We start from the raw sequence: 288,358 nt of genomic DNA, 5'->3' as shown, positions 1-288,358 counted from the left end.
AAGTACTAATCTAATCCACTGTTTACATCAATCTATAAATTAGATGTAATAGGAAAATGGGGTTTTAAGATGTGGTTCCACTGTTTATATCAATCTATAAATGAGATGTAATAGTAAGATGGGGTTTTAAGATGTGGGTCTTTTATTGAGTGCTCTATAAAATCAGAGCCAGAAAGGGTGCCGGAAGGCTTAATTGATCAATTAATATGCTAACACCAAACTTCAAAAGTATCTAGGTCCATGTTTATTTTATTGCGTGCTCTTGGATTTCATGAGTTACTTAGACTAAGCTATATGTTAACACAAGCTATAGTACTTTGTATAGGACTGCCAAACATGCATAGGGAAATAGAATGGCATTTGTAAGACCCCATCCAGTGTAAAATTTGTAATAAGGTGAAGATGGATGGGCTGTCTGTGGCCACGTGAGCCAGACACGACACTGACATCTAGTGTTTCATTGCGCAACTTCAAAATCAGTTTATCAAGTCTTATCATTAGGAACTGAAGGGGGTAAAAAAAGTGATAAATGCCAAGATCTACAATAGCAACCTTTATCAACAAAAAGGAAGATCTATGAAGGATCAGTAGTTAGGCTGCTGTATCAATACCAGTCATTGGATATCCTATGTATGATTATATATTCTGTCACTGACAATAATTCCACCACTAGAATAATCAAAGCAAACAGAACAGACGCCCAAACATCATATTCAGGTGGTGTGGAGGAGAGTGAGACTGTGTTAAAGTCATTTGATCTGCCACCGCTCCCCAAACCACACACAGCACTCAGGCTCTCATCCCAGAGCCTCTTCAGGACAGAAGAAAACAGAGTGATAATTATGCGTGTAAATTCCAGCAATCCGCTCAGCAGCTCGACAGGCTGGTGTTGAGAGGTATGAGAGTGAGAAAGAGAGAGAGAGGGAGAGAGAGAGAGAGAGTGAGAGAGAGAGAGAGAGAGAGAGAGAGAGAGAGAGAGAGAGAGAGAGAGAGAGAGAATGCGAGAGAGATAGCGAGAAAGAGAGAGAGAGGGGGGGGGACAGAGAGAGAGAAGGGGGAGAAAGAGAGAGAGAGAGAGAGAGAGAGAGCGAGAGAGAGAGAGAGAGAGAGAGAGAGAGAGAGAGAGAGAGAGAGAGAGAGAGAGAGAGAGAGAGAGAGAGAGAGAGAGAGAGAGATTACTGTTTAACTGCATGGCTTGAGGGAGGGAGTGAGATTTTGAGACATATCCTCAATAACCCCCCACGCCCACCCTCCCCTAAAACGGTCTCTTCACCTCTGGCACACCATGCTCCATCATGCCTGGGCATATCACAGGTATGCAGCTATACCCATAGTTTAAAAAAAGAACAGAAAAATATGATTGCATATAGAGAAGATGATTAAGACCACAGAGTCAATGGGTCCATCGCAGCGCTACCACATAAGTAGGCCTACACCTGCATTCAATCAAGTCATGGTAAATGTTGCTGATGTTGGCTCAAGCATTAATTACTGTTAAAAGTCAAGTGCAATGCGCTTGTCGACATCAAGTCTTTGATTGAATCCTGGCTCTACTCACACTCTTCACCGGGAATTCAATTCACTGGCTTTACTGGCAGGCATTGTTTTGCCTTGGTCTTGTGCTGCCTGCCTGTTGTACTGCCTGCCTTCCTGTGTGTGCATGTGTTTGGTCTGGTACCTATAACTGTGGTGTTTGGTCTGGTACCAATAACTATGGTGTTTGGTCTGGTACCTATAACTATGGTGTTTGGTCTGGTACCTATAACTATGGTGTTTAGTCTGGTACCAATAACTATGGTGTTTAGTCTGGTACCTATAAGTATGGTGTTTAGTCTGGTACCAATAACTATGGTGTTTGGTCTGGTACCAATAACTATGGTGTTTGGTCTGGTACCAATAACTATGGTGTTTGGTCTTATACCAATAACTATGGTGTTTGGTGTGGTACCAATAACTATGGTGTTTGGTGTGGTACCAATAACTATGGTGTTTGGTCTGGTACCTATAACTATGGTGTTTGGTCTGGTACCAATAACTATGGTGTTTAGTCTGGTACCAATAACTATGGTGTTTGGTCTGGTACCAATAACTATGGTGTTTAGTCTGGTACCTATAACTATGGTGTTTGGTCTGGTACCTATAACTATGGTGTTTAGTCTGGTACCTATAACTATGGTGTTTAGTCTGGTACCTATAACTATGGTTGTTTGGTCTGGTACCTATAACTATGGTGTATAGTCTGGTACCTATAACTATGGTGTATAGTCTGGTACCTATAACTATGGTTGTTTGGTCTGGTACCTATAACTATGGTGTATAGTCTGGTACCTATAACTATGGTGTATAGTCTGGTACCTATGGTGGTGTGAGATCTGGGGGGAAATGCGTCCAGACTGGCCTGTACGGTGGCCATATTCCTTTGTCTACCCTAATGATGAATACAACACATGTAGGTAATATTGACTCCTGATGGACCTATAGGCATTAGAAGCAGCACACCTCTAGGACAAGCTTCTTCACAGTGGTGTAAATTAAGTAAAACATACTTTAAAATACTACTTAAGTGGTTTTGGAGGTTATCTGTACTTCACTATTTATATTTTTGACTACTTTTACTTTTACTTCACTACATTCCTGAAGAAAATAATGTACTTTTTACTCCATACATTTCCCTGACACCCAAAAGTACTAGTTACATTTTGAATGCTTAGCAGAACAGGAAAATGGTCAAATTCACACACTTATCAAGAGAACATCCCTGGTCCTGCCTCTGATCTGGCGGACTCACTAAACCACTGTGAGGAACGGGGCAGATTGGGGGGATCTGATTCCTGTTACATCATACTATCCTGCCTGCCTGCCTGCCTGCCTGTGGCCAACAGACACTGACTGTCTGGCTGCACCACCAGACTTATCTGTCTGTGGTCTCGAGTGGCATTAGTCTGGACCCACAGCCATGAGTCACACTTTCTGTTCACCCTGACACAGCCTCTTTCCTGAGGCTGGAGGTTGGAGGCTCCTCCCTCCGCTCTGGCAGCTTCACATCCAGGGGCTGGGAGCTGGGGCTGAGAGCTGGATGGTTGAAAGAGGTCTGAGAGCAGGGTGGTTGAGAGCAGGGTGGGAGTAAGCTGGGGCAGGGAGTGGGGTGGCTGGGGCTGAGTGGGAGCGGGCTGGAAGCGGGGTGGATGGGGCTCAGTGGGAGCGAGCTGGGAGCGGAGGGGCTGGGGCTGAGTGGGAGCGGGCTGGGAGCGGAGGGGCTGGGGCTGAGTGGGAGCGGGCTGGGAGCGGAGGGGCTGGGGCTGAGTGGGAGCGGGCTGGAAGCGGAGGGGCTGGGGCTGAGTGGGAGCGGGCTGGAAGCGGGGTGGATGGGGCTCAGTGGGAGCGAGCTGGGAGCGGAGGGGCTGGGGCTGAGTGGGAGCGGGCTGGTAGCGGATGGATGGGGCTGAGTGGGAGCGGGCTGGGAGCTTGGTGGCTTCCCACCTCTTCCCTTCCCTCCCCGTGGCTGGGTTGGGGTTGGCACACCAATGTGCTGTGCCAGGAATGTGCTGTGCCCGCACCTCAATGACGCGTGACACCTTTCCTGTGGTAAGGGGCTGGATGATCCTCTCACTACTGGCTGCCATGCAGGCTGGATCCCCTAAGAGTAAACATACCCCTCCTACCGTACACACTCACTAGAGAGGAGGTTTACCCAAATGGTGTGGGTTGCCCAAAATCTGTTAGGGGAGTGGAGGAGACTGTAGCTGCCCTGCAACACTCAAACTACATACAAACTTTTGCAAAATCACAACTTAGAAAAATAGTTACAATTAGTGGTAGTGTAGATGTTAGAGTATAATGTAGGTATGAAATAACTTTAGATAACTTTTCCAGCAACTTAAAAAAATATATGTTTTGAAACAGAGACTTTAGGGGAATGGATTGATGAGGGTGTAAAAGGCTGAGAGCAATCTTGCTTTCCCCCCCACCCATCACTGCCACCCCCTCTCCCCCACACCCTCCCACTATACCCCACACCCCCACCCCTGCAGAGGCAGCTTGGCAAAACGCTCATGTGACCCCCATGAGGCAAGTTCAACATTAATCAATGATGACAACATCCTCAACTGGTCAGGAAGCCCCATTAGAGGGACATAAAGTCAGATTAGTGGTTCATCACCACTGAAAAGACACTATGGCACCCTGCTGTGCTCCATAATCTAAACCAACAGCTAGCGATCTCTTTCTCTCTCATGAGAATGGGAGTGCTCGGACCACTTGCCCCGGCCGCTGCCGCTGTGTTAGTTAGACGCTCATCTTCATCTGCCAGGCAACCGTTTTCTCTTTCCTCAGTCCATAGAAAGACCAACTAAATAGCAGTTCCTCCTCCTGCATCTCTGTTCACTGATCCAAACACAGTAAATCAGAGCGAGACTAGCTAACTACACTAACACGACCATGATATAGGCCTAGGCTACATCCCAAATGGCACCCTATTCCCTACATAGTGCACTACTTTTGAGTAGTGCACTATATTGTATAGGGTGCCATTTGATACGCACACATAGCCAATCAAGACAACAATACAGCATTGATTAGGGAAGTGGAACAAAGGAGTGAGAGTCATGCCAGGAGATGATGTCATACATCCAGTGGAGCAGGACTAATTATGGAGCAGGACACATTATGGAGCAGGACTAATTATGGAGCATGACTAATTATGGAGAAGGACACATTATGGAGCAGGACTATTATGGAGCATGACTAATTATGAAGCAGGACAAATTATGGAGCAGGACTAATTATGGAGCAGGACACATTATGGAGCAGGACACATTATGGAGCAGGACACATTATGGAGCAGGACACATTATGGAGGAGGACTAATTATGGAGCAGGACTAATTATGGAGCAGGACACATTATGGAGCAGGACTAATTATGGAGCAGGACACATTATGGAGCAGGACTAATTATGGAGCAGGACACATTATGGAGCAGGACACATTATGGAGCAGGACACATTATGGAGCAGGACTAATTATGGAGCAGGACTAATTATGGAGCAGGACACATTATGGAGCAGGACTATTTATGGAGCAGGACTAATTATGGAGCAGGACTAATTATGGAGCAGGACACATTATGGAGCAGGACTAATTATGGAGCAGGACAAATGATGGAGCAGGACACATTATGGAGCAGGACTAATTATGGAGCAGGACTAATTATGGAGCAGGACACATTATGGAGCAGGACTAATTATGGAGCAGGACTATTTACGGAGCAGGACACATTATGGAGCAGGACTAATTATGGAGCAGGACACATTATGGAGCAGGACTCATTATGGAGCAGGACTAATTATGGAGCAGGACTAATTATGAATGCAAATAAAAAACACTATTAATGCAAACAGGGGGCCTGAGAGAGATATGTGCAACTACTCTGCCCTTCTGTAAACTCCTGGGAACTGGACTTGGCACCTCAGAGTGTGTTAAATTGACCATTATGAGAAAGATTGAAATATGTAAACGATTGCTCTGCCACAATAATGTGTTTTCCCACCAACTAACACACAAGCACAGACACACGCACACACTGCACTTTCACAGATATCAGTTAAACCATGATTATAATATACAAACAGTACAACACAATGATTTCCTATCAGATTGTTGTGAAATGCACAGCAATGAATGCCACTCACTGAATGGGCAACCACATGTATTTTTTATTTTTTAACCTTTATTTTACCAGGGGTTAATTCATTATATGGATTCCGTTGCGAAACGTTTTGTCTGTTGCTAAATATTTAGCAACAGAAACTGTTTACTCCAAACGTAAAATGCTTTGCAATAAAAACTGAAGTTTCTATTGGACAAATTAATATACTGTAGGTCTCTCCCCATTTGGTTCCGTTTGCTCTGTTTGCTTCCGTTTGGTTCCTAGAGTAAACAGTAAACGTTTTGCAACAGTCTAAACGTTTTGTAACCGAATCCACTAAATGAATACACCCCATGTAGATTGACTGAGAACACATTCTCGTTTACAGCAACGACCTGGGGAGTAGTTGCAGGGGAGAGGGTGGATGATGATCAGATTTGTGCCATGGGATCTTTAGTGATGACAGAGTCAGGACACCAGTTACACAGGGCAATGTCCCCAATCACTGCCCCGGGGCATTACGATAAAATATAAAATACCAGAGGGATGAGTGCCTCCTACAGGCCCTCCAAAACCACTTCCAGCAGCATCTGGTCTCCCATCCAGGGACCAACCCTGCTTAGCTTTAGAGGCAAGCCAGCAGTGGGATGCAGGGTGGAATGCTGCTACAGATACTATAGTCATCAGTGAAAACCTAATGTGTGAATTCAAAAACAGCTGTATAAGTTTTATACACTATGATGTTAGAGATGATGCTGCTGATCTTTGACAAAACACCTCTCAAAGACGACCGGGCAGTGAGGGAGAAATCCTGCTCTGTTATGTGACAGGTTTATTGGGCTTTATCATGTTTGAGTTGTGTGGTGAATCATCCAGAGGGGTAGCGAAACACAGATTGATTCATCTCAACTTGAACTCTGAGCTGGGCTCTCCTCATTGTCATCAGAGTACTGTATCACATCTACCACAGACATAGCGAGAAGTGACATACTGTAGACACAACAGCAACAAGCGGAGTATACACACAACAGCAGACATACACGAGTCACACAGACACAACACAAATACATTGAGAGTTCATTGAAAGTTCATTGAGATACATTGAGAGTTCCACAGACACAATTATATGGACATAGACAAAACACAAGATCCACAGACATATCGAGAGGGTTGGTAGACACAACAAGGGGCACACAGACAAAATAAAATGTCAAAATATCAGTTAGATTATAGTGCCCTGATTGATAAACTCCAGGAAAGTTTTAACAAGGCAAATGTCAGTGTGTCAAATATATATATATTTTTTAATTGTACACAGTATAAATAGCATGGGGTCCAATGGTAAATCATGTCGTTTTTATAAGAGGAAAGGAAGCCAGTGTGGTGGAAAGTGGTAGAATGGAAATTATTTGTCTTTTTTTTCAAACTTCCTGGTAACAGTAATCAGATTGGTAGCTAAAGGCCTAATTTAGACACAGTTGAGTTGATTGAAATCTTGATAAAATTATAATAAATCAGTAGTTAGAGAGATCATTGAAGTAGTCTCAACACACTGACACAGGGCAAAGCCCAGAGCCATTCACTGAGGACGGAGTGGAGGAAAAGGAAAGGTGAAAGGGGGATACCTAGTCAGTTGTACAACTGAATGCATTCAACTGAAATATGTCTTCCGCATTTAACCCAACCCCTCTAAAGGCTATCTGGAAAGAGCTGCAGTGTGCCAGTTTACACTGTAACATAAGTAAATACTCAATGAATGTGAAGCCAGCTTCCAGGAAAAGCCTCAGCGAACAGAGCCCAGTGGAGATAGCTGCTAATCTGAGCGTGGAGCAGAAACCCAAACAGTGGAGGACCGCAGGCAGGGCTGGCCACCCGAGCGTGACGGCCAAACACATCAGACACCTTTGGGTGACACCAAACCGCAGGAGGCAAAGGAGCCTGGGATCCACGGAGGGAGCAGCTGTAACCTGCCGTTGAAATAACCCTGACCACACTGAGGCACAGGCTTGCGTCCCAAATGGCACCCTAGAGTGCCTTCAGAAAGTATTCACACCCCTTGACTTTTTCCACATTTTGATGTGTTACAGCCTGAATGTAGAATTGATTACATTTAGATTTTTTGTCACTGGCCCTACACACAATACCCCATAATGTCAAAGTGGAATTATGTTTTTTTTTTTATGTCCACAAATTAATTAAAAATGAAAAGCTGAAATGTTTTGAGTTAATAAGTATTCAACCCCTTTGTTATGGCAAGCCTAAATAAGATCAGAAGCACAAATGTGCTTAAGAAGTTACATAATAAGTTGCATGGACTCTGTGTGCAATAATAGTGTTCAACATGTGTTTTACTGACTACCTCATCTCTGTACCCCACACGTACAATTATATGTAAGGTCCCTCAGTCGAGCAGTGAATTTCAACAACAGATTAAACCACAAAGACCAGGGAGATTTTCCAATGCCTTGCAAAAAAGGGCACCTATTGGTAGATGGGTAAAAAAAATGCAGACATTGAATATACCTTTGAACATGGTGAAGTTATTAATTACACTTTGGATTGTGTATCATTACACCCAGTCACTACAAGGACACAGGCGTCCTTCCTAACCCAGTTGCCAAAGAGGAAGGAAACCGTTCAGGTATTTCACCATGAGGCAAATGGTGACTTTAAAACAGTTACAGAGTTTAATGGCTGTGGTAGGAGAAAACTGAGTATGGATCAATAATGTTATAGTTACTCCACAATACTAACCTAATTGACAGAGTGAAAAGAAGGAAGCCTATACAGAATACAAATGTTCCAAAACAATGCATCTTGTTTACAACAAGGCACTAAAGTAATACTGCAAAAAAATGTGGCAAAGCAATTAACTTTTTGTCCTCAATATAAAGTGTTATGTTTGTGGCAAATCCAATACTGAGTACCACTCTCCATATATTCAAGCATAATGGTGGCTGCATCATTACATTTACATTTCAGTCATTTAGCAGACGCTCTTATCCAGAGCGACTTACAGTTAGTGAATGCATACGTTTTATTTTATTTTTTATTTTATTTTTTCATACTGGCCCCGCGTGGGAAACTAACCCACATCCCTGCCGGCCAAACCCTCCCCTACCTTGGACGACACTGGACCAATTGTGCACCGCCCATGGGTCTCCCGGTTGCGGTCGGCTGCGACAGAGCCTGGACTCGAACCAGGATCTCTAGTGGCACAGCTTAGACCACTGCGCCACTCGGGAGTCATATCATGTTATGGGTATGCTTGTAATAGTTAAGGACTGGGGAGTTTTTCAGGATAAAAAAGAAACGGAATGGAGCTAAGCACAGGCAAAATCCTAGAAAAAAACCTGGTTCAGTCTGCTTTCCACCAGACACTGGGAGATTAATTCACCTTCCAGCAGGACAATAACCTTAAACACAAGGCCAAATCTACACTAGAGTTGCTTTAAAGAAGACAGTCAATGTGGCCGAGTTACAGTTTTGTCTTAAATCTACTTGAAAATCTATGGTAAGACATGAAAATTGTTGTCTAGCAATGATCAACAACCAATTTGACAGAGCTTGGAGAATTTGAAAAGAATAATGGGCAAATGTTGCACAATCCAGGTGTGGAAAGCTCTTAAAGACTTACCCAGAAAGACTCACAGCTGTATTCGCTGCCAAAGGTGCTTCTACAAAGTATTAACTCAGGGGTGTGAATACTTATGTAAATGAGATATTTCTGTAATTCATTGTCAATACATTTGCAAAAATTTCTAAAAACATGTTTTCACTTTGTCATTATGGGGTATTGTGAGTAGATGGGTGAGAAAATAATCTATTCAAATCCATTTTGAATTTCGAATAAAACAACAAAATGTGGACTAGGTCAAAGGGTATGAATACTTTCTGAAGGTACTGTATTTCCTATTTACCCATAGGGCTCTGGTCAAAAGTAGAGCACTATGTAGGGAATACAGTGTCATTTGGGACGCAGACAGAGGCACTCCATCTCCCCACGGCCTGCAGGGAGATACACGACTATACATCACACTTTAAATACAAGACATAAAAGAGTCTCAGAGTTCCATAGCTGCTGAGAGTTTTACAATGGATCCGCATCCAGACCATATTTCAATATCAACAGGGTCTTAACTGGCATTAAAATACCCATATTCCCGCACAGGGTGAGGGTAAAACAGACGTTATTAATGGTTATTCTGCCAAATAAGATGGGGTGTTCAAAAGAAATGGAACCCACATAGTATTGTGTAAAGATTTCTTTTACCATCAGTTTGCCACGCCATTCTCTTGGAAATAACTAAATTGAGCTATATGAAGAAACTGCCACTTGTGATCTGTTAATAATTATAGGCTCTCACTTTCAAGCCCGATTTTACAGCGTTTTGCAACGTTAATCCAATAAATATTTTATTTGTAACTTATTTCATCATCAAAACCATACCACCAACAATATTTTTTTAACCTATAAAAATCTGAGTGAAAAGCATGAATCGGTTCCATCAAAGATTTACGTAAGACTATATTATCAATATACAAATGCCATGTATAGCAGGTAATAGAAGACTTGATGGGATAATTGAAAAGCCTGAGGACTCATAGTGGGGATTCTATTTTAGGCCCCAACCTCTCCAAGTTCAAATCAGTCTTGAGCCCAAAACCCTCGGAAACTGAATTTGGATGCCTGAGTCTCCATCTATTTAAATGATCATATCCTGGAAATCAAAACATAGGGCTTAACATGGGTCTCTGGTCTCTTGGAATTGTCACTTGCTTCTCTCCTTTTCCTTCTGGTCCAAATGTTCAGCCTTTTTCCAAGCTGAACAAGACTCAGAGACAATTTCACATTTCCTTAAAGTGACAAAGTCTGCCAACTGAGAATACCCATTTCCCCCCCCAAAAGTATGTTTCTTGTTTAGATGCAGAGACTATAGATATGAATAAAGTTATGCAGTACTGTGGTTAGTGAAATGAATGTCCTGCTGATATCACATATCACCCATTGATCCTCAACTAGTGGCACTGCCACATCTGTTCATTTAGAACCAGACCTCTAAAACGGTCCTCATGAAGCTATGCTACACAGTACTGTATTATACATAATTGGACATTATAAGCCACTCGGTCAGCTGCCCCATCACCCAGACATGGGTTCAAAGGGTATTTGTTTTCCTACATATTCTATAGCCTTGATGGATTGAGCTTGTTTTGAACAGTGGAACCAGTACAACAGTACCAACAGTGAAAAGCACTCTCCACATTGCACCAGACAGGCTGAACCAGACCAAACCTAATTTAAAATATTTCAAATACTATTTGAACCCAGGTCTGTCCTCAACATGCACACACAAACTCTCAAGCGAAGTTCCAAGGATAAATTTTTCTGAATAAGAAGATAGGCAATTATGGAGAAGGCAAAAAGCTTTCTCTCACACTGCCGTCATTTATACTGACAGGAAAACAATAACAGTGTGGTTGCGTCACAAACAAGTGGAAATCACGAATGTGGGTTTCCCCATATTTTTGTTTGTGGAAAATACAGTTTTTTCCACAATCTCAATATGTCACATCTTTACCATCAGCGGCACTACACACCTGCTGCTGTTGTGTTGCCAGTGGGAATATCTATGCTCAGTTTACATGGAGAAATTACTGTATCTAAGTCTCAGCTCATAATTGCCTATAAAAACTAATAATTCGACTAGAGAAATACAACTTTTATCTATCAAAGTAACCTCATAATAACAAGTTGATGATGGTGTCTATTGTGTGTCAGTATTACTTCCTATACCATCAACCATTGGGAGCATGCTACAGTGACACACACACACACCCTAAACCTAACCCTAATTTTACATTTACATTTACATTTTAGTCATTTAGCAGACGTTCTTATCCAGAGCGACTTACAGTTAGTGAGTGCATATATTTTTTATTTTTTTTTACCCTAATTGTTGAAACCCTAACCCTAACCCTAAACCTCTTAGCCTAAAATAGCCTTTGTCCTTGTGGGGACCTGGGAAATGTCCCCAGGAGGGAGAATTTTCCTTGTTTTACTATCCTTGTGGGGACTTTTGGGGATTTCCTGTACCCACGAGGATAGCAATATACACTAAATGAGAAAATGATACAGTAAACAGGAAACATGGGCGTAAGAACTCCAAATACATTCTGCCATTTCAGCTCTAGTCTGGCGTATGTCTGGGGGAATTGTCCTCTGTGCAATGGCATCTATTTCTGGGAAAGACTGAGAAGCAAGCCAGAACTCTATTGCAGCAGCAACAACATCAGCGTAAGATTTGAAGAAGAAAAAACACTCCATAAAATTAGGTAAATAGGATGATAGAGGATAAGGTAAGCAGACAGCCTGTACAGGACAGTTTCACACTCCATTGTCATGTGCTGCCTAGTCTGGTGGAAGGAGGTAGCCTAATGTTAGGGAAAGAGAAATAGAATGAATAGAAAGTCCCAACCAGAACGTTCTATTCATTCTGTTTCTATGGGTTGGGAGGCTTTCGCCGCTTGTAAAAGTGGTCCGCCTGCCAGCTTTTTGTCCCCTTTATTATCTGTGCTTTGTGTCTTGATGATGGCTTTTGCAAGTCATGAATAGGCAACTCTTTTCAATTAAAATAATACCCTCATCAAGAGGGCTCATGCCCACACAGCCATCTATGTGCCAGGCCAAGTTATTCACATCAAGACAGCCTGCGGGGTGCTCGCCAATCAGCAGAATTGTAATTGTTTTTGGGAATCAACTAGTTAGCCATTCAAATAGGCTGGCTAAAGACAGCTTTCCAATGAAAGATGAGGCGAGAATAGGGGAGTGAGGGGATTCAGGAAAGTTTGTGGTAAATTAATCCTGTCCAAACTACAGCTTTGAAAAATGTAGCCTTCTTGACAAATGTAGGAGGAGGGGAAAGAACCAAGAGACATAGGCCTACTCCTTGAGGAGGGGGGAACCTTGTGACGTGAACAAAGGGAGAGATGGATGCTTTCGAGTCTCAGGGAGATTACACATTTTTACTAACACAATACCTTATTAGCCTCTCCATGACCTTTGGGGATTGGCCTTTGACTTTTAGCCTGACACCGTTGGGCTGTACCCCTTTTGTGAGACACTGTCATGAGTCTTTTCAGGACTAGGCTACTAAAGGTCTGACTGGGATGCCTCTCTTTCTGTGTGTGTGTGTGTGTGTTCACACCCTTGGGGGCATGATGGAGGGTGGGGGGGTGGGTTTAATCAGAGGCACCTCCGGTAATCCACTCTCTGTCCATCCATAAAGAGAACAGGGGGAGGGGCGTCAGGGAGAGATGGGAAGTTTTATAACAAGAGGTCAGAATAACTTTGTCCAGGAACACCAGCCTTTATCAAATCCAGTGGTAAATCGGCAGATTAGTCCATTCCACTGTTTTCAGGAAGTCCGCTCCCACCGGCCCAAAAGGCAGGAGATGGATTTAGGAACAGAGTGAGGGATCCAAGCCACTGGGCTGGAGCGAGACTGAGCTGGAGGGCTGCGTGTGTGTGTGTGTGTGTGTGTGTGTGTGTGTGTGTGTGTGTGTGTGTGTGTGTGTGTGTGTGTGTGTGTGTGTGTGTGTGGGTGCGTGTGTGCGTGTGCGTGTGCGTGTGCGTGTGCGTGTTCGTGTGTGTGTGTGTGTGTGTGTGTGTGTGTGTGTGTGTGTGTGTGTGTGTGTGTGTGTGTGTGTGTGTGTGTGTGTGTGTGTGTGTGTGTGTGTGTGTGTGTGTGTGTGTGGACGTGTTGAACTATACTTGTGAATAGTAAACAAACAAACATTTGACCAACTGGGGACATTTTGTTGGTCCCCACAAGGTCACATGCTATTTCTAGGGGGTTTATGGTTAAGGTTAGAATTAGTGTTAGAATTAGAGTTAGGTTTAGGGTTAGGGTTAGGAGCTAGGGTTAGTTTTAGGGTTAGGGTTAAAAGCTAGGGTTTGGTTTAGGGTTAAGGTTAAGGTTAGGTTTTCGGGTTAAGGTTAGGGTTGAGGTTAGGGTTAGGGTTAGGGTAAGAGTACGGGTTAAGGTTAGGTTTAGGGTTAGTGGTTAGGGAAAATAAGATTTTGAATGGGACTGAGTTGTGTGTCCCCACAAGATTAGTTGTACAAGACTGTGTGTGTGTGTGTGTGTGTTTTCCTACCTTATGTGTGTGTGTGTATGTGTGTGTGCTCGCGCGTGTGTGTTTCAGGGGGGATGACACACTGAGGAAGAGGGTTCAGGCTCATACACAGAGCTCCAACCAGGACATTCCAATGGTCACTTCTGACTTCCTGGCCACCAGGCTCAGCGTGGACAGATAGAGGGCCAGTTTCCCACTGCGACCCCTCCACGGATAATATGGATCTTGGACACAGTCATCCGTCATGGTTTCATTAAAACTTTTGGGATATTTACATGCCCTGCCAATTTTGCCCTGCCAATTTTGGTAAAAATATGAAATTCCCCCTTAAATAAACATCACACTATTCTTCCCAGAATGTAACACAACCAAAGTCATCATCCTTGGCGTATGATTTACATGCAATGGCCAAAATAAGTTGTGGACATGAACTTAAAATCAACATTTGCTTCTCAATTTGTTCTACAGCATGTTCTAGCAACCTAAACACTGCTTGCCTCCTCGATGTAAAGCCAAGGATCCATTAAGCCTCTGTTTAGCCCTGGGCAGAACCCTGTTAGCTGGCTGTACCTGCTCCCTGTGTCGCCAGCACTCTGCTTTCCATTCAGATGAGGGAAATGGGGCATTGGGGCGATGACAGGGTGTGAGAATTACTAAGCAGTGCTGAAACTGGCCAGGTCCACTCCTTCTCCTCTAAAAGTAGACTTCTGTCAACTCCAGAACGAGCTCGGAGGAGAGACAACACATTAGCAACAGGGACACAAAAGCCCAATGATTTATTATAGCTTTCAGCAGAAATAACTGCCTTCAGGTGTTTCTCCGTCCGAGGAGGAGTAGGATGAGAATGTTGGTGCTGAGCGATATGGTGGTATGAGACGATTCAGCCTGCTGTTGTTTTAGAAGAGCGTGGCTGGGTGCCCGTGGCAGTAGTGCATGCACAGGTGGGGAGGTAGGAGGGGGTTGGGGGAGATAGAGAGAGAGAGAGAGAGAGAGAGGGAGAGGAGGAAGGAAGGATGGAGGGAGAGAGAGAAGGGGGAAGGGGGGGAGAGAGTGAGACTACAGAGAGAGAGGACGAGAGAGAGAGAGAGAGAGAGAGAGACAGAGAGAGAGAGAGAGAGAGAGAGAGAGAGAGAGAGAGAGAGAGAGAGAGAGAGAGAGAGAGAGAGAGAGAGAGAGAGAGGAGAGAAGGAGAAGGAGAAGGAGAGAGCGGGAGTTGCTGGAAGGGGGATAACACATCTCTCTCTCTTGTTTTCATAAACATCTCACATTTACAGCTCACCTCACATGCTGGTGGTTCTTGCCCCTGTCTGTCCTTCCTGATGTATATCTTAACCTAAACATGGAGCCTTCAACTTCTCTGAATCAGAGGTGAAAAAAATTGAAATAAATATTGTTTTCATGTTAGGCAGTGAAATAATTGTGGTCACATTGTCTGACAAAATTGACACAAAAGCCAAAGATTATTATGCAAGACAGTTTGTTCAGGCAGAGGATTGGAATGGATACTCACTGAGACAATGGAGTGAGAATAATAATCATTTCCTGCATTTACTGATTAACATTCCTGCATATAGCATTCCTGCTTCTTTCAACATAGAGACACCATCACTGGTCTGCTCCTAAATGTGGGCCTCTCTCCTCAGTTGTGTAGCCTACTATACGGTGTATTACAGTTCCCATACACACCTCTGTCTCCCATTACACTATCCATTTCATAAAGGAAGTTAAACCATCAGTAATGAATTGGCCTCTGTTGGGCCTTAACGTGCCACTGTCTTCCCGCCATGCTATGTCCCGAGGAAATTCCTAACCATGTGACAGCGCCAAGCCCGGTTCTGCAACCTCTAACAGAAATAACTCTTGGTTGCGGGCAACTCGCTGTGTTCTGTTTACCAACTAGTCTCAAGCCATTACAGTCAGGGAAGCATACATTTGAACTTCTGTTGACACATGGAGAAACCACTATTTGTTTAATTTCCTCCTGTATGTAAACAAGGAAGGAAGCTTCAGGTCAGGACAACAGGGAAGCAGACAGAAACCACACTGCATTGTGGGATTGACCTCTGTTGATTAGTCAACCCTGCATGCTGTGTGGTGCATCTCTTCCTTAATGAGTGTGGAAGACCAGAGACAGCAGAGCCTTGTGTGAGTATGAAACCCAGCAACACAGAACAAATAGCAGCCTACAATGTGTTGGGCAGGCAGGTTTACTAAACGGATCTGAGATTTGTTTGGGTTTGGCTCTAACACCATGTGACTAATTTGTTTCGTCTGTGTGTTTGTCAGGGGTGATTTCACCTAGCTCTGGGGAGGGGGGATTTAAATTCTTATTTACCAAAAATTGACTTTTAGGATTTGAGCTCAATTTATTTTTTATTTTATTTTATTTCACCTTTATTTAACCAGGTAAGCCAGTTGAGAACAAGTTCTCATTTACAATTGCGACCTGGCCAAAGCAGTGCGGAAAAAACAACAACAACACAGAGTTACATATGGAATAAACAAAACGTACAGTCAATAACACAATATAAAATCTATATACAGTGTGCGCAAATGTAGTAAGTTATGGAGGTAAGGCAATAAATAGGCCATAGTGCAAAATAATTACAATTATAATTTAGTATTAACACTGGAGTGATAGATGTGCAGAAGATGATGTGCAAATAGAGATACTGGGGTGCAATTTAGTGCATCTTCAAGAAAAATAACAGGTCCATTATAAAACGAACAATAAAATCAAATCAAATGTTTTAGGCTCCCTCTATGCCAAAACGAGATTGTGTATTGTTTGTGAAAAAAAGCTTCAATTTTTTACATTCAAATTCTTTCTAATAAGATGATATAATTACTACTCTTACTTAAGCAATAAGGCACAAGAGGCAGTGTTGTATCACTGGGCATTTACTTGTCCTGTATTAGCGGACCAATATAGCCGTCTGTAGTGCGGAATGCCAGTACACTAGCTGCATTTTAATTAGTTTGAGGGTTTTCTCTATTGCCATTTACTTGGATATGTCCATGATAATAACGTTGATGCGTGATTTCGACTGGCTTAGAAAAAGTGGTCTCGTCTCGTCTGAGCACCGTTCACTCTATGTATGGTACTACAGAGATCGAAATTCAAAAGTGAAACATTGTTTCGAGGTCAGACATGTAGAAAGCGAGGCTTATATTAACCCCTGCTGTACCAAACTAAATGCTAGGCTGGAAGCAAGGAGAAGTAATGTGCAAGTTGAGATAAATACAAGAGATGATTCAGAGAGCAACATGAACATGATATTCTTATGGAGGTACAGTGATCATTTTGATACGGAACTGTTAGCAGGCATACAGTAGGTATGTCTGTGATGGCCAATACAGCGCGGCTTGGGATGCTGCTCGTCCAATCAGCATCCAGAATCCAAACAACCAGTTGTATAATGCTAATGCTGGAACTCTACTCCCCAACCTGGTCCTGAAGTGGGATAGGTTTGTCTCCTGACATAACATTACACATGTTCATCCACTTTTGGTTTTAATTTCACACAATTCCCACCAGTACCATGACAGGTTTGAACCTTTCTTACTAAAAATGTCATTGGCAACCCAAAGGAAAAGCAAATATTGAACTAAAACCCTAAAATATAAATAATTTTCCACTCCACTAACAGGACCACACACACTCACACTCTCTCTCACTCTCTGTCTGTCTCTCACACACCCATGAATGCACACACACACACACACACACACACACACACACACACACACACACACACACACACACACACACACACACACACACACACACACACACACTTCAGATTGACCTTCGTAGCCACATCCTGAAGCTCCTACCTCAGGAGTGTAGGTTTACTCTCTCTGTGGTCCTGGTAGGTGAAGCATGAGGGCACTTGTGCTGTACAGTATTTACCCCTGTCTCTCCATTGCATTGTGCTGTCCTCTCCACTCTCCACCATCCTTACCTTAGTCAAATATTACTGATTTCAAAGGCAAGTTGCTTTATGAAAATAAGTGTTTTCATATCATACAATATCATACTGTACAAATATACAGTTCACTGTAGTATGGCCTAAGGAATGTCTGAGTCTGCCTTACCCGGAGGTTAAGAGTGCATCTCCATTCCCTTCACAGAGGCACAGAGAGACATAGGCTAACAACTGCAATGGAGAGGGAAAGTAAGAAGAGATAGGTATAGCAACAGCAGATCAGCCCAAGGTCAATTTCTATAAATTTTCTTGGCCAGGCTCCATGGGGGCTGAGGTGGAGGGTGGAGGTTAGGGTCAGGAGGCCAGCCCAAGGCCAGGGACCGAGGGGCTGTGGAGGGGGTAACCCTAGAGCTGGCCTGGCATGGGATCCAGGTAAATTATACTCTCCCTCTCCATCATTATGGCTGAAAACAGTTGACCGAGCAGAAACGTGCTGCTGTAAACTAAGAGAGCACTTAGCGAGAGAGTAATCTCTGAAGTTGGAATGGCGTCCTGGACCCCTCCATGTCTTTGATTCATTTTCAAAGCAAAGAAAATCCATCTGTATTAATGGATGATAAGTGGTCACTTAAATGGTTTAGAGATATATTGTGCATCCAGTTACATGAGGCCTCTATGGGGGAGGGGGGGATTGTTATTACGATAACAATTGCTATAAACTAAAAATAAAGACGTGCAAAGAGGCCTGAAATGCAAGTCATGAAATACTGCGTTAAAACATTTGACTATTTCTCTTTCAATATGATTGGGGGGAAATGAACACCACCCACCTTTCCCAATAGCCACCAAACTGTACTGTAATAACTACTATAGCCCACAAACTCAACTCTGGACCTCGAAGCCAGTTCCACTGCGGTTTTTCATTGTTCCCCTCTAATCAGGGACTGATTTAGACCTGGGACACCAGGTGGGTGCAATTAATTATCAGGTAGAAGAGAGAACCAGCAGGCTCCGGACCTCGTAGGGTAAGAGTTGAACACCCCTGGTCTAGCTCCTTGCATGCGGCCAGCACTGAATCAGCTTGCACATCATCAGCATGCATTCCTGAAGCCCTGCCCAGTGCAAAGGTCTGTTTACACTGCCATAATAACACAATTGTTACAATGGTCTGCATGAAATATGAAATGAAATATGAGAGGTACGGAATCCACTCTGATATAATTGGTTTCATAGAGGAAGGAATTGGCTGTCTTGCTTTGTTTACCATTGGCATACAAAGAAAATCATAATGCTGACAAATGTACATTTTTCCACCAATCTATGGGCATGTAATGACCCGGTGTGGTTTCTTGCCGTATAGCACACTCTTTCAGATGCAATTACATACAGCAAACCTTATTCTTTGAAATAAGCAATATGCAATACTGGTAACAGTGCACTTAGTGTCAAATTGGTGCCCTTTGGATAACTTTGAATGTTGTTATCTTAGATATGCTGAATATGGTACGTGTAGGTTACAATAAAATATTCTAGGGATTCTGAGGATTTAAGACCTTGGAAGACCTTGAAGTATCATATATAACCTCCTATCGCTCTACAGAAGAGACAGCACATGCCTACAACTCTCTTTGACCAACTGCTACATAACTAACGAAAACCCACACAACTGGAGCACAGTGTGTATAAGACATGGCAAAAACCGAAATGGTAAATAAATATGCAATAAAAATAAGAATGTCCATTAAGAAGTATGGGGTGTATTTCTGTCTCCTCCTCATAGGAGACCTCCGTTGAAGAATCTCCTAGTTGTAGTCCTGTGCTGCTGGACTCCTGTCAGTGAATACCTCAGTAAAGGTTTTAATAAAACATGACAAGATTAGACTTGAAAGTGGTCTTAAACATAAACACTTACAATGGGGAGATGTGGATAACTAGGATTCCAGATGTCATCTGTAGCGAAGGTTTGCAACAGCAAGGTTTCCAGCAAATAGGATCCCACAGTGCAGGGTTGGAAGAAGCAGCGAAAAAAAAAAAAAAACATCCAGTACTTAAGTTACAACAACAGCAACCAAAACAACGGCCTATTGTACAAAACGTAACTATTTTTGTTGCGTTTACACAGGCAGCCCAATTCTGATCTTTTTTCCACTAATTGGTATTTTGACCAATCACATCAGCTCTTTTCACATAAAATTGTTTTCAGAGCTGATCTGATTGGTCCAAAGACCAATTAGTGAAAATAAATATCACAATTGGGCTGCCTGTGTAAACACAGCCTATGATAGGCCTATATCGTAGTCATCAACAGCTAAACCAAGCCCATGCATGTGAGACACACAAAAGACCAAAGCGTGCCAATAAGCAGTCATCATGTTATAGGAAACCGTTGATTAGACTGTTTGCTCACAGTGGAACAAGTCGAATGACACTCCAGGAGCCAGTGGTTTCTGGGCTGTGGCTAGTGGCTGGGGAAACACTGCAGTCTGGCCCTGTGACTGGGGACACACTGCAGTCAGTCTGGCCCTGTGACTGGGGACACACTGCAGTCTGGCCCTGTGACTGGGGACACACTGCAGTCTGGCCCTGTGACTGGGGACACACTGCAGTCTGGCCCTGTGACTGGGGACACACTGCAGTCTGGCCCTGTGACTGGGGACACACTGCAGTCTGGCCCTGTGACTGGGGACACACTGCAGTCAGTCTGGCCCTGTGACTGGGGACACACTGCAGTCTGGCCCTGTGACTGGGGACACACTGCAGTCAGTCTGGCCCTGTGACTGGGGACACACTGCAGTCTGGCCCTGTGACTGGGGACACACTGCAGTCAGTCTGGCCCTGTGACTGGGGACACACTGCAGTCTGGCCCTGTGACTGGGGACACACTGCAGTCAGTCTGGCCCTGTGACTGGGGACACACTGCAGTCTGGCCCTGTGACTGGGGAAACACTGCAGTCTGGCCCTGTGACTGGGGACACACTGCAGTCAGTCTGGCCCATGGACATGTCACACATCTCTTCAGCTGGGTCCCTGGTGGAGGAGGAACAGTGTGTCCAGAACCTGGCCTCCTAAGGGCTGAAAGGGAAACTTCCTGGGGTCAGGCACTATGATCCACTAACTAGCCTGGTCCTCCAGAAAGGAGCTACGTTTGTTTTCCCTGAGGAAACTGTGGCTTTGGGTTTTGTTTAGCTCACTAACCCACCACCCACTCCTCTCGTTTTTATTACAATGAAAGTTCGACTGTGGTGTGTGTGTGTGCAGTGCATGATGCCGTTTTGCATTCAACAACATGTGGTGAACAGCAGAAAACCTGTTTCATCCTGAGCTGGAGATTAGGTTTGGCCCACACAGATGTCAGCTGGGTAGCTAGGCTATAGCCGTCCATGGTGGTGGATGGAAGTTCTTCTGACTCACAACCATGGCTTTGGTGTTCTAAAATGTAGTGTCATTGCCAAAGAGGGTCAATGTTTTGGACCAAATAATGGAACTAGGGGGCGAATCTCCACATTGACAGTATCTAGACAAACGTATGGTAAAATGGTGTTAAGAGTCTGACTTTAAGTCACTGTTTTAAATGTTTTCCTCTAGGACATAACCTTAAGTAAAATAGAGTGTTTACTGTGTAAATTGAACACTATGATTCTGAGAAAAGGGTCAGTGTTCTTCCCTTTACAAGTTATGGCAAGCAAATACAGTGCAGTGATCGTCAACCACTGTAAAATAATGAAAATAACCGTTTTCATCCTTCATAAACGATATCATGGAAAGTCAGTCAGATGAACCCTGTAGCTATAAGCAGGGATTGTTAGAGAGAAGACTCAATTCATGAGGCCATAAAAGGAGAAAATTCTGGTTTGTTTTTCGAAGTCAGTTGCTTGCAATAGAGAGCTCATAAAAACAACATAAAATGCAATGACAGTAGAACATAATGAATTTGACTGTCTGAAAATGCTTTGACTTGGTCGTCTCCATTAACAGAGATTTCCCTAAATGTGCTGGTTGTGACCTAATAGGACAGAGGACTGGTCCAGACTACTGACTGGACATTGGCTGTAATGGTCAGTAATGGCTGGTGGTTTGGCTGAGTCTACTCGTCGTTACCCAGCTCTTCCTGTCCACACACACTCTGTATAGTGAAGGCTTCCTTACTGTGCTGAAAAGAGCTCACCATTCAATGTGAGGTTTCTCTCTCTCTCTCTCTCTCTCTCTCTCTCTCTCTCTCTCTCTCTCTCTCTCTCTCTCTCTCTCTCTCTCTCTCTCCCTCTCTCTCTCTCTTTCTCCCTTTCTCTCTACTCTGACCTTCCCAGGCCAGCCTAGCTGTGTCTTTATATTTAAGGCATTGAGGCTACATCTGAAACAAAAGCTAAATGATGGGTCTGGCTCTTGGAGAGTGCAGTGACCCCGGCGTGTGGTTTCCTTAGGCCAGACCAGAGAGAGGTGAGGTGGGGAGAAGAATTTGCATGAATCTAACTGTGTATTTGAACAAATCCTGACCGCAGCTAATTTGAATGTGTCATTAGCAGGAGGGGGGAGATCTAAACTTGGGCTGGCGGACGACAGAGCGAAAGCCACATATTCCTGAAGATACCACTTGTTTTTACTGGGTTGTTGAGAGATTCTAGGGGGAGCAGCATGGGGTAGACGGCCTCAGGGGTAAGCACTGTACTTGTCACCTCATCAATATCAACCCTCCCCTTCTTCAATCCAAGGCATAAAGTTATTGTGTTCTAACCCACTGTGTTGGCGTTCACACAACCTCTGTCACTTTTGGCTCAGAGGCCTGTGCACTGATGGGTTAGCCGATAGTCAGGCAACACATTATCTTAAGCCAAGCTGAGGTAAATGTATTTTGTTGGAGGCACACAAGACAACAAGTCAATCAAACCACAAGTCATGTCTTCATGAAAAAGTAGAACGCAGATCATCGGCTAATATTCAGGTTATTGTAAATGTCAATGTCATCCTGACAAACTTGCTACTTTGCTTGACAACAGTCAGGGGACTGTTCCGTGTCAACACTGTCACCACAAGGGTACATACTGTGTGCTTCAATGTGCATGAGATGACATCCCTTTTATTGGACTAAATACATAGAGACACAGAGAGAAAGTGAAGCAGAGTCACAGAGAAATAAACAGAGAAAAAAAAGATGGACGACTCCAAAGTAAAACAATCAGTGATGAAGGCTCAGTAGTCTCTTCCTGTGTCTCTGAGCATCTCCTCCAGTTGGGTTGCTGTCCTACTCTATTTAGACCTGGTGGGTGACCACTGTACAAGTACACCATGTATCACTGCTGAAGCAGAGTGTCTACGTTCCAAATGGCACCCTATTCCCTATATAGTGCGCTCCTTTTGACCAGAGCCCTTTGGTCACTGGTCAAACGTAGTGCACCATAAAATGAATAGGGTACCATTTGGGACGCTGAGAGGGAAATTCCTGCCAGAGCACCAGCCCGGTGCATGTTTACCTCTCACAGAGTCTCCTCACCAGCTGTGGCAGGCACAGCACCCAGCCCGGCTTATGGTGATTGTATGATCCAGTATGAAAAAACACAAATATAACCCCATATAAGACAACCATGTTTATGGACGAACGTTGGAAGTTTAGATCCTCTAAGGGAAAAACTTACAGCATGCTAAATTGAAAGGCGATGCCCAGACCAGACCATTTTCAGAGGACAGCCCTCACCAGTGGTGCATGCCTTCTGGTTAGGACTTGTTTGATCCAGTGAAAACTTGAGGCTGTACTGTAACAGTTTGGCCGTTGGCTTCTCAGCCTATGGTTAGCCTCCAGTACAGCATCAGGCCCTGTAGTTCATGTACAGTATGTGATTATGAGCTGTGCTCACTGTATGTGGATTGTATGCATGTATCCATTGTCGAGCTTGTCTTGTTTTGGTCACAGTTCTAAGCACCACAGAAGAACCACATTCTGGTTCTTCTGACGACAATGTAAGATAACTACATTTCTACCCTTCAAATTTCACATAACGTTGCGTGAGGCTCTGACTTAAAAATGTCTCTAAGACAATACACTTAATCCTCTTTCTTTCGTCATAGGGGCGGGTATTGCTCAGGAAATTCCACAAAATGTCATGGTACTTGTCCCTCGAGCATCATGGTGCCACGGCTCATTCAAAATCCGGGAAAGTAGACACCAATTCATCAAAGGGTAAGACGAGAGTTCTTACATCTTACATCCACGTCTGGGTTGAGGGGAACCAGCAAAAAGCCACAACTGGAATCATGTTTAAGCCATTACAATTACACAATGAAGACCCTTCACTGCTCCTAGCTGGTCTTATAGGAGAAATCTATCATTGTAGTTCTGAGTGAGTGCTGATGGTGGGTGGGCTGGGAGAAAGGCTGGGTGACATAGCCCTTGGTGTTGCGCTGCTATTGCCTCATCTTCCGGCCTCCAGCCGAATGGCATATCCTTGAGACTAAGCTGTAGAAACCGCCATGGCCGCTTAAAAGCTGGCCAACCAAAAGCATTGCTTTCTCAAAATCCACAAGGTGTCTTAGACCAGGCGTCCTCTCCCTCTCCTACAATTACTAGTACCACACACAGTTAATTTGAAAATACAGCCATAGAGTGCTGAAATCATCCACTGGTAAATCCATTGGTAAACCAGTCATGATTGCCAATGTGCACTTTTTCAAATGATGGGTTTGGTTAAATCTACTACCTACTTCTGCTATAAAATGACCAATGTTCCCCCAGCTGAGATCTATGGTTGACCAGTGGAAAGGTTGCAGGATGCTGGGATTTCTGTCTTGTAAAACATGGCTGTAAGAGCACCTTACTGTAAGACCTCCATAGGTTATTATGAGCTACAGGATCTGGAACATGTAGCCATGGTGCATGAGGTTCCACTGGCTGAACTGACTGTATGGTCAGGAAGACACAACCAGAGAGTAACCAGTGGCCATATAAAGCTGTATAATCAAATCAGTGGCTATTTAAAGCTGTATAACCAAACAAGTGGCTATATAAAGCTGTATAACCAAACCAGTGGCTATATAAAGCTGTATAACCAAACCAGTGGCCATATAAAGCTGTAAAACCAAACCAGTGGCCATATAAAGCTGTATAACCAAACCAGTGGCCATATAAAGCTGTATAACCAAACCAGTGGCTATATAAAGCTGTATAACCAAACCAGTGGCCATATAAAGCTGTATAACCAAACCAGTGGCTATATAAAGCTGTATAACCAAACCAGTGGCCATATAAAGCTGTATAACCAAACCAGTGGCTATATAAAGCTGTATAACCAAACCAGTGGCCATATAAAGCTGTATAACCAAACTAATGTCCATATAAGACCGTGTGACCAGTGGCTCTTAACACCAGTGTCTTCCCACACTCAGTGCACTGGTCAGAACGTGCCTGGGGCAAGGTGCTGTGTGTGGTCCTTTGGTGCTCCCAGGACAGTGCAGTTGTCCAATGGAAACCAGTGGTCAAATACACAATGCACGCAGAAATGTAATAACACCTTCTAAAGTTCAGAAATCATATTTTGAGGAATATGTAGACAGACATCTGACCACATTTTTTTACATTTTAGTCATTTAGCAGACGCTCTTATCCAGAGCAACTTACAGTTAGTGAGTGCATACATTTTCATACTGGCCCCCCGTGGCGTTGCAAGCACCATGCTCTATCAACTGAGCTACAGGGGACTAGACCACACACTACAATACATCAACATTTCATTTCAAGGTTGTACCTGTTTCCATGTCCTTGTCAGAACAGTAATGTTGTTAGTGCTCTACAGCGTAGTCGTATGAAATGAAACCAATGCACATTATTTACGACATTGAAATTGCTAGGATATAACAAGTTTGTTAGATAACCCTTAAATAGATATTCAATTGCTGTCTTTCACCGATGTTTATAGTCTAATAAACTTTTATTACTAGTTGTATTGTTACAATGAAACATTAGAAATAATAAAGCACTCAATGTTATGGATGGTTTTGTTGTTTTCTAGTCTGAAACCTAGGAGAGTTTGGCAGGGGATCTGCCTCTAGTCATTGTCCTAGAGAAGAGGAGGACAGGGCAAAGTACGGGCTGATTCGTCCTGTGCGTTCTCCAACCTTGCGACGCACAGAGTCTGCTCTTAATTGTGGCGTAGAGAACATCAGCGAGACTCATTCTATTCTTTATTTTGTCCCCACAGACAGACACAAAACGGGTACAGTAGTTTGTGCAGACTGCATTTTCCACGGGAAACCAGCCACAAGACGAAAAAAGCTATGTACAATGTCATCACACAGGCATTTGAGAAATACCAAAAAGTCTGAGTTTTATTTTTAAAAAATCATCTGTGAGCACAAACAAATGTGGAGCACAAACATGCCTTTTTAATTGAGATGGCAGATGTCCCCGGTGGGTCGTTAGGTGGGGCATCCCAGCCAGGCTCAGCCAGGAGGCCAGGGAGTGGGACTGCTGTGGAAAACAAATCTGTGTCTGGAGTGACCACGACCCTTCATCTCTGTCGCTGCGTCTCACAGACTGGATCTGGGGTTGGAACCCACAAGACTCAAACAGAAATCACTTGGGTTTTGGGGGGGATGTTGTTTACCCAGTTCATCATGGTTGTTGTGTTTGTCTGCCGCTGTCTGAGTTGTAGACACCCAAGGAGTGGTTTCTGTTGACTTTGAAAGTGAAGCCCCTGGAGAACCCAACCTGTAATCCTAAATGACTTCAAATGAACCAGGAGTAGATGTGAAAGTGCATTCATTATGAATAGGAATAAACAAGGAAAACAACTTCAGGAAGTAACTTCATCATGATCTAGGCCTAGTAGCTTAAAGAACCACAGTGGCTTGAGGAATTTCCCTGGGCGTAATGGATACAGGCTATAAGTAAGAAAAAAAATCGGAGTCAGTTGGTTTCGGACTGTTGTGCTTAATTCAGCCAGAGGGGTGCGAAAAAGGATCCCTTGAAGTTCCGGGCTTGCCGTGGTAACGTTGTGGTAATAGGATCTCCTGTTTAATCATTTACTGCAGCGGGGGAACTGAGCGAGTGGTTTCCATTCTCCAGCACTGCTGGTAAACGTTTGTCCCAGTGACCACAACAAAGGAAAGACAAGTAGGGTGGGGGGCCCGGCCCAGAGTTCCCCCCAGTGTGACTGTGGATGGGGGCCCAGCGTTCCCCCCAGTGTGACTGTGGATAGGGGCTTAGAGTTCCCCCAAGTGTGACTGTGGATGGGGGCCCAGAGTTCCCCCCGGTGTGACTGTGGATGGGGGCCCAGAGTTCATCCAGTCTATGGATGGGGATCTCAGGGGATGATGGTTTATTGGGTCCTACAGAGTCCACTAAACCCTTGCTACCCCCAACCCTTCACCCCTATCAACTATCCTAGTTTAGACTAGACATCCCTCGGCCCCGCTAGAAACCAAGCCCCGGCCTCTGGGTAGTGTTCTGACATACTAGTAGTCTGGTGGTTATAGTGTCTGAGGACTTCCCAGGTTTCACCAAGTTTACAAGCTCTAGCTTAGGCCATAATGTTAGCTATTTTGATGGTCAGATTGACGTCGAAAGTTATTCCACACAATTCATTGAGGTCTCTCTAAAACTCTTACATTGTTGAAAGAGATAAAGTGTCTTTTATGAAGCCTGAAAAGGATAGAGCAAAAAGGGATCAGTACATTCAATCACACTGGCAGCAGCATTCATGCTCCCCCACTTCAATGCTACTAAAGATTAGAAGAGCCATTTCCTTCCCTTTGTTCTCACTACGAACAAACAGCTCAGCTCCAAACACTGTGACATATATTTCATCATGAACCGGCAATGGAGGCCACTGCACACTTGAGGTAGGAAACGTATTTCCTTTGTTGAAAGGTGGTGTGTAGGGGGATGGGGGTGCGGCTGCACTATAAGAGTCTCTAAAATCAACAGGGTGGGGGGGTTAGAATCCCCAGACGGACCGACGGACAGCAGCCAACGTTTGGGTGATGGAGTGGCATGGACTGCACCGTTCCCTGGCCAGCGGCCACCTTTTGACTGTAAAGTTTAACCATTAACCACGCTCACTTTGTGCAAACTGATACCAAAACAAAAACATATTGATGGATATCCCTTGCTCCCATTATGAACAAAGAACAAACAGGCATGCTTTTCAAAAGCAAATGTGGCACATTAATAATTATGCAGCAATAGTGGGCCACGTTTTTGTTTTCAGCTTTTGTGCAGAAATTCCTCATGCCTATTTGCAAACTTCAAAGGCCCTGAATTCATTAATATCAGAGACAACCTCATCCTCTGTCTCTGTGTGGTTGCCGGAGAGATTAATAAAGACATTCTGATGCACGGAGTGAAACTAAATGTTAAGCAGTCAAAGATCTAACAATGGCAAAAGAAAAGATGGTGCGAGGGGAACACTATGGCTGTCATTAACGCTAAATGTTTTGTTTCTGATGCCCTAAAACACTTCCCCCAGGGATATTACTGTTGATGCCTATGAACTATTGAGTAACCCTTTGAGTCTTGATTCAGAAAATGAGGGTCTATTAGGGTGTATGCTGAGACAGTGGTTTGGAACAATAGCATACAGATGTGTTGTTATGATCAGAAACTTCGCCTTAGGATACATCCCTACACTCTTAGAAAAAAAGGGTTCCAAAAGGGTTGTTTTGGCTGTCCCCATAGGATAACCCTTTTTGGTTCCAGGTAGAACCTTTTTGGGTTCCAGGTAGATGTCACGTTCGTTGAAAGACGGGACAGACCAAGGCGCAGCGTGATATACGTACATGTTTATTCAACTTGATAAACACACGACAAAACAATAAACGAAACGAAACCTGAAGTCCTAAGGTAGATACAACAAACCTTAACCGGAACAAGATCCCACAACTAGACAGTGCCAATAGGCTGCCTAAGTATGGTCCCCAATCAGAGACAACGAGCGACATCTGCCTCTGATTGGGAACCACACCGGCCAACATAGATCCACACATACTAGATCGACAACATAGAAAAAGCACAACAAGGAATATGCACACCCTGACTCAACATATAAGCGTCCCCTGAGTCAGGGCGTGACAGTACCCCCCCCCCCCCCAAAGGTGCGGACTCCGACCGCACAACATAAACCTAACAGGGTAGGGGCCGGGTGGGCATTCCGCCTCGGAGGCGGATCCGGCTCGGGGCGTGACGACATCTCACTCTCCGCCTCCCTGTTGCGCCCCTGGTCTGGTCTGGACCTCGGCGCGCTGCTTCCCCTCTCCTTCCTCCCACGATACGCCAGGCCCTGTCTGGACCCTGGTGTGGGAGACCCCGAACCTGGAGAGGGGCTGACGTCATGGTCTGGAGCCGCTGACCGGAGCTGGACTAGGCACCGGTGGAGCGGACTGCTCTGGCTCCGGAGTGGAGCCGCTGACTGGAGCTGGATCAGGCACCGGTGGAGCGGACTGCTCTGGCTCCGGAGTGGAGCCGCTGACCGGAGCTGGACTTGACCCCGGTGGAGCGGACTGCTCTGGCTCCGGAGTGGCGCAGCTGACCGGAGCTGAATCAGGCACCGGTGGAGCGGACTACTCTGGCTCCGGAGTGGAGCAGCTGACCGGAGCTGGATCAGGCACCGGTGGAGCGGACTGCTCTGGCTCCGGAGTGGAACAGCTGACCGGAACTGGATCAGGCACCGGTGGAGCGGACTGCTCTGGCTCTGGAGTGGAGCAGCCTCCGGTGGAACGGGCACGGGCTGCGCCTGACTGGACAAACACACCACTGGTCTGGTGCAAGGAGAAGGCATGGGCCGGACCGGACTAGGAACACGCACCACTGGCTTGGTGCGAGGGGCAGGAACGGGCCGGGCCGGACCGGCAACGCGCACCACTGGCTTGGTGAGAGGAGCAGGAACAGGCCGGGCCGGGCTGGTGACGCGCGCCACTGGCTTGGTGCGAGGAGCAGGAACAAGCCGGGCCGGACTGGCGACGCGCACCACTGGCTTGGTGCGAGGAGCAGGAACAGGCCGGGCCGGACTGGCGACGCGCACCACTAGCTTGGTGCGAGGAGCAGGAACAGGCCGGGCCGGGCTGGCGACGCGCACCACTGGCTTGGTGCGAGGAGCAGGAACAGGCCGTGCCGGACTGGCGACGCGCACCACTGGCTTGGTGCGAGGAGCAGGTATGGGCCGGGCCGGACTGGGAACACGCACCACTGGCTTGGTGCGGGGAGCAGGAACGGGTCGGACCGGACTGGCGACACGCACCACTTGCTTGGTGCGAGGAGCAGGACTGGGTTCCTTTATTAACCCCCGCTCCTTCTGCTGCCTAACCAGCTCCTCTCGCCGTGCCTCTACTTTTTCCTTCTCCCTTTTAGCCTCCTGTAGCGCCTCCTTCTGACCGAATAACTCCTGCTCCCTCTGAGCCAACAGCCCCCGTAACATGGTGGCCTCCTCTCCTAACCTGCAGATCCGCCCTTTCACGGCCTCCTGCTGCCTCGTCGTCCACACCGTGTGCCCCCCCCAACATTTTTCTTGGGGTTGCCTCTCGGGTCTCCGTTGTCGGCACTGTTGGTGCCGTTTCTCCTCTCCTACCCGGGCTTCCTCCTTCATTGCCTTCCGATAACGGATGGCCTCCTCCTCTGTAATTCTCCCCCAACCGAGGAGGACATCTACTAATGTTACCTCCTGTTGAGTCCCAGGCGTTTGCTCCTTCTCGGCACGCTGCTTGGTCCTTGTTTGGTGGGATCTTCTGTCACGTTCGTTGAAAGACGGGACAGACCAAGGCGCAGCGTGATATACGTACATGTTTATTCAACTTGATAAACACATGACAAAACAATAAACGAAACGAAACGTGAAGTCCTAAGGTAGATACAACAAACCTTAACCGGATCAAGATCCCACAACTAGACAGTGCCAATAGGCTGCCTAAGTATGGTCCCCAATCAGAGACAACGAGCGACAGCTACCTCTGATTGGGAACCACACCGGCCAACATAGGTTCTACCTGGAACCAAAAGTGTTCTACCTGGAACCAAAATGGTTCTACCTGGAACCAGAAATGGTTCTTCAAAGGGTTCTCCTATTGGGACAGCAGAATAACCCTTTTAGGTTCTAGATTTTCTAAGAGTGTAGTCAGTAGATATAATGGATTTGTGCATGTTGCTTTGCTAGATATAAGATATTAGATTGTTAGAAATTGCTGCTTAGGATGTGTGTGTAACATCCCTAACATGGATAGATGGCCTCTCCTATGCTGTGGGATCCTGTGTCATTGGGCTTATGTTGATAATAATAAAGATTAACTTGCTTTTTGTTGCTTCCCCACAATGAAAGGCCTAATATGTTAACCCCTCTATTAGAGAGAACTTACAACAGTAAATCACAACATTACAAATCTTGATAGACATGAGAAATGTATATGTAATAAAAATCATCAGATCATGACGGTGTCTTTCCTCACGACCAGTTCCTTGGTGTGAAGTTCAGTGTGTCCATCGGCGACCATCACCAGTCATCGTCTTCTCTCTGTACACAGAACAGGTAATTCATTCTGCCATCCCCTAGCTTAAGCTGAAATGACACCCCTGTTAACTTCCATGTGTATAAACAGAGTGTGTGTGGATAAGTTTGGAGCTTGGCTGAAATGAAGTCTTCCCACTTATCGTACTCCCTCGTCAGTTCAAGTTCAGGTTATTATTACCGTAGGTCTGGGGAGTGATTCGGTAATGAATTACTGGGTGTGATTCCAGTCCATCGGTGTAAAGTGCTGATTGGCAGTGTCAGGCGCTGTGGGCAGGTGCTGTAAACTGTACAAGTTCAAGACAGTGACACGCCTGACACCACTTATCAAAACATACAGTGTGTAATGGTTTCCTTGTAACCAGATGCCAAAACAGGACCTGCATGGTGACTCCCAGAGTGTGATGGAAATGGCACCATTTTTTATCAGAGCTCTATAGGTCCTGACCAGATGTAGTGAACTATACAGTATAGGGTATAGGGTATAATTTCAGACGAAGTCCAAGTGTTCCAGGGTCAAAGAACGACGTCGCCCGGCCCCATCCCTGTGTGGCGGACCTTCTGAGGCATGAGGACATGTGAAACAGCGCAGTGGGTCCGCAGTGGGACAGTAGGGTGTGTGTACGAAGCCGCAGACAAAACAACACACTGACAGACATAGCAAACTCGCCAGTTGTTTTCACTACATGGAAAACTAAAACTTTTAGGGTCAAGAGGTCAGTGATGTCAGGGTAGTCTTAGTAGAGACATGGCAGGGTGTTGCCATAGCGTCAGGGTTTACAAGCACTATTCTCATAGGATTCCTCAATGAACAAAGTGCAAACACTTACATTGCTCTCTGCTGTAGTGGGGCTAACGCTTTATTTTCCTATCCAAAGATTACAGTTGATCAAAACCTATACAATATATTGAACCTTGACCTTTAACTCGGCAGTCTTGTAAGGTGACACCTTGTTATCCAGCAACTCACAGTATCCTTGCCGATAATTCTACAGTTGTGAAACTGTAAATGTTTTCTGTATCACAGATCAATTGAACCAAAGATGAAGATTTACATACTGTATAGTTTTTTTTTTTAACGTGACCTTTATTTGACTGTCAACCTTGGAATGGGCCTCTATGCAGCTTGCCTGAATGCTGTTGATGCACCCCCCCATACACACACACACACAAACGCACACACACACAAATAGGCCTTTCACATTTTAAGAACCCAGGCGACAGAGAAAAAAATGCTTTGGAGGAATTTTTATAATTTTCAACAGACAGCCCTTTTGAAGTGGCATTTCCCATTATTGGCTATTTACAAACCTCGCAGCCAGTATGTCATTTGGCACATGGTTATTTTCTTCAATAAACAATGTGCTTTTATTCTTATGAAGAACACATTTGTTTTAAATGTCACCCCGAGCAATAAAAGCAGAATAAAAATGTGTCCGTAATAAATAAAGTCATGCTAAAGCCATCCATCCTCTCATCCCATCATCCCATATGAAAAGAGCCACTTTACAACCTGATGTCACTATCTATGTTAGGGTTGCTCACAACACTATGAGCCACTCAGATCATCTCCCATCCATCCCTCCATATGATATGTGTCTCTCCTCACAAAATAAGGAGCAGCGTTATTCTGTTCTTTTCAGGAGCTACAACAACAGAGACACTGTGCTCTGAATTTTCATGAGTCCGGCACGACTCCCTACTCCCCAATGTGATTGAGCCAGTGTGTACTCTGGCATCAGGGTGAGTTCAGGGCTGGTTGTAGGGTGGTTATGTCTGAAGCAGTAAGTTATGGAGGGTCACAACTCAGGTGTTTTATGTGTTCTTTGGGGTCAAGGTGGATCCCAGTGGGTAATTGGTCCACTGTCTATAACTCAAAACCACAAAGCATTTCACTGATCATATGAGAGGTGATATTGGTAGTGCCATGGCCGGGCTCCACAAAGGCCTGAAGAAAGGAATTAGCTCCATTTGTGTTGAGTTGGTTTTCCACCATGGTAAAACAGTTCAGTCCTGGTTAAAGCAGTAGCAGTAGACTGGGGTCCCGTGTGGCTCAGTTGGTAGAGCATGGCGCTTGCAACGCCAGGGTCGTGGTTTTGATTGACAAGTATGATAAACGTATGCACTCACTACTGTAAGTTGCTCTGGATAAGAGTGTCTGCTAAATGACTGAAATGCAGACAGTGTGTTGTGTTGTATGTGTCTGCCATCTATTGGACAACTGTAGAAAACCCATGAGAAGATGGGTGTATTGTATGTGCTGTACTGTTTAGTTAGATTGAAATTGATCTGTTGGGTGATTTTTACTCCAATCAGTCAACTCAGGTGTTATACTTATTGCATAAATTAGTCCAGGTTCACAAAGCTACATTTCTGAGTCAATACAACCACAGTGAATTAGGGCATCATATCACTGGGCGTCAGTCACTACGCAAAAGTGTCCAAAGTTGCGAGGAATACATCTGAATGAGGTGTCAACCAAATGTCTTCCTTTTTAAATCATAACAATTAACCTGTCATCTTCAGAGTGGATGAAAAACTTCTGTAAGGTCTATTAACTGAAGTATAGATGAGGGCAGGACATTGGCATTCTAATAGTATCCATCTAACAGCAACATTTTTGTGTTTTCTGTAATGAGAAACAGTGGTTTGCAACCTTGATAAAAAAGAAAGAAATACCCCAACATTTATTAAAATAACTCACTTATATCCTATAACATGTGTTGCTGTGGTGGCCAGGGTCGGCTGCCAGGAAAAAGCGGGATCAGGCGAGTGCAGGAGTCTGCCCCAGCACGTGCCTCTCTGGGCCCTGGTGTCTTTCCTGGCTGCTGCCTCCGCCTTTCTTCCTCCACTGAGCCCTCCAGGCCGGGCATCAGGTCACCTCAGCCCCTGCACCCCTTCCTCTCTCCTCTATGAACCAGGCACCACCATGACCACTCACACAGAGAGCCCTGACCGCCGCAGTGCCACAGCAGAGTACACAAACAAACAGGCCAGACCAGTCCAGTCCACACAGGTCTTCCCTGCTGCTCTGCTCCCCTGCCATTATGTCAACTCATCAGGCCCACGGCCCATGCTAGCTGGTTAGTCATGGGAGCTTCGTCTTGGTTTCGCAGAGGGAATCTGGCAGGAGATGTTTGCTCATTTGTCCCCACACATGTATGTGGTTTTGTAGTGCAGCAGTGTAGGGAGTAGGGACTGCTGCCCCAGCCTTTCTTACTGTCCATATTATTCAGCTTGTTGGAATCTGTCCTGTCCTCCTCCACGTTATACTCTGTCCAGTACATGCTGTGCAGGCTGTCATACTGTACATGTTCGGCTATACTCTCTCGCAGTCCATCTACCCAATGTGTCTATCCTATGCATAGTCCTTCAAATAGTCCCCACGTCCTTCAAATAGTCCCCACGTCCTTCAAATAGTCCCTACGTCAGACGGTTTGCAATGTCCTTCCAGATTGGCTAAATGCCTCTACCTCTGTGGGTACGTCTTTATAGCTTCTTGTGTCATCCATTTTCTTTCACTGTGAACCCGCTGGTCCGAGGAGAGGGAAAGTTTACACACACACACACACACCTTGGCTGCGGTCCAAACACGTAAAAGACACACCCTCCTCCACTTACCCTAGCCTTATCCCCTTGGGGGAATCCTCGTGGCCATCTTTGCCGTTGGTCCAAACCCTTAACCAAACAAGGGAAGTTGGCAACGTAAACCCCTCACCCCTTGTTTTTGATCGAGTGGGCGAGTGCACAATTTTGTTCACTCCGGGGGCTGAAACGCCCCATAATTCAATTTGCAATGATTGTACATCCGCTAAGAAAATCAGCCAAAACTTAAAACCAACATCAAGATGGAGAAGTCAACATACAAGTGTAGGTAAAAATGAATGTAAATAAGTTATAAATTGTGTTACTAATGCATATGATGGCACAAACATATGATGTTATTGTTTGGTTAGCTTTTGGAAATTGTAGAAATAACACATTTTCCTTCAGATGATCCAGCTAGGCAGGCTAACATCAGCTAGCTAGCTAGCTAGCTATCATACAGTATATGAATAATTATATAGCAAATTTAAGTAGACATATAATCAAATCAAATCAAATTGTATTTGTCACATGCACCGAATACATCAGGTGCATGTGACACCTTACCGTAAAATGCTTACTTACAAGCCCTTAACCAACAATGCAGTTCAAGAAATAGAGTTAAGACAATATTTACTAAATAAACTAAAGTAATTATAATTAGATAGCTATCTCGATTGGTACTGTCAAATTATCACCCAAGGTTAACTGTACTGTGTTCTGTGTACAACAGGGTCAGGCGAGGAGACCAAAACCCTCATTAATCTTCAAGCCGCAAATTAGGAGATGTTCACAGGGAAAAGGAATGCTGCAAAACTGGGCTGGGAGTAAGTGGAGGAACGGGATGGTAGTCAATACTGATGACAACAAATGAAACTTTTAACGTAATAACTTATAAGTAATGGATTAGCAGTAGCACTATAGTAAATGTATGATATTGGTCAACAATCTGGCATGTAAGGAAAATGGTGTTTGCCTTTCACACCAGCGACCCAGGTTCGCTTCCCTGCCCTGCCGTTTGCTACTTTGGTGTCTGAAGTGGGATGGTAGCCATGAGCCACATTACAATTCTCATCAAGTGGGTTAACCCTATTGGTGCGATTCGTAGGGTGTTTGCCTTTCACGCCAATCGACCCGGGTTCACTTATCTGCCTCGAACTTCCCTAAAATATAATATTTGTGCTGTCAGTTGTTTGTTAATATGTATGAGTACTTAATATGTTGTTGGTTCACTTAATAAAATACTGAACCCAACTAAGATTCTCACTGTAAGTTACAATATTACATTTTAAATGTTATGCATGCTAACTTTAAAAATGCTCAAACAATATCATAATGACATTGTCTTGTTATTGACACCTCATGATGGGACTTGAAAAACCCTCCTACCAGAACAGGGACCGACCAGGCAGATGCCACTGCTGAGAACAGGAGGTGGTTTAAACTAATGCCCCAGGCCCTCCCCCCAGGCCCTCCCCCCCAGGCCCTCCCCCCCAGGCCCATATTTTTTTTTTTTCCATACTCAAAAAAAGCTTATTTCTCTCAAATTTGGTGCATAAATTTGTTTACATCCCTGTTAGTGAGCATTTCTCCTATTCCAAGATAATCCTTCCACCTGACAGGTGTGGCATATCAAGAAGCTGATTAAACAGCATAATCATTACACAGGTCCAACTTGTGCTGGGGACAATAAAAGGCCACTCTAAAATGTGCAGTTTTGTCACACAACACAATGCCACAGATTTCTCAAGATTTGAGGGATCGTGCAATTGGCATGCTGACTGCAGGAATGTCCACCAGAGCTGTTGCCAGAGAATTTAATGTTAATTTCTCTACCATAAGCCGCCTCCAAAGTTGTTTTAGAGAATTTGGCAGTGCGTCCAACTGGCCTCACAACTGCAGACCACATGTAACCACGTCAGCCCAGGACCTCCGCATCTGGCTTGTTCACCTGCGGGATCGTCTGAGACCAGCCACCGGACAGCTGATGAAACTGTGGATTTGTACAACCGAAGAATTTCTGACCAAACTGTCAGAAACAGTTTCAGGGAAGCTCATCTGCGTGCTCGTCGTCCTCACCAGGATCTTGACCTGACTGCAGTTCGGCGTCATAACCGACATCAATGGGCAAAGGCTCACATTCGATGGCCACTGGCACGCTGGAGAAGTGTGCTCTTCACGGATGAAGCCTTGTTTCAACTGTACCGGGCAAATGGCAGGCAGCGTGTATGGCGTCGTGTGGGCGAGCGGTTTGCTGATGTCAACGTTGTAAACAGAGTGCCCCATGGTGGCAGTGGGGTTATGGTATGGGCAGGCATAACTACAGACAACAAACACAATTGCATTTTATCGATGGCAATTTGAATGCACAGAGATACCGTGACGAGATCCTGAGGCCAATTGTTGTGCCATTCATCCTCCACCATCACATGTTTCAGCATGATAATGCATGGCTCCGTGTTGCAAGGATCTGTACACAATTTCTGGAAGCTGAAAATGTCACAGTTCTTCCATGGCAATCAACAGCCTGATCAACTCTATGCGAAGGAGATGTGTTGCGCTGCATGAGGCAAATGGTGTTCTCACCAGACACTGACTGGTTTTCTGATCCAAGCCCCTACATTATTTAAAGGTATCTGTGACCAACAGATACATACAGTATATGTATTCCTATTCTTGTGAAATCCATAGATTAGAGCATAATGAATTTATTTAAATTGACTGATTTCCTTATATGAACTGTAACTCAGTAAAATATTTTAAATTGTTTGATGTTACGTTTATATGTTTCTTCAGTGTAGATGAATGCCATTATCAATCAAACAATCAATCAAATCAAATGTCACAAAGTGCTATACAGAAACCCAGCCTAAAACCCCAAACAGCAAGCAATGCAGATGTAGAATCATGGTGGCTAGGAAAAACTCCCTAGAAAGGCAGGAACCTAGGAAGAAACCTAGAGAGGAACGAGCCTCTGAGGGGTGGCCAGTCCTCTTCTGGCTGTGCCGGGTGGAGATTATAAGAGTACATTTGCCATTAAGGCCAGATTGTTCTTCAAGATGTTCAAACGTTCATAGATGACCAGCAGGGTCAAATAATAATCACAGTGATTGTAGAGGGTGCAACAGGTCAGTACCTCAGGAGTAAATGTTAGTTTTTCATAGCCGAGCATTCAGAGGTCGAGACAGCAGGTGCGGTAGAGAGAGAGAGTGGAAAACAGCAAGTCTGGGACAAGGTAGCACATCCGGTGATGCAGGGTTGTTCTGTTCATTCTTTTCTGTTTACTGTCCTGCAAATACACACACACACACACACACACACACACACACACACACACACACACACACACACACACATACAATTGACTGTATACATATATGAAAATTATTTGTCATATATAATTGTTAATAACACGTTAAAGTGTTTTACATGAAGTCTGCTTGTCTGTGTGTACATTTAAAAAAACGTGTTTAACAACTAGGATAGTTACCTTATAGTTTCTGTAATTCATGTTTTGCATACTCTAAGTGCCCAAACAGTTTGGGGAAAGCCCTTTCCTGTTTCAGAATGACAATACCCCCATACACAAAGCGAGGTCCATACAGAAATGGTTTGTCAAGATCAGTATGGAAGAACTTGACTGGCCTGCACAGAGCCCTGACCTCAACCCAATTGAACAGCTTTGGGTTGAATTGGAACGCCGACTGCGAGCCAGGCCTAATCTCCCAACATCAGTGCCCGACCTCACTAATGCTCTTGTGGCTGAATGGAAGCAAGTACCAGCAGCAATGTTCCAACATCAAGTGGAAAGCCTTCCCAGAAGAGTGGAGGCTGTTATAGCAGCAAAGGGGGGACCAACTCCATATTAATGCCCATGATTGGTGTCCACATACAGGTGTCCACATACTTTTGGTCATGTAGTGCTACATGACCAGAAGTATGTGGACAAACCAATTCTGTATGGAACTCGCTTTGTGCACAGGGGCATTGTCATGCTGAAACAGGAAAGGGCTTTCGCCAAACTGTTGCCACAAAGTTGGAAGCACAGAGTCATCTAGAATGTCATTGTATGCTGTAGCATTATGATTTCCCTTCACTGGAACTAAGTGTCTAGCCCGAACCATGAAAAACAGCCCCAGACCATTATTCCTCCTCCACCAAACTTTACAGTTGGCACTATGCATTGGGGCAGGTAGCGTTCTCCTAGCAACCGCCAAACCCAGATTCGTCCGTGAATCGTGATTCATCACGCCAGAGAATGCGTTTCCACTGCTCAAGAGTCCAATGGCGGCAAGCTTTACACCACTCCAGCCGATGCGTGGCATTGCGCATGGTGATCTTAGGCTTGTGTGTGGCTGCTCGGCCATGGAAACCCATTTCATGAAGCTCCCGACGAACAGTCCTTGTGCTGACGTTGCTTCCAGAGGCAGTTTGGAACTCGGTAGTGAGTGTTGCAACCGAGGACAGACAGTTTCTATGCGGTACACGCTTCAGCACTCAGTGGTCCCGTTCTGTGAGCTTGTGTGGCCTACCACATTTACATTTAAGTCATTTAGCAGACGCTCTTATCCAGAGCGACTTACAAATTACACCACAGGTAATGTCCTACAAGTGGCTAATACACCTCAAACTGAGACTCAGTGTATGACATTGCTACGAGCAACAGGATGAACCGCGGTGCAAGACTTTGCTGCCACAAAAAAAATTTGCATGTGCACTTCACGCTGCTGCAACGTGATAGCTGCGGGACAAAAAAAAGCTGAAATGTTTAGCCTTACTCTTAGTTGTTGCAGAAAACGTCCTGATGTACTTGGTACATTGCTGACTCTATCTTTACACATAATTGATTTAGAAATCAGTTGGAAAGAAAACCTGCATGGCCATGGGTACTTTGAGACTAGGATTGGGAAAACATCAGTATACTGCCCTGTTCCAGTGTGGTGGGTATTGACAACTTCTACCCTCATGCCAACCACTCAAATTCTCCCCCACCTCCTACAAAACCCCATACTTCCACAACCACCCTTCCCCAATCCCCTGACCCAGGCTGGGTGGTGGGTCTACGGTGGGGACGTGGAGTCTCCAGTGGCGGGTCCGTCCTGTCCCGTGATATGGTGGAGGACCTGGAGCAGTCATCACTGATGGAGGCTAGCAAGGGGGCGCTGTGTGAGGAGAAGGCTAGGCTGGAGACCCTACGGCTGTGGGTGCTCTGCATCTGGGCAGGCTCTGTGCCCTGAAAGTCTTTCAGAGTCACGGGTCCTAGCTCGTCACTGTAGGCGATTGTGGTCCTGTGGTGGGGATGCCAGGCCACTGAGGTAGGGCAACAGCTGGGCTCTACCTCTAATCTAGAGGCTGGTTTGGTGGGTTTCCTCCTGTCCCAAAGCAACAGACGGCCATCCTGGCCACATGAGAGGAAGAGGGAGTCATCGGATGGATTGCAGGACACACAAGTGACTGGCTTAGAGTGAGCGTTATGTGTGCTGACCACCTCCCCCTGACTAAGGTCCCAGACTTTGATTCGGCAGTCCATACTGCTGCTGACTGCGTGGTTTGACCCAGCAGGGCTCACGCTGGTGACGATGTGATCATGCTCGAGTTTAGTGAACCGATTCACCAGCAGACTATCGTCCTCCGCTAGCTCCCACAGCTCAACAGCACCCGAGTCAGATGCAACTAGGATGCCCCTCTCTGAAACCCACTTTGCCTTTGTGACCCCAGCCTCTGTCTGCACACCAGCCTTGCAGAAACCCTCGTTGGGAGACTGCTTGGGGTCACTGTAGACCCAGATGGAGCCCAGCCAGCATCTGCCCGTCAGACTGGAGGCCCCCAGCAACAGGCTGCCATCTGCCCTGTACTGCGCCGAGTCCAAATGCTTCTCCATGCACGCCGGGGCATTTGGAGGTATGTTCCATCTGTTTTCCTTGATCATATTGGTATTTACTGTACTTTTCATCCAGGCAACTCTGAGTCTGATTCACTCAAGCTAGTGTAGCTAAGTGTTTGCAATGCAAATTATTTTATCCTTTATACAATAAATGTTTTAACTTTAACTAGATAGTCTAGAAAACACAGACTAATAAACTAGCTACCAGATTTAGGTTAGCCTAGGTTTTTAACTTCTATTCTTGAATTATATTATTTTTCATTGCTCCATTGTTCATGCCAGAAATGAATGAACTCAAACAGCACACCACACCACTTCGCGGCTGAGCCGTTGTTGCTCCTAGACATTCCCACGTTCCCACAATAACAGCACTTACGGTTGACCGGGGCAGCTCTAGCAGGGCAGAAATTTGCCAAACTGACTTGTTGGAAAGGTGGCATCCTATGACGGTGTCACATTGAAAGTCACTGAGCTCTTCAGTAAGGCCATTCTGCTGCCAGTATTTGTCTATGGAGATTGCATGGTGGTGTGCTCGGTTTTATGCACCTGTCAGCAACGGGTGTGGCTGAAATAGTCGAATCCACTAATTTGAAGGTGTGTCCATATACTTTTGTACATATACTGTATCTCCCTCCTCAGTACCTTTAGAGCTGTCAGTGTAGACAGGCTGGATCCTGTAGATGGGCTGGGATCCTGTAGACAGACTGGGATCCTGTAGACGGGCTGGGATCCTGTAGACGGGCTGGGATCCTGTAGACGGGCTGGGATTCTGTAGACGGGCCGGGATCCTGATGGATGTCCCTCCTTCCTCCATTGTCTTTTGAAGCATTTGGAGGCTCTGCCTGGGCCTTAGCCACAGTGATGATTACAGCCCCATCATTAGACAATTACTGACATCTGCTCTGTTCCACTGCTCTGTCTCATGTCCATTAGCCTGACTTAGAGGGAATAGAGTAGAGACCCCTTCTGGTTCAATGACAAACCTAATTGGGGATGTGGTTCCTTGTTCCTATGTACCCCTCCTCTCTCCACCGACTCCCCCTTTTTCTCCACTCTCAACCAATGTACCCATAATGACTTCTGTCCCACTTTCCCTCCAAATGTACACAAGTTTAATTCATCAACCATTCTAAAGCTTTCACTTACCAACACACAAAGAAAAGGCTTCACAAGTAAAAACAAGATGGTTTATATAGTACCGTAACACCTTTCGCAATGTATACAGTAAGAATAGGAAATGTAATACACATCATTACCCCATGGGTTAGTGTTACATTCAACTGTTGAATCCTTTCATGGTTTTTCACATCTCCATGTCTACGCATGCATTTTAAATTCACAATCACATTCTATAGTCTTGGGCATGACAGCATGCTTACATTATGTGATACAGTTTATGAGTCTTCACGTCAAGCTCCGTAGGCCAGGTGCATGCATCCACTCATGGCTTGGCTTGTTACATCAACTTATATTACAGGTAAACTTACTGGGAAGTGCTTTAGTTTCATACAATAACAAAAGCAACTAAGCAGCTAGTGGTCTGTTTATCTTCATCGAAAAGGAACGAAAGTTAACTAAAGTTAGTACAATGTGTGTTGGTTGTATCAGGAATTCCCTTTATTGGACTGTCCAATGGTATGCACATCCTGTTAGTTACACACCTAAATAATCTTCCTTTTCTCCTCCATGCACTCAGCATTCTCCTTTCTCTTCATGTTAGGAGGGTAAAGTTATAGGACTATGGTAGTACTGTGTGGTAGTAGTGTGTAATTGATAATACTTTGTGGCTATGTGTAGTGGTGTTGGTAGTACTGTGGTAGAACTGTATGGCTATGTGTTGTGGTGTTGGTAGTACTGTGGTAGAACTGTATGGCTATGTGTTGTGGTGTTGGCAGTACTGTGGTAGAACTGTATGGCTATGTGTTGTGGTGTTGGCAGTACTGTGGTAGAACTGTATGGCTATGTGTTGTGGTGTTGGTAGTACTGTGGTAGAACTGTATGGCTATGTGTGGTGGTGGTGTGTGTCCTGTACTCAGAACCAGAACTCGGAGACGAAGATGTGGACGCTGACGATGTTCCGATGAGACACCACCCCAGAGGTGACGTAGTTCATAGCCAGCTTCAACACCATGTTCAGCGGGCCAATCAGAGGCTTCACTTGTCGGACAACACCTAAGGGAGACAGAGGGATAGTCAGAGAGAGAAGGGTACCAAAGGTATTGAAGGAGGGTGTAAAGAATGATGACTGACCATCAAGTTAGAATGATAAAACTATTTTATTTAGCTAGCAGTAGCCCTTACAGGGGGTAGGAAACCTTTTATGGGGGGTAGGAAACTTTTTACAGGGGGTAGGAAACCTTTTACAGTGGGTAGAAAACCTTTTACAGGGAGTAGGAAATATTTTACAGGGGGTAGGAAATATTTTACAGGGTGTAGGAAACCTTTTATAGGGTGTGGGAAACCTTTTACAGGGAGTAGAAAACCTTTTACAGGGGGTAGGAAACATTTTACAGGGAGTGGGAAACCTTTTACAGGGGGTAGGAAACAGGGATGGAATTTTAGGATTTTTGGCACTGGCCAGCCGGGCTCATAGACCATGATTTCTACTAACACGGGTGACATTCAGGTCCAAAATCTGTGCCAAGCGATGTTTGAAAAAACCTGTCGGGGTAGTTTGACAAATGTTGTGTTTAATTTCCATCCCTGCATGTGCAGCCTTTGATGTTATTGATCATAAATAGTTATTGAAGAAACTCACTTGCTATGGATTTACATCACCTGCCATCACATGGTTGGAGAGTTATTTATCCAATAGAACGCAGAGAGTGTTCTTCAATGGAAGCTTCCCTAACATCAGATATGTACAGTGTGGTGTCCTTCAGGGCAGTTGCCTTGGGCCGTTACTCTTCTCTGTTTTTACAAATTATTTGCCACTGATCTTACACAAAGCTAGAATGACTATGTATGCGAATGATTCCACATTCAACATATCAACACCCAAAGCCAGTGAGCTCAGTGAAATTCTAAATAAGGAGTTACAGTCAGTATCAGAATGTGTGATTAATAACAAACCGGTCTTAAATACATCTAAAATTAAAAGCAGTGTATTTGGTTCAAAACATTCTGTAAGACCTAAACCTCAGCTGGAGATGTGTTTAAAGGGTGTGACCATTGAGCAAGTTGATGAAGCTAAACTCCTAGGTATACAGTGCATTCGGAAAGTATTCAGAACCCTTGACTTTTTCAACATTTTGTTACGTTACAGCCTTATTCTAATATGGATGAAATTCATGTTTTTCCTCATTAATCTACACACAATACCCAATAATTAGAAACTGAAAACAGGTTTTTAGAAATGTATGCCAATTTATTAAAAATAAAAAACAGAAATACCTTATTTACATAAGTATTCAGACCCTTTGCCATGAGACTCGAAATTGAGCTCAGGTGTATCCTGTTTCCATTGATCATCATTGAGATGTTTCTACAACTTGATTGGAGTCCACCTGTTGTAAATTCAATTGATTGGACATGGTTTGGAAAGGCACACACCTGTCTATATAAGCCCCCACAGTTGACAGTGCATGTCCAAGACAGGATTGTGTCGAGGCACAGATCTGGGGAAGGGTACCAAAACATGTCTGCAGCATTGAAGGTCCCCAAGAACACAGTGGCCTCCATCATTCTTAAATGGAAGAAGTTTGGAACCACCAAGACTCTTCCTAGAGCTGGCCACCTGGCCAAACTGAGCAGTCGGGGGAGAAGGGCCTTGGTCAGTGAGGTGACCAAGAACCCGATGGTCAGTCTGACAGAGCTCCAGAGTTCCTCTGTGGAGATGGGAGAACCTTTCAGAAGGACAACCATCTCTGCAGCACTCCACCAGTCAGGCCTTTATGGTAGAGTGGCCAGATGGAAGCCACTCCTCAGGAAAAGGCACATGACAGCCTGCTTGGAGTTTGCCAAAAGGCACCTAAAGGACTCTCAGACCATGAGAAACAGGATTCTCTGGTCTGATGAAACCAAGATTGAACTCTTTGGCCTGAATGCCAAGCGTCACGTTTGGAGGAAACCTGGCACCATCCCTACGGTGAAGCATGGTGGTGACAGCATCATGCTGTGGGGATGTTTTTCAGCGGCAGGGACTGGGAGACTAGTCAGGATCGAGGGAAAGATGAACGGAGCAATGTACAGAAAGATCCTTGATGAAAACCTGCTCCAGAGTGCTCAGGACTTCAGACTGGGGCAGAGGTTCACCTTCCAACAGGACAACGACCCTAAGCACACAGCCAAGGCAATGCAGGAGTGGCTTTGGGACAAGTCTCTGAATGTCCTTGAGTGGCCTAGCCAGCGCCCGGACTTGAACCAGATCGAACATGTCTGGAGAGACCTGAAAATAGCTGTGCAGCAACGCTCCCCATCCAACCTGACAGAGTTTGAGAGGATCTGCAGAGAATAATGGGGGAAGCTCCCCAAATACAGGTGTGCCAAGCTTGTAGCGTCATACCCAAGAAGACTCAAGAAGCTGCAGCTGGCTCAACACAGAGCAGCAAGCCTTGCCCTTAACTGCACGTACAGAACTAACATCAACAACATGCATGCCAGTCTTTCCTGGTTTAGGGTTGATGAGAGATTAATTGCTTCTCTTCTAGTTTTTATGACACACAGACACACTCTAACACACACATTATGTTTTAAGTTGTTTGTATATCGTTGTATTCTAAATTAGTGTGGCTGTCCTTGTCTATCAGTGTATCAGTGTTTTGTTACTTGTCATGTTGTGTGTTTTATTTGTGGACTCCAGGAAGAATAGCTGCTGCTTTGGCAAAAGCTAATGGGGATCCCAATAAACCAATAAACCAAAAAACCTCATATGATGACAGGAATGTCAAACCTCTTCATGTGAATCTGGCTTTAAATTCTCTCCTCCATCCTTCTCTTCCTCCATCCATCCACCCATCCCCACCTTCCTCCCTCCACCCTCCCCTGGAGGACGGGAGAGAGCGCAAGAGACTCTCCTATCACGGTAACAACATGGGGAAAACACACCACGACCGCTGCAGACTGAGACCCAAGAATGACCGAATGCACATGGAATTTGTTGGAAGCTTTTTTTACGTGAACATGCGATTACAGGGTGAAAGAACGCCAATGTTTATCCAGGCTGTCAGCGGGCCCTTTTCTCTGTGGAGGGCTGGTGACATTTCAGCTCAGTCCTGTTTGAACAGCCATCGTCCAGCGTGCAGCCAGGCAGCACAATCACTGCACTGTCCTTTCACTGTTTTCACTGTTTTATTTCTCTCTCTTGTTCTCTCTCAACGGTTTTTCTGTTTCTCACACACAGGGAGACAGGTATTAGATGAAATAGGTATTGGTCTCAAAGTACTAAAATATATTGAATGCTATAAAGTCCATCAAAACTACAGCACGATTAATAATCTTCAATCAAATCAACAAGATGTCACGGCATCATTCAATGTGACTCATGGAATGCCTTTGTCCCACAATTGTCATAACATTTTGTCATGTTCACCACAGGGCAAACGATGATGATCAAGTGTGAGCTGGTTGCTGCAAAATGTCCTCTGGGACGGACACTGACATGGCTATGATCTAGATCCTCTATCCCATTATTTTATTTTCTCTTCTCCTCTCTTCCCTTCTCCCTGTCTCCTCTTCCCTTCTCTTCCTGGGGGGGCCAGCCTGATGTTTGTGGCACCATCTTTGTGGCCCGCGAGGGTAAATGAGTCCCATGTGTTGGACGATGGGGAGCGGAGCATTCTCAGTCACGCAATACAGCCATTGAGGCAGGCAGGCATTCTTTCAGGGATCCATCTTTAGGATTCAGTTAGAGGAGCTCAACCAGAGTCAGTCTCACTGAGCCTCCCCTCTCATCCCTTCTCCCCTCACCCATCTCCCAGTCAGTCTGGATCCCTGCGGCCACACAGAAGATTCCAGCGATAAGCGCCTGAAGAGTGTGGAATTGGGCCCTTTTTTACCAGGGTTGCCCCCTTGTTTTGGTGTTTTGGGACTGTTGCATAGTGACACAGGGCTGAGGGGCTGAGAGGAGGGGGACGACGGTTTTATTGTTTCCAAACCGTCAGCGCCATCAGAGAGGAGGAACCTCTGCATGAACTCAACGACAGTAATGTTCAGAAAAATAAAGGACATGGAAAAACAGATTGGAGCTTTGCGTATGAAAAAAATATTATCATCACTAGCGAATGGAGGTGGCATGCTGATCGGTAATATGGCGCCATATATTCATTCAACACAGAGAGATAATTTAGACATAAAGTTGACTGAGTTTGGGAGTTGTGATCCACTGCATGTGAGTAGTTGACATACAACAAGATATACTACCAATGCAATATCTGCACTGTGTGAGATGCCTGTGAAGCAACAGAGTTCATAAAGTTCAAATTCGTTCATGTAACTTCGATGTCAATCAGTTCACAGGGTTCAATACTGGATGAACCAGAAGACCCAATGAAGATGCGCGAGAGCGAGGCGAACAAAATGAAACATATCATTATAAATACAGTATGGAGCACCACAATACGGCCTGGATTTCACAATAGCCCTGTTTTATTGGAAATAGAGCGATGGTTTCAGATCATAAATGTGACCCGAATCCAATCGAGGCTCTAGATGTTTTCCATTACAGGGGTCAGTTAGGGCCAAGTTCGCTGCTGCCACAAACAAAGTCTCTCGAGGACAATGTTTCAATTAAAATCAGAGGGACAAACAAGCGAAAATGTTACATTATTATTAAATTTGCATTATATAAAGATATATATTACACAACGTAGATTTAAACTAAGTGTTGCCATGAGCATCCACAGTCGAAAAACTCCTCAAATTACTAAATTAGCAGCAGCTAATGGGGATCTTTAATACAGTTGAAGTCGTAAGTTTACATACACCTTAGCCAAATACATTTAAACTCTGTTTTTCACAATTCCTGACATTTAATCCTAGTAAAAATTCCCTGTCTTAAGATCACCACTTTATTTTAAGAATGTGAAATGTCAGAATAATAGTAGAGAGAATGATTTATTTAAGCTTTTATTTATTTCATCACATTCCCAGTGGGTCAGAAGTTTACATACACTTAATTAGTATTTGGTAGCATTGCCTTTAAATTGTTTAACTTGGGTCAAACGTTTCGGGTAGCCTTCCACAAGCTTCCCACAATAAGGGGTGAATTTTGGCCCATTCCTCCTGACAGAGCTGGTGTAACTGAATCAGTTTTGTAGGCCTCCTTGCTCGCACACGCTTTTTCAGTTCTGCCCACACATTTTCTATAGGATTGAGGTCAGGGCTTTGTGATGGCCACTCCAATACCTTCACTTTGTTGTCCTTAAGCCATTTTGCTTCAACTTTGGATGTATGCTTGGTGTCATTGTCCATTTGGAAGACCCATTTACGACCAAGCTTTAACTTCCTGACTGATGTCTTGAGATGTTGCTTCAATATATCCACATCATTTTCCTTCCTCGTGATGCCATCTATTTTGTGAAGTGCACCAGTCCCTCCTGCAGCAAAGCACCCCCACAGCATGATGCTGCCATCCCCGTGCTTCACGGTTGGGATGGTGTTCTTCGGCTTGCAAGCAACCCCCTTTTTCCTCCAAACATAACGATGGTCATTATGGCCAAACAGTTCTATTTTTGTTTCATCAGACCAGAGGACATTTCTCCAAAAAGTAAGATCTTTGTCCCCATGTGGAGTTGCAAACCATAGTCTGGCTTTTTTATGGTGGTTTTGGAGCAGTGGCTTCTTCCTTGCTGAGCGGCCTTTCAGGTTATGTCGATATATACAACTCGTTTTACTGTGGATATAGATAATTTTGTACTTGTTTCCTCCAGCATCTTCACAAGGTCCTTTGCTGTTGTTCTGGGATTGATTTGCACTTTTCGCACCAAAGTACGTTCATCTCTAGGAGACAGAATGCGTCTCCTTCCTGAGCTGTATGACGGCTGCGTGGTCCCATGGTGTTTATACTTGCGTACTATTGTTTGTACAGATGAACGTGGTACCTTCAGGCGTTTGGAATTTGCTCCCAAGGATGAACCAGACTTGTGGAGGTCTACCATTTTTTTCTGAGGTCTTGGCTGATTTCTTTTGATTGTCCCATGATGTCAAGCAAAGAGGCACTGAGTTTGAAGGTAGGCCTTGAAATACATCCACACTTTAGTGTCCTAAGTTTCCAATTGACTCAAATGATGTCAGAAGCTTCTAAAGCCATGACATAATTTTCCGGAATTTTCCAAGCTGTTTAAAGGCACAGTCAACTTAGTGCATGTAAACTTCTGACCCACTGGAATTATGATACAGTGAATTATAAGTGAAATAATCTGTCTGTAAACAATTGTTGGAAAAATTACTTGTGTCATGCACAAAGTAGATGTCCTAACCAACTTGCCAAAACTATAGTTTGTTAACAAGAAATTTGTGGAGTGGTTGAAAAACAAGTTTTAATGACTCCAACCTAAGTGTATGTAAACTTCTGACTTCAACTGTAAATACAAATACAAATACTAAATGACAGTTATGTTACATTTGTATCTCTTAGTCCAACATGATATTATAGGAAAACATAATCCTGTCACGTTTTTGCAAAACAGAAAACTTCACAGTATGCTGTATATAAACTCAGCAAAAAAAGAAACGTCCTCTCATTGTCAACTGCGTTTATTTTCAGCAAACTTAACATGTAAATATTTGTATGAACATAACAAGATTCAACAACTGAGACATAAACTGAACAAGTTCCACAGACATGTGACTAACAGAAATGTGTCCCTGAACAAAGGGGGGGGTCAAAATCTAAAGTAACAGTCAGTATCTGGTGTGGCCACCAGCTGCATTAAGTATTGCAGTGCATCTCCTCCTCATGGACTACACCAGATTTTCCAGTTCTTGCTGTGAGATGTTACCCCACTCTTCCACCAATGCACCTGCAAGTTCTCAGACATTTCTGGGGGGAATGGCCCTCACCCTCTGATCCAACAGGTCCCAGACATGCTCAATGGGATTGAGATCCGGGCTCTTCGCTGGCCATGGCAGAACACTGACATTCCCGTCTTGCAGGAAATCACGCACAGGTGGCATTGTCATGCTGGAGGGTCATGTCAGGATGAGCCAGCAGGAAGGGTACCACATGAGGGAGGAGGATGTCTTCCCTGTAACGCACAGCGTTAGTCCGATGATGCTGTGACACACCGCCCCAGACCATGAAGGACCCTCCACCTCCAAATCGATCCCGCTCCAGAGTACAGGCCTCGGTGTAACCTCATTCCTTCGACGCGAATCCAACCATCACCCTTGGTGAGACAAAACTGTGACTCTTCAGTGAAGAGCACTTTTTGCCAGTCCTGTCTGGTCCAGCGACGTTGTTGCCGGTGATGTCTGGTGAGGACCTGCTTTACAACAGGCCTACAAGCCCTCAGTCCAGCCTCTCTCAGCCTATTGCGGACAGTCTGAACACTGATGGAGGGATTGTGCATTCCTGGTGTAACTCGGGCAGTTGTTGTTGCCATCCTGTACCTGTCCCGCAGGTGTGATGTTCGGATGTACCGATCCTGTGCAGGTGTTGTTTCACACCACAGCGAGGACGATCAGCTGTCCATCCTGTCTCCCTGTAGTGCTGTCTTAGGCGTCTCACAGTACAGACATTTATTGCCCTGGCCACATCGGCAGTCCTCATGCCTCCTTGCAGCATGCCTAAGGCACGTTCACGCAGATGAGCAGGGACCCGGGGCATCTTTCTTTTGGTGTTTTTCAGAGTCAGTAGAAAGGCCTCTTTAGTGTCCTAAGTTTTCATAACTGTGATCTTCATTGCCTACCGTCTGTAAGCTGTTAGTGTCTTAACGACCGTTCCACAGGTGCATGTTCATTAATTGTTTATGGTTCATTGAACAAGTGTTTAAACCCTTTACATTGAAGATCTGTGTAGTTATTTCGATTTTTACAAATTATCTTTGAAAAGGGACGTTTCTTTTTTTGCTGAGTTTATGACTTGGTCAATAAACTGCATTCATTGGAAAAAGATGTCACATGGTTGATGTTTTTGTCAATACATTGCATTCAATGGGAAAAGACGAGTGTCGCAGGGGTTAGGGTTAGGGTTAGACATACAATTCTATGGGCAAATTATTTAGAGACTCAGACAAACAGACAGACAGACAGACAAACAAACAGACAGACTGATACATACATTCACAGACAGACAGAGCTTCAAATTTCAATTAAATCACAAATAATGTGACCTATATCCTCTTCAGAATTCATTCTAGTAAGGCTCTTAGTTTCTGCAAGACCATTGTGTCCAATGGAGGTGAAAAATGCTTTTGGGTCAATTCAATTCAAATTTCAAATGCCGGGTCATGACCGTCCCTCGGTAACAAATATGTAACCTTTGTAACCCTTTGAAAATGCCCCCCCCATAATGGTTATGTAAGGGCTGTAGGTAATGCTTTTCTGTGGAAGAATGGCCTTGTTCTTTGTTGGATCAAGTTTTACTGTGAAGAGTTAATTTCACATGTTTACGTGTAGCCTTGCGTTCATCGGAATAATCTGCTTAACAATCCCATACATTAATTGTGTTCCTAGCCTCAACCATTCTGCCGATGTCACTCAAAAGAACCTTAGCTCTAGAGCAGGCCACCTGGTACGGCAACTGCACCGCCCACAACCGCAGGGCTCTCCAGAGGGTGGTGGGGTCTGCACAACGTATCACCGGGGGCAAACTACCTGCCCTCCAGGACACCTACAGCACACGATGTCACAGGAAGGCCAAAAAGATCATCAAGGACCACTACCATCCGAGCCACTGCCTGTTCACCCCGCTATCATCCAGAAGGCGAGGTCAGTACAGGTGCATCAAAGCTGGGACCGAGAGACTGAAAAACAGCTTCTATCTCAAGGCCATCAGACTGTTAAACAGCCATCCCTAGCACAGAGAGGCTGCTGCCTACATACAGACTTGAAAATCACTGGCCACTGAACACTAGAAACTTTAATAATGCCTCTTTAATAATGTTTACATATCTTGCATTACCCATCTCATATGTATATACTGTATTCTATACTATCCCCAAAAAAAATTTTCACCTTTATTTAACCAGGTAAGCCAGTTGAGAACAAGTTCTCATTTACAACTGCGACCTGGCCAAGATAAAGCAAAGCAGTGCGATAAAAACAACAACACAGAGTTACTTATGGGGTAAACAAAACATAAAGTCAAAAATACAACAGAAAATATATATACAGAATGTAGTAAGTTATGGAGGTAAGGCAATAAATAGGCCATATTACAAAATAGTTACAATTTCGTATTAACACTGGAATGATAGATGTGCAAAAGATGATGTGCAAATAGAGATACTGGGGTGCAAATTAGCAAAATAAATAACAATATGGGGATGAGGTAGTTGGGTGGGCTAATTTCAGAATGGCTGTGTACAGGTGCAGTGATCGGTAAGCTGCTCTGACAACTGATGCTTAAAGTTAGTGAGGGAGATAAGAGTCTCCAGCTTCAGAGATTTTTGCAGTTCGTTCCAGTCATTGGCAGCAATGTTGGCAGCATGTTTACATATCTTTCATTACCCATCTCATTCTATACTATCTATTGCATCTAAGCCTATGCCACTCTGATAATGACATTGTTCCTCCATATATATATATATTCTTGTTCCATTCCTTTACTTAGATTTGTGTGTATTAGGTTTTTGTTTTGGAACTGTTAGATATTACTTGTTAGATATTGCTGCACTGTCGGAATTAGAAGCACAAGCATTTCACTACACTCGCAATAACATCTGCTAACCATGTGTATGTGGCCAATAAATTAGAATTAGATTTGATTTGAAGTGAGGCTTACCTTACTGCCATGTAGTGGGGGGAGGGGCACATTTATATAAAAAAATGAGGGTTAGGATTATATCTAAGGTTGAGACCCTAACCCTAGCTTCATGTTCATTACCAGCTCAACCCTAACCCTAACTCTAACCCCAACCATGTCCATTCCCAGCTCAACCCTAGCTTCAAATTTTCATCCAGTCCTAACCCTAACTCAACACTGTAAACCCCAATGTGCTGCCATTACTCAAAACTGTGGAAACCTGTTGCACTACCATATCAGAGTACAGCTACTTGAAGTGATGTTGTAGTGGTTTTTCAAATTGATAGAGTCACTGTGACCCTGTAGGGGTCCAGATTTGAGTTGTATCAGCTTGAAAATGTGGAGTAAGTCAACAAAGGTTAGAAGTACATTGGACTTTAAGCTTATTGTTAATTAAATGCTGAATGTATTAGTGACTTGAACTCTAAACAGACGTGTTAAGAAATGTTTAATATTAAGTTGATTGTACTTAGAATACAGACATTTTGTAACCCATTTGCAGGTCTGATGTGGCTTGTAAATGATAAGTCTCAGGCCACTTTTTAAAACTAGGCCTTTCCAAAACTTCCCAGACTTTCCAAAAATCCTGGTTGAAGTATTTCGGATGTGGCACGGCTTGCAAACTATTACGGACTACAAAGGGAAGCACAGCCACGAGCTGCCCAGTGACATGAGCCTACCAGACGAGCTAAATTACTTCTATGCTCGCTTCGAGGCCAGCAACACTGAAGCATGCATGAGAGCATCAGCTGTTCCGGACAACTGTGTGATCACGCTCTCCGTAGCCGATATGAGTAAGACCTTTAAACAGGTCAACATTCACAAGGCCGCAGGGCCAGACGGATTACCAGGACTTGTACTCCGAGCATGCGCTGACCAACTGGCAAGTGTTTTCACTGACATTTTCAACCTGTCTCTGACTGAGTCTGTAATACCAACATGTTTCAAGCAGATCACCATAGTCCCTGTGCCCAAGGACACTAAGGTAACAATCTACAATAATCGAGAATTTCAACAAGCATTTTGCTAGGGCTGGCCATGCTTTCCACCTGGCTACCACTACCACCAGCTCTGCACCCTCCGCTGCAACTTGCCCATGCCACCCCAGACAGCTGATGTTCTGAAAGAGCTGCAAAATCTGGACCCCTACAAATCATCTGGGCTAGACAATCTGGACCCTTTCTTTCTAAAAATAGCAGCCGAAGCTGAGCTGGTCATGGGTGCACCTCAGCCACGCTCAAGGTCCTAAACAATATTATAACCGCGATCGATAATAGACTGTACTGTGCAGCCGTCTTCATCGACCTGGCCAAGGCTTTTGACTCTGTCAACCACCGCATTCTTATTGGCAGACTAAATAGCCTTGGTTTCTCAAATGACTGCCTCGCCTGGTTCACCAACTACTTCTCAGATAGAGTTCAATGTGTCAAATCGGAGGGCCTGTTGTCTGGACCTATGGCAGTCTCTATGGGGGTGCCACAGGGTTCAATTCTTGGGCCGACTCTTTTCTCTGTGTATATCAATGATGTCGCTCTTGCTGCTGGTGACTCTCAGATCCACCTCTACGCAGACGACACCATTTTGTATACATCTGGCCCTTCTTTGGACACTGTGTTAACAAACCTCCAAACGAGCTTCAATGCCATACAACACTCCTTCCGTAGCCTCCAACTGCTCTTAAACACTAGTAAAACTAAATGCATGCTCTTCAATCGAACGCTGCTGGCACCCGCCCACCCGACTAGAATCACTACTCTCAACGGGTCTGACCTAGAGTATGTGGACAACTACAAATACCTAGGTGTCTGGTTAGACTGTAAACTCTCCTTCCAGCTTCACATTAAGCATCTCCAATTCAAAGTTAAATCTAGAATCGGCTTCCTATTTCGCAACAAAGCCTCCTTCACTCATGCTGCCAAACATGCCCTCGTAAAACTGACTATCCTACCGATCCTTGACTTCGGCGATGTCATTTACAAAATAGCCTCCAACACTCTACTCAGCAAATTGGATGTAGTCTATCACAGTGCCATCCATTTTGTCACCAAAGCCCCATATACTACCCACCATTGTGACCTGTACGCTCTTGTTGGCTGGTCCTCACTACATATTCGTCGCCAAACCCACAGCTCCAGGCCATCTATAAATCACTGCTAGGCAAATCTCCGCCTTATCTTAGCTCATTGGTCACCATAGCAACACCCACCCGTAGTATGCGCTCCAGCAGGTATATCTCACTGGTCATCCCCAAAGCCAACACCTCCTTTGGCAGCCATTCCTTCCAGTTCTCTGCTGCCAATGACTGGAACGAACTGCAAACATCTCTGAAGCTGGAGACTCTTATCTCCCTCACTAACTTTAAGCATCAGTTGTCAGAGCACCTTACCGATCACTGCACCTGTACACAGCCCTTCTGAAATTAGCCCACTCAACTACCTCATCTCCATATTGTTATTTATTTTACTCATTTGCACCCCAGTATCTCTATTTACACATCATCTCTTGCACATCTATCATTCCAGTGTTAATACTAATTGTAATTATTTTGCACTATGGACTATTTATTGCCTTACCTCCATAACTTGCTACATTTGCACACACTGTATATATATTTTCTGTGGCATTTTTGACTTTATGTTTTGTTTTACCCCATATGTAACTCTGTGTTGTTGTTTTTATCGCACTGCTTTGCTTTATCTTGGCCAGGTCGCAGTTGTAAATGAGAACTTGTTCTCAACTGGCTTACCTGGTTAAATAAAGGTGAAAAAAAACATGCCTAAATGACTACCGACCCTTTGAAAGGCTGGTCATGGCTCACATCATCACCATTATCCCATTATCCCAGAAACCCTAGACCCACTCCAATTTGCATACCGCCCCAACAGTTCCACAGATGATGCAATCTCTATTGCACTCCACACTGCCCTTTCCCACCTGGACTAAAGGAACACCTACGTGAGAATGCAATTCATTGACTACAGCTCAGCGTTCAACACCATGGTGCCCTCACAGCTCATTACTAAGCTAAGGACCCTGGGACTAAACACCTCCCTCTGAAACTGGATCCTGGACTTCCTGACGGGCCGCCCCCAGGTGGTAAGGGTAGGTAACAACACATCTGCCACGCTGATCCTCAACATGGGGCCCCTCAGGGGTGCGTGCTCAGTCCCCTCCTGTACTCCCTGTTCACCGATGGCTGTATGGCCAAGCACGACTCCAACACCATCATTAAGTTTGCCAACGACACAACAGTGATAGGCCTGATAACCGACAACGATGAGACATCCTATAGGGAGGAGATCAGAGACCTGGCCGTGTAGTGCCAGGATAACAACCTCTCCCTCAACGTGATCAAGACAAATGAGATGATTGTGGACTACAGGAAAAGGAGGACCGAGCATGCCCCCATTCTCATCGACGTGGCTGTAGTGGAACAGGTTGAGAGCTTCTAGTTCCTTGGTGTCCACATCACCAACAAACCATCATGGTCCAAACACACCAAGACAGTTGTGAAGAGGGCACGACAAAGCCTATTCCCCTCAGGAGACTGAAAAGATTTGGCATGTGTCCTCATATCCTCAAGTCTAGGTCCAAAATGCTTCTTAACAGCTTCTACCCCTAGCCATAAGACTCATGAACAGCTAATCAAATGACTACCCGGACTATTTGCATTGTCCCCCCTCCCACTCTCTGTTTATTATCTATTCATAGTCACTTTACCTCTTCCTACATGTACATATTACCTCAATTACCTCAACTAACCTGTGCCCCCGCACATTGACTCTGTACCGGTACCCCCTGTATATAGCCTCGCTACTGTTATTTTACTGCTGCTCTTTAATTATTTAATTATTTCTATTTTCTATTTTTTTTTTGTAGTTTTTACTTAACCCTTGTTTTTCTTAAAACTGCATTGTTGGTTAAGGGCTTGTAAATAAGCATTTCACTGTAAGGTCTACACCTGTTGTATTCGGCGCATATGACAAATAACATAACAAGCTCCCTCACGACGCCAGGACAGCGGAGTCACTCACCACCTTCCGGAGACATTTGAAACCCCACCTCTTTAAGGAATACCTGGGATAGGATAAAGTAATCCTTCTACCCCCCAAAAAAAATAATAATTGTAAAGTGGTTATCCCACTGCCTATAGGGTGAATGCACCAATTTGTGAGTCGCTCTGTTTAAGAGCGTCTGCTAAATGACGTAAATGTGCCCTTGAGCAAGGCACTTAACCCTAATTGCTCCTGTAAGTCGCTCTGGATAAGAGCGTCTGCTAAATGACTAAAATGTAATGTAAATGTAACATTTGATTTGGTTTGATTTGATTTCCTGCTTATTCCCTCCTGTTTCCAGGAATCTTCCAAACGGGATTTCCGTAAAATTTGGGAAAGTTACCAAAATAAATTACAACCCTTCCTGCAAGTCACATTATGCTGGCTTGCAAAGTGATGTGTAATTTCTGTTGGAATCCAGCCAGAGTTAGGATATCCAACAGTTGGAATATTTATTCACTCAAAACCAGCATTCATAATGACTGCCAGGGTTAGGAATATTTGGAAGAGACTACCTAAAGCAGGGGACACGTACATAGGATTGTTTACCGTTCGCCAGCCGAGAGCAATTAGCACCTCTAAACAGAGTGTCATCAGTAAATCTCTTTTGTGTTCACACAGCAAAGACCTTGAAGTTGTCAGCCACAAAGCCTTGTTAAAATACTCCAAACCAAAAGGTGGCAGTAGCGTTGTTTGGCAATGCATGTCCGTATGTGTTGCTTAGTTAGCCAATGTTAGCAAGCTAGCTATCTGCACTAAAGTTGCTATTTTGTAGAAATCCCTTATTGATACTAGCCAAATGATCACAGATAGATAACTACCTAGCAAGAGGGCGAAGAAACAATTTAATTTACTCTCCATAATCCCATACTGCCAGTGCCAGCCCATAACCAAATGCTTAGCTGGCTAGCTAGCATTAGCATATTCGCTAGCTAGCACAACATAGCTAGCTAGCTAGCTAAGGACATTGCACTAGCTCAGCAGCTAATACAGGCAGCTGTTTCATGGAAACTAATCCATTGTGATTTCATTATAATGTCAATACTAGCTACAGAGGTCAGATAGCTAGTTTGGAGGAAGCATTTAGTGTTGTATGCATTGCATCTGTGCACTTACTTAGCTACCATCCCATAGTCTACATTGCATATGAAGTGTGGCTGACTAATTACATTTAACCGCGGATGTAGAGAGGAAATGCCCTCTTTTTTCCTTTTTGTTGTCACTCCTGTTGGCTCCCCCTCGTGGGGGTTCGTGATCTCTGACTGGCTCAAAGTCATATTATTGGCTACTGACGAGCATTGCGATTCTACAAGTGGAATCGGCTGGTTGGCGCTAGCAGGTCGGCACGCAGCAGGTACCGCTTTTGTTCTAGCAAGAGAAGGAACGGCCTCCCACTGTAATAAGTACCTATCGGCAGTCTGTCGATAGTGAGATTCTCGGTGTGTTTCATGCTTAAGCCATTTAAACTGGAACAACCATTTCAGTAACGGATGCAAAAAATGTAACTAACTGATTGGATTAGTTTAGAAAAATGTGTTATTTATCTTTGTGTAGCATAAGATTAATCAACCCTACACTTAACCCCAAGCCTAATCTAATTATGAATTAATTAATTTGCCCCTGTCCCCGCCACATGGCAGAAAGGAAGCATGCCCTAGAGTTAAGGTGCTTTTGAGTAACATCGGAAGAACGGTTGAGGCTAGAAACACAACTCATATATGGGATCGTTCAGCAGACGCTCCCGATGAATGCAAGCCTACACGTGACCATGTGAAATTAACTCTTCACAGTGAAAACTTGGTCCCACAGACGACAAGGCCTTTCTTCCATTGAAGGTTTTACCTACAACCCTTACATAACCATGACCCCCTCAAAGACTGCAATTGTGCTAGCCAACCGTCCATCCAAACAACCCATTGTGACCTTATAGGGATGCCCTGTGTTTAGGTTCAGCTTCCTGTGGCTATGGGAAGTGGCTTAATTCATTCTCAACATGGTCCTTCATTTTCTCCCTGCAGTTACACAAAAACACTTTATTCAACCCTCTGTGGAACAGTAAATTCTTAACATAAATACTTGAAACTCAGGGCATTGTTAAAGAGTGTACCCTGTGGGCCTTGCATTGAATTTCAGCTTCCTATGAATAAAGGAAGGGACTTAATTGGAGGTCAAAGGGGCATTTTCGAAGGATTACATTTTACATATTTGTTACCAGAGGATGGTCATGACCTGGCATATGAAATGTGAATTCAATTGACATTGACCCAAAAGCATTTTCAACCTCCATTGGACACAACGATCTTGAAGATGTAGAAACTAAGAGCCTTATAAAGAGGATATCGTTCACAATATTTTAGATTGACTTTATGAAACTGCCTGCCTGCCTGTCTGTCTGTCTGTCTGTGAGTGTATAGGTCTGTCTGTCTGTCTGTCAACCCTATGACACTCATCTTTTCAAAGTGAATGCAATGCATTGACAAAAACATCTTACTGTATATTGTGATGTTTTCATTTTTGCAAAAACATGACAAGATTGTGTTTTGAGGCTGATGCTGGGCTGCTCAGTCCTTTCTCAGGTACCATGCTCAGTTCTACTGTCAGCAGCTTACTTGTAGTCATTGATCAGTGAGGTACAGCAGCTATCTGAGCTGTAGATTCTAGTTGTTCCTCTCAATCATCCCATGTTTTAATTGCGCAGTCAGAGCAGTTCAGATTTGACACCTGAAGAGGAGCCTCATAAGGGCTCTGCGCGTCAGCATGTTTCACATCCACAGCACACAGAGTACTGTATCCTCCATGAAGGCAAGGCATCTACAGTGACACCTGGAGCTCAACATACTAGCTATGAACCTGAGGTGAAACCAAACCACCACAACCACATAATCACTGCAAACATTTCACTCAGTCACGAGCTGTGGTGAGGTGAAAGCCTAACCACAAAGCTAACAGGTTTTACTTTGATGCAATCATATCGTCATTACTTGAGGTGCAGGCCTGTACACATAAACAATGAAAATACCAGATCTCTCACTGATATCATCTCTCCTCTACTTTGCGTATCTAGTTCATTCCAGGATCTGATGGTAGGCTTACAGTACGGCTGAAAGCACTCTGCTCTGGTATCCCTGGGAGTCGGGAGCGTGTCGTTCCGTTCCTGAGGTAGCGTATCTGCCGCAGGGTGCAGAGGTGACCCCACCATGTTCCAACCTCCATCAAACACACAGCCGCACAAACCCCCTGTTCCCCCAGAACATTCCACCACACCATAAAATAGCCCGTAATTAGAAAATAACCTTAAATGCATGGCAGAAGAGCGAGACGACACTGCCACAAAACAAAGTGAAGCAAATGCCAGGAGGCATTTGTCAACCTCTATGGCTGCGAGGGCTACAATATTGAAGGGTTATACGTAAACAGTACAATTTCGGGGTTTTCTGGTTTCTACAACTCGGCGAGGAAGTGTATGACAAAATCCTAAATGAACGGGTTTAACACCAGAAACAAATGAAAAGTATGCGTCGGCCTCACCACAGTATTGTATAATCACACGCTGGCCGTGGTACGATGCTTGCTCAGTGCTGTAAAACCATTGGACAGGGGCCAGGCAGAGCACACCATTGCCCAGGCCCAGGCCCAGGCCCAATCCGCTCTGAGGAAAGCCTAGGATTAGCATACAGGCTCCTTGGGGACCGGACCGTAGGGCACGGGCCTGACTGGCCTTTCTTGTGTGTTTGGTATAGCTCCTGATCACAACCAACTGACTGATGGTTGGGCAGTCCAGCCAGGCTGTCTAAACAGTCCCTTGACCACTCCAAAGGGGACGTGAGCGCTGCACACCCCCGGTCTGAAAAGCGAGCTTGTGTGGTTTGGTATTTCAAGGTCAATTAGCGATGACTGAGTCATAGTTACAGATCTCTCCCAAATGAACCGTGGGGCCGTGCTGGACGCATGCAGTCCTTCTCCACTGTTGTGACATCATTGAAAAAGTTGCTAGCTGGAAGGAAAAGGTTTTTGCTTTTCTTGGACTTTCTATTTTCAGTGGTTGTTTGACGAATGAGTAACATTGATGATATAGTAGCATATGGGCAAATTTTAAGGTAACAGAATGATGCTGAGACAGATGTAAAGTTCGGTTACAGAATGACCGAACAAACCGCACAAACTGTCATTCAAACTTTGCATCTGTACTGTAATTCTTCTTCTTCTTATTATTATAATTCACTCTGTCACCGTGGAATTGCCCATGTACCATTATCTTCATCGTGACCTTCACATCGTAATAAAAGTGACCTTATACAGTAACCTAACCACCGCTGAGGAACAGAGGACAGAGTAGACGAAAGCACTCTATCTACATCTCGAAACACAGCATTAAAACATCCAATGTCAAAGATTATGCTGGATTTGGTAGACTTGGTAACAGATTCCTCAACGCGTATATCCTAGTGAACGTTTTTTGGATCAATTTTTGATGAACAGATACGGTATGCCAGTATCCCCTGACACCTTTTATCTGTATTGATAAAAAAGACATACAGTTTAAATAAAGTGATAATAAATTAGTCAAATATAAATATTCAAAATAAAGCTGAAATACGCAGCAGCGTGGCTGTGGAGATACTAGGGAGGGATGATGAACAAGTCAATACAAATCAAGTGGAAAGCAAAGGGGAGGTAGAACATTACATAGCTAGCTATGTCTGGCAAATTCTATGAATACACAGCAAGAATCCATGGTGTGTCAATGTGTGTGTACAGTATGTGTGTGTGAGGGTGTGTGTAGGCATACAGTGTATGTGCAGGTGTGAACAGAGGAGTGCACATATAAATACAGCACATTCTGAAAGTATTCAGACCCCTTGACTTTTTCCACATCTTGTTACGTTACAGCCTTATTCTAAAATGGATTAAATACATTTTCTTCCTCATCAAACTACACAAAATACCCCATAATGACAAAGCGAAAACAGGTTTTTAGAAATGCTATGAGACTCGAAATTGATCTCAGGTGCAACCTGTTTCCATTGATCATCCTTGAGATGTTTCTACAACTTGATTGGAGTCCACCTGTAGTAAATTAAATTGATTGGACAGGAAAGGCACACACCTGTCTATATAAGCTCCCACAGTTGACAGTGCATGTCAGATCAAAAACCAAGCCATGAGGTCGAAGGAAGTGTCCGTAGAGCTCCGAGACAGGATTGTGTCGAGGCACAGATCTGGGGACGGGTACCAAAAAATGTCTGCAGCATTGAAGGTCCCCAATAACACAGTGGCCTCCATCATTCTTAAATGGAAAAAGTATGGAACCACCAAGACTCTTCCTAGAGCTGGCCACCCGGCCACACTGAGCAATCTGGGGAGAAGGACCTTGGTCAGGGAGGAGACCAAGAACCCGAGGGTCACTCTGACAGAGCTCCAGAGTTCCTCTGTGGAGATGGGAGAACCTTCCAGAAGGACAACCATCTCTGCAGCACTCCACCAATCAGGCCTTTATGGTAGAGTGGCCAGACAGAAGCCACTCCTCAGGAAAAGGCACATGACAGCCCGCTTGGAGTTTGCCAAAAGGCACCTAAAGGACTCTCAAACCATGAGAAACAAGATTCTCTGGTCTGATGAAACCAAGATTGAACTCTTTGGCCTGAATGTCAAGCACCAATTCTGAAAGAAACCTGGCACCATCCCTACGGTGATGCATGGTGGTGGCAGCATCATGCTGTGGGGATGTTTTTCAGCGGCAGGGACTGGGAGACTAGTCAGGATCAAGGGAAAGATGAACGGAGCAATGTACAGAGAGATCCTTGATGAAAACCTTTTCCAGAGCGCTCAGGACCACAGATTGGGGTGAAGGTTCACCTTCCAACAGGACAACAAATATAAGCACACAGCCAAGATAACGCAGGAGTGGCTTCGGGACAAGTCTCGGAATGTTCTTGAGTGGCCTAGCCAGTGCCCGGACATGAACCCGAAAATAGCTGTGCAGCAACACTCCCCATCCAACCTGACAGAGCTTGAGAGGATCTTCAGAGAAGAATGGGAGAAACTCCCCAAATACAGGTGAGCCAAGCTTGCAGCGTCATAACCAAGAAGACTCGAGGCTGTAATCGCTACCAAAGGTGCTTCAACAAAGTTCTGAGTAAAGGGTCTGAATACTTATGTAAATGGATATTTCTGTTTTTTATTTTGTAAAAATTTGCTACAAAATCTAAAAACCTGTTTTTGCTTTGTCATAATGGGGTATTGTGTGTAGATTGATGAGGGGAAAAAACAATTTAATCCATTTTAGAATAAGGCTGTAACGTAACAAAATGTGGAAAAAGTCAAGGGGTCTTAATACTTTCCGAAGGCACTGTACATTCTGTGTGTGCATGTGTGCGTGTGAAACACTATCAAACATCAGTGTAGACCACCCCGGGAAGAGAAGGCGTTGTGTGTTTGGCTGTGCTGTGGGGTTGTCGGGTGGAGAAGACACTGTTTTGATTAGCTGTACTAATCCCCTCAGTGACAGGCAGGCATGGATTCCTCATGGGCTTGGCCTGCTCTGGTGGGCCTGCTGATGCCATGTCATAATTCATGATCATCCCCTGACAGACAGACAACCTCTCTCTCTCTCTCTCTCTCTCTCTCTCTCTCTCTCTCTCTCTCTCTCTCTCTCTCTCTCTCTCTCTCTCTCTCTCTCTCTCTCTCTCTCTGCCGCGAGGAGGCTTTCTCTGCTTATCACACTATATAACCTGCAGATTTCTGTTCTTAGTTCCCTCCATACTAATACACTCAACCACAAGCTAGAGTACGTCTGAAATGCCACCCTATTCCCTATATAGTGCACTACCTGTCTTTCGACCAGGTAATAGCATAGGGTTCCATTTAGGAAGCACGCCTGAAGCCCCACTGTGTCCTTAACACCTGCTCTGACACACCAGGCCCAAATTCCACCAGCTGCTGTGAACTGCTCCATTGACCGCCACCAGCACATAAAGTACCTGACCAGTCACATACAGTGACAGACACTCCTTCATTCATGGAGCTAACGGACACAGTGGGCCTGTCACCTCCATGCCAATGACATCGTAAATAGGCCTTTCATATTTTTTTACATTTACATTTTACGTCATTTAGCAGACGCTCTTATCCAGAGCGACTTACAGTTAGTGCATACATTATTCTTTTTTATTTTCATACTGGCCCCCCGTGGGAAACGAACCCACAACCCTGGCGTTGCAAACGCCATGCTCTACCAACTGAGCTAGCTCCCATATTGTCTGGCTATAACTCAGAACCACAGAGGCATATTTCTACCTGCGTTCTAGAATGGTTGGAATCTTGCTGTGGCGTCTCAGTCTTCAGTCCAGTAAGTGGCCCATTGACTGAAGGTTTGATTTACTAAGATACTAGCGTCACCAAAGGTTGAGGTTTAGGAACTTGCCTGTGATGGTTTGCTCACTTCCCAACTCTCACGGTGGCCAGAGGGAAAAGTGTTGCCCTTCTGTGAAAAATATGCTACTTCTTCTAGTATCCATCCTTATCCTTATTCTTCTCCCACATATTTCACACGTTGCTACATTAGCCTCAGCCCCAGCCCCATTCCCACCCACAGTCTCAGCCCCATTCCCACCCACAGTCCCAGCCCCAGCCCTATTCCCACCCACAGCCCCATTCAAACCATAGCTACCTCTGCCTGCTAACAGGAGCATGACGTGAGCTCAGTCCATCCACATCATGCATTCACTGGGAGTGTTGTTAAGACAATATTAATCCCACTGTGAAAGTGTGGCCTGGCAGACAAAGTCAAACAGGGGGAACCACCAACACCATGGAAGATGAATGGAGAGACCACCACCAATCTGTAGCACGCCAAACACAAACACACACACACACACACACACACACACACACACACACACACCACCACCAACACCAACACATGCTGCATCACAGGAAAGCCCCTGATTCCGGACCCCCACCTGCTCCCCATGCTGCAGACCACAGAACCGCAGAACCCTTGTTTTTAAAGGGAGTAGCTCTGCAGTTCACCTGCTGGCTGCCAGAATCAATCATCCTATTATCATAATTTCCCTTCAAACAGACGTCGTCCTCAAACAATCTGCCCTAATCAGAAGTGCATGGATGACAGTGCAAGACAGTCTGAGTAATGCATACCTCTTCCTTCACTGTTTGTCTTTCCGAATATGCATCATCTGATGTGCCAGAGATGTTGTCTTAGTGATGACATACCACGAAGGTGGATCTACTTCAGCTCTACCTGCAGGGGCGTAAGACTCAGTAAGACGTCTGCTGTGTGGTCCTGGCTGTACGTGGAGCTAGGCTAGTCACTGGGCTCCAGGACATTGGATTCCGTGATTGTATGATTGGTTGTGATCATGTTTTCCTGAGCATTGAGGGGCTGTTGTGTTTGCACAGATGCGGCTGGCTGTCAAGGCTGTCACCCAGACTGACAGAGCTGGGAAAACCTCTCCTGTAACACTGATGGATGACTGGGGAAGAGTGGTTCAGCTCTCTTGCAGTGTTTGGCTCGTTGTATAGCCAGTGTGTGTGTGTATGGGTGAGACTGTGCGTCAGTGTGTGAAACAGAGAATCAACTCAATCATTCTCCCAAATTAGCAGTGTACCAAACTTAAATGGCTTACCCTGGCCAAAGCGGTCAGTCTATTAAAAACACGATTGGTGAATACAAAGGAGGATTTTCCTCTTGTTCATAAAGTAGATTCTTACGCAACTCTTACAGACAGCCTACACGTCAGCTAGCTACAGAGCCACAGAGCTACAGAGCTACAGAGCTACAGAGCTACAGAGCCACAGAGCCACAGAGCCACAGAGCCACAGAGCTACATAGTTACAGAGCCACAGAGCCACAGAGCTACAGAGCCACAGAGCTACAGAGCCACAGAGCTACAGAGCCACAGAGCTATAGAGCCATAGAGCTACAGAGCTACAGAGCTACAGAGCCACAGCTACAGAGCCACAGAGCTACAGAGCTACAGAGCCACAGAGCCACAGAGCCACAGAGCTACAGAGCCACAGAGCCACAGAGCCACAGAGCCACAGAGCCACAGAGCCACAGAGCCACAGAGCTACATAGTTACAGAGCCACAGAGCCACAGAGCCACAGAGCTACAGAGCCACAGAGCTACAGAGCCATAGAGCTACAGAGCTACAGAGCTACAGAGCCACAGCTACAGAGCCACAGAGCTACAGAGCTACAGAGCTACAGAGCCACAGAGCCACAGAGCTACAGAGCCACAGCTACAGAGCTACAGAGTTACAGAGCCACAGAGCTACAGAGCCACAGAGCCACAGAGCTACAGCGTTTCAGAGCCACAGAGCTACAGAACCACAGAGCCACAGAGCCACAGAGCCACAGAGCCACAGAGCTACAGAGCTACAGAGCTACAGAACCACAGAGCCACAGAGCCACAGAGCCACAGAGCTACAGAGCTACAGAGTTACAGAGCTACAGCCACCACCCAAACGAACCAGAGCAGAGCACCACCACTGAGTTCCCACGGGGGGCCAGTATGAAAAATTTATGCACTCACTAATTGTAAGTCGCTCTGGATAAGAGCGTCTGCTAAATGACTAAAATGTAAAAATGTAAATTTTTTTGAATAAACAAAATCCTATAGCTGATCACGACATGGACACCACACTTCACAGCAGACAGTCACTGACCAAAGCCTCGTCAGCAGAGCCACTCAACATGGACGACTATGGCTAACATGCGAGAGCTGCATCCAATAAGCATCCCAAGGGTTTGGGAGAGAAGTGGCTCCTCACAAACAAGGCAGCAAGGTCTTTCATGTGGTAGCCATATAAAGCGCTCTAATGCTCAACGAGACACTGAGGGCTGGTGGGGGGAAATGGAACAATACATTTAACCACATGAATCACTAGGGCCCATGATTACTTCTGCACATATTCGTACACACACTCTCTTGCACATGCACGCACGCACGCACGCACACACACACACACACACACACACACACACACACACACACACACACACACACACACACACACACAGCGAGACACACATATACACAAGCATTGGTCACACACATTCTCTCACAAACACACACATTTAACTTCTGAGGAGGGGTGACGTATGTCCCAAGTACCAAAGGTTAGCTCAACACACACACAATTATACCCCCCCACACACACACACACACACACACACACACACACAATTATACCCCCACACACACACACACACACAATTATACCCCCCCACACACACACACACACACACACACACACACACACACACAATTATACCCCCCCAGTAACAAAATGATAACCACAAAACTCAATAGATGATATCTGTACTCTACCCACTGGGCACACACTGGTTGAATCAACGTTGTTTCCACGTCATTGGAATAGACGTTGAGAATTTACATCTATGCCCAGTGGGTATTGTGTGGTTGTTAGACTAATAATCTTTGTGTACACTCGTGTGTGGGCACATGTGTCTGCATGTGTGTACACATATATGGGTGTGTTTGTATGTGTGCAGTGTGAGACCTTGCGTGTGCACATAGCATATGAGCTGATGACTGCTTGGCCCTCTCACTCTCCACTTTGTTTACACTCTCTTAATCCCTCTCCATTCTGGGAAGAGACAGATGTACGTAGCACAGGAGGTTGGTGGTACCTTAATTGGGGAGGATCGGTTTGTGGTAATGGCTGGAACAGAATTAGTGGAATGGCATCAAGTACTTTAAAAACATGGTTTCCATGTGTTTTGATGCCATTCCATTGACTCCGTTCCCTCCCCTCAGCAGCCTCCTGTGGTAGGTTGTGACAGGCCATCCCTTCATCCATCAGCACAGTGTGTATCTCTCACTCTCTCCTTCCACTGCCCGCATCCCTCCATCCTCCCATCGCAGAGCCAAAACAATAACATCCAGGCAGGCCCAACTATGTGTCATCCCCGGGCCCAGTACACCCCCGTCCTCCTGGAGCCAGGCTTCGGTTCCTCTCTCCCAGACACAGTGAGCAGCACTGGATCCTCACCAGACCAGTGGAGGGTAAAAGGATGTGCTACTACACTACAGAGGCTCCGCATGCAGTCACACCCACCGAGGCTCCTCTCTTCTCTGTTCTACAGCAACAGACTTGGATCTGATCCTTGGTTGAGTGGGTTAAGTGGGGTACCATTACCGTCTCAAGGCCTGTATAAGGACTAGTGTTGCAAAGCTACCGGTAATTTACCAAAGTTCCTGGAATATTCAGGAATTTTGGTAATTAACAGAAAATCTATGTCAATCTATTGTAACTTTGGCAATTTATACTTGAATAACTCTTAAAAACGTTATTCATATATAGTATTCATTTGTTATATCTGTGTCCATATTGTCCATGAGTTTCTAGTAGATAGACCATATGGTTCAATAATAAATAGCCTAATTAATGGAAAAAGCATCTAATTAATAATGGCATTATTTTAAATTAACTCTGCAACTCTTCCAACAATTGACTGTGTTCACAACTGCCACCAGTTTGACGCCAAAACATTGACAACAAATACATATAAAAATAGTAAAATACATAAAAGTGTGTAAAAAATATATAAAGGATATTTCATGCTGAAACCCTCCTATTAAACACCAATTGTATTCACTAAGTTGATGGTTTGTATATTTAGGATCATGTTTTACAGCTTTGTCATTACAGTGAGGGAAAAAAGTATTTGATCCCCTGCTGATTTTGTACGTTTGCCCACTGACAAAGAAATGATCAGTCTATAATTTTAATGGTAGGTTTATTTGAACAGTGAGAGACAGAATAACAACAAAGAAATCCAGAAAAACGCATGTCAAAAATGTTATAAATTGATTTACATTTTAATGAGGGAAATAAGTATTTGACCCCCTCTCAATCAGAAAGATTTCTGGCCCCCAGGTGTCTTTTATACAGGTAACGATCTGAGATTATGAGCACACTCTTAAAGGGAGTGCTCCTAATCTCAGCGTGTTACCTGTATAAAAGACACCTGTCCACAGAAGCAATCAATCAATCAGATTCCAAACTCTCCACCATGGCCAAGACCAAAGAGCTCTCCAAGGATGTCAGGGACAAGATTGTAGACCTTCACAAGGCTGGAATGGGCTACAAGACCATCGCCAAGCAGCTTGGTGAGAAGGTGACAACAGTTGGTGCGATTATTCGCAAATGGAAGAAACACAAAATAACTGTCAATCTCCCCTCGGCCTGGGGCTCCATGCAAGATCTCACCTCGGGGAGTTGCAATGATCATGAGAACGGTGAGGAATCAGCCCAGAACTACACGGGAGGATCTTGTCAATGATCTCAAGGCAGCTGGGACCATAGTCACCAAGAAAACAATTGGTAACACACTACGCCGTGAAGGACTGAAATCCTGCAGCGCCCGCAAGGTCCCCCTGCTCAAGAAAGCACATATACATGCCCGTCTGAAGTTTGCCAATGAACATCTGAATCATTCAGAGGAGAACTGGGTGAAAGTGTTGTGGTCAGATGAGACCAAAATGGAGCTCTTTGGCATCAACTCAACTCGCCGTGTTTGGAGGAGGAGGAATGCTGCCTATGACCCCAAGAACACCATTCCCACAGTCAAACATGGAGGTGGAAACATTATGCTTTGGGGGTGTTTTTCTGCTAAGGGGACAGGACAACTTCACCGCATCAAAGGACGATGGACGGGGCCATGTACCGACAAATCTTGGGTGAGAACCTCCTTCCCTCAGCCAGGGCATTGAAAATGGGTTGTGGATGGGTATTCCAGCATGACAATGACCCAAAACACACGGCCAAGGCAACAAAGGAGTGGCTCAAGAAGAAGCACATTAAGGTCCTGGAGTGGCCTAGCCAGTCTCCAGACCTTAATCCCATAGAAAATCTGTGGAGGGAGCTGAAGGTTCGAGTTGCCAAACGTCAGCCTCGAAACCTTAATGACTTGGAGAAGATCTGCAAAGAGGAGTGGGACAAAATCCCTCCTGAGATGTGTGCAAACCTGGTGGCCAACTACAAGAAACGTCTGACCTCTGTGACAACAAGGGTTTTGCCACCAAGTACTAAGTCATGTTTTGCTGAGGGGTCAAATACTTATTTCCCTCATTAAAATGCAAATCAATTTATAACATTTTTGCCATGTGTTTTTCTGGATTTTTTTGTTGTTATTCTGTCTCTCACTGTTCAAATATACCTACCATTCAAATAATAGACTGATCATTTCTTTGTCAGTGGCAAACGTACAAAATCAGCTGGGGATCAAATACTTTTTTCTCTCACTGTATATATATATTTTATTTTAAAATCATCTTATTTAATGATTTCATATATTTTACATGTGATAAGGCCACACAGAGGGCCAGAGATTATTACAGACATCTGTGATCATTTGAAGTACCCAAAAGGGCCACTAGATGTCATGTGATAGATTACAAAAAATACTTGAAAGATACCAAAATTCTGGTAATTTACTGGTAAATGTTGAAGGTTTCCAGTATTATACCCTCCTTTGCAACCCTAATAAAGACTGATATTTGTCATAGAAATGTACATACGCACATGCAAATATATTATGCCCATCCAGACTGCTTGATATGCAAAAGTATAAGCCATCTCTGTACATTATAGACACAATAATCTGTTGGGGAGAAGAAAGGCTTTGTTGCTTAAGGAGTGGAAAAAACATGGCGGTCAGTAAGTGAATTAAATGGTGCAGAAGAGTGGGACAAACTGATGCCAAATGTTTGGTGGAGAAAGAAGAGAAAGCCGTCCTTCATTGGTCTCGAAGACAACCCAAAGGACAGCTTCCTAGAGGATGGAGACATGAAGGGCCACAGAAGACGTTGCCAGCTACCAAATTCCACCAGGGTGCAAATGGCATTAGAAGAGTTTGTCCGATGTACTTATGTCACGGAAGCATCCTTATGATGGAGAATTTCATGCTTCTCAAACCAAAGCTTCTCTTTCTTCTTCTTCTCCTCAGCTCTCACATGGAGACACACACATGCGTTTGGTTTGTATATATAAAAAAAGCCCTTACGCAATGCAAAATTAGGTCAGAAAACCGCTTGTTTGAACATCTATCCAGGGAGGCCTCGGAACTAGTGATTGGCTGCTATTGTTATTTGGCCCTTGTGACTTGATGAGTTACTCAGACCTCAACTCAAGTCAAACGACGTATGGCCTAGCTAGCTGCATCCCTTCGCTCCTTCTTTCTTTCCACTCACCCACGATTACACCGTGCTCCTGACGCTTGACGATGTCGAAGGAGTTCTGGACATTTCCCTCCAGGATGTCGAAGACGATGTCGGAGCTGATGTGGGGGGAGGAGTGCGCCGGCGACATGGTTCTCAGGAAAACTATCTCTGTTGGAAGAAGATAACAATTAGAGACAAAAGAGCTTTACAGAGCTTTAAACCCTCATAATCAGGCTGGGATTGCAACGGCCAGGCTCGTGCCAACTTCTCCTCGGAGGAAGACAATAAAATGGGAGGCAGCTGAGCTTGGGGTTTATTGTGTGCAGAGGGGGTCATGACAGGGATGAGGAACTGTTGTTCAGTTGGAGGCCTGCAAGTCCTAAACACCCCGACGAGGAGCTTATGAGAAACAACAAGGACTTAACTTCCCATGAAGTTGAGGAGGAGTGCATCTGAAATGTGCACCACATGTAGGACTTAGGTTGTCTCGGTTTGAGATTTCAGTCTTGGAGGTGTGTTTCCTGACCCATTCCGCATTTGGTTAATGATATTTGTCCCCCATGAGACACTGTAGACGAGGAAGCCTATTTCACGTTTTCAAAATTCCCAGAATCAATCTAAGAAATCTCAAGAAATCTGTAATAAATGTTTACGTTTTTGCTGAGGATGTTCTCGTTGTGCAATTTTACATCTAACTAAGATGTTTGGTGCAGTATTTCTCAAGAGAGCAATCACCGCAGCTGTTCATCCCATGTTAGTGGACAAATGGAGATCGTCAAATCAAAACCCAACATTAATTTACCCATTGTGACGCATGGATGTTCCAAACTCTGACGAGACTGACTTTATGACCAAAATTATCCCATTTACACTTTGTAGTCAATTTTGACACTAGAATAACTGTTTCTGACTCATATCGATGTCACATAGGCCATTTTCAAAGGGATTAGTTGCTTTTGAAAGGCAGTCGTTCTTTAAGCATTAGCTGATTTTGGGCAAGTAAGTAAGTAGCCTTGCAAGAGCCTTGGATTTTGCCAGCCGAAACAGCTCATTATGAAGCGTGAGGCAGCTTGATGTATAAGCACACCCCCTGGACAGGAGGCTAGTCTATCCCATGGACTTTTTTGGGCAAAATGTTTTGGACATCAAGGTAACATAAAAAGGAATATACTTACAAGTATGTTTTCACATAACATGCTGGCAGTGAAAAAAACATTTGATGTGATAAAAAGTGTGATGTAATCTAAATAAGTGCATGAGAGATCGCCCCCTACCTTCTGGCCTGGTGAACTCCCTGAAGGTAGGCATGGAAATGAAGGTGTGGGAGATGGAGTGTACAGGGTCCAGGACACAGCTGATGTCATTGGGCTGGCACGACTTCACACAGCGGACGGTGTCTGAGCGCTCGACCCTTGCCCTGCTGAGAGAGGACACATTTAAGTCATTTAGCAGACGTTCTTATCCAGAGCGACTTACAGGAGCAATTAGGGTTAAGTGCCTTGCTCAAGGGCACATCGGCAGATTTTTCACCTAGTCGGCTCGGGGATTAGAACCAGCGACCTTTCGGTTACTGGCACAACGCTCTTACCCACTAAGCTACCTGACACACACACATGCACACACCCACACAAACTCTGACCTTTAGGGAGAGATTATAAAAAGCCTTAGGCACAAACCGCCTTCAGTTCCTCCCCTGAAGCTCACAATGACAGGGCATCCTATTCCAAGGGAGAAGTATACTGCACAATCAAGAACACAGCAGGCAACAACCGCAACACAAACACAATCTGTCCAACTACAGCGGGGAGGCTGGAGAAAGTATTCTACATCAAAAACATCAGTACTGTATCTGGCTAGCAAGAATGATAAAACAACGACGGCCAAAGATCACACAGTAGCCAGAGTGTAGCTGGCTAGTGGAGGCTCTGGTTGCCATTGATTGTTTGGTTTCTGATGCAGTGGTTGTGTTGTGTGGGGAGAAGAGAAGTGAAATATGAAATACTACGAGGAGATGGGAAAATATTTGGATTTGTTGAGCGTGTCCCCGGCTTCGTATCCGATAATCTCTTGAGGAGAATTTATGGGACGAGGGGGGTTCTAAAAGTCTCCTAAATTGTGAAGAACATGACTAGACAACTCCCAGAGCGCTCCGAGCTGCTCTCATCCCATTATTTAAGACTCTGTTTATTTCACAATCTAATCAGTGGCAGCTTAGGGTGAGGGGAGACCCCGCTGAAACAAATGCCACCCACCCACATACCTACAGCTACAGGACCGCTACGCTGCCAGGAACCTGTCCTGGAATCTGAGAGGAACTGCTTCTCTGCAGGCTTTCACCCCCAAGCACCAGGGACAGAGACCCCTATTTAAATCATCATTGCCCTGGGGAGGTCCTGGTTATGAAACATATCAAGACAAATTCTACAACTCAACATCAGCCATAATCTCCTCCGCTTGGTGGGGCGTGAGGTTGTGCCATGCTCTACCGAACGAACTCTGCTTCTCCATGAGTCTAAACAGACAAGATACCGTACATGCAGCTTATACAGTTGATAATGTCTGGTGTGGATGGGCTTCAAACGGAAGGTAACGCAAGGTAATGCCAACAGACAAGTAGCTGGCCAGTGCATACATGATTTGGCTCTGGTTTCCAAGAGTAACATGTATAGGGTACAGTGAACGTCCACCACTGCTCCAGTGTAATGTATAATATAGCTACATCATGACTCATTGTCAATGCCTCTCTGTCTCTCCTTGTGGGACCTATAAGCTGCAGCTCAACCCCAGGCCAGAACCCGGCTCGGGTTGCACAGCTCCTTTCATGGAGAGAGGGGAGAAGCCCCTAACAAAAAGTCAAGCCGCTGCTGGGTAGGGGCTTGTAATTAGCAATTAGCGCCTGGGTACAAGTTTTGCTTTGGTCCCGGCCAAAGCCACAAATGTTCTTCTAGTTTATAATACCTCGGCCTGCAGCAGCAGTGAGACGAGAGAGCAGGCCCTGGAAGATTGGGCGAACGCTCTGCTCCGCTAGGCCACGGAGTGAATTTACAAGATTATGATGACCCAGGGTGAACTGGCCCTCTCACAGAGCGGGGTACATCAAAGACTAGACAGCAAGTAGAGAGAAGGGCTAATTATGCCCTTTGTGTGTGTGTGTGTGTGTGTGTGTGTGTGTGTGTGTGTGTGTGTGTGTGTGTGTGTGTGTGTGTGTGTGTGTGTGTGTGTGTGTGTGTGTGGGTGGGTGTGGGTGGGTGTGTGTGTGTGTGTGTATGTGTGTGTGTGTGTGTGTGTGGGTGGGTGGGTGCCACAGGAGGGCCATTGCATTCCCCTGTCCTCTCATCTCTCTCTTCACCTCACGTGGCCCAGAGAGACCCAGCCCTACAGAAAAAAACCAATACTTCAAGACCAGAAAGAAAAACAGACTGTTGGATGGAATGGAAGTCCTCTGGTCAAGCGCTGCAAAGTCCTTTTATTTTTTGGGTAATTATTATTTATAGTCGGCAGATTGATAACGCCCCAACACAAACACTGCAGGGCATCGTTCATTCTCCGAGCGGTGATGTTGCGCCGCCACAAATTGTTCAGACCACCGGCCAGAACCCAGATCCCAATAACTCACTGTCAGAGTAGAGAAAAAAACGAATTGTGCTTTACAGATGTAGGATCTTCATTTGAGCCAGTTTTCTACAGAAGGAAACTAATCTTGCAGCAACAGGAAATGTGAATTATTGTGTGGATTATAATTAATTGACATTTTTGAAGGGGTTGATACATTTTTCATAAGGGAAAATCAAGTCTGATATCTCAAAGTGGAAATTACAAACTTCAGAAGCCTTTTTAAACCTCAAATACACTACAGGTTTTAGATTTCCTGAGTTGTAGAAAAGTTATCCTGCAACAGGGTGATCAAATTAAAATCCTTCATCTGTAGCTGTGCACAGACCACCATGTTTTTATTTTTAAGGATGTCCCGACTAGACAGGTGTATCCTTACTGCCCTGACAGGTCAGGAGAAACCTGGGACCCATGGATGAATTTACAGTTATTGTAAGACGCAGCCCAGACAGGCTCTGACTAGTGGCCTAACAGCATGTTAGGCTATTTATACTCTTTCTCTGTACCTCGCATATTTCCAAGTCTTCCACGACTGCATCCTTCGCCTGTCACTTACTCTGGCTTGCCTTTGAGTCACTGTCTGCTTGGTTTTACACCCGCAGTATGCAGTGGAATATATCTGTGCATTTCACATTATTCCTAAAATATCAAGTAGTCTAGGTCAGGATGTGAGACCACATTAGAAGGATGTGGATCCACCAATTAACTGCTTCCACCAAATCAACCATTACTTGACAGTGCTAATATGCTATTTAATATGCTATTTAAAACACTGATACTCACCTACTGGAATATCACAGTTCTATTCAACAGATGTACCTATGCCACTGAAAATACGTTTTCACAAACCACATAATCTTACCCCAAACATTAAGTGCATACTTGCTTTACAGGTCATAGTTCCCCCAGCTATGTATTACTGAAATTAAAAATTCTATCTCTGGTGCTGTCCACAAAACATATGTTAAAAAAATGTGTCCGAATTGAACGTCTATTGTGTCTATTCCAATTTTAATACAAAACATTTCATTAAACAAATCAACCATTAGATAATGTTGGACTACAACTACACCATGCAAATGATAATTCACATACAGTAATCAATTGGCATCCCCAGGCCACTACCTCAATACCCTGCCCTAGAGTGCCACCTAGCGGCTATTCCAACAGAGTACATTACATTTTGCCTATTTTGCGGGGCTATACTTGGAATAGCTACAGTAATCAAAAAACCACAATAAGACCAAAAACAAGGAGACAAATTACAGAAAAATGCTGCTTCTGGTCTATGTCAACTGTGTATGAGCTTGCTTATCATGGAAGTGTTTGCTCTTTTTTGGCTGTTATTGTTGTTACTCTATGCTACTCCCCTCTACTCAGGGATGGCGTTATAGGGTAGGATGGGCTGCTCCTGGACAACAAACACCAGGACTTTGGCTAGGTAGGTGCTGGTGGTGCCGTAACGCAGCAGTCTCATCTCCAGAGACAGCTCAAAGTCCTGCGGCTCTGTGATGGGCCTCGTCACAGCCATTACACCACCAGAGGGCACTCTCTGCGCGCTGAAGAAGTCGCCTTTGTTGCCGCCGACTATGGCAATCTGGACGTGGTCTCCGGGCACGGTGTTGGACGGGCCCATGCGGAAGACGTTGGTGGGCACGGGGATGTTGGTGGGGAAGGTGAGGTGGTAGTAGGTTATTCTCAGAGGCGAGGCCAGGCACTCGCTAGTCTGATTGCAAAGCAAGCGTTCACAACGACTGTAAGAAGAGAGAGGGGCAAGAGACAGGACAGGACAAGACAAAGACAGACAGATAGAACAAACAGAAAACAAAAGAGAGGTATAAGTTTGATTTGCCGTGCATGGCATGCTGGTAGCTGGGTGGGGCTAGGTGGGTAGGGACAAAGTCAGCCTCATGTGTTTCTGTGGACCAGTAGGTGTCACACTGCCCCCTGTAGGGTCATGCAAGAACATCTCAAGGAAAGTATTACATTTTGTCATTCAACTGCCTGCATTAACAGAACATGCTTTGACTGAATCCTAAAACTGAAGCCATTAAGCATCAACATTGGGCATGCACAGCTTCAATAGAGAGGTAGGGGTTGGAGTTGGAGTTGGAGTTGGAGTTGAGGTTGGGGTTGGGGTTGAGGTTGGGTTTGGGGTTGAGGTTGGGTTTGGGTTTGGGGTTTAGGTTGGGTTTGGGGTTTAGGTTGTGTATACACTGTAGAACAGTGGCCATAAAATAACTTGTGCCTGATCCACACTTTAGGACCAACCTGACCATACTCTGCTGGCAGGGATGTTTTTCGTTTCACAATGCTTAGCCAGGCCAGCACAGTAATGCTTGCCTTGACTGGACTCAGTTTGGCTCAGTAGTGTGAAAAGGGTTGTTCTCCTGATTAACAAGGAGTTACATAAAGTCATCCCCCTTGGTCAATGAGAACTTAACTGAGAACTCCATACCTGGCGACCTTGTGATACTGTGAACTAAAAACAGGCATATACCCCCAGTATTCGAGAGAGAGACCTTAGGTAGGTAGGTAGGTACTCACTTCTCCCCTGCTCGGCGATAGTTGGGTGGACACTCAAAGAACAAGCATCTGAATCCACCCTGCACGTTGAAGCAGCTCTCTGTCTCAGAGCAGGTGTGTGTCCCTGTCACACACTCATCAACATCTGAACAGGAAGAGAAATTAATCAATTCAGAACCCAAAAAATTGACAATCCTATATATTAAACATGAAAACTCGGCTCAAACATCGGTCTCCTGCGCGTCACGAGACCGCTGAGCTAAAGCCTAGGCATTAGCAATGGGAGCTAATGCAACTCTTCAGGTCTCAGGCTACTCATTACAGAAGTTTGGTTCACAGAATTATCACTGTTACATTTTATTCATTTAGCAGACGCTCTTATCCAGAGCAACTTACAGGAGCAATTAGGGTTATGTTGCTTGCTCAAGGGTACATCAACATATTTTTCACCTCGGGGATTCAAACCAGCAACCTTCTGATCTGAAGAATGACCATAACCCCCATGCTGAGAACCCCTAAACCCCCATAAGGAGCAAGGACTTACCCTGGCAGCTGCGTCCGTTGGGGGCCAGGGTGTAGCCGGTGGCGGGGCAGTTGCAGTGGAAGCTCCCGGGGGTGTTGTGGCAGCGGTAGGAGCAGATGTGACCCCCGGTGGGCAAGGCACACTCATCAATGTCTGGAGAGGAGGTCAAAGATCAGAGGTCAAACAATAGAGGATATAAAGGGTACAGGAAGTCAAGACAAATAATACCTCCGTAATGGGGCTCCTGATTAGGTTCCACAGTAGGCTATGGCTCATTAGATGTGTTCTATCATCTCCTACCTTCACAGTTGATGCCATCCCTGTCACTGAGCTGGTAGCCACGGCGACAGTAGCACTGGTAGGAGCCGTACACGTTGGCACACTCTTGACTGCAAGGGCTGCTCTCGCATTCATTTAGATCTACACACAACAATGTAACTCAGTTAGATAATACTAGTAATCTATACACAGTACTGCACATGAGCTTGAGCAACAGGAGAGAGAGAGAGAGAGAGAGAGAGAGAGAGAGAGAGAGAGAGAGAGAGAGAGAGAGAGAGAGAGAGAGAGAGAGAGAGAGAGAGAGAGAGAAAGAGAGAGAGAGAGAGAGAGAGAGAGAGAGAGAGAGAGAGAGAGAGAGAGAGAGAGAGAGAGAGAGAGAGAGAGAGAGAGAGAGAGAGAGAGAGAGAGAGAGAGAGAGAGAGAATACATTTATAAAACACATGACCACAAACTTCAGTAAGGCAAAACAAGAGATGGCCAATGAGAGAAGCTCAGATTTAAACACCTCTATTAACATTGGAAGGCTGCCTTACCATCACAGTTCCTGCCGTCGCTGGCCAGCTTGAAGCCTTGGGTGCAGCTGCACTTATAGGACCCCACGGCATTCTCACACTTGTGGGCACAGAGGCGCCCTGGGTAGTGCCTGCACTCATTGATATCTAAGACACAGAAGAAAAGGACACTAAGTTGAATATCTACAGCAGGGTTCCCCAATTGCCAGTTATTTTCTATTTTTAATTTTTTGGGGACATAAAAGACTGTAAAAACACCAGCCAATCAGCTCCAAGTGATTTTAATTTAGGAAATCTGTTCCAAAGTATTCCCACGCATAATAGAGAGATATATGTCATCGTATACAAATGTAAGCAAGGTTTGAAATGATTATGATTTAGTCAAATATTATATCTGTTTGGGCTTCTTGCGGTCAATTTGCTGTCTACAAATTATTTGTAATTATGTTCCAGCCCCCTGATCATCCACTCAAGAAAAAACCGGCCCACGGCTGAATCTAGCTGATGATCCCTGATCTACAGTATATAAGAAACCGAAGCAAGCACAGACCCAATCTTCGGTAACCTTTAACTTGAACCCTTTGTCATAAGACCTACATAACACTGTGATTATGATGACATACCAGATGTCATAAACAGTCATGACTATTGGTGTTCTGCTTATGTCAACTGACACTACACTGTCCTTTAACTACTAGGTAACTACAAGGAGTAGGAAGTCAGTGTGTACCTTCGCAGACGCGGCTGATGCTGTTGAAGATGAAGCCAGTCTTACACTCACAACGGAACGATCCTACCAGGTTGATACAGCCATGGCCTGCACACGCTCCATCAGGACCTTTACACTCATCGATATCTACACCAGGGCAGAGAGAGAGACCACAATAAATTACAGGAAGAAACAAATGCATCGGCATGCAGAAGGATAGCGAGGCCACTAGAAATACATGGAAATGTAGGTTACAGTGTCAGGTTCCTAATGCTAACCAATGGAGGTGAACATGGTAGAGAACCATGTCTATCAGTGCTGAGGTGGTTACAGGGGATGTTGAGGCTGTCTACTATAGCCCAGGACAGGGATCTTGTGGAGGCCTTATGCCCCGACTGGTGCGATGAGGCCTCAGTATGTAAATGAAGCAGCCGTACGTACCCACGCAGCGGTTGCCGTTGTCGTTGAGGTGGTATCCCCGGCCACAGTTGACAGAGTTCCTCTGGCAGGTGAAGGAGCCCACCGTGTTCATACACAACTGGCCAGGGTGGCAAGGCCCCGTCTGGGCCAGACACTCATTGATGTCTGTGGTAGAGGTCAGAGGTTATACATATGTAATGTACACTACCGGTCAAAAGTTTTAGAACACCTACTCTTTCAAGGGTTTTTCTTTATTTTTACTATTTTCTACATTGTAGAATAATAGTGAAGACATCAAAACTATGAAATAACACATATGGAATCATGTAGTAACCAAAAAAGTGTTAAGCAAATCAAAATATATTTTATATTTGAGATTCTTCAAATAGCCACCCTTTGCCTTGATGACAGCTTTGCACACTCTTGGCATTCTCTCAACCAGCTTCATGAGGTAGTCACCTGGAATGCATTTCAATTAACAGGTTTGAGCCAATCAGTTGTGTTGTGAAAAGGTAGGGGAAGGTACAGAAGATAGCTCTATTTGGTAAAAGACCAAGTCCATATTATGGCAAGAACAGCTCAAATAAGCAAAGTGAAACGACAGTCCATCATTACTTTAAGACATGAAGGTCAGTCAATACGGAAGATTTCAAGAACTTTGAAGGTTTCTTCAAGTGCAGTCGCAAAAAACATCTAGCGCTATGATGAAACTGTCTCTCATGAGGACTGCCACAGGAAAGGAAGACCCAGAGTTACCTCTGCTGCAGAGGATAAGTTCATTAAAGTTGCAAGCTTCAGAAATTGCAGCCCAAATAAATTCACAGAGTTCAAGTAACAGACACATCTCAACATGCCTGTGTGAATCAGGCCTTCATGGTCGAATTGCTGCAAAGAAACCACTACTAGAGGACACCAATAAGAAGAAGAGACTTTCTTGTGCCAAGAAACACGAGCAATGGACATTAGACCGGTGGAAATTTGTCCTTTGGTCTGGAGTCCAAATTTGAGATTTTTTGTTCCAACTGCCGTGTCTTTGTGAGACGTGGTGTGGGTGAACGGATGATCTCCGCATGTGTATTTCCCACCGTAAAGCATGGAGGAGGAGGTGTTATGGTGTGGGGGTGCTATGCTGGTGACACTGTTTTACCAATTAGGAGAGTGATGGAGTGCTGCGTCAGATGACCTGGCCTCCATAATCCCCCGACCTCAACCAAATTGAGATGGTTTGGGATGAGTCGAACGGCAGAGTGAAGGAAAAGCAGCCAACAAGTGCTCAGCATATGTGGGAACTCCTTCAAGACTGTTGGAAAAGCATTCCAGGTGAAGCTGGTTGACAGAATGCCAAGAGTGTAAAAGCTGTCATCAAGGCAAAGGGTGGCTATTTGAAGAATCTCAAATATAAAATATATTTTTATTTGTTTAACACTTTTCTGGTTACTACATGATTCCATATGTGTTATTTCATAGTTTTGATGTCTTCACTATTATTCTACAATGTAGAATGTAGAATAAAATAGTAAAAATAAAGAAAAACCCTTGAAAGAGTAGGTGTTCTAAAACTTTTGACCGGTAGTGTATGTATGTATGTCAGAGGGCACTGTGGACGGTACATTGAAGTTACTGTGTTTGGGGGTATATGTGGGATGGATGGGGTGATGTGTTGTCCTGGTGATGTGTTGCCATGGTAACAGGGTTCTGATGCTAACCGATGCAGCTGCCCAGGGCATCCTGGATGTATCCATCGCCACACTGGTTCTTGGGCCGACAGCGGAATGACCCCTGACTGTTCTGACACATAAAGTCTGGGGCGCAGTTGTGGGTGCCCGACTCACACTCGTCAATGTCTGGGGGGAAGAAGGCATGTTGTACGACAGCATCAGCAGATTTACATGATATTAAAATGTATGTGATTCAAATCTATTCTCATAAATACTCAACAATAGCTTCATTGTAAATTCTATAGATAGATAGATGGGTGGATGGATGGATGGATGGATGGATGGAAGGAAGGAAGGAAGGAAGGAAGGAAGGAAGGAAGGAAGGAAGGAAGGAAGGAAGGAAGGATGGATAGACAGACAGTCAGACAGACAGAGAGACAGATAGATAGATAAAGTCTGTATCCAGTTTATCATGGATGTATGAATCATGAATCATACATATTGATCTTTACATATTCCCTCTCCCCTGTAGGAGGTGTTGTGTTGCGACCTCTGACCTTTGCAGTTGTTGCTGTCGGTAAGCTCGTAACCGGTACCACAGCTGACCTCTCTTTGGCAACGGAATGACCCCAGCGTGTTGATGCAGCGCTCGCCTACTCGGCAGTTACTGGCACCCAGCAGGCACTCGTTTATATCTGAGAGAGAGAGGGAGAGAGGAAGAGGAGAGGATAATATGGAAGGCGTATCTAAGAGGTAAGATATCCTAGTCCTGTGGAGATACTAGATGAACAGGGATTTATTCCAACTGATTTACTATTCAACAAGATATGGCTGCTGCCTCCATTCCACCCACCTTCACAGTTCTTCCCATCTGGTTTGAGTTTGTAGCCTTTGAAGCAGGCACAGGTGCCGTTGCCCACACATTCCTGTGCACACTTCGCTAATCCTGTTGAGAACAGAAAATGTGCACATTAAAGTAAAATATTTGTTCTATTAGAGTACTTATGTTTCTGACTTACTCTGTGAGGACAGTCAGCTAATAACATGTCAAGGTCATGTGTGGACGGGTTGTTTGTACCATTACTGCACTCATTCAGTAAAGGATTATCCTTGACAGTGAGGGTCTTGTTGTCTTTGTCAGAAACTGTGGGGGATAAAAAATAAAAGATTGACCAGTACAGGCAAAAACTGTTTGCAAACAAGGAGTGTTGAAACCATTCATAATGACAATGTAGGTCTTTACTAAAACAGCAGTAAGAGCCATGTCTCCTAATAGCCACCAGATGGCAGTGTAGAACTAGATGAATAATAGTCCATATCTCCTGTCACTCCCTCCACCTCTCTACTCCACATTTTCCCTCCTCCCTGCCCTCTCTATTACAACACCTCCCATTCCCCCCTCCCTCCACCCTATCCTCTCCCTCCACCCTCTCCTCTCCCCCACCTCCTCTCCCTCCACCCTCTCCTCTCCCTCCACCCTCTCCTCTCCTCTCCCCCACCTCATCTCCCTCCATCCTCCTCTCCTCACCTCCTCTCCCTCCACCCTCTCCTCTCCCTCCACCTCCTCTCCCCCTCTCCACCATCTCCTCTCCCTCCACCCTCCTCTTCCTCCACCCTCCTCTCCCTCCACCCTCTCCTCTCCCTCCACCTCTCCCTCCACCCTTTCCTCTCCCACCACCCTCTCCTCTCCCTCCACCCTCCTCTCCCTCCCTCCTCTCCTCTCCCTCCACCCTCCTCTCCCTCCATCCTCCTCTCCCTCCCATCCTCCTCTCCCTCCCTCTACCCTCTCCTCTCCCTCCACCCTCTCCTCTCCCCCCTCCCCTCCCTCCACCCTCTCCTCTCCCTCCCCCCTCTCCTCTCCCTCCACCCTCCTCTCCCTCCCTCCATCCTCTCCTCTCCCTCCACCCTCCTCTCCCTTCCTCCACCCTCTCCTCTCCCTCCACCCTCTCCTCTCCCATCACCTCCTCTCCCTCCACCCTCTCCTCTCTCTACACCCTCCTCTCCCTCCACCCTCCTCTCTTACCCAGATTGTTGTTGGTCTCCACATCGGGGGCTCCGTCATCGCAGCAGGCCCGGGACACCAGGCCACACTGGTAGCCCAGAGACAGGCTGTGGTCACAGGGCAGACCCTTCTCCTGAGCAGCCCGGCCCAGCAGACAACAGTCACAGCACATCTGGAGGAGTCAGACCATAGACATGACTACTCAATGTATTTATATGCATAATTTGGCCAGATGGACAGACTGACGGACAGAGGGAAATTACTCCACCACCACTTCACAACTTCACCAATCACCATCATCTGAAGGGGAAATGTCTGGGCTTGACTCGGGGAAGGAGTCTGGCTTCCACCAGTTACCACAGCCACAAAGTCAAAATTGGCTATATTGTAAAAATTCATGAAATCAAAACATAGCTTTTTGGTCTTAATTTAAGGTTAGGGTTAGGCATAAGGTTAGCAGTGTGGTTAGGGTTAGGGTTAGGTTTAAAATCACATTTTAAGAAGATAAATTGTAGAAATAGGAGGTGTTTATGACTTTGTGGCTGTGGTAACTAATCACGACCGAGGAGTCTAGTCTGAGTGTGTCTGTCTATCTTCTCTGTCTGTGTGTGTCCTTGAGGATGTCATAATATGGGTATTGGGTGGTGGGGTTGTAGTCTGGTAGTGTACTGAGAGATTTTAGAGGGAGCTAGAAAATGAGCATGCTATGGTTTATCCCCCATTCTAAACTCATCCTGTACCTCCTTTCTCCCATTCATAAAATGCAGCACACCTTAATGCAATCAGCCGACACCTGCATTTCAGGGAGGTTGAGGATCAAGTTAAGACATGTTGCTGGCTGCACTAACAACAATCTCATTCTCCTGGGCAAATATACTGTGGCTCCCTTGGCAAAGCTCTGAAAGGGCCTTGACTGATGCCTTGATGTGCTGTAGTGTGTTGATGGGGTGCTATGGTTGTGCAGGATCCTGAGGAGGAATACAGCCGGGTATAGAGCGCCTAGCTTGGCAGAGAGCCTGTAGTAGACAGTATCTTATGTGAATGTATAATCTACCTGACAGCAACAAGCTCGATTCCTCATTTCTCCCGAGAGTGACATGTTTCATCCTGCTCACCAGGATCGCACACACACGGATGCATGCACACACACGTACGCCCACACACGCACACACACTCAAGCACATTCACTCTCCTGCAGAAATTGCACGTCGGTGCTGAACGTAAAGTTTTTGAAGCAGACAATTAATTATTCTCTGACATACACTTTTTATACACACACACACACACACACAAGTATTTGTGCTATGTATACACATATGCACATACACACACTCTCTCACACACACTCTCTCACAGACACACCTTGGCAGTCTTGGTCTCGCAGGTGCTTCCAGGAAACTGGGTGTCACAGCCCCCCTGGTCTTTGGCCATGTTGATGCCGTTGGTGCAGATAGAGTCCTCTAGTACCGCCGCGCAGCACTGCTCCTGTACTATCCTGTCAGACAGGAACAGGAAAGACACAGGAAACACAGTTTATTCTTAACTCCATCACTGGGCTCCTTAGTGGAATAGAGCGCTGTCTCAAAGTGCTTCCTATTAAAAAGAGCCCCGGGCATGCCTAATAGGGATCTATTCATAGTCCTGCCTGGTGCAGCTGCTGTAAGTGGGTTGAGTGATGAAGGAAGGCCCTGTGTGAGCTCAAGGTGGATTAAAAAGTTGTTTGCGTTTACAATTTTCACTTTATCAGTTGGGTAAATGTACGACTGCCTTCATTTGGCTTACCACACCCCCACTGTTATGGGTACAGTGAAGCTAACTTAAGAATTGATTATTTACAGTAACTATTTTAACCCACCCACCTCCCCATTGGATGTCCCTCCCCTGATTGGCACAGAGGGGTGCAGAGCTGCAACACTTCCTGGATAAGGTCGGAACATTTTTACTTTCCCAAAATTCCCATGTTTTCCAGAAATCCTGGTTTCGATTTTGCATCCCTTTTCCTGGGCAACATTACTGGAATACATCCCTCTCTGGGTGAATGGCCAGCCTGAGTCTGGACCAGCCTATCTAGGATGCCTGAGAACTTACAGACAGCTGGATGACCAGTGATATCCACCTCTCTGACCAGTCTCTCCAGTTGGAGTGGCTTGATTAGCCATTTTACAGTAAAACCAGAAATGGTTGCCATCCTGTAAGAATTCCAAGGGGAAAACTGAGGTAGACTAAAAGCTGTGCGAGTCTGCTGTAAATAATCAGATCTGAAATGAGAGTGAGAACAGGCAGCACACCTCTTTACTGTACACAGTCAAGCTTTATCAGACAGAGACTGGGGTTGCTGTGCTTTGCCGCCAATGGTCTGCTCCTCTGAGGGAGTACAATAAGTTAAGGGGTGCTTATGTTTGTCTGTCTCTCTGTCTGGTCTGCCTCTGGTCTGTCTGGTCTGTCTGTCAGGTCTGTCTCTGGTCTGTCTGTCTGGTCTGTCTCTAGTCTGTCTGGTCTGTCTCTGGTCTGTCTGTCTGGTCTGTCTGTCTGGTCTGTCTGGTCTGTCTCTGGTCTGTCTGGTCTGTCTCTGGTCTGTCTCTGTTCTGTTTGTCTGGTCTGTCTCTGTTCTGTCTGGTCTGTCTGTATGTCTGGTCCGTCTGTCTGTCTGGTCTGTCTGGTCTGTCTGGTCTGTCTGGTCTGTCTGTCTGTCTGTCTGTCTGTCTGGTCTGGTCTGGTCTGGTCTGTCTGTCTGTCTTTCTTTCTGTCTGTCTGTCTGGTCTGTCTGGTCTGTCTGATCTGGTCTGTCTGTCTTTCTGTCAGTCTGTCTGTCTGTCTGTCTGTCTGTCTGATCTGGTCTTTCTTTCTTTCTTTCTTTCTTTCTTTCTTTCTTTCTTTCTTTCTTTCTTTCTTTCTTTCTTTCTTTCTTTCTTTCTTTCTTTCTTTCGTGTCTGTCTGTCTGTCTGTCTGTCTGTCTGTCTGTCTGTCTGGTCTGTCTCTGTTCTGTCTGTCTGTCTGGTTTGTCTGGTATGTCTGTCTGTAGGGAGGGAGTGAAATACATTGTCTGTTTTACAAGATTGAGTAAAGAACAGTACAGTACAGCACTTAGATCCCCTCTCCACTCCACTCCTGTAACTGGTTCCAACAAGCCTCTGTCTTTATCAACCCTCTTACCAGAAATGATCTCTTTTTCCTTATAAACTACAACCGCACTCATGCCGCCTCCGCAGGACCTTTTAAGGGCACAGCCGGGCTCCTGTTTTTCTTTTCTCTTCTTGTCTTTTTTTCAGTGTCTGAAATAATCCCTCCGATTTCCTGTTCTTCCCCCTCTCCAGTCCTCTCTTTGAGTATAGTTTCACCTCAGTGGTATTTCCTGGATTTGGCAATACCCCCTCTCTCTAAACCCTAAACCCAACCCCCAACCCCCCACTCAACCAGAAACCATCACCCTTCCCCCTCACTCTATAATTTGAACAAATTCTGTATCACTTGGGTAGCCAATGTAAATACATGTGCCACCAGAGAGCAGATTGAGCAACATATCTCCTCCTTATTGGCCTTGAACCTGTGGCAGCACACCTTCTAATATTACTACCAGAGCTGTTATTACTGTCATTATTACTAGTGTAATGTCCCCTGCTCTCACGTCAAGTCAATAATGTGGCTGCGGATTTATGACCGGGGTAAGGTAAAGTAATCTCACATTATGGCCTACCACAATACATATTGCCCTATAGTCTATCGTTACAGCTCTAAGTTAACCCAATAGGACTAATACTGAGGTAAGCACTTCCCACTATGGGCACAGAGGTAAGGCCATAGAAATATAATCTACTTTCTATCTATTGTAGTCATTATATTTATATGGGTAAGAGAGCTCAGTAAGTACAGTAGTGGGGTCACCTGCATGTGGTGGACTCGGAGATGAGAGGGAGGGCTGTGCAGTCCTGTTTATCAATGCCCCGGTCCCGACCATCCTTACAGCACTCCTCTATTGACATCTGTTTTCCACCTGTGGATGGACAAAACCACAAACAAACAGTGGGTTATAGGCTTATGTTGTATGTTGTGACCGGCCCTAGTGAAGAGTGAGGCAGCAGGTAACTGAAAGGTCGCTGGTTCAAATCCCTGAGCAGACTAGGTGATATGTCAATGTGTCAATGTGCCCATAAGCAAGGCAATTAACCCTAATTGTGCCTGTAAGTTCTTCTGGATAAGAGTGTATGCTAAATTACTAAAATGTAATGTAACAGATTGCTTCAGTGTGGGAAATCTAGAGACCCCAAATGGGGTGTGACTGAAGCTGCTACATTCTATTTCTTTGGTTTTAGCCTGCTGAGCTAAAGCCCAGGCATTAGCTCTGAGAGCTAACGCTAGACTTCAGGGCTCAGGCAAGGTTACTCATAATGCACAGAACCACCTTCTAGGTTACATAAGGTGACAGTCAATCTCTTGCATGAATAATACAACATTATTTAGAATGATTATGCAAAGCATGTTTACCAAATGTGCAAAAAATCTTAGCCAAACAAAAATATATTGTTTTACCCAATGCCACTCACACTCTCACACTATTAATAATGTGTCTTCCAAGTGATTGAAAAACAAATTCAGAGCTGTTATAGGAATGTTTTTAAATGCCCATAAGCATTTTGCCAGCGATACTGAATGATGGATATGTTGTGTAGAAATAAGAGAGGCTTTACGACTGGAGCTGAACCAACTTTGTGGCGCTCCGTCTGTTTTTTTCATGTGGATTAAAGAGCTCGGAATGCCTCAACTCTGTAAACAATTCAGCCATCGCAATCAGATCAAATACATTAATCTCCTTGTGGTTAGCGTGATTTGCCAAACGTGAAATAACTCTGGCAGGTTGGCTGGTCCTTTCTTGCCTTAGGCATAAACAAACCTCTGCCTGCCATATTGGTACTATCAATATAAGTCCTCCAAAAGAACAATATAAGTCCTCTTGGTTCATCCAATAAACCTGTTGTTGATTCGTAGCCTAGTCGAAGACTATAGGAATAATAGTGAATAAAACCACTGACAATAATAACAGCCATCGTAGAGGATCATAGAGATGTCTAACTTCTAATTCTAGCTTCGTAGACCAGTCAACAAAATAGGATCAGAAGTTTCAACTAAGGGAGGACAAGTGTCTGGATGTGTCATCTTTAATTTATAGTTCCATAAAAAAGTAATAAAATAACAATTTAGAGTTCCAATTATTTCTGCCAGAGGGAACTTGTTTTATATCTTTGAATATGGGAAGTACAGATAGGGGCCAAAGGTGTGAATATATTAACTTAATGTAAAAAGAATATGGTCATTTATGTGAAGCAAATTACATAACTGTCAACATTGACCTTGAGAGATACGGATATGAAAGTGAATTTGGGCAGATTCACAAAAAGCAGAAACTTAAAGTCAATATCATTGTAAATCAAGAGCAAAGTGTATCATCAAACAAATACAGACTAGGTAGTCAAGATGCATTACCACGCCAATAAACACTATTTTGCTGACTCACTGAACGAGCCTGTTGTGGCCAACCAGACTAACAACTGCAACAGTCGAGCTCCTCGTCCCACCATGTCCTAACTGAGTCATAACCCACTGGGCACAGACGTCAGTTCAACGTTTTGATTTACATTCACTAACGTGAATTCAACGAGTAATCAACAACAAATGTCACCATGTCATTGGATTTAGGTTCAAAATTGAGTGAAAATAAGTTACGCATATAAAAGTGAAGAAAATACATTTGCTGGAACAGCAGGGAATAGTAGGAATGGTCCAAACCTACTGTGGTAAACAATTCTCCCTGCTCGGCTGCCCCCCAGGCCAGTTTTGGCCGGTCTGGCCTTTTTTCTTTTTCTTGACCATTACCACTGGCATTAACTGACGTCTCCTTGCCAAAACACCCTGGAAGCTGGAACCCTCAGTATGTCTTTAGAAAGATCACACACAAAAACAGAATGCATCTTGCCAGCTCCCACAAAGCACAAAGCTCTATGAGCTTCCCTTCCCAGCTCAGAGGAGGCATAGCATGAGCATGTCATAGAATCTCAGTTTCTTCTGACGGGAAGAGATGGTCACATGACTCTCGCGTCCTGCAGTTCTGGTGTTTTCTCACTCCACTCTATACTGATAACTAATCCTAACCCACAGTGCATGGCAGGACCATTCCTCAGCCACCGCAGTCCGCAGCCTGCCCCCTTTCCCAACTAATTGAATGAGCAGAGCGTAATCTACCCTCTATTATTTTATCAAACGAGGCAACCCAGCGGTTGCAGAGGAGAGGAGACCTAGCAGTCTACCCTGCCTGTCCACGTGATGCATTGTCTGTCTGCAGAAAAGGCTGATTTCCATCTTGGAACGTGGTGTGGGCTGTCATGACTCCTGTCTGGGTCTGGGTCTGGCAAGAGAGAGAGAGAGAGAGAGAGAGAGAGAGAGAGAGGGAGAGAGAGAGAGAGAGAGAGAACATTGCTGGCCCAAGTCTAGACTCCTCATGTAAATGCTGCTTGATGAGCTCAGTGGAGCCCCAGTCCCTCAGCCTCAGCCCACAGCAATGGCACATCAGACAGACCCAGACATTGCAGCAGCACAGTCCACTTCCATGGCCCACATCCTTTATCTAACACACTTTAGTCAGTTTACCTTATTGTCATCGTAGTGACACAAATTACCTTATAAGTACTGAGAATTTTGATCATTATTGCAGGTAGACACCTGTCACCAAAGTCTGTCATTGACACATTTCACTCGACCTAATACGTCTTTGGCTGATGGTTGAGTCTATGATGGTTGAGCTGATACAACAATTTTATAAATGTACATGGATGTTCCATAACCTGCTCCTATGGGGCCAGCTTCAGATCTTCAGTCAGTCTACCCTGACCCCGTACCTAATGGAGTGATACCCCACCCTGACCCCGTGCCTAATGGAGTGATACCCCAAACTGACCCCGTACCTAATGGAGTGATACCCCACCCTGACCCCGTACCTAATGGAGTGATACCCCACCCTGACCCCATACCTAATGGAGTGATACACCACCCTGACCCCATACCTAATGGAGTGATACCCCAAACTGACCCCGTACCTAATGGAGTGATACCCCACCCTGACCCCATACCTAATGGAGTGATACCCCACCCTGAACCCATACCTAATGGAGTGATACCCCACCCTGACCCCTAACCTAATGGAGTTATACCCCAAACTGACCCTATACCTAATGGAGTGATACCCCACCCTGACCCCATACCTAATGGAGTGATACCCCAAACTGACCCCATACCTAATGGAGTGATACCCCACCTTGACCCCGTACCTAATGGAGTGATACCCCAAACTGACCCCGTACCTAATGGCGTGATACCCCACCCTGACCCCGTACCTAATGGCGTGATACCCCACCCTGACCCCGTACCTAATGGAGTGATACCCCACCCTGAACCCGTACCTAATGGAGTGATACCCCACCCTGACCCCGTACCTAATGGAGTGATACACCAAACTGACCCCGTACCTAATGGAGTGATACCCCACCCTGACCCCATACCTAATGGAGTGATACCCCAAACTGACCCCATACCTAATGGAGTGATACCCACCCTGACCCCATACCTAATGGAGTGATACCCAAAACTGACCCCATACCTAATGGAGTGATACCCCAAACTGACCCCGTACCTAATGGAGTGATACCCACCCTGACCCCATACCTAATGGAGAGATACCCAAAACTGACCCCATACCTAATGGAGTTATACCCCACCCTGACCCCGTACCTAATGGCGTGATACCCCACCCTGACCCCGTACCTAATGGAGTGATACCCCAAACTGACCCTATACCTAATGGAGTGATACCCAACCCTGACCCCGTACCTAATGGAGTGATACCCCAAACTGACCCCATACCTAATGGAGTGATACCCCAAACTGACTCCGTACCTAATGGAGTGATACCCACCCTGAACCCGTACCTAATGGAGTGATACCCCAAACTGACCCCGTACCTAATGGAGTGATACCCCAAACTGACCCCGTACCTAATGGAGTGATACCCACCCTGACCCCATACCTAATGGAGTGATACCCCAAACTGACCCCATACCTAATGGAGTGATACCCCACCCTGACCCCGTACCTAATGGCGTGATACCCCACCCTGACCCCGTACCTAATGGAGTGATACCCCAAACTGACCCTATAACTAATGGAGTGATACCCCACCCTGACCCCGTACCTAATGGAGTGATACCCACCCTGACCCCATACCTAATGGAGTGATACCCCAAACTGACCCCATACCTAATGGCGTGATACCCCACCCTGACCCCGTACCTAATGGAGTGATACCCCAAACTGACCCCTAACCTAATGGAGTGATACCCCACCCTGACCCCGTACCTAATGGAGTGATACCCACCCTGACCCCGTACCTAATGGAGTGATACCCACCCTGACCCCGTACCTAATGGAGTGATACCCCACCCTGACCCCATACCTAATGGAGTGATACCCCAAACTGACCCCGTACCTAATGGAGTGATACCCCACCCTGACCCCGTACCTAATGGAGTGATACCCCAAACTGACCCCATACCTAATAGAGTGATACCCCACCCTGACCCCATACCTAATGGAGTGATACCCCACCCTGACCCCGTACCTAATGGAGTGATACCCCACCCTGACCCCATACCTAATGGAGTGATACCCCACCCTGACCCCGTACCTAATGGAGTGATACCCCACCCTGACCCCATACCTAATGGAGCGATACCCCACTCTTACCCCATACCTAATGGAGTGATACCCCACCCTGACCCCTAACCTAATGGAGTTATACCCCAAACTGACCCTATACCTAATGGAGTGATACCCCGCCCTGACCCCGTACCTAATGGAGTGATACCCCAAACTGACCCCATACCTAATGGAGTGATACCCCACCTTGACCCCGTACCTAATGGAGTGATACCCCAAACTGACCCCGTACCTAATGGCGTGATACCCCACCCTGACCCCGTACCTAATGACGTGATACCCCACCCTGACCCCGTACCTAATGGAGTGATACCCCACCCTGAACCCGTACCTAATGGAGTGATACCCCACCCTGACCCCGTACCTAATGGAGTGATACCCCACCCTGACCCCGTACCTAATGGAGTGATACCCCACCCTGACCCCGTACCTAATGGAGTGATACCCCAAACTGACCCCGTACCTAATGGAGAGATACCCACCCTGACCCCATACCTAATGGAGTGATACCCCAAACTGACCCCATACCTAATGGAGTGATACCCAAAACTGACCCCATACCTAATGGAGTGATACCCCACCCTGACCCCGTACCTAATGGCGTGATACCCCACCCTGACCCCGTACCTAATGGAGTGATACCCCAAACTGACCCTATACCTAATGGAGTGATACCCCACCCTGACCCCGTACCTAATGGAGTGATACCCCAAACTGACCCCATACCTAATGGAGTGATACCCCAAACTGACCCCGTACCTAATGGAGTGATACCCACCCTGAACCCGTACCTAATGGAGTGATACCCCAAACTGACCCAGTACCTAATGGAGTGATACCCCAAACTGACCCCGTACCTAATGGAGTGATACCCACCCTGACCCCATACCTAATGGAGTGATACCCCAAACTGACCCCATACCTAATGGAGTGATACCCCACCCTGACCCCGTACCTAATGGCGTGATACCCCACCCTGACCCCGTACCTAATGGAGTGATACCCCAAACTGACCCTATAACTAATGGAGTGATACCCCACCCTGACCCCGTACCTAATGGAGTGATACCCACCCTGACCCCATACCTAATGGAGTGATACCCCAAACTGACCCCATACCTAATGGAGTGATACCCCACCCTGACCCCGTACCTAATGGCGTGATACCCCCACCCTGACCCCGTACCTAATGGAGTGATACCCCAAACTGACCCTATAACTAATGGAGTGATACCCCACCCCTGACCCCGTACCTAATGGAGTGATACCCACCCTGACCCCATACCTAATGGAGTGATACCCCAAACTGACCCCATACCTAATGGCGTGATACCCCACCCTGACCCCGTACCTAATGGAGTGATACCCCAAACTGACCCCTAACCTAATGGAGTGATACCCCACCCTGACCCCGTACCTAATGGAGTGATACCCACCCTGACCCCGTACCTAATGGAGTGATACCCACCCTGACCCCGTACCTAATGGAGTGATATCCCACCCTGACCCCATACCTAATGGAGTGATACCCCAAACTGACCCCGTACCTAATGGAGTGATACCCCACCCTGACCCCGTACCTAATGGAGTGATACCCCAAACTGACCCCATACCTAATAGAGTGATACCCCACCCTGACCCCATACCTAATGGAGTGATACCCCACCCTGACCCCGTACCTAATGGAGTGATACCCCACCCTGACCCCATACCTAATGGAGTGATACCCCACCCTGACCCCGTACCTAATGGAGTGATACCCCACCCTGACCCCATACCTAATGGAGCGATACCCCACTCTTACCCCATACCTAATGGAGTGATACCCCACCCTGACCCCATACCTAATGGAGTGATACCCCAAACTGACCCCATACCTAATGGAGTGATACCCCAAACTGACCCCGTACCTAATGGAGTGATACCCCAAACTGACCCCGTACCTAATGGAGTGATACCCCACCCTGACCCCGTACCTAATGGAGTGATACCCCACCCTGACCCCGTACCTAATGGAGTGATACCCCAAACTGACCCCATACCTAATGGAGTGATACCCACCCTGACTGTTGACTCTCTCCCGCACAGCATGGAAGCTGAGAAGAGGAGCGAGGGGTGCTTATAGGTGTTGGGGGGAGGGTATAGCCCCTGTGCGACATTCCCAATTACATTGAATTCAATGGAGATGGGGTGATGTCAAATTCTTTCCTAGGGCCAGAATTTTTAGGCACACCACTGACAGGAGCCCCGCAGGCTGTGAAAGTGGCCTCGTGTGAAAGTGGCCCCATGTGTGGAATTGGCCCCAGGTGTGTCCAGCGGACCCTAATATGGGTCGTCTCATGCTTCTGTGACCCCTGGAGGGGCCTTTAAAGGTCTAAATCAGAGCTCCTCCCCCCCGACCAGCCAACGCTCAGTGGGGTACTGCTTAAGTGCCTCCAGACTCATTTGACACACTGTCATAGTGTAAGGAGAGACCTGACCTGCGTCTGTCTGGCTGGCTGGCTGAGCAGCAAGCCTCTTGAGCACATCTCTATACTGCGTATTCTAAACTTTAAAGCCTTGTTACTGTTAGAGCTTGGGCAATAATTTCCTTCTGTAATATTGTGAGCGGCAGGTAGTCTAGCGATTTAGAGCATTGGGCCAGTAACCAAAAGGTTGCTGGATTGAATCCCAGAGCCAACTAGCTGAAAAATCTGTCGATGTGCCCTTGAGCAAGGCATTTAACCCTAATTGCTCCTGTAAGTCCCTCTGGATAAGAGAGTCTGCTAAATGACTAAAATGTAAATAGCATACTGACCTCTCACCGATTACAAATATTAGTCCTGGCAGTAGTCTGACCAATCTCTACCAACAAAATTAGTCCATATTATAAACTACACACAATGCATTTCATCACTGCCAAATCACTTTAGGACAAGTTGCGAATGTTGAAACCATCCTTTAAGCTAGGAATCATGTGCAGATGTTTTACTGGCAAGATACACACAAACACAGAAGGCACACACACTCACAAATCAAAATCAAATGACACACACTGAACAGCATGTGACACAGTAGGCTACATGATCTTACTGTAATATAACTGACATAAAGTGTTCATAAAATTACATGTAAAACTTAATGGAACATTTGGTTATCTCCAGTGGTACCCGACCTCATCTCTGCCCACACAGTGATACTGCAGTAAGGTGTTAAGCTTGACATATCTACCATGCCTGTGTGTACTTATAGGAGTAGTTAGTCTACTGTATGTCTATACCAGTGGAGGCTGCTGAGGGGAGGACAGCTTATAATAATGGCTGGAATGGAGTAAATGGAATGGGGGGCCAGAATGAAAAATGTATGCACTCACTAACTGTAAGTCGCGCGTCTAAAATGTAAATGTAAATGTATCAAAAACATTCCATTCCATCCATTATACTCCATTCCAGCCATTATTATGAGCCGAGACTATACAGTATGCGGTACATCACGCATGGGCATGGATTGATTCTCATGGTTAGAATTACATCTTGTCACAGTAGGCTACTATCCTGAAGCAGAAAGGTAACTTACCTTGTCCGTTGAGAACTCCAAACAGAGAGAAAAGTATAACTAACCCGGGACCCATTGGAAGGAGGAGAGATTCTTGCTAAACTAAAAAAAGTGTTCAACAGTCAGATCTGTAGTATTCTGCCTTAGGTGTGGACCAACAGCACAGTTTCTCACGGACACGCAGATTTTCAAGCGAAAGGTAGACAGACTGTGAGCTCACGCTGGGCAGGAGTATGCGTGTGGGTGATGTGGCTGAATGAATCGCAGCGTGACTGTCTCCGAACGAGCATCTAATTATCTCGCTCAGAGGGGCGGGCTGGGGCCATCGCAAGTGACGAGCAAAACTTTTTTAAATAAAAGTTCAGAAACCCTAAATGGAGAGTATTGATTTAGACATGACAGTATTATACTTCCTCTTATTAACTACCAGGTTCTTATGACACAATTTAATTTAATTCAAGTCATTTTATTGACTTCCATTAGCTAGGCCTACTGACAGATTTAAAGTAGCCCTAAATATCAATGTATTGTTCTGACTGAATAATACGACACGTAATGGCGACGTTGATTGACACTGTCCTCCAACTTCGATTACTTTAATTCAGACGTATGTCTGTGATAGAATGATCACACTGATTACTGAAGAAGACCTGGACTCCACTCCGTAGTGATTCTGTGGTTATCTAAAAATATGTTGTGGCCATGTCCAGACTGCAATACATAAAATATTTTGAATTAGTCGGTAAAAATAAATACAACTAATTCTAATGCATATTCCATATTTTGCAACATTTACGACCATCCTCCTCCGCAGACAGACTTTATATTTGAGGTTCACAAAATTGCTCCTCAGGAAAATGATAGATTTCATTGAAGCGTATGTTATTTCATCCTCTCAGACTGTGACAGACGTGTGTGTGTGTGTGTGTGGGGGGGGGATAACCAAATGGTGAAACAAAGCACATTCCGATGTGGGAGAGATACAGTGGGGGAAAAAAGTATTTAGTCAGCCACCAATTGTGCAAGTTCTCCCACTTAAAAAGATGAGAGAGGCCTGTAATTTTCATCATAGGTACATGTCAACTATGACAGACAAATTGAGAAAATAAATTCCAGAAAATCACATTGTAGGATTTTTAATGAATTGATTTGCAAATTATGGTGGAAAATAAGTATTTGGTCACCTACAAACAAGCAATATTTCTGGCTCTCACAGACCTGTAACTTCTTCTTTAAGAGGCTCCTCTGTCCTCCACTCGTTACCTGTATTAATGGCACCTGTTTGAACTTGTTATCCGTATAAAAGTCACCTGTCCACAACCTCAAACAGTCACACTCCAAACTCCACTATGGCCAAGACCAAAGAGCTGTCAAAGGACACCAGAAACAAAATTGTAGACCTGCACCAGGCTGGGAAGACTGAATCTGCAATAGGTAAGCAGCTTGGTTTGAAGAAATCAACTGTGGGAGCAATTATTAGGAAATGGAAGACATACAAGACCACTGATAATCTCCCTCGATCTGGGGTTCCACGCAAGATCTCACCCCGTGGGGTCAAAATGATCACAAGAACGGTGAGCAAAAATCCCAGAACCACACTGGGGGACCTAGTGAATGACCTGCAGAGAGCTGGGACCAAAGTAACAAAGCTTACCATCAGTAACACACTACGCCGCCAGAGACTCAAATCCTGCAGTGCCAGACGTGTCCCCCTGCTTAAGCCAGTACATGTCCAGGCCCGTCTGAAGTTTGCTAGAGTGCATTTGGATGATCCAGAAGAGGATTGGGAGAATGTCATATGGTCAGATGAAACCAAAATATAACTTTTTGGTAAAAACTTAATTCTTCGTGTTTGGAGGACAAAGAATGCTGAGTTGCATCCAAAGAACACCATACCTACTGTGAAGCATGGGGGTGGAAACATCATGCTTTGGGGCTGTTTTTCTGCAAAGGGACCAGGACGACTGATCCGTGTAAAGGAAAGAATGAATGGGGCCATGTATCGTGAGATTTTGAGTGAAAACCTCCTTCCATCAGCAAGGGCATTGAAGATGAAACGTGGCTGGGTCTTTCAGCATGACAATGATCCCAAACACACCGCCCGGGCAACGAAGGAGTGGCTTCGTAAGAAGCATTTCAAGGTCCTGGAGTGGCCTAGCCAGTCTCCAGATCTCAACCCCATAGAAAATCTTTGGAGGGAGTTGAAAGTCCGTGTTGCCCAGCGACAGCCCCAAAACATCACTGCTCTAGAGGAGATCTGCATGGAGGAATGGGCCAAAATACCAGCAACAGTGTGTGAAAACCTTGTGAAGACTTACAGAAAACGTTTGACCTGTGTCATTGCCAACAAAGGGTATATAACATAGTATTGAGAAACTTTTGTTATTGACCAAATACTTATTTTCCACCATAATTTGCAAATGAATTCATAAAAAATCCTACAATGTGATTTTCTGGATCTTTTTTTCTCATTTTGTCTGTCATAGTTGACGTGTACCGATGATGAAAATTACAGGCCTCTCTCATCTTTTTAAGTGGGAGAACTTGCACAATTGGTGGCTGACTAAATACTTTTTCCCCCCACTGTATATGGACCATTTCCTCTCAACCTGAACTGCCAGTGTTAGGCTACTGTTCGATAACAGTTTAGTTGATTAGTTTACATGCTAAAAATCATAACATGTAAATGCAAAAGAGGCTTTTCATAAGTTTGTGTTCACCACACATTTTCTGAATGACTAATTATTTGCACTTGATTAACCACTCATCAGGTTTCTCAAACTGTTAAAGGGCACAATCAGACATCCCTTTGAAAGCTACTCACAAGCGCGTGCGCTCGAACACACACACACACACACACACACACACACACACACACACACACACACCCTCTGCCGTGTGCCAAGATTTGCAAGGAGGTAAATAATTGATAGATGGCATTATAAACCTTTTATACCAAACTAAGGTTTTCTGCAAATTCAATCAGTCCTCTGGCTTTGGGTATGCATGGTGAGAGAGCCAAGAGTAAACAATCCTCTAATCACAGCCATGTGTCGTCGTCGTCCCCCCCCCGCTAGAAACATCTCTGAGTGGCCATGCATGGCTAATACTAGCACTCTATTGGATGGGCCTCCCTGTGCTGCTAAGGCTAGTTACTATAGAAATGCTATGTACCCTTGCTGAAATGAGGAGAGTTGCAAGTGTCAACTAAGTGCATCCTGGCAACTTTTTAGAGAAAAATACACCAGTACTGTCACCTTGTAAAACAATTACTTCTAAACAATTATCTTAGACAGGAGTGGCAAAATATAGAGGCAAGTTTAGGATGCACTGTTACACAATAAGAGTATCACGTTTCCACAGACTGCATTCACATCACTTGGCTGTGGCGGCATTGGAAAGTAGAGCAAAAACGACCTTCATCTTTAGATATCAACCAGAAGGCAACACTTATACTTTTGGTATATATCCTTATCTTATCTCCTGTCTGGGTTCATGTGTGTGGGGTGGGGTAGGAACACAGGACCAGTGTAAAGATATGGCCATAAAAGGATGCCTTGTGAGGAGGACCAGACTCAAACCCAGATGCTTAGGATTTATTTGAGATACTATTCAAACAGGTAAGGTTTCATGTTTTCGGAAGATGAGCAGGGACTCTGCTGTCCTGACATTAGGGGGAAGCTTGTTCCACCATTGGGGTGCCAGGACAGAGAAGAGCTTTGACTGGGTTGAGCGGGAGCTGCCCTCCGGTAGGGGTGGGAGGGCCAAGAGACCAGAGGTCACACACACCCCACTTTCCCCTCCCCTCTCCTTTTTACCCTTTAACGAGAAACAGCAGCTCAGGGCAAACTCAGAGCTCTTAGGTAGAGGAAATTAGAGTGGCTGAGATCAATTTTAAATGGTGCTAATCTTCTAGAGGGCACTGAAGTCCTTTTGAAGCACAACCCGACTTGTCTTGCACTCTCCATGTCACCCAGCATTGGGCCACTAACATGTCCTGTACTGTAGGTTATCTGGGCCTGCCCTTTGGGGCCTCATGTCATGATTAATTACTACAGTTCACTTATAGAGAATTAGCTATTATCCCTTTATTAAACTATTCACACTGTGATAGACCTATTCATCACCAATATATTACATTTCCTTCACCCCAGAAAACATGTCTTACTGTAAATTCTGAATGAATACCATGTAGACACCAAACAGCAATAAGAATCATAAAGTAAGATATTGGACATTGTTTATTTTACCCTGTAAACAGCTGCAAGTATTTTTTATGAATAAAATATTTTGGTTTTCAGAAGTAGCTATGGTCTGAAGTCATGAGAAAACATGGCAAACGAGAGGTTATTTGGGACTGCATGAGAAACAAAACACATTTTGTTGAATCTTTACTTGCCTGGTTTAAATCAATGATCATCGTAAGTATTTACATATACTGCATAAAAATCACTACAACAATGTAAAATTGAAATACATTACATATTGAATGGCTCATTGACAAATGACAAAACAATGATGGAACAAAGACAAACTTCTATTGTTGAGAATAATAAAGTAGGCCTTGTCTCATGCTACCAGCCATCACACTGTAAACTAGAACTAGAGTCAAGGCTACTGTAGGCCTGAACAACTAGACCTCGCACAGCTGACATGTTCATGAAACTAACACTTCATACAGTCTTGCAATAACAACTGAAATAGTCTTATGTTTTATCAGGCTGGTTTGATACCTTTGACGTGTTTTCACTTTACCAACCTGGATTAACCTCGTCACAGTTCTTATTCCCCAGAAGATACGCAAACCATGTTACAAGAACCAGATCCACACAGGCTGCTGGATTATCTAACACCTTATTTTTCTGTTTTCATATTTGATACTCAGGTTCTTTAGTCATAGCAACACTGTATTAGTACAGCATTAATGTAAACCAGTCTAAACCAGGTATAGTAGAAGGAGGAGAGGGTTTTGGTACCCTGCTTCACTGTTCTTTTGTGCAAAATGATTCGATCACAGAACATGGAGGGAGTATTTTGGCACGTCTAAGAAAGTCTGACTTTCTCAGAGGATAATATTCATTACTAGTATAGGCTAGTACTGGCAGTGTTATTGACTGATAAAAGTCGATGAAATGACGATGTGTGCACTCATACGGTCTCTTCCTCTCCCTTTGGTGAGTTTAGCTGAGCAGGAGTAGGAGTACACACCTCCTGGGTCTCAGAGCACCTGCGCTGATGCTTTGCATGCTGGGAGCTCTCCTCATCAGGGGTTGTGGGAGGGGGAGGAGAGACGGGAGGGGTCACAGGACTGATGACCTCAGACTTGACCTCTGGAAACATCCGCTCAGGGTAGAGGAACTTCAGCTGCTCCTCAAAGAACCTCTCCAGGTTTCTCCCTGCAGTGGCAACCTCAGTGTCAGCCTGGCATGGGAGAAAAGAGACAACAGATGTATGTGGTTGTTTTACCTCCTAACTCATTCTGGATAAGAGTGTCTGCTAAAACTAACATGTAAATGACAGAAACATTGTAAAAACAGTCCATCCACACACATTAACAGAGTAATTAACCCATCTGTGTAAACTAAGGCAAGAGGCCTCTTCTGGAGAGCGTTAGTGCCGTCTAGTCTACCTCATTGAATGCTGCAATATTCCTGAAGATGAGTCGGATGTCTGATACAAACTCAGCAGGTGTCTGGTAGCAGGGGCTCTGCCTGGATTCCAGCTTGCTCTTCACAATGGACAGAACCATCGGCGTCTTTGGGGTCTGCTGGTTCTCTGGCATTATCTACAGAAAAATACAGAGGCTATCACAATATACAGTGGGGAAAAAATGTATTTAGTCAGCCACCAATTGTGCAAGTTCTCCCACTTAAAAAGATGAGAGAGGCCTGTAATTTTCATCATAGGTACACGTCAACTATGACAGACAATTTGAGAAAAAAAATTCCAGAAAATCACATTGTAGGATTTTTTATGAATTTATTTGCAAATTATGGTGGAAAATAAGTATTTGGTCACCTACAAACAAGCAAGATTTCTGGCTCTCACAGACCTGTAACCTCTTCTTTAAGAGGCTCCTCTGTCCTCCACTCGTTACCTGTATTAATGGCACCTGTTTGAACTTGTTATCAGTATAAAAGACACCTGTCCACAACCTCAAACAGTCACACTCCAAACTCCACTATTGCCAAGACCAAAGAGCTGTCAAAGGACACCAGAAACAAAATTGTAGACCTGCACCAGGCTGGGAAGACTGAATCTGCAATAGGTAAGCAGCTTGGTTTGAAGAAATCAACTGTGGGAGCAATTATTAGGAAATGGAAGACATACAAGACCACTGATAATCTCCCTCGATCTGGGGCTCCACGCAAGATCTCACCCCGTGGGGTCAAAATGATCACAAGAACGGTGAGCAAAAATCCCAGAACGACACGGGGGGACCGAGTGAATGACCTGCAGAGAGCTGGGACCAAAGTAACAAAGCCTACCATCAGTAACACACTACGCAGCCAGGGAATCAAATCCTGCAGTGCCAGACGTGTCACCCTGCTTAAACCAGTACATGTCCAGGCCCGTCTGAAGTTTGCTAGAGTGCATTTGGATGATCCAGAAGAGGATTGGGAGAATGTCATATGGTCAGATGAAACCAAAATATAACTTTTTGGTAAAAACTCAACTTGTCGTGTTTGGAGGACAAAGAATGCTGAGTTGCATCCAAAGAACACCATACCTACTGTGAAGCATGGGGGTGGAAACATCATGCTTTGGGGCTGTTTTTCTGCAAAGGGACCAGGGACGACTGATCCGTGTAAAGGAAAGAATGAATGGGGCCATGTATCGTGAGATTTTGAGTGAAAACCTCCTTCCATCAGCAAGGGCATTGAAGATGAAACGTGGCTGGGTCTTTCAGCATGACAATGATCCCAAACACACCGCCCGGGCAACGAAGGAGTGGCTTCGTGAAGAAGCATTTCAAGGTCCTGGAGTGGCCTAGCCAGTCTCCAGATCTCAACCCCATAGAAAATCTTTGGAGGGAGTTGAAAGTCTGTGTTGCCCAGCGACAGCCCCAAAACATCACTGCTCTAGAGGAGATCTGCATGGAGGAATGGGCCAAAATACCAGCAACAGTGTGTGAAAACCTTGTGAAGACTTACAGAAAACGTTTGACCTGTGTCATTGCCAACAAAGGGTATATAACAAAGTATTGAGAAACTTTTGTTATTGACCAAATACTTATTTTCCACCATAATTTGCAAATAAATTCATTAAAAATCCTACAATGTGATTTTCTGGATTTTCTTTTCTCATTTTCTCTGTCATAGTTGACGTGTACCTATGATGAAAATTACAGGCCTCTCTCATCTTTTTAAGTGGGAGAACTTGCACAATTGGTGGCTGACTAAATACTTTTTTTCCCCACTGTACAAAACTATAAAAAGTGTTTCTCTCAATGTCCCTTTTCATGGCTATAAAGTGGATGATAAACCAAGGAGACATTTCAATCCAAAAACAGGCCTCTCATAACCTCTCTGTATTGACCAATAGACATCTTTAAGTACAGTAACGGTAAGCCTATGTCAGTGTTTCCCCTATATTCATTTAGCAGCGCCAATCCAAAAATATGATTACAAAAAATGTAATATTTCTACCGAGATGCGTTTTTAAGATCACAGTGACAAGTTACAACATTTATATTTGTAGCATTTGATGCATTCAGAGTCTTTTGGGGGTTTTCAATTAGGTAAATGCAGATGGGAAACCCCGTGATTCAGCCGATGTATTTAAAGCCGCTATGCTGCATCAGTTAGGCTACAGGTTATAATGCTTTTAAAGGGGAAATAATATTTCAGATGGTGTCAGCATAATTCAAATTTCATTCATTTTGGAGTAGAATGCCCTTTTAAAAAGTCACCTTCTCACAGTTGTTGTACAAACAAAAATTCCCGGGGGGCATGCCCCACCCCACTACCTTTGCTGAAAAAAATCCTAGGTGAAACACTGCTCAGTATGTGATTTTATCCTAGGATGTTTTTTTCCCTGCGTTTGATTGGTTAAGGTGGGGCCAGGCCCTGTGTTGTCAGTGTGCTGCTGTGGCTGCCCCTCTTGCCCAATCACAAATCAACCCTGAGCACCTACCCCCTGGCCTATGCACTGAGAGACTTTTATCGGAATAAGCGGCCAAAGAGCAAGGTGGAGCACGGCGCTTGTAACGCCAAGGTAGTGGGTTCGATCCCCGGGACCACCCATACACAAAAAAATATAAATAAATGTATGCACGCATGACTGTAAGTCGCTTTGGATAAAAGCGTCTGCTAAATGGCATATTATTATATTATTATACAGATGTTGGATCTTAATTTGACCTATATTGCCACAGTAAAATAATCCTGGAGCAAACGTTTAGTCCATAATGTTGCTTGATCGGTGGTTAGTATTCAGACCTCTTGACTTTTTCCACATTTTGTTACTTTACAGCCTTATTCTAAAATTGATTAACTTGTTTTATTTCCTCATCAATCTACACACAATACCCCATAATGACAAAGCAAAAACAGGTTTTTAGATTTTTTTAGCACATTTTTACAAAATAAATAACTAAGATATTACATTTACATAAGTATTCAGCCCCTTTACTCAGTACTTTGTTGAAGCACCTTTGGCAGTGATTACAGTCTCGATTCTTCTTGGGTATGACGCTACAAGCTTGGCACACCTGTATTTGGGGAATTTCTCCCATTCTTCTCTGCAGATCCTCTCAAGCTCTGTCAGGTTGGATGGGGAGCGTCGCTGCATAGCTATTTTCAGGTCTCTCCAGAGATGTTTGATTGGGTTCAAGTCTGGGCTCTGGCTGGGCCACTCAAGGACATTCAGAGACTTGTCCCGAAGCCACTCCTGCATTGTCTTGGCTGTGTGCTTAGGGTCGTTGTCCTGTTGGAAGGTGAACCTTCACCCCAGTCTGAGGTCCTGAGCGCTCTGGAGCAGAATTTCATCAAGGATCTTTCTGTACTTTGCTCCGTTCATCTTTCCCTCGATCCTGACTAGTCTCCCAGTCCCAGCCGCTAAAAAACATCCCCACAGCATGATGCTGCCACCACCATGCTTCACCGTAGGGATGGTGCCAGGTTTCCTCCAGACATGACACTTGGCACTCAGGCCAAAGAGTTCAATCTTGGTTTCATCAAACCAGAGAATCTTGTGTCTCATGGTCTGAGAGTCTTTAGGTGCCTTTTGGCAAACTCCAATTGGGCTGTCATGTGCCTTTTACTGAGGAGTAGCTTCTGGACACTCTACCATAAAGGCCTGATTGGTGGAGTGCTGCAGAGATGGTTGTCCTTCTGGAAGGTTCTACAATCTCCACAGAGGAATTCTGGAACTCTGTCAGAGTGACCATCGGGTTCTTGGTCACCTCCCTGACCAAGGCCCTTCTCCCCTGATTGCTCAGTTTGGCCAGGCAGCCAGCTCTAAGAAGAATATTGGTGGTTCCAAACATCTTCGATTTAAGAATGATGGAGGCCACTGTGGTCTTGGGGACGTTCAATGCTGCAGACATTTTTTGGTACCCTTCCCCAGATCTGTGCCTCGACACAATCCTGTCTCGGAGCTCTACGGACAATTCATTCGACCTCATGGCTTGGTTTTTGCTCTGACATGCACTGTCAACTGTGGGACCTTATATAGACAGGTGTGTGCCTTTCCAAATCATGTCCAATTAATTGAATTTACCACAGGTGGACTCCAATCAAGTTGTAGAAACATCTCAAGGATGATCAATGGAAACAGGATGCCTGAGCTCAATTTCGAGTCTCATAGCAAAGGGTCTGAATACTTATGTAAATAAGGTATTTCAGTTTTTTATTTTTTATACATTTGCAAAAATGTCAAAAAAACTGTTTTCGCTTTGTCATTATTGTTTGTAGATTGATGAGGGAAAAAAATAATTTAATCAATTTTGGAATAAGGCTGTAAAGTAACAAAATGTGGAAAAAGTCAAGGGGTCTGAATACTTTCCGAATGCACTGTAACCGTGTGTTAGTGTGGGTTTTCAGTGAATTTATGTAAATCATGAAGCTCATCTGCATTTCATGCGGTGCAGGAAAATTATTAACAACAAAAGAGTGATCAAATTAAGATCCTAAATCTGTACCTATTCAATTCTCACATCTCCTCTGTAGCTCAGCTGGTAGAGCACGGCGCTTGTAACGCCAAGGTAGTGGGTTCGATCACCGGGACCACCCATACACAAAAAATGTATGCACGCATGACTGTAAGTCGCTTTGGATAAAAGCGTCTGCTAAATGGCATATTATTATTATATTATTATTATCTCCACATGGATGTAAAGGTAAGGAGTTACTTTTTGTGATTGGGCATTAGTCTCTCCATTCGCCAAGGGGGATCTAGCCTGGGATTGGGCATTAGCCTCTCCACTCACCAAGGGGGATCTAGCCTGGGATTGGGCATTAGCCTCTCCACTCACCAAGGGGGATCTAGCCTGGGATTGGGCATTAGTCTCTCCACTCACCAAGGGGGATCTAGCCTGGGATTGGGCATTAGCCTCTCCACTCACCAAGGGGGATCTAGCCTGGGATTGTGCATTAGTCTCTCCACTCACCAAGGGGGATCTAGCCTGGGATTGGGCATTAGCCTCTCCACTCACCAAGGGGGATCTAGCCTGGGATTGGGCATTAGCCTATCCACTCACCAAGGGGGATCTAGCCTGGGATTGGGCATTAGTCTCTCCATTCGCCAAGGGGGATCTAGCCTGGGATTGGGCATTAGCCTCTCCACTCACCAAGGGGGATCTAGCCTGGGATTGGGCATTAGCCTCTCCATTCACCAAGGGGGATCTAGCCTGGGATTGGGCATTAGCCTCTCCACTCACCAAGGGGGATCTAGCCTGGGATTGGGCATTAGCCTCTCCACTCACCAAGGGGGATCTAGCCTGGGATTGGGCATTAGCCTCTCCACTCACCAAGGGGGATCTAGCCTGGGATTGGGCATTAGCCTCTCCACTCACCAAGGGGGATCTAGCCTGGGATTGTGCATTAGTCTCTCCACTCACCAAGGGGGTCTAGCCTGGAATTGGGCATTAGCCTCACCACTCACCAAGGGGGTCTAGCCTGGGATTGGGCATTAGCCTCTCCACTCACCAAGGGGGATCTAGCCTGGGATTGGGCATTAGTCTCTCCATTCACCAAGGGGGATCTAGCCTGGGATTGTGCATTAGTCTCTCCACTCACCAAGGGGGTCTAGCCTGGAATTGGGCATTAGCCTCACCACTCACCAAGGGGGTCTAGCCTGGGATTGGGCATTAGTCTCTCCATTCGCCAAGGGGTTCTAGCCTGGGATTGGGCATTAGCCTCACCACTCACCAAGGGGGTCTAGCCTGGAATTGGGCATTAGCCTCACCACTCACCAAGGGGGTCTAGCCTGGGATTGGGCATTAGTCTCTCCACTCACCAAGGGTGATCTAGCCTGGGATTGGGCATTAGCCTCTCCACTCACCAAGGGTGATCTTGCCTGGGATTGGGCAATTGCCTCTTCACTCACCAAGGGGGATCTAGCCTCCTGGAAGTCAGCACTGAGCTCACTGCAGTACATCTTCAGCAACAGTCTCTCACATTTCTGCAGAGAGAGAGAGAAATACAACACACCTTTACATTACATCAACCCCAGAGCTGATGTATTGTAATAAGATTACATTAACACTTTATACAGAGATAAACACCTCAGGTAGGCCTGATAAATTATTGTCTCTTTAAAGTACAGTAAAGTACAATACTGACCCTTTTGTCCACAGGGCAGAATCCTCCCTCAGAGTCTGGTTCCTCCTTCACTGTTCTGGGTTCTAATCTGCTGATGTCACAGTCATACACCACCTCAGGCACTGACAGGTCACGGCAGAATGAGCAGAACCACTCCCCACTGAAAGAAAAACATCAGCAGGCCAATAGAAACTAGAGTGTAATAACAACATTACAGCATCTATTTCAGATAACCAATCCATTTAATTTCATCCCATTTTAAGGCAGTGCATTAGGTACAATAGGTAATCTCACCCAGTGAGGGCCGATGTGAGTGCAAGCTTTTGCTCCAACCAAGCAGAAACACACCCGATTCTACTAATCATTGTCTGTAGAATCATGTGTGTTCCTGCTTGGCTGTAGCAAAATGCCTGCACCCACTCGGGCCCACCAAGAGTAAGATTATCCACCTCTGTCCTAGGGCCTACAGTACCTGGGTAATCTGAGGAGGGTGGGGATGTGGCAGGAGAGGTGGAAGACTTTGGGACACTTGTCACAACACAGCAGCAGCTCTCCTCCATTCTGACACACAGCACACCAATCCTCATTAGGGTCCTCCTCTGGAGCTGGGCCCCGACTGCCTAGCTGCTGCTCTGTCCCCAGAGAGTGGCTCTGCTGTGGGGCTTGACTCGGGTCCCCTGACGGCCGTGGAGGCTGTGGTGGGGTCTGGGCCTTTTCCTCTGTGCTCTGAGGAGAAATCTGAACTTGTTGTTCCCCTCTATCTTGCCGACAGGTTTGGGCCTGTATCCCCGTGCTGCTGTCTGGGAGGTTGGGTCTCAGGTTACTCTGTACCTGAAACACACAAACAAACACGCATACTTAACAGAACACTCAAAAACAGAACAGTGACCTCTCAGGGATCACCCAACAGCAATCCTGGCATTGAACACTATAATGACATCACAGTATATCATTACTGTGCTGTTACCATCTAAAAATACTGTGGCTCAAAGACAAATAAATCACCCATACCATTTCAAGTAACACATGCAATAAGATGTACATGTAATCATTATCATTAGTTTATTTCCAGTCCATCCATCTGTCCTCTTACACAGCTGATGTCGTCCTCTGGCTCGTCTTTGATGATGATGATGGGTCCAGGCGATGACCTTCGTCTCCTCTTGGCAGCTGATCCCCCAGCTCCATACGCCTTCTGCTGCATCTCAAGAGGTTTCCAGGAAACAGTCCTTCAATCAGCCAATCAGAAGGAAGGTGAGAGAAAGAGAAATTGAAAGAATGGCACATTGGAGATTATTATTATTTTTTAAATCAAAATGTCATGCCTGTATAGAATTCATGAAGAATGAGAAATCATCATCTTACCCTGGTTTCTCCTCACAGGATATAGCAGTTAGTCCTGCATGATGGTGTCCTTGTGCTAAAGGAAGATAAATTGTATTCCTCATACGTCTTATACAGGGATGGAAGTTAAGCTAGCCTGCTTGACCGTGGCTAGTACTTTTCAGACCAGGCTAGTAGAAAATGTGCCAAACTAGCCCGCTGACTAGTGAAAGTTTTGTCTTTTCAAATATCCCATAGAATAGATTTTGAACCCGGGCTAGTAAACATTGATGTCTACTAGCCCGGCTGGACAGTGCCCAAAATCCTGAAGTTCCATCCCATGTCATATATACAAGAAGTATTGTATGTGTTTTCTTATATTTCGTTGTGTAGTATTAGTAGAGTAGTACACAACACCAATACATACCAGTTCTGTATGGGAGGGAAGCTGGTAGGGTCTGAGGGAAGTTGGGTCTTATTATCTGGACAGGGCCTCCAGGGTGCTTGTTGTGATATGCAGACTCCATCTAAAGATTTCACTACATCAATTAAACTGCTAACATTCTGATTCTTAACAACATAATGTTACAGATTGATATGTGGATGTGAATTGGAGCTACAGTTACGCTAAAATATACTGGCACCCTTGCATGATTCACTATTTCTTCTCAAATACATTTAAATTGAGAAAATGTTTGGTGTTCTTCACGTGTATATGTTTGATTTACACCTGCACATGACCCCCCAAAAATTATCTAAACTGACATTTAGATTTTTCAATTCAAATAAAATACAATTGCCTGGACTACATTTTTCGGAATTCAAATGAATAGGTTGGAGGCAGGTGATTGTGCTTTACTGTGGAATTTATCTCACCTGAGGTAAGTGGCAGGTGCCTACAGGGTAAAAATAGCCATTCAACTCAGTTTTGAATAGAGAAAACAGAACATTCTGCTCCATTGCACTCCATTGTAAAGTGCAAGGGTGCCAGTATATTTGAGAGCAGCTGTATGTACCTGCTGCTGTCGTGAGTGAGGAGAACTGAGGCTGCCGTTGCTAGGCAGTGGTGCATTGTGGGAGAAGTGAGGCATTGGGTTGAATACATCCATGTGTTTGAGTGCATAGCTGCTGGGGCTGCTCACCAGGCCTCTCAGTGATTGGACAGCCTGTGAGTGAGACAGACATACAGTTGGAGACAGAGTCAGACAGAGCAATTCCATCAACAATAAATGTCATATCTCTTCTTATGAGTCGATGGTGGTGACAGACAGATGAAATGGTGTGTCGTCAGTCTGTGATTGGTTATGTCTGGGATAGTAGCCTGTGATTGGTTATGTCTAGGATAGGAGCCCCTGGCTTTCACAACACAGAGCAGAACAGAAGACGGAACACAAACAAGCCACTTGTGAATGTTCCAGAACGCTTTGCTTAAGCACTTTGTTTTGAAACAGCCTTCTTTGTTTTGGTCTAGGTCCAAGCCTGCAGGTGCAACAGCCAATGGTGAACAGTTTTTACTTTGGGGAGAAAATGCATAGAAACTGGAATTTTGAGTTCCACAGACAATATGATAAGGGGTTATATAACTAAAGATGTGATACACTGTTTTGTCAGAAATGTACTCATGAAATAATGAGACTAGACATTGCCCTGACGTAAATAGCCTATTTCAACCATTCCCTCCTGACACTGTATATAATTCAACAGTGATGACACATTATAAAGTCAAACTAAACACAAGGCCTAGTGTATAAATGATCTATAACGTGGCTCTGTTATAAAGAACAGTGCTTCAAGGCTCCACCTCAACAGCTTGTTCACATCAACCATGACGCAACTCTTGTCTGAAATCTACAGGCAGTGGATTGTCCTCTTGATTTGCCTGTATTTTAGAGCTAGTATAAAACAGCCTTAGCCCCAGACTAAACACTGTAGACAAGACATATCTATCATCATCTCTGGAGGCTTTGGGCCTGTTCTGTATCACATGTGAGCAGCTGCACTTGGAGATTTAGCCCTTTTTTATATCCATGTTTTTTATTCATATGATTCAAACTGATCTTGACAAGTCAAGACATAAATTGCCCAGGATGTGAAGGCTGTCTGCTCCATTTGGGACGACGTCATCCACTGTCTGCGCCTGTTAAGAATCCCTGTCAATCAAACTGACACACGCACGGACGAGCACACTCTTTCCCACCTGGGGCGGATATCCAGGGCTTGGCAGGGTGCTGGTGGGACTGAGATGGATTGCAGGGGGGGCAATGAACCTCCGGCCCTGCTGGGGCATGGGGGGGAGAATCTGGGAGGGAGAGCCACCCTGGAGGGGCCCTGGAGGGGGTCTCTGGAGCCGCATGCTCTGGTACCAGGCCCAGGGTGGGGTCTGGGGCTGCCAGTGGGGCTGCTGGGCTAGTTTCTCCACCTGCATCTGGAGCTGAGCCAGGGTGTTGTGGTTGTGGGGGGGCAGGCGGGGCTGGGAGAGGCCTGGGGGCAGGCTGTTGGGGGAGCCTGAGGGGCCCTGCCCAGGATGGGGGAGTTGATGAGGGATGCCCTGAAAGCCGCCCAGCTGGGGGCCTGGGACATTCTCCACCACTAATGAGCCTGAGGGAACAGGAAGAGAGAGTCGGCTTCAGCATAACATGCATAACGAAAGAGCTAATACACTGACCTGGTACCTATCTTTTATTTCAAGAACAAACTGCGCCATACCAAACCCATCCAGTATTACTAAGATTATTACAATACTACTACTACCACCATTAGTGCACACTGCAAATACTAATTTACTACCACTACAAGAACTACTACTACTACTACTATTTCTCCCTGTCCAACAGATAATGTTCTCCCCCAACATAAAACACTGCAATTTAAATGTTTCAATGAAATAGAATTGTAAGATTTCAGTGTAGCCACTCTCATTGAGCTTTCTCGCTTACCCAGATCGACATTTGAAGCCCAGAAGCCTGATCGACACTGGAAACGCACAGTGCTCTGCGGTACAAACGAGGTATTGCATTTAGCCCGCAGGAGGTTTCCGATCTGAAACAGAATCTGCAGCAGAAGGGATGTTATTAATAATTTGGAGAAACGCTGAGAAAACACAAGGCATATGTTCTGCATTTCATCAATGCTTTACACCATGGGCTCCTGTCTGGCTTTAGGGATAGTGGAAGCCTTGGAGCCTGTGGATGGAGGCTGAGGGAGAGTACGGAAGAGAGGCCTTACCAAACGTTTGCAGTACAGGAGAGCTGTGCCACCGTTCCTAGCTGTCGCCCATTTTGTGAAGTTGATCACGTGATCCAGGTGTCTGGACAGATAGCCAATATCCTCCTTCTGCTTCTTCAGACCGCTCTCATGATCCTTTGTCAGGCCCTTCAGGGGATAGGAAATAAATGGAGAAGTCAGAATCTGGGGAGAGGCTCTAAAGACACTCCTGACCTCTAAAACAACTAACCAAAATCTAAAACTGACCCCTACTTTAACCAAACCTTAACCTAATTTAACCAATTCTGGAATTAAATATCGTTTTGCTGGTCAGGAGTGTCCGTATAGCCTTTTTCAACACTGCCTTCAGGGTAAGCTCCTGTCATGACAATCAAAACATTTGCAGGCCTTTCCATTTCCTCCTACTCTCTGCACTCATAATGAATACAAAGAAACCTGACAAATCCTAGTCGGCCTACCTATGGAAACATGAGAATATACAGAATCATCATAATGTTAGAGATGTGATTATGATCATACTGTACCTCAAGCTGATTGACAAGAATCTTTCCCTTTCTGTTGATCTCTAGTATCAAACTACAGATCGACTTCTTGATTTCATTGTGAACTGATATGCGGTTCTCATCAACTTGAAGGAGTCTGAGAAACATGAAAGACATGAACAAATTCATCTTACTAAACAAAAAATGTATTTGAATTTGCGATGGAAGGACATAGTGTTCCCATTTCACTATACATTTTGTACATATACAGCAAGCATAGAGATTCTCAGATGCAAAATAAAATGCATATTGTACCCATTGTTTATGGAGTTTGACACATCTTCGATGACCTTCTTTTTTTCCTGCAGCTGACGATTCATATCCTCCATGTAATGTTTGTGATTCTTATAGGCATCCTCCAGAAACTGGTAACTAAGTAACATACCATAGTTAGCTAATTCGTTGTTACAAAATAATTGAAATCAACTTGAATATTGAACAGCTTTAGTCACAATCAATCAATCAATCAATTAATAGAGTGGGGGGAAAAAGTATTTAGTCAGCCACCAATTGTGCAAGTTCTCCCACTTAAAAAGATGAGAGAGGCCTGTATTTTTCATCATAGGTACACGTCAACTATGTAGGATTTTTAATGAATTTATTTGCAAATTATGGTGGAAAATAAGTATTTGATCACCTACAAACAAGCAATATTTCTGGCTCTCACAGACCTGTAACTTCTTCTTTAAGAGGCTCCTCTGTCCTCCACTCGTTACCTGTATTAATGGCACCTGTTTGAACTTGTTATCAGTATAAAAGACACCTGTCCACAACCTCAAACAGTCACACTCCAAACTCCACTATGGCCAAGACCAAAGATCTGTCAAAGGACACCAGAAACAAAATTGTAGACCTGCACCAGGCTGGGAAGACTGAATCTGCAATAGGTAAGCAGCTTGGTTTGAAGAAATCAACTGTGGGAGCAATTATTAGGAAATGGAAGACATACAAGACCACTGATAATCTCCCTCGATCTGGAGCTCCACGCAAGATCTCACCCCGTTGGGTCAAAATGATCACAAGAACGGTGAGCAAAAATCCCAGAACCACACGGGGGGACCTAGTGAATGACCTGCAGAGAGCTGGGACCAAAGTAACAAAGCCTACCATCAGTAACACACTATGCCGCCAGGGACTCAAATCCTGCAGTGCAAGACGTGTCCCCCTGCTTAAGCCAGTACATGTCCAGGCCCATCTGAAGTTTGCTAGAGTGCATTTGGATGATCCAGAAGAGGATTGGGAGAATGTCATATGGTCAGATGAAACCAAAATATATATTTTTGGTAAAACTCAACTCGTCGTGTTTGGAGGACAAAGAATGCTGAGTTGCATCCAAAGAACACCATACCTACTGTGAAGCATGGGGGTGGAAACATCATGCTTTGGGGCTGTTTTTCTGCAAAGGGACCAGGACGACTGATCCGTGTAAAGGAAAGAATGAATGGGGCCATGTATCGTGAGATTTTGAGTGAAAACCTCCTTCCATCAGCAAGGGCATTGAAGATTAAACGTGGCTGGGTCTTTCAGCATGACAATGATCCCAAACACACCGCCCGGGCAACGAAGGAGTGGCTTCGTAAGAAGCATTTCCAAGGTCCTGGAGTGGCCTAGCCAGTCTCCAGATCTCAACCCCATAGAAAATCTTTGGAGGGAGTTGAAAGTCAGTGTTGCCCAGCGACAGCCCCAAAACATCACTGCTCTAGAGGAGATCTGCATGGAGGAATGGGCCAAAATACCAGCAAGAGTGTGTGAAAACCTTGTGAAGACTTACAGAAAACGTTTGACCTGTGTCATTGCCAACAAAGGGTATATAACAAAGTATTGAGAAACTTTTGTTATTGACCAAATACTTATTTTCCACCATAATTTGCAAATAAATTCATTAAAAATCCTACAATGTGATTTTCTGGATTTTTTTTCCAAATTTTGTCTGTCATAGTTGACGTGTACCTATGATGAAAATTACAGGCCTCTCTCATATTTTTAAGTGGGAGAACTTGCACAATTGGTGGCTGACTAAATACTTTTTTCCCCCACAGTATATAAAATCAATATTTATTTAAATAGCACATTTCATTCAAACAAAAATGTGCTTTTAGATATATAGATTTTTAAAATCAATAGGGGCTCATCAGTATTCAGTACTTGTGGTCCTTATGCTTGAGTAGCTGACAGTCTCGACAGGTTGGTAGATCACAGGTCTCACAGAACAGCTTCAGGGGCTCCTGCTTGTGGATTTCACAGAACACTGGCCTCTGAGTGGAAACACCCACAGACTCTGGAAAACCAATAGGAAAGCATTTAAAAGCCAGAAGTTAATCTTACTGTAATCAATTCCGATCTTTCAGGTACTGTACAGGTATGCAATTCATCTCAGGCTTTTTGTACTGTATAGGAGGATGTGAACTTTATTTTCATTGAATCAACAATAATATAATGTAAATACAGTTTCTGGTTGTTGTAGGTATTTCCTTGACAATCGTTGCTGCCACAGTCAGACAGGAAGCTGTACTGTACCTTGAGACACATCCCCCTTCTGTCTGATGGTGTGGTCTTTGGTGAACTTGACCCTCTGGTGGGCCTCCACGCAGGTGGCACACATGAACTCCACACAGTCCACACAGAAACCTGTAGTCTCTGTGTTGTCCTCACAGCTCATACACAGCTACGGACAGGGAAGAGAGTCCAGTCAGACATAAACATCTACAGAGAGACAGGTATACAGACCAGTCAGACACATACAATTGAAGTTGGAAGTTTACATACACTTAGGTTGGAGTCATTAAAACTAGTTTTTCAACCACTCCACAAATTTCTTGTTAACAAACTATAGTTTTGGCAAGTCGGTTAGGACATCTATTTTGTGCATGACACAAGTAATTTTTCCAACAATTGTTTACAGACAGATTATTTCACTTATAATTCACTGTATCACAATTCCAGTGGGTAAGAGGTTTACATACACTAAATTGACTGGGCCTTTAAACAGCTTGAAAATTCCAGAAAATGATGTCATGGCTTTAGAAGCTTCTGATAGGCTAATTGACATAATTTGAGTCAATTGGAGGTGTACCTGTGGATGTATTTCAAGGCCTACCTTCAAACTCAGTGCCTCTTTGCTTCACATCATGGGAAAATCCAAAGAAATCAGCCAAGACCTCAGAAAAAATTTGTATACCTCCACAAGACTGGTTCATCCTTGGGAGCAATTTTCAAAAGCCTGAAGGTACCACGTTCATCTGTACAAACAATAGTACGCAAGTATAAACACAATGGGACCACGCAGCCGTCATACCGCTCAGGAAGGAGATGCGTTCTGTCTCCTAGAGATGAACGTACTTTTGTGCGAAAAGTGCAAATCAACCCAAGAACAACAGCAAAAGACCTTGTGAAGATGCTGGAGGAAACAGGTACAAAAGTATCTATATCCACAGTAAAACGAGTCCTATATCGACATAACCTGAAAGGCCGCTCAGCAAGGAAGAAGCCACTGCTCCAAAACCGCCATAAAAAAGCCAGACTACGGTTTGCAACTGCACATGGGGATAAAGATCGTACTTTTTGGAGAAATGTCCTCTGGTCTGATTAAACAAAAATAGAACTGTTTGGCCATAATGACCATTGTTATGTTTAGAGGAAAAAGGGGGTTGCTTGCAAGCCGAAGAACACCATCCCAACCGTGAAGCAAAGGGGTGGCAGCATCATGCTGTGCGGGTGCTTTGCTGCAGGAGGGACTGGTGCACATCACAAAATAGATGGCATCATGAGGAAGGAAAATTATGTGGATATATTGAAGCAACATCTCAAGACATCCGTCAGGAAGTTAAAGCTTGGTCACAAATGGGTCTTCCAAATGGACAATGACCCCAAGCATACTTCCAAAGTCGTGGCAAAATGGCTTAAGGACAACAAAGTCAAGGTATTGGAGTGGCCATCACAAAGCCCTGACCTCAATCCTATAGAAAATGTGTGGGCAGAACTAAAAAAGCGTGTGCAAGCAAGGAGGCCTACAAACCTGCCTCAGTTACACCAGGTCTGTCAGGAGGAATGGGCCAAAATTCACCCAATTTATTGTAGGAAGCTTGTGGAAGGCTACCCGAAACGTTTGACCCAAGTTAAACAATTTAAAGGCAATGCTACCAAATACTAATTGAGTGTATGTAAACTTCTGACCACTGGGAATGTGATGAAATAAATAAAAGCTGAAATAAATCATTCTCTCTACTATTATTCTGACATTTCACATTCTTAAAATAAAGTGGTGAGCCTAACTGACCTAAGACAGGGAATTTTTTACTAGGATTAAATGTCAGGAATTGTGAAAAACTGAGTTTAAATGTATTTGGCTAAGGTGTATGTAAACTTCCGACTTCAACTGTACATAGCTACTGACAGTCAGTCTTATTACTTTCAACGAAAGTTAAGTCGAATGTGAACTTGAACTTATTATGCCTCAGCACAAACAGAATATCGGTTAGAAAGTAAACATTAGAATTTAGAGCCTGAAATCTGCCCAAGGCAAAACTGTGTGTCTGTGGTAGTGACATTGATATTGGAGATAATGCGAAGCTTCAGCTTTCCCTCTGTATAATGCTCATGAGCTACTAAGCTGACAAACACCTGGCATCTTGGTGAAATGGCTTGGTAACTGACAGAGATCCAGGCTGCTGAACAAGCTTTGCTTGGGTTACCCCTAGTCTATTTTTACAGGGGAGCCATGAGTCAGGCAAGTGAGACTATGTCCAATAATACACAAAGGAATGTACATTCCAGCAGTAACCTATATTGACCAGTATTTCCACCCACCTGAACAGTCCTCTCCACGGTGCTGCTGGAAGCCTCCACTGAGTCCCTCACAAAGAAGTTCTCCATCACATCCACCTCCATACACTCCTGTCTGCACACTGGGCAGCGAATCACATTCACTGTAATTGGGAAGATGGACAGACAAACACATCATGCATACATAGTGAATGAAGTTCCACACACAACGATAATGATTAAATATATCCAAGAAAGCACAAGAACATGTGCCCAAAGAGATAAGACTCACTCCCTCCCTCAAACCCCACTCTTCCAAATCCAAAACCAGCTCATCACATGTCTGAAATTGTAATCTGTGCATTAAATTCCTCTTGGTAGATGCAATGACATAAAATGCAGATTCATTGTTTTAAATACATCACAGATAGGATGCAATAGTGGGTTTTGCACTTGTCTTGCACAGACTATGCAATTTTACACACCCGGATGCACCTTCACTTATACAGTCATTGGGATGCACTGTCTCGCGTATCTATTGTTTGTAAACATGAGCAGCTCACGTGGTTTCGTCGAGCTGTTAGTGTCTGGCATTGCCAAATTCCTGGAAGGCGACGGCAAACACTTCTTACAAAAAGAGTGGAGACATGGCAGAAGTTTTGGTTCTCGACTGTGAAAGTTAAAATGACACACGGGACAAGTGTCCAGAAAATTCAAGGTGCCTGTCTGCTCGTTGCAGGCGTTCGTGTTCTCCTGAACTGGCATACTCTCTGCTTCGTTCTCCACAATAATGACAGCATCATCGGACTCTGCACCTTCATCCATCGCTGCTATACTTTTATTAAAACAACACTGAGAAAGAAGAACCCCTGTCTATCTATGTCACCTTGCAGCGAGCTATCCAAACATGCAGGTATTCCCAAAAATGTCCATTCAAAACAATATAACTAGTCTAGACATCCTTCGTTCTCGTCGGTGTTGTGTTGCCTCTGGAACGCTCCAATGTCTCCTTTGGTCAACATCCGCGTGCAGATGAGATCCCTTTTGTCAAATGCTTTCAGATATTCAGCATAATCAGCAGCGCAGCACTACGCATTTATAACTTAATTAAATCCCTTGTTTGCAGACACACAACAAATATATAAGCTATTTGTGTGATTGTTTGCAGGCTACAGTACTGTACAACAGCGCCTATGAATTAAATCCAATCCAGATGCTGCTTGTATATTTCTCCCAGACAGCTTCTCCGCGCGCAAGCTGCGGTATCTGAAATGGGTGGGGTCATGTGTAGTAAAGCACTGTGATAGGAGGGAAATGTGTGCTCCTTTCAAGCGCGCGCTTGTTCCCATAAATTGAATTAATTTAGGGACTTGTCCGTCACTGAATTTCTAAACCATTGTCTCACGTCTGGTAGCGCAACGGCCGTCTGCACTGATGTCGTGTCGCGTTAGAATGACGCCATCTGACGGAAGACAATGGAGACCGTTCATGTGTGGGTGTCACTTGTTTTTATATTGGTCATAGGAGAAGGCTCTGTACATGTATGATGTCCCTGGGACAGCAATCATATAAACATATATTTTTTAAATTGCACAGTATAAATTCCAAATGAAAATATAAAAATATTGAGCGAATCACCCTAAACTGCAAAAGTTTATTCCATACTGTAATTTTATTTTAAAGGTAGACTCAGCAATATGACATAGATGCAGAAAGTAAACAGCATAGTGGGTAAATTTCCACAATAACTAAGAGCGTGAGGCTCAACTTCTCCGCTGTTTTGGTGCGTGAAGTGAACCCGTGCACATGCGAAGATATCTGCGGTTCTGCTCGTGGCAGTTGGCAGCTGAGTCTACCTTTAAGGCCTTCCCACACTGTACATCTGATTCAGTCTTTTACGATTATTACATGTCACACTGTGCGATGTTACCAAATTCAAATATTGATATCAACCTGGCCAGATTGTATGCTTTGCTTCAGTTTTGTCGTTGAATTCTGCGATTGGCTTGCAAGGCTACAGTGCCTTCAGAAAGTATTCAGCGGTGCCTGGTTTCCTCCAGACGTGACGCTTGGCATTCAGGCCAAAGAGTTCAATCTTGGTTCATCAGACCAGATAATATTTTTTCTCATGGTCTGAGAGTCCTTTAGGTGCCTTTTGGCAAACTCCAAGTGGGCTGTCATGTGCCTTTTACTGGGGAGAGGCTTCCGTCTGGCCACTCTACCATAAAGGCCTTATTGGTGGAGTGCTGCCGAGAGGGTTGTCCTTCTGGAAGGTTCTCCCATCTCCACAGAGGAACTCTGGAGCTCTGTCAGAGTGACCATCAGGTTCTTGGTCACCTCCCTGACCAAGACCCTTCTCCCCCCATTGCTCAGTTTGGCTGGGTGGCCAGCTCTAGGAAGAGTCTTGGTGGTTCCAAACTTCTTCCATTTAAGAATGATGGAGGCCACTGTGTTCTTGGGGACCTTCAATGCTGCATACATTTTTTGGTACCCTTCCCCAGATCTGTGCCTCGACACAATCCTGTCTCGGAGCACTACGGACAATTCCTTCGACCTCATGGCTTGGTTTTTGCTCTGACATGCACTGTCAACTGTGGGGCCTTATATAGACAGGTGTGTGCCTTTCCAAATCATGTCCAATCAGTTGAATTTACCACAAGTGGACTCCAATCAAGTTGTAGAAACATCTCAAGGATGATCAATTGAAACAGGATGCACCTGAGCTCAATTTCGAGTCTCATAGCAAAGGGTCTGAATACTTATGTAAATAAGGTATTATTATTTTTTTATTTTTTTAATACATTTGCAAAACGGTCTAAAAACCTTTTTTCACTTTGTCATTATGGGGTATTGTGTGTAGATTGATGAGGATTTTTATTTATTTAATCCATTTTAGAATAAGGCTGTAACGTAACAAAATTTGGGAAAAAGTGAAGGGGTCTGAATACTTTCTGAATGCACTGTATGTCTGGATTTTATTAGAGCTTTGATCAGCATGAAAAACCTGGTGCTACCTGAGCCTGATGAGCCATATATTACATTCATTTTATGAGCCCTACATTAATGACATTTATTGAGCCTGAGCCCAAAAAAGCCCAAATGATTGTGCCATTATCCAATATATACAGTATATGATATAGGCTAATGCACATTACGCACAACATCTCTTGGGTAAATAAAGGAAACTAGCTTCAGTAGGCTAATATTTTTTAATGTGAACTATATTACTGCACTGTATTGTATTATACTGTATTATATGGACTGGAATTAAGCATAGTTCAAACCATGATAAAGCAGATGAGAACATGCAATTCTGGTGCATCACATGCAGCCTCAAAGTTCCAAGTATAGGGTAGCGACTTAGATTAATTTAGAAATATAATAGGGCCTATTATAATTAGTAGGCGCATGTATACCTTTCATAATCTTTTCCCTAATGTTATTAGCCTACCCCCTCTTTCTCTCTCTATTGTTCCTTCATTCCTTCCTCGCTTTCAACAGTTCAATTAAATATGTTTTGTTGTCCTTATCTTCATTATTCTAATGACATCCTTGAATAATATAGTACTAGAATTAGATGAAGAAGAGTTTCACTTATCTTCACAAAGATTGAATGGTTATGGGTCTGAATAAATAACTACTATAGCCTACTGCCATTGTGCATTTGCTCTTCTTTTAAACTACCTGTGAGTTCTATTGGCTGCTGTATTTAACATTCAGCAAAAAAGAGCTTGCATCCCTTTTCGAATAGTCTATTGGTAAAAGAAATGCTAAAAAAAAAAAGCTATTCTATTCTAGTCTAGCTTTTCATGCATGGGACTCCAAGATCTAAGGAGCGTTTTTTTAAGGATAGGCCAGCGGAGCACAGGTGCTTGCATATTGCCAAGACACAGAGGCTATAAATTAGAAGCTTATTATGAATAACCCATCATTAATTAGCTAAATATAAGGCTAATACTGCATTTAATGTATTACCTGAAAGAGGTAGGCTATGACATGTATATATAGGGCTATTTATCAATCTACAACAGGATTATCTATTTTGGATGCAATTTGTTTATGGAGAGTGAGAAAGACTGTGAGAGAGTGCTAGCGCGTGCACTAATTTAAAGCAACGATATTCAAGTGATAGGCTGTTTAAAAACTCTGCAGCTGCAATTTAAAAAAGTATAATCTTTACAATTAAAAAACAAGGTGACCCCCGAAAGCCAGATGGTGATGGGTAATTAGACGTACATTTGGTCTTTATATTATTGTACCATACGCTATGCTGCAGCAAATGTAGGCCTACCTGTCACAAGACAAAAAGTTACCATGATGAGATGGTACTGTAGGTCTACATGCAATGTGAACTGCACTCCATACTGAGATGGGCTGTCTATCCCCACACTGAGCATTGATTCATCATGCAGAGGTTGTAGAGAAGCCAGATTTAAACATCGCATATCATTTAACAGTTCCATTTCACGCCACCCTGTTCATATAAATAATTTATTATAATTTACCGGTTTCTCGCAGCTATTTATCCCGGGAAAAGGGAGTGGTTTTGGGTGGTAAATCCCGGTGAATCTCGGTAACCGGGTTCCCGCCATTCAACCATAGCCTGTATCTTTGTAGTGATACACCATCCAAATTGTAATTAATAACTTCACCATGCTCAAAAGGTATCTAGCGTCTGCTTTTTTATTTTTACACTATCAATCGGTGCCCTTCTTTGCAAGGCATTGAAAAACCTTCCAGTTCTTTGTGGTTGAATCTGGTGCTTGAAATTCACTACTCGATTGAGGGACCTTACAGATAGTTGCATGTGTGAGGTACAGAGATGAGGTAGTCATAAATAAATAAAATGTAATCATGTAAACCACTATAATTGAACACGGAATGAGTCAATGAAACTTATTATGCGATTTGTTAAGCACACTTTTACTCCTGAACTTATAACATAAAAAAGGGGTTGAATACTTGTTGACTCAAGACATTTCAGCTTGACATTATTTATTTTTACAAACAGAATTCCACTATGACATTGTGGGGTATTGTGTGTAGATCAGTGACACAAAACCCAAATGTAATCGATTTTTAATTCAGGCTATAACACAGCAAAATGTGGATAAAGTAAAGGGGTGTGAATACTTTCTGAAGGTGTACAGTGCCTTCAGCCAACGTAGTCAACTGCAGATGTGCATTTGTGTATTTGATCTGTGCTAGCATGTGGCAGCACCAGCAGTGCAATCCTCCTTCTATGTACAAATGAAGTGAGTTCGGAGAAACTGAAAGTATGCCTCTTAGAAATAGTTTTCACATACAAACTTTATATGTCCAAATTTAGAATCAAATAGGCTTCCCAAAAATAACATGGTCGCTGTGGTGGAACGTTTATTTTGATTGGCGATTTTGTGCATTTATCAAATTCCCATCAGGTAACCTAATTTCAGATGTGTCATGTAAACAAGAGTATTAGGTAAATCGTTCTTCTTGCAAAGCATGTAAACCAGGGGTGTTAAACTCATTTTGCCCTGGGGGGCGCATTCGGTCTTCAACAAGGTCCAGAGGGCCGCACTGAAATGTGTTATATTTCCTCACCATCAAACACCCATGGGCCGGATTGGACCGTATGTTTGACACCCCTGATGTAAACGTTTAAATCTACTATTATATTAATCTGACTATTCACAATAATCATATTATTGTGTGCATACTCAGTGCCGGCCGTGTTCCTATTGGTCAGTCTACATATTATTTTGGTCCTCTGTAGCTCAATTGGTAGAGCATGGCGCTCGTAACGCCAGGGTAGTGGGTTTGATCCCCGGGACCACCCATACGTAAAAATATATGCGCATATGACTGTAAGTCACTTTGGATAAAAGCGTCTGCTAAATGGCATATTATTTATTTTTTACGGGATCGGCTCATAACACCAGCCACACTACACGATAAAGGCTCCACATTTCTGACACTACCAGAACTTTGTCGGAGCCTACGACCGCATGTAGTGGTACTTAATCGGCAGACCTAGACCCTGTCACACTGAACGAGCCAAAACGTCTGACAATCGTTTACAACATAAGAATTTGCCCACAACGTGGCCATTTTTCTTGAAACGGCAAAATCGTGGCATAAGATGGCTAAAATCGTACAGTCCTTTAGTTCAACTGTCATTCACCCTACTTTGTGGGTTTTCTGGTCCATTTTGCACTGAGTGACACAGAGAGCAGAACACTAGGCAGGTCATTTTGCACTCTGGATTATTTTTAGCTAAGAACAAATTCTTATTTACAATGACGGCAAAACCCAGACAATGTTGGGCCAATTATGCACTGCCCTATGGGCTTTCCAATCATGGCCGGATTGTGATACAGCCTGGAATCGAACTAGGGTCTATAGTGACGCCTCTAGCACTGAGATACAGTGCCTTAGACCGCTGCGCCACTCGGGATCCCCAAGTAGATTAAAGGTAGCTCAGTAGATAATACATCAGCCATTAAGTTTCCTAGATAGGTAAGCCCCAGCCTCACCTCTCTCATAGTCCAGAGACCAGGGATGGGCAACTTTGATGGGGGTGGGGGTGTAATCGGACATTTTAATTGTATGTGTCCACATAACTGAGTGTGACTAACCTTGTGAAACTGTGTGAAACTGTCCTATTATAATCTCCTGTTCTTGGGAGTATCATCCTGTGTTGCAAACCAGCTTGCTCATGTGTCCTTCTATAGATAAAAGGAGAACTGAGAGTCCCGCCCAAGAAACATAACTCATCATGAGAGGCCGCAGTAGCTTGCGGGTCTGCATACCCACATCCATACCTACACATGCAGTCAGAGCCGGCCCTAGTCTTTTGGTGGGGCCTTTTGGTGAGAAATACTGCTGATAAACAACCACATTTCGAAATTGCACCTTGTGTATTCTACTATTCTAATGCTCCACAGTAAGTGGAGACCCGACTGAGTTCCAAAAATAAATACAATGTTTTTTTGTTTTGGGAAATTGTTCCGCCAGCCTACAAAAGGGAGGCCGCATCCGCCAGTTGCCCATCCTTGGTCCAGACCAATGATTTATATATACACTAGATGACTGATAGGTGGCACTGTGTTGAAGCCACTGTGCCTCCATCTTGGCACTGCCCCACCCTTGTAAAAAAATATTTTGGAAGCTATAGAAAGGCTTTTATCAATGTCTACACTCGTTTTTGACACATTTATTATATTACAGACACTTTAATACACACTTTTAAATTATATTATGTGAGCTAAACATAAATATATATAAAAACATTTTTTATTTTTTATTACTAATGTTACTGTCCCCACTACAACAACAAAAATACTTCAATACATGTAATTTAATCGTTGAAATATTTTATTGAAATACTGTAGAATTCCATTAATTCCTATGGAGGACTGCGCCTACTGGGGAGTGCCAATATGGCCGACCGATGGCTTCAAAGCCTCTCAATGGCCAAAACATACCATCAGCAATCCAGGGTTTATATGCACCATTGGTCCAGACAGACAGACTCAGAGATTAACCTGACTGTTGAGAACCACACTGATCTTCTCAGTGATGGGAACCAGATTGGGGCTAGGGACTTAGGGAGACCCACGGACGGTAAGAGAAACCTATTTTTAAAAAGAGCACCAGGAGCATGATTTGATTTGACCTATTTTATTATTATAGTGTCTTGCATGTTTAGGATGCCCATGCACAGTGTGCATGGGGGGAAACTATTTGACAAAGACGAAACTCCAGCACGAATACTTTGCACATCAAGAGAACTATTACATTGTTTGTGGAGTATTCAAGAATACCACTGTCAGTGTTGGAGTTTCTTCTCTTTCAAGAATGTATAGAATACCTGCCAGCCTGATTTGGATCACATAATTAGGATTTTCTAACCTGTTAATCTCATTCCCAGACACGTTTAGCCTGGGGACGAGGTAAGCCACCTGTAAACTAGAATGTTTTGAGAATCAAGGATCCACGTTTTCAAATGAGCACGGAGCCCATGTTCACTGATGTTATTGACCGGTTAATCATGAACTATTACTAGTAATAAACAGAGAAGGCCCTAGATAATGTATCTGGATTCAACATAAAAATCTACTTGATCAGTGTTTTTTCCTTGTAAATTCAGTATCTTAACTATGTTTTTTGACAGACATCCAGACGCACAGCGTTAAACTGTGAAGGATACAATAGATATGGGATACAGACACTTTGATGGGCTTTGGTGTATCTCAACGAGCACGAAGTAGGTCAAGCCATAAGAGAGAAAATTGCAGATGGAACCGTCAAAAGAGAAGACATATTTTACTATGGAAAGGTGACGTTCTTTTAATGCTTGTTGATTTAAACACTTCAATGTCACTTAAAACGTTCTATCGCGGAACAATAGTATACTTTAAAGGCTAGTTTCCCTGGCACAGATGCCTAGTCCTTGTTCAATGGCGATTCACAGTTTAAAGTGCTTTTTAGTCCAGGAATAAGCGTAATCTTTGTCCGAGAAACTTGTCCTAAATGTATTTCAAATATATTGGACGACATACCTTTGTATTTGTTTGTATTTTGGAGACCTTTCTATTGGTTCCATTGCAGCATGCAAGCTCAATCAAGCACAGCTAAAGCATTTGACATTATTTCAAATAATATTTGTACCCAGGTCTGGTTGGTCATAGTGAACTCCTACCCACAGTGCATTTGGAAGGTATTCAGACCCCTTCCCTTTTTCCACATTTTGTTACGTTACAGCCCTATTCTAAAATGGATTAAATAAATAAAAATCCTCATCAATCTACACACATTACCCCATAATGACAAAGCAAAAACAGGTTTTTAGAAATTGTAGCACATCTATTAAAAAGAAAACACAGAAATACATTATTTACATTAGTATTCAGACCCTTTGCTATGAGACTCGAAATTGAGCTCAGGTGCATCCTGGTTCCATTGATCATCCTGGAGATGTTTCTACAACTTGATTGGAGTCCACCTGTGGTAAATTCAATTGACAGTGCATGTCAGAGCAAAAACCCAGCCATGAGGTCGAAGGAATTGTCCGCAGAGCTCCGAGACAGGATTGTGTCGAGGCACAGATCTGAGGAAGGGTACTAAAAAATGTCTGCAGCATTGATTTCCCCAAGAACACAGTGGCCTCCATCATTCTTAAATGGAAGAAGTTTGGAACCACCAAGACTCTTCCTAGAGCTGGCCGCCCGGCCAAACTGAGCAATCGGAGGAGAAGGGCCTTGGTTAGGGAGGAGACCAAGAACCTGATGGTCACTTTGACAGAGCTCCGGAGTTCCTCTGTGGAGATGGGAGAACCTTCCAGAAGGACAACCATCTCTGCAACACTCCACCAATGAAGCCTTTATGGTAGAGTGGCCAGACGGAAGCCACTCCTTAGTAAAAGGCACATGACAGCCCACTTGGAGTTTGCCAAAAGGCACCTAAAGGACTCTCAGACCATGAGAAACAAGACTCTCTGGTCTGATGAAACCAAGATTGAACTCTTTGGCCTGAATGCCAAGTGTCACGTCTGGAGGAAACCTTGCACCATCCCTACGGTGAAGCGTGGTGGTGGCAGCATCATGCTGTGGGGATGTTTTTCAGCGGCAGGGACTGGGAGACTAGTCAGGATCTAGGGAAAGCTAAACGGAGCAAAGTACAGAGAAATCCTTGATGAAATCCTGCTCCAGAATTCTCAGGACCTCTGACTGGGGCGAAGGTTCACCTTCCAACAGGACAACAACCCTAAGCACACAGCCAAGACAACGCAGGAGTGGCTTCGGGACAAGTCTCTGAATGTCGTTGAGTGGCCCAGTCAGAGCCCAGAATTTAACCCGATCGAACATCTCAGGAGAGACCTGAAAATAGCTGTGCAGCGACACTCCCCATCCAACCTGACAGAGCTTGAGAGGATCTGCAGAGAAGAATGGGAGAAACTCCCCAAATACAGGTGTGCCAAGCTTGTAGCGTCATACCCAATACTCGAGGCTGTAATCGCTGTCAAAGGTGCTTCAATAAAGTACTGAGTAAAGGGTCTGAATACTTATGTAAATGTGATATTTCCGTTTTTATTTTTAATACATTTGCTAAATTTTTAAAAACCTGTTTTTGCTTTGTCATTATGGAGTATTGTGTGTAGATTGATGAGGGAAAAAAAACTATTTAAGCCAAAATGTGGAAAAAGTCAAGGGGTCTGAATACATTCTGAATGCACTGTATCGCACCTATGGAACACCTTCCAGGATGTTGAAGGCCCTGTTTTACTTTTCACTCACTGAGGATGAAATGAAAGCAATTGAAGAACAAAAACATATTTTTTGTGGAGCTTCTTATTGAGGTATTGCTCTATAGGTATTGATACAGTAAGTGTGTTGTTGTTTTTTCCCCCAGGTGGAGTGACCATTGAATATTAAGCCTGCCAATATAATTCCATGCATTCCTTTAACCCTGGCATATAATATTTTTTATATTATTTTTTATTTATGACGTTTATTTGGCAGGGACAATGTACAACAAAACATGCGTTTCAGAGTATGAGAAGTGATGCATTGCACCAGATTTAAATGACAGCTAAGTTATATCTGCAGTCCCTGAACACTGAACATGTTTCATTGTTTTTATTTAACCATACTGTAGTAGCCTACATTTCTTTGAGTTAAGGGGGCAATCTTGTTTACATTTCTATTTAATATTTTCTATGATTTAAATTATATTCTGATTTAATCTCTTTAGTTTGTGTTGGAAAGGGAAAAGTTAACCATAGAAATAAGAATGAATTATATCATCATGACTGGTAGCCATTGCGAGTGTACCCATAGGAGCAGAGCAGGAAGTTAAAGCATGAAGTAAAAGCCGGAAGTGTACCCATCAATATGTGCTGTGATTTGTTGAATCAACTCAAATGACATTACAAAAAAATACATTCCATCACATGAGCCACATCAGTTGGCATCATTTGAATGAGAATTCTACATTACCATGGAAATTATTACTTAACAATACCAGGAAGCCATTACGAGTGTACCCATGAGTTTACCAGTCAAATTGCCAGGGTTAGAGGTTCCAAACCCGTTCTATTCATTCTTATTTCTATGTGTTAACGCTGAAGATAAAAAAATATCCAATCAGGATTTTTATTTGGTGGTCTCTGGGGGAATCTAGCTAGCTAAGTCATTCATTGGCTCTCAGAAGCTAGAGAGAAGGCATCTGATGTTCAATTGTATTAGGGCAGAATTTTGGAGTGACAGAGAAATCAACCAGTCACATTTTGACTTGTAATGGATGAGACCGTTTTTAGAATATTTTCTTCCGCCTTCTCGAAGGCCTAGACACCTCACTCCTGAGAGCGTGAGCAGTAACCTGTTTTTCTCGCAGTCTAGCTAGCTTTTGTTGTTGCTAGTGTGCGGTGGCTGCAGCCACAAGTGTTGTAAAGGGGGATGTTTTTGCTAATTTGTTAACATCGCCCTTCAAGATTTACTTTCAAGAAGTTAATTTAGAAATGATCATCATTTAGTGAGTGGCACAGTTTTTTGCAGCTCTCTTGCTGTTAGCTATCTCTTTGAAGATAATATGTGTGAAACATTTTTGCATTTAAACTTTAGATCACCAGTTACTTTGTGTGCTGAACGTGATAAAATATATTTGGAAGTAATAGTTGAAATGACAGTGACCGTAATCTGCATACTGTTAAAAGCAACCCATTCATAAGCAAGTAGGCCCCCAATCATAACAAAAACACAACCATTAAGCATTTACAAATGGAATTAAGGTAGCAGGTTAGGAGACAGTTAAGGTTAGGAAAAGGGTCAGGGTTAGCGACAATGCTCTCCTAACCTGCTACAAAAATCACTTTGTATCAAAGTGGCGTGAAAAGAGGGTGTCCCAGTTGTTTAGGCAGTTGTTGTTGTTGCTGGTCGCATTATTGCATTAGCATCGAACAGCCCCCGCGATATGCTACTTTTCAGGGAAGTCAGGAACCAATATACACAATCAGTTAGGAAAGCAAAGGCTACTTTTTTCAAACAGAAATTTGCATCCTGTAGCACTAACTCCAAAAAGTTTTGGGACACTGTAAAGTCCATGGAGAATAAGAGCACCTCCTCCCATCTGCCCACTGCACTGAGGCTAGGAAACACTGTCACTACCGATAAATCTACGATAATCGAAAATTTCAACAAGCATTTTGCTACGGTTGGCCATGCTTTCCACCTGGCTACCCCTACCCCGGCCACCAGCTCTGCACCCTCCGCTGCAAATTGCCCATGACCCCCTCGCTTCTCCTTCACCCAAATTCATATAGCTGATGTTCTGAAAGAGCTGCAAAATCTGGACCCCTACAAATCAGCTGGGCTAGACAATCTGGACCCTTTCTTTCTAAAATTTGCAGCCGAAATTGTCGCAACCCCAATTACCAGCCTGTTCAACCTCTCTTTCGTATCGTCTGAGATCCCCAGAGATTTGAAAGCTGCCGCGGTCATCCCCCTCTTCAAAGGGGGTGACACTGTAGATCCAAACTGTTACAGACCTATATCCATCCTGCCCTGCCTTTCGAAACTATTTGAAAGCCAAGTTAACAAACAGATCACCAACCATTTCGAATCCCACCGTACCTTCTCCGCTATGCAATCTGGTTTCCGAGCTGGTCATGGGTGTACCTCAGCCACGCTCAAGGTCCTAAACGATATAATAACCACGATCGATAAAAGACAGTACTGTGCAGCCGTCTTCATCGACCTGGCCAAGGCTTTTGACTCTGTCAATCACCGCATTCTTATTGGCAGACTAAATAGCCTTGGTTTCTCAAATGACTGCCTCGCCTGGTTCACCAACTACTTCTCAGATAGAGTTCAATGTGTCAAATCGGAGGGCCTGTTGTCTGGACCTCTGGCAGTCTCTATGGGGGTGCCACAGGGTTCAATTCTCAGGCCGACTCTATTTTCTGTGTATATCAATGATGTCGCTCTTGCTCCTGGTGACTCTCAGATCCACCTCTACGCAGACGACACCATTTTGTATACATCTGGCCCTTCATTGGACACTGTGTTAACAAACCTCCAAATGAGCTTCAGTGCCATACAACACTCCTTCCGTGGCCTCCAACTGCTCTTTAATGCTAGTCAAACTAAATGCAAGCTCTTCAATCGAACGCTGCTTACACCCGCCTGCCCGACTAGAATCACTACTCTCGGCGGGTCTGACTTTGTCACGAGTTGCTAAGCCAGAACCCAGAAGCAGACCAGGACAAGGTAAGTTGAAACGAAGGTGGGTGTTTATTACAAATTCAAGAGTGATGCTGAATAATCCAGGGAACAGAGCGGGCGGCGTTGATTAGTTGTTGGGGGTGCAGTGGTTGATCCCATCCTGGGTCGGCAGCCGCCGACCACCAGGCAGAGGTTGGATGAAGGTTCCGGACGGGTGACTGCAGATGGAACAAAACGGGGGTAAGTAAGCAACAAACCAACAAGGTGCAAAAACAACAAAACTAACGCTAGGCTCTAAGACTGATACTCTGGTAAACCTACTGTTCATGGCTAACGATCCGGCAGGGAATGGATGTTAGGCCAGAGCCTAAGAAGGGTGATGATCAGGACCAGGTGTGCAGATTGCTGATGGGATGCAGGTGCGGAAATCAAGAGAGCTCCCCGGAGCGTTCCCCGAACCCTCGGGAAACTGGAGATCACGAACAGAAAAACTAGTCACCAGACAGGACCCGACTCAGACTGCCGGGATCGTTACAGTACCCCCCTCCGACCGAACGCCACCGGGCGGACTCCCGGAGCGCCAGGATGGAGGCGGTAGAAGTCACTGATGAGGTCAGCATCTAGGACCTGTCGCCGCGGAATCCAACTCCTCTCTTCAGGACCATACCCCTCCCAGTCCACGAGATACTGGAAACCCCGGCCCCGCCGTCTGGAATCCATGATGCGACGCACCGTGTAGGCAGGACCACCTCCGATCATCCGAGGAGGAGGAGGAGGAGGCGGAGGGAGGCAACAGAGGACTGAGGAAAACAGGCTTGAGGCAGGAGACATGAAAGGTGGGATGGACTCTGAGCGTCCTCGGGAGTTTGAGTCGAACTGCCACCGGATTGATCACCTTCTCCACCACAAACGGACCAATGAACTTGGTAACAACTTCCTAGACTCAGTCCGTAACGGAAGATCCCGTGTGGCCAACCAGACCCTATCTCCGATGGAATAGGTGGGAGCGGGGATCCGGCGACGATTCGCCTGGAGCTGATACCGGTCCGAAACTCTAAGGAGTGCCTTTCTGGCCCGATGCCAGGTCCGGTGGCAACGCGAATATGGGCCTGAACAGAAGGCACTGAGAGCTCCTTCTCCTGAGAAGGGAACAGGGGAGGTTGGTAGCCATACAGGCACTGGAAGGGAGACATCCCAGTGGCAGATGTAGGGAGAGTATTGTGGGCATACTCAACCCAAGGCAACTGAGAGACCCAGGAGGTGGGGTTGGAAGAGACCAGGCAGCGTAGCGTGGATTCCATCTTCTGGTTGGCTCTCTCCGCCTGACCATTGGATTGGGGGTGAAAACCAGATGTGAGACTGACTGTAGCTCCAATGGCCAAACAGAAGGACTTCCAGACAGCAGAGGTAAACTGAGGGCCACGGTCGGAAACGATATCACTGGGCAAACCGTGGACCCTGAAAACCTCCCTAACCAGGATCTCGGACGTCTCCGAGGCAGAGGGAAGCTTGGCAATTGGCACAAAGTGGGCGAACTTGCTGAATCTGTCCACGATAGTCAGAACGACCGTGTTCCCTCAGAAGCGGGCAACCCAGTGACGAAGTCCAGGGCCAGATGCGACCATGGTCGCCGGGAATAGGAAGGGGGTGAAGTAGTCCAGAGCTGGGCCGATTGGTACTCTTATTCTGCGCACACACTGGACAGGCAGCAACAAAACCCCGAGTATCCTCGGCCATGGCAGGCCACCAAAAACGTCTGCGAAGAAACGCCATTGTCCGAGCCACGCCAGGGTGACAAGCCATCTTGCTGGCGTGGGACCATTTGAGGACAGCAGGACGAACCGACTCAGGCACAAACAACCGACCGGGTGGACCGTTACCGGGACCGGGCTGAGTCCGAAGGGCCGCCAGCACCTCCTCCTCAATCTTCCACATAACTGCTCCCACGACGCAGTTCCGGGGGGAGAATTGTCTCGGTCTTGGACCCACTCTCCTCCGTCTTGGAGAACATCCGGGACAAGGCGTCCGCCTTGCCGTTCTTAGATCCAGGTCGGAACGTCAGGGAAAACTTGAATCGTCCGAAAAACAACGCCCACCTGGCCTGACGGGAGTTGAGACGTTTAGCCGATTGCACGTAAGCAAGATTCTTGTGGTCAGTCCAGACAATAAACGGTTGCTCCGCCCCCTCCAACCAGTGGCGCCACTCCTCCAAGGCAAGTTTCACCGCGAGAAGCTCCCGGTTACCCACATCGTAATTCCTCTCCGCAGGCGAAAGGCGACGAGAGTAGTAGGCGCAGGGATGGAGTTTACTGTCCGTGGAGCATCGCTGCGACAGGATGGCGCCAACTCCCACATCAGACGCGTCCACTTCAACGACGAACTGACGGGCCGTGTCCGGTTGAGAGAGAATCGGTGCGTTGGTGAATCGCCTCTTCAAATCCAGAAACGCTCGATCCGCCTCCGGATTCCACTTGAAGGTCCTGATACTGGAAGTCAAGGCAGTTAACGGAGCGGCCACACGGCTGTAATCCCGGATGAATCTGCGGTAGAAATTCGCAAACCCCCAAAAATCTCTGGAGCTGCAATCTCGTACCGGGCTGGGCCCATTCCAGAACCGCTCTAACCTTCTCCTGGTCCATCCTAATCTCTCCCCTGGAGATGATGTACCCGAGAAAGGATGTCGTGTGGGCGTGAAACTCGCACTTCTCGGCCTTCACGAACAGGCGATTCTCCAACAATCGCTGCAGAACCTGCCGGACATGCTGGACGTGGTCGGAAGGTTCCTTCGAGAAGATCAGAATGTCATCCAGGTAAACAAACACAAAGAGACCGATCATATCTCTCAGGACGTCGTTCACCATACTCTGGAATACCGCTGGAGCATTGGTCAGTCCAAACGGCATCACCTGATACTCGAAGTGACCCATCGGTGTATTGAAACCCGTCAACCACTCGTCCCCCTCTCTGATCCGGACCATGTGATACGATTGCGTAGGTCTAGCTTGGTGAACACCGTAGCACCCTGTAAGGAGTCGAAGGCAGAACTCATCAAGGGCAGGGGATACTTGTTCTTGACCGTGATGTCATTCAACCCCCGATAATCAATACACGGTCGAAGAGAGCCATCCTTCTTACCCACAAAGAAGAATCCTGCCCCCAGGGGGTGATGACGAGGGACGAACGAGACCAGCAGCTAGGGACTCCTTGATGTAGGTCTCCAAAGCCTCACGTTCAGGTCGGGGAGATACTGTATAACCTTCCCTTGGGGTAGACAGCTCCAGGGAACAGGTTGATGGCACAATCATATGGTCGGTGGGGAGGGAGTGACAGAGCCTTCTGCTTACTGAAAACTTCCCCCAAATCGTGATATGTCTCGGGAACCAGGGACAAATCTGGGGGTTTAGCCTCAATCACCTGACTGGGAACCGAATGGGGGCAGGCAGTCTTGAGACAGTTAGCATGACAATCAAGGCTCCAACTCGTTACCTTGCCCGTCACCCAATCGAACGTGGGATTGTGTTCCTTCAGCCAGGGGTATCCAAGGACCAGAGGAACATGGGAAGACGGCAGAATGAAGAATGAAATCATCTCAGAATGATTCCCCGACAACCGCATCTTAACCGGTTCAGTCCTCATCGTGATACGTGCCAGACTACTGCCGTTCAGAGTGGTCGCTTCAATGGCTTCCGGCAATTGCTCCTTGGAAAGCCCCAGCTGTTCCACCAACTCGGCATCAAGAAAGCTTCCATCGGCACCTGAATCGATAAAAGCGTTAATCGCTAAGCTCTGATTCCTGTTCACAAGGGTAGCCGGGAAACGGGGTCTGACAGAGGTACTGAGAGGTTGAAACTGGCTCGCTAAAAGTCCTCCCAACTTTAGCGAGCCGGGCAGTTTGACGACCGCCGGGAACAAGTGGAGATGTAATGTCCCGAGCTACCACAGTAGAGGCAGCAGTTGGTCTTACGTCTATGTTGACGCTCCTCCTTGGTTAACCCGTGCCGCCCCACTTGCATGGGTTCAGAATCGGAGAGAGGACCTCTCCACTAATCCTTTGTGGTGGAGAATGATCGACGTGTTCTGGTCCACCACCCGACCCGACTGGGAACTGAGAAGCTGATCGATTGGACGGACCCCATTTCTTCTCCCTCCTTCGCTCTCGGACTCGATTATCCACCCGAATAGACAAGGCTACCAAGCTGTCCAGGTCACTAGGCTCCGGATAGGAGATCAACTCATCCTTGAGCTGCTCCGACAGACCCTGGTAAAAGGCCGCTTGCAGAGACTCCTCGTTCCACCCACTCTCCACAGCCAACGTCTTGAACTCGATCACGAAGTCGGCCACGCTGCGAGTTCCTTGGTGAAGCGAAAACAGGCGCCTAGCTGCGTCCCTCCCTCGGACGGAATGGTCGAAGAGCTTCCTCATCTCGGCCGTGAACCCCTGGTATGAAGCCATGCAGGGGTCTTGTCGTTCCCAAACGGCTGAAGCCCACTCCAGCGCTCGACCACGCAGCAACGCAATCACAAAGGCTATCCTAGCCTTGTCTGTGGCATAAGAGTAGGGCTGTAGATCGAACACTAATCCACACTGCATAAGGAAGGAACGGCATCTTCCCAGCTCCCCTCATATTTATCCGGCGTCGGAACCTTGGGCTCACGGAAGGACACAGCTCCAGAAGCGGCAGGCGAGATGGGTGAAACCGGTAGTGGATCCTCCACCGGAAACTTGCGTTGGTTCTGGACCTCCGTCAGACCGGTAGAAAGGTTCCGAACTGACAACGCGATCTCCTGTAGTACCGTGCTATGATGGCCCAACATCTTCTCCTGATGGGTAATGGCATGGCGAACAGAGTCCAGGTCCGCTGGGTTCATACTGGCCGGATCGTTCTGTCACGAGTTGCTAAGCCAGAACCCAGAAGCAGACCAGGACAAGGTAAGTTGAAACGAAGGTGGGTGTTTATTACAAATTCAAGAGTGATGCTGAATAATCCAGGGAACAGAGCGGGCGGCGTTGATTAGTTGTTGGGGGGTGCAGTGGTTGATCCCATCCTGGAGTCGGCAGCCGCCCGACCACCAGGCAGAGGTTGGATGAAGGTTCCGGACGGGTGACTGCAGATGGAACAAAACGGGGTAAGTAAGCAACAAACCAACAAGGTGCAAAAACAACAAAACTAACGCTAGGCTCTAAGACTGATACTCTGGTAAACCTACTGTTCATGGCTAACGATCCGGCAGGGAATGGATGTTAGGCCAGAGCCTAAGAAGGGTGATGATCAGGACCAGGTGTGCAGATTGCTGATGGGATGCAGGTGCGGAAATCAAGAGAGCTCCCCGGAGCGTTCCCGAACCCTCGGGAAACTGGAGATCACGAACAGAAAAACTAGTCACCAGACAGGACCCGACTCAGACTGCCGGGATCGTTACAGACTTAGAATATGTGGACAACTACAAATACCTAGGTGTCTGGTTAGACTGTAAATTCTCCTTCCAGACTCACATTAAGCATCTCCAATCCAAAGTTAAATCTACAATCGGCTTCCTATTTCGCAACAAAGCCTCCTTCACTCATGCTGCTAAACATGCCCTCGTAAAACTGACTATCCTACCGATCCTTGACTTCGGCGATGTAATTTACAAAACAGCTTCCAACACTCTACTCAGCAAATTGGATGTAGTCTATCACAGTGCCATCCGTTTTGTCACCAAAGCCCCATATACTACCCACCATTGTGACCTGTACGCTCTTGTTGGCTGGCCCTCACTACATTTTTGTCGCCAAACCCACTGGCTCCAGGTCATCTATAAATCACTTCTAGGCAAATCCCTGCCTTATCTTAGCTCATTGGTCACCATAGCAACACCCACCCATAGTATGCGTTCCAGCAGGTATATCTCACTGGTCATCCCCAAAGCCAACACCTCCTTTGGTCGCCATTCCTTCCAGTTCTCTGCTGCAAATGACTGCAACGAACTGCAAAAATCTCTGAAGCTGTAGACACTTATCTCCCTCACTAACTTTAAGCATCAGTTGTCAGAGCAGCTTAGCGATCACTGCACCTGTACACAGCCCATCTGTAATTAGCCCACCCAACTACCTCATCCCCATATTGTTATTTGCATTGTTATTTATTTTGCTAATTTGCACCCCAGTATCTCTATTTGCACATCATCTTCTGCACATCTATCACTCCAGTGTTAATATTATTTTGCACTATGGCCTATTTATTGCCTTACCTCCATAACTTACTACATTTGCACACACTGTATAAAGATTTTCTATTGTGTTATTGACTGTACGTTTTGTTTATTCTATATGTAACTCTGTGTTGTTGTTGTTTTTACCGCACTGCTTTGCTTTATCTTGGCCAGGTCGCAGTTGTAAATGAGAACTTGTTCTCAACTGGCTTACCTGGTTAAATAAAGAAAAAAAAAGAAAAAAAGAATCCATGCCAGGCATGTGAGTGACAGACAGCTCAGGCATTCATTCTTATTTCTATGGGCATTTGCCTAAGGCCTGTTTTTATTAATACATGATGTTATCAAAAAGCATTGCTACTTCTGCATTAGTGTTAAATATTATTTTGTGCGCATTAAGTGATGATGCTTCAGTTATTTGTCTTGATTTTTGAGTTTGAAGTTTGACATTTTGTAAGATTTTTTCCCCCACTGAAGGTCCAATAGTCACGTTTCACCACTGCCTATCATAACCCAACATATAAGCTTGTTTTACTCCACTGTTTATAAACAGTGTTGTAAAAATATTCTGTATAGCCTCAAAACATGGGTAAAACTTTAATGTTGATATCATGGATGGTCAGTCCTTGCATCCAAAGCTCTGTATATGAATTTGAGAGTTGTTACATTTCTCCAGCCCCTTCTCTCAGCTGTTTACCAAAAACAGGAGGGGTGTCTGCTTTGTTATTGTTTGAATTTCATATTTGGGCTTTAATTCTGTCATTTGGACAGTAACAAAAGGCCACCAGGGGGCTCTACTTGACAATGAATGAAAACCAATGACTAGAAATCCTGATTATCCCATCACTCTGTACTTCGACATTAAAAACTGTGCCTTAGTTGTGTTAAACACATTTAACAAATAATAATAATAATCAGAGACTGCAGAAGTATCCCTAGTTTTAGTTATAAGACTAGTATTAGTTATAAGAATAGTCTTAGTTATAACACTAGTCTTAGTTATAACACTAGTCTTAGTTATAACACTAGTCTCATAACACTGTTATTAGGCTACATCGCGGCCCCTACTGTTTGTGCTGCAGACCAATAAATGCACTTCAAGTTGACCTCTGAGTGAGAACTCTGGTGTAGTGTGAGTCACTCTCTTGACCTGTCAGTAGAAGGCTGGCTGTACAGATTCATGCAATGCTGTAAGGAGATGGGAGTGTATCAGCATGACCGGTTTAGTGTGAGAGAGTCGATTGTAACCATAACATAACCTGACATAAATCAAATTTCACTTAATCATGCATTGACGTCAATGGGAGTAAAAATTCAGTTGACAATCTGGTTCGCCAAAATCATAGGTGTCGAACTGTCACTCAAAACAGTTTTGGAATTGATTTATCTTTAACCCATCCTGCCTTATCATTACATTTACATTACATTTACATCATTTAGCAGACGCTCTTATCCAGAGCGACTTACAAATTGGTGCATTCACCTTATGATAGCCAGTGGGACAACCACTTACAATTTTCTTTATTATTATTATTTTTTAATTATTATTATTATTATTATTTTTTTATTTTTTATATATTTTGTGGGGGTGTGTGGGGGGGGTAGAATGATTACTTTTATACTATCCCAGGTATTCCTTAAAGAGGTAGGGTTTCAAGTGTCTCCGGAAGGTGGTCAGTGACTCCGCTGTCCTGGCGTCGTGAGGGAGTTTGTTCCACCATTGGGGTGCCAGAGCAGCGAACAGTTTTGACTGGGCTGAGCGGGAACTGTGCTTCCGCAGAGGTAGGGGGACCAGCAGGCCAGAGGTGGAAGAACGCAATGTCCTCGTTTGGGTGTAGGGACTGATCAGAGCCTGAAGGTAAGGAGGTGCCGTTCCCCTCACAGCTCCGTAGGCAAGCACCATGGTCTTGTAGCAGATGCGAGCTTCAACTGGGAGCCAGTGGAGTGTGCGGAGAAGCGGGGTGACGTGAGAGAACTTGGGAAGGTTGAACACCAGACGGACTGCAGCGTTCTGGATGAGTTGTAGGGGTTTAATGGCACAGGCAGAGAGCCTAGCCAACAGCGAGTTGCAGTAATCCAGACGGGAGATGACAAGTGCCTGGATTAGGACCTGTGCCGCTTCCTGTGTAAGGTAGGGTCGTACTCTGCGAATGTTGTAGAGCATGAACCTACAGGATCGGGTCACCGCTTTGATGTTAGCGGAGAATGACAGGGTGTTGTCCAGGGTCACGCCAAGGTTCTTTGCACTCTGGGAGGAGGACACAATGGAGTTGTCAACCGTGATGGCGAGATCATGGAGCAGGCAGTCCTTCCCCGGGAGGAAGAGCAGCTCCGTCTTGCCGAGGTTCAGCTTGAGGTGGTGATCCGACATCCACACTGATATGTCTGCCAGACATGCAGAGATGCGATTCGCCACCTGGTTATCAGAAGGGGCAAAGGAGAAGATGAATTGTGTGTCGTCTGCGTAGCAATGATAGGAGAGACCATGTGAGGATATGACAGAGCCAAGTGACTTGGTGTATAGAGAGAATAGGAGAGGGCCTAGAACTGAGCCCTGGGGGACACCAGTGGCGAGAGAACGTGGTGCGGAGACAGATTCTCGCTACGTCACCTGGTAGGAGCAACCTGTCAGGTAGGACGCAATCCAAGAGTGAGCCGCGCCGGAGATGCCCAACTCGGAGAGGGTGGAGAGGAGGATCTGATGGTTCACAGTATCAAAGGCAGCAGATAGGTCTAGAAGGATGAGAGCAGAGGAGAGAGAGTTAGCTTTAGCAATGCAGAGAGCCTCTGTGACACAGAGAAGAGCAGTCTCAGTTGAATGACCAGTCTTGAAACTTGACTGGTTTGGATCAAGAAGGTCATTCTGAGAGAGATAGCAGGAGAGTTGGCTATAGACGGCACGCTCAAGAGTTTTGGAGAGAAAAGAAAGAAGGGATACTGGTCTGTAGTTGTTGACATCGGAGGGATCGAGTGTAGGTTTTTTGAGGAGGGGTGCAACTCTCGCTTTCTTGAAGATGGAAGGGACATAGCCAGCGGACAAGGATGAGTTGATGAGTGAGGTGAGGTAAGGGAGAAGGTCTCCGGAAATGGTCTGGAGAAGAGAGGAGGGGATAGGGTCAAGCGGGCAGGTTGTTGGGCGGCCGGCCATCACAAGTCGCAAGATTTCATCTGGAGAGAGAGGGGAGAAAGAAGTCAAAGCATAGGGTAGGGCAGTGTGAGCAGGACCAGCGGTGTCATTTGACTTAATAAATGAGGATCGGATGTCGTCAAACTTATTTTCAAAATGGTTGACGAAGTCATCCACAGAGAGGGAGGAGGGAGTGGGAGGAGGAGGAGGATTCAGCAGGGAGGAGAAGGTGGCAAAGAGCTTCCTAGGGTTAGAGGCAGATGCTTGAAATTTAGAGTGGTAGAAAGTGGCTTTAGCAGCAGATACGGAGGAAGAGAATGTAGAGAGGAGGGAGTGGAAAGATGACAGGTCCGCAGGGAGTCTAGTTTTCCTCCATTTCCGCTCGGCTGCCCGGAGCCCTGTTCTGTGAGCTCGCAATGAATCGTCAAGCCACGGAGCAGGAGGGGAGGACCGAGCCGGCCGGGAGGATAGGGGACATAGAGAGTCAAAAAATTCAGAGAGGGAGGAGAGGAGGGTTGAGGAGGCAGAATCAGGAGATTGTCATTATCATGTTGGGTAAGTCAATGCATACATTTGACAGTCTCTGTACCCTAAATTACCCTATATGACCTTGGTTGTTTGTTATTCAAGTTGACTCAGTTGATGCTGACGCTGAACAGTGTAATGCTATCTGAATGTTTGTAATGGTTTGTTCTATTATGTCTGTATTGATAGTTCTTCTGTTATGTCTACTGTTATGATAGTCTGTTATCTCTATTGTTATGATAGTCTGTTATCTCTATTGTTATGATAGTCTGTTATCTCTATTGTTATGATAGTATTTTATGTCTATTGTTATGATAGTCTGTTATGTCTGATTTCTGTTGTAGGTGAGGTGAATGTCAGGTCTTTCTCACATTTGATTGGTCAAAGGGGATTTGGGCCGGATTCAATCAAATCTACCATAGCAATGTTTACGCAGTGTCTTTGTGTACAAAACTGCTGCCCCCCACACCATGCACACTTTATTCTGAACACTGGAAGAACCTGTGAGGGGACTACTGCCTAGCCTCGCAAGCCGCCTGATCTCACGAGCTTACAGAACCCAAAACCACTTGGTTTCACAACAGAAAAATATATGTTTAATGACCATAACCACTAGACTGAGTGCCAGTCTGTTTCTGCTGTCTTGCCAACTCCTTATGGAATTTTCATGATAAACATGTAACAATGAGTGACAAGGAGTTGGCAAGAGAGCAGCAAGTGACTGTCATTCTGGGCAGGCTACATAACCACTAGCTTAACCCTTACCAATCAATGTGTAACTGACACACTGACTAAGCTATAGATCCCTCAAACTCAACTCTGGACCTCAAAGCCAGTTCCACTGTGTTTTTTTATTGTTCCCCTCTAATTAGGGACTGATTTAGACTGTGTGCAATTAACTATCAGGTAGAACAGAGAACCAGCAGGCTCCGGACGTCGTAGGGCAGGGTTTCCCAAACTAGGGATGTGGGGTCACCTGATTTGAAAATGGGATCGCGAGAGAAAATGTGCGCTTGGTTCAAAGAACTGGGGTTATGTCAGTAACCTCCGGTAGCCGCTAGATGCGGTTGTAATGAACAGAGTGGTTTCTGTTTTCTTCCTACAAATGTGGCTCTATCTTTTCAATGATAGAGCCAGCGACGTTTTGGTTACTGGCCCAACACTCTTTACTGCTAGGCTACCTGCCACCCTATTAGAAATAATGTCCTATTATCTCTGTAATGTTTCCATACTTTTCATAGTTTTACATATCCCTCAATGCCCAGCTAAGCCACTGTATTTCAAATCATTTTGAGATTGTCTCATACTCTTAAATGCATGGAGTACTCATCACAATACTACATGCTTTTCAGCCACTGACTGTACAGTCGTGGTCAAAAGTTTTGAGAATGACACAAATATTAATTTTCACAAAGTCTTCTGCCTCAGTTTTTATGATGGCAATTTGCATATACTCCAGAATGTTATGAAGAGTGATCAGATGAATTGCAATAAATTGCAAAGTCCCTCTTTGCCATGAAAATGAACTTAATCCCCCCAAAACATTTCCACTGCATTTCAGCCCTGCCACAAAAGGACCAGCTGACATCATGTCAGTGATTCTCTCGTTAACACAGGTGAGAGTGTTGACGAGGACAAGGCTGGAGATCACTCTGTCATGCTGATTGAGTTAGAATAACAGACTGGAAGCTTTAAAAGGAAGTGGTGTTTGAAATCATTGTTCTTCATCTGTTAACCATGGTTACCTGCAAGGAAACACGTGCCGTCATCATTACTTTGCACAAAAAGGGCTTCACAGGCAAGGATATTACTGCTAGTAAGATTGCACCTAAATCAACCATTTATTGGATCATCAAGAACTTCAAGGAGAGAGGTTCAATTGTTGTGAAGAAGGCTTCAGGGCGCCCAAGAAAGTCCAGCAAGCGCCAGGACCGTCTCCTAAAGTTGATTCAGCTGCGGGATCGGGGCACCACCAGTGCAGAGCTTGCTCAGGAATGGCAGCAGGCAGGTGTGAGTGCATCTGCACGCACAGTGAGGCAAATACTTTTGGAGGATGGCCTGGTGTCAAGAAGGGCAGCGAGGAAACCACTTCTCTCCAGGAAAAACATCAGGGACAGACTGATATTCTGCAAAAGGTACAGGGATTGGACTGCTGAGGACTGGGGTAAAGTCATTTTCTCTGATGAATCCCCTTTCCGATTGTTTGGGGCATCCGGAAAAAAGCTTGTCCGGAGAAGACAAGGTGAGCGCTACCATCAGTCATGTGTCATGCCAACAGTAAAGCATCCTGAGACCATTCATGTGTGGGGTTGATTCTCAGCCAAGGGAGTAGGCTCACTCACAATTTTGCCTAAGAACACAGCCATGAATAAAGAATGGTACCAACACATCCTCGAGAGCAACTTCTCCCAACCATCCAAGAACAGTTTGGTGACGAACAATGCCTTTTCCAGCATGATGGAGCACCTTGCCATAAGGCAAAAGTGATAACTAAGTGGCTCGGGGAACAAAACATCAACATTTTGGGTCCATGGCCAGGAAACTCTTCAGAACTTAATCCCATTGAGAACTTGTGGTCGATCCTCAAGAGGCGGGTGGACAAACAAAAACCCACAAATTCTGACAAACTCCAAGCATTGATTATGCAAGAATGGGCTGCCATCAGTCAGGATGTGGCCCAGAAGTTAATTGACAGCATGCCAGGGTGGATTGCAGAGGTCTTGAAAAAGAAGGGTCAACACTGCAAATATTGACTCTTTGCAAAAACGTAATGTAATTGTCAATACAAGCATTTGACACTTATGGAATGCTTGTAATTATACTTCAGTATACCATAGTAACATCTGACAAAATTATCTAAAAACACTGAAGCAGCAAACTTTGTGAAGACCAATACTTGTGTCATTCTCAAAACGTTTGACCACGACTGTACATACATCACCATTTATACTAAACAAAAACGCAACATTTAACAATTTCAATGATTTTACTTAGTTACAGTTCATATAAGGAAATCAGTCAATTGAAATAAATAAATTAGGCCCTAATCTATGGATTTCACATGACTGGGCAGGGACGCAGCCATCGGTGGGCTTCGGAGGGCATAGGCCCACACACTTGGGAGCCAGGCCCACCCACTGGGGAGCCAAGCCCAGCCAATCAGAATCAGAGTTTTCCCCACAAAAGGGCTTTATTACAGACAGTAATACTCCTCAGTTTCATCAGCTGTCTGGGTGGCTGGTCTCAGACAATCCCGCAGGTGAAGAAGCAGGATGTGGAGATCCTGGGCTGGCGAGGTTACACGTGGTCTGCGGTTGTGAGGTCGGTTGGACGTACTGCTAAATTCTCTAAAACGTCGTTGGAGGCGACTTATTGTAGAGAAATGAACATTCAGTTCTCTGACAACAGCTCTGGTGGACATTCCTGCAGTCAGCAGGCCAACTGCATGCTCCCTCAGACTTGAGACATCTGTGGCATTGTGTTGTGTGACAAAACGGCACATTTTAGAGTGGCCTTTTATTGTTCCCAGCACAGGGTGCACCTGTGTAATAATCATGCTGTTTAATCAGCTTCTTGATATGCCACACCTGTCAGGTGGATGGATTATCTTGGAAATGAGAAATGCTCACTAACAGAGAAGTAAACAAATTAGTGCACAAAATATGAAAAAAATTAGCTTTTTGTGCATATGGAACATTTCTGGGATCGTTTATTTCAGCTCATGAAACATGGGACCAACACTTTACGTGTTGCATTTATATTTTTGTTCAGTATAGATGTGTAATCATGACCTCTTGGTGCAACAAACTAGTTCAATTAAGATAAAGCAGGGCTCTATGGGAATCTTTATGAGCAAACCTTCCAACTGTGTCTCACAGTCAGACTACAGATCAGGCCCAAACTGCCTTCCTTCACGACAGGAGACATCGAGCTGCATGCTTAAACCTCCTAATGAACAGCATGGTTGTTATGAACAGGACAGGCTGATTGTAACAAGGAGAGACAGGGCAGCGTCTTCAGCCTGGCAGACAGACACAAGTTGAGTCCCAAATAGCACCTTATTCCCTATATAGTGCACTACTTTTGACCGGAGCCCTATGGGCCCTCGTCAAAAGTAGTGTACTACATAGGGAAAATGGTGTCATTTGGGAATCTGATCAGCGACCTGTGGCAGTACAGTGAAGAACAGTAGGAAACTAACTAAAATGGGGGAGAATGAAGGGAAATACAATTAATTGTTGTTGGACCCTTTTTTTTTTTCTTTTTTTTTTTTTAGGGGGTAGATCAGCTTTAATATTGCAGATAGATTGTAACCTCCATCAATGTAATTGTCTGCATCACTTCCAATCCCCCATACCTTTTTTTTTCTCGCAACTTTGGAAGTATGCTTGGGGTCATTGTCCATTTGGAAGACCCATTTGTGACCAAGCTTTAACTTCCTGAGTGATGTCTTGAGATGTTGCTTCAATATATCCACATCATTTTCCTTCCTCATGATGCCATCTATTTTGTGAAGTGCACCAGTCCCTCCTGCAGCAAAGCACCCCCACAGCATGATGCTGCCACCCCCATGCTTCACGGTTGGAATGGTGCACTTCGGCTTGCAAGCGACCCCCTTTTTCCTCCAAACATAACGATGGTCAAAAAGTACGATCTTTGTCCCCATGTGCAGTTGCAAACCAAAGTCTGGCTTTTTTATGGCGGTTTTGGAGCAGTGGCTTCTTCCTTGCTGAGCGGCCTTTCAGGTTATGTCGATATAGGATTCGTTTTACTGTGGATATAGATACTTTTGTACCTGTTTCCTCCAGCATCTTCACAAGGTCCTTTGCTGTTTTCTGGGATTGATTTGCACTTTTCGCACCAAAGTACGTTCATCTCTAGGAGACAGAACGCGTCTCCTTCCTGAGCGGTATGACGGTTGCATGGTCCCATGGTGTTTATACTTGCATACCATTGTTTGTACAGATGAACGTGGTACCTTCAGGCATTTGGAAATTGCTCCCAAAGATGAACCAGACTTGTGGAGGTCTACAATTTTTTTCCTGAGGTATTGGCTGATTTCCTTTGATTTTCCCATGATTTCAAGCAAAGAGGCACTGAGTTTGAAGGTAGGCCTTGAAATACATCCACAGGTACACCTCCAATTGACTCAAAGATGTCAATTAGCCTATCAGAAGCTTCTAAAGCCATTACATCATTTTCTGGAATTTCCCAAGGTGTTTAAAGGCACAGTCAACTTAGTGTATGTAAACGTCTGACCCACTGGAATTGTGATACAGTGAATTATAAGTGAAATAATCTGTCTGTAAACAATTGTTGGAAAAATGACTTGTGTCATGCACAAAGTAGATGTCCTAACCGACTTGCCAAAACTATAGTTTGTTAACAAGAAATGTGTGGAGTGGTTGAAAAACAAGTTTTAATGACTCCAACCTAAGTGTATGTAAACTTCCGACTTCAACTGTACATACATATATACACATACATATACATTTCCTTTTTTAAAATATATTTCCCTTTATTACTTTCCAACCCCACCACCCCTTCCCTAATTGGAGTAAACTAGTGAACAACAATGCTTAGGCCTCTACTTCCAGCTTATACATACTATATACATTTTATGGACACAGTCAATTTTACAATAATTATATTTTGTTTGTTTTTACTCCTGAACATCCTCTACCCTCTCCTCTCCGATCATTTTCATGATGTCCATCCGGTGTTGGACCCTTTTGTACTCTTTATGTTGTTTTAGACTGGTGGAAATCACCAAGTGTGACAATTATTCTGGACAAGGTCTTGGGCCATTTTTTAAACAAAGGAATGTGTGGGCAATTAATGAAGCTTTCCTGGCAAACAGGACTGAACGACTGAACTATGATGACCTGAAGCAGCTGTTTTTGCTTTGATTTTGCACATCTAGACCTGACACTGTGTTGACTCCCTTTATCATGTGTAAGTCGACCTTCAAAACATATTATACTACCTGATCATGTGCACTTGAGGAAGTGGATGGAGTATGTTGATGTCATGGTCATTCTATATTAGATTGATCTAGGCATACCCATGGTTTGAAGGCAGGCAAGCATAGGACATGAAACCACCTTGTCCAACTGACAATGCTCTCAATTGTACTTATAGATGTATCCTGTTTAGATTATTAGGTCCTTGTATAGGGAGTCATGGTGACACAGCAAACAGTTTAATGATAAGAGGAAGGATCCAATGTCAAGCTACTACAAGCTGCATGCTTTAGGTTAACTCTGCCAAAGGTTACAACTACCAATGAAACGCCATCCCATCCGTTTGGCAGAAAAATTTGTTGGTGGTGTAACACAATTTCATTGACAACAGTATTGGTTATGTTAGTTACTGTCAATGCTGTCTTCTGTAAACCGCTATAGGGCTGTCTACTGGTCATTATCTTTACAATGCACAGGACCTCTATGCCTAGAGTATGAACTAGGGGCAGTTTGGTGGTGGAAGGGTTGAGCTTCCCCCTATACAATGTAAAGCACTGGGAGGAATCGTAAGCATACCCTCCCGTTGTCCTAGGGTCAAAATGACCCGCCACTGTGTTGAACCAACTTTATTTAATTTTTATATTTTTTGGATCATTTGTGAGAAGGAGGCAGTGATACTTTCTTTAAAGTCTCACTGCCTCCTTCTCACAAATGATCCCCAAAATATAAAAATTAAATAAAGTTGGTTCAACACAGTGGCGGGTCATTTTGACCCTAGGACAACGGGAGGGTTAAAGATGTAGATTATAGATGTAGTAAAATCTATTATGCAGATAGATCGTTTGTTGATTTCACATGGGGTTAATTCCTGGAAAGCTAGATAGTTATCTGGCAAAGCCAAGCTGTATCTCTAATTTACGGTCGCTCCAAGACCCTGAATACAACAAGTACAACTAAGTCAAACAACTGCAGGTTGAGGGAAAGCAAACTTCTATGTCCTTGACTAGAATACTAATACAATTTGAAAAATTAAAATAAAATGCCCTCACCCCGAAAGAACCTGCAAGGCAGAACATGCCAGAACACGTCAACCCCAGAAAAGGCCTCTGGATTGTTAAGACCCACAACCTTCAAACAAATGTCCTGAACTGGGCCACTCTAGCCCCATGCAGTGGGAAAATGTTGTGAATGGGGTGCTGGGCCTGTGAGGAAGGGATCCGGTCTATTTTCCGGGGGATGAATCGGGGATGTGTTTGGGAGCAGGGGCTTCACTAAGCAGGAGTGATGTTTTAATTACAATCAGTCAGTGCAGACAGCTTAGAAATCTCACTTGACTGGAGGAATATATGATGGGGTTGGATGGGGCTCTTTGGGGTGCAACGGTGTGTGTGTGTGTGTGTGTGACTGCGTGCATGCCTGTGTGCGTCAGTCTGTAATGTATTTAGGGAGATCTATAAGTCTGAACACAATATTGAACCCAGTCCCACCTCCCCCTCTCACTATAGACCGAGAGAGAGATCCTGGGAGAATGTGTGTTTTCCAAGGTTATGCAATCGACCCACCACACTGAGAAGGCACAGACCTCTAGTGTGCTGCATTGAGCGCGTGTGTGTGTGTGTGTGTGTGTGTGTGTGTGTGTGTGTGTGGGAGAGTGTGTGGGGGTTTCTGAATGGGACTAGAGGAAGGGGGGCTAGAAGAGGGTGCAGAGCAAAGTTGACGAGAAGCTCATTGAAGACTGAACTAAAGTTTGGAGTTACAGAGATCCCCGCCCCTCCATGCACGTTATATAGTGCAACCTGGACACCAACAGGCCAATATCTGGCTAACCATTCAAACCATAAGGCTGTCTTTACATCACTATGAAAGGTGAGTACGCACTGGGTGAAAAAAATATGCTTACTTTTCCATGCATGTGTACTGGTGAAAGCATCATGCACAATTACAGTGGCATATTTCCTGCTTCATTTTAGGTTGGCATGAGTTTGCGCTCTTCTAAAAATAACTGTTTGTTGAATGATTAAGTTTGATGAATATTCAGTGAGTATTGTTGAATCCTAGATGTTGGCTCTGCGCCATGCTTGGTTTGTCTTTATGAAGATATCCCATCTGGTCTGATGATGCTTCCTTATTGAGGCATTTGGTGACCCATTATTTGGCACTTTTTTGATGTAAAATAATGAAAACTGTCGCTGATGTTGGAAATAGTCTAGATGTTGATCTATTGAGAGGAGCTAATGTCCAGGGATCTTATCCAGTCTTTATGATATGCAAGTCATGGATATACTCTAAGAATGTAAGGTTCACAAGTCTTATGTTGTTGACCACTTTTGGTGATGAGGTCCATAACCACTCTGTTGACAGGTTGCTTAACAAATGTGTGCAGATTCAGTTGGATCGATACAAATGCATTGAACATCTAAACCAATTTAAATGCAATGTGTTACTGTATCATTAGAAACAATACCCACTGCCCTGGTTAACCTTGGCTAATGAATAACGTAGGATTCATGCATGACTTACCTTGCCCTTTTGTCTTTAGAGTTAAATGTATATTGGGTTGGGTTATGTTCCATTTGTCAATGTACCCTACATAAGGAGCTGTTATGTCACCTTATATAAGGATATGTTATGACACCCTCCATAAGGAGCCGTTATGTCACCCTCCATAAGGAGCTGTTATGTCACCCTACATAAGGAGCTGTTATAGCACCCTACATAAGGAGCTGTTATAGCACCCTACATAAGGAGCTGTTATGACACCCTACATAAGGATATGTTATGACACCCTACATAAGGAGCTGTTATGTCACCCTACATAAGGAGCTGTTATAGCACCCTACATAAGGAGCTGTTATGTCACCCTACATAAGGAGCTGTTATGTTACCCTTTATACACCCTTTATATAGTATGACATCAGTTTTTAGATGATTTGTTATGGATCCATGCCATGCTTTTGAAGACTTTGTGTGCTATATAAAGCATTTATAAGTTGTAGTTAGTTTGAAGTGGGACCATCCCCTCAAACCATTATGCAATTACAAAATCATTACTAAACTACTAAACTACTAAACTACTGTAGTATGTAAGTCCATGTTGTTGCAATATTGTTGCTAGAGTTACTGAATAAATTCTAAACATGAATACAGTGAGATCATTCATATGTAATGTGTTACCATTATAGATGCAGCCAGAGCCACAGGAGAAGTCATTCCTACTGTATGTTGGCCATACTTAGCTACTGGATAATGGGACCGGTCTAGAATATTATAGTTTTTTTTCTGTCAGATGGCCAAAGTGAGGGGCATACAAATAGATTGAATACAGTAATAGTTTTTAATATAATGTTCTGGTTCTTAAAACATTCCGCTTTTTTGCTTTGTTAAACGTGGCCCTACTGTAGCAACCAATCAGATCTGAACCTGTGGTGGAAATCAATTTCATTGTTTACATTTTCACTGGTGGTTTTCACTCAGTTGTGTCCTTAACTGATCCAGGACCTTGTACCTTGTACATTCTGACCACAATCAGTATGATGGGTTTTCACCCAAATCCAAGTGTTGACTTGACTTATCTCAAACAAACAAAGAGACTCAGATATTGGAGAATGTAAACATGTACGTACAGTATCACACACAGTCTTACCTAAACATAATTTCAGACAGATGTGTTGAATAATTTGATCAGAGATGTTAATTTATCAAACGTTTTTATAATTTCGTAACAGGTTTGGTAATGGGTTGCATAATTGAAATCCAATACACCTGCCAGGCAATCTGAAACTGCTACATTCTTGTAGTATGTTGGAATATTTCAGGTAACTGTGATCATGCTTTGCATTTTCCACTGTACTGACATTGACAGTTAACATGTGCATTAACCTGATGTTTGGAGATTTTACAGTCTGTCATCTGTCAGCGTGTCTAGAACTGATTGACTGAGTATTATTATGTTATGAGCTCTTAATGAAGAAGCACAGAGACAATGCATTAAGAACACTGAGTGTACAAAACATTAGGAACACCTGCTCTTTCCATGTCATTGACTGACCAGGTGCATCCAGGTGAAAGCTATGTTCCCTTATTGATGTCACTTGTTAAATCCACTTCAATCAGTGTAGATGAAGGGGAGGAGACAGGTTAAAGAAGGATTTTTAAGCTTTGAGAATTGTGTATGTGCGCCATTCAGAGGGTGAATGGGCAAGACAAAAGATGTAAGTGCCTTTGAACAGGGTATGGTTGTAGGTGCCAGGCACACTGGTTTGAGTGTGTCAAGAACTGCAAAGCTGCTGGGTTATTTACGCTCAACAGTTTCCCGTGTGTGTCAAGAATGGTCCACCACCCAAAGAACATCCAGCTAACTTGACACAACTGTGGGAAGCATTGGAGTCAACATGGGCCAGCATCCCTGTGGAACGCTTTCGACACCTTGTAGAGTCCATGCCCGACGAATTGAGGCTTTTCTGAGGGCAAAAGAGGGTGCAACTCAATATTAGGAAGGTGTTCCTAATGTTTTGTACACTCAGTGTATATCAATTGGTTGTTCGAACCACCTAAAACCAATTTAGGGTTAAATGATGTTAATAAGAGCTAGAGCAGGCTCTCACCCCTGGTGGGTGTGGTGACATGCTGAAACGCCCTCAGACAAGTTTATGAACATTTAGTTCCAAAATTCAGATACTTTTCTGTTTTGTGTGTCAACACTAAGGGTATCGTTCGGAGCTTTGTGGCACACCTATGCCTACTAGGCAAAAACTGTCAGGAAAATAGGGCTGTTATGAATAATGGTGATTCTGTTGGAACTTGCAGTCGAATTCCTCTGACTATCATCGTTATGATGCCAAGAATCATAATCACCTATATTCACAACAGCCAATGATTATCTGACAATTTCATTAAACAAATCATATGGAGAAGATTTCCCGAGGTGGCGGCGTAGGAGAAAAAGATCTGAGGGCCACCATCAATCCACACCTGCAATAGGAACACCACATGATTAAACAGAAATGAACAAACACGCACCCAAACCCACACACAGATTTTCACACAACAGTAGGAACACAACATGAACAGAAATATATGCGCACAGTCAAATAATAACCCCTGGGTTTTATGGGGAAAACACTGCAGCTGAGCAGTCACTACTTTACAGCTCTATTCTCTTTTCTGAAGCACATACAGATTTGAACCCAGGCTAGGTCTGTGAGAGGTTTTGCTGAGAAAGTGACTTCCCGTTATCCTCTGGTAACCTCTAGTCTGAGCCTCCTAACCGTAATAATAAAATTAAAATATTTGCCTTTTTCATCCTATTTATCGAATATCGGTGGAATTATCGGCCTATATCGGTAAAAGGACCAATATCGGCCAATTTAATATCGGTGAAACAATATATCGGTCTGGCTTTAGTTAAGGGTTTTGCTTGTTTGTGACGTATAACACTTTAATGAAGCATGAAAAAAAATCCTTCATCTATCTATCTATGATTAAAATAACTAACTGTAGCCTAAAAACACACCATGATGAAACCCTAACATCATGGTTAGCTATATTGTGTTGTGTTTTGAAAATCAAAGTGATGACTAATGGGTGGAAAGCAGCTTTGAGACTTTCCATCAGTAGACAGACAGAAATAGTGATATCCAGTAGTCAGACAGAAAGAGTGGAAAGAGTGATATCTAGTAGTCAGACAGACGTAGAGATATCCAATAGGCTGACAGAAAGAGTAGAAAGAGTGATATCCATTAGGCTGACAGAAAAAGTTATATCCAGTAGGCTGACAGAAAGAGTGATATCCATTAGGCTGACAGAAAGAGTGATATTCGTTAGGCTGATAGAAAGAGTGATATCCCTTAGGCTGACAGAAAGAGTGATATCCAGTAGGCTGACAGAAAGTGATATCCATTAGGCTGACAGAAAGAGTGATATCCGTTAGGCTGATAGAAAGAGTGTTATCCATTAGGATGACATAAAGAGTGATATCCAGTAGTCTGACAGAAAGAGTGATATCCATTAGGCTGACAGAAAGAGTGATATCCGTTAGGCTGACAGAAAGAGTGATATCCATTAGGATGACATAAAGAGTGATATCAATTAGGCTGACAGAAAGAGTGATATCCAGTAGTCAGACAGAAAGAGTGATATCCAGTAGTCAGACAGAAAGAGTGATATCCAGTAGTCAGACAGAAAGAGTGATATCCAGTAGGCTGACAGAAAGAGTGATATCCATTAGGCTGACAGAAAGAGTGATATCCGTTAGGCTGACAGAAAGAGTGATATCCAGTAGGCTGACAGAAAGAGTGATATCCAGTAGGCAGACAGAAAGAGTGATATCCAGTAGTTAGACAGAGTAGAAATAGTGATATCCCCTGACTATCCATACATTTTAAAAACAAGAAATTCTGCCGTCTGGTTTGCTTAATATAAGGAATTTGAAATTATTTATAATTGTACTTTTACTTTTGATACTTAAGTACTGTATACTTTAGCAATTAAACTGACTTTTGACACTTACAGTGGCTTGCGAAAGTATTCACCCATTTACATTTACATTTTAGTCATTTAGCAGACGCTCTTATCCAGAGCGACTTACAGTTAGTGAGTGCATACATTTCTTTTGGGGGGAGGGGCATTTTTCCTATTTTGTTGACTTAAAACCTGTAATTAAAATTGATTTTTTGGGGGGGGGTTTGTATCATTTAATTTACACAACATGCCTACCACTTTGAAGATGCAAAATATTTCTTATTAAGAAAAAACAAGAAATAAGACCCCCCCCCAAAGTCAATACTTTGTAGAGCCACGTTTTGCAGCAATTACAGCTGCAAATCTCTTGGGGTATGTCTCTATAAGCTTGGCACATCTAGCCACTGGGATTTTTGCCCATTCTTCAAGGCAAAACTGCTCTAGCTCCTTCAAGTTGGATGGGTTCCGCTGGTGTACAGCAATCTTTAAGTTATACCACAGATTCTCAATTGGATTGAGGTCTGGGCTTTGACTAGGCCATTCCAAGACATTTAAATGTTTCCCCTTAAACCACTCGAATGTTGCTTTAGCAGTATGCTTAGGGTCATTGTCCTGGTGGAAGGTGAACCTCCGTCCCAGTCTAAAATCTCTGGAAGACTGAAACAGGTTTCCCTCAAGAATTTCCCTGTATTTAGCGCCATTCATCATTCCTTCAATTCTGACCAGTTTCCCAGTCCCTGCCAATGAAAAACATCCCCAGAGCATGATGCTGCCACCACCATGCTTCACTGTGGGGATGGTGTTCTCGGGGTGATGAGAGGTGTTGGGTTTGCGCCAGACATAGCGTTTTCCTTGATGGCCAAAAAGCTCAATATTAGTCTCATCTGACCAGTGTACCTTCTTCCATATGTTTGGGGAGTCTCCCACATGCCTTTTGGCGAACACCAAACGTGTTTGCTTATTTTTTTTTTTAAGCAATGGCTTTTTCTCTGGCCAATCTTCCATAAAGCCCAGCTCTGTGGAGTGTATGGCTTAAAGTGGTCCTATTTTTTCATTTCACTTCACCAATTTGGACTATTTTGAATGAAATCCAAATAAAAATCAATTTAAATTACAGGTTGTAATGCAACAAAATAGGAAAAACGCCAAGGGGGATGAATACTTTTGCAAGGCCCTGTAAGTATGTTTAAAACCAAATACTTTTGAACTTTTACTCAAGTAGTATTTTACTGAGTGACTTTCACTTTTAATTGAGTCATTTTCTATTAAGGTATCTTTACTTTTACTCAAGTATGACAATTGGGTACTTTTTCCACCACTGGTAGTCAGACATAGTGATATCCAGTACTCAGACAGAAAGAGTGATATCCAGTAGTTAGACAGAAAGAGTGATATCCAGTAGTTAGACAGAAAGAGTGATATCCAGTAGTCAGACAGAAAGAGTGATATCCAGTAGGCTGACAGAAAGAGTGATATCCAGTAGACTGACAGAAAGAGTGATATCCAGTAGTTAGACAGAAAGAGTGATATCCAGTAGTTAGACAGAAAGAGTGATATCCAGTAGGCTGACAGAAAGAGTGATATCCAGTAGTTAGACAGAAAGAGTGATATCCAGTAGTTAGACAGAAAGAGTGATATCCAGTAGGCTGATAGAAAGAGTAGAAAGAGTGCTGTCCAGAAGGGTGCCAGAAAGAGTGATATCCAGTAGGCTACCCACTGTAGTCAGTCAGTGAGTCTGTTGAAGTGCAGGCATTTATGAGAGAGGTGAATGCTGGCCCAGTGGCTTGGCTTGAGGCTTTATGAGAGAGGTGAATGCTGGCCCAGTGGCTTGGCTTGAGGCTTTATGAGAGAGGTGAATGCTGGCCCAGTGGCTTGGCTTGAGGCTTTATGAGAGAGGTGAATGCTGGCCCAGTGGCTTGGCTTGAGGCTTTATGAGAGAAGTGAATGCTGGCCCAGTGGCTTGGCTTGAGGCTTTATGAGAGAGGTGAATGCTTGGCTTGAGGCTTGGCGTGCTCAGTTCTCCTCAGTCTTGGCCTTCATTTCTGACAGCCCCCTAGCTTTTCTATAAACATCTATCTGCAAAGCGCCTGTCCTGTTACTAAAAATGAGGCAAATATTTATTCTCACCTAGTAAAAAAAGAAGTGGGGCCTGCGCCCCTGGACTGGAGTCTGGAGAGGTCTCAGTGAGGAGGAATTTGGCTTGTGGGTCACGCTGCCCCCGTGGCCGACACTGAGCCTGTGAAAAACCAAGGTGAAGTGTGATCAGGCTCCCTGGCAGCCTGGAGATCTCCTCTCTATGCCGTCCCAGCAGCACAAAGAAGCCCCTTGCCAATAAGGGGCTCCAGTTCTTTATGATACCAAGCCTTCATTCCCACCAAATACCTTCTGAAAACAAGGGGCTCTATTTTTACCGCTGGCCACAATTTGGCCCAGGCTCAAAAGATGTTGTCTCCACTCTCCCTTCCATCCCATCCACCCTGTCCTGCTCTGCCAGCGATAGGCTGAGCTAAGAGCACATTCTCAAAGCTTATGGCACAGCGAGGGTGCCATCTTTCCTATTGTTGCAGACCTAAATTCAACTCTCTCTGCCGAGAAAACAGCCATCTTATTAGACCCAGGAGAGCCAGGTCGGAATGGCCCTGGTTTTGGGGTAAGGGGGGGAGGATTCTTAGAACAGTCCTCTCCCGCAGGCCGAACATTCATTTGTTTTGTTTGATCTGTGACGTGATGGCTACTGGACAAGCCAAGTTGAGAGAGGGAGAGAGGGAGGTCAGAGAGAGAGAGATAGAGGGTGTGAGCGAGAGAGGGAAAGAGCGAGGGGGGAAGAGAGAGAGAGAGTGAGGGAGGGAGCGAGCGGGAAGAAGAGAGAGGGGGAGAGAGGAGTGAAAGAGAAAGAAACAGAGAGAATGAAGAAGTGAGGGAGAGGGAGGGGCAGGCCTTGTTAATGAGATATGACAGCAGTGAGCACGGTCAGTGAGCTGTCTGTTTCCTCTTTCAGCATCACTGGCCCTAAACACCGTTGGGCCATGAGTTGGGAAGCTCAAACAAGCCGTCACGTAAGACCCAATTTTTACTGACTGGACCCCTTCTAGACAGGGAGGGACAGAGTGTACAAAACATTAAGAACACCTTCCTAATATTGAGTTGCACAGGGATGCTGGCCCATGTTGACTCCAATGCTTCCCTCCCACAGTTGTGTCAAGTTAGCTGGATATTCTTTGGGTGTTGGACCATTCTTGATACACACAGGAAACTGTTGAGCGTGAAAGACCCAACAGCGTTGCAGTTCTTGACACACTCAAACCAGTGCACCTGGCACCTACTACCATACCTCGTTCAAAGGCACTTAAATATTTTGTCTTGCCCATTCACCCTCTGAATGGCACACATACACAATCCATGTCTCAATTGTCTCAAGGCTTAAAAATCCTTCTTTAACCTGTCTCCTCCCCCTCATCTACACTGATTGAAGTGGATTTAACAGGTGACATCAATAAGGGATCATAGCTTTCACCTGGATGCACCTGGTCAGTCAATGTCATGGAAAGAGCAGTTGGTCTTAATGTTTTGTACACTCAGTGTACATGACGTGTCAGTGTTTGACACTTTCTTGCGTGAGAACTACAGAAATGTCTTGAAATTCTTCCTTCTCTCACACCTCTTGCTTCTTGACCTTTGTTCCAAACACTCAAAGGGGATGTATGCACAACTGAAGGGCCCCCTATAACCTCCATGTCCTTGAGGCTTGTACTCCTCCCATTGTTAATTTCAAGGAGCCTTAGGGACTGTAAAGTTGTGTTTGCTTTATGATGGGCCCGTTGATCTGGGAGTGGTGTGATAAAGGCACACAGATACTACAGGAGAAGAAACCCCTTCCCTGCTCAATATCACTACACAGTGAATGCAAGACTTTAGGCTGTGGGGTTAGCCTATATAATTATGGAAGGTAGCGTTCCTCTCCCTCACAGTGTCTCACCTCTCCTCCACTCACTCCAATGTGGTGCTTCTTCAGGCGACATGGAGAGCCTGCCCAAGATGGACCCCTCCAACGACCACAGTCGGCCCCTGGACATTGTGCCACAGAGCGATGAGAAGATGAAGGAGAGGGGTCAATGGGGCAACAAGGTGGAGTTTGTCCTATCTGTCGCCGGGGAGATCATAGGACTGGGCAATGTGTGGCGCTTCCCTTACCTGTGCTACAAGAACGGAGGAGGTGGGTGTTAACCTTTTACTGCAGTGGGCTAAATCAGGGTCAAACAGAGGGTTTATTGGTAGTCTTAAACAAATCTACTTTGAAACAAAAGTATACACCTCACACACATGGTTATGGGCTTAAAAAAAAGAAGACACCTGTACCATGTCAGATATAGAGTTGAAATGTATTCCATTTTGAGTTTGCATCCCAATATTACACTTTATATACATCACAGAAGACTGAAATATAACAAAACCGTTTGACATAGAAACACCGGATTTTCAGACATTAAAACAAATATATATGTTTATTAATAATGTAATTATGAAAAATATTAATAACATTCCACCCATGAGGCCACTAGGTCATTTGACTGCAGGAAAGGACTACCATCATAGTGCTCAGTGACAACATGTCACATCATTTTGTTCATATTATCGGTTCATAATTGTCCTTCAGTACTATTGATCAGGACAACTGTGACTGATGTCATATCCATATCATTGAAGAAATATCAGTTTAGCTACTATTTTGCTGTTAACTGACCCAAAGCCTGTTGTTATGAACTTAAATGGCACTGGAGCCTTTGAGGACATTGTGTTTTAATGCTATAAACAGTTATGAAGGGCATGGAATCTGGGATGAGCAGTGGGTAAAACCTCAAAAGTGCTAATTTGGAGGTATGTAAATGGTTGTTGAGCAATAAATCCCCCTAATAAATTGTGGATAACAATTGCTATTTTCAGACTGATATCTGTTTCTGCTTCTGTGCTGCCAAGCCCAGACTCATAAAACATATCAAACATGCAGTCCAGTAGTAGCAAACAACACAACTGTTTGCTTTGAGAGAAGTCAAAACATCAACACTCATTTCCTGGAATTTATTATATCCCACAATATTATGGAGGTACCAATTAAAACAAGTTTTTCATAACGACAGGCTGGATGTTTTTTTAATTGCTCATTTTAAACTTCATTGTTTTTATATCTGTAGAATGTTAGGGTGAAGATAATGTATCATTTTATCAGAAAACAATTGTTGATGCATAGGCATTATGTCTAGCCCCCATTTCTCATATCTTGGTAAAATGTCATCGTTAGCTAGCTTGGCTAGCATTGTAACAGCAAACTCGCCATTGTCCAAATTATTGACATTATTATTCAAATTACTGTAATTTGATCAACATTTTCAAATAATTTGGAAAATAAATAAACATAATTCTCACATTTCACAAAGTTACTCCTCATTCTTCTGGAGAATGTTCTCCAAATCGGGGTCTTCCGTCCGCCATTAATTGTAATGGAAGTTGCGCCGCAAGGTCTGTGGATATCATACCCGGCAAAGGATACGTTGGATGCTGACTTTAAAATTGGCCAAATCAATGTAGCATTTTAGAGTACCTTTGAGACACTGCAATTTAAACGTCCGACCTTGAAATGCTGCCTCAAAAGGCATCATCCTTGTTGATTGCATATGTCATCTGACCTCATATCAAAATTGAGTTCTAGTGCTTGAGTCGACACCTTGATAACTTCTCTACTCTCCCCCTCTCCTCCCAACAGGTGCTTTCTTCATCCCCTACCTGATCTTCCTCTTCACGTGTGGGATCCCAGTATTCTTCCTGGAGACAGCTCTAGGACAGTACACCAGCGAGGGAGGCATCACCTGTTGGAGGAAGATCACTCCACTGTTTGAAGGTGATCCTCCTCTAATATCTACTGTCTATGACGCAATGCCTTTCTTCATGGATTTACTAATTTGGATGTTCCTGTGAAACTACATCTGGCTTTTCAGTTATAGTACAGTTACAAAACATTTTGTCAGAACTACATTTTGTTTAATGTGCACTGCATATTAATGCCTTTCAAGGACAGGGTTAAAGGGAAAATCCACCCAAAAGCTATCTTTTGGTATTTTGCATCATCATGTTGCTTCTTGAAAGTGCAAAACATTTTGGGACTGTATTAAAAAAATGGACTAAATGGACTAATTTAAAAATGGACTAATTAAAAAAATACCAAAATATAGTTTTTTAGTGGATTTTACCTCTATCTACTCCCATGTCTACTACTTGTCTGCATAACTGAATTGAATAAAATATAAATGTGTAGAACTTTTTGCCTTAGTGTGTGAGTGCATGTGTGTGTTAGTGCGTGCTTGTCCGCCAGTATGTAGTAGGAGGGGGTTGATGTAATGGTTGGCATGCCACTGACACTGGCAGACTTCCAAGTATCCAATGCTTTCATCATTCAATTGGCTCCTAATAAGGACAATATAACTGTAGACATTCACACAGGAGCCAGAGAGGCTACCGGATGGGAAATGGTAGAGTCGGCAATGTGAATGAAGTCATGGTTTTCATGCGTGTTGTTGTATTCAACATTGAAAGCCATTGTCATAGCTAGCCACAATGCTCCACTTGTCCTTGGTCCTCGCTGCAGGAGTGGGCTACGCCACACAAGTCATCGTGGCTCTGTTGAACTTCTATTACATCATCGTACTGGCCTGGGCCATTTTCTACCTGTCCTACTCCTTCACCTGGGACCTGCCCTGGGCCTCCTGCAACAACACATGGAACACAGGTCAGAGATCCACCATATGCTCAGTGGACGTTTTCCTTATTCAATCTTGTCGAAGCTCTGCCTCAAGGGAAGAAGGAATATGATTGGTTGGATGAAAGCTCACCGGCAAGGTTGCTGGTTCGAATGTTACTCAACCCCTAACCCTAACCAATTGGGATTACTTAAACTGAACCAATCATATTTATTGCCTAAACATTCAAATTGTTTCTGCCCTCGAGGCAGAGCTGCCCTCAAAACACGATTGTATAAGGAAAACTCCAATATGCCACCATATAGAGAGAGAGGTTGAGCTGAAACATCCAGTATTACGCTCAATCAATCAAATGTATTTATAAAGACCTTTTAACATTAGCAGTTGTCAAAAAGTGCTTAAACAGAAACCCAGCCTAAAATCCCAAAGAGCACCTTGGTGGTGTCCCATGTAGCCTTACCTAACGTTAGAATATGGTTGGGTTCCCTAGAGAAACCATATAGCCAGTGTCCTCACTGAACTTGTGTGTGAACTTGTTGTGCATCTCTGTTCTCAAGATTCCTGCATGGAGTTCCAGAGGAGGAATGACTCTTTCAATCAGCCACGTCCGAACGCCACGTCTCCTGTCATTGAGTTCTGGGAGTAAGTACTAAGAGTCTATTGTTTCTCCATCTCCTTAAGGAGCCTGGGTAGCATACTGTTTATTCCTCAGCCAACTGGCCGTTGTCTTGCCAACTGGTGTTGCGCTGCTGAATACAAAAACAGGATGGCTTGAAGCTAGTCTTCTTTATGGGTGATTTTAAGAGCTGTTGTGTCCTTACAGATACCTCCATAATGTACATGTTTGCTCTGTAATTTCAGAGCTTACTAATCATGTTTGATTATCTGTAAATAGCAATCACATATGTATCCACTTATAGTCATCTCATGTTATCTGTTCCCTTGTGTGTTTGTGATTGTGTAGGCGGAGGGTTCTGCGTATCTCATCTGGCATAGACCATATAGGATCTCTCAACTGGGACCTGGTGCTGTGTCTGGCCATAGCCTGGGTACTGGTTTACTTCTGTATCTGGAAGGGAGTCAAGTCCACTGGCAAGGTAAAGGAATCTACTCTAGATGATGTCTCTGTGAGCCTCCCTAATACCGTTTCTGACCAGGAAGAGCCTCAGGGACCTATCTATATTGATTGATTGAGTGATTTTATTTGACAGTTTAAGAAATACAAATACACACAGTACATACATTTGAAAGATTTAACAGGGATAACACAAAATCAATTATTTATTTCCATTGTGGTCCCTTAAAGTGCATGGTGCAATACATTACATAGATACAGACATGAAAATGGTTATAAGGTTCGGTCACCAGACAGCTTTTGACATACTTAAAAAATATACGTTTTGGTCGGCATAGCTTTAAGTTGTTGTGGTAGTTTGTTCCACTTAACAGCACCGGTATATAGAAAGGTGTTCTTACCGGAAAGGCTCTTAAATTCCAAAAGTCAATAGCAGAGTCTCTGGCAATGAATAGGACCAAGAGTTGCTACTGGTCTGGTCACTTGTTCAGGATATATTCTAAGTATTTATACACATTTTCTTAATGTTACTTAACACCTTTGGACAGCCAAGTACTCTAGGTATGTGGTCCTGTTGTAGTCTGGCAGATAACGTGATACAGTAGCTGAGATGACTACACTCTTAGAAAAAAGGTTTTTTTGGTTCCAGGTAGAACCCTTTTTGGTTCCAGGTGGAACCCTTTTGGGTTCCAGTTAGAACCCTTTCTACAGAAGGTTCTACGTGGAACCCAAAGGGGTTTTACCTGGAACCAAAAAGGGTTATCCCTATGGTGACAGCCGAAGAACCCTTTTAGGTTCAGATAGCACTTTTTTTACTAGAGACCATTCATTTACTCTTTTGCTTCTTGTTATGAATAGACACCTGGTTAACCCGCTATGTTGTAAATTGCTATCTGTGATCCTTGGTGCTGTACTGTATTGCACTGTGTATACTGTAGCCATGTGTATGTACAGTACAACCCTAACCCTGTTCCCCTCAGGTTGTGTATTTTACAGCTACCTTCCCGTACATCATGCTGTGTATACTGCTCATCAGAGGGGTCACCCTGCCTGGAGCCTTCATAGGAATCAAGTTCTACCTCTACCCAGACTTGGGACGCCTGTCCGACCCACAGGTATGCACACACAAACACACACACTCACACATGTTGTACGTACACACGCATCCCGACCATCACATCTGTGGGAAGTGGAAAAACCCCACAGTGTGTGTGGACACAGTGTTTGACACGATGACCCTATAGACTGACTGACCCAGCGCTCCTCTGACCTCTGCCTGTCAGCAATAGAACACCTCACAGTCACACCTCTTGTGTATGCCCAAGGTTACTATAGTTACTGTAGAACTGTGTTCCTGTATATAGCACTTGGACAATGAATGATTCACTTCATTAGATGAGCTGTTGAGTGAGTAATACTAATATGAAAGTGATTATTATACTGTGATTAGGAGGAGTGGTGCTTTGGGAGTGATGTAGGAATGTACTCCAACGCCTTGGGAGCTAGCGGAATATCATCAAGAATGTTATCAAGATGGATCATTAAGAAATAAAACCTTGTCTGATCAAGAGAGCAGAACATGACATGGGAAAAAGCAGGAGGACATTGTCTTTTAAAATAATGCTGTGCCAGAGAATGACGGAATCTGTAAAGTTGGCAGTCCCTATAAATATTTGACGAGTAGACGGGTGATGAATGTCCATTGAACAAGGGCATGAGGAATGTGGTCAGCATAGCGCCTGGGCTAGTTCTGAGAGAGAGAGAGAGAGAGAGAGAGAGAGAGAGAGAGAGAGAGAGAGAGAGAGAGAGAGAGAGAGAGAGAGAGAGAGAGAGAGAGAGAGAGAGAGAGAGAGAGAGAGAGAGAGAGAGAGAGAGAGAGAGAGAGAGAGGGGTCACCCCCATCAATCAGATCACAGTCTACTTGAACAGAGCAATACTCAATCATGAGTCATGAAAGCCAAAGGAACTGCATAATATTAAGAAATGCTATAGATGGAAGGAAAGTAGTGTCAAAAACTAGTAGGCAACAACAAATTCAATCCCTTTTAGACAACTTCCTGGGGGAAAAATACTTTCACTGCAATAGTGAAGGTGTAAACTTGCCAATAGAAAGCCTAAACAGTACATTTGATCATCAAATCTAACAATTTCAAGCAGACAACCTAAGAAAATTAACAACAGTGACAAGAAAGAAATTGAGAAACCTATCCAACCAAAAACATTGAGACCCAGAAAACAGTCCATTTACATTTTAGTAGATGCTCTTATCCAGAGCAACTTACATTTTCATAATGGTCCCCCACGGGAATCAAACTCACAACCCTGGCGTTGTAAGCGCCATGCTCTACCAACTGAGCCACACAGGGTCGTAGAGTACAGAAATATAATAAGAAAAAGGAACAGCACGTCAGAAATCAGCTCAATGTAATTGAATAATCCATAGAATCTAACCACTTCTGGGCAAATGGTAACACACTAAACAAACAACAACATGAAGAATTATCTTTCCTTCCCACCATATTGTGAAAATAAAAATATACAGTACCAGTCAAAAGTTTGGACACACCTACTCATTCAAGGGTTTTTCTTTATTTAAATTTTTTTTTACATTGTAGAATAATAGTGAAGACATCAAATCTATGAAATAACACATATGGAATCATATAGTAACCAAAAAAGTGTTAAACAAATCAAAATATATTTTATATTTGAGATTCTTCAAATAGCCTCCCTTTGTCTTGATGACAGCTTTGCACACTCTTGGCATTCTCTCAACCAGCTTCATGAGGTAGTCACCTGGAATGCATTTCAATTAACTGGTGTGCCTTCTTAAAAATTAATTTGTGGAATTTATTTCCTTAATGCGTTTGAGCCAATTCGTTGTGTTGTGACAAGGTGGGGGGGGGTATACAGAGGATAGCCCTATTTGGTAAAAGACCAAGTCCATATTATGGCAAGAACAGCTCAAATAAGCAAAGAGAAATTACAGTCCATCATTACTTTAAAGACATGAAGGTCAGTCAATACGGAACATTTCAAGAACTTTGAGTTTCTTCAAGTGCAGTCGCAAAAACCATCAAACGCTATGATGAAACTGTCTCTCATGAGAACCGCCACAGGGATGGAAGACCCAGAGTTACCTCTGCTGCAGAGGATAAGTTCATTAGAGTTACCAGCCTCATAAATTGCAGCCCAAATAAATGCTTCACGGAGTTCAAGTAACAGACACATCTCAACATCAACTGTTCAGAGGAGACTGTGTGAATCAGGCCTTCATGGTCGATTGCTGCAAATAAACCACTACTAAAGGACACCAATAAGAAGAAGAGACCTGCTTGGGCCAAGAAACACGAGTAATGGACATTAGACCGGTGGAAATGTGTCCTTTGGTATGGGTCCAAATTGGAGATTTTTGGTTCCAACCGCCGTGTCTTTGTGAGAAGCGGTGTGGGTGAATGGATGATCTCTGCATGTGTATTTACCACCGTAAAGCATGGAGGAGGAGGTGTTATGGTGTGGGGGTGCTTTGCTGGTGACACTGTCTATGATTGATTTAGAATTCAAGCCACACTTAACCAGCAGGGCCACCACAGCATTCTGCAGCGGTACACCATCCCATCTGGTTTGGGCTTAGTGGGACTATCATTTGATTTTCAACAGGACAATGACCCAACACACATCCAGGCTGTGTAAGGGCTATTTTACCAAGAAGGAGAGTGATGGAGTGCTGCATCACATGACCTGGCCTCCACAACCCAATTGAGGTGGTTTGGGATGAGTCGGACGGAAGAGTGAAGGAAAAGCAACCAACAAGTGCTCAGCATAAATGGGAACTCCTTCAAGACTGTTGGAAAAGCATTCCAGGTGAAGCTGGTTGAGAGAATGCCAAGATTGTGCAAAGCTGTCATCAAGGCAAAGGGTGGCTATTTGAAGAATCTCAAATATAAAATATATTTTCATTTATTTAACACTTTTTTGGTTACTACATGATTCCATATGTGTTATTTCATAGTTTTGATGTCTTCACTATTATTCTACAATGTAGAAAATAGTAAAAAATGAAGAAAACCACTTGAATGAGTAGGTGTGTCCAAACTTTTGACTGGGCTCCTTAGTTCCAGTGCAGGGAAATCTTAATGCTACAGCATACAATGACACTCTAGACGATTCTGTGTTTCCAACTTTGTGGCAACAGTTTGGGGAAAGCCCTTTCCTGTTTCAGCTTGACAATGCCCCCATGCACAAAGCGAGGTCCATACAGAAATGGTTTGTCGAGATCGGTGTGTAAGAACTTGACTGGCCTGCACAGAGCCCTGACTTCAACTCCATCGAACACCTTTGGGATGAATTGTAATGCCGACTGCGAGCCATGCCTAATCGCCCAAGATCAGTGCCGACCTCACTAATGCTCTTGTGGCTGAATGGAAGCAAGTCCCCGCAGCAATGTTCCAACATCTAGTGGAAAGCCTTCCCAGAACAGTGGAGGGTGTAGCAGCAAAGGGGGGACCAACTCTTGGAATGAGATTTTGGAATGAGATGTTAGACGAGCAGGTGTCCACATACTTTTGGTAATTTAGTGTATCAACCGTAGATGCTTTTACATCCACCCTCCCGCCCCCCTACTGGCGACCAGAGAAAAACCTCCCCATATCACCCCTTCCCTGTGGGCTGAAAGCAAATAAATAAAACATAAAATATATATGTATACACACTGAGTATACAATACATTAATTACACCTGCTCTTTCCATGAAATAGACTGACCAGGTGAAAGCTATGATCCCTTATTGATGTCACCTGTTAAATCCACTTCAATCAGTGTAGATGAAGGGAAGGAGACTGTTTAAAGAAGGATTTTTAAGCCTTGAGACACTTGAGACATGGATTGTGTATGTGTGCCATTCAGAGGGTGAATGGGCAAGACAAAACATGTATGTGCCTTTGAACGTGGTATGGTAGTAGGTGCCAGGCACACCGGTTTGTGTCAAGAAATGCAAAGCTCCTGGGCTTTTCACGCGCAACAGTTTCCTATGGGTATTAAGAATGGTCCACCACCCAAAGGACATCCAGCCAACATGACACAACTGTGGGAAGCATTGGAGTAAACATGGGCCAGCATCCCTGTGGAACACTTCATCATTGGATGGTTCGTAATTGGGTTTCCCAAGGGATTCCATAGGCTAGCATAGCTGACCTAAGTTGTAAATATAGAAAAAAGGAGTTGCCTGGTAATGTACAGTATATGTGTCTGTCGAATCTCGAAATGTTCTCAAACCTATACTGTCCATGATATCAGCAAAGGTACGGATTCCACGTTTTGATCATTGGGGGGATGCAAAAGGCTGCCTTCCAGATCGCAAGGCATTATTGTGAATTATTGGAATATGGGCATGCCATTTTGAGTCCGAGTTACATTGTTTTAAAATGTTGCGGCAAATAGAAATTATGTGAGCAATAATAGGACCAAAGCGTAGGTTACATTGTTTAAGGGATACAGTGGTTCCTCAATTAAAAGTTCCGTAATACTACGGTATGGTAAGGTGTTTTACTGTGCTTGCCGTTAATGCTTGTTCAAACCACCAGAGGGCATCTTTGTGCACATCTACTCCATTTATTAATCAGGGCTTTTGAAGCTGAGCAAAGATAACCATGCCATGCGATAGTGAATACACTTCATGATTAAAATTGAAATATATATTTCATTGTAGGCCCATAGGAAGAAAAAAATAAGAAGATCGAGCCAGCCAAGTCCCATAATAGTGTATGAAATATTCAGATGGTTAATGGCCGACATTTGGTATTTTCAATGAAATCTGGTCGTTTCAATTCAAATGTGACTCGTTCCATTCTCCATTCTCTTTTTGATATTATGTCATGGCCTTTCTTTATACATTATTTTCGTTGTTGCCCGTTCTCCGTATAAAAGTGCTGTATGGGTTTTGACTGACAGCCATTATAAACTTCAGCAACAAGAAGATGCCCCCATCCCTCCTGCTAATTGGGCTACTTTTGAACATATGTTGTTGTCTGATTGAGGGAAATGCTGTAAATCGAGATGCCACCAGATGCTTCTTTCTATTGTTGTTATCTATTCGGTAACATTCCATAATCATTCATTCATTCAGAAGGTTAAAACCCAATATGCATGCTGAGCTTGCTCCTGTCCTCGCTCAGATGACTGACCGCAGCATCTATCCGTAGCCTAAACTGCATTTTCACACCTAGCCGAGCTATTACACTATCCTTTTGTAAATATTTGGAGGTGTAAATGTTTTTGTCCGAGAATCTCTCTCCTCTTGCGCTATAGAGTCCTGCATGGGCCCAAAAATCAGCTGGCGGGAGGTCCTGGAGTGGAGAGAGAGCTTGGGTAATGGCGCAATTACACTTGACATTTGGACTGACGATTTTCCAAAAATAGGATACTTGTGCCTTACACTCCTTTACATAAACAAAGAGTTGGTGCTCGTGGAGCAGGTGCAATTCACCACAAAGTGGGACAGTTCCCAGCGCAGAACTGAAGATAACAGAAGGCCAGCTATTCTGATAGAATGCTTGTGGGGATCTTGTTGATTTCCTCTATGCTTCAAAGAGGCCACACTTGCAATGGAGGAAAGCAAACAGCATACTCTTCACCTGGTAATTGTGTCTTCGAGGGGAAGCAAGCTGACCAGGCACGGTGGATGACATCGTTTTTCTGCACAGCAGTGAATGGACTGTTTTTGAAGTTATTGTTTCAGTAGCTTTATTTGTTGGCTAATTCAGGCTTTCGTTTAAGTGATGAATATGATATTTTTGCTAATTAAATTGGCTACTTCTTTGTCGAAAGTTTTTTTTTGTTGTTGCTTTATTTGTTGTCTAATTCAGGCTTTCATTCATAGGCCTTACGCAGGCCATGGGCCTAAAGCGGTGTGGCTGGTAAAAGTTTCAGTAGGCTTATACTAAATAAATGTAGAATTTTTGCAGCCTATATTCGACTCTGGGAATTGTTTATACAACGGGTGGTTCTAATCCTGAATGCTGATTGGTTAAAATTGCATTCCAGCCGGTGTCTATTCCACAAGTTACCACCGGCTAAATCTATGACTTTAATTGCCTATTTACTCTGTTCTATCTGACTGCGCAACCCACAGTCTCATCAGCCCAGCCAGTCAATTTATAAACTTGATATCCACTATAAAAAGCATCTAGACATTATCACATTTATTTTAGACTAACATTTAGTTTTCAACAGCGGAGATTTGTATTAACCTTGCTGTCTGTCTCTCCAACATTTGCAACATTGTTTCAATATTCAAATTCGATCTCAAATTCGATCTCCCATAGTAATGAACATGTCGGGAGTCAGGACGAGACAGACAGGCAGGCAGCGTTTCTCAGCCAGTCGAAATCATGAATCAGCTGGCATCATTTTTATGGATATATACAAAGAAATGTCAATGGAAAAAAGGTAAAACGAAACAAAGTGCAGCTAGTTTGCAGTCTTTCCAGCTTCAGTTTGAAATGATCGTGTTAGCTGTGTTGTTGGCTAGCTCCTCTGAACAACAGTGTCCTGACGAGAGAGCACATTTTCTATGTCAGGCGAAAGCGTGCCTCATTAGCTCATTGTTATGGATGCATCCCAAAAAATGTCACTAGAAAACAGTTTAAACAAATGCAAATGCAGCTACTGTTGTTATTATGGCTGCACTGTTTGACGTGACTGTAAGTTAGCCGTAGTTGGGTAGCTAGCAAGCAAGGGATAAGAACGTTGCCAGCCAGTATGGCAATGGAACATTTAGAATGAACGACTGGGTCGCGTCCATAGATACAGAACAAAAAGACTGAACGACTGGGTTGCGTCTCTGGCAACTGAACCGATAAAACGAACAACCAGCTGGGTTGGGTAGCAACCCTAGATTTGTGTCGGGACTATATCTTGTGGAAGGATGAAATAGTATGAATAAATTCATAAAAATAACATTTTTTATGAAAATATGTCAATCATTATTTGAATATTTTTGGTAACATGTTGTATAAAACTGATAATGCCCTTGAAGCCGGTGTTTGGAGGATATATTGGCACGGTTTGCCGGCCCGAGACGAACCCCCGTGCCAATATATCCTCCAAACACCGGCTTCTCAGGCATTATCACTTAATTCAATTAAACTATGTTATTATCTAAACAACATTGAATGTAAATGTTTTGTTTTGTTATGTCGGCGATAGGCTTTCATTAGATTATGGCTCTTTCAAAGTGATTTGAGTTGTCAATGTGCCACATTGCATTGTGAAAATAAAAATATACAGTACCAGTCAAAAGTTTGGACACACCTACTCATTCAAGGGTTATTCTTCATTTTTACTATTTTCTACATTGTAGAATAATAGTGAAGACATACAAAATATGAAATAACACATATGGAATCATGTAGTAACCAAAAAAGTGTTATACAAATCAAAATATATTTTATTTGAGATTCTTCAAATAGCCACCCTTTGCCTTGATGACAGCTTTGCACACTCTTGGCATTCTCTCAACCAGCTTCAGCTGGAATGCTTTTCCAACAGTCTTGAAGGAGTTCCCACATATGCTGAGCACTGTTGAAAATCAAATGATAGTCCCACTAAGCCCAAACCAGATGGGATGGTGTACCGCTGCAGAATGCTGTGGTGGCCCTGCTGGTTAAGTGTGGCTTGAATTCTAAATCAATCACAGACAGTGTCACCAGCAAAGCACCCCCACACCATAACACCTCCTCCTCCATGCTTTACGGTGGGAACTACACATGCGAGATCATCTGTTCACCCACACCGCATATCACAAAGACACGGAGGTTGTAACCAAAAATCTCCAATTTGGACTCCATTGCTCGTGTTTCTTGGCCCTAGCAAGTCTCTTCTTCTTATTGGTGTCCTTTAGTAGTGGTTTCTTTGCAGCAATTTGACCATGAAGGCCTGATTCACACAGTCTCCCCTGAACAGTTGATGTTGAGATGTGTCTGTTACTTGAACTCTGTAAAGCATTTATTTGGGCTGCAATTTCTGAAGCTGGTAACTCTAATGAACTTATCCTCTGCAGCAGAGGTCACTCTGGGTCTTCCATTCCTACGGCGGTCCTCATGAGAGCCAGTTTCATCAAAGCGCTTGATGGTTTTTGCGACTGCACTTGAATAAACGTTCAAAGTTCTTGAAATGTTCCGTATTGACTGACCTTCATGTCTTAAAGTATTTGAGCTGTTCTTGCCATAATATGGACTTGGTCTTTTACCAAATAGGGCTATCTTCTGTATACCCCCACTACCTTGTCACAACATAAGTGATTGGCTCAAATGCATTAAGAAGGAAAGACATTCCACAAATTAACTTTTAAGAAGGCACATCTGTTAATTGAAATGCATTCCAGGTGACTACCTCATGAAGCTGGTTGAGAGAATGCCAAGAGTGTGCAAAGCTGTCATCAAGGCAAATGGTGGCTATTTCAATAATCTGAAATATAAAATATATTTTGATTTGTTTAACACTTCTTTTCTGGTTACTACATGATTCCATATGTGTTATTTCATAGTTTTGATGTCTTCACTATTATTCTACAATGTAAAAAAAAAAACTTTAATGAGTAGGTGTGTCCAAACTTTTGACTGGTAGTGTATAATTCTTAATTCATGGCATGATTTATTTTATCCAAATGTTGAATAGACATGCAGACAAATTCATTTGTGCAGGAAAAAGGAATAATAGGCTACTGTCTGGAGTCATAAAAACAATTAGGCTAAATAAATTGTTGTTATTTTGTTGGCCTTCTCTCTTCAATATAATCATTCAGAAGGTTAAACCCATAGGCCCGCAGTAAATTAAATCATATTACCAGGTACATTTTTCATTGGATTGTACTCCCTACAGTATGTACAGTAGAGAGGGGGTAGCCTATTATAGCCTTAATATGCTTGTACTCGTCATTGTTGATGAAATACGAGTGCTGTAGGCTAATAGGTGTGTTGGACAAATGACAAGCTCGCATCTGATTATTCATTATTAATAGGATTTATTTTATTTCATTCATTTACATACTTCATTGTAACCACAATGTCACAAATAATTGAACACACACACACACACACACAACATGAGCATATTAACTTGGTAAAATGTTTTATTTATTAAAGACGATTAGAAAGAATGTGTCTGTACTTATTTATTTTGAACCAAAGCCACGAATGAGTGAGGGCTCTTTTCAATCTGCATCGTGGAAATTCAGCTTTACAGCGAGATTGAAATTTAAAAGAATGTTCCAGCTTTAGCGGGGACGGCATTCACGGTAAACGCTGCTTATGTCGGCTCAATCGGAAATTACCTTAAAATGTATATCGTGCGGAATCTGGAAAAGTTCCGCTTCCAGTCTGTGTACCTGACTTAGTGTATGAACGGAACTCTTCAGAAACCATCGGCAAAGTTTATATTGAAGGCTTGGCCTATTTAGAAGGCTATTTTGCAGCATAAAGCTATATTTGTAAAGGTATTGGAACTTTTTGTCACTCATTTTGTGGCACAGTCTCCGTGGATTTCTCTCCCGACAGCCAGAGACAGTAGCCACAGCTCAAAGTTGCTCGAATTTCATAGTTTCAAAGTTTCAAAGTAATTTCAAAGTTGCTCGAATATCCACAGTTGGGAAATTGATCCTTTTTTAATTAGTTGAGATAGAATCTACATTCGGCCTACAGCCAATACATTTTTATTTATTTCTCTGCACCCCTCACTGCATCAAGACCGCATTGTCTGCTTCATATGAGGCTTTCGTTTAGGAAGGTCCTAAAAAACACGATACTAAGACAATGTATTTCAAAAGAACAGAATAGCATGTTTAGAGTTTTTATTTATCTGTGCTTAGTAGCCGAGGCTATATGGCTGCGCCATCAACGTGTTAATTTAGCAGACATTACTCGCGTATATTCAGTCATGTATTTTACAGTAAGAATATAACAGAACATTTTAGTTTCTCTTACTGTCACGTTTGTTTACAGACGGGACGGACCAAGGCGCAGCGTGATATGCATACATGTTTATTTATATGAATAAACAACCGACAAAACAACAAATGAAAGGAAACGTGAAGTCCAAGGTAGACAAACAACATACCTCACACGGAACAAGATCCCACAACCCACTAGTGCCAATAGGCTACCTAAGTATGGTCCCCAGTCAGAGACAACAAGCGACAGCTGCCTCTGATTGGGAACCACACCGGCCAACATAGATCTAGACGATCTAGATCTAAACCTAGAAAACACAACATGGACAAACACAGCAAGGAAAATACACACCCTGACTCAACATACAAGCGTCCTCTGAGTCAGGGCGTGACAGTACCCCCCCCCCCCAAAGGTGCGGACTCTGACCGCACAACATAAACATAACAGGGTAGGGGCCGGGTGGGCATTCCACCTCGGAGGCGGATCCGGCTCAGGGCGTGACGACCACTTACTCTCCGCCTCCCTGTTGCGCCTCTCTGGTCTGGACCTCGGCGCGCTGCTTCCCCTCTCCTTCCTCCCACGAAGTACCAAGCCCTGTCTGGACCCTGATGTGGGAGACCCTGAACCTGGAGAGGGGCTGACGTCTGGGTCTGGACTGGAGCCGCTGACTGGAGCTGGACCGGGCACCGGTGGAGCGGACTGCACAGGCTCCGGACTGGAGCCGCTGACCGGAGCTGGACTGGGCACCGGTGGAGCGGACTGCTCTGGCTCCGGAGTGGAGCCGCTGATCGGATCTGGACTGGACCCTGGTGGAGCGGACTGCTCTGGCTCCGGAGTGGAGCAGCTGACCGGTGACGGACCAGGCACCGGTGGAACAGGTACGGGCCGTGCCGGACTGGACACATGCACCACTGGCTTGGTGCGAGGGGCAGGAACAGGCCGGGCCGGGCTGGCGACGCGCACCACTGGCTTGGTGCGAGGGGCAGGAACAGGCCGGGCTGGCGACGCGCACCACTGGCTTGGTGCGAGGGACAGGAACAGGCCGGACCGGGCTGGCGACGCGTACCACTGGCTTGGTGCGAGGGGCAGGAACAGGCCGGGCCGTACTGGGAACACGCACCACTGGCTTAGTGCGGGAAGCAGGAACAGGACGGGCCGGACTGGCGACGCGCACCACTGGCTTGGTGCGAGGGGCAGGAACGGGTCGGGCTGTACTGGGAACACGCACCACTGGCTTAGTGCGGGAAGCAGGAACGGGCCGGACCGGACTAGCGACACGCACCACTTGCTTGGTGCGAGGAGCGGGACTGGGTTCCTTTATTAACATTTACATTTTTACATTTTAGTCATTTAGCAGACGCTCTTATCGAGAGCGACTTACAGGAGCAATTAGGGTTAAGTGCCTTGCTCAAGGGCACATTTACGTCATTTAGCAGACGCTCTTATCCAGAGCGACTTACAAATTGGTGCATTCACCCTATAGCCAGTGGGATAACCACTTTCCAATTTATTTATTTATTTTTTTGGGGGGGGGGGTAGAAGGATTACTTTATCCTATCCCAGGTATTCCTTAAAGAGGTGGGGTTTCAAATGTCTCCGGAAGGTGGTGAGTGACTCCGCTGTCCTGGCGTCGTGAGGGAGCTTGTTCCACCATTGGGGTGCCAGAGCAGCGAACAGTTTTGACTGGGCTGAGCGGGAACTATGCTTCCGCAGAGGAAGGGGAGCCAGCAGGCCAGAGGTGGATGAACGCAATGCCCTCGTTTGGGTGTAGGGACTGATCAGAGCCTGAAGGTACAGAGGTGCCGTTCCCCTCACTGCTCCATAGTCAAGCACCATGGTCTTGTAACGGATGCGAGCTTCAACTGGAAGCCAGTGGAGTGTGCGGAGGAGGGGGTGACGTGAGAGAACTTGGGAAGGTTGAACACCAGACGGGCTGCGGCATTCTGGATGAGTTGTAGGGGTTTAATGGCACAGGCAGGGAGCCCAGCCAACAGCGAGTTGCAGTAATCCAGACGGGAGATGACAAGTGCCTGGATTAGGACCTGTGCCGCTTCCTGTGTAAGGCAGGGTCGTACTCTCCGAATGTTGTAGAGCATGAACCTGCAGGATCGGGTCACTGCCTTGATGTTAGCGGAGAACGACAGGGTGTTGTCCAGGGTCACGCCAAGGCTCTTCGCACTCTGGGAGGAGGACACAACGGAGTTGTCAACCGTGATGGCGAGATCATGGAACGGGCAGTCCTTCCCCGGGGAGGAAGAGCAGCTCCGTCTTGCCAGGGTTCAGCTTGAGGTGGTGATCCGTCATCCATACTGATATGTCTGCCAGACATGCAGAGATGCGATTCGCCACCTGATTATCAGAAGGGGGGAAAGGAGAAGATTAGTTGTGTATCGTCAGCGTAGCAATGATAGGAGAGGCCATGTGAGGATATGACAGAGCCAAGTGACTTGGTGTATAGGGAGAAAAGGAGAGGGCCTAGAACTGAGCCCTGGGGGACACCAGTGGTGAGAGCACGTGGTGCGGAGACAGCTTCTCGCCACGCCACTTGGTAGGAGCGACCGGTCAGGTAGGACGCAATCCAGGAGTGAGCCGCGCCGGAGATGCCCAGCTCGGAGAGGGTGGAGAGGAGGATCTGATGGTTCACAGTATCAAAGGCAGCAGACAGGTCTAGAAGGACAAGAGCAGAGGAGAGAGAGTTAGCTTTAGCAGTGCGGAGAGCCTCCGTGACACAGAGAAGAGCAGTCTCAGTTGAATGACCAGTCCTGAAACCTGACTGGTTTGGATCAAGAAGGTCATTCTGAGAGAGATAGCAAGAGAGTTGGCTAAAGACGGCACGCTCAATAGTTTTGGAAAGAAAAGAAAGAAGGGATACTGGTCTGTAGTTGTTGACATCAGTGGGATCGAGTGTTGGTTTTTTTGAGAAGGGGGTGCAACTCTCGCTCTCTTGAAGATGGAAGGGACATAGCCAGCGGTCAAGGATGAGTTGATCAGCGAGGTGAGGTAGGGGAGAAGGTCACCGGAGATGGTCTGGAGAAGAGAGGAGGGGATGGGGTCAAGCGGGCAGGTTGTTGGGCGGCCTACAGTCACTAGTCGCAAGATTTTATCTGGAGAGAGAGGGGAGAAAGAAGTCAAAGCATAGGGTAGGGCAGTGTGAGCAGGACCAGCAGTGTCATTAGACTTAACAAACGAGGATCGGATGTCGTCAACCTTCTTTTCAAAGTGGTTGACAAAGTCATCCACAGAGAGGGAGGAGGGGGGAGGATTCAGCAGTGAGGAGAATGTGGCAAAGAGCTTCCTAGGGTTAGAGGCAGATGCTTGGAATTTAGAGTGGTAGAAAGTGGCCTTAGCAGCAGAAACAGATGAAGAAAATGTAGAGAGGAGGGAGTGAAAAGATGCCAGGTCGGCAGGGAGTTTAGTTTTCTTCCATTTCCGCTCAGCTGCCCGGAGCTCTGTTCTGTGAGCTCGCAATGAGTCGTCAAGCCACGGAGCTGGAGGGGAGGACCGAGCCGGCCGGGAGGATAGGGGACACAGGGAGTCAAAGGATGCAGAAAGGGAGGAGAGGAGGGTTGAGGAGGCAGAATCAGGAGATTGGAGGGAGAAGGATTGAGCAGAGGGAAGAGATGATAGGATGGAAGAGGAGAAAGTAGTGGGAGAGAGAGAGCGAAGGTTGCGGCGGCGCGTTACCATCTGTGTAGGGGCAGAGTGAGTAGTGTTGGAGGAGAGCGAGAGAGAAAAGGATACAAAGTAGTGGTCGGAGACATGGAGGGGAGTTGCAGTGAGATTAGTAGAAGAGCAACATCTAGTAAAGATGAAGTCAAGCGTATTGCCTGCCTTGTGAGTAGGGGGGACGGTGAGAGGGTGAGGTCAAAAGAGGAGAGGAGTGGAAAGAAGGAGGCAGAGAGAAATGAGTCAAATGTAGACGTAGGGAGGTTGAAATCCCCCAAAACTGTGAAGGGTGAGCCATCCTCAGGAAAGGAACTTATCAAGGCGTCAAGCTCATTGATGAACTCTCCAAGGGAACCTGGAGGGCGATAGATGACAAGGATATTAAGCTTAAATGGGCTAGTGACTGTGACAGCGTGGAATTCAAATGAGGAGATAGACAGATGGGTTAGGGGGAAAAATTGAGAATGACCACTTGGGAGAGATGAGGATTCCTGTGCCACCACCCCTCTGACCAGATGCTCTCGGGGTATGCGAGAACACATGGTCAGACGAGGAGAGAGCAGTAGGAGTAGCAGTGTTTTCAGTGGTAATCCATGTTTCCGTCAGCGCCAGGAAGTCGAGGGACTGGAGGGTAGCATAGGCTGGGATGAAGTCAGCCTTGTTGGCAGCAGAACGGCAGTTCCAGAGGCTGCCTGAGACCTGGAACTCCAGGTGTGTGGTGCGTGCAGGGACCACCAGGTTAGAGAGGCAGCAGCCACGCGGTGTGAGGCGTTTGTGTAGCCTGTGCGGAGAGGAGAGAACAGGGATAGACAGAGGCATAGTTGACAGGCTGTAGCAGATGGCTACAATAATGCAGAGGAGATCGGAATGAAATGAACTAACCCCCGCTCCTTCTGCTGCCTAACCAGCTCCTCTCGCCGTGCCTCTACACTTTCCTTCTCCCTTATAGCCTCCTGTAGTGCCTCCCTCTGACCGAATAACTCCTGCTCCCTCTGAACCAATAGCCCCCGTAACATGGTGGCCTCCTCTCCTAACCTGCAGATCCCCCCTGTCGCGGCCTCCTGCTGCCTCGTCGTCCACACCGTGTGCCCCCCCAAAAAAAATTATTGGGGTTGCCTCTCGGTTCTCCGTCGTCGGCACTCCTCTTCCTGTGAGGACTCCTCCGGGAGCCCCCACGAGTTAGGGAACAGAACCTCGTCGTCGTCGTCATCCTCCGACTCCTCAGTATAATACTGTTCCCACTCCTCTTCCCATGGTCGTAGGGACCCAATCAGAAAACCGACCGGGTGCAGTGGTCGGGGCTCCTCTCTCTCGCTCCCCGACCACCCCTTTAGCCCCCCAATTTTTTTTTATTGGGGCTGTCTCTCTGGCTTCCTCCTCGACCGGCGTCCTCTGCGTTGCCGTTGCACCTCTCCTGCCTGGGTATCCTCCTTCATCGCCTTCCGGTAACGGACGGCCTCCTCCTCCGTAATTCTCCCCCAACCGAGGAGGACATCTACTAATGTAACCTCCTGTTGAATTCCCGGCGTTTGCTCCTGAACACGCTGCTTGGTCCTCGTTTGGTGGGATCTTCTGTCACATTCGTTTACAGACGGGACGGACCAAGGCGCAGCGTGATATGCATACAAGTTTATTTATATGAATAAACAACCAACAAAACAACAAATGAAACGAAACGTGAAGTCCAAGGTAGACAAACAACATACCTCACACGGAACAAGATCCCACAACCCACTAGTGCCAATAGGCTACCTAAGTATGGTCCCCAATCAGAGACAACGAGCGACAGCTGCCTCTGATTGGGAACCACACCGGCCAACATAGATCTAGACGATCTAGATCTAAACCTAGAAAACACAACATGGACAAACACAACAAGGAAAATACACACCCTGACTCAATATACAAGCGTCCTCTGAGTCAGGGCGTGACACTTACAATAAAAACATTACAGTGTAACAACAGTTATAGTAAGTAAGAGGCTATAATCCAGTTACAGCTTCTTCTGACAAAGTAGAAACAAAAAATAGGTATTTTTCCGGGTGTGAGCTGTTGTATGAGGGACAGAGGAAGAGCAATTCTTACACTATCGTTCTAAATTCAATCACCCTCTTCTTCATCATCCTCATCATTCAGTTCATTCAAATTCAATCGTGAAGTAGTGCACAATTATCCATTTTTATCTGGTTTCCATCACCCATTCATCAATTGACATCATTCATTCAGTGAGGAGAGCGACATATTAGCACTTGGGTACCAACGCTTTACACTGAACCCAAAAGCATAATCAGCTTTCTATCTCCCCCTGGCGGTGACACAATATACCTGACTATACCATAATTTACGTCAATGCACCGCAGCATAACCTCAAAACGTTTAATTGAGGAACCACTGTATATCAGTGAAGACCACCTATTCCAGTCTTCCAGGGCAATAGGAGACACCATATTTCTCTCTATACTCAGCCAGGGGGCAGTAACATCATATCTAAATCAATTTAGGAATGGGCAAAATGTTAGTGCCTTGAAATACAATTGAGTTTGGTACTGATAGTCCTCCTACAGTACGTCTTTCCCTCTTTGCAAGTTTGTTAATTTTATCCGGGCTCGCTTATCTTGCAATGTACATTTTGAAACCGCATTATGGATGTTATCTCAATAGCCAGAAGGGGGAGACAAGGGAATAATTGAAATACAGAAATTCAGCCGTGGCAGTATATTCATTTTGACAATGGATATTCTGTCAGTTAAAGCAACTGGAATATTAGTCTACTGAGGTCGGATTGATTTGATTTGAGCGTTCTGTTAAAGTTTCTGGCAATGGTTTTATTTAAGGAAGGAAATATATCTATTCCCAAATATTTATTGAGGTACATTGCTAGATAAAGTAAGTTATCATTGGCGTATAATGAGATGACGTGATCCGTAGAATTGAGAGATATTGGTGTAATTTCTTTCGATTGTCGAATAGCCTGGGCCAGGGGCTCCATAAACAATAAAAATAGCAGAGGTGAGATGGGATCACCTTGCCTGCTACTTCTAGTTATTCTGAACGGAACCAAGCGGGTATTGCCTGTTATTACTATGGCTGAGGGATTGGTATATAGTATTTTCATCATATTCATGAAATTGGAGCCAAGTCCCATATGTTCCAAAACCAACCAAAGATATGACCATTCTAGTCTATCAAAAGCTTTTTCTGCATCAAGAGATAGAACTGCCCAAGGAGCTTTGGTTTCTGATGAAGCAGGTAAGATAAGTAATAGATGACGCAGGTTATCTGAGGATAATCATTTTTTAACAAACCCGCTTTGGTCCGGATGTGCCCATTTAGATAAGTACGTTTCCAGACGGGACGACAGAATTTTTAAAAAATAGTTTAATATCTGTGTTTATCAAAGATAGGGGGCGATAGTGAGAGCACTGGGCGGCATCCTTTTTTAAAAGAAAAGCTAAATTAATGCTGTATTTACATCCCTTCCAAATGAACCTTTGTGAATGGCTGTGTTAATCATTTCAAGTAACAGTGAACCTAATTGGTTACAACATTTTAAATAGATCTCAGGAGGAATACTGTCCCAACCAGGTAATTTGCCTTTATTCATGTTATCCAATGCCCTCTTGAGTTCATGGAGAGAGATTTGGGCTCCCAGCAAGCCGGCTTCCTCAGTTCAGAGAAGAGCAGTTCTTACATCTTTTTAAAAGGACTCAATCTGGCTTTACAATTGGAGGTGTACAATTCTTTATAGAAACTGAAGTATCTTTGGTTGATTAATTTGGGTTCTGATAGTAATTCACCTGATTCAGATTCAATAGTTGCAATATCCGCTAATTGATCATTACTGCGAAGCTTGTTAGCCAGTAGATGACTGGGTCGATTACCATGGAAGTAATGGTTGAGTCTAACTCGAAGGATGGCAAATTATGCTCTCTGTCTTATCAATAGATATAGTTCTGTCTTGACTTTGAAGAGAATAGTCGCTACATGGTCTCAAAAAACTGTTTGTTGAGAACGTTCTAACGTTGTTAACAACTTTTCAAATTCTGTTATCTTCTTTCATTGTGATTTATTCAGCCCAGATGCAAATGCAGTTGCTTTGTTTTTAATAAAACCTTTAATGGCATCCTATAAAATCTGAGGATCATCTACTGAATTTTTGTTAATCATTATGAATTAATTCAATTCAGTTTCAAATTGATCACAGAAAGTAGGATTTTGTAGTAAGTGACATTAAAGCGCTATCTTGTGGCTTTTTTAAAGGAGATTCTGATGTGTATCTAGCAGTAATAACCATGATGATCAGATAGGCTCATATGTCAAATTTCAATTTTCTTGATTAAATAAAATAGAGGAGTAGATAATAGTACGAAATCGATTCGGGAGAATGTTTTGTGCCGGTTTGAATAGAAAGTGTACTATTTTGCTTTAGGGCTATGAGCTCATCAGGCATCAATGAGGTTGTAATCAGAGAGTATATGTTGGAGAGCCTTGGTTTCCTGTGGATTGTAGTTGGTCTTATTAGATTTGTCCCGCATGTCCAGAATGGCATTCATGTCTGTCCCTATAACCAGTTTTAATTCAGTTAAGTCTAACAATATGCTGTTCAGAGAATCAAACAATCGTAGGATCCATACACATTCATAAAGGCAATTTTCTTTCCATTATGGATACATTTAAGGAAACTGATTCTGCCTTCTTGGTCTTTGCCTTTACCAAGGTTGGTGATTTTGAGTTTCTTATGTATCACTATGATTACGCCCGTAGTTTAGTTTGGGGCTGATGAAAAAGCAGCCAGTTTGTACAAATGGTTGTCTATTCTATCTGCATCCTTTTGGAGCAGGTGTGTTTCTTGGAGCATTGCTATGTCAATATGGTTTCTTGCTAGAATATCATGACAGCTGGAACATTTGATAGGAATATTAAGCCCTTTCAAATTCCACAAGAGAATAGTTAGTGTTGCCATTGTTTTTCTAAAATGTAATTGTCATCTTTAGTGTTGATAAGCCCATGGATGTAAAATAAAAAGCAGGCCCCACAGGGAAACCCACCCATTGGTCGCTCCCCACCCAGAAGACCCTCTCTATAAACCATTCCCCCTTCCCCCCCGCCTCCCTCCTCCCTGGCCTCCAGCCCCCCCTCCCCGGTTCCCTGCACTATAATTACAGGGTTGTAGTATAACGGCGAGTGGCAGCCTTATATATGAAATTCCTTAAGCAGCATATTTTCGGTATTAAGGTATTCATAAAAACTATATAATAATAATAAAGTAAAACTAAATAAGTCACTAATTCAGACCTTTACAATGAAGTTAGCAGACTTGATGAGTAAGGGTGGTTAATGAAGAAAAAATGATGAAAATGAAAACAAGAAGAAGATATGACAGATATGCAAGCCTATTGTCTAAACAGTCAAAAATAGGATAGCTGTAGGATCCATATATTGTCCATTGTTCATTAATTGGCATGGTGTCATCACTATGTAAATATCCTGGACCATAGGCAATAGAATTATAACAAGTTCAATACTCAGCAATAATAGTAGTATTGTTCCTTATACCCAAACATGAGAGGTCTCCTCATCATTGTCTTATGCTGAGGGCGGCATCCAATTATAACCATAGGCTAGGCAGCATGATTGTGCATGGATAGCATACCAGAATAAAGGGCCAGTCATGGGGTTCCATCTGTTGGCTTTTCCCCTTGTGTGTTGGGTTTGATGTGCTTCTCGAAGAAGTCTTGAGCTTCCTTGGCAGTGGAAAACGTGTGTTGTGTTCTGGAAGGTCAAGATGAGTTTTGCTTGATGGATGAAACCTCATCTCAGGTTTAGCTTGCATAGCTTGGATCTCACCTCGTTGCAGGTCTCCCTCTGTTTTAGCTGTTCGGCACTCAGGTCTGGGTAGATGCTGATCCTCTTCTCCGCATAGGTCAGCCCCCGGATTCCACTGCAAGACGAACAATTTGCCGCTTGACTTCAAAGCTGTGGATCCGAACAATCATATAACGAGAGCCGTTGCGGAGTTGACCTGTGCAATGCACAATGTTAATCAGCGGCATGGGACCCAGCAGCTCCTGCCCATACAGTTCATAGAAAAGATTGCTCATGAAGGAAGTTCCACGCCAGTTTCAAGTCCTGTGATCCGCACATTGAATTTACGGGAATGATTTTCGAGTGATTCCGTTTTCTCTTTTAGGAGTTAGATTATCCCTTCCAACTTAGCTTGCACTGTTTCCAGGTTATGGAGTCGCACCTCTGTTGCATTGGCTGTCTTCTCCAGATTTCCACTTTGGTTGAATAGGTACCCACTTTAGCAGTGAGCACTGCCAATGATTCATTTATGGGTTTTAATTGTATGTCGAGGGCAGAGGTAATCTCCTCACAAACAATCTCTTGTATAGTAGCGGCCAACTCTTTCTGTTGTCTGTTGTTGAAAGCTGCCATTTTCCCACAGTTGAATTGTGGACGGACATACTGTGGGAGCATAATAGTGTGGTCCTCTGTAGCTCAGCTGGTAGAGCACGGTGCTTGTAACGCCAAGGTAGTGGGTTCGATCCCCGGGACCACACATACACCAAAAAAAATATGCACCTATGACTGTAAGTCGCTTTGGATAAAAGCGTCTGCTAAATGGCATATTATATTATATAATAGAACTGCTAGTTATTTCTTATCACACAATGAATGTCCCACACCTTAATATTATGTTTTAGGAAATAAGTCTGTTAATTCAGAGTAATTTGCAAAAGAAAGCCACGAAAGGCCACGCGTTTCAATGCATGCCACTGGAACCAGAAACAGTAGTAGATTTCAAAAAAGCTTTTGACTCAATTTGGCATGAGGGTCTTGATGGAAAGTGGTGTTGGGGCAAAAACATATTAAATTATAAAATACATGTACACAAACAACAACTGTGTGGTTAAAATTGGCAAAAAAACACACATTTCTTTCCACAGGGCCGTGGGGTGAGACAGGGATACAGCTTGAGCCCCACCCTCTTCAACATACAGTTGAAGTCGGAAGTTTACATACACTTAGGTTGGAGTCATTAAAACTTGTTTTTCAACCACTCCACACATTTCTTGTTAACAAACTATAGTTTTGGCAAGTCTGTTAGGACATCTACTTTGTGCATGACACAAGTCATTTTTCCAACAATTGTTTACAGACAGATTATTTAACTTATAATTCATTGTATCACAATTCCAGTGGGTCAGAAGTTTACATGCACTAAGTTGACTGTGCCTTTAAACAGCTTGGAAAATTCCAGAAAATGATGTCATGGCTTTAGAAGCTTCTGATAGGCTAATTGACATAATTTGAGTCAATTGGAGGTGTACCTGCGGATGTATTTCAAGGCCTACCTTCAAACTCAGTGCCTCTTTGCTTGACATCATGGGAAAATCAAAAGAAATCAGCCAAGACCTCAGAAAAAGAATTGTAGACCTCCACAAGTCTGGTTCATCCTTGGGAGCAATTTTCAAACGCCTGAAGGTACCACGTTCATCTATACAAACAATAGTACACAAGTATAAACACCATGGGACCACGCAGCCGTCATACCGCTAAGGAAGGAAACGTGTTCTGTCTCCTAGAGATGAACGTACTTTGGTGCGAAAAGTGCAAATCAATCCCAGAACAACAGCAAAGGACCTTGTGAAGATGCTGGACGAAACAGGTGCAAAAGTATCTATATCCACAGTAAAACAAGTCCTATATCGACATAACCTGAAAGGCCGCTCAGCAAGGAAGAAGCCACTGCTCCAAAATCGCCATAAAAAAGCCAGACTATGGTTTGCAACTGCACATCGGGACAAAGATCGTACTTTTTGGAGAAATGTCCTCTGGTCTGATGAAACAAAAATAGAACTGTTTGGCCATAATGACCATCGTTATGTTTGGAGGAAAAAGGGGGTAGCTTGCAAGCCAAAGAACACCATCCCAACCGTGAAGCACGGGGGTGTCAGCATCATGCTGTAGGGGTGCATTGCTGCAGGAGGGACTGGTGCACTTCACAAAATAGATGACATCATGAGGAAGGAAAATTATGTGGATATATTAAAGCAAAATCTCAAGACATCAGTCAGGAAGTTAAAGCTTGGTCGCAAATGGGTCTTCCAAATGGACAATGACCCCAAGCATACTTCCAAAGTTGTGGCAAAATGGCTTAAGGACAACAAAGTCAAGGTATTGGAGTGGCCATCACAAAGCCCTGACCTCAATCCTATAGAAAATTTGTGGGCAGAACTGAAAAAGCGGATGCGAGCAAGGAGGCCTACTAACCTGACTCAGTTACAGCTCTGTCAGGAGGAATGGGCCAAAATTCACCCAACTTATTGTGGGAAGCTTGTGGAAGGCTACCCGAAACATTTGACCCAAGTTAAACAATTTAAAGGCAATGCTACCAAATACTAATTGAGTGTATGTAAACTTCTGACCCACTGTGAATGTGATAAAAGAAATAAAAGCTGAAATAAATCATTCTCTCTACTATTATTCTGACATTTCACATTCTTAAAATAAGAATTTTTACTAGGATTAAATGTCAGGAATTGTGAAAAACTGAGTTTAAATGTATTTGGCTAAGGTGTATGTAAACTTCCGACTTCAACTGTATACAGTATATCAATCAATTGGCGAGGGCACTAGAACACTCTGCAGAACCTGGCCTCACCCTACTAGAATCTGAAGTAAAATATCTACTGTTTGCTGATGATCACCAGCACCTAGATCTTCTGCACAGATTATGTTAGACCTGGGCCCTGATAGTGAATGTCAGTAAGACAAAAATAATAGTGTTCCAAAAAAGGTCCAGTTGCCAGGACCACAAATACAAATTCCATCTAGACACCGTTGCCCTAGAGCACACAGAAAACTATACCTACCTCAGCCTAAACATCAGCACCACAGGTAACTTCCACAAAGTTGTGAACGATCTGAGAGACTAGGCAAGAAACATAAAATTCGACATCCCAATTAGGATCTGTCTAAAAAATACTTGAATCGTTATATAACCTATTGCCCGTTATGGTTGTCCACTCACCAACCAAGAATTCACAAAATAGGACAAACACCAAATTGAGACTCTGTATTCAGAATTCTGCAAAAACATCCTCTGTGTACAATGTAAAACACCAAATAATGCATACAGAGCAGAATTAGTACGATACCTGCTAATTATCAAAATCCAAAAAAGACAACCACCTAAAAGGAAGGAATTCCCAAAACTTCCATAACAAACCCATCACCTACAGAGAGATGAGCCTAGAGAAGAGGCCCCTAAGAAATCTGGTCCTGGGGCTGTGTTCACAAACACAAATAGACCTCACAGAGCCCCAGGACAGCAACACAATTAGACGAGAGAGAGAGAGAGAGAGAGAGAGAGAGAGAGAGAGAGAGAGAGAGAGAGAGAGAGAGAGAGAGAGAGAGAGAGAGAGAGAGAGAGAGAGAGAGAGAGAGAGAGAGAGAGAGAGAGAGAGAGAGATTTTTTACAATCACTTCTCCATTTTGGCACTTACAGTATGGGTAACACCAGAAAACGAAATGAGTGCCCTCTTCAATCCACAGAAGTCTGTATCATGGGAACATCTGCCTTAGTGGCCTATAGGCCCTGGTCAAAAGTAGTGCACTACATAGGCAATAAGGTGCCGTTTGGGATGTAGCCAGAAGTCTTCCTGGCTGCCAGGCAGCCAACTGAAACGTGCCCCCATTGCTTCAGCACCACTTTGTCGAATGGAACAAAGAGCACCCTCATTCAAATTGGAACTGTGTTGCGCTGGTCGTTCATAGTCTGTGGTGGAAAATTACCACACTTGGCGCTGAGGAGCCATAGAGATGGAGAACCAGCGTGCCAGTGACATTGTCAGGGTGGAGAGGGTGGGCTTAGGACTGAGGAGGGGGTATGGGGTCTATAGACAGAGATTACTGGGGGGTGGTATGGTGGGTGGTGATGACGTCATAAGTGACGAGAAATGGGGTGACCGTGTTTACCACAGAGTGAGGAGCGTGTGGGACATTATTTGATCATAAAATGTCTCACCAGTAGGGGTTTACAGCTGTTTTTCTATAATGTGTTTCATAGAAGTAAATGTGTCAGCCAGGAACAATGCCATGATTTCTCCCAGCAAATTAAAAGGCTGGTTTGTTTGGTTTCTCCCTCTTCTTTCTAGGTATGGATGGATGCAGGGACTCAGATCTTCTTCTCGTATGCCATCTGTCTGGGGTGTCTGACTGCCCTGGGGAGCTACAACAAGTACAACAACAACTGCTACAGGTCAGGGCTCACCTCAAAACACACACTTACACCTCTACCTCCCAGTCTACTCTAATGTACTCTACTCTGCTGTACGGTACTATGCTGTACTGTACTCTGATCTACTCTTCTGTACTGTACTGTGATCTGTTCTACTCTACTGTACTGTACTGTGATGTACTGTACTGTGATCTGTTCTACTCTACTGTACTGTACTGTGATGTACTGTACTGTGATCTGCTCTACTCTACACCCCACCTCCTTCCTCACCTCTTTAGATAAAATACTGAGATTCTTGAAACAATTAGCAGAAGTGTCTCTGATAAGATTAAACAGAGAAGTGATTTGTTCTGTTTTACACCCTAATGACCTAACCATCAGTTCTGTTTAACACCCTAATGACCTAACCATCAGTTCTGTTTAACACCCTAATGACCTAACCATCAGTTCTGTTTAACACTCTAATGACCTAACCATCAGTTCTGTTTTACACCCTAATGACCTAACCATCAGTTCTGTTTAACACCCTAATGACCTAACCATCAGTTCTGTTTAACACCCTAATGACCTAACCATCAGTTCTGTTTAACACCCTAATGACCTAACCATCAGTTCTGTTTAACACCCTAATGACCTAACCATCAGTTCTGTTTAACACCCTAATGACCTAACCATCAGTTCTGTTTAACACCCTAATGACCTAACTATCAGTTCTGTTTAACACCTTAATGACCTAACCATCAGTTCTGTATTTTGATCTGCATTGTGACAGTATCTGTTTCTGCTTTGAAGTTGTACAATTTTAGTGATTCTGCTTTGAAGTTTTCAAGGGGTTAGTGTGTGATACAGTATCTGTTATCATGGTCTACATCTTCCTGACGACTGCCTCTCTGGGTTTACAGAGATTGCTTGTCGCTATGCTTCCTGAACAGTGGGACCAGTTTCGTGGCTGGCTTTGCCATCTTTTCCATCCTGGGCTTCATGTCTTATGAGCAAAATGTGCCCATCTCAGAGGTGGCAGAGTCAGGTTAGTAGTCCTTGTAAAAGAGCATTACACACAAACCGTTCTAGACAGTCAATTTCTACATCATCATTGGGAAAGAATGTATGTTATTCCATAATTCTAAAAAATGTATGTGCTTGTGCAGTCAGATGGAATAATCTGTTGAATTTCAACAATATATTTGAGTATGTCAAAGTAGAATCGCCACCCCCACGTAAGCGGCTATTGACTGTAAATTTCCCACACTGTTCAAGAGAAAAACCCTTTACAGTGCTGTAATGGAGCTTAATGGTGCGTAATGGTGCTTAAGATGGCGGCGCAGAGTAGGGCGCGCGTATAGCCAGTTCCTGCTCGCCTTGAACTTGATGACCTTTCGATGATTAGACATGTTAATCTTTACAAGTCAACTTTCAAGGTTCAGAGAATCCAAAGATCACCTAGTAGTTTAGAATACAGTCGGGTAGAGGTCGTTGTTGCAATGTGGATCCAAAGTCCTGCTCGCGGGATGACAAGTCTGTAATGACCTGTTATGACTCCTCTATGACATGTTATAACCCACTGTGTCCCAGGTCCTGGTCTGGCCTTCATAGCGTACCCCCGTGCTGTGTCTATGATGCCCTTCTCTCCTCTCTGGGCCTGTTTCTTCTTCATCATGATCGTCTTTCTAGGGCTGGACAGCCAGGTGAGTCTAGAACAGCTCTCTCTCTCTCTCTCTCTCTCTCTCTCTCTCTCTCTCTCTCTCTCTCTCTCTCTCTCTCTCTCTCTCTCTCTCTCTCTCTCTCTCTCTCTCTCTCTCTCTCTCTCTCTGTCTCTGTCTCTGTCTCTGTCTCTGTCTCTCTGTCTCTCTCTCTCTCTCTCTCTCTCTCTCTGTCTGTCTGTCTGTCTGTCTGTCTGTCTGTCTGTCTGTATATCTGTCTGTCTGTCTGACTGTCTGTCAGACTGTCTGTCTGACTGTCTGTCTGACTGTCTGTCTGACTGTCTGTCTGACTGTCTGTCTGACTGTCTGTCTGTCTCGCGAGTTCGATTCCCACAGGGGACCAGTATGAAAAAGTATGCACCCACTACTGTAAGTTGCTCTGGATAAGAGCGTCTGCTAAATGACAAAAATGTAAATATATCAATGTTTTTGGTTGGATAGGTTTCTCAATTTGTTTTTTGTTTTTTTGCATCAAACCATTTGACACACACACACACACACACACACAGACACACACACACAGACACATACTATGTTTGCAAACTCTGCCCCTAACAATGTCCACAATGGTGTTTTTCTTTATCAGTAACACAGCATCCCCTCTGTTCTCTCCCCTGCTGTAGTTTGTGTGTGTGGAGAGTCTGGTGACGGCCATGGTGGACATGTACCCTAAAACGTTCCGTCGTAAGAACCGCAGAGAGCTCTTCATCCTGGCGGTGGCCATCTTCTCATTCCTCATGGGTCTCATAATGCTGACCGAGGTATGCCACAGTTCACAGCGCCCCCTAGGACTCCAATTGGTCAAGGGTAGCTGATAAAATGGCTGACCATGGCTCTGACCCCAACTCTCTGCTCTGACCCCAATTACCTATGGTCATGTCTCAGAACTGCACAGTGGCAGGAACTTTCACCTGTCTTCAACAAAAATGAAATCCCAAAGGCTTTAATTTAGGGCTTTGAGTTTCTGGTCACATGTATTGAAAGTTACTACAGTTGCTAAGAAAAATAGCCATAGGATACAGACATCAGGAATACATTTAGCTCCTTTTGGGGAACTTTCATTCTGTGTATGAAGTTTAGCCCCTCTAATATATGCTCTACAGTGGCTTGCGAAAGTATTCACCCCCCTTGGCATTTTTCCTATTTTGTTGCCTTACAACCTGGAATTAACATGGATTTTCTGGGGATTTGTATTAGTTGATTTACACAACATGTCTACCACTTTGAAGATGCAAAATATTTGTTACTGTGAAACAAACAAGAAATAAGACAAAAAAACAGAAAACTTGAGCGTGCATAACTATTCACCCCCTCCCAATTACAGCTGCAAGTCTCTTGGGGTATGTTCTATAAGCTTGGCACATCTAGTCACTGGGATTTTTGCCCATTCTTCAAGGCAAAACTTCCCCAGCTCCTTCAAGTTGGATAGGTTCCGCTGGTGTACAGCAATTCCAAGACATTTAAATGTTTCCCCTTAAACCACTCAAGTTTTGCTTTAGCAGTATGCTTAGTGTCGTTGTACTGCTGGAAGGTGAACCTCCGTCCCAGTCTCAAATCTCTGGAAGCTGAAACAGGTTTCCCTCAAGAATTTCCCTGTATTTAGCGCCATCCATCATTCCTTCAATTCTGACCAGTTTCCCAGTCCCTGCCGATGAAAAACATTCCCACAGCATGATGCAGCCACCACCATGCTTCACTGTGGGGATGGTGTTCTCGGGGTGATGAGAGGTGTTGGGATTGTGCCAGACATAGCGTTTTCCTTGATGGCTAAAAAGCTCAATTTTAGTCTCATCTGACCAGAGTACCTTCTTCCATATGTTTGGGGAGTCTCCTACATGCCTTTTGGCGAACACCAAATGTGTTTGCCTTTTTATTTCTTTAGCAATGGCTTTTTTTCTCGCCACTCTTCTGTAAAGCCCAGCTCTATGGAGTGTACGGCTTAAAGTGGCCCTATGGACAGATACTCCAATCTCCGCTGTGGAGCTTTGCAGCTCCTTCAGGGTTATCTTTGGTCTCTTTGTTGCCTCTGATTAATGCCCTCCTTACCTGGTCCCGTGAGTTTTGGTGGGTGGCCCTCTCTTGGCAGGTTTGTTGTGGTGCCATATTCTTTCCATTTTTTAATAATGGATTTGGGATGTTCAAAGTTTCTGATATTTATTTACAACCCAACCCTGATCTGTACTTCTCCACAACTTTGTCCCTGACCTGTTTGGAGAGCTCCTTGGTCTTCATGGTGCCGCTTGCTTGGTGGTGCCCCTTGCTTAGTGGTGTTGCAGACTCTGGGGCCTTTCAGAACAGGTGTATATATACTGAGACCATGTGACAGGTCATGTGACACTAAGATTGCACACAGGTGGACTTCATTTAACTAATTATGTGACTTCTGAAGGTAATTGGTTGCACCAGATCTTATTTAGGGGCTTCATAGCAAAGGGGGTGAATACATATGCACGCACCACTTTTTTTGTGTATGTCCATTACATGAAATCCAAATAAAAATCCATTTAAATTACAGGTTGTAGTGCAACAAAATAGGAAAAACGCCAAGGGGGACTAATACTTTTGCAAGGCACTGTATAATGTATGTATGAGGCTAAACTTAATGCACAGAATGAATGTTCCCCAAAAAGAGCCAAATATGTTTTCTAGCATCTGCATGTTGCTCTATGTGTGGCCTTGATAAAACAGAGAGAGTGTCCCTAGCTGCCCTGCCATAACGTAACACGTTTCTCTCCAGGGAGGCATGTACGTCTTCCAACTCTTTGACTACTATGCTGCCAGTGGGATGTGCCTGCTCTTTGTGGCTGTCTTTGAGACTGTTTGCATTGCTTGGATTTATGGTGAGTGTTTAGCCAAGTTATGTGGGAATATGTTGAGGGGGGGCATTAGCATGACAAATGGGGTATTTTCATTGACGACATAAGCACTGTTCATCCATCCTCTGGGCTCCAGCAGTAGTCTGCTCTCCGTAGAAGTGAAAGGGCCTCTGGGAGAGGAACAGCTAACTGAATGTGATATTATTGGACCATTTTGAACACCTTTTTGATGAGACTTGTACTATTTTGAGCGACCAGTTAGATGCCTTACAAATCTGTCCCTTGCTGACTCCTGCCTCATCATTCTTCTCTTTCATCGCTGTTCCTGTAGGTGCTGACCGTTTCTATGACAACATTGAGGACATGATTGGCTACCGTCCTGGACCTATTATCAAATACTGCTGGATGTACTTCACTCCTGCTACCTGCTTAGTGAGTATTTCTCTTTTGAACTAAAACCCTGTACTGTCCCTTGATTGAAGTGTGCCCTCTGGTGGTTACTATTGAAAAAGCATCTACCATTGTACAGCAAGGCTTATCAAATTCACTATGATTTTTTAGAAAGTGGTAAAGGTTCAAACAGAGGATAAGATCTCAAATGAAAGCAAGTCACTATTGTTGTTTTTAAATCAATGCAAAAAAAATAAAACAGAATAAACCTAGGACATAGCAAGCAGTGACTGTCAAGAAGACAGAGCTGATGGACTCTATCTACCTCCGCAGGGTACCTTTGCCTTCTCTCTGATCAAGTACACCCCTTTGAAGTACAACAATGAGTATGTGTACCCCTGGTGGGGCTACGGCTTGGGCTGGCTCCTGGCCCTGTCCTCCATGCTCTGTGTCCCCCTCTGGGTGGTGATCAAAATGTGTTCTGTGGAAGGCACCCTGAAAGAGGTAAGTCACACACACCACCCACTGTTTTCACTCCTTACCCCCACTGACTTTTCTCTCTGTTAGCTATTGTCAATTTTTTGGGCTTAAGCTACTGTCATTTAGAAATCTATTAAAACCAATAAAACAAACCAATCTTGTCTCGTCTATTTCCTCTGTTGTTCTGTAGCGCTTTACAATCCTGACCACACCGTCCACTGACTTACCCAAAACCAAGAAGGAGCAAGAGAAGCTGCTGGCCATCTTTGCTGCCGATGGGGACAGCCTCCATCAGAGACACCCTCCCACCAAGGAAGGCTACTTCCCCGTCAATGAAAAGGAGTCCAACTGCTAGAGCTGGGAACATGGACCCCGGCCTTGTGAGGTCCCATGTCCCTCCCCTCGACATGGCCTCTGCCTCGGGCCGTCCCAAACCTCTCCTCAACTATACCTCATAACTGCTCAACTGCGGCCAAATGAGCACAGATGCAGAGACACTGGTGCTGCTGTGCCCTGGCTCTTTCTCTCCTGCAAGGTCTCTCAGAGACAACACAGACTACTGTTTCAGGTGCTGTTGTTAAATCTCACACACAATGCTACTGGCTCTTCCATCTACACTTCCATCCACGGGACAGTCGCTCTCCACTTCTGCCTCGCACTGTTGCCTGATCAACCAGGAGCTCTAGCAGGGTTGTGCTGATTTAGTTCGCCAATGACGAAGTTTAGCAGACATTGAAATGGTGTGATTCAGTGATTTGTCCATCGTGGTTGAGACTTGAGAATGTTTGTCTGATGATCACATCTGTTTTCTAAGGAAGTATTTTTTATTTTCCAAATGTTCAGCTCGGCATATGTTGTATGAAGACTACTACAACTTGTTTTTCAGTTAGTTGTAGCTTCTGGCGGAATGGAATGTTTCATTCCAAGCACAGTCGTAGAGTTTCATTTGAATACAGTCCAGTTACGTTGTGATGTTTATTTCAGGACTTAGTTGAAAGGACTGCCTCATACAGCACATCGTAACAATGCTTTACAACATAATCCCTCCGTCTGTCCTCCCTCTACCATGTTCTCATGTAGGGTTGCTCCTGATTTCTATTCAGCTGTGAGAGTCACTGTGATTAAGTATTCTTTTAGTGCATTATGTCGAACTTGCTACTGTCATATCAGTTGATGTTGTAAATACATCAATCTAATCAATATGTTTGTTAATTTACCCCGATGTGCTAAACCTTAGCTGACAATATTTTTAGACAACAAAAAAAGGAATCAGATAACCGCATGCCAACTAAAAGCACCATGTCATTGTGGTTACAAGAAGCAATGCAGAATTTAACAAGAATTCAATGTATCATTTTATTTCATCAGAAAACTATGACTTCAGATTCATATATTGTCATGTGCCAATATGTTACACACAATTTATACAGTTTAATATCCAGACTTATGTCAGAAAACTTGCATCAAAAATAAATCTGAAGCCCAAGTCTCTGTCTCTATTGTAGTAACCTAACATAGCAGGCGTAAAATAAACCTGTAGAAGACAGACTGAATAGGCTTTGTTAGCCTAAGGTTGTTGTTTGAGAGTAGGATTAAGTCGGATTTACTGTAAATGTATTGCTCTTGATTCAAAAGCTTACTTGGACATATAATCATTGTGTATTAGCATTTGAATCATACCCACTGGGCACAGACGTCAGTCCAACGTCTAGTTTTGATTTACATTTGGTTGAGTTGTCACCTAACATGAATTCAACATGAAATCAACAACAATTTTCACCATGTCATTGGATTTAGGTTAAAAGTTGGGTGAAACAAAGACAAAATGCCTCTACGTTGATTACTTTTTGCAAATCCAATTAGTTTTCCACGTTGATTTAACATCATCACATACATTTTGTGGGTTGAAATTATGTGGAAACAACGTTGATTCAATCATTTTTTGCCAAGTGGGTAGTCTTATGTTAGGTTTTTTAAGAACTTTGAAATGTAAAACCAGGATATTTGCATTGCTCTCATCCTAGGCTTGATTTTTTAAAAACTGTATACAATCGTATATATATATTTCTAAACTGTTTACCAAGTCCAAAATGTGATAAAGCACATGATAAACATAGTTTAAAAACTAGTGAAAGTATGGATTGTGTTCAATATATTTTTGTTGTACAGAATTTTGGCATTCGAAATCATTGTACAGTACACTACAGTATACCATCATAGTGAGCAGCTTAGAGGTGAGAAGCCAGAGAGAAATACTTTTATTGAGTTTCATACATTTTACCTTGGAAAAATGAAATGTCTCAGATAGTCTTTGTTATTTGCTTGTATTGTTGTCTATTCATGAATTAATTCTATCATCATCTACTTTGCCATAGCATACAATAACAACTTTGAAAAGTATAAGCTCTTACACTTCCAGTATGTGTTCGTCAGTATTGCCAAGGACATATCTAGTGAAGTGCAAAGCTGAATACCGTTCACATGTATCATTACAACTGACATTGTAAAAGAAAAACATTTATATTAAACGTTTTGAAAGAAATATGTGTCATGTCATGTCATTTTTTCCCAACAAGATATTTGAAGACAGAGAGAAAGAGAGAGAGAGCGACTATGCATCCTAATGGCCAGCAGATGGAAGCAGAGTATCATCATCAAAAGACCTGAGTATGTCAATAACCCAACTGAAATTATTTTGAGGCCTTTAATTTTTCCTCTAAAGAAATCTTTAAACATGTCATGCTACAGTATGTGTTTACTATTGAGCGCATACAGGTAACTGCCAAAATAAAGGAAACACCAACATAAAGTGTCTTGATAGGGCGTTGGGCCACCACGAGCCGCCAGAACAGCTTCAACGTGCCTTGGCATTGATTCTACACGTTTCTGGAACTCTATTGGAGGGATGCAACACCATTCTTCCATGAGAAATTATCCATCATTTGTTGTTTTGTTGATTTATGGTGGAAAATTCTGTCTCAGTCACCTCTCCAGAATATCCCATAAGTGTACAATTGGGTTGAGATCTGGTGACTGAGAAGAGAGAGAGAGAGAGAGAGAGAGAGAGAGAGAGAGAGAGAGAGAGACACCCACACACCCTTTAAACCCTCTACACTCCTTTGAGACCCCTCTTTCAACATCACTGAGTTCTCTTCTTCTAACCATGGTAGCCAAAATAATGGGCAACTGGTCATTTTTATACATGACACTAAGCATGATGGGATGTTAATTGCTTAATTAACTCAGGAACCACACCTGTGTGGAAGCACCTGCTTTCAATATACTTTGTATCCCTCATGTATCCCTCATTTATTTATGCAGTTACCTGTACATTGCCTTTATAAAATACTACATCAATTTGTTTGCATTACTCCACTAGAGGACGCTGGAATCATTCTGCTGGAATCCGCATGTTTACGGAAGTGCAAGTGACGTGTCAATGGAAAAATCTCAATTGTATCTCCTCACGTCCTCGCTACTCGTCTGCTTCAAAAAAAACATTGGATGAGAAAGCCAGAGGTCCCGCCCCTCTGACCTTCTCCTCCAATGGGTTTTGAAAAGGAGACGATGAGCGAGGAGAGAGGAGAGAGGCGCAAGGAGAATACAATTGAGATCTTCCCAATGTCTACCAAAGCATTGTGGGATCGAAACGGTGCTTGCAATGGTGACTGCTGGAGCCGGGAAACTGAGAAAAATTAACCACATAAATGTCACCAGTAGCTAGAATTGTGCTAATGATGATAATGTATGACACCACCGTCTAGGCTTTTTTGTTGTGGACAAGCTTGCATCCCTTCGATTCTGTATTGGCAAAGTAGAAAACTGGAATATTGACTTGTGTCAGTGGACGCTTGCTGAGGTCCACAGCGTTTTTCTTTTTCCTTATTCAAAGGAGCTGAATAAGTAGGCCGGGGACCAGTATCCTAGGATTGCATTTATTATTATTTCAAGCTTTGATATTTGGGCCGAATACATAATCCAAAATGTCGACTAGTAGTCCAGAAGCGGTGAAGAAATTACTCGAGAACATGCAGACGGATCTGCGGTCCCTGTCCATGGAATGCAAGAAGAAATTTCCCCCAGTCAAAGAGGTAGTTATGGCAGTCTAACGTTATAGCTAGCAATTCCTCTCTAGCTTTCGCTCAGTTTCACTCTACTGTGTGTTATGTGATGTTTTGCCACCTCACCACTGATTATACACTTAGATGCAACTGCTGATGTTGTCATGCAAGTGCATCGAGTGACGCGAGCGCTCGCGACATGTATCAGAAAGAGGAAGTCTAAATGGATCCTTGTGACGTCCCAACTCTGACGTCACCCAATTGAAGTAGACATTTAAAAGGGGTTGGGTTAGGTAAGGGTTATTGTTAGGGTTTACCATCAGAAATAATAGTGTGATACCCAGTTGTGAAGGCTGCATGGATGCTAGCCAGCAGATCCGTCCCGCTTGCTTACATTTTCATCAGGGTCAGACAGCATTCCTGTGTATATTAAGACACCACTGAGCCGGCGCAAGCTATGGCTCGGAAAATGTACCTCAATTCAGGGATGAGAAATGCGTTGTACTCCGAATTGGCCCATTATTCTAACTGTTACATCAAGAAGATTGAAAGACTACTAGTTTTTCTGGAAAACTGGCCTTTTCATCCTCATACTAGGTAACAGCAGCCATTTTTGGAATGTCAATGTCAGCCAATCAGCTCATTTGTTGTTCAACCCTACATGCCATTCCATAATGGCTGCTGATGCTACTGCTAGCTAGCATGAGGACGAAAACAGCAGTTTAATTAAAAGCTAGCACTCGTTCGATCTTCTCGGGTTAACATTTCATTTGGGATAATGGACAATTTGGAGTACAAGGCATTTCTCATCCCTGGACTGAGGTACGTTTTCTGAGCCATGTCTCGCACCGGCTTTGCGGTGTCTTAATATACACAGCAATGCTCTACGACCCTAGTGCAGCTGTAAGAAAGCGGGTCAGATCTGCTGGCTACATGGATGCCAAAGATTTTTATATTATAACTAACCCAAAGATTTTGGGATGCTTTGCCAAGGTGTAGGCGTGATCGGTAGCCAATTGTAAAATACTGACTTTACATTCATTGATGGGACGTGCATTGTTTTGTGTGGATGTCAGTGTAATCGGTGTGAAATGGCTAGCTAGTTAGCGGTGCGCACTAATAGCGTTTCAATCGGTGACGTCACTCGCTCTGAGACCTTGAAGTAGTTGTTTCCCTTGCTCTGCAAGGGCCGTGGCTTTTGTGGAGCGACGGGTAACGGTGCTTCGAAGGGTGACTGTTGTCGATGTGTGCAGAGGGTCCCTGGTTCAAGCCCAGGTAGGGGCGAGGAGAGGGACGGAAGCAACACTGTTACATTGATGCTGTTGACCCGGATCACTGGTTGCTGTGGAAAAGGAGGAGGTCAAATGGGGGGTGAGTGTAACCGGTGTGAAATGGCTAGCTAGTTAGCGCTGCGCACTAATAGCGTTTCAATCGGTGACGTCACTCGCTCTGAGACCTCGAAGTAGTTGTTTCCCTTGCTCTGCAAGGGCCGCGGCTTTTGTGGAGCGACGGGTAACGGTGCTTCGAGGGTGACTGTTGTCGATGTGTGCAGAGGGTCCCTGGTTCAAGCCCAGGTAGGGGCGAGGAGAGGGACGGAAGCAACACTGTTACATCAGGATCAGCTTTTTCACATAATTTTGAGCTTGAATGATTCTCAAAATGAAGATGCTTAGTGTTGCCACTGCATTGGTCAGAAATGCTACATCCCAAGTGTTGTGATTGATGGCAGAGTGTTTCTTTTCCAGGTTAAACTGCTGACAATTTGTGAACTCTGTGCGGTTCGCTTAATTTTTTGTGCAGTGTGAACACTCCAAAGGAACTCAGACCCCTCAAAGTGCTTGCAATGGTGCTTGCTGTTTTTCATGGTTCCAGTGAAGGGAAATCTTAACGCTGCAGCGTACAATGACATTCTAGACAATTCTGTGCTTCCAACTTTGTGGCAACAGTTTGGGGAAGGCCCTTTCCTGTTTCAGCATGACAAACACTTACACTCCATGATTTTGGAATGAGATGTTTGACAAGCAGGTGTCCACATCCTTTTGGTTACGTAGTGTATGTGTTTTAGCCTGTTAAGATTTTTTGTTTGCAATATGTGATCTTTAGGCTAAGAGGTTCGTAAGCTGTTGGTGGGGTTTGAATAGTGTGAGAAGACAACATATTTAGTTGGAATCGCATATAAGGGTATAAAATCAATGCTAGTTCTTAAAGGGGAAGTAGCCTACATTGGGTGTACAATTTTCAGTTACAGCATTATTTAATCTGCAGTATTCCTCTGCTATTTATTCTGTTAATATTATCTTCTGATTATAATTATTATGTCTAATCTTTTATCTAAATGCAATGTATTTGCTTCCAAAATGTAAGTAGGAATATTTAGCTGGCCGATACGTTCTGATGGAATGTCTTGTCCTGCACTTTGTAAAAACCAAGAGTACATTGAGTGAATGTTGGAAAAAGATCTTGGTTCCTTTTTCTAAACCACTATGTGAATGCAAAGAGGACTCGGACCTCAAAATAGGTTAAGTGAACTGGCAAATGAGTTGAGTCCTTATTCAAAGGCAAGGTTAGTGTGAATAGAAAAAGAACTGAGTTCACTTTAAAAAGGACTGAGATCGGTTCTTTTAAATAGGACTATATGTGAAAACAGTTTTGATGCCTGGTCTACGTCATCTGGCTAAATCATTTCCATATAGGATTAAAGATTTGCCTTTCAAACTGAGAATACTGCTATCTAGCCTTCCTCTCTAAACTAGCTACAGAGAAGCTACCGTATTTTCCGCACTATAAGGCGCACCGGAGTATAAGCCGCAGCAGCTAAATTGAATGATATTGAATGATGTGTACATATATAAGCCGCACTGGACTATAAGCCGCAGTTGTTTTAATGTTTAATTACCATATGTAAGGGTTCGTGCACAGAGGGGATTGTCGGGAAAGAGATGGCTGCTTGAGGAAGCTCCCATTTATTAACATTTCAACAAACAAGTTGCATATTTGCATAACGTATTCAAGTGTTACCATTTAGTGCAATAGTAGCTACAGAACATATACTGTGCTGTGTAAACTGTACTGTATCACATAGCGTTTCAGACACACAAACTTTTCAACTTTCAAACTTAAACGAGTGCGCTCCCAGCGCACATACCGGCAGTGATCTACAGCAGTGGTTTTCAACCAGTGGTCCTTGAGGGAGTGCTAGGGGTTCCCCAGCAAAATTAGTTAATAAGCGTCACAATCATTTAACCACTTAACTTTGGTTATTTTTGAAAAACCTTGAAAAAGTGTGCACATCTTTGAATATTTATCTACATTATAGCCTACAGTAGTACCATAACAAAAACAAAGCTTACAGCGCTTGACGAGGCAATATCAATGGCTAAATTAAATGTGTTTTTTTGAAAGTGCAAAATAAAGTGCCTGTAACACGACAGTAAGCGCAGAGCCTAAAGTTGCAGCAACACGGCTGCTTAAAATATACGGTAATCAGCCTACCAGAAAAGTCATTAATCATCGTCTTCATCTTTTAGGCAAAGGTGCAGTACACGGCTGTAACCAGAAAAGTCAAGTCATTAATCCTCATCTCCGTCTTCTTCCTGCGTACTAAAACCACCAAAGTCCTCATCTTCAGTGTCGGAAACGAACAGGCTCAGGGGTGGCTTCGCCAGCCACTCTCCTCTCTCCTTCGTTGTCGCTCTCAAAACCAACGAACTCCTCTTCGTCACTGTCGGAATCGAACAGCCTCTGAAGGGCCTCAGCTGTGGCGGCGCCCTCCTCTTCATCACGCAGCAGTCCAGCCTTTCGAACCCGTTAATGATCGTGGATGTTTTGACAGCCAGATTGACTGCCTTTAACTTAAAAGCTGCATCATATGCATTTCTACGTTTGTTTTCCATAATGAGGGTTTGTGCATGAAAACTTCCTTTGCACAAACTGTCTCGCTCTCGTAATGTCTGTCTGTCTGTCTTGCTCTCGTTCTGCTCTCTCGTTCTGTCTCTCGTACCACTCTCGGTTCCACTTTTACTTTTGCGCGCTTACCTGTCTCACTTCTTTTCCGGCCTCCAGCTTTTCCTGCTGGAGCCCGCCGCTAAAGGTGGGGGGCGCGGACCGGTCATAGAGCCCATAGAGTTAAAGTTGGTGGACTGTAACCTGTAAAATCCATAGATTTAGGAGGTCTTCTAGTGGCCGTTAGCTGTAAAAATCCATAGATTAGCCGCACCGTTATATAAGCCGCAGGGTCGAAAAATGGGGAAAAAAGGCGCGGCTTATAGTCCGAAAATTACGGTATTCCAATTTCCAGATGTCGATCTCACAAACTGTCCAAGCTGATGCAGTTTTACAGTAGAAATGGAATGATGCTCTTTTTTATTGCATCTAGCTTACATGCTGAGTACTGACTGTCTCCATTTTGCCACAGGTGCTTGGACTACGCCTTGTATTCATTGCATCAATTGGCTTAGCATGAGAACAATACAGCAGAGTAGGGTATGTTCGTGCGTTGTGTTTTACAGTACAAATACCTGGAGCATTGCCACAAGGATTAGCCTACTCCTCTGGTAAGCCAAATGCAGACACTTGTTTACATGATCTCACCTCGCCTAAACACACCAGACCTGTTTTGTCATTTTCCTATTTGCTTGATTATATGTGACTCGTTTCAGGAAACTAGGCGTATGTCACACGTCACTACTTCACAGGAGAGCCATTTGAACGTAAACTATTTTTTAAAATCAAAATTCGTTTTTTGGCAGAAATGCCCACTGGAACGTGAACTTTCATGTGCCTTAATAACAAACGTGTGTGCCATCTGTAAATACTAATAAAATAGTTAAATTACGAGCCTAGTTGGATTAGCTATGGAAAAAGACAGCAACGTTCGCGCTAGCCATGATTGGCTGAGATAATGAGTGGGCTGGACAAGCTGAGAGATGAGTTCAGATTAGTAGCACGCTTCTGTCTATAGCATGAGCTGGTCAGTATGTGTAGGTAATCCTTTATAACACTGCTTTTTTGAATGTAACCACGTAGTAGAACTGCGTAAGTGTTGCTCTCCACTTTCTGGAGGACCGATTATTGAAATCAGTGGAATTAGAGTATGATAGCTAAGGAGATGGAGAAAATTCTGGCGTTTGATTGCAAATATGCAGACTGAGTCAAAAAGAGAACACACAGAAGGCTGTTTTATAAAACATCTGTCTCCGGATTACATCTTCAAACTAAGGGCAACCATGGCATCCATGACAGAGAGGGTGAAGCATCCATCCATGTATATGGGTAAGATAGTCTAGCAAACTACATTTTCAGATATTACACGTTTCTAATTTAGTCAAAGTCATTTTCATTTCAAGTTGGTGTACTGTTAGCTAGCTAGCTAACGTTAGCTGGCTGGCTCGCTAGCTACGTTACGTGTATGATCTGTGTAGTAATATTATTCGTATCTCAGAGCCATTTGCATTGCTAGTTATAGCCTAATGTTAGCTAGCTAACATTGAACCTGGTTGGTTAGCTACCTGCAGATTCATGCAGGGTAGTAACGTTTTCAGTTGGGATTATGGTTCGTTGTTTAGCTAGCTAGCTACATGTCTAAATAAAAGACTCCACTGCAAGTAACCATTTCAATAGAATGTTCATGATGTCACTGCGACAACTGTCGATAGAGGTAGCTGGTAAATCCGCTCTGGCTATCTACTCCGATTTCAGAGCTCTCTCGTCTGAGTGTGCTAGAGCGCAGAATAACTGACACATTTATGAACGCTCAACACCCGTTGAATATGGCCGGTGTTAGTAAACGTTGGCAAAAAAGCGTAATTAAATTGTTGCCAGCAGCACAGTTGCAGTCACCAACACTCTGGATAACATACAAACAGCCTAACCAGCTCTGCTAGGGTGAGTAAAATGGTCAGAGTGAGCTGTTCTCTCATTTGTGTCTGGAAGTAGCTGGCAAGCTAGCCAATGTTAGCCAGTTAGCTTGGGTGCTTGACTGCTGTTGTAAGGTCAGAACGCTCGGATCAACCCTACTCCTCGGCCAGAGCGTCCAGTGTGTGCTCTGAATGCTCTGAGAGCGAAACGCTCTGAATTTACGAACAGACAATCTGACAACGCTCTGAGTTTCCGAACGCCCAGAGCACACTCTGGCACTCCAGATTACATTTACGAACCAGCCTTTAGTCTTGAAATCTTTGGTTGTTTAGTACATGGCCTCACATGTGAATCCTTAAAGAGATGGGTGGGGCTAAAGCTTAAGAGGGTGTGAACGATGCTGAATTGGTGTAGACAAAGAAGAGCTCTCCAGTAGGTGTACCAAAACCATTCAAGGGCCATTTTCTCAAAAGTGAGGCTACAAGTTTATCAACTTTCAAAGCAGAATTACTTTCCCATTGTTCCTCAACTGTAGTTTATGATATACAATTTTCTAGCTCTGAGTCTCTACTTTTATCCGATGTAAAAAACACCATTTCAAATGTTGCTACATAAGGTCGAGCCGGTCGGTCACATATATTCAACACTTGGTAATTTGCTGTTAGTGCAGAGTTCATATACTGTAGCCTACAGGACAGGAATTTCCTGCATTGTCCTCTGAACTCTCATTTTATAGGTAAAAGGAATGAGCCTAAGACAATCTGATTAACTTGTTAATGGCCAGTCTCGACGACTCACTTGCTTTGGAGGTTTTGGTTGAGGGTCTTTAATAGTACTGTATTATACCACAGCATTGTTGAATACTTGTTTCTGATTGTCTAGAAGGGCATTCTAGTACTATAATAATCTCTTTAGGACAACATGTTTGCATCCAGATACAAATGTAGCCATGTTTGGTTGGCACGAATGTTGTCATGTTTGTGTCACAGTCAACCCACATTTATGGTGTTATGGCAGTGTAACTAATTCATTAATTGGATTTATATTGCACTTTTCTACCAACTGAGGTACTCAAAGCACTTTACAAATAGGGGGAAACTCACCTCATCCACCACCAATATGTAGCACCCACCTGGGTGATGCACGGCGACCATTTTTGTGCCAGAACGCTCAGCACACATTACATTTTACATTTTAGTCATTTAGCAGACGCTCTTATCCAGAGCGACTTACAGTTAGTGAGTGCATACATATTTCATACACATCAGCTATCAGGTGGAGAGGTGAGGAGTGATATATGCCCATTAGGAATGAGGGGAATGATTAGGTGGCCATGATGGAATGGGACGAGTTTGGGAATTTAGCCATGCCACTGGGGTTAACACCCCTACTCTTACGATAAGTGCCATGGGATTTTTAATGACCACAGAGAGTCAGGACACCCGTTTAACTTCCCATCTGAAAGACGGCACCCTACGCAGGGCAATGTTTCTTCACGACCCTGGGATCTTCATAGACCAGAGGGAAGAGTGCCCCCTACTGGCCCCAAAACACCAGTTCCAGCAGCATCTGGTCTCCCATCCAGGGACCAACCCTGCTTAGCTTCAGGGGCAAGCCAGCAGTGGGATGCAGGTAGGTCTGGGCTATATGGCTTAAAAATCATATCAAATTTTTTTTTTCTAACTTATGGGTGATTCACAATACACAGTGCATTCGGAAAGTATTCAGACCCCTTGACTTTTTCAACATTTTGTTACATTACAGCCTTATTCTAAAATGGATTCAACAAAATGTTTTCCTCATCAATCTACACACAATACCCCATAATGACAAAGAAAAAAAACATATCTTATTTGCACAAGTATTCAGATCCTTTGCTATGAGACTCAAAATTGAGCGCAGGTGCATCCTGTTTTCATTGATCTTCCGTGAGATGATTCTACAACTTGATTAGAGTCCACCTGTGGTAAATTCAATTGATTGGATATGATTTGGAAAGGCACACACCTGTCTATATAAGGTTCCACAGTTGACAGTGCATGTCAGAGCAAAAGCCAAGCCGTGAGGTCAAAGGAATTGTCCGTAGAGCTCCGAGACAGGACTGAGCAATCGGGGGAGAAGGTCCTTGGTCTGACAGAGCTCCAAGGTTCCTCTGTGGAGATGGGAGAAACTTCCAGAAGGACAACCATCTCTGCAGCACTCCACCAATCAGGACTTTATGGTAGAGTGGCCACACGGAAGCCATTCCTCAGTAAAAAGCACATGACAGCCCGCTTGGAGTTTGCCAAAAGGCACCTAAAGGACTCTCAGACCATGAGAAACAAGAATCTCTGGTCTGATGAAACCAAGACTGAACTCTTTGGCCTGAATGCCAAGTGTCACGCCTGAGGAAACCCCTGCACCATCCCTACGGTGAAGCATGGTGGTGGCAGCACCATGCTGTGGGGATGTTTTTCAGCGGCAGGGACTGGGAGACCAGTCAGGATCGAGGGAAAGATGAACGGAGCAAAGTACAGAGAGATCCTTGATGAAAGCCTCTTCAGAGCGCTCAGGACCCTCGACTGGGGTGAAAGTTCACCTTCCAACAGGACAACGACCAAGCACACACAGCCAAGACAACGCAGGAGTGGTTGGGACAAGCCTCTGAATGTCCTTGAGTGGCCCAGCCAAAGCCCGGACTTGAACCCGATCGAACATCTCTGGAGAGACCTGAAAATAGCTGTGCAGCTATTTGTAAATGGTTTATTTCAGTTTTTTATTTTAGAATAAGGCTGTTACGTAACAAAATGTTGAAAAAGTCAAGGGGTCTGAATACTTTCCAAATGCAAATAATGTATATCTATTTTCTGTATTATTATTATTATTATTATTATTATTACCTTTTCTCTAAATAAGCTTTTTTTCACAATTTTAAAAGTTGATACACTGCATTTGAAACAGTCAGGAATATCTAATGAATTCAGGGCTTGTAAAATTATACCTAGGCTAAATATAAGCCTTCAGCCATAAGACCCACTAATTATTTCATCAAAATAGTTTAACCTGCTTTTTTGCAATAATCACTGATCTGGCTTTCAACTCTGTTCATGATAATGCCCTTTTTGTTACAAATGTAACCAGAACCATGCACAATGCACATCCACTAATAATGACCAACTTCTGGTAGCAGGCATTATGGACAATTAAGACATAAACAATCTCTCAAGCACAAGCCCACTGCTAGTGAGTAGCCAGCTAATATTTTATATTTCAAATCTAGCCAACTTGGATCTATTTGCTTGCTAACAAGGTAGAACAGTTGAACTGTTATGAATACACCCTCCTGTCCGTCTCCAACTGTTTGAACAATATAGCCTGTTCACTTTGTTTTAGATGTTGAAATCAAATGGCCTACCTGGATAAGAATATTCTTTTTTTTAAATGAGAATGACTGACTTGCCAATTCCTTATACAAATGCGTGTTTTTATGCTTATTGCACATTTATAAAGCACAGATTAGACAGCAGCATATAAGTCTGTGGCAAAAATGCTGCTAGCGCGACAGAAACTGAGCATGAGTTTTCCACAATCATGTTCATTGATACTCCTGTCTTAGTAGGGTCTGTTCTGTTCTAAATTTTGGGAGTTGAGACATAAAAAGGGTATCGTTACAAAGGTTACGTTCTGCTCTATTACAGTAAAATAATGTCAATGTGTTTCCGTGTCCATATGACGGATTGTCGTCCCCAAACCTCAAATGAAAATAGTGAGTTGAAACTGCTGTCAGAGAGGAAGATGTGATCTTTCGTCTCGTTGTTGTTAGTGGCAGGAGGAAGGGCTTGGTGTCTGTGTGCGAGTGGGAAGGTGCACACAGCACAAAAGGAGCGAAGGAGACGAGACCAAAAAAACATTCATAAACAAATAAACAAATACAAAAATGTGATTCTTGCGATACATTGCGCTAAAACATACAGTGCATTCGGAAAGTATTCACACCCCTTGAATCTTACCACATTTTGTAATGTTACAGCCTTATTCTTAAATTGATTCAATTTATTTTTTCCCCCTCATCAATCTACAAACAATACCCCATAATGACAAAGCAAAAACAGTTTAAAAAAAAAAATCTTAGCACATGAAAATTCACATTTACCTAAGTATTCAGATCCTTTACTCAGTACTTTGTTGAAGCACCTTTGGCAGCGATTACAGCCTGAGTTTCTTGGGGATGAGACATTGGCACACCGTATTTGGGGAGTTTCTCCCATTTTTTCTGCAGATCCTCTCAAGCTCTGTCAGGTTGGATGGGGAGCTTCACTGCACAGCTATTTTCAGGTCTCCCCAGAGATGTTAGATCGGGTTCAAGTCCGGCTTGGCTGGGCCACTGAAGGACATTCAGAGACTTGTCCCAGCCACCCGCGTTGTTTGGCTGGGTTCTTAGGGTGGTCCTGCTGGAAGGTGAACTCGCCCAGTGAGGTCCTGAGCGCTCTGGAGCAGGTTTTCACAAGGATCTCTCTGTACTTTTCTCAGTTAATCTTTCCTCGATCCTGACTAGTCTCGCAGTCCCCTGCCGCTGAAAAATCCCACAGCATGATGCTGCCACCACTCATGCTTCACATAGGGATGGTGCAGGTATCCTCAGATGGGACGCTGGATTCAGGCCAAAGAGTTAATCTTGTTTCATCAGACAGACACGGTAGAGTCCTTTAGGTGACTTTTGGCAAACTCAAGCGCTGTATGCGCCTTTACTGAGGAGTGTTGCTGGCCACTCTACCATAAAAGGCCTGTTTTGGTACCTCCGCCAGATCTGTGCCTCGACACAATCCGTTCAGAGCTCAGAAATCCTTGACCTCATGGTTGGTTTTTGCTCGACATGCACTGTCAACTGTGGGACCTTATATAGACAGGTGTGTGCCTTTCCAATCAATTGAATTTACCACAGGTGGACTCCAATCAAGTTGTAGAAACATCTCAAGGATGATCAATGGAAACAGGATGCACCTGAGCTCAATTTCTAGTCTCATAGCAAAGGGTCTGAATACTTATGTAAATAAGGTATTTATGTTTTTGTTTTTTTATGCATTTGCAAACATTTCTAAACTTGTTTTTGTTTTGTCATTATGGGGTATTGTGTGTAGATTGATAAGAATAAACAATTATTTAATCCATTTTAGAATAAGGCTGTAACGTATTTTCATTGTGGAAAAAGTCAAGACCAATAAAAAAACAAATAGCTTTTAAAAAATCCAGCAATTCGACCATGAAGGCCTGATTCACGCAGTCTCCTCTGAACAGTTGATGTTGAGATGTGTCTGTTACTTGAACTCTGTGAAGCATTTATTTGGGCTGCAGTCTGAGGTGCAGTTAACTCTAATGAACTTATCCTCTTCAGCAGAGGTAACTCTGGGTCTTCCTTTCCTGTGGCTGTCCTCATGAGAGCCAGTTTCATCATAGCGCTTTATGTTTTTTTGCGACTGCCTTCATGTCTTCAAGTAATGATGGACTGTCGTTTCTCTTTGCTTATTTGAGCTGTTCTTGCCATAATATGGAATTGGTCTTTTGCCTTTTACCTTCTGTATACCCCCCTACCTTGTCACAACACAACTGATTGGCTCAACCGCAATAAGAAGGAAATAAATTCCACACATTTACTGTTAACAAGGCACAACTGTTAATAGAAATGCATTCCAGGTGACTACCTCATGAAGCTGATTGAGAGAATGCCAAGTGTGCAAAGCTGTCATCAAGGCAAAGGGTGGCTACTTTGAAGAATCTCAAATATAAAATGTATTTTGATTTGTTTAACACTTTTTGGTAACTGCATGATTCCATATGTGTTATTTCATAGTTTTGATGTTTCACTATTATCCTAAATGTAGAAAATAGTAAAAATTAAGAAAAACACTTGAATGAGTAGGTGTCCAAACTTTTGATGGAGTATATTAAGAAGCTTAAGTGGAAATGCATCAGTATCAACAGTGGATAGCTTATTGACCATGCAGACTGAACACAAGTGTCTCGTGGTCGAGCAACAACAAATGCGCTCTTTGAGTGACAGGGCGGGGGTGGGCTAGGTCTATGTGGAAAGCGGCATTGGGAGAGAGGCTAGAATCTGGCTGTACTACGCCTGACCTTTGCTGGGCTTTCTAAGTAGGCTATCTTTTACATTTCTATCAAGATATCTGAATTATCTTACATTTTTATGGGAACTGAGAATGTCAGTTGTGCCCTTGAGTCTTTTCTCTTTTTACTCAGATAGCCAGGTACGAGACACCTCCTTGACCAGTCTTGCACAACCCCCATTCATTTACCTCTTTTACTGCAGTGCAGCCGTTTTCTCTCAGGTTTGTCTGGGTTAAGAAGGGCTGAGAAGAATCCCATTGAATTTTCTACATCACAGTTTCACGCTCAAGACCTTTCCTTCTATTTAGTGGCAGGCAGCTAAATCAGTGGGAGCTTCTCTGTTTGTTGTGCTATGATCGCTTAAGTCTGAGAAAACACACACACACAGCAGCTGTCTCTGTTGATGAGTTACAGTGCTGTGTTTGTCGACTGTCTCTGAAATGTGGCATCTCCATCCTCCTTCATACCCCACCTGTACGGCTGACTTTGCCACACCGATGTCATACAGTCTGAAGAAATAACAAGCTGAAAAGCAGAAACTTAAGAACTGACAGAATGTCAGACTAAGGTTTGGATTAATTGAATAAGCCCCTTCAATGTAGGCTATGCAGCAGCAGAACCAATGCGAAATTCTGCAGTGTAAGTTCCTCTCTCAGCTTGTGTTCTTCTGAGACCGCCTATAAGCGGCTGAGCAAATGATGCTGGTCTTTGGGAGAAGTATTGCGTTTGCATTCAGGCTGGTGCCCAACTTCATGAATAACTCTCCCCTAGGATAAGTCATGTAGTGAAGTTAGGCCTATGAGTGTGACCTGGTCCTCCCACTATTTGTCCTCAAGCTGTTGTAGTGTGGATGAACCTTTGCATTCAGTGGCTTCATACGCCCTTCACAGCGTGGTTCACAGAAATAGTTCTAAACTGCCAGCTTGTAATTTTGGCTCATACTGATTCAGACAGAAGCTTCTCAGTTCTATTTTAAAGGGGAAGAAAGTCATGCAGTGTCAGGCCTTTTTGGGCTCAGTTAGCGTTTTACTGGGTAAGCGTGTGGGCGGGGAGGGTGGACTTGGTACAGAAAGACTACTGACTGAGCTAGCATGAATAGACTGGTGTGGTTTCATGCAGTGGCTGGTCTGGTTGATGACATCAGGAAAATGACATTTCCTCCCTTTTCTGGTCCTGTGGTAGATGTGCTACAGAGAGCTGACTGGCTTCTGTGTAAGTCTGTTGTTTACCAGTCCCACTGTAGCCCAGTACCTCAGGTAGGCAAAGTATTGTTTGACTTTACCTAAATGACTCATAGCAGATCCATTCCACTCTCATCACAAACATGAAGAACGAGGAAATGAAACCAGTTATTTTGAGTGTGAAAGTGTGAGGGTGTGCAAGCATCCAATAAACATCAATAGGCTCGGCTAAATGTTGCCCTCTCCTATTGATAAATTGCACTCTCGATTTACCATTTCAAGGTTTTCCATGTGCAATTAGTAGGCTTAGGGCCTATGTGGGGACAGTGCTTCAATGGTTTTCCATGTGCATGTCATCAGGTCTAAAGGCTCAGCCTTGACGGTGCAGTGTTATCCAGTTTCAGGTTGGTAAGAACAGAACAGAAGGACACATGGTTTCACTCAAGGTTGAACTGATTTAAGGCTCTCGGATATGCTTTATTATGTTATGTGACCGATTGATGCCTGTTGTTGTGTTTGTAGGGAGTGGAGTGCAATGATCTTGTGTTGTCCTTCCTTTACTTAAGGTTTCTGTAGGCAGTTCAGCATTTACCTGGATTCTAAAATCCACTTGATTCTATACCAATATGAATAATTGTATTTAATAACGAGGCAAGTTCAGTATTGGCATCAGGATCATCATCAGCAGAATTAGGCTTATCCTTGCTGATAGTGTTATCCATAAAGCCTATATCTTCAACATTGTAATTAGGCTGTTTCCCTAAAGACCATGGACCATCCCTTATGTTGTCATCTTTAATCATCATCATCTTCCTTCCATGAGAGGCTCCCATTCACGTTGCGTACGGCGTCCATTCACTGTGGCTCCTCTGAGCCCTGCTAGTGCTAGGCCCGCCTAATCACAATGTCTGGTGTGTGAGGAGGGTTTGAGAAGGACCTTTAAGGCTATTTATAACAAAGATAACACAGCGTTGCCTTTTGCTCTCAACAGCACTGTAGCGAAATTCACTTGGAAATAATGTCAGTTGTGCGCCACAATCGTATACAGCCAAACAAGGAACATCAAGGGTGCTGGAATGGAACATATAGGCCTAGTAGCCTTGTATATGTTCAGTTTTAGAGAGTGTAGTTATGGTCAACCTGTTGTTATAATGTATGGTGAGAACCCGTGTGCTGAGAAACACTGTACAGTGCCCACTGCTGTAACTTCATTAGCCAAGGGGCAATTCCATAGTAACAGAGTCACGCTGAGACTCAATTTTGTCACTTTTTAAAATGTATGTCAAACAAAAACCAATGATTGCAAAGATAAGCAAACCATACAACTCTATGCACAAGGACTTATTTTAACAGTTTACTTGAACAGTGCAGATGCAAAGTTTGGTTACAGAATGACAGTTTGTGCTGTGTGTGTGTTGTCATTCTGTTACCAAACTTTGCAGCTGCATTGTTCTTCAAGTAAATGTGTTTTTGTAAAATGTTCTGTGGAAAAGTAGTCCTTGTGCGTGGAGTTGCATGGTTTGTTTAACTTTGCGATCATTGGTTTCTACATTTACATCACGTTTACATTTACGTCATTTAGCAGACACTCTTATCCAGAGCGACTTACAAATTGGTGCATTCACCTTATAGCCAGTGGGATAACCACTTTACAATAATTATTTTGGGGGGTGGCGTAAGGGGGGGTAGAAGGATTACTTTATCCTATCCCAGGTATTCCTTAGAGGTGGGGTTTCTAGTGTCTCCGGAAGGTGGTGAGTGACTCCGCTGTCCTGGCGTCGTGAGGAAGCTTGTTCCACCATTGGGGTGCCAGAGCAGCGAACAGTTTTGACTGGGCTGAGCGGGAACTGTGCTTCCGCAGAGGTAGGGGGGCCAACATGCCAGAGGTGAAAGAACGCAATGCCCTCGTTTGGGTGTAGGGACTGATCAGAGCCTGAAGGTACGGAGGTGCCGTTCCCCTCACAGCTCCGTAGGCAAGCACCATGGTCTTGTAGCAGATGCGAGCTTCAACTGGAAGCCAGTGGAGTGTGCGGAGGAGCGGGGTGACGGAGAGAACTTGGGAAGGTTGAACACCAGATGGGCTGCGGCATCTCTGGATGAGTTGTAGGGGTTTAATGGCACAGGCAGGGAGCCCAGCCAACAGCGAGTTGCAGTAATCCAGACGGGAGATGACAAGTGCCTGGATTAGGACCTGTGCCGCTTCCTGTGTAAGGCAGGGTCGTACTCTCCGAATGTTGTAGAGCATGAACCTACAGGATCGGGTCAACGCCTGATGTTAGCGGAGAACGACAGGGTGTTGTCCAGGGTCACGCCAAGGCTTTTGCACTCTGGGAGGAGGATACAACGGAGTTGTCAACCGTGATTGCGAGATCATGGAACGGGCAGTCCTTCCCCGGGAGGAAGAGCAGCTCCGCTTGCCGAGGCAGCTTGAGGTGGTGATCCGTCATCCACACTGATATGTCTGCCAGACATGCAGAGATGCGATTCGCCACCTGGTTATCAGAAGGGGGAAAGGAGAAGATTACTTGTGTGTCGTCTGCGTAGCAATGATAGGAGAGGCCATGTGAGGATATGACAGAGCCAAGTGACTTGGTGTATAGCGAGAATAGGAGAGGGTCTAGAACTGAGCCCTGGGGGACACCAGTGGTGAGAGCACGTGGTGCGGAGACATATTCTTGCCACGCCACTTGGTAAGAGCGCCCTGTCAGGTAGGACGCAATCCAAGAGTGAGCCGCGCCGGAGATGCCCAACTCGGAGAGGGTGGAGAGGAGGATCTGATGGTTCACAGTATCAAAGGCAGCAGACAGGTCTAGAAGGACAAGAGCAGAGGAGAGAGAGTTAGCTTTAGCAGTGCGGAGAGCCTCCGTGACACAGAGAAGAGCAGTCTCCGTTGAATGACCAGTCTTGAAACCTGACTGGTTTGGATCAAGAAGGTAATTCTGAGAGAGATAGCAAGAGAGTTGGCTAAAGAGGGGATTCAGCAGGGAGGAGAAGGTGGCAAAGAGCTTCCTAGGGTTAGAGGCAGATGCTTGGAATTTAGTGGTAGAAAGTGGCTTTAGCAGCAGAAACAGAGGAAGAAAATGTAGAGAGGAGGGAGTGAAAAGATGCCAGGTCCGCAGGGAGTCTAGTTTTCCTCCATTTCCGCTCGGCTGCCCGGAGCCCTGTTCTGTGAGCTCGCAATGACTTGTCAAGCCACGGAGCAGGAGGGGAGGGGAGGACCGAGCCGGCCGGGAGGATAGGAGACATAGAGAGTCAAAGGATGCAGAAAGGGAGGAGAGGAGGGTTGAGGAGGCAGAATCAGGAGATTGGAGGGAGAAGGATTGAGCAGAGGGAAGAGATGATAGGATGGAAGAGGAGAGAGAAGCGGGAGAGAGAGAGCGAAGGTTGCGAGGCGCATTACCATCTGAGTAGGGGCAGAGTGAGTAGTGTTGGAGGAGAGCGAGAGAGAAAAGGATACAAAGTAGTGGTCGGAGACTTGGAGGGGAGTTGCCAGTGAGATTAGTAGAAGAACAGCATCTAGTAAAGATGAGGTCAAGCGTATTGCCTGCCTTGTGAGTAGGGGGGAGGTGAGAGGGGTGGAGGTCAAAAGAGGAGAGGAGTGAAAGAAGGAGGCAGAGAGAAATGAGTCAAAGGTAGACGTAGGGAGGTTAAAGTCACCCAGAACTGTGAGGGGTGAGCCATCCTCAGGAAAGGAACTTGTCAAGCTCATTGGTGAACTCTCCAAGGGAACCTGGAGGGCAATAAAGGATAAGAATGTTAAGCTTGAATGGGCTAGTGACTGTGACAGCATGGAATTCAAATGAGGAGATAGACTGATGGGTCAGGGGAAAAAGAGAGAATGTTCACTTGGGAGAGATGAGGATTCCATGCCATCAGCTCGCTGACCAGATGCTCTCGGGGTATGCGAGAACACATGGTCAGATGAGGAAAGAGCAGTAGGAGTAGCAGTGTTTTCTGTGGTAATCCATGTTTCCGTCAGCGCCAAGAAGTCGAGGGACTGGAGGGTAGCATAGGCTGAGATGAACTCTGCCTTGTTGGCCGCAGAACGACAGTTCCAGAGGCTGCCGGAGACCTGGAACTCCACGTGGGTCGTGCGTGCAGGGACCACCAGGTTAGAGTGGCAGCAGCCACGCGGTGTGAGGCATTTGTATAGCCTGTGCGGAGAGGAGAGAACAGGGATAGACCGACGCATAGTTGACAGGCTACCGAAAATGGCTACAATAATGCAAAGGAGATCGGAATGAAATGAACTAAACATCTGGGAAAGCGAGAGAGCGGGGCCTCCCTCACTTACGTTTCACTGAAACACCCAAATATAAATCTCCCAACTTCCACCTCAGAAACTATAATTGTTGTAAACTACAGCTGTTCAATGTTTTCTAGGAATAGACTAACTTAGTTTATTCAGCTAGCTAACTTGGTACAGTATTCTTCCGTGAAAACCGTCCAGGGCACCGAATCCTATGACGCCACCGCCAACTAGCATGCCAGCCTCCAACAACACGGTTTAGCACCAATACTCGGCCACAACAAACCACCAGTGTGTCAACACGCCAAGCAGATCATTCGTGTCCGTGTCTAACGTTGTGTAAAGTTCTGGGTTAGTCCCGACAGCTTGAGCGAGTCCGTCGTCAACTTATTCAGCCAGTTAGTTAGCTAGAATAGTTAGCATACTAGCTAGCCATTGCTTTCTGCCAACGAAAAAAACCCTCCTCCCACAGCACGAACACATAGAGAGAGCCAAGCTAACGTTAACTAGTCACCCATGTCCAGAATTCCTTTGAACGACTCTGGTTACCAGTATGTAAAAACAAAACACAATTGTAGGTTATAACTTACCCCTAGCAGCTACTGTTAGTTGCCAAGTGCAAAGCTAGCCACTGAATCGACTCAGCCAGTTCGCGTCTGTTTGCTAGGTCGTTCCAGCTATTGTTTAGTTAGCTATCCAGGTAGCAACAAGCTAGCTACATTTCGAGCACAGTAGCTACTAACTACCTAACGTTAACGCTTCAGACAATGAGGTTAGAAAAACAGCTGAATGGTAGGCAGCTAGCTGGCGTAAATACAGGTACTCTCAAGCGTGAAACAACTATCCACAGTTGCTAATAGTTACCAGTAGCTACCCGCTAGCTAGTCCAGGTAGTGGGTTAGCTAGCCTCGTGCTTCACTGGGCTCAGCCGAATACAATACTTACCTACAATAACCTACGATAACTACAATAACCCACGATAACTACCTACAATACCTAACGACAATCTAACTACATAGTTTAAGCTTTACTCTACACCATATAAGCCATATAAGCCAAGCTTACCTCCCGCCAGAGAGAGACACAACCTCACCCGACGACTTCCCACCTCACCCTGTTTGATGTACATCACTCTGTTATCGTGGAATTGTTCCAAGATAACAAGAGTAACTTCATGATGAGAAAGCCTTCGCACCGCAGCCGCTGCATATCAACAACACCTAGAATAAGAACCCCAATAGCCCTAAACGGCCCTTTTTCCTAACACAGACTTTATTGTCCGTTTGTGGAGGCCTTACCTTGTTTGTGGTAGAGAGATGTTCTCAACAACAGCCAAAAAGAAAGGAGGACCAAGGCGCTCTTCATATAATTAATTTAAACGCCTTTATTTGTAGGGCTTGTTCAATGGAAACCCCAAACAACTCTGACGTGTTTCGGCTAAATGGCCTTCGTCAGGTAGTACATGAGCCACAGCCAATTGAGTTGTCTTCATTCACTGTTCTTTGTAGCTTCTAGGGCTATATTGATATCTCCGTTTCTGTGAGTGGCTACACCAGCAGGATCGGAATGATTATTTGAAAAAGTGACGTGATGTTAAAGCCCTCCGCCTCCCTCCACACTGAGGACAAAGGAGAGGAGGGAGACTTGCATTTCTCCAGATTATCTCTAAGTCGCTGTGTGGGGTTACGATAGGGCCTGTAGTTCTAAACAGTTTGGCCCAGTCCACACTGTAGGAAAAAAAAAAAAAAAATCTTTTTTTTTTTGGGGGGGGGGAATGGATCAGCTTAATATTGCAGATAGATTGTATCTTCTATCAATGTAATTGTCTGCATCACTTCCAATACCCCATGTTTTTTATATATATATTCCCCTTTATTACTTTTCAACCCCACCATCCTTTCCCTACTTGGAGTAAATTAGTGAACAACAATGCCCAGGCCTCTACTTCCGGTCTATACTTACTATCTACACCTTATGGACAGAGTTAATTTTACAATAATTCTATTAATATATATATATATATATATATATATATATATATATTTGTATTTTTATTTATTTTTTTCTCCTGAACTTCTTCTACTCTCAACCTCTCCGATCATTTTCGGATCATGTCCATCCGGTTTGCTTCTATATGCCATATCTTTCTAACTGTGCTCTTTCCCAAAAGCTCCCAACATACAACCTATATACTTATTATGGACACAGTATGCTTACATTATTAGCTATCTTTGTTATTATTTGTTGTTATTTGTTATTAGTCCCATCCTTCAACTCTATTCAATACCTCCCATCTATCTCTTAACACCATCCATATAGGATTTCTATTTGCCATATATATTTCAACCGTACTGTGATGTTTTACAAAAGTTCTGAACCTTTCTATTCTCATTGCTTCTACAGATTGTGAATTAAAAATAAACATTTTTGCTAAAAGTATTATTATATTATTGATTGATTGAATATGACTTTTCAGATCACCCAGTAATGCTATCTGCAAGGTTAGTTCCAGGTAAATATTGCAATCCTTTAGCCATTCCTGGACCTGTGTCCAAAAACAAGCTACAAATGGACAGAACCAAAACAAATGATCTAATGATTCTGTCTCTTCACAGCAAAATCTGCAGAGCTGGGAAGATTGTATCCCCCATATAAATAACATTCTATTGGTAGCAAGAATTTTATATAATAATTTAAATTGAAAGAGTCTAATTTTTGAATCCGGTGTCGTTTTTTGCGTGTCAGTTCATAAACACTATGCCATGGGATCGGACGCCAAAGATCTCTTCCCAACTATTTTGCAATCTATATGGGACGGCTGTCAATCCTTTTGGTCCTTAAGTGAAACTGATATACTTTTTATTTATCACAGTTTTCCTTAACCAATTATGTTCTTTAATGCAAGGCCGACAGACAAGTTCCTTACTTTCTCCCCCTTCCACTTTCCTCTTCCACTTTTGCGGTAAGGCTGCAATTATTTGGTTGTAATTTTGGGTAGAGCAGACATTTCCATACGTTTTTGTTAGCTGCATGTGCGACATAACTCCACCAGTCCTACCGATTATATCATTTACGAAGATTATACCTTTTTTAAACATTCTGTCAAAAAATAAAGGTTTTTTGTCAGTTAGTATATTTGAATTTAACCACAATATTTGTTGCATTATTCTGTCGTTTCTGGAGGATTAAATTGAAATTGCAACCAACTTTCTATGGCTTGTTTTAGAAATAGTGACATTTGGGAGATTATTTCCTTTTCAAATAACTGAAAGTGAGAGGTTGTAATCTGAATAAAGGGAAAAAGGCCTTTCTTGAACATTGGGTGAGACAATCTTACTAATTTGCTTGAGAACCAGTTCGGATTTAAGTATAACTTTTGGATGACTGAAGATTTTAGTGATAGGTCTAATGCTTTAATATTTAATAATTTCTGTCCTCCGAATTCATATTCATTATATAAATATGCTCTTTTAATTTTGTCTGGCTTGCCGTTCCAAATAAAATTGAATATTTTTTTTCTCATATAATTTAAAAAACTGTTTGCTAGGCGTAGGCAAGACCATAAGCAAATAGGTAAACTGGGATAATACTAAATAGTTAATCAGGGTGATTTTTCCATTAATTGACAGGTATTTTCCTTTCCATGGTAGTAAGATCTTATCTATTTTTGCTAACTTTCTATTAAAATTTATTGAAGTGAGATCATTTATTTCCTTTGGGATATGTATTCAGAGTATATCCACATCACCATCAGACCATTTTATTGGTAAACTACATGGTAATGTAAAAATTGTATTTTTTAGTGATCCAATACGTAATATAGTACATTTGTCATAATTTGTTTTTAATCCAGAGAGGTTAGAAAATGTATCTAGATCCTCTATGAGGCTGTGGAGGGATTCTAGTTGTGGATCTAAAAGAAAACATGAATCATCTGCGTACAATGACACCTTTGTTTTTAAGCCCTGTATTTCTAATCCTCTGATATTATTATTGGATCTGATTTTAATAGCTAACATCTCGATGGCCACAATAAATAGATATGCCGATAGTGGACAACCTTGTTTCACTCCTCTTGACAGTTTAAAACTTTCTGAGAAATAGCCATTATTTACTATTTTACACCTAGGGTTACTATACATGATTTTGACCCATTTTATAAGAGATTCTCCAAAATTGAAATGCTCCAGGCATTTATATATAAACCCCAGTCGAACTTTATCAAATGCCTTTTCGAAGTTCTTCTTTTGTTATTATCAGCTAAGCCATTACAATTATAACTGGCTATACTTATTTCACCATACACCATAATGAGATACAAGTTTCAAGTCTATTTATCATTATATATGTTTGTAAATTTACCAATAAAAAATAGCGTAATGATTGAGTGTCCATATAGCTGTACCGTGATATTTGCATTGCTACGAAGTAACCCTTCAATTGTTCTCCACTAATTCCCCGCTAAAGCCCCCTCCCCATCCCAAGTTGAGCCGTCATCCCAGTGATCAGCATCCCACCCACGTCCCCTCCGTATCCCTAAGGCCCCGAGAGGCCAGGACCCATCCATCGAAAACAGCACACAGTGCCACCCACAAAACAGAAGCAGATTAACCGCCAAAAGCATTTCCAATGCTTTCACCTCTATAAATATATATATCTATATAACTATTTTTTTAAAATTATGCATATCCTATTTTCCATCATTATCAATTAATATGCGTAATAATGTCGGCAGTTCACGCATAGGATTCTAACATATAACCCGGATTGCCATTGTATTACATTTAATTCATTGACAAGCAATTATTATCCTAGCAAATAATTCCCATGGTCCATCCCATACCCCCCCCAACATCCCCACCCCCCACAACAGATGCCAGACAAGCACACACGCACATACTCACATACTCCAACACACTCAACCCCCCTCCTCCACAATCCACCATAAAATCAGATACTCAACGGCTGTTATATCCCCAGAGCCCAACTCGAGAAATAACTTGATCTACGAAAGTGCACATACAGTTAAAGCTGATTGAGAAAGCATGCAGATTGAGCAGAAATTGATAACAATGTGAGATTTGATTAATCTACTTAATCTATGTCAAGTCCTAGGTGATGGAGATCAGATCCACCCTCTTCACCTGAGACACAAACACTCTGATCCCCTGTTGTAACCATTTTCCCAAGCATCTCCATGCGGTCAGACCTTTGATTATTTTGTGCCACCTGGGCCACAATGATAAACCCCTCTCTGATTGTCCGAGTGTGACCCCCCTCCCCATGGGTTACTGCAGCCAGTGTTGCCAGCACTGCCACTACCTGGGTGGGCGTACCCCACCGGAATCCCCACCGGCTAGGTAAAAGGTCGTCAAGGTTCTCATTAGCAGCTTTCAGAATTTCCTTGTATATTATGTTCTCCCATCAGGGGGCTCTGGCTTTGTAGGACCAACCCTGCCAGGCAGGCTCAGAATCTTGAGGGGGCGGTGCTGCTCAAGTAGGTCTCTGACCGCATTTATTTCTCTGTTTAGGCTGCATATTCACAGCAGGTCCATAAAATAGATGGGAACTTCTCTTTGGTGTATGGGTCGCTCAGGTGGGTGTCCAGGTTATAGGGTTAGGGATCTTTCCATCATGATAGGACAATGAATAATTAGATTAGATGTATACTATATTTAAAAATGTATATCCCTCATCTACACAAAATTGAAAGCTCTCTCTCTCACTACCCCTGCTCATAGACCCCCGGTCGGGCTCTGGGATATGCAACCATTTCCCCTCTCACTCACTTAACGCCGCACCTTTTCAAACACAAAAATGCACACCACATGGTTGACTCCGGAAGAAATGGGCCGAGCGTGCAAACGCACCCGCATCCACATCTGCCGCAAGGGGGAAAGGATGCCAGAGAGAACACAGGACCAACCACAACAACCATCCGCCAAAACAACAACCTCCCGCCAAAAAAAGCCATGTTCTAATTATTTGTATTTAAAGATGTATTATTCTGCTTGTTATATCGCTTTTATCCATTTATAAAATACTATACTTACTATAAATGTTATTTAATATTACAATCCCTATCATTGCTAGTATCAGGTGCTCCAATATTTGACTCCTCTATTACAACTTTTAGAATAGCCATGGAGTAGTCTTTGTGTCTCTGAACATTTGGTTGTCAATATATAATTTATCCACCACTAGTGCAACACGTTTCCCTTTTAATCTGTTTTCCTTGAAGATTGGATACAGAACTTTACGCCTTTCTACAATCTCCTTCGGGAACTGATCATTCATGCCTATTTTCGTGCCAGCAAGTCTTTTTCCTAGGCTTTTCACCATAGCTTTATCCTAAAAAAGCAAATTTGGCAACGATTGGGCGCTCATATTTCTGTCCTCTTTTTCCGAAACGATGTACACGTTCGAGTTGGATTTTATCGACAGCCTCGAGTGGGATTTGTAGCGCTGTATGCAGGAAGTCCTTCATCATATTCTCTGTTATTTCTCCCTCCTTTTCCTGAATACCCGTAAGTACTAGATTTTCCCTCATCGATCTAGTTTGGATGTCTAGTAAGGCTTCTCTCAGAAGATTGTTCTCCTTTTTTAGTTCCCTAACGTCCGTTTCCATTTTAGAGACTGTCACTTTTATTTCTTTGGTTTCTTTCTCCATTACCAAAGCTTTTTCGTCACTCATTTTGAAGACTCGCTTTCAACTCTTTTTACGTCTTTACTGACCAATTCTAGTATGCCCAATTTGTCATTTATCGACTTCAACAGGTCGCTTTCCACACTTACCATACCCAGTGGTGAAAAGCATATATCATCTGTATCAGTCGATGAGTCGCGTTTCCTTTTGGGGATCGGCTCTCCACGCTTGTCTTCAGTCATGTTTGGGTGTTGCTTGTTGTAGTAATATTTGTCGATATATTTCTCTAGCCTTATGATCTTATTTCTGTTATTATCCAAATTGAATTATATTAACTGCGAATATATGAAATGCTAATATTTAGTCTAACTTACTGATTTTGAATATTATGTTTTTATCTTGAGGTGTTTTGTACCGATTTCTATTCAATACGCCATCTTGTCTACGCGTGCCCCGCCCCCTCTCAACAACAACCTCTCCCTCAACGTGATCAAGACACTCTGTAGGATTAAGGCCCTGTTGCCTGGTAACCAAAAGGTTAAAGAGGTTGCATCCTGTCCAGTTGACTCCCACCTCTGTGCGTCCTTATCGCAGGTCAAATTAAATATTAAGTGATATGACTGTATAACAGCTTGGAGAGATCAAACACCGCAGCATAGCACAGTACAGCAAGTATGGTTAGAACAACAATAACAGGAAGTGTTTCTCACCCAGGCAGTCTTCCTACTTGGTTTTACATCATATGAAGAGGGGTTAACTGGTGGTTATTATTCATATCATATGAATGACCTGCTGGAGTGTTGCACACTGTTCTTAAGCTAGACCCTTTGTGGTCAGATGTTAACTGAAAGAAACCCGGCTAAGCTATGTGTGTTTGAGTATGGAGGAGAGGCAGTGACTACTCTTGTGCTCACTTGGAACACCAATCCAATATTTCTTCACTTTAGCTTGGGACTGGAATTGTGAGCAGGAATTCCCAGGAAACAATGGCTCAATGTCAAAGCACTTCTTGCTGGCAAATGTGGCACTTGACATAATTTCAATTATTATTATTGATGTTAATAGTCCTTTGTTTATTGGTGTGTTCCTCAGAAATGGCATGTTCATGGTTGAGTCATTCTATTAAATATTTGACCCTGACAGTATGTTTATGTAGGCTATAGGGAAAGAAGTGACGGGTGCTCAACCAACGTGAGTCGAGGTGCAACCCAAAAATGTAATCATCATTGAAAAGGAAAAGGCGCGACACTCGCTCACCATTAAATATTCATTGTTTAATTTAAGCAAGGTTAAAGTGGTTCTGATAAAGGCCATTGAGGGCTGAAATGTTAATATTTTAACCTTGCTTAAATAAAACAATACATTTTTAATGGTGAACGAGCGTTGCACATTTTCTATGTAGGCTATAGGCCCAGTCGGTATCACAGTGCATAGGCAAGTGTTGATGATCTGCTTGTTGTTGTGGTTGGTTTCTTAATTCTTATCTACATTGTTGGGAAAGGGCTCGTAAGTAAGCATTTACGGTAAAGTCTATACTTGTTGTATTCGGCGCATGTGACAAATAAAAATGTATTTCGATTTTACTTGTTTTATTTGATTTGATTTAGGGATGGGACAAAAATAACAATAGAGGAGAAGGAAAGGGAGAAGTTGGAGAGGGACAATATCTTCACAACTGCAGTTGCTGTGGTCCTCTGTAGCTCAATTGGTAGAGCATGGCGCTTGTAACGCCAGGGTAGTGGGTTCGATCCCCGGGACCACCCATACGTAAAAATTTATGCACACATGACTGTAAGTCGCTTGGGATAAAAGCGTCTGCTAAATGGCATATTATTATTATTATTATTATTATTATTATTATTATTATTATTATTACTGTAGAGAGATAAAGAGACCTGTTGACTGCTGAAAGCACAGCATGATCCCTTTCCTTTCCTCTCTCACACTTTTGCTCTCTCTCCTTCCCTCACTCCCTGGCTTTCTCTTTCTCACTCCCTTCCCCTCACAGTTGCTCTTCTCCTCCCCCGATACTTTCCTCCTCCCCTCCCTCATCCTGATCTTAGCATCTCACTATGTCAGGCAACAGAGCTCCACACCAGATAAATCACTATGGCTCCCTCTGTCTTCTCTCAGGTAGGACTTACTCAAGGTTAACTGATTAGTGTGTCTGTCCATGCTCCCCCCGCCGCCTGTGAGGGATCATTAATAAGGACTAGGAGACATCTACCTCAGTTATATAGAGGTGCTAACGCATCATCACCTGTCTTATCATAAGGAATGTATAGGTCAATGTAAAGTTAATGTCCCTCTGCTCTGTGCTTTTCTAGGCTGCCGAGTCGGGGATAGTCAAGATCAAGACCATCGCCGCGAGGAATACAGACATCTTGGCAAGTGAGTGATTGAGGGAGGGGACACTCTTATGACTTGTGTGTTTGTGAGATGTTTTGGCTGAACCAATATCCAATCACATACAGATCAGTGATTAGACCTCATTAAAACAAGCAAAGGAAAGGAGGATGCATTATAACAGAGTAGTCCTAGATGTGTTTGTTTTAGAACAGCTGTCTGATTGATGTATTAACTGCATGCCCATGTGTCTCCTCCTTAGCTTTGAAGGAGAACAGCTCGGAGGTGGTGCAGCCGTTCCTGATGGGCTGTGGCACCAAGGAGCCCAAGATCACCCAGCTGTGTCTGGCTGCTATCCAGAGACTCATGTCCCACGAGGTGGTGTCTGAGGTGAGGAACACAGGACCACTAAGGGTCAAATCCTAGCTTCCCAATTTTCACTTAGCCATGCATTGATGTCAGTGGGAGACTAAGTGGATGTTTTAGATTCACCATTAACTCTTTATAATCACTTTGATTAATAATCCATTACCAATGCATATAATGCATGTACTGTGTTGATTTAGAAGGCTGATATAATTATTTAGGAGGGAAATGGTCCTAGCTTATATCAACCCTGCTGTGGGGCTAGTACAAAACAACCTGTACCAAAAGTCTACACAATTGATAGTCGTGGTGTAGATCAAGGCCCTTTAACCGCTATACCTCAACATGGAACCCAGGCTATTCTGACTGACCCTCCCCGACCGTGGCCATGGCCTTGATCTGCCTGGTGTTAGCAGGGACACCTTGACTGACCACTGACCAGCTAGCCAGCCAGGCCTAGTGTGTGAATAACAACACCCTGGCTAACTGGCTCCCTGCCTGCCTGACTGTGTACACCCTGCCTAGCTGGTTGGCTGGTTGTGTTTACGTGCTATCAGCAGACTTCCTGCTTGTAGCCTTTCAACAGAGGCTTTCTGCCACGCTCCAGCGCCTCCCCTCTATCTCTGTCTGTCTGTGTGTCTGTAAGCCCAGGGCTTAACTACTGGGACAGGGATGGGGAATAGGAACGAAGCTACTACGATATTGATTAAATGTGATGTTTTATGTGAGAGTGTCGGTTTTGCCTTCTGAAGGACAGGTTTTTTTCTTCAAATGACTCAACTTCCCCCAGTTTCACTGATTTATACAAGTTCTGGTGAGTTGTTCTGACCTCAGGAAGTGACACAAGGACAATGGCGCAATCCCAATACCCCCCACTTTAGCCCTCCCCCTCATTTTCGAGTGTCCTTTGGTGGGGGAGTGGCACTCAAACGGAGCAACTAGTGGTAGGGAGAGATGAATAACCCTAGGGAATGGGACATCACTCACATACATCAGAAGCTGCCAAAGGATAGCCTACCACGCAATTCATTGACGTCGAGCCTTGTGTTTTTCACAATGCCTGTACTGGCGGCAGTAATAGCTTTCCTTATATTTCTCATGCAACAAATATGTACAGTACTTACCATATGAGCAACAAAGGATAACAGCAAAACAACAATGTGCCCATAATGTACCCATCCTCTGGCTGTGGGTCAATGTGGAGTACTACTGAAGTCAGGACTTTCATTCCATAATAGCAGTTTGACATGTAACAGTCACATTTTCTTAATTTCTTCAATTTTGGGGGGATTAATGATTAACCTGTGGAAGCATTGTTGAAAAATGTAAACCACTGTTCTGAACTAATATTTAATTAGAGGGGGGGATTTCTAGCTGCACAACATTTTAAACAACGATCTCATGGAACTATATTTAGTCCTTCAAATACTTGTATTAATTTTAACACAGAAATTGATAATAACCCTACAGTTTTCTTAATCTGAGCCAATCTAGCCCATGCTGTTGAATGCACTTTCTGGCCATGGGCATGGTTGTTTATGCCGTGGTTACACTGTATCACTGATCAAACGCTCTTATAAAAGGTCAGCGGTAAAGACACGAGAGGAAATTAGTTTGGTACAGGGATAGACTGAATTTTGACATGCAAATCTGATTGGATACAGTGTTTTGATTATAAAAATATCAGCCTCAATTTAACATGTTGCTTTTTTATTTTTAAGGGCTAATCGGGGACATTTCCGGCAACAGCTGTAGTCGGAGACAGGCCACCAAAATCTGCCACCTATTTTATCCTCCCCTACACAATAAGCAAGAAAATAGTTAGTTAGTGCCTTCAGAAAATATTCACACCCCTTGACTTTTTCCAAATGTTGTTGTTACAGCCTGAATTTGAAAATGGATTAAATTTAAATGGTATGTCACTGGCCTACACACAATACCCCATAATATCAAAGTGGAATTATGTTTGTATAATTGTATTGTAATTAAAAATGAAAATATGAAATGTCTTGAGTCAGTAAGTATTCAACCCCATTGTTATGGCAAGCCTAAATACATTCAGGAGTAAAAATATGCTTAACAAGTCACATAGTAAGTTGCCTGGACTCACTCAGTGTGCGATAATGGTGTAGAACATGTTTTTTGAATAACTACCTCATCTCTGTACCCCACACATACAATTATCTGTACGGTCCCTCAGTCGAGCAGTGAATTTCAAACACAGATTCAACCACATAGACCAGGGAGGTTTTTCAATGCCTCGCAAAGAAGGGCACCTATTGGTAGATGGGTAAAATAAAACACTCTTTGAATATCCCTTTGAGCATGGTGAAGTTATTAATTACACTTTGAATGGTGTATCAATACACCCAGTCACTACAAAGATACAGGTGTCCTTCCTAACTCACTTGCCGGAGAGGAAGGAAACCGCTAGGGGATTTCACCATGAGGGCAATGGTGACTTTAAAACAGTTACAAAGTTTAATGTCTGCAATAGGAGAATTCAGGATGGATCAACAACATTGTAGTTACTCTACAAAATTAACCTAAATGATAGAATGAAAAGAAGGAAACCTGTACAGAATATAAATATTCCAAAACATGCATCCTGTTTGTAATAAGGCACTAAAGTAAAATTGACTTTATGTCCTGAATACAAAGCGTTATGTTTGGGGCAAATCCAACACAACACATCACTGAGTACCACTCTTCATATTTTCAAGCATGGTGGTGGCTGCATCATGTTATGGGTATGCTTGTCATCGGCAAGGACTAGGGAGTTTTTGGGGATAAAAATAATTTGAATAAAGCTAAGCACTGGCAAAATCCTAGAGGAAAACCTGGTTGTCTGCTATTCAACAGACACTGGGAGAAAATTTCACCTCAGCAAGACAATAATCTAAAACACAAGCCCAAATATACACTGGAATTGCTTATCTGAGTGGCCTAGTTACAGTTTTGACTTAAATCGGCTTGAAAATCTATGGCAGTCTAGCAATGATTAACAACCAACTTGACAAAGCTTGAATAATTTTTAAAAGAATAATGTGCAAATAATGTACAATCCAGGTGTGCAAAGCTCTTAGAGACTTACCCAGAAAGACTCACAGCTGCCAAAGGGGATTCTAACATGTATTGACTCAGGTGGTGTGAATATGTAAATGAGATATTTCTGTATTACATTTTCAATAAATTAGCAAAGATTTCTAAACTTGTTTTCACATTGTCATTATGGGGTATTGTGAGTAGATGGGTGAAGAAAAAAAATCCATTATCCATTTTGAATTCAGGCTGTAACACAACAAAATGTGGAATAAGTCAAGGGGTATGAATACTTTCTGGAGGCACTGTATCTTCAATCTCTAACGTTTCTACAATAAAGAACAATGGCAAGGGATTGACGTGTCTGAAAAGGCACTATGCCTCGCTCAAAGTTGAATTGGGACACCACACTCATCACTAGTTAACACAGCCGCAAAGTAATAAACCCCGCCTATTTCTACAATTTATGTTCTTAAAATCAGATTTTAAACCAAAACTTAACCCTAGCCACACTGCTAACCTTATGTCAAACCCTAACCTTAAATTATGATCATTTTCATGAATTTTTACGATATAGCCAATTTGGACTTTGTAGCTGTGTTATATAGTAGAAACCGGACACCACTCCGACTCAATGTGACTCGCAGGATCGCGCAAAAAAGAAGGGGGAGGGTTAAGGGGGGGGTTTGGTATTGAGCCAATGTAATTGGAGTGCCACAGTGGCTGGGTTTGGCTGAAAGAAGGCCAGTGTGACTCCCTGACCCTGATGTGCTGTGGGCTGGTCCGGTCGGCTGCTCCCCTGTGTGTCTGTGTTAATCTGTGTGTACATGTCTGTGTCTATGACCTCTAGTGCTGCTCTCACTTCCTCTGTTCTGTCACATTCCTGGATATTGTGACTGTTGCTGCCTCCTGGGTGTACAAGTAGGCTACAAGTCTAACTGAATGTATGTGTGTATGTGTGTGTTCATCAGGCTGCAGCAGGGAACATCATTAACATGCTGTGGCAGTTGATGGAGAACGGGCTGGAGGAACTGAAGCTGCTGCAGACTGTGTTAGTTCTGCTCACCACCAACACCGTGGTACATGACGAAGTCCTGTCCAAGGTACCGTACACTCAACACACACATTGCAGACACTTCATATATTCACAGGACAGTACAGTCACACACGTCTCATATTTGCCATGGGAGTCATGTACTATTTTCCACATCAACGTGAATCCAGATGTGTGCCTTAGTAAATCTGGCTACGTTCCAATGTCCATACTAGCATACCACTTAGAATGTATTCCCCAGTACATGGCTTGATTCTTGGTGGTAGGCTATGTTAGGCTGGATATTGTAACAGAGTCTCCTCGCCGCCTCCCTCCCTCCCAGGCCATCGTGCTGTGTTTCCGCCTGCACTTCACCAAGGACAACATCACCAACAACACGGCCGCCGCCACCGTCAGACAGGTCGTCACCGTGGTATTCGAGAGGATGGTCGCGGAGGACGAGCGCTTCAAAGGTCAGGGCAGAGCAGAGCACTCATGGGAAATGGAGTTCCCGGACCGTTTTCTTTTGTCCAATGATTTAGAGTTAAGTCATTGTTAGATCCATGAAGGGAAGACTGCAAGTGTACACTTTGGATGAAAGGTGGACGATGCAGCCACAGAACTGTACATCAGTATTCTAACATCCCATTTCCTCCCTCCTACCATTCCCCTCTCCTCTAACTTTGACCATGCCACAGAGGAAGGGAAGGGAGTTCGTTTCTCCTTAGATTGTCTAAAGCAGCTTATCCCATGACTTCAATGAATACATCATGGTTTTGGTTCGGCCCCTTTAGTTTTCACACTGCTCTCTTTCCACTCTACGTCTTGGTTTAGTATCACTGGGATTGGAAATCACAATTTAATTGATGGACTCTTCCCTCTTGAGGTAGGAGTTGGACTGGTCTTTTCTGAGAGTGTGTGTGTGTGTGTCATTGTTTGATGAGCGATTGATCCCTCCAGGCTTGTAGCCACAGCTGTTTCTGATGTTTTCTCTCCCCCTCCCTCTCTCCTCAACCCCCTTTTCACCTCTCTCTTCCCCCTCTCCTCCTTCCCTCTTTCCTCCTCTCTTCCTCCTCTCCTCCCTCCCTCTCTCCTCCTCTCTTCCCCCTCTCCTCCCTCCCTCTCTCCTCCTCTCTTCCCCCTCTCCTCCCTCCCTCTCTCCTCCTCTCTTCCCCCTCTCCTCCCTCCTCCTCTCTTCCTCCTCTCCTCCCTCCCTCTCTCCTCCTCTCCTCCTCTCCTCCAGACATCGTGGAGCAGCCTCCTCCAGTCCAGGGTAACACTAACCGGAGGTCTGTCAGCACCCTGAGGCCCAGTGCGAAAGACGCCTACATGCTGTTCCAGGTACGCCACCAGGAGGAGACAGTCCTCCATACCTCTCACAGTACCCAACATTCACACTCTCTTCCATCAGAAGAGGCAGTGTAGCTAGGGTAGAGTTAAAGAGGTATGGAAGACTGAGGTAAGGGAGGGAACGAGGGAAGGGAGGGAAGGGTTTTGTGGAATGAAACAGCGATGCTGTCATTAGATATGTACAGCCCAGACTTCCAGACTGTATCACAGAGGCAATGCTAGTAGCTGTCTCCAGCTGTCCTATGTGTATGTCTACATCCCCATTTTCGTGTGTGTGTCCCTCCAGGATCTATGTCAGCTAGTGAATGCTGACGCCCCCTACTGGCTGGTAGGGATGACAGAGATGACGCGGACGTTTGGTCTGGAGCTCCTGGAGTCGGTCCTCAATGACTTCCCTGGGGTCTTCCTGCAGGTGAACACACAGTACAGTAAAATACAAAACAGTACAGTATTATACTTTACAATGCAATACAACTTAATACAATATGGTGCAGTAAAGTATGGTACAAAACAATGCAATACAATACAATCAAGTATTATGTGCATTGAAATGGAATACAATATATATATATAGAATACATGTCATCTCACTGTAGGTATGTCTTGTATTTGTACTGTGACCCCCACCTCTGCGGACCCCACCTGTTGCCCTCTAACCTCTGACCCCCGTGTAGCACCAGGAGTTCAGCTTCCTGCTGAAGGAGCGTGTGTGTCCGCTGGTCATCAAGCTGTTCTCCCCCAACATCAAGTTCCGTCAGGGCAACAGCAGTGCCGCCTCCCCAGCCCCTGTAGAAAAACCCTACTTCCCCATCTGCATGAGGCTGCTCAGAGTGGTGTCTGTGCTCATCAAACACTTCTACAGCCTACTGGTGAGTCCCTGGGGTTATCAAACACTTCTACAGCCAACTGGTGAGTCCCTGGGGTTATCAAACACTTCTACAGCCAACTGGTGAGTCCCTGGGGTTATCAAACACTTCTACAGCCAACTGGTGAGTCCCTGGGGTTATCAAACACTTCTACAGCCAATTGGTGAGTCCCTGGGTTATCAAACACTTCTACAGCCAACTGGTGAGTCCCTGGGGTTATCAAGCACTTATACAGCCTACTGGTGAGTCCCTGGGGTTATCAAGCACTTCTACAGCCAACTGGTGAGTCCCTGGGGTTATCAAACACTTCTACAGCCAACTGGTGAGTCCCTGGGTTATCAAACACTTCTACAGCCAACTGGTGAGTCCCTGGGGTTATCAAGCACTTCTACAGCCAACTGGTGAGTCCCTGGGGTTATCAAGCACTTCTACAGCCAACTGGTGAGTCCCTGGGGTTATCAAACACTTCTACAGCCACCTGGTGAGTCCCTGGGGTTATCAAACACTTCTACAGCCAACTGGTGAGTCCCTGGGGTTATCAAGCACTTCTACAGCCAACTGGTGAGAGTCAGTTACAGTTATCTACTACCAAGTACTGTGTTCTCTGTACCTAAATCATCAAACACAACTACAGTCTAGTAGTGAGAGCCAAGGCAGGAACTATAGTTAGGGTCAAGTCCATTTGAATTCAGGAAGTAAGCTGAAATTCCAATTCCAATTTTCCACAAATCCTGTTGTCTTATTGTAGAGCCAGAAATGTGTGGATAGTTAGCTTGGGGAGCTGAGGATTGAGGTGTGTGTTTGTCTGTGTTGCTGTAGGTGACAGAGTGTGAGATCTTCCTGTCTCTGCTGGTGAAGTTCTTGGATGGAGAGAAGCCTCAGTGGCTCAGAGCTGTTGCCGTGGAGTCAGTCCACAGGCTGTGTGTACAGCCACACCTGCTACGGTGAGGAGGAGCGCACACACATACACCCTCAATACACACACACACTCCACTGACCTTACCGTACACCTTTGATACTAACCTTACCGCACACATACACACACCCTCATCACTAAACTTACCACTTAACTTCCATTTCACACAAGTGTATAATACATGCTTGTACATGTGTGAAACAGGACAGATATACAGTGAGGGAAAAAAGTATTTGATCCCCTGCTGATTTTGTACGTTTGCCCACTGACAAAGAAATGATCAGTCTATAATTTTAATGGTAGGTTTATTTGAACAGTGAGAGACAGAATAACAACAAAAAAATCCAGAAAAACGCATGTCAAAAATGTTATACATTGATTTGCATTTTAATGAGGGAAATTATGTTTTGCAGAGGGGTCAAATACTGACTTAGTACTTGGTGGCAAAACCCTTGTTGGCACTCACAGAGGTCAGACGTTTCTTGTAGTTGGCCACCAGGTTTGCACACATCTCAGGAGGGATTTTGTCCCACTCCTCTTTGCAGATCTTCTCCAAGTCATTAAGGTTTCGAGGCTGACGTTTGGCAACTCGAACCTTCAGCTCCCTCCACAGATTTTCTATGGGATTAAGGTCTGGAGACTGGCTAGGCCACTCCAGGACCTTAATGTGCTTCTTCTTGAGCCACTCCTTTGTTGCCTTGGCCGTGTGTTTTGGGTCATTGTCATGCTGGAATACCCATCCACAACCCATTTTCAATGCCCTGGTTGAAGGAAGGAGGTTCTCACCCAAGATTTGACGGTACATGGCCCCCGTCCATCGTCCCTTTGATGCGGTGAAGTTGTCCTGTCCCCTTAGCAGAAAAACACCCCCAAAGCATAATGTTTCCACCTCCATGTGGGATGGTGTTCTTGGGGTCATAGGCAGCATTCCTCCTCCTCCAAACACGGCAAGTTGAGTTGATGCCAAAGAGCTCCGTTTTGGTCTCATCTGACCACAACACTTTCACCCAGTTCTCCTCTGAATCATTCAGATGTTCATTGGCAAACTTCAGATGGGCATGTATATGTGCTTTCTTGAGCAGGGGGACCTTGCGGGCGCTGCAGGATTTCAGTCCTTCACGGCATAGTGTGTTACCAAATGTTTTCTTGGTGACTATGGTCCCAGCTGCCTTGAGATTATTGACAAGATCCTCCCGTGTAGTTCTGGGCTGATTCCTCACCGTTCTCATGATCATTGCAACTCCACGAGGTGAGATCTTGCATGGAGCCCCAGGCCGAGGGAGATTACAGTTATTTTGTGTTTCTTCCATTTGCGAATAATCGAACCAACTGTTGTCACCTTCTCACCAAGCTACTTGGCGATGGTCTTATAGCCCATTCCAGCCTTGTGTAGGTCTACAATCTTGTCCCTGACATCCTTGGAGAGCTCTTTGGTCTTGGCCATGGTGGAGAGTTTGGAATCTGATTGATTGATTGCTTCTGTGGACAGGTGTTTTTATACAGGAATAAGCTGAGATTAGGAGCACTCCCTTTAAGAGTGTGCGCCTAATCTCAGCTCGTTACCTGTATAAAAGACACCTGGGAGCCAGAAATCTTTCTGATTGAGAGGGGGTCAAATACTTATTTCCCTCATTAAAATGCAAATCAATTTATACCATTTTTGACATGCGTTTTTGACAAGACCAAAAGGGAGCTCTTTGGCATCAACTCAACTCGCCGTGTTTGGAGGAGGAGGAATGCTGCCTATGACCCCAAGAACACCATCCCACATGGAGGTGGAAACATTATGCTTTGGGGGTGTTTTTCTGCTAAGGGGACAGGACAACTTCACCGCATCAAAGGGACGATGGACGGTTGCCAAACGTCAGCCTCGAAACTTTAATGACTTGGAGAAGATCTGCAAAGAGGAGTGGGACAAAATCCCTCCTGAGATGTGTGCAAACCTGGTGGCCAACTACAAGAAACGTCTGACCTCTGTGAGTGCCAACAAGGGTTTTGCCACCAAGTACTAAGTCATGTTTTGCAGAGGGGTCAAATACTAATTTCCCTCATTAAAATGCAAATCAATTTATAACATTTATGACATGCGTTTTTCTGGATTTTGTTGTTGTTATTCTGTCTCTCACTGTTCAAATAAACCTACCATTAAAATTATAGACTGATCATTTCTTTGTCAGTGGGCAAACGTACAAAATCAGCAGGGGATCAAATACTTTTTTCCCTCACTGTAAGCACCCACATATTAGATTCTATGTTCTGCCAAGCCATCCACTTTTCTAACTCCCTTCATCTCCCCGCTCCTCCTCTCCCCCTGTTCACCCAGGTCTTTCTGCCTGTCCTATGACATGAAGCAGCACTCCACCAAGGTGTTCAGGGACATCGTCAATGCTCTGGGCTCCTTCATCCAGTCCCTCTTTATTGTCCTCAACACAGGAAACCCTGCTGCTACCAACGCTTCCACCGGTCAGGAGTGTTGACCTTTCGTGTTATAGCTTTTGACATATAATGTAGTGGAATCTATGGTGAAGTAAAGGAAAGTCTAGGATAGGAGTAGGCAACTCAGGAGGGTACAGGAGAGTGTGGTCTGCAGGGTGCATGCTTTTGTTCCAACCCATCACTAACAGCACACTCTCTTTTTCTCCTTCCTTCCCTCCATCTCTCTCTCCCTCGTTTCTCTCTGTCTCCCTCCCTAGGTGGGTCTGGGTCGGGGGCCCAGGGGGCTGCCCAGGTGGGTCTAGGAGCAGGAGGTCAGGGTGGGAGTCTAACCACACAGGCTGCCTTTGAGTACCGCGGTACCTGGATCCCCCTCATGACCGTCAGTGTACAGGGCAGCGCCAAGGCTACCTAGTGAGTTGTACTACATACACACACACACACACACACACACACACACACACACACACACACACACAGAGACATACACAGAGAGACATACACTAGACATCTAGCTATTGCTGTCTAGGTATGAATCGTCAATCCAATTATTACACACAGGAACCACGTTTCCATCCACAGTTTTTATGCGCGTAAAGTCATACTATATAAAAGAAAATCACGACAGCTGTGATGGGAACAGGAAGTTTTGGTACAATTTTACAAATGCCAACAGATCATTTGTTTGTTCGATATGGTGGGATCTTATTTGTGTTAGTCAAATAAATTATGCGAGAAATGGTAATGGTAACGCCTTTATGCGTAAATATTGATATAATAACCATCATATCAAAGTAAACTTGGAGTCACGCGATGATATGGTGTGTGGTCCTCCCACTACGACGAGACTACGACTCGGGAAACCATGCATTGTATTAGGCTATGATTAACTTTACAGGGTGGTGAAAGTGCACGGTGATGAGCTTGATGCTACTTTCCAATAAATATCAAGGGTCTTATTCTGGTGACATGATGATCAATGCTTGACTGCCGTTTGACAACTAAAAATATTCTTGCTCTTATCCATAATAATGTCATGTAAACTATCCTACCTGCACTGTATCTGGGAGCTGTTGGCTAGTGCACATGTGCCAAGACCAGAGTAGGCACATTTGCTATTTAACACGGCGGAGTTGAAAATGCGAGGGAGGGAGTAGCATCTGTTCGCTGTAATTATGATGCGATTGAGCAATGCTGGTGTTTTGATATAATAGGAGCTGGTTTGTTGATGCAGGAGAAAGAGTTGTCAAAACATCTACTTCCACATTGTGTTTCTGTAATGAACAATTGGCCAGGGACAGCTGATCCTGCAGGTGTTTAAATAAGCAGCAGTCCAGTGAAAAATAGTTTGTTAGTAGGAGCTGAACAATAGTGATTGCACGCAGCCCCTTGTGATGTATTGTTCGCACATTCATACAACTCAGCAGAGTAGAGAAGTGGTTCTCAGCATCTGCACACACGCTAACACACACACACACACACACACACACACTCTCATTCACATCATTACTCTCTCTTCCTCCGCCAGTCTGGAGATGTTGGACAAGGTGGAGCCCCCGTCTATCCCAGAGGGTTATGCTATGTCTGTGGCCTTCAGCGCCCTGCTGGACCTGGTCCGAGGCATCACCTCCATGATAGAGAGAGAATTGGCCAAGGAGGAGGAGGAGGCGGCTGTACGCAGGGAGGCCAACCCAGACCAGAACACCCAGCCTGAGCCTGGTGAAGAGAGGGGAAGAGGGGAGGGGGATGAGGGTTAGGGGTTAGGACCGGGGGGCTTCTCTGGGCTGACAGAAAGGGCTGAATCCTAGCTTCACATACTGTACATGTGCAAATCTTGAACTTTGAAGCTCTTTTCTGACCTCTAGTGGTCAATCCAATGCATACAGTTCCTGAGGGAGTTTATCAATGTAGACTTACCACAGTGATGCACTCTGTTGTCATCCCTATTCAAAAGCTAACGTAGCATTTTAAATATAGATATCTGTACAAATGTATATTGCTTTTCCCCTATGTTGCTAACTAGTGTGTCTCTGTCAGGAGCCTATCTGGTCTGGGAGGAGATGGTCAGTGCGTGTTGGTGTGGTCTACTGGCTGCCCTCTCTCTCCTGCTGGACGCCAGGTAAACAACCCTCCTTATATATCACCTCAAAGTAAATGTATTTAGTATCCCCTCAAAGTAAATGCATTTAGCATCCCCTCAAAGTAAATGCATTTAGTATCCCCTCAAAGTAAATGCATTTAGGATCCCCTGAAAGTAAATGTATTTAGTTACCCCTCAAAGTAAATGTATTTAGTTACCCCTCAAAGTAAATGTATTTAGCTACCCCTCAAAGTAAATGCATTTAGTTACCCCTCAAAGTAAATGTATTAAACTACCCCTCAAAGTAAATGTATTTAGGATCCCCTCAAAGTAAAGGTATTTAGAATCCTCTCAAAGTAACTTGATAGTGTGACAGGGGAAACTCAAGGTCAGGAGCAACAAAAGTTATTGAAACTACTGCGCCCAGCAACTATGGTCCCTAGACCATAAGTTGCTGTGTAAGGGGTCTGCAGATTAAACCGTTTTATGAAAATATTTTTCTCACGGCAAAAAGTGAAGACGTTGCGGCAGTTAGGCCTTCATCAACATTTGTTCCAAACCCATAACCCCCTCTGTGTCTCGTCCCCCTCCAGTACAGATGAGACGGCGACAGAGAGCATCCTGAAGGCAGAGCTGACCGTGGCGTCGCTGTGTGGTCGCCTGGGCCTGGTGACGCCCCGCGACGCCTTCATCACAGCCATCTGCAAGGCCTCGCTGCCCCCACACTACGCCCTGACCGTCCTCAGCAGTAATACAGCCAACCTTAACAACAAGGGTCAGTCGTGGCTGCTAAATCGTGGCCGCTACTGCAAAAACATTTTTACTAAACATTTGGGATCGTAAAACGTTTTCAGTGTAAACTTAAACTACTAAAACCAGATATAAAGTATGTTGAAAAGATAATGGAGCAACATTTTTACATAAGTTAATCTTTGAGAACTAATAATCACCTAAATAAAAGCTAGACAGTCAGGGAGAATCAAAAATTCCAAAAATTGTATGGCATTGGACCCCCATTAATTTTGTTGTAATGTTTGAGTCAGTCAGATAGCATAAGAACAAGGCATAAGCAAAATGTGTATAAGTGAAGGAAATTTGCTTTAAAACTGAAAATGTTCTCTCAGCTCCGTGGCAAAATGTGTAGAATTGCGAGAAATTCGCTTTAAAACAGCAAAAAAAAATCTGCAGCTAAGAAGACAGCCTCTAAAACCGCGCCATTGGCCACTACCACGCACCCTACAAAAATGTCTAGGGGAAACACTGGCGCGTGTACGTCAGTACCCTGTGTGCGTGGGTGGGTGCATGCTTGTGTGACAGCGCAAGCTTGTGTGCGTTCATAGCGGTCTTCTCTCATGGCTTTGCTACATCAGCTCTGTGATAATTATACAGTGGGGAAAAAAAGTATTTAGTCAGCCACCAATTGTGCAAGTTCCCCCACTTAAAAAGATGAGAGAGAGGCCTGTAATTGTCATCATAGGTACACGTCAACTATGACAGACAGATTGGGAATGTTTTTTCCAGAAAATCACATTGTAGGATTTTTAATGAATTTATTAGCAAATTATGGTGGAAAATAAGTATTTGGTCACCTACAAACAAGCAATATTTCTGGCTCTCACAGACCTGTAACTTCTTCTTTAAGAGGTTCCTCTGTCCTCCACTCGTTACCTGTATTAATGGCACCTGTTTGAACTTGTTATCAGTATAAAAGACACCTGTCCACAACCTCAAACAGTCACACTCCAAACTCCACTATGGCCAAGACCAAAGAGCTGTCAAAGGACACCAGAAACAATTGTAGACCTGCACCAGGCTGGGAAGACTGAATCTGCAATAGGTAAGCAGCTTGGTTTGAAGAAATCAACTGTGGGAGCAATTATTAGGAAATGGAAGACATACAAGACCACTGATAATCTCCCTCGATCTGGGGCTCCACGCAAGATCTCACCCCGTGGGAGTCAAAATGATCACAAGAACGGTGAGCAAAAATCCCAGAACCACACGGGGGGACCTAGTGAATGACCTGCAGAGAGCTGGGACCAAAGTAACAAAGCCTACCATCAGTAACACACTACCGCCAGGGACTCAAATCCTGCAGTGCCAGACGTGTCCCCCTGCTTAAGCCAGTACATGTCCAGGCCCGTCTGAAGTTTGCTAGAGTGCATTTGGATGATCCAGAAGAGGATTGGGAGAATGTCATATGGTCAGATGAAACCAAAATATAACTTTTTGGTAAAAACTCAACTCGTCGTGTTTGGAGGACAAAGAATGCTGAGTTGCATCCAAAGAACACCATACCTACTGTGAAGCATGGGGGTGGAAACATCATGCTTTGGGGCTGTTTTTCTGCAAAGGGACCAGGACGACTGATCCGTGTAAAGGAAATAATTAATGGGGCCATGTATCGTGAGATTTTGAGTGAAAACCTCCTTCCATCAGCAAGGGCATTGAAGATGAAACGTGGCTGGGTTCTTTCAGCATGACAATGATCCCAAACACACCGCCCGGGCAACGAAGGAGTGGCTTCGTAAGAAGCATTTCAAGGTCCTGGAGTGGCCTAGCCAGTCTCCAGATCTCAACCCCATAGAAAATCTTTGGAGGGAGTTGAAAGTCTGTGTTGCCCAGTGACAGCCCCAAAACATCACTGCTCTAGAGTAGATCTGCATGGAGGAATGGGCCAAAATACCAGCAACAGTGTGTGAAAACCTTGTGAAGACTTACAGAAAACGTTTGACCTGTGTCATTGCCAACAAAGGGTATATAACAAAGTATTGAGAAACTTTTGTTATTGACCAAATACTTATTTTCCACCATAATTTGCAAATAAATTCATAAAAAATCCTACAATGTGATTTTCTGGATTTTTTTCCCTCATTTTGTCTGTCATAGTTGACGTGTACCTATGATGAAAATTACAGGCCTCTCTCATCTTTTTAAGTGGGAGAACTTGCACAATTGGTGGCTGACTAAATACATTTTTTTCCCACTGTACATACATGCCTCTGAGGAACTTGATAAGCCGGTAGTTAGTTGTTTATTTGTAGACTTCATGCGCTTTTCACCCCAAGTCTCTCTGTCTGTATACGTTTGTGAGAGTGTGAAGCTCTAGAGCCGTTGCTGTGTGTGATCTCCATACTAACCACTGTGATGCCCCACTTATATGTCATTAATCCTGGCTGTGCCTCAACTGTTTCCCTATTCCCTCTAATTAGTAACACCAAGATGAATGGGGGGGATACACACGCTCTCGCTCAAGCACACACACACTATTTGCATATTTGCTGTGATAGATCGAGCTTGCAAATTGGCTTCAGCAGGATCGATGTTTGCTTGGGAGTTAATAAATCAAGTCTCTGTAGCATGTAGCTGGTTTGTCACAGTCACTCAGTGAAGTATATACATGGAAATGACCGACGTTGTGTTATTATTATCAGGGCTGTCTGTCTGTCTGTCTGTGAGGTACATCATGAAGAAAAAAGAAGGAACTCATCGTGTGGACCAATGAGTCTAAATATATTTTTGGACCTCCAAAAGATTTGGTCCTTGTGATTACTTTTGTTGTGGACTCAAGTAAAACATGTGTGTGTTCTCCTGTCCTCCTCAGCCTACTCCATCCAGGGCCAGAGTGTTCAGATCATCAGTTCCTCCAGTGAGTCTCATCAGCAGGTGGTGGCTGTGGGACAGCCTCTCTCTCTACAGCCCCAAGGCACCGTGGTGGTAAGATTACCTCTACACAACATTACTACAACACCTCATCTAGAGGCCACCGTGGTGGTAAGATACACTATATATACAAAAGTATGTGGACAACCCTTCAAATTAGTGGATTCGGCTATTTCAGCCACACCCGTTGCTGACAGGTGTATAAAATTGAGCACACAGCCATGCAATCTCCATAGACAAACACTGTCAGTAGAATAGCCTTACTGAAGAGCTCAGTGACATTCAACGTGGCACCATCATAGGATGCTACCTTTCCAACAAGTCAGTTCGTCAAATTTCTGCCCTGCTAGAGCTGCCCCAGTCAACTGTAAGTGCTGTTATTGTGAAGTGGAAATGTCTAGGAGCAACAACGGCTCAGCCATGAAGTGGTAGGCCACACAAGCTCACAGAATGGGACAGTCGAGTGCTGAAGCGTGTTCCGCATAAAAATCGCAACACTCACTACCGAGTTCCAAACTGCCTCTGGATGCAACGTCGGCACAATAACTGTTCGTCGGGAGCTTCATGAAATGGGTTTCCATGCTCACAAGCCTAAGATCACTGTGCGCAATGTCAAGCTTTGGCTGGAGTGGTTTAAAGATCGCCGCCATTGGACTCTGGACCAGCGGAAATGCGTTCTCTGGAGTAATGAATCATGCTTCAACATCTGGCAGTCCGACGGACAAATCTGGGTTTGAAGGATGCCAGGAGAACGCTACCTATCCGACTGCATAGTGCCAACTGTAAAGTTAGGTGGAGGAGGAATAATGGTCTGGGGCTGTTTTTCATGGTTCGGGCTAGGCCCCTTAATTCAAGTGAAGGGAAATCTTAACGCTACAGCATACAATTACATTCTAGACGATTCTGTGCTTCCAACTTTGTGGCAACAGTTTGGGGAAGACCCTTTCCTGTTTCAGCATGACAATGTCCCCATGCATAAAGCGAGGTCCATACAGAAATGGTTTGTTGATCGGTGTGGAAGAACTTGACTGACCTGCACAGAGCCCTGACCTCAACCCCATTGAACACCTTTGGGATGAATTGGAATGCAGACTGCGAGCCAGGCCTAATCGCCCAACATCAGCGCCTGACCTCACTAATGCTCTTGTGCCTTAATGGAAGCAAGTCCCCGCAGCAATGTTCCAACATCTAGTGGAAAGCCTTCCCAGAAGAGTGGAGGCTGTTTAAGCAGCAAACGGGGGACCAACTCCATATTAATGGACAAGCAGGTGTCCACATACTTTTGGTACCTCTACACAACATTCCTACAACACCACAACTGGAGAGCACCGTATGGGCACATCTTAGAGGTTCACACATACAAACAGTAGTGTTGCATAACTCCATCTCTCCCTCTATCAGCTGACAGCTAAGAATATCCAGTGTATGCGGGCCCTGTTGAACCTGGCCCACTGCCACGGGGCAGTGCTGGGAACCTCCTGGCAGCTGGTGCTGGCCACGCTGCAGGTACACTACCACCTGTGTCCACCACACACCAGAGGACGCTGGTAGGAGGAACTATAGGAGGACGGGCTCATTGTAATGGCTGGAATTGAATAAATGGAACAGTCAAACGTGGTTTCCCTATGTTTGTTTTGTTTGATATTGTTCCATTTATTCCATTCCAGCCATTACAATGAGCCTGTCCTCCTATAGCTCCTCCCACCAGCCTCCTCTGCCACACACACACACACTGGCACTGTTCTACAGCGTATTATAACCAAGCTGGGATTTCCTTATTTTTTTTGTTGTTGCTATTGACAAGCCTAAATATTTAAATGAATTAAAACAGGTTTTTCTGTTCTGATTATATGGTGGAAGTAGTCTGAGTGAATCACTCTTTCTTTGACTTTTCTCACCACCCTCTCCACTCTTCCTGTTCTGTCCATCTTCCACCTTCCCGCTCCTCTCCCAGCACCTGGTGTGGATCCTAGGCCTGAAGCCTGGGGTTGGAGGTGCTCTGAAGCCTGGTCGTGCAGTAGAGGGGCCAAGCACGGTAAGACACGACCACCAATCTATTGCCCTGCCTTACGTAGTCACACTGTACTTAATTCAATTCTCTGCATCAATTAGCAGTAGAGTTTCATTGGCCATTCACTACTGCCCTTCAGCCTTTAAAGCTAGAGACCACACTAAGGTACTTTGCTTTGCTGGATATTACAGACGACCCACAGTCCACCTGAACCTGTCAACTCTCTGACTCCTCTATGATGTCTGTTGGTTACAGGTGCTGACCACGGCTGTGATGACGGACCTGCCTGTCATCTCCAGCATCCTGTCTAGGCTCTTTGAGAGCTCCCAGTACTTAGACGACGTGTCACTGCATCACCTGATCAACGCACTATGCTCCCTCTCTCTGGAAGCTGTGGAGATGGCCTATGGGACTAACAAGGTAACTACTACACATGCATGTAGCCAGAGCAACAACGTATGACCTCCCCATCTTCTGAATGTGCCGCCTTGTGTTACTAAATGTGTAATAATGCTTATATCCACTGAACCAGTCACTCCTATGTTCTGTTCTCGTCCTGTGTCCAGGAGCCATCTCTGTTTGCGGTGGCCAAGCTGCTGGAGACCGGCCTGGTTAACATGGACCGTATAGAGATCCTGTGGAGGCCCCTCACTGGACATCTACTGGAGGTATGTCTTCTAATCACTATTATAGACCGTTATAGACCTTTATATACCATCATAATGGAAGTAGTGGGTAGTGAAGTCCAGGGTTCAAATGATATTTTGTAATAATATAAAATCTGTACTTGATTGAGCTTGCTTGCTTTAAATGGTCCAATAAAATAATCCCAATACTTCAAACTGCCCATCTCACATTCCGGGCAGGCTCAAGCAAACTTTGAAAGTATTTGAAATATTTGAAATAGTATTTGAACCCAGGTCTGGTGAAGTGGTATTTTGGAAAAGCTTCGATAGATACTTCTCAAGCCCTCTCATATCATGGTAATGGTAGTAGCTCCTCCATTTCTAATGCTTTGAGTGGCATCTACCCTCTATGTAGTCAAAGTAATACACATTTTATCTGTGGAGGTTCTGTGTGTATGGTTGTGTGTTTGTCTGAAACGAACGGTTCTCTTCAAGTTGTCTTTTCTCTATCTCCCTCTCTTTTACAACCCATGTCTGTTTTGCAGAAGGTAAGCTCGGAAACTTCTCCTCCCAATCACTTGCTTTCTCTTTCATTGCCTGGTATCAATGTGTTGGAGCTGAGAGTATGCTATGGGCAGCTTGCACCAGATTTATGTTTTCTTCGCTGTTATGTTTGATCTAAATTTCCTCGCATGAGTTGCATTTTTGGAACTCTGTTTTTGTTTGTATGCATACTATACAGCAGTGGTCCCCAACCTTTTCTGAGGACAGATCACTTTCTGAGTCAAAATGCAAGCTGAGATCTACCGCTCAGATTTTCTTTCTAACATGACTTAGAAAACATAAGCCTATGCAACATTAACCAATTAAAAACAGTTCTGTAGCAATGAGGTTTGTGCAGTAGGCTATAGGCCCAATACATTATCACTGCATATTGCAAAATGTAGGTATATGATCACACTGGTATAGATCATTTGATGTATTACTTGTGAGGCACAGCTGAGTCTGCATCTGATAGTCAGTCTGAGGGGAGGGAGCAGCGGTGAGGATGCCTCTCACCCGACTCACCGTCCCTCCTCTCTCCTTCCCTTCGCTGAGAAAAGGGGACACAGTCTTCCAGCTGATGGCGAAACTTAAGTCGCACTGCATTACTTCTGCCTCATGCACCGTTGTTACTCCTATGACCAGAGAAAGTGAAATATTCCTAGATAATAAAATACACAAGCTGCTAATAATTACAACTAAAGCTTATCGAAACACTCATTTTATGGATAATAAAAGTGTTGAACAAAGTGTTGACAGTGCTGAATAACAACTTAAACATGAACTTACTCATAAAAACAGCAGCTCTTTGCTGTATTTGTTGAGTCTCTAGTTATGGTTTTAAACGTTTTGAAATCTCACATCAACTTTGCTGTGCATTCGAGGCTTCTTTTACAGTCTATGGCGCGAGGACACTGTGCAGACACGATGATCTGAGCTATTTGATTGGCCAGCAGCAGGCCTATAGGTGCACTTGATTTGCTGTCTGGGCCTGCTGGGTAGATAGAGTTCTACCTTCAGACACATGAAATGGTTCAACATGGGAACACTTTGCCTTCCCGGCGCCAGAGTTGCTGAATCAAGTGCAGCTACGGTCAACAGCACAAAACAAATTTTAAAAAAATAGGAATGCAAGGCTTTATCGTTGGGGTTTTTACAGAAATGTTTGGTGATTGATTAGGAATGCCTTGGAAATCGACTAGTCGAGCGCGCATTGTTATACAGACACCTGAATATCTAATACATCTTCACCCATCAACTGTAATGATATGCTAGCCTTTCTAGGCAAGTCACATACTTGTTTCATGTTGGGCAACGAGTAGACAACACAGACACTTGTGGGGTGTAAAGGATGGTGCTAATATGGTGTCTTAATCACTGTTGGTGTAGCTGTCCAGGGGAATAGCCACAGCTTTCATAATTATGTGTCTGTCAAATGGTATTACGTTATTTTATTGTTGGGCTAACAGAAAATCACAGGCATACAGTCTATGTTTTAACCACCGGGTAGACATACACTTTGAACAGCCCCTGACTCAGATCTCTCTCTCTCTCTCTCTTCCCCCCCTCTCCCTTTTCTCTCTCTTCCCCCCTTTTTCTCTCTCCATGCTCATGTGTGTGTGTACCCTACCCTCTGATGTTCCCTGCTGCAGGTCTGCCAGCACCCCAATGCCAGGATGAGAGAGTGGGGGGCTGAGGCTGTGACCGCCCTCATCAAAGCTGGCCTGGCCTATAAGCACAACCCCCCTCTGGCACAGAACCAGGTACTACTACTACCCCATCTCTCTCATCTTTACACAGTAACCCAAACACAGGGAATACTGTAACATTTCCTGTCTAGAAGTTGGAAGACTGTTACAATGCAATGCAATGGAAGGTGTTAAGATGAATAGCTATTAGTCCGCTTCACCATGCCAACCCACCCACACATAGTTGGCATGTTTAGATCTCAAGGCCACTCCCTGCCCTCTTTCTTTCACTCTGTCCCTCTCTCTCTCTCTCTCTCTCTCTCTCTCTCTCTCTCTCTCTCTCTACTCACTCACTCACTCACTCACTCACTCACTCACTCACTCACTCACTCACTCACTCACTCACTCACTCACTCACTCACTCACTCACTCACTCACTCACTCACTCACTCACTCACTCACTCTCTCACTCTCTCACTCTCTCACTCTCTCACTCTGTCAATTCAATTTTAATTCAAAGGCCTTTATTGGCATGGGAAACATATGTTTATATTGCCAAAGCAAGTGAAATAGATAAACAAATGTGAAATAAACAGTAAACATTACACTCACAAAAGTTTCAAAGGAATAGAGACATTTAAATAAACATAAATATGGATTGTATTTACAATGGCGCTTGTTCTTCACTGGTTGCCCTCTGTCCCTCTGTCAGAGGCTGCAGCTCCTGCTGTTGAACCCTCTGAAGGAGCTGTCCAACGTGCTCCATGCAGACATCCGTCAGAAACAGCTGGAGAGTGTGCTGCAGATCCTCCAGAGCCAGGGGGACAGTCTGGGGCCCGGCTGGCCCTTAGTGCTGGGGGTCATAGGGGCCATCCGCAACGACCAGGGGTGAGAGAGCGAGGGGGGATGAAAGGATAGATGGAAAGAGGGATAACGTTGAAGCGGTGCAGAGATAATGTGCTTCTTTACTATTTTAGCAGTAGTAACACTTAAAGCGGCAATATGTTGCTTTTTGGGTGACCCGACCAAATTCACATAGAAATGTGAGTTATAGATCTGTCATCCTCATTGAAAGCAAGTCTAAGAAGCTGTAGATCTGTTCTATGTGCGTTATTTCTATGCTTCCCGTTCTTAAGTTTCGTTTGTGCGTCTTTTACTTTCGGTTTTGTACACCAGCTGAAAATAAGATATTTTGTGTTATTAAAAATATATTTCACAGCGGTTTAGATTGTACAATGGTTTTCTGCACTATGCATTGCTTGTTTTGTCACATAAACTGAAATTAGGCAAACTATTTAATTTATTTTAGCAGCCAGGAAATGGCAGAGGGAATTCTGCATATTGCACCTTTAATTGAACTCGCATGCTGTATTTCCTCCTGTCCCCCAGAGAGTCGTTGATCCGAACAGCCTTCCAGTGCCTGCAGTTGGTGGTGACTGACTTCCTCCCCACCATGCCTTGCACGTGCCTGGAGATCGTACTGGATGTAGCTGGCAGCTACGGCCTCCAGAACCAGGAGCTCAACATCAGCCTCACCTCCATAGGACTCCTGGTGAGACTGAACACAAAATGACAAATACTAACCCTAACTCAACATCTGTCTCCCCTCAATAGGACTCCTGGTACGACCGCAGTATGTGGCATATATTGTTTTATATCCTATATTGTATTGAGTTTGAACACTGATTGCTGATACTGTTATAAGAAGCTTATAATTGCTATTGCGTCCCCCCAAAGCATTACTTTTCTAGTAATTCAACAATGATCTTTGAAAAGTGACACTGTCTGTACTAGTGATTTTAGTCAACCTCTCTCTCCCCCCGTTTTCCCCCACAGTGGAACATCTCAGACTACTTCTTCCAGAGGGGCGAGGCCATCACCCAGGAGCTAGAGAGGGAGGAGGCAGCGCTGCAGAAGCAGGCCCAGGATAAGGGTGAGCCCCTGAACAGGCCCTTCCACCCGGCCCCTCCCTTCGACTGCCTGTGGCTGTGTCTGTACGCCAAGCTGGGCCAGCTGTGTGTGGACCCCCGGCCCGCCGTCAGGAAGAGCGCCGGTCAGACCATGTTCTCCACCATCGCTGCCCACGGCACCCTGCTGCAGCAGCCCACCTGGCACATCGTCGTCTGGAAGGTACCGTCTAGTCACTAACAATAATCACATAGAACGTTAGTCCTGAATGATACATGGCTGTAGACTCCTATGACATACTGGAAGGTATTCAAACGTTCAGTCACTGGCCCTCGTCTATTAAGGAAACATACGCTCAAATAGGATTGTACGTTTGGGATCTGTCAATTTGAACCTGATCATACGTGATTAAGTGCTGCTACTAATACTTTAAACCACCCAGTATGATTTTAACAACCTTATTGGTCATCTGCCCTCTGGCGGTCCATTAAAACAGGTTCTGTTCCACCTGCTGGACTGTGTGAGGAAGTCTTCCACCACGGCCGATAAGGAAAAGATTGAGTCAGGGGGTGGGAACATCCTCATCCACCACTCACGGGACACAGCTGAGAAACAGTGGGCGGAGACCTGGGTGCTGACACTGGCAGGGGTGGCTCGTATCTTCAACACCAGGAGATACCTGCTGCAGCAACTAGGTGTGTGTCTGTGTGTGGTCGCATGTTTTTTTTTAAATGTAAAGCTTTTCTCATTCATCTCTTAAGTCTACACTCAATGACAAGAGGAGGAAGATGATTGATTTATGGACAGTGCTCCTCCTCCTATCATTGCCCTGTCCCCATGCATATGCAAAATACTGATTTAATGAATAGGCCCCAATATTTGCCTCTTCTTACCTGGTTCTGTGTCCACTCCACAGGTGACTTCTTCAAGGCGTGGGAGGTTCTGTTGGACCACATCCAGTCTGCTGCCCTCAGTAAGAACAGCGAGGTCTCCCTGGCCGCGCTCAAGTCCTTCCAGGAGATCCTCCAGATCGCTACACCCGTCAAGGACTCCGCCATGCCCACCGACGCTCTGGCTGCTATGGGCGTTCACCCGGTCCTCATCGACCCCCTCAGCGCCTCAGGCCCCGGCAGACCCCTGCTGCGCTCCAACTCGATGTTGGAGAGGCTGACGCGCTACAACGATGCTGAACTCCAGGCCCCTCCCCCAGGGGAGGAGTCAGCACTGGAGGATGCGGCGCTGTGGTGGTCGGCGTGGAACACCTGGTACCGGACAGGCACGGACAGCACGAGGCCCCCTAGTGGCGGGACGGGGACAGACAGACCCTTCTTTATCCCCAGCCAGCCCTACCTGACAGCGTTAGTCCAGATCTTCCCTGCCCTCTACCAGCACATCAAGACTGACTTCAGCATGGAGGACCTGAGGAAGCTGGGGGTGATCCTCCACGGGGGCGTGTCCATACCGATCAGCAGTGACGCCTCGCCCTTCATCCTGCCCTCTTACACTGAGGCTGTCCTCACCAGCCTGCAGGAGGCCGTGCTCACCGCACTCGACGTGCTGCAGAAGGTGGGTGGGCCGCAGCACAGAAATTATAACATTTTTAAAGTGTTTCGCAAAATCAGATAAAGGCATTTTTCAACTGCTGAATTGGGCTAGTAGTCCAATCCACACACACACACTGTTAAATGCTCTCAAAGTGCCCTTTTTATTAGATGGACAAGGTTTCTATTCCTTTGTTGTCCTCTGTTATGGAAACTAGCAGATTGATTTCAAGGGCAATTGTTCCTTTTCTCCTGCACCTACTAATGGAACAGTATGTGACTGTGCAATAATAACCATGTTTAATAAACTGATGGGAGTCAGTAGTGAGTAAGGTTCCCTGGTTCTATTGAGGTCAGTAGTGAGTAAGGTTCCCTGGTTCTATTGAGGTCAGTAGTGAGTAAGGTTCCCTGGTTCTATTGAGGTCAGTAGTGAGTAAGGTTCCCTGGTTCTATTGAGGTCAGTAGTGAGTAAGGTTCCCTGGTTCTATTGAGGTCAGTAGTGAGTAAGGTTCCTGTCTCTCCCTCTGCAGGCCATCTGTGTGGGCCCAGAGAACCTGCAGGTTATGTACCCAGCTATCTTTGAACAGCTCCTCCTCTTCGTCGAGTTCTCCTGCAAACCCCCCCAGTACGGCAAGATGGAAACCAAACATGTGGCCAACGCTAAATACAACCAGGTAACGAATCACAATCCCTCGCTCTCTTTGCCGTTGTCTTTCTCTGACGCTTTGTCTGCAAGTTTTGTCTTCCTCTCTCTTTCAAGCTTTCTCTCTTTCTCTCTCTCGTTGTCTCGATACCTCTGATATTTTCCATTGAGGGAATGTTGTTGAAACAATTTCTATCCCAGTCGTCCGTTTGTCTCTAGACTTTCTGAACATGGTCATCCCCCCGTCCCCGTCTCGTGACTTTAATGAAGCGCATCCCCTTTCTTCCCCCCATCTCGTTAATGAAGCGCATCCCCTTTCTCCCCCCCGTCTCGTGACTTTAATGAAGCGCATCCCCTTTCTTCCCCCCGTCTCGTTAATGAAGCGCATCCCCTTTCTCCCCCCCGTCTCGTGACTTTAATGAAGCGCATCCCCTTTCTCCCCCCCGTCTCGTGACTTTAATGAAGCGCATCCCCTTTCTTCCCCCGTCTCGTTAATGAAGCGCATCCCCTTTCTCCCCCCCGTCTCGTGACTTTAATGAAGCGCATCCCCTTTCTTCCCCCCGTCTCGTTAATGAAGCTCATCCCCCCCCCCCACCCCCCCGTCTCGTTAATGAAGTGCATCCCCTTCTTTTGTCTGGTCCTCATTTGCCACGCCCCTATTGTTCTAATCAATTGACACATAGCTGGGTCTTTTAAACCACATCAGCAGCCCTAAACTATCCCTCTTCTTTCTCTCTCATTCACACCAGCCCCTCAGGCTGGCAGTTCTCTAGCCCCAGGTGACATTTTTCCAGCTTTTGGGAGGTCTCAGACCAAGTTCATGACTCTTCCCTTTTCTCAGAATGAAGGACAAGTGAGATTCACTTAACTCGTACAACCCCTTTTTAAAGTAGGCTAGTAGATGATACCTTCTTTGTTCATGCTGAGTTCAGACCAGAAGGGAATCTTTCAAACAAAGCTAGGATCTCATCTGTGTTTTCCTCACTTATATGTATTCTCACACTTACAAAAAAAAGCCTGTCAAACGGTCTGGTCTTTGATGAAGTCATCTGGTGTAGCAGCTGCTGTGCCTATCAGGGGAGATGCAGTATGTTGTATTGAGTGGTTTTGATTTCATGGTGGTGGCTGAATCAGCTATGCTAATTAACGCTATCGCTACACACTCTCACCAGTAAAAGCTCCAAGTCTGTCTGTCACTTGACCTGTCAGTCGTTCATACTGTCAGTCAGTTTGTTGTTCAATCAAACCGTTAAAAAACATGATTGCCACTGTCAGTCAATTGGTCAGTGGCGACAAGTTGGTATAATAACACCAGGCACCAGCAAACAAGTTAACTCCAACCTTCTCCTTGTTCTGTTTTTGTGTCGTACTATCCATCTACTCACTGGATCAACCTTTAGATCCAACTGTTTGCACCGGTGAGTTCCACCTCCCCCCTACAGCCCCCTTTAGTACTGTATTGTACTGTACTCAGCTGTGTACTACTGCTCAATGGTCCCATCACTACTACAGTAGATGAGGCATTTCACCCACTGCATGGTAAGACGTTGTCTACATCATTTACTCCATGTTACCTACCTACCCCTCTCTGTTCTGTCCATCACTAACCAGTCCCTCCAGGATTTCGCAGGGATTTTTTGTGAAATTTGCAGGCCAAAATTCTTGATTTTGCTGCAGCAATTCTGACATTTTGCATGGCAATATGCAATGATTTTGTCAGATTTGTCGCAAAAATGCATTGACGAGTTTGTTGACGTGTGGCTTGATTGAACCATATTATGCGGTAAATGTGCGGTGATTGGTTGTAATTGCGAGCCCTCTTTTTGTTCTGTGTTCATGGGTCAGTTCTATGTGATAATATTGCGATGGTTTGACTGTTTTATGTGGAAATAGTGCGACGATCGGTCAAATTTTCAAGCCCTCGCATAATATGCTGGGAATTGTTGATTTAGCTAAAATAATTACGGTCACGGAATCCTGAAGAGGCTGACTAACCAGTGGGTATGCCTCTCTCTCTGAATCTACTACCTACCTGTCAAGTCCCATCCTCCTATTACTTATCTTACTGACTGTTTTAGTGTCGTGCTGTCCATATTTGCACATGTACAGTATTTCTACTACAAGTTCTATGGTGCTTTGCTCCTCTTAGTATTTGAATGGAGGGATGTTTTCAGCTTCAGTTAAACCCCCCCCCCACCCCCTCTCTCTCTCTGTCTCTCTCTCTCTCTCTCTCTCTCTCTCTCTCTGTCTCTCTCTCTCTCTGTCTCTCTCTGTCTCTGTCTCTGTCTCTGTCTCTGTCTCTGTCTCTGTCTCTGTCTCTGTCTCTCTCTCTCTCTGTCTGTCTCTCTCTCTCTCTCTCTCTCTCTCTCTGTCTCTCTCTCTGTCTCTCTCTCTCTGTCTCTCTCTCTCTCTCTCTCTCTCTCTCTCTCTCTCTCTCTCTCTCTCTCTCTCTCTCTCTCTCTCTCTCTCTCTCTCTCTCTCTCTCTCTCTCTCTCTCTCTCTCTCTCTCTCTCTCTCTCTCTCTCTCTCTCTCTCTCTCTCTCTCTCTCTCTCTCTGTGTGTACAGGCAGAATGGGTTGCCTTAAACTACGTGCCCTTTGCTGAGAGGTCCCTGGAGGTGGTGGTGGACCTCTACCACAAAACAGCCTGTCACAAAGCTGTCATCAACCAGAAAGTCCTACAGAACATCATCAAGGTGCTGTCTCCAACATAACCAAGACATGTTCTTTTGTTTATAAGTGTTCATGTAAAAGGAGTTGCTCGGAAACTGGAACTCCTAGTGCTGGTTCTGGTTGTAAAACTACTACTCCCTAATTTAATATGTCAACGCCATTCTAAATATCTTTCATATCTCCAATTAGTCCATCATCATACTCCAGTGACTAATGTTTCTGTCATAAACAAGCTGCTCTTTGTCGTGGGAAACAACATCTCTTTACAAAGCTGTCAGGTGTTCCTTTATTGTTTCCTGTGGATCAATGACATACCAAGTTGTTTCTCAACAAGCCCTGGTCTGGTGTGTGTGTGGGACCCATCTGACTCCCATTATCTTCTTAAAGAAATTCCCAGAACTAGGACTACTACTCTGCTAAGACCTCATTAGAGAGTTTCCCTATGGATAGGTTCAAACCAACCCTCCTCTCCCTCTCCTGAGAAAGGTCCTCATAGCCATAAAATCCTAACCTTGGGGAGACCAGCTGTGTATGGAAAGAGGGAGCCGTTTGAAACAAAGACAGTCTGTTTCTGTTCCGTTGCTTTATTCTTTCCCTGGTTTTGAGACTAAAACGCATAGACAACGATGGCTCAAGACATCATTGTTTAGTTTAGATGTGTCTGTGATTGATGTTACACCTGTAGGTCTCTGCGTCATTACTGAGTCACACACAAGACATTTTACATTTACATTTTAGTCATTTAGCAGACGCTCTTATCCAGAGCGACTTACAGGAGCAATTAGGGTTAAGTGCCTTGCTCAAGGGCACATTAACGTCATTTAGCAGACGCTCTTAGCCAGAGCGACTCACAAATTGGTGCGTTCACCCTATAGCCAGTGGGATAACCACTTTACAATTTGGGGGGGGTTAGAAGGATTACTTTATCCTATCCCAGGTATTCCTTAAAGAGGTGGGGTATCAAATGTCTCCGGAAGGTGGTGAGTGACTCCGCTGTCCTGGCGTCGTGAGGGAGCTTGTTCCACCATTGGGGTGCCAGAGCAGCGAACAGTTTTGACTGGGCTGAGCGGGAGCTATGCTTCCGCAGAGGAAGGGAGCCAGCAGGCCAGAGGTGGATGAACGCAATGCCCCTCGTTTGGGTGTAGGGACTGATCAGAGCCTGAAGGTACAGAGGTGCCGTTCCCCTCACTGCTCCATAGGCAAGCACCATGGTCTTGTAGCGGATGCGAGCTTCAACTGGAAGCCAGTGGAGTGTGCGGAGGAGGGGGGTGACGTGAGAGAACTTGGGAAGGTTGAACACCAGACGGGCTGCGGCATTCTGGATGAGTTGTAGGGGTTTAATGGCACAGGCAGGGAGGCCAGCCAACAGCGAGTTGCAGTAGTCCAGACGGGAGATGACAAGTGCCTGGATTAGGACCTGTGCCGCTTCCTGTGTAAGGCAGGGTCGTACTCTCCGAATGTTGTAGAGCATGAACCTGCAGGAGCGGGTCACCGCCTTGATGTTGGCGGAGAACGACAGGGTGTTGTCCAGGGTCACGCCTAGGCTCTTCGCACTCTGGGAGGAGGACACAGCGGAGTTGTCAACCGTGATGGCGAGATCATGGAACGGGCAGTCCTTCCCCGGGAGGAAGAGCAGCTCCGTCTTGCCAGGGTTCAGCTTGAGGTGGTGATCCGTCATCCATACTGATATGTCTGCCAGACATGCAGAGATGCGATTCGCCACCTGGTTATCAGAAGGGGGGAAAGGAGAAGATTAGTTGTGTATCGTCAGCGTAGCAATGATAGGAAAGGCCATGTGAGGATATGACAGAGCCAAGTGACTTGGTGTATAGGGAGAAAAGGAGAGGGCCTAGAACTGAGCCCTGGGGGACACCAGTGGTGAGAGCACGTGGTGCGGAGACAGCTTCTCGCCACGCCACTTGGTAGGAGTGACCGGTCAGGTAGGGACGCAATCCAGGAGTGAGCCGCGCCGGAGATGCCCAGCTCGGAGAGGGTGGAGAGGAGGATCTGATGGTTCACAGTATCAAAGGCAGCAGACAGGTCTAGAAGGACAAGAGCAGAGGAGAGAGAGTTAGCTTTTAGCAGTGCGGAGAGTCTCCGTGACACAGAGAAGAGCAGTCTCAGTTGAATGACCAGTCCTGAAACCTGATTGGTTTGGATCAAGAAGGTCATTCTGAGAGAGATAGCAAGAGAGTTGGCTAAAGACGGCACGCTCAATAGTTTTGGAAAGAAAAGAAAGAAGGGATACTGGTCTGTAGTTGTTGACATCAGTGGGGTCGAGTGTTGTTTTTTTGAGAAGGGGAGCAACTCTCGCTCTCTTGAAGACGGAAGGGACATGGCCAGCGGTCAAGGATGAGTTGATCAGCGAGGTGAGGTAGGGGAGAAGGTCACCGGAGATGGTCTGGAGAAGGGAGGAGGGGATGGGGTCAAGCGGGCAGGTTGTTGGGCGGCCTGCAGTCACAAGTCGCAGGATTTTATCTGGAGAGAGAGGGGAAAAAGAAGTCAAAGCATAGGGTAGGGCAGTGTGAGCAGGACCAGCAGTGTCATTAGACTTAACAAACGAGGATCGGATGTCGTCAACCTTCTTTTTTCAAAGTGGTTGACGAAGTCATCCACAGAGAGAGAGGGGGGGGAGGGGGGGATTCAGGAGGGAGGAAAATGTGGCAAAGAGCTTCCCCTAGGGTTAGAGGCAGATGCTTGGAATTTAGAGTGGTAGAAGGTGGCCTTAGCAGCAGAAACAGATGAAGAAAATGTAGAGAGGAGGGAGTGAAAAGATGCCAGGTCGGCAGGGAGTTTAGTTTTCTTCCATTTCCGCTCCGCTGCCCGGAGCTCTGTTCTGTGAGCTCGCAATGAGTCATCAAGCCACGGAGCTGGAGGGGAGGACCGAGCCGGCCGGGAGGATAGGGGACACAGAGAGTCAAAGGATGCAGAAAGGGGAGGAGAGGAGGGTTGAGGAGGCAGAATCAGGAGATTGGAGGGAGAAGGATTGAGCAGAGGGAAGAGATGATAGGATGGAAGAGGAGAGAGTAGTGGGAGAGAGAGGAGCGAAGGTTGCGGCGGCGCATTACCATCTGTGTAGGGGCAGAGTGAGTAGTGTGGGAGGAGAGCGAGAGAGAAAAGGAAACAAAGTAGTGGTCGGAGACATGGAGGGGAGTTGCAGTGAGATTAGTAGAGGAGCAGCATCTAGTGAAGATGAGGTCAAGCGTATTGCCTGCCTTGTGAGTAGGGGGACGGTGAGAGGGTGAGGTCAAAAGAGGAGAGGAGGGAAAGAAGGAGGCAGAGAGAAATGAGTCAAATGTGGACATAGGGAGGTTGAAATCCCCCAAAACTGTGAGGGGTGAGCCATCCTCAGGGAAGGAACTTATCAAGGCGTCAAGCTCATTGATGAACTCTCCAAGGGAACCTGGAGGGCGATAGATGACAAGGATATTAAGCTTAAATGGGCTAGTGACTGTGACAGCATGGAATTCAAATGAGGAGATAGACAGATGGGTTAGGGGAAAAATTGAGAATGTCCACTTGGGAGAGATGAGGATTCCTGTACCACCACCCCTCTGACCAGATGCTCTCGGGGTATGCGAGAACACATGGTCAGACGAGGAGAGAGCAGTAGGAGTAGCAGTGTTTTCAGTGGTGATCCATGTTTCCGTCAGCGCCAGGAAGTCGAGGGACTGGAGGTTGGCATAGGCTGGGATGAAGTCAGCTTTGTTGGCAGCAGAACGGCAGTTCCAGAGGCTGCCTGCGACCTGGAACTCCACGTGGGTGGTGCGTGCAGGGACCACCAGGTTAGAGAGGCAGCAGCCACGCGGTGTGGTGCGTTTGTGTAGCCTGTGCAGAGAGGAGAGAACAGGGATAGGCAGAGGCATAGTTGACAGGCTGTAGCAAATGGCTACAAAAATGCAGAGGAGATCGGAATGAAATGAGCTAAGCATCTGGGAGAGGAGAGAGCAGGGCCTCCCTCACCAAAAACTTCTACCTCAGAAACTAAAATTGTTTCACTGAACCACCCGAACAAAAACTCTCCCAACTTCCACCTTTAGAAATCAGAATTGTTGTGAACCACAGCGGTTCAATGTTTAAAGGAATAGACTCAACCCACTTTATTCAGCTAGCTAACTATGACACCATAGCTAACTAGCAAGCTAGCATCCAATAACAATAACACACCGTTTAGCACCAACACTTGGTCACAACAAACCACCAATAGTGTGATAACACACTAAACAGATCATTCGTGTCTGTGTCAAGTTCCTTTCATGACGCAGCAATGATTAGACGTTGGCTAGCTAGGACAAGTATATTGTATTTAGCTACTACCGTACAGTTAGCTGGTCGTGTTGGGTAGCTAGCAATGGCCACTGTGTTGACTTTGTTTGAAGAACGGCTAGCTAGCTAGCTTCGTGCTACACCCGGCACACAATGGCTATTGTGTTGACTCTGACTCTGTTCGAAAAAACGGCTAGGTAGCTCGCTTCGTGCTACAGCCGGCACGGCCGAAGACACTGCCAAGACACACCAATAGTGTGATAACACACTAAACATATCATTCGTGTCTGTGTCAAGTTCCTTTCATGACGCAGCAATGATTAAACGTTGGCTAGCTAGGACAAGTATATTGTAGTTAGCTACTACAGTACAGTTAGCTGGTCGTGTTGGGTAGCTAGCAATGGCCACTGTGTTGACTTTGTTTGAAGAACGGCTAGCTAGCTAGCTTCGTGCTACACCCGGCACACAATGGCTACTGTGTTGACTCTGACTCTGTTCGAAAAAAACGGCTAGTTAGCTCGCTTCGTGCTACAGCCGGCACGGCCGAAGACACTGCCAAGACACAGTAACTACCCACAACAACCCACGATGCCTAGCTATGACGCCGTAGCTAACTAGCAAGCTAGCATCCATTAACACACAATTTAGCACCAATACTTGGTTACAACAAACTGCCAAGAGTGTGTTAGCACACTAAACAGATAATTCAAGTCCGTGTCTAGTTCCTTTCATAACGCATAACGCAGCAAAAAATTAAACGTTGGCTAGCAGACATTAACATTGGAAACAGCTCTCCAGCGTTGCTAATCGTTACCAGTAGCTACCCGCTAGCTAGCTAGCCTCGTGCTTCGATACTAACCTACAATTACCTACGGAAACCTACAATAACAACAATACTAACCTATAATAAATACAATACCTAACTACAGCTAACTACCTACCTACGATCTAATACATGGTTAAGCTTTACTCAACACCATATGAGAAGCTTACCTCCTGCTTACCTCCAGCTAGAGAAAAACACAACCTCTCCCGACAACCTCTCCCGACACAAGACCATCAGGAATACTTTTTCCCCTCCTGCACTAGCAGATTGAGCACCAGGCAAGTCCATATGTTGAAGACTCCCATTGTGTTTCCAACGCCGCTCTCCCTCTCGTTACAGAGAATATGCTACACATCATCTAAATCACACAACATCTAAATATGAACCATAGTGATCTTAATTTCTCCATTACCCTCTCTCCTTTCCCCCATAGATCCTGAGGAAATAGCCTGGAAGTCAAGCCTAGGGGTTAGCTAATCCACTAGCAGACCTGGCCACCGGGCTAGTCCATACATTGAAGACTCCCATTGTGTTCTAACCCCACCCTTTCTCTCCTTCCTCAATAGACCCTGAGGATGCCCCTGGGCCTGAGGTATGCGTGTCCGTCAGAGAGCACGTGGAAGCTAGCTGTGTCGTCCCTGCTCAAGGTGCTGTCCACCGGGCTACCCGTGGCCCGTCAGCATGCCTCCTCTGGGAGGTTTGACACTATGTGGCCAGAGCTGGCCAACGCCTTCGAAGACTTCCTTTTCACCAAAAGGTAGGTACACCTTTTCTCAGAGAGTTCATAAAAAATAGGCGGAGTGATTTCTACATATTGCGCCTTAAAATAAAAACATACCCATGAGATTTGACGCACCTGAATGTTCCTCAGTCTGGGAAACGGGCATTGATTCAGTGTTGACAATGGATGGAGGAATGAGGCTTGATTAGCTGTAAATCAATAGCTCATCAATTGCATTTCTGTTTCTGTTTTACAGCACACCTCCAGACAATGTGTCCATCCAGGAGTTCCAGAAGAATGAAGCCATTGACGTTGAGGTAAAACATTGACTGACTGAACACACTTAAACCAATCTTTGAATTGTATTACTGCCTTTATACCTGCCAATCCCTGAGGTCTGTGTGTGGCCTCTCTCTGTAGGTGGTGCAGCTGATCAGCACAGAGATCTTGCCGTTTGCCATCTTCATACCCAAAGACTTTGTTGGCCAGATGATGGCCATGCTCAATAAAGGATCCATTCACTCACAGTCCTCCTCATTTACAGGTAAGGAAAGAACACCAACTCCTATTCCAGTACCTTTTGCTTTTCCACTAACGACATGTTAACACATGCCATACACTTCTGTTGGTCACAATGTATCATTTCAACAGCCTGGATTTTCCTTTTAAAAATGAATCTATAATCAACTATGTATTTTCTAGCATCACCTCTGAAACCAAATGTTTCTCATTCTAGTTATTTAGCAGATGCTCTTATATCACAGTGACTTACAATAAAGGCATTCAAATAGGTATGACAACCACATCACAATCTTTGCAAATACAACCATATTTCCCTTCACAGAGGCAGAGATAGACGTGCGGATGCGGGAGGAGTTCTCCAAAGTGTGTTTTGAGACGCTGCTCCAGTTCTCCTTCAGTAACAAGGTGTCCACACCCCAGGAAGGCTACATCTCCCGCATGGCCCTCTCTGTGCTCCTCAAGAGGTCCCAAGACGTGTTGAGGCGCTACGTGGACGATGAGAGGCTGAGTGGACGCTGCCCGCTGCCCAGGTGAGTCCACTTACATCACTAAAACAAGAGCTCTAGAACAGGGATGGTGAGACCACGACCCCTGTAGTAGACACACCAAAACGCAGCATATTTAGGTTTTGTGAAGTGCTTTTATGCACCTTTTACACAAAATTAGCATTCGACTTCAACAAGAGAGAGTGCTTACACTGGTAAGTACTTCAGCTGAGAACTGGCATCAGTTTCTCCATCCATATTCCTCTAGTCTCTCTCATCCTTTCTCTTCCCCCCTTTCTCTTTCGTTCTCTTGGTATTCATACAGTCCCTTCGGAAACTATTCAGACCCCTTGACTTTTTCCACATTTTCTTAGGTTACAGCCTTATTCTAAAATTGATTAAATTGTTTTTTTTTCTCATCAATCTACACACAATACCCCATAATGATAAAGCAAAAAGAAGGTTTTTAGACATTTTTGCTAATTTATTAAATATACAAAACTGAAATATCACATTTACTTAAGTATTCAGAACCTTTACTCAGTACTTTGTTGAAGCACGTTTGGTAGCAATTACAGCCTTGTGTCTTGGGTATGACGCTACAAGCTTGGCACACCTGTATTTGGGGAGTTTCTCCCATTCTTGTCCTTCTGGAAGGTTGTCCTTCTGGAAGGTTCTCCCATCTCCACAGAAGAACTCTGGAGCTCTGTCAGAGTGACCATCGGGTTCTTGGTCACCTCCCTGACCAATGCCGATTGCTCAGTTTGGCCAGGCGGCCAGCTCTAGGAAGAGTCTTGGTGGTTCCAAACTTATTCCATTTAAGAATGATGGAGGTCACTGTGTTCTTGGGGACCTTCAGTGCTGCAGAAATGTTTTGGTACCCTTCCCCAGATCTGTGCCTCGACACAATCCTGTCTCGGTGCTCTACGGACAATTCCTTCGACCTCATGGCTTGGTTTTTGCTCTGACATGCACTGTCAACATTTTCATTTACATTTTCGTCATTTAGCAGATGCTCTTATCCAGAGCGACTTACAAATTGGTGCATTCACCTTATGATAGCCAGTGGGACAACCACTTTACAATTTTATTTTTTATTTTTTTGGTGTGGTAAGGGGGGGGTAGAAGGATTACTTTATCCTATCCCAGGTATTCCTTAAAGAGGTGGGGTTTCAAGTGTCTCCGGAAGGTAGTGAGTGACTCTGCTGTCCTGGCGTCGTGAGGGAGCTTGTTCCACTATTGGGGTGCCAGAGCAGCGAACAGTTTTGACTGGGCTGAGCGGGAACTGTGCTTCCGCAGAGGTAGGGGGGCCAGCAGGCCAGAGGTGGATGAACGCAATGCCCTCGTTTGGGTGTAGGGATCAGAGCCTGAAGGTACGGAGGTGCCGTTCCCCTCACAGCTCCGTAGGCAAGCACCATGGTCTTGTAGCAAATGCGAGCTTCAACTGGAAGCCAGTGGAGTGTGCGGAGGAGCGGGGTGACGTGAGAGAACTTGGGAAGGTTGAACATCAGACGGGCTGCGGCTTTCTGGATGAGTTGTAGGGGTTTAATGGCACAGGCAGGGAGCCCAGCCAACAGCGAGTTGCAGTAATCCAGACGGTAGATGACAATTGCCTGGATTAGGACCTGTGCCGCTTCCTGTGTAAGGCAGGGTCGTACTCTCCGAATGTTGTAGAGCATGAACCTACAGGATCGGGTCACCGCCTTGATGTTAGCGGAGAACGACAGGGTGTTGTCCAGGGTCACGCCAAGGCTCTTTGCACTCTGGGAGGAGGACACAATGGAGTTGTCAACCTTGATGGCGAGATCATGGAACGGGCAGTCCTTCCCCGGGAGGAAGAGCAGCGCCGTCTTGCCGAGGTTCAGCTTGAGGTGGTGATCCGTCATCCACACTGATATGTCTGCCAGACATGCAGAGATGCGATTCGCCACCTGGTTATCAGAAGGGGGAAAGGAGAAGATTAATTGTGTGTTGTCTGCGTAGCAATGATAGGAGAGGCCATGTGAGGATATGACAGAGCCAAGTGACTTGGTGTATAGCGAGAATAGGAGAGGGCCTAGAACTGAGCCCTGGGGGACACCAGTGGTGAGAGCACGTGGTGCGGAGACAGATTCTCGCCACGCCACCTGGTAGGAGCGACCTGTCAGGTAGGACGCAATCCAAGAGTGAGCCGCGCCGGAGATGCCCAACTCTGAGAGGGTGGAGAGGAGGATCTGATGGTTCACAGTATCAAAGGCAGCAGATAGGTCTAGAAGGACGAGAGCAGAGGAGAGAGAGTTAGCTTTAGCAGTGCGGAGAGCCTCCGTGACACAGAGGAGCAGTCTCAGTTGAATGACCAGTCTTGAAACCTGACTGGTTTGGATCAAGAAGGTCATTCTGAGAGAGATAGCAAGAGTTGGCTAAAGACGGCACGCTCAAGAGTTTTGGAGAGAAAAGAAAGAAGGGATACTGGTCTGTAGTCGTTGACATCAGAGGGATCGAGTGTAGGTTTTTTGAGAAGGGGTGCAACTCTCGCTCTCTTGAAGACGGAAGGGACATAGCCAGCGGTCAAGGATGAGTTGATGAGCGAGGTGAGGTAAAGGAGAAGGTCTCCGGAAATGGTCTGGAGAAGAGAGGAGGGGATAGGGTCAAGCGGGCAGGTTGTTGGGCGGCCGGCCATCGCAAGTTTTCATCTGGAGAGAGAGGGGAGAAAGAAGTCAAAGCATAGGGTAGGGCAGTGTGAGCAGGACCAGCGGTGTCATTTGACTTAACAAACGAGGATCGGATGTCGTCAACCTTCTTTTCAAAATGGTTGACGAAGTCATCCACAGAGAGGGAGGAGGTGGCAAAGAGCTTCCTACGGTTAGAGGCAGATGCTTGGAATTTAGAGTGGTAGAAAGTGGCTTTAGCAGCAGAAACAGAGGAAGAAAATGTAGAGAGGAGGGAGTGAAAAGATGCCAGGTCCGCAGGGAGTCTAGTTTTCCTCCATTTCCACTCGGCTGCCCGGTGCCCTGTTCTGTGAGCTCGCAATGAGTCGTCAAGCCACGGAGCAGGAGGGGAGGACCGAGCCGGCCGGGAGGATAAGGGACAGAGAGAGTCAAAGGATGCAGAAAGGGAGGAGAGGAGGGTTGAGGAGGCAGAATCAGGAGATTGGAGGGAGAAGGATTGACTAGAGGGAAGAGATGATAGGATGGAAGAGGAGAGAGTAGCGGGAGAGAGAGAGAGCGAAGGTTGCGACGGCGCATTACCATCTGAGTAGGGGCAGAGTGAGTAGTGTTGGAGGAGAGAGAGAGAGAAAAGGATACAAAGTAGTGGTCGGAGACTTGGAGGGGAGTTGCAGTGAGATTAGTAGAAGAACAGCATCTAGTAAAGATGAGGTCAAGCGTATTGCCTGCCTTGTGAGTAGGGGGGGACGCTGAGAGGGTGAGGTCAAAAGAGGAGAGGAGTGGAAAGAAGGAGGCAGAGAGAAATGAGTCAAAGGTAGACGTAGGGAGGTTAAAGTCACCCAGAACTGTGAGGGGTGAGCCATCCTCAGGAAAGTAACTTATCAAGGCGTAAAGCTCATTGATGAACTCTCCAAGGGAACCTGGAGGGCGATAAATGATAAGGATGTTAAGCTTGAATGGGCTAGTGGCTGTGACAGCATGGAATTCAAATGAGGAGATAGACAGACAGATGGGTCAGGGGAGAAAGAGAGAATGTCCACTTGGGAGAGATGAGGATTCCTGTGCCACCACCCCGCTGACCAGATGCTCTCGGGGTATGCGAGAACACATGGTCAGACGAGGAGAGAGCAGTAGGAGTAGCAGTGTTTTCTGTGGTAATCCATGTTTCCGTCAGCGCCAAGAAGTCGAGGGACTGGAGGGTAGCATAGGCTGAGGTAAACTCTGCCTTGTTGGCCGCAGAACGGCAGTTCCAGAGGCTGCCGGAGACCTGGAACTCCACGTGGGTTGTGCGTGCAGGGACCACCAGGTTAGAGTGGCAGCAGCCACGCGGTGTGAGGCGTTTGTATAGCCTGCGCGGAGAGGAGAGAACAGGGATAGACAGACACATAGTTGACAGGCTACAGAAAATGGCTACAATAATGCAAAGGAGATCGGAATGAAATGAACTAAACATCTGGGAAAGCGAGAGAGCGGGGCCTCCCTCACTTACGTTTCACCTGAAACACCCAAATATAACTCTCCCAACTTCCACCTCAGAAACTATAATTGTTGTAAACTACAGCGGTTCAATGTTTTCTAGGAATAGACTAACTTAGTTTATTCAGCTAGCTAACTTGGTACAGTATTCTTCTGTGAAAACCGTCCAGGGCACCGAATCCTATGACGCCACAGCCAACTAGCATGCCAGCCTCCAACAACACGATTTAGCACCAATAACTCTGCCACAACAAACCACCAGTGTGTCAACACGCCAAGCATATAATTCGTGTCCGTGTCTAACGTTGTGTAAAGTTCTGGGTTAGTCCCGACAGCTTGAGCGAGTCCGTCGTCAACTTATTCAGCCAGTTAGTTAGCTAGAATAGTTAGCAAACTAGCTAGCATTGCTCTCTGCCAACGAAAAAAAACCTCCACCCACGGCACGAACACACAGAGAGAGCCAAGCTAACGTTAACTAGTCACCCATGTCCTGAATTCCCTTGAACGACTCTGGTTACCAGTATGTAAAAACAAAACACAAATGTAGGTTATAACTTACCCCTAGCAGCTACTGTTAGCCAGCCAAGTGCAAAGCTAGCCACTGAATCGACTCAGCCAGTTCGCGTCTGTTCGTTAGGTCGTTCCAGCTATTGTTTAGTTAGCTCTCCAGGTAGCAACAAGCTAGCTACATTTCGAGCAAAGTAGCTAATAACTACCTAACGCCAACGCTTCAGACAATGAGGTTAGAAAAACAGCTGAATGGTAGGCAGCTAGCTGGCATAATTACAGGTACTCTCAAGCGTGAAACAACTATCCACAGTTGCTAATAGTTACCAGTAACTACCAGCTAGCTAGTCCAGGTAGTGGGTTAGCTAGCCTCGTGCTTCACTGGGCTCATCCGAATACAATACTTACCTACAATAATTACCTACAATAACCTACAATACCTAACTACAATCTAAATACATGGTTTAAGCTTTACTCGACACCATATAAGCCAAGCTTACCTCCCGCCAGAGAGAGACACAACCTCACCCGACGACTTGATATACAATACTGTGGGACCTTATATAGACAGGTGTGTGCCTTTCCAAATCATGTCCAATCAATTGAATTTACCACAGGTGGACTCCAATCAAGTTGTAGAAACATCTCAAGGATGATCAATGGAAACAGGATGCACCTGAGTTCAATTTCGAGTCTCATAGCAAAGGGTCTGAATACTTATGTAAATAAGGTATTCGTTTTTTAATTTTTAATACATTTGCAAAAATGTCTAAACCTGTTTTCGCTTTGTCATTATGGGGTATTGTGGGCAGATTGCTGAGGATATTTTATTTATTTAATCCATTTTAGAATAAGGCTGTAACGTAACAAAATGTGGAAAACGTCAAGGGGTCTGAATACTTTATGGGGTTATGGGGTAGATTCCCTGGTAGGTGTACTGTCATCCTAGAATGTGTTCTTTGTTAGTTTACCATGGCGGCGTAGTGTAACAGTCTTTTCACTATCTTCCATAGTGGACAGAGGATGAAGCTTGATTGCCAACTTTTCAGGTTAATAGCATAATTTCATTTGCATCCTTCAGATACACACTTCTGTTTTCAAACTGCTCCCGTTCCTTTTCTATGTGTTTTTTCTCTATTACCTGAGTAAATGCCACACTGACTGTAACAAATGATATACACTGAGTACACAAAACATTAAGAACACCTGCTCTTTCTATGACAGACTGACCAGGTGAATCAAGGTGAAAGCTATAATCCCTAATTGATGTCACTTGTTAAATCCACATCAATCAGTGTAGGGGAGGATACAGGTTACATTTTTAATCCTTGAGACATGGATTGTGTATGTATGCCATTCAGAGGATGAATGGGAAAGACAAAAGATTTAAGTGCCTTTGAACGGGGTATTGGTAGTAGGTGCCAGGCGCACCGGTTTGTGTCAAGAACTGCAACGCTGCTGTGTATCAAGAATGGTCCACCACCCAAAGGACATCCAGCCAACTTGACACAACTGTGGGAAGCATTGGAGTCAACATGGGCCAGCATCCCTGTGGAACACTTTCGACACCTTGTAGAGTCCATGCCCCAACGAATTGAGGCTGTTCTGTGGGCAAAAGGGGAGGGTGCAACTCAATATTTAGGAAGGTGTTCCTAATGTTTGGGATACTCAGTATATATATTCAGGCCTCCAGCTGCAAAAAAGGGGTTTTCATTAAAAACGTTTTACCTATGATTTGTTTGTGGAGATTTGAAGGATGGTACCCATCGTATGTCCCCTTGTTTAGTCCCCTTGTTTGGTTCTGAATGTGTTATTTTTTTATGAACTACATGAATAATAAAAAAATAAATAAAAAAACATTGTAAAGTGGTTATCCCACTGGCTATAAGGTGAATGCACCTATTTGTAAGTCGCTCTAGATAAGAGCGTCTGCTAAATGACGTAAATGTAAATATGTAAGTATAATTATTCCATTCCTTTTATTTTATTTGTAGGCAACAAGTGACAGAAATCATCTTTGTCTTAAAAGCTATCAGCACTTTGATGGACTCACTTAAGAAGACCCAGCCAGAAAACGGTGAGTAGAAACTACTTAGGGGAAACACAGACAATTATTTTACTATATCAAGCTAGGTTTCCATCCAATAGGCGACAGATTTTCATGCGACTATTCCAAAATCTCCATAAAAACAATATGCGCATTTTCCCAAAACTTGTTCAAATCAAATTGTATTTGTCACATGCTTCGTAAACAACAGGTGTAGACTAAAAAGATTTGGCATGGGTCCTCAGATCCTCAAAAAATTCTACAGCTGCACCATCGAGAGCATCCTGACTGGTTGCATCACCGCCTGGTATGGCAACTGCTTGGCCTCCGACCGCAAGGCACTACAGAGGGTAGTGCGTACGGCCCAGTACATCACTGGGGCAAAGCTTCCTGCCATTCAGGACCTCTATACCAGGCGATGTCATAGGAAGGCCCCTCAAAATTGTCAAAGACTCCAGCCACCCTAGTCATAGACTGTTCTCTCTGCTACCGCACGGCAAGCGGTACCGGAGCGCCAAGTCTAGGTCCAAAAGACTTCTCAACAGCTTCTACCCCCAAGCCATAAGACTCCTGAACAGCTAATCATGGCTACCCGGACTATTTGCACTGCCCCCCACCCCATCCTTTTTACGCTGCTGCTACTCTGTTAAGTATTTATGCATAGTCACTTTAACTCTACCCACATGTACATATTACCTCAACTACCTCAACTAGCCAGTGCCCCCCGCACATTGACTCTGCAACGGTACCCCCCTGTATATATAGCCTCCCCTACTGTCACTTTATTTTACTTCTGCTCTTTTTTTCTCAACACTTTTTTTGTTGTTGTTTTATTTTTACTTTTTTTGTTTAAAATAAATGCACTGTTGGTTAAGGGCTGTAAGTAAGCATTTCACTGTAATGTCTGCACCTGTTGTATTCGGCGCATGTGACCAATAAAATTTGATTTGATTTGATTTGAAATGCATACTTACATTCCCAACAATGCAGAGGAAAAAGAAAATAGAGAAATAATTGAAAAATAAAACGCGTAATAATAAATCCACAATGAGTAACGATAACTTGGCTATATACACGGGTTACCAGTACCAAGTCGATGTGCAGGGGTACAATGTGACTGAGTAGATATGCACATAACTAGGAATAAAGTGACTAGGCAACATGATAGATAATAAACAGTAGCAGCAGCGAATGTGATGAGTCAAAAAAAGTTAGTGCAAAAAGGGTCAATGCACATAGTCCAGGTAGCTATTTGGTTAATTATTTAACTATTTAGAAGTCTTATGGTTTGGGAGTAGAAGCTGTTAAGGGTCCTGTTGGTTCCAGACATGGAGCATCGGTACCGCTTCCCACACGGTAGCAGAGAGAGCAGTTAATGAATTGGGTGGTTGGAGTAAATATTTGGGGCCTTCTTCTGACACCGCCTGGTATAGAAGTCCTGGGTGGCAGGGAGCTCGTCCCCATTGATTTACTGGGCCGTACGCACTACCCTCTGTAGCGCCTTGCAGTCGGATGCCAAGCAGTTGCCATACAGAGCGGTGATGCAGCCAGTCAAGATGCTCTCAATGGTGCAGCTGTGTAACTTTTTGAGGATCTGAGGGCCAAATCTTTTCAGTCTCCTGAGGGTGTGTATAGACCATGATATATCCTTAAGCCGTCAGCATGCTTCAGTTCGACTGGCGCCTAGCCAAACTCGGCTAACCAAATGAGTGTGCTCGCATTCTCCCTTAAAAGGCCTTCGCTTGAAAAATAAGAAAAAAGCGGCAATAGTACTGTTTGTCTATTTTGAGACACCATAATCAGAATGAATCTGAGACGCTCAAGGAATCTGTCATAAATTTTTCAATTTTTGCCGAAGAGATCTTAGTCGCGCAATTTTACATCTACCTATATAAGATGTTTGGTGCAGTATTTTTCAGTTAAAACATTTACATGAAAACGAGTTGTCTCTCTTTGAATGACAACAAATACTTTAGTGAAGAATCCCTACTGTTGACCAATCATCGACGAAGGGGCGTAGACTTCGGCTCCGAACTTCGCTTGCCTCCAGAAAAAATGTGTGCCCGAACAGCCGAAAAAACCCTCACCGAAGTCCAAAACGAACAAAAAATTTCACAAAATGTAGTCATAATATACAGTGCTTTTGGAAAGTATTCAGACCCCTTCCCTTTTTCCAAATTTTGTTACATTACAGCCTTATTCTAAAATTGATTAATAAATGTTTTTCTTCATCAATCTACACACAATACCCCATATTGATAAAGCGATAAAAGGTTTTTAGAATTTTTTGCAAATGTATTAAAATATAAAAAATATACCTTATTTAAATAAGTATTCAGGCCCTTTGCTATTAGACTCGAAATTGATCTTCAGTGCATCCTGTTTCCATTGATCATCCTTGAGATGTTTCTAGAACTTTGATTGGACATGTTTTGAAAAGGCACACTGTCTATAAAAGGTCCCACAGTTGACAATGCATGTCAGAGCAAAAACCAAGCCATGAGGTCGAAGGAATTGTTTGTAGATCTCCGAGACGCTATTGTGTCGAGGCCCAGATCTGGGAAAGGGTACCAAAAAATGTCTGCAGCATTAAAGGCCCCCAAGAACAAAGTGGCCTCCATCATTCTTAAATGTAAGAAGTTTGGAACCACCAAGACTCTTCCTAGAGCTGGCCGCCCGGCCAAACTGAGCAATCGGGGGAGAAGGGCCTTGGTCAGGGAGAGGACCAAGAACCCGATGGTCCCTCTGACAGAGCTCCAGAGTTCCACTGTGGAGATGGGAGAACCTTCCAGAAGGACATCCATCTCTGCAGCACTCCACCAATCAGGCCTTTATGGTAGAGTGGCCAGACGGAAGCCACTCCTCAGTAAAAGGTACATGACAGCCCACTTGGAGTTTGCCAAAAGGCACCTAAAGGACTCTGACCATGAGAAACAAGATTCTCTGGTCTGATGAAACCAAGATTGAACTCTTTGGCCTGAATGCCAAGCGTCACATCTGGAGGAAACCTGGCCACCCATCCCTATGGTGAAGCATGGTGGTGGTAGCATCATGCTGTGGGGATGTTTTTCAACAGCAGGAACTGGGAGACTAGTCAGGATCGAGGGAAAGATGAACGAAGGAAAGTACAGAGAGATCCTTGATGAAAACCTGCTCAGGACCTCAGACTGGGGCGAAGGTTCCAACAGGACAATGACCCTAAGCACACAGCCAAGACAACGCAGGAGTGGCTTCGGGACAAGTCCTTGAGTGGTCCAGCCCGGACTTGAACCCGATCTAACATCTCTGGAGAGACCTGAAAATAGCTGTAAGGCTGTAACGTAACAAAATATGGCAAAAGTAAAGGAGTCTGAATACTTTCCGAATGAACTATGTGCACGAACTATACCAAACTGTTTCGGCTGGGAAGCATGCAGACGCCTTTAGTGATATGGACACCGAGGAACTTGAAGCTCTCGGCCCGTTCCACAACAGCCCTGTCGATGTGAATGGGGGCGTGCTCGGCCCTCTGTTTCCTGTAGTCCACGATCAGCTCCTTTGTCTTGTTGACATTGAGGGAGAGGTTGTTGTTGTTGTCCTGACTTCCTTCCTCCCTGTAGGCTTTCTCATCGTTGTCGGTGATCAGGCCTAACAGCACCGTGTCATCAGCAAACTTAATGATGGTGTTGGAGTCGTGCACGGTCATGCAGTCATGAGTGAACAGGGAATACAGGAGGGGACTAAGCACGTACCCCTGAGGGGCCCCCGTGTTGAGGGTTAGCGTGGCGGATGTGTTGTTGCCTACCCTCAACCCCTGAGGTCGGCCCATCAGGATGTCCAGGATCCAGTTGTAGTGGGAGGTGTTCAGTCTCGCTTAGTGATGAGGTTGAAGGGCACTATGGTGTTGAAGGCTGAACTGTAGTCGATGAACAGCATTGTCACATAATTGTTCCTCTTGTCCAGTTGGGAGACACTAGTGGTGGATCTGTTGGGGCGGTATGCAAATTGGAGTGATCCAGGGTTTCTGGGATGATTTTGTTGATGTGAGCCATGACCAGCCTTTCAAAGCATTTAATGGCTACAGATGTGAGTGCTACGGGGCGATAGTCATTTAGACAGGTTATCTTGCCGTTCTTGGGCACAGGGACTATGGTGGTCTGCTTGAAATATGTAGGTATTACAGGTTGGAAATATCAGTGAAGACACTTGCCAGCTGGTCAGCGCATGCTCTGAGTACTCATCCCTTTGTAATCCTTGATAGTTTGCGAGCCCTGCTACATCCGACAAGCATCAAGAGCCGGTGTAGTAGGATTCGATCTTAGTCCAGTGTTGACGCTTTGCCTATTTGATGGCTCGTCGAGGTCGTAGCAGGGTTTCTTATAAGCGTCTGGATTAGTGTCCCGCTCCTTGAAAGCGGCAGCTCTAGCCTTTAGCTCAGTGCGGATGTTGCCCGTTATCCATGGTGTCTGGTTGGGATATGTACCTACAGTCACTGTGGGGACGACGTCGTCAATGCACTTATTAATGAAGCCGATGACTGATGTGGTCAACTCCTCAATGCCTTCGGATGAATCCCGGAACATATTCCAGTCTGTGCTAGCGAAAAAGTCCTGTAGCTTAGCATTTGCTTCATCGGACCACTTCCGTATTGGGCGCGTCACTGGTACTTCCTGTTTGAGTTTTTGCTTGTAAGCTTTGTATGCGTTTCTGTGTGTGGAGTAAAGGTGATCTGGAGTAAAAGGTTAGTTGCGCAGGTGACATGCTGGTAGAAATGAGGTAAAACGGATTTCAGTTTCCCTACATTAAAATCGCCAGCCACTAGGATGAGCATTTTCTTGTTTGCTTATGGCCCTATACAGCATGTTGACTGCGGTCTTAGTGGATGCATCGGTTTGTGGTGGTAAATAGACAGCTTTGAAAAATATAAACTCTCTTGTTAAATAGTATGGTCTACAGTTTATCATTAGATATTCTCATGAGCCTCAAGACTTCCTTAATATTAGAGATTGCGCACCAGCTGCTGTTAAGAGACACCCCTCCTCCTTGAGCTTACCCGAAGCTGCCGTTCTGTCCTGCTGTTGCATAGAAAGCTCAGCTAGATGTACACTACCGTTCAAAAGTTTGGGGTCACTTAGAAATGTCATTGTTTTCGAAAGAAAAGCAATTTCTTTGTGTAGACATTGTTAATGTTGTAAATGGCTATTGTAGCTGGAAACGGCTGATTTTTTTTATGGAATATCTACATAGGCGTGCAGAGGCCCATTATCAGCAACTATCAGTCCTGTGTTCCAATGGCACGTTGTGTTTGCTCATCCAAGTTTATCATTTTAAAAGGTTAATTGATCATTAGAAAACCCTTTTGAAATTATGTTAGCACAACTGAAAACTGTTGTGCTGATTTAAAGAAGCAATAAAACTGGCCTTCTTGAAACTAGTTGAGTATCTGGCGCATCAGCAATTGTGGGTTCGATTACAGGCTCAAAATGGCCAGAAACAAATAACTTTCTTCTGAAACTCGTCAGTCTATTCTTGTTCTGAGAAATGAAGGCTATTCCATGCGAGAAATTGCCAAGAAACTGAAGATCTCGTACAACGCTGTGTACTACTCCCTTCACAGAACAGCGCAAACTGGCTCTAACCAGAATAGAAAGAGGAGTGGGAGGCCCTGGTGCACAACTGAGCAAAAGGACAAATACATTAGTATCTAGTTTGAGAAACAGACGCCTCACAGGTCATCAACTGGCAGCTTCATTAAATAGTACCCGCAAGACACCAGTCTCAACGTCAACAGTGAAGAGGCGACTCCGGGATGCTGACCTTCTAGGCAGAGTTGCAAAGAAAAAGCCATATCTCAGACTGGCCAATAAAAAGAAAAGATTAAGATGGGCAAAAGAACACAGACACTGGACAGAGGAAGATTGGAAAAAAGTGTTATGGACAGACGAATCGAAGTTTGAGGTGTTCGGATCACAAAGAAGAACATTTGTGAGACGCAGACCAAATGAAAAGATGCTGGAGGAGTGCTTGATGCCATCTGTCAAGCATGGTGGAGGCAATGTGATAGTCTGGTGGTGGTAAAGTGGGAGATTTGTACAGGGTAAAAGGGATCTTGAAGAAGGAAGGCTATCACTCCATTTTACAACGCCATGCCATACCCTGTGGAGGCGCTTGATTGGAGCCAATTTCCTCCTACAACAGGACAATGACCCAAAGCATAGCTCCAAACTATGCAATAACTATTTAGGGAAGAAGCAGTCAGCTGGTATTCTGTCTATAATGGAGTGGCCAGCACAGTCACTGGATCTCAACCCTATTGAGCTGTTGTAATTTACATTTTAGTCATTTAGCAGACGCTCTTATCCAGAGCGACTTACATGAGCAATTAGGGTTAAGTGCCTTGCTTAAGGGCACATCGACAGATTTTTCACCTAGTCGGCTCGGGGATTAGAACCAGCGACCTTTCGGTTACTGGCACAACGCTCTTACCCACTAAGCTACCTGCCGCCCAGAATCTCTTCAGATTACCTCAACAAATTGACAACTAGAATGCCAAAGGTCTGCAAGGCAGTAATTGCTGCAAATGGACGATTCTTTGACGAAAGCAAAGTTTGAAGGACACACATGTTATTTCTATTAAAAATCATTATTTCTAACCTTGTCAATGACTACATTTCCTATTCATTTTGCTATATTTCCTATTCAAACTCATTTCATGTATGTTTTCATGGAAAACAAGGACATTTCTAAGTGACCCCAAACTTTTGAACGGTAGTGTATATTATCCATGTCCTTGTTCAACCACGACTCCAAGAAACATAGGATATTACAGTTCTTATGTTGTGGATAAAAGGCTGTGCGTGATGACGTAATGAACATAAAATCAACTTTTGCGGTTAAATTCCCATGTACCGAATAAATAAATAAAAGCTAGTTAAATGGGTTTCCATCACATTTTCAACTCAACTGATGGTTTTGTAAAAATAAAATTATGTTACAGTGGCTTGCGAAAGTATTCACCCCCCTTGGCATTTTTCCTATTTTGTTGCCTTACAACCTGGAATTAAAATTGATTTTGGGGGGTTGTATCATTTGATTTACACAACATGCCTACCACTTTGAAGATGCAAAAATGTTTTATTGTGAAACAAACAAGAAATAAGACAAGAAAATAGAAAACTTGAGCGTGCATAACTATTCACCCCCCCCCCCCAAAGTCAATACTTTGTAGAGCCACCCTTTGCAGCAATTACAGCTGGAAGTCTCCTGGGGTATGTCTCTACAAGCTTGGCACATCTAGCCACTGGGATTTTTGCCCATTCTTCAAGGCAAAACTGCTCCAGCTCCTTCAAGTTGGATGGGTTCCGCTGGTGTACAGCAATCTTTAAGTCATACAACATATTCTCAATTGGATTGAGGTCTGGGCTTTGACTAGGCCATTCCAAGAGATTTAAATGTTTCCCCTTAAAACACTCAAGTGTTGCTTTAGCAGTATGCTTAGGGTCATTGTCCTGCTGGAAGGTGAACCTCCATCCCAGTCTCAAATCTCTGGAAGACTGAAACAGGTTTCCCTCAATAATTTCCCTGTATTTAGTGCCATCCATCATTCCTTCAATTCTGACCAGGTTCCCAGTCCCTGCCGATGAAAAACATCCCCACAGCATGATGCTGCCACCACCATGCTTCACTGTGGGGATGGTGTTCTCGGGGTGATGAGAGGTGTTGGGTTTGCGCCAGACATAGCGTTTTCCTTGATGGCCATAAAGCTCAATCTTAGTCTCATCTGACCAGAGTACCTTTTTCCATATGTTTGGGGAGTCTCCCACATGCCTTTTGGCGAACACTAAACGTGTTTGCTTATTTATTTCTTTAAACAATGGCTTTTTTCTGCCCACTTTTCCGTAAATCCCAGCTCTGTGGAGTGTACGGCTTAAAGTGGTCCTATGGACAGATACTCCAATCTCCGCTGTGTAGCTTTGCAGCTCCTTCAGGGTTATCTTTGGTCTCTTTGTTGCCTCTGATTAATGCCCTCCTTGCCTGTTTTGGTGGGCGGCCCTCTCTTGGCAGGTTTGTTGTGGTGCCATATTCTTTCAATTTTTGAATAATGGATTTAATGGTGCTCCGTAGGATGTTAAAAGTTTAGGATATTTTTTTATAACCCAACCCTGCTCTGTTCTTCTCCACAACTTTGTCCCTGACCTGTTTGGAGAGCTCCTTCGTCTTCATGGTGCCACTTGCTTGGTGGTGCCCCTTGCTTAGTGGTGTTGCAGACTCTGGGGCCTTTCAAAACAGGTGTATATATACTGAGATCATGTGACACTTAGATTGCATACAGGTGGACTTTATTTAGGGGCTTCACAGCAAAGGGGGAGAATACATACAGTTGAAGTCGGAAGTTTACATACACTTAGGTTGGAGTCATTAAACCTCGTTTTTTCAACCACTGCACAAATTTCTTGTTAACAAACTATAGTTTTGGCAAGTCGGTTACGACATCTACTTTGCATGACACAAGTAATTTTTCCAACAATTGTTTACAGACAGATTATTTCACTTATAATTCACTGTATCACAATTCCAGTGGGTCAGAAGTTTACATACACTAAGTTGACTGTGCCTTTAAACAGCTTGGAAAATTCCAGAAAATTATGTCATTGCTTTAGTAGCTTCTGATAGGCTAATTCACATAATTTTAGTCAATTGGAGGTGTTCCTGTGGATATATTTCAAGGCCTACCTTCAAACTCAGTGCCTCTTTGCTTGACATCATGGGAAAATCAAAAGAAATCAGCCAAGACCTCAGAAAAACAATTGTAGCCCTCCACAAGTCTGGTTCATCCTTGGGAGCAATTTCCAAACGCCTGAAGGTACCACGTTCATCTGTACAAACAATAGTACGCAAGTATAAACACCATGGGATCACGCAGCCGTCATACCGCTCAGGAAGGAGACGCGTTCTGTCTCCTAGAGATGAACGTACTTTGGTGCGAAAAGTGCAAATCAATCCCAGAACAACAGCAAAGGACCTTGTGAAGATGCTGGAGGAAACAGGTACAAAAGTATCTATATCCACAGTAAAACGAGTCCTATATCGACATAACCTGAAAGGCTGCTCAGCAAGGAAGAAGCCACTGCTCCAAAACCGCCATAAAAAAAGCCAGACTACGGTTTGCAACTGCACATGGGGACAAAGATCTTACTTTTTGAAGAAATGTCCTCTGGTCAAACAAAAATATAACTGTTTGGCCATAATGACCAATGTTATGTTTGGAGGAAAAAGGGGGTGACTTGCAAGTTCGAAGAACACCATCCCAACCGTGAAGCACAGGGGTGACAGCATCATGCTGTAGGGGTGCTTTGCTGCAGGAGGGACTGGTGCACTTCACAAAATAGATGGCATCACGAGGAAGGAAAATAATGTGGCAATATTGAAGCAACATCTCAAGACATCAGTCAGGAAGTTAAAGCTTGGTCGCAAATGGGTCTTCCAAATGGACAATGACCCCAAGCATACTTCCAAAGTTGTGGCAAAATGGCTTAAGGACAACAAAGTCAAGGTATTGGAGTGGTCATCACAAAGCCTTGACTTCAATCCTATAGAAAATGTGTGGGCAGAACTGAAAAGGCGTGTGCGAGCAAGGAGGCCTACAAACCTGACTCAGTTACACCAGTTCTGTCAGGAGGAATGGGCCAGAATTCTCCCAACTTATTGTGGGAAGCTTGTGGAAAGCTACCCGAAACGTTTGACACAAGTTAAACAATTTAAAGGCAATGCTACCAAATACTAATTGAGTGTATGTAAACTTCTGACCCACTGGGAATGTGATGAAAGAAATAAAAGCTGAAATAAATAATTCTCTCTACTATTATTCTGACATTTCACATTCTTAAAATAAAGTGGTAATCCTAACTGACCTAAAACAGGGAATTTTTACTAGGATTAAATGTCAGGAATAGTGAAAAACTGAGTTGAAATGTGTATGTAAACTTCCGACTTCAACTGTATGCACGCACCACTTTTCCGTTATTTATTTTGTATAATTTTTGAACGTTTTTTTTCTTCATTTCAGTTCACCAATTTTGACTATTTTGTGTATGTCCAATAAAAATCCATTTAAATTACAGGTTGTAATGCAACAAAATAGGAAAAACGCCAAGCGCCAAGGGGGATGAATACTTTTGCAAGGCACTGTATATAGCGAATGTTCCCACTCTGGTCTTGGCACATGTGCTCTAGCCAACAGCTCCCAGATACAGTGTGGATAGGCTTGCTACATAATGAGATTATTATGGACAAAGTAGGAACATAATTTTTTATTTTTCAAACGGTAGCCAAGCATCGATCATAACGTCACCAGAATAAGACCCTCGATATTTATTGGAAAGGAGCATCGAGCTCATCACCCTGCACTTTCACCACCCGTTGAAGTTCATCATAATTTATTTCATCTGTAGCCTAATAAACTGCATGCTTTCCCGAGTCATAATCAGAGGACCACACGATATCAGCACGTGACTCCAAGTTTACTTCGATAGGATGGTTATTATATAAATACTTGCGCAAAGATGTTTCCACCGCCATTTTTTCACATAATTAATTTTTGCAGACACAAAAAGATCCCACCTTGCCTAGCGTATTTTGTTATGTCGACATTAGGAAAGTTTGCCTGTCGTGAAATGTTTTATCTGAAATGTACTTTAATCGCATTAAAAGGTTGGATGGGAACTTGGTTTCAGTCATTATTCATTTCCGTGTCACAGTACAATGGGGAATGTTTACAAATGCAATTTATTTCTGAAAAGAGATTTGTATCTACCCTGTTTGGTCAATTTACAATGTTTGATTTTTGGAATCAGATGCAAAAGTAAGGCATTCACAGTGCCCTTCAGGTTGTTTATAACCTCATTTATCCAGACAAAAAGTCATTTATATTTCCCTCTGGCTTTCCATCAAAATAATGATTTATTTAATTGCTTTCCCTCTCACCTCTCTGTGGCTCTCTCCTTTCCTCTCGTTTTCCTCTTCTCCTCTCCTTTCCTCTGCCATCCTCTCCGTTCCACTCCTCCCGTCTTCTCCTCTCCTTTCCTCTACTCTACCCTCCTCCTTTCCTTTCCTCTCCTTCTCTTCTCTCTCCTCTTTCCTACTTCCTCTTCTCTGCCCTCTACCTCTCCTTTCCTATCTCCTCTTCTCTGCCCTACTCTCCTTTCCTTTTCCCACATCTCCGGTTCATTACAACTCTTCTCCTTCTGCCTCTCTTTCCCCACCCCATTCCATGCCATCCCATGGTGTGTGTGTGTGTGCCCTACAGTGGATGGGACCACGTGGGCCCAGGTCATTGCACTGTACCCTACCCTGGTGGAGTGCATCACCTGCTCCTCCTCTGAGGTCAGCTCAGCGCTGAAGGAGGCCATGGGGCCCTTCAAAGACTTTATGCAGCCCCCTCTCTCCAGAGTACAAAACGGAGAGTCCTGACTGTTCCAACCCCTTTTTATAATGAAGGAATTCATAATGAATGGGTCCCCCTGAGACCCAAACACACACTTCTTCACACAAGTGGACGGAAGGATAGACAGACGGACTCTTTTACTCCATGTGAGCCCATCTAACAGACAGTAACCAGTGGCAACTGAGCTCCCCCCGCGACAGCTCTATCCACAACAACAACTCTGACCTGCTACACATGACATCATCAATGTATGCTTCTAATACACGTTGGTTGATACCACCTCCCATTCTCATTCTAACTGGCTGGACTTTGGGTTTTCCTTTGATTTCCTGAAAAAAAGAGTCGATGTACAGTGTGTGGTGAGTGTTGATGATGTAATTAAGAAAAAGCTCTGGGGCTATATGGACCTTTAAAAAGATTGAGAGGGGGAAAGATGAGATGACCTTTTGTGAAGTTTTTAACAGCTAGGATTTTATTCCAAATCATACTGTAACATTCCATGTCATCTTTTAGCTGACCTGAGAAAGGTACTTGTCTGTATAAAATAAATGGGAGAGTTCTACAAACAATTATCTGATTTCTGTGTGTGCCTCAGTGATGTCCTGTCCTTAACCCTGTAATTGATTTTTTTATGTTGCTCTGTGTCATTTTCTTAAGCATCTGAGATTGTTGTGGCAGAGCTTCCTGGTCTTGTCTGACTTGAGTGTAGAAAATTCATTTCCCACAATCCTAAACGACTAACCTCCTGAGGAATTCTGAGGAATGGGTGAGTGTCATGGCCATAGAATGAGGACTTAGAATACTAGAATGGACATTAACCTTTTTATGATGGGTTTAAGGTCAGCCATTTTGGTCATGGTTTGCCAGTGCTGTGATAAGATATTGTGTAAAATAATTAATTTGAAAAATATATCTGCACTGTATGTTAGCTAGCCAGACCGTTTTAGAGGAATGATTCTATCCATTATGAAAATCAACTGCCAATATGCCAACATTCCATTCAAACAATGCAGTCAATCCACAGCCATATACTGGCTCCAATCAGTTGATTATAGGACTTAGACAAGTTGTAAATGCAACAAGTACTGATATTGTATCATATAAATACACGTACAGCTTTCCAAGAAAACAAAAAATGTTGACATTTTATGGTCTGTTTACATATATTTAAGAACCTATTTATACAGAAAATGTGTATAAAACCTGTATAAACTGTATTTATAGTATTTATTTATGGTCCTCTGTAGCTCAATTGGTAGAGCATGGCGCTTGTAACGCCAGGGTAGTGGGTTTGATCCCCGGGACCACCCATTCGTAAAAATGTATGCACTCATGACTGTAAGTCGCTTTGGATAAAAGCGTCTGCTAAATGGCATATTATTATTATTATTATTATTATTATTATTATTATAGTTATATGACAATATTTTAGGTTGACAATAATTATATTAGACACATTTCTGATATTACTTTTATTTTCCTGCATAGGTAAAATCAGGATTGTGCCTCTAAGGCCATTCATTCCAATTAGACTGGTTTGGATTTCTCCCTAACCAATATGCCTGCCATTTTCACTCCATTCTGGAACTTTGAGGGTTTATGACAATTCCCCTCTAGTAATGTAATAGGATCTCTATGTATAAGACTGCACATTTATCTCTGTGCCCCAAGGCAAAAAAATTAAAAATAGATATCCCTTCTGGTATGTAGCCATATTATCGGGCAAGCGCAATAATTATATTTTGTTACGACTATGTACCTTCTTCACGGTAACCGTCGCGCAAGAAGGCTTGTAAAGTCTTCCATTGTTGCGACAAACTGGACTTTGGGTTAGGTCATATGAGGGAAACGACCGCGGGTTGTCTGGTGCACAGGGAAAAGGGGAGGAGTAGACTGGGGGAGGTCTTGGGCGGGGTTTCCCCTCATATTTCAACTCTGCTTATGATACGACCCCCTGCTCACTGTGCTCAGGAGATCGGATGAACATAACCAGTCCCGAGCGCGTGGAACCGTACGTATCAGATCGGAATTATAGAAGCCAAATGTATTCCTTATAATTTGTAGTCTTGTGATTTTTGGTATTTCAGTGTGTTTCTATCGGCATTTGACCATGTACTGGCTGAGGTAGTAGTTTGTGCTGTTGGTTGGGTTATGACATTTCCCGCTATGGAGATGACTGCGCAAGCTACTGCCTTGCCAGTGCTGGTATTCGACTTCAAGCCGAGGATTTTCCTGTTTATTCGTTTTAAAAGGTACATCTAAATATATGATAATGTTATAACAGCTACGTTGTTACAATGGAACCATGAAAGTAGTCTATCCACTGTATTGTTACATTGTTGCAACATTCCTTCCGTTTTGCCTTGGCTATGAAGGTTCCAGAAGTGGCAGCAGTTGTGATTTCTTTACTCAAATAAAATGCTATTCAAGGGGTACAAGTTGCTTGTGTGTAATTTTGAGCATTTTACATTGATGACCTACAGCTTGTTGGTGATATTCTTTTATATATTTTTTGGGGTTGCATTTTGAATTGGATATTATCTAGGCTACCATGAATGCATTTCCTGCAAAAACATTAAATTAATTTACAAAGTGACTATTTTCGATTGGTTTGAGATACCCATTTTCAATAAAGGTTGGTTTTACACCAGTGATAAAAATGTGAAGCAAATGCGTTTTATTTATATATATATATATATATATATATATATATATATATATATATATATATATAGCTATTTGGTTTTACCCTGAGGCAAAGTGGCTGCTGCCTCTCTCTCTTCGATCTGGTCTTCGATCTGGAAAGCATGTACGATGGGTGATAGTGCTGTTGCTATGAAGAGAGAGCGAGCTGTGACGTGGCTCCCCTAATGCCCACTGGTAAAGCTGGCCTGCTACAGCCTACAGACAGCCAGGCAGGCTAGGTTTATGGCTAACCATGACATCCTTTGTTGATGTTTAGCATACGACTGAACGGTAGCTATACTCCAACACGTGACACCTTATTGTAAGCAAATGTCTAGAGGCAGGTGGCCAATTTTAGCCAAGGCACGTTGATAACAAATGTGCAGTGTTGCACAGTGTTGTTCCTTTGGCACCACTGACTGACCTCATAATCTGATGACTCAGTTAAATCATCATCAGACTGACTAATGTGCCACAGACAGCGTATGTAGGCTACAGTACAGAGAACTTACTTACACATGATCCAGCTTGCTAATGCTGTTCAGCACAGGGCTTTACCATGTGTCTCTAAAAACTGAGCTGTGACTGTCTGGCTGGCTGCGGCTCGCTGATATGGGTCATGCGTTGTGAGTTACCCTTTTAAACCCTAGCTAGCTGCTGGCCAACTGCACACAGTATCATCTGCCTGTGCTGTGCTGAGCCCTGAATCAGTATGGCAGCCGAGTCTCGTGGTGGAGGGGGATGGAGACTGGACTGGGTAATGCATCCCTGAAACTGTGCAGCCAGGCAGGCTGCAGTCCTCCAGCAGGAGTTCAGATTCAGACCTGCCAGTCTCAGCCTAGACAGTGGCTGTGTGAAATGGCAACCTATTCCCTATACAGTGCACTACTTTTGACCAAAGCCCAATGGGCCATGGTCAAAAGTAGTGCACTATATAGGGAATAGGGTGCCAGCCTCAGCCCAGACAGACTGTTTTGCTCTGTGAAGCTGCTGTGCTGACTGAAGATTGGATCCTACTACACTTGACCGTCCTACACTGACAAGCTGCAATATTTATGTTGGTAGGTTTATGTTCACATCTTGGGGCAATTTTTTTTCACACCAGCACCTTTTTAGTAATGGAGCTTTGGAAGGATAGTGTGTGGAGAATACAGTATTCTGCAGGGCCATGACTGCCTGCCTCCTTTTGCTCACTTCAGTCCCTTCATGATCCCCAGATGGATATGTCATCCCCTTCAGAGGTAACAACAACTACACTGAACACTGATTTATCTTGATTTAAGTAACCCTTAGTTCCCTTCTGACTCTTTTGCATACACTGATTAAGCTGGCTGCACCATTCACATCAGTGCTGATATAACATGGAAGAAGTGTTGTGAGAGCAAATACTTTTCCTTGTCCTGAGGGTAAAGTGCACTAGAGTGAGTAGTCACTAGAGTGAGCAGTCAGAAAGAGGCAATGCGGGTAGCTATATGATAATATAGGAGTTATGGAGGACAGCCTCTCCAGCTTGGCCTATCCAGACCCAGTCATCCATCTTTTGTGGACGTTCCCATTTGAGTCGGCTGCAGATAAATCAGCTTCAGGCCGTTCAGGCCCCAAGGCAGTAAATTAGAGCCACTTCCCGGTGGAAAATCAGCCTGCTCCCTCCGATGATTATCGTGTCAGCTGCATCCTGGAACGGAACCGGCTGCCGCAGCCTCCGCTGCCGCACCTTCCTCTGACGGACCGGACAGGACCATCTGCCTCTGGGTGTGAACTATACATTCTACACATGCCTTTACATTGCCCAACACTGTAACACTAGTCAAAGAAAAAGTCCATATGGACTGTTCCTCTCAAAGCACCAAAATAACAAGGGTTACACATAGACCAAAGGGAAAACAGAGGCAGCAATCCAAGATGTGAAGTCTACAATTTGTGTCACTTTTTTTTAAGCTGTTGTTTCTTTCTGGCCCTGAAACTGCAGGTTCTGGCATTGGTTTCAAGCCTTCACCAGAGTGTAGTGCTACATCAACACTGGTACTGTAACACTTGTCATTTGCAATGCAGTACATCATTACCACGTACAGGATGAGAAGGGGGGGATGCTGGTTTTTCCAACTGCTAATGCCTCAGCTCGGTCGTGGACCTGTGTGTGTAGCGTTGGCTTACAGCCCAAACCCAAGTGGACATAATGATATAGAGTGCATCTATACTAAACATAAATATAAAGGCAACATGTAAAGTGTTAGTGAGCATTTAATCCTTTGTCAAGATAATCAATCCACCTGACAGGTGTGGCATATCAAGAAACTGATTAAACAGCATGATCATTACACAGATGCACCATGTGCTGGGGACAATAAAAGGCCACTCTAAAATGTGCAGTTTTGTCACACAACACAGTGCCACAGATATCTCAATTTTTGAGGGAGCATGAGGAGAATTTCTGTCTGTAATAAATACTTTTTTGTGGGGAAAAACTCATTCTGATTGGCTGGTGAAACGTTGAGAACTGTAAACACAGTCTATCTACTCTTACAACTTAATTATTCTGCTCATAGCTCACATGTGAAACATTTTGTCCTTCACACTAACTCTGCTCCTATTTCCCTCTAGCTTTCCTCTCAATATCTATCCAGTTTCTCTATACAGTCATTGATCCAGTTATTGATTGTGAGGTGCCTACATTTTAGTCATTTAGCAGACGCTCTTATCCAGAGCGATTTACAGTTAGTTAGTGCATAAATTTTTCATACTGGCCCCCCGTGGGAATCGAACCCACAACCCTGGCGTTGCTAGTGCCATGCTCTACCAACTGAGCTACAGGAGGCCTACTGTGCATACCTCTACCTCATGGCATTCACAGTGGCAAGCAGGGATGATGAGTACGGACCCTTGCCTTGCCCAGTCAGCTAACTAATACCTTGGTTACTTCTGTCTTCTGCTGCGGTGCCATGTGACGACCTTGGAAAAACAACCCACCCACAGACAGGATGGACTGACTGTGTCATCGCTGCTTTACAATCTGGACCACACACATACGCGTGGGGAGAGTAGGAGTGGATTGCCAGATCAATGCTGGCCTGACTGTATGGGAATGGGTGGGAATTGGTGGTGTAAGGGTTGTATGGACCAGATGGCTCTCAGACTCCTGCAGGGGACCTGAGAGTGTCAGACACAGCACTTTGAGATCCACTACAGATTGTGTGTGTTTGCGTTCGAGCGTGCAAGCGTGCATACGTGGTGGATGGGTGTGTGTTTCTTTCAATCACTACTCAAGGATAGGATAATGTGGCCAGATAAGACCTCTGGACCATACAGTTATGCAGTGAGTTAAATCCACAATAACAATACTGGTACAGTATAATGACCACTGGTGATCCATAAAACCTCTCCATAACCTCATTCAATATGATTCCCACTAATCAAACATGAATTTACTCAGAAACTAGATGGCAACTAGCAATGAATTAAGTGTATGCTTAAAAAAAAATACAAATGAATGATATGTTTGATAATACATTATTTAGAGGGTTAAAGATCCATTATGATATGCTGCCTCTCAACATTCCAGAACATTTCCTGGAGTGTTCAGTTCTGAATAAGACACTCTTAAATCATTCTCACACAGACCTCACTAACCAGGTGGAAACCTTGCAGTTCAGCAAGGCTGGCTAATTGGTCTAAAGTGTAAACTATTCCATCTACGAACTTCAGGTGTGGTAAGACTCCTTTCTCTTCTTGCCACACTTCTTCTGTCTGAAGACTGCACATCTCTCTTCAATACTGTATTAGGCTGCGTTTACACAGGCAGCCCAATTCTGATATTTTTTCCACTAATTGGTCTTTTGACCAAACGCATCAGATCTTTTCACATCAGATATTTTTCAGCTCTAATCTGATTGGTGAAAAAAATTACAGAATTGGGCTGCCTGTGTAAGAGTACAGTCATGGTCAAAAGTTTTGAGAATGACACAGGTATTGGTCTTCACAAAGTTTGCTGCTTCAGTGTTTTTAGATATTTTTGTCAGATGTTTCTATGGTATACTGAAGTATAATTACAAGCATTCCATAAGTGTCAAAGGCTTTTATTGACAATTACATTAAGTTTATGCAAAGAGTCAATATTTGCAGTGTTGACCCTTCTTTTTCAAGACCTCTGAAATCCGCCCTGGCATGCTGTCAATTAACTTCTGGGCAACATCCTGACTGATGGCAGCCCATTCTTGCATAATCAATGTTTGAGTTTGTCAGAATTTGTGGGTTTTTGTTTGTCCACCCGCCTCTTGAGGATTGACCACAAGTTCTCAATGGGATTAAGGTCTGGGGAGTTTCCTGGCCATGGACCCAAAATGTCAATGTTTTGTTCCCTGAGCCACTTAGTTATCACTTTTGCCTTATGGCAAGGTGCTCCATCATGCTGGAAAAGGCATTGTTCTTCACCAAACTGTTCTTGGATGGTTGGGAGAAGTTGCTCTCGGAGGATGTGTTGGTACCATTCTTTATTCATGGCTGTGTTCTTAGGCAAAATTGTGAGTGAGCCCACTCCCTTGGCTGAGAAGCAACCCCACACATGAATGGTCTCAGGATGCTTTACTGTTGGCATGACACAGAACTGATGGTAGCGCTCACCTTTTCTTCTCCGGACAAGCTTTTTTCCGGATGCCCCAAACAATCGGAAAGGGGATTCATCAGAGAAAATGACTTTACCCCAGTCCTCAGCAGTCCAATCCCTGTACCTTTTGCAGAATATCAGTCTGTCCCTGATGTTTTTCCTGGAGAGAAGTGGCTTCCTCGCTGCCCTTCTTGACACCAGGCCATCCTCCAAAAGTCTTTGCCTCACTGTGCGTGCAGATGCACTCACACCTGCCTGCTGCCATTTCTGAGCAAGCTCTGCACTGGTGGTGCCCCGATCCCGCAGCTGAATCAACTTTAGGAGACGGTCCTGGCGCTTGCTGGACTTTCTTGGGCGCCCTGAAGCCTTCTTCACAACAATTGAACCTCTCTCCTTGAAATTCTTGATGATCCGATACATGGTTGATTTAGGTGCAATCTTACCAACAGCAATATACTTGCCTGTGAAGCCCTTTTTGTGCAAAGCAATGATGACAGCACGTGTTTCCTTGCAGGTAACCATGGTTAACAGAGGAAGAACAATGATTTCAAGCACCACCTTCCTTTTAAATCTTCCAGTCTGTTATTCTAACTCAATCAGCATGACAGAGTGATCTCCAGCCTTGTCCTCGTCAACACTCTCACCTGTGTTAACGAGAGAATCACTGACATGATGTCAGCTGGTCCTTTTGTGGCAGGGCTGAAATGCAGTGGAAATGTTTTTTTGGGATTAAGTTCATTTTCATGGCAAAGAGGGACTTTGCAATTAATTTCAATTCATCTGATCACTCTTCATAACATTCTGGAGTATATGCAAATTGGCATCATAAAAACTGAGGCAGTAGACTTTGTGAAAATTAATATTTGTGTCATTCTCAAAACTTTTGACCACGACTGTACAACTTGGCTTGTTCTCTGGAATACAAAGTTGAATCTTCTGAATCAGGGGAATCCATCTGAATGGATTATTTGCCTTAATCTCAAATGCCACTGGACTCAAGTAAAGTACATTTCCCATTTATGAATATTGCCATACGTGGAGCTTTACTTTCATAAAGGGCAAGGATATATTATTCTAAACTTTCTCTCTCTGTGGTGTGGTATGCTCAGACAATTAATTTTGAGCTATATAAAGTGTATGTACACTGAACAAAAACATAAACGCAACATGTAAAATGTTGGTTGCATGTTTCATAAGCTGAAATAAAAGATCACATAAATTTGCCATACGCATAAAAAGCTTATTTCTCTCTAATTGTGTTCACAAATTAGTTTATATCCCTGTTAGTGAGCATTTCTCCTTTTCCAAGATAATCCATCCACCTGACAGGTGTGGCATATCATGAACCTGAATAAAAAGTATGATCATCACACAGGTGCACCTTGTGCTGGGGACAATAAAAGGCCACTCTAAAACTTGAGGTTTTGTCACACAACACAATGCCACAGATTTCTCAAGTTTTGAGGGAGCGTGCAATTGGCATGCTGACTGCAGGAATGTCCATCAGAGCGTTGCCAGAGAATTGAATGTTAATTTATCTACCATAAGCCGACCTCCAACGTCATTTTAGAGAATTTGGCAGTACGGCCAACCGGTCTCACAACCACAGACCACGTGTATAGCGTCGTGTGGGCGAGCGGTTTGGAGGGGTCAACGTTGTGAACAGAGTGCCCCATGGTGGCGGTGGGGTTATGGTATGGGCAGGCATAAGCTACGGACAACGAACACAATTGCATTTTATCAATGGCAATTTGAATGCACTGAGATACCGTGGCGAGATCCTGAGGCTCATTGTCGTACCATTCATCCGCCGCAATCACCTCATGTTTCAGCATGATAATGCACAGCCCCATGTCGCAAGGATCTGTAAACAATTCCTGGAAGCTGAAAATGTCCCAGTTCTTCCATGGCCTACATACTCACCAGACATGTCACCCATTGAGCATGTTTGGGATGCTCTGGATCGACGTGTACAGCAGTGGGTTCCAGTTCCCGCCAATATCCAGCAACTTCGCACAGCCATTTTAATGCGACAACATTCCACAGGCCACAATCAACAGCCTCCTCAACTCTTTCCGAAGGAGATGTGTCACACTACATGAGGCAAATGGTGGTCACACCAGATACTGACTGGTTTTCTGATCCACGCCCATACTTTTTTTGTTTTTGTGATCTGTGACCAACAGATGCATATCTGTATTCCCGGTCATGTTTAATCCATAGATTAGGGCCTAACTTATTTATTTCAATTGACCGATTTCCTTATATGAACTGTAACTATATTTTTGTTCAGTATAATAAGACATGGATATAAAAATAAAATACAAACAAACCCGAAGGAGTGGACAGTTGCATGGGTGTCATACTATCCCCCCGTCTCCCAGGAGCCTTCCTTTCACCCTCTCAGAAGCTACATATGCCAGTTGGGGATTTGTTCTAACTAACTGATCGGCCTACCCCTCACCCCAAGGGACTCTGTGACAGGGAGTTTGAGTATCATGACACTGTGTCACAATGAGGGCACAGACACACCAGGGTGCCCCTGCAAAGCTGCTCTAGTTCCCTGGCAGTGTGTGATTGGTGGTGGTGGGGAGGCGGGGGCGGGGGCAGCGCTGTGATGGGTTATTTATCGATTCATATTCCCCTCGATTCCTCAAATGCATTGGAGGAAAAGGTCTGAGGGGATGTGAGGAATAACAGAAAGACCAATGGAGAGCCCTGGTATCAGAGCAACCAGCCAGTCGATCTCCTCCCTCCCTCCAGACAGGGCTCCAGCTGTCTGCTCCCCCAGGGGTCCCAGCCTGCCTGCCACACAGGGCTCACCAGAGCACTGCTCTACCCAGGAATCAATCACCACCTCTTGTAGCACCTTCCATCTGTCTATAGCAAAACACTTAGTGCAGTCTGGTGATTGAGAGCTAAACTCTCTAAACACGAAGGCTTCCTATATCAGTCCTGTGTATCGGTAGGTCTACTTTATCCATCTGATATATAGAATGTAGAACCATCTAAATCTGTTGTGGTAAATACTGTAGACAATGGTACTTTGTGTTGATGTGTGTAACCTTTGTAAAAACGTTTCCTTATAAAACATTTACTTCAGCAATTATAAGAAAAAAGGCTTCAGAATGGTATCTCATATTGTATTTTTAATCAATTTGAAAAGCAATCCTTTAAATTATTTTCTTCTTTACATTTTCCAAAACATTACAAATGCCCGTTTACATCATTTTGTTTTTCTTGGGGTTTATTAAAAATGTACAGCACATACAGTAGTACAAAGGAGAGAATTCTTCCAGAAGTATACTTTACATTTTATTTACAATTCTTTTTTACATTCTGCTTCTGCTTGAGGCTCTATTCAATACATATCGCGGAAGTTCAACGTTACAGTGTAATTGAAATGTAAAGCCTATGTTCCCGCGTTAGCGGAGACTGCATTCACGGTAAACACTGCATATGTCGGCTCAATCGGAAATTACCTTAATTTCTATCGTGCAATCTGTAACGCTTCAGCGATATAGATTGAATAGAGCCCTGGGCCTCTTTCTGCAATGTTTTGAGCAGGTCAGTCAGAGAAAAAGATTAGTAAAGTTTGTGTTATCAGAACAGAAACACTTTGAAACAGCTTGAAAAGAAACATGCCAAATACATTAAAAGGAACAGAGAGACAAGTTAACATGGATTAGGCCATGACTAGACTGATTTGATTGGATTAGAAACAGTGCGGTCTTAATCAGCGACACACACGTCGAACATCAACACCTCCCTAACAACGGTTTTAAACAACAAGAGATTAATCTACTTAAAACGCCACCGACACATCTTGCAAGTCCCAAGTTCTGACATCATTAGTGACTGTGTGAGTGTCTTTAGAGGAGTCACTGGCACCAGTAGACGTCCCACGGCAGGAGGAGAGATGTGTCCAATGTCCATTAGCGTAGTTCATGACTGGACATCCAGGAACATTGTCATCATACTGCATTGAATAAAGAAAGTGCACCCGGCATTACATCCTCTGACTATTTTCTTATCCAGAAAATGGAAGAGGTGGAATCCCAAGAATACACTGTACATCCTTCATACTGTATCCGAACAGCAATCGATTCAGGTTAATGCCCTAAATGGTTAGTTTGCAGAGTATTGTTCAGCAAAGTGTAAATACCAGACTGCATAGCAACAAAACGATTCAGGATAAAATAAGACTTCCTGTACAGAGCAGAGTAGGCTGGTGGGAGGAGCTATAGGAGGACAGGCTCATTGTAATGGCTGTAATGGCATTAAAATGAGTTCTGGTTCCCATGTTTGATGTGCTTGATACCGTTCCATTAATTCCATTCCAGTCTTTACAATAAACCTGTCCTCCTAAAGCTCCTCCCACCAGCCTCCTCTGGTAGATAGAAATGTTCTGTATAATATCCGGCATGAGAATCGGTCACATAGCTCCCCGAGTTTTGTGACGTATGTTCAGTAAACTACAAGTAAACATAATTTAAAAACAACAAAAAATAGAGAGCAACAGTTTTCATAACAGCATTCAATTGAATCTCATGTGTTTCTCCCAAGCACTTTCTATTCAATGTATCTGCTTAAGGGATGTAACTCTAGCCTTAAACAGTTGAATGTTCATTTGAGAGATACACACTTGAACTTCTGCGTAAATCAAGCATTTGTCTCAATAAGATAAAATGACAACCATGTCTCAAATTAGGATTCAGCTGTAAGAACATTCAGTAAACTTTACCCATTCACATCATATTCATGTTGCAATATAGGACAGTTTTCCCTAATATAATTTTTACAGAGCTAAACTAAGCTATATTAGTATGAAAACTAGTGAAAATTAATTAAGGAGAATGGCCGTTTCATATTTGAAAAGTAAACGAGCACACAAACAGGATGATGCAAACAAGTATTTGACATAAAGAAAAATAAAAGGTTAAACTAGGGCAAGGGATTGGATATCTTGTTTAAAACAAAGCAAAAACATGAGGTAGCTGTTTCACAATTATGTATCGAATGTGAAGATGTGTTCCTTCACATCATTTAAGTAAATCCACTTTCAGGGTCATCGCAATGACAAAGAAAAAACAAACCTATCAAAATTAAGAAAAAGTCAACAATGAGAGATTAACATTGTCACTGGCAATAAAACAACCATAAGACTGACTTCATTCACCTTATACTTGGAGAGGAACACCCAAACAATAGTTCTGAAAGCTGAACGCTATAGTATGTCTGTGGTATGATTGTACTGTATAGGTCAGTGACTTGTGTATGTAATGGATCATAGGGACAGGAAAGGTTTCATAATGTACACACACACACAAGTCAAACAGGGTCTTTACACTGTACAGAAAAAACATGGATATCTAAAATCCATTAAATTTTAAGCATTTTTACTTGTTCATAAATCAGTAATATAGTAACAATATCTCATCTAAAAAGGATAAAAACCAATCCCTTAAAGATTGCACTTCAAAAATAATTCCCTTTGTCTTTCCCCATGCGATATCCATAAGAGAAGTATTGCCTTTGTGAAAGCAATACTCTTCCATTGCATCATCAAAGGGTTGGTTATGAATTATTCGAAATACATGGCCCCGGTAGGCCTTTGAATCCAGAATTGTCCTTTGTTCCTTTGCAGCACAGAAACACAAGAAGAAACTGAAGGTACTGTATATTGGAACATCCTGAGATTTTCCTTCCTTTCACAAGAGAAAAGCACAATCATGCTACCCTGTACTGTACAACAACCAGCAGCCATTTTGTTTCCTCAGGAAAACCGTTCAGGATGAAGCACTGTGTGAGCACCAGGGAATTGATTTAAGGACAGGGGGGACAGGATAGATGGGAGAGGGGGAGCAGCCTGTCTAGAGTCCCATGGTGGGTGGTGAGCTGGTCCTTAGCTAGGTCTGCCGGTTGGGAGAACGCCTACAATTGCACCCTATTCCCTACATAGTGCAATACTTTTCATGGCCTTGGCCTAAAGTAGTGCACTATATAGGGAATAGGGTGTCATTTTGGACACAACCCCTGTCCTATGGTGGGTGGTGGTGAGCTGGGCCTGGGCTACGGCTAGGTCTGCAGGTTGCCGTACCTCAGAGGGATGATGTAGACAGAGATGTCGTCTCCGGAGCCCAGACGTTCGTTGGCTATCCTCCAGCCTCGGTCCTTCAGGACCCCCCGTGCCCTCATCACCAGGTCCTGAGCTGCCATCGTGTACCTGGGGCACAATGGAAGAGACGAAGGACAGTTAGAAGACACAATGGACAATATACTTTGACATAGGGCAGACAGCTAGTTGTATTAATCTCCATACAGTGTGTGAACAAAGAGCAAGAGAATGATGACATTACAACCTACACTTTAGAAAGTCTCCACACTCTCCCACCGGTCACCTGGAGCTTATTTAACTTAACCCCAAACTAAGAAAGCCTTGAAGGGGTAGGACATTTCGGAAACGATTTCAAATGTTTTTCCTGTTTTTGATCACTTAAAATCAACCACCATGCCATGGTACCCTCAAGAAAGGAACCTTTCCGTTACTTGTCTCACAAGCTCTTCATCGACTTCAGAAAATACTAATGTTTAGAAATTAGTGTAATTACAACAAGATAAGAAGCATATTCTCTCCAAATAAGAGCGGGGTGAGTGGAAGTTGACTACAGTGTCTGTCTGTCAATAGCTGGGCTACAGTAGTATGAGCGGAATGTGGAATGTAGAACATGCCTACGCTGGTCATCAGGGCCACAGTTGGCCAGGAAACCAGTGACTGCCTCGGCAACCTCCTGGTTGGATAGGACGTCCCACAGCCCGTCTGTCCCCATCACCAGGACGTCATCCGCCCCGTGTTCGTACTGCGTCAGAGGGTACACTTTGACCTGTGGATGGGGAGAGAGGGAGGTAATGGTGATGTTATTACAGAGAGGATAGAAGATCACAGACACATCCTGTCTGCAGTGTAGACCATTAATGGTTATAAATTATTACAGGTAGAAGATCAACATCATTCAGAAGTATGCACTACACAAAGACATCCTGTCTGTAGACAATTTGTAACATGCTCTCCCTCTGCACAGTAACATGGTCTCCCTCCGCACAGTAACATGTCTCCGGTGTGGTCTTAAAGGGATATGTCAGGATTTTGGCAATCAGGCTCTTTATGTACTTCCCCAGAGTCAGAAGAACTTGTGGATACCATTTTTATGTCTCTATTCCCAGTATAAAATGAAGTTTGAGGTACAGTGCATTCAGAAAGTATTCAGACCCCTTGCCTTATTCTAAAATGGATTAAATTGATTTTCTTCCTCAATGTTCACACAATACCCCATAATGACAAACCAAAAACAGTTTCTTCACATTTATAAAAACGGAAATATCACATTTACATAAGTATTCAGACCCTTTTATCAGTACTTTGTTGAATCCTTTGGCAGCGATTACAGCCTCGAATATTCTTGGGTATGATGCTACAAGCTTGGCACACCTGTATTTGGGGAGTTTCTCCCATTCTTCTCTGCAGATCCTCTCAGGCTCTGTCAGGTTGGATAGGGAGCGTTGCTGCACAGCTCTCTCCAGAGATGTTCGATCGGGTTCAAAGCCAGGTTCTGGCTGGGCCACTCAAGGACATTCAGAGACTTGTCCCGAAGCCACTCCTGCGTTGTCTTGACTGTGTGCTTAGGGTCATTGTCCTGTTGGAAGATGAACCTTCACCCTAGTCGAGCACTCTGGAGCAGGTTTTCGTCAAGTATCTCTCTGTACTTTGCGCCATTTCCCTCGATCCTGACTAATCTCCCAGTCCCTGCCGCTGAGAAATA

At 44.4% G+C, this 288,358-nt stretch overlaps 5 protein-coding genes, 1 non-coding gene and 1 pseudogene across 18 annotated transcripts in view; 2 read left to right on the top strand and 5 right to left on the bottom strand.

Moving 5' to 3' along the window:
• Positions 1-39,833: 39,833 nt before the first annotated feature.
• On the bottom strand, positions 39,834-40,726 carry LOC121540060 (annotated as a pseudogene).
• A 1,104-nt stretch (positions 40,727-41,830) lies between these two features.
• On the bottom strand, positions 41,831-95,628 carry LOC121540599 (fibulin-1). Of its 3 annotated transcripts, XM_041849601.1 has the most exons (18): positions 95,384-95,628; positions 86,951-87,059; positions 84,431-84,563; positions 83,090-83,240; positions 82,145-82,210; positions 81,920-82,012; positions 81,624-81,761; positions 81,115-81,252; positions 79,430-79,573; positions 79,010-79,135; positions 78,301-78,426; positions 77,789-77,908; positions 77,510-77,641; positions 76,987-77,110; positions 72,102-72,247; positions 70,858-70,995; positions 42,664-42,829; positions 41,831-42,534 (listed from the first exon to the last, which is right to left on the bottom strand). In XM_041849601.1, the coding sequence occupies exons 1-17, from the start codon at positions 95,436-95,438 to the stop codon at positions 42,690-42,692; spliced, it is 2,079 nt and encodes a 692-aa protein (XP_041705535.1). In that variant the 5' UTR covers positions 95,439-95,628; the 3' UTR covers positions 41,831-42,534; positions 42,664-42,689. The 3 variants fall into 3 exon arrangements, with proteins under 3 accessions (XP_041705535.1, XP_041705534.1, XP_041705536.1); XM_041849600.1 differs by having other exon boundaries at positions 41,831-42,829; XM_041849602.1 differs by lacking the exons at positions 41,831-42,534; positions 42,664-42,829; positions 70,858-70,995; positions 72,102-72,247 and adding an exon at positions 75,432-76,193.
• Positions 95,629-99,585: 3,957 nt separating this feature from the next.
• On the bottom strand, positions 99,586-118,406 carry LOC121540059 (transcription intermediary factor 1-alpha). Its single transcript, XM_045207809.1, has 18 exons — positions 117,542-118,406; positions 117,024-117,142; positions 114,735-114,882; positions 114,363-114,495; positions 112,473-112,589; positions 112,200-112,314; positions 111,676-111,822; positions 111,387-111,501; positions 110,648-111,048; positions 109,467-109,616; positions 108,878-108,977; positions 108,493-108,547; positions 108,221-108,356; positions 107,600-107,958; positions 107,149-107,287; positions 106,913-106,987; positions 100,992-101,147; positions 99,586-100,783 (listed from the first exon to the last, which is right to left on the bottom strand). The coding sequence occupies exons 1-18, from the start codon at positions 117,801-117,803 to the stop codon at positions 100,511-100,513; spliced, it is 3,000 nt and encodes a 999-aa protein (XP_045063744.1). The 5' UTR covers positions 117,804-118,406; the 3' UTR covers positions 99,586-100,510.
• Positions 118,407-147,633: 29,227 nt separating this feature from the next.
• LOC121540598 (sodium- and chloride-dependent GABA transporter 2-like) lies at positions 147,634-192,265 on the top strand. 2 transcript variants are annotated; one of them, XM_041849597.2, is made up of 15 exons: positions 147,634-147,853; positions 156,459-156,659; positions 158,205-158,339; positions 159,084-159,224; positions 159,753-159,837; positions 160,160-160,292; positions 161,251-161,385; positions 185,046-185,149; positions 186,031-186,155; positions 186,701-186,813; positions 187,452-187,589; positions 189,566-189,668; positions 189,976-190,076; positions 190,368-190,538; positions 190,705-192,265. In XM_041849597.2, the coding sequence occupies exons 1-15, from the start codon at positions 147,847-147,849 to the stop codon at positions 190,867-190,869; spliced, it is 1,857 nt and encodes a 618-aa protein (XP_041705531.1). In that variant the 5' UTR covers positions 147,634-147,846; the 3' UTR covers positions 190,870-192,265. The 2 variants fall into 2 exon arrangements, with proteins under 2 accessions (XP_041705531.1, XP_041705532.1); XM_041849598.2 differs by lacking the exon at positions 156,459-156,659.
• A 1,898-nt stretch (positions 192,266-194,163) lies between these two features.
• Positions 194,164-273,830, top strand: LOC121540597 (protein MON2 homolog). 8 transcript variants are annotated; one of them, XM_045207802.1, is made up of 36 exons: positions 194,164-194,605; positions 220,937-221,000; positions 221,218-221,345; positions 225,335-225,466; positions 225,740-225,869; positions 226,640-226,737; positions 227,033-227,158; positions 227,421-227,615; positions 228,432-228,556; positions 230,852-230,991; positions 231,222-231,375; positions 232,490-232,680; positions 232,999-233,080; positions 233,635-233,816; positions 236,646-236,758; positions 238,106-238,210; positions 238,659-238,739; positions 238,971-239,135; positions 239,282-239,383; positions 239,887-239,889; positions 241,537-241,647; positions 242,285-242,460; positions 242,962-243,124; positions 243,409-243,702; positions 243,977-244,175; positions 244,397-245,046; positions 245,552-245,695; positions 247,065-247,082; positions 248,231-248,359; positions 253,995-254,185; positions 254,406-254,466; positions 254,570-254,693; positions 254,994-255,201; positions 260,798-260,833; positions 261,779-261,861; positions 273,116-273,830. In XM_045207802.1, the coding sequence occupies exons 1-36, from the start codon at positions 194,498-194,500 to the stop codon at positions 273,277-273,279; spliced, it is 5,175 nt and encodes a 1,724-aa protein (XP_045063737.1). In that variant the 5' UTR covers positions 194,164-194,497; the 3' UTR covers positions 273,280-273,830. The 8 variants fall into 8 exon arrangements, with proteins under 8 accessions (XP_045063737.1, XP_045063738.1, XP_045063739.1 ...); XM_045207807.1 differs by lacking the exon at positions 194,164-194,605 and adding an exon at positions 220,700-220,742; XM_045207803.1 differs by lacking the exon at positions 239,887-239,889.
• A 4,849-nt stretch (positions 273,831-278,679) lies between these two features.
• On the bottom strand, positions 278,680-278,755 carry trnaa-agc. The gene has a single exon. It is a non-coding gene; the product is annotated as a tRNA-Ala (tRNA).
• Positions 278,756-283,667: 4,912 nt separating this feature from the next.
• The window catches only part of LOC121540596 (protein phosphatase 1H), a 62,929-nt gene continuing 58,238 nt past the window's right edge, over positions 283,668-288,358 (bottom strand). Inside the window, exons 9-11 of one of the 3 annotated variants that reach the window (XM_041849593.2) lie at positions 287,271-287,422; positions 286,639-286,764; positions 283,668-284,517 (exon numbers count right to left, since the gene is read on the bottom strand). In XM_041849593.2, coding sequence (XP_041705527.1) covers positions 284,484-284,517; positions 286,639-286,764; positions 287,271-287,422 — 312 coding nt within the window. In that variant the 3' untranslated portion in view covers positions 283,668-284,483. Of the gene's footprint in view, positions 286,765-287,270; positions 287,423-288,358 lie in introns of all 3 variants that reach the window. The other 2 variants (XM_041849594.2, XM_041849595.1) reach the window with 2 other exon arrangements.

The sequence above is a fragment of the Coregonus clupeaformis genome, chromosome 26, assembly GCF_020615455.1.
Source record: "Coregonus clupeaformis isolate EN_2021a chromosome 26, ASM2061545v1, whole genome shotgun sequence".
Taxonomy (NCBI): domain Eukaryota; kingdom Metazoa; phylum Chordata; class Actinopteri; order Salmoniformes; family Salmonidae; genus Coregonus; species Coregonus clupeaformis.
This window is presented reverse-complemented; position numbering and strand designations above follow the sequence as displayed.

Bases quoted from the DNA above. Each gene is read 5' to 3' on its own strand.
- LOC121540599 (XM_041849600.1), bottom strand. From the start codon at position 95,438: ATGGGTCCCGGGTTAGTTATACTTTTCTCTCTGTTTGGAGTTCTCAAC. The intron at 84,564-86,950 runs GTGACCCCACTA...CCTGTCTGACAG, and splicing joins TCCGAGTCCACCACATGCAG to GATAGTACAGGAGCAGTGCT. The intron at 77,909-78,300 runs GTAAGGCAGCCT...TGTTGTGTGTAG, and splicing joins CGACGGCAGGAACTGTGATG to ATCTAAATGAATGCGAGAGC.
- LOC121540059 (XM_045207809.1), bottom strand. From the start codon at position 117,803: ATGGATGAAGGTGCAGAGTCCGATGATGCTGTCATTATTGTGGAGAAC. The intron at 111,049-111,386 runs GTAAGCGAGAAA...CTGTTCCCTCAG, and splicing joins GGCTTCAAATGTCGATCTGG to GCTCATTAGTGGTGGAGAAT. The intron at 106,988-107,148 runs GTCAGTATTGTA...CTCTCTCTGCAG, and splicing joins TCTGCCCTGTGGACAAAAGG to AAATGTGAGAGACTGTTGCT.
- LOC121540598 (XM_041849597.2), top strand. The intron at 160,293-161,250 runs GTAAAGGAATCT...TGTTCCCCTCAG, and splicing joins GAGTCAAGTCCACTGGCAAG to GTTGTGTATTTTACAGCTAC. The intron at 185,150-186,030 runs GTCAGGGCTCAC...CTGGGTTTACAG, and splicing joins TACAACAACAACTGCTACAG to AGATTGCTTGTCGCTATGCT.
- LOC121540597 (XM_045207802.1), top strand. From the start codon at position 194,498: ATGTCGACTAGTAGTCCAGAAGCGGTGAAGAAATTACTCGAGAACATG. The intron at 221,001-221,217 runs GTGAGTGATTGA...TCTCCTCCTTAG, and splicing joins GAATACAGACATCTTGGCAA to CTTTGAAGGAGAACAGCTCG. The intron at 227,616-228,431 runs GTGAGTCCCTGG...GTGTTGCTGTAG, and splicing joins AACACTTCTACAGCCTACTG to GTGACAGAGTGTGAGATCTT.